Source organism: Hippichthys cyanospilos, chromosome 3, assembly GCF_059441005.1.
Source record: "Hippichthys cyanospilos isolate Australia breed blue-spotted pipefish chromosome 3, RoL_Hcya_1.0, whole genome shotgun sequence".
In the NCBI taxonomy this organism is placed as follows: domain Eukaryota; kingdom Metazoa; phylum Chordata; class Actinopteri; order Syngnathiformes; family Syngnathidae; genus Hippichthys; species Hippichthys cyanospilos.
In genome coordinates this window covers 23,737,962-23,991,137 of record NC_142371.1, presented here as the reverse complement: position 1 = coordinate 23,991,137, position 253,176 = coordinate 23,737,962, and the positions used below count along the sequence as shown (strand labels likewise).

At 38.4% G+C, this 253,176-nt stretch overlaps 5 protein-coding genes across 10 annotated transcripts; 3 read left to right on the top strand and 2 right to left on the bottom strand.

Moving 5' to 3' along the window:
* Positions 1–53,605: 53,605 nt before the first annotated feature.
* On the top strand, positions 53,606–115,358 carry znf385d (zinc finger protein 385D). Of its 3 annotated transcripts, none has more exons than XM_088411850.1 (8): positions 53,606–53,825; positions 72,723–72,871; positions 96,213–96,329; positions 98,641–98,761; positions 105,921–106,235; positions 107,868–108,055; positions 110,979–111,071; positions 114,730–115,358. In XM_088411850.1, exons 1-8 carry the CDS (start codon positions 53,804–53,806, stop codon positions 114,961–114,963), a joined length of 1,239 nt encoding a protein of 412 aa, XP_088267976.1. In that variant the 5' UTR covers positions 53,606–53,803; the 3' UTR covers positions 114,964–115,358. The 3 variants fall into 3 exon arrangements, with proteins under 3 accessions (XP_088267976.1, XP_088267975.1, XP_088267977.1); XM_088411849.1 differs by having other exon boundaries at positions 114,727–115,358; XM_088411851.1 differs by lacking the exon at positions 114,730–115,358 and adding an exon at positions 112,271–113,586 and having other exon boundaries at positions 53,607–53,825.
* Positions 115,359–120,913: 5,555 nt separating this feature from the next.
* rab5ab (RAB5A, member RAS oncogene family, b) lies at positions 120,914–127,197 on the bottom strand. The gene is made up of 6 exons (XM_088409895.1): positions 126,931–127,197; positions 124,372–124,570; positions 123,028–123,179; positions 122,787–122,909; positions 122,444–122,537; positions 120,914–121,898 (listed from the first exon to the last, which is right to left on the bottom strand). Exons 2-6 carry the CDS (start codon positions 124,535–124,537, stop codon positions 121,783–121,785), a joined length of 651 nt encoding a protein of 216 aa, XP_088266021.1. The 5' UTR covers positions 124,538–124,570; positions 126,931–127,197; the 3' UTR covers positions 120,914–121,782.
* efhb (EF-hand domain family, member B) lies at positions 126,098–137,035 on the top strand. The gene is made up of 13 exons (XM_088409892.1): positions 126,098–127,570; positions 127,691–127,750; positions 128,426–128,569; positions 128,976–129,150; positions 129,224–129,334; positions 129,810–129,930; positions 130,848–130,934; positions 131,007–131,074; positions 131,139–131,299; positions 131,391–131,598; positions 131,670–131,885; positions 133,097–133,278; positions 134,540–137,035. The coding sequence occupies exons 1-13, from the start codon at positions 127,535–127,537 to the stop codon at positions 134,687–134,689; spliced, it is 1,719 nt and encodes a 572-aa protein (XP_088266018.1). The 5' UTR covers positions 126,098–127,534; the 3' UTR covers positions 134,690–137,035.
* LOC148426407 (m-AAA protease-interacting protein 1, mitochondrial) lies at positions 132,962–138,319 on the bottom strand. Its single transcript, XM_088409893.1, has 5 exons — positions 137,870–138,319; positions 136,828–136,899; positions 136,556–136,682; positions 135,869–136,013; positions 132,962–135,597 (listed from the first exon to the last, which is right to left on the bottom strand). Exons 1-5 carry the CDS (start codon positions 138,206–138,208, stop codon positions 135,513–135,515), a joined length of 768 nt encoding a protein of 255 aa, XP_088266019.1. The 5' UTR covers positions 138,209–138,319; the 3' UTR covers positions 132,962–135,512.
* Positions 138,320–159,875: 21,556 nt separating this feature from the next.
* Positions 159,876–237,820, top strand: satb1b (SATB homeobox 1b). 4 transcript variants are annotated; one of them, XM_088410603.1, is made up of 14 exons: positions 159,876–160,133; positions 186,851–187,096; positions 192,383–192,559; positions 193,633–193,759; positions 197,292–197,415; positions 204,665–204,776; positions 206,003–206,080; positions 208,394–208,676; positions 208,752–208,893; positions 211,392–211,604; positions 215,732–215,803; positions 217,382–217,537; positions 232,647–232,862; positions 235,107–237,820. In XM_088410603.1, the coding sequence occupies exons 2-14, from the start codon at positions 186,880–186,882 to the stop codon at positions 235,683–235,685; spliced, it is 2,496 nt and encodes an 831-aa protein (XP_088266729.1). In that variant the 5' UTR covers positions 159,876–160,133; positions 186,851–186,879; the 3' UTR covers positions 235,686–237,820. The 4 variants fall into 4 exon arrangements, with proteins under 4 accessions (XP_088266729.1, XP_088266730.1, XP_088266727.1 ...); XM_088410604.1 differs by having other exon boundaries at positions 197,292–197,340; positions 208,394–208,893; XM_088410601.1 differs by having other exon boundaries at positions 208,394–208,893.
* The last annotated feature ends 15,356 nt before the right edge of the window (positions 237,821–253,176 follow it).

The following is a 253,176-nucleotide window of genomic DNA, read 5'->3' as shown; positions in this document are numbered from 1 at the left end:
TGTATAAAATAGTGAGCGATCGCTTTAGTTTTTTTTTTTGGCACTTGCTGCTTTTAAACACAGGGAGGCGCTCTGAGACCTGCATGAACGCCATAGCTCTCTTCTTTTTGTGTGTGTGTGTGTATGGCATAGTTTTCGGCCACGTGCTGAGGTCATTTGTTGTGTTCATGAGGTTGACAAGCCGCTTAAAAGCATGAAAAATGAGCTCTCATCACACTCTTGCTCACAGGCCTCGGAGGCCTGAAAGCATCTCAGCGGGTTAATTGTGCTCTTGTGCAGCAGAAAGCACTTTTTGGCTCCTTAAAATCACTACATTCGCCATGAAATTGGATTTGAGCCTGATATACTGTAAATGAGAGGTTCCGCATTTAAACCATTTAAACCTGTGCAACCCCCCCCCCCCCCCCCCCCCCCCAAGAAACTGCCCCCTGAGGTTCAACTGGACTGCTGCATCTGTAAATTGCCATCCGTGTCCTATGTGTTTGCATAGATATCCCTTTTAAAATGTGTGCAATTCATATTTCAGTACATTACCTTGACTCTAATTTCTAGCAAAAATGAAAGCAAATATTTTCCTAACAGCAATTAAGGCAGCTTTTCTTCTTTTTCCCTGCAGCCTCATTTGCTCAATAAATGAACTTGCATTTGCGTTTCCCCACCTTTAATCTTGCTGAGATGTTTATGGAATATGTATGGGGCTTCATCAATTTTGTATTCATGTGATTAACCTGCAAACATAAACTATGACGTTTAGGTCTCAAATTTACCTTTTCTACCTTGGACTTATACTGTACTGCACTTGCAACACATTTTCACAAAGTGCAGTTAAAGTCAATTGCATTGTGATATTTGTGGGCTCATTATAAGAAACCCTGGACTATGTCAATATTTCCCAACTTGAATTGAGTCAAGGCAAACATGAAGAAAAAAAAAAGTCATGTTGCATCAACAAACAAATATATCACAAAATATATATATATATATATATATATATATATATATATATATATATATATATATAGAGGTAAACCAGTTCATCATTGAAGTGTGTACGAAAGCATTTCAGTAGTGTGAATGAGAGTATTTCAGAATTGTGTGAGAATTTTAGCAATACATATGAGCAAAGAAATAGTGGAGAATGTGAGAGTGTTTTACTAGCCATGTGTGTGGGGGGGATCTGTGTATGAAAGCATTCCACTATTGTGTGAATAAGAGCTTTTAGAGTTTATGAGCATTTAACAGTGAAGGAATGTTTTAGTAGTGTGAGAAAAACAAATTCTGTAGTGTGAGACGGCATTTCTCAGTGTTTGTGAGAGCTTAGTCTAGTAGTGTATTTGAGAGTGTACAGTGTGTTCAAGACTTTTACCTGTACATTTCAATGGAAAAAAATAGGATGTTTTTAGAACATTTCAGTAGTGATTGAAACACAATATCATTAATACGTATTAGATTATGGTCTAGCCTAAGACTTTATGAGAGAATTTCAATAATCCATGATAGTGTTTCAATGAGGCATGTGAGAGTGTTTTTGTAGTGAATGTGCGCAAGAGATATCAGTAGTGTGTGAGAGCATGTTTCGTGTCTTTGAGTGATTTAGTAGTGAATTTGAAAGTGATTCATAACTATGTATGAGAGCATTGTAGAAGTATTTATGAGAGTGTTTAGTGTGTATGAGACGTCATAGTGTATTTCAGCGGAAAACAAGTTGTGTGAGAATATCTCAGCAGTGAATTCCATAATCAGCGGTGTGTCTGAGATGATTGTTTAGGTATATTTCAGTGGTGAGTTTGAAAGTGTTCATCACTCTGTATGAGAGTGTTTTTGGAGTGTGTGTGAGTGGAGAAAAAAAAATCTGTAGTATGTGAAAGCATTTTTGTTGAGAGCATTTCCACAGTGTCTTTGAAAGCATATCTGTTGTAGGTTGTAGGTAGGTAGGAGTTTTCGGAGCAAGAGTGGGGAAAAATGTACAGCGTGTATGTGAGTTTCTTGGATGAGTGTATATAAGCGGGTTTGGTATTGTACTGTATATGAGCGAAAACAATTTTAGTAGCGCATATGTTTCAATGCTTTGTATGATTGCATTTCAGTGGACTGTTATCAATGTGTGAGAGGCCTATATCTGACCACAGTCACGGTCCACCAATGAGAACCTGCTCTTTGCTCTGCTCTATCAAATGTCAATCTAAAAAAATAGCAAGCACATTACATACACAAAGGTGGTGATTTTTGGAGAACATAAAAGGTACCTTGCACGCAGTTGGTACTTTTGCTTTGTTTCTGTGACACAATTTTCCCTTTTTGTTCTGTCAGGTGCTGGCTACAATCAATCAGTGGCTTTTGAAACACAATCAAGAAGAAATGCTCTCAAGTTAAACAACACAATGGCACGTGATTGCCGGGCACACTTTGTGGTCTGGTCACTTTTCCAAACAATTCCATTCTGGTGGCTATGTCGCTTTCTGTTGGTGACTCACATTTCTTTCTCGGAGAGAAGCAGACAACTTGTGTGTCTTTTATCTTCGACCAAGTGTTGACAAACTAATTCTTTCACAGAAAAAAAAACAAAAAGAAAGATGTATTGGACAAGTAGTGCTTTTCATTATATTTTGAAAAGGTACCCCATAAGAAAGAGAAAATCTTTTGCCCCCCTCACTTGCCGCACTGACTATAAATAAGATTATTGTTATCCGGAAAAAATGCAAAAGTATACCTAAAACTGTATCCTTTTTAACATTGACAAAAGAAAAAAGTAATATATATCCACTTTCAATAACTGTTAAGTACTTTTTAAAGTGTTACAGGTTAGTCTAAATCTGAAAAAAAAGATATATAACTAAATAAGTGCATCAAATAAAAAATAATTGAGTGCATCAAAGTGACAGAAAAAATGCCAATATTTGTTTTATTGCAATTACACTTCACATAGGAAAAATAAAGCCTTTTCCCTGGTGTAACACGCCCTCCCCAACCCTGAAAACGATTACCTGGTATACCTAAGAAAGCAACCAGCTACATTTAGACTTCCAGCATGATTTTTTTTTCATGTTTATTTGAAACAGTTATTTCCAGCCGGTTGGTTGAATCTGCACTTGAAAACAGGGCGTCAATATCCTCGAGACATTTGTTTGTTATTAGCGCGAAGAATGCAGCCAACACAAAAGACGAGATGTTTGCATCTATTTTTGTGGTAGGGAAATTAAATTAACCCTTAAATAGGAAGCCAGGATGTAATGCTTTGTCTGTACTGCAGGTGGGGCCAGAATCACAGTGAAAATTTTGAAGCTTTTTTAAAAATGTTTTATTTTTCAATTTTTAATTAACATCTTTCAACCCCCACCCCCACGTTTCACTCTATTTCCCCTTTTGCTGCGTTTCAAATTGTTTTCCCCCAAACATGCAACACAGCTGCCAAGAAAAAGCCAAACACTCAAAACAAACTATCAGCAAATCTGTCCTGAGAAAAAAAGCGCCATGTTATTTTTTCCGCTTTATGTTCCCAGCGAAGCAAACAAAGCAAATGATTTATGACACGTCCAGTGACCCAACAGCAACTCAGTGTTCTGTTTACTGATTTTTTTTTTTTTTTTTTTTTTTTAAGAGTCGTGACATATTCAAACTAAAGTTGTAGCCGGAAGAAGAAAAACGTTTTTGCACATTGAAATTATGACCATCACCATTTAGACAGGGATTATTTAAATTTCCACTTATGTACATATAAAAACAAAAACAAAACAATTTTCTCGTATAAAAACTGCCTTCACTTACAGCAACTTCAACGACTTGAGTTTTTATAAAAATTTGCGTCGCAAATTGCATTTTTTTTCATTTCACTCACAGTATTTTAAAAAATAGATACAGAAAATGTCCTCGACTAATCACTGATATTTATTGTTCCCACAGAGCAGAGATAATAGTTGCTATGAGTAAAGTTCTATGTTGTTTAATGATGCAATTGAGGATTATTTTAATAATTGATTAATGTCGAATATTTTGCTGACTCAAATTAAAATTTTTTTATAATTGACCATACAAAAACTATTTTTTTATGATTAGATTGTCGGTTTGGTACGTGACGTCAGAAAACCGGCAAAGACGTTGATCTTTGTTAACAAAGTAAAAGCACATTTTCGCCAAAAAAAAAAAAAAAAAAAATCATTTTGGTATACTTTCATAAAAGATTAAAGGATTACACATTTAATCAACTACAATAATGATTATAGATTAATTTGGTAATCAATCAGTTCTTTAATGCTCTAATGTCCTCTAATGCTGTCTGTAAGTGTTGCTTCTCCATGTGTATTAAAGTAGAAGATGTTTAAAGCCTTAATAAGATCGATGCTAATTTTTGCTATTTTAACACTGACGTTTATAATTATTTTAGCATCAAGCAAGGAGACGATTGTTGGATGCTTTATGAAATGATTTGGTAGTATTTCAATGCTTACATACAGTATACAATTTGTATTGTCCTGCATGTGTATCGATTTTAGCGTTAGCGCTAACTGGGAAAGCAAACAAGTCTTATTTTTGTTGTATCAGTGATGCCATACGCAAGTTTCCAATTTCAGACGGCGAGAGAAGGAGAACAGACACTGTGAATGGTTTGAAAACTGTGTTTTACTGCGTCCGATCTGATGGCTGTGATATTAAAATGTCCTACACTGCGCACAGTCACCAATGAGTTTATTCCTTCCAGATTAACCAAATGTCAAGTCCTCAGGTAAAGCAAAAAAAAATTGGATTTTTTTTTTTTTTGCATAGTCAACCCAGTGATGTCATGGCATCAATCGACCGTTACAATTGATTTAAAGATGACTAGCTCACAATGTCATTAATCACGGGCAGCAATATGTCATGAAGCCGGCTACATTCTAATATTCTGGATGCTAATAACGCGGTGTGGTCTGCGGTGCTAATATTTTACGTCGTCCATAAAATATTCGCCGCCGCAGGTTTTTACGGGATGTTTCTCGGGTCGGCCTAACTTTCTGAGTCATTCTGCTAATCATAAAAGAGCCACCACAAAAATGGCACCCCACAAACCACACTAAAAAACCGTGAAGGCACTTTTGCAGTACAAGAATCGAATCTGTGCACCAGACAATCAATTCAAAAGAAAAGATGTTTGAAATTACTTACATATTATTGTTTTACACTCCACATGATTGGAGAACAGAAACAATGCGGGACATGAAAAGCTTCACAGATAATTAAAGCAAAAGAGATCAGTCAACATATAAACAGCCACTGCTGTGATTCCTGGATGTTTTCTAGTCCATTTATTAACCTGCTTTCACCTTAGTGACACATCATAAGAGAAAAAAAACGACTAAAAAAATGACTGACTGATAAATCAACCACCCAATCAACCCATTGACTCACTGATGATTTCACCAACCGAATGGCCGACGCAATAACTGTCCAACTGAGGAACAAACTGAATGAGACTAACTAAGCAAATGCCTGACTCACCAATCGATTAACATAGCAACCTACGGGTGAATGAACCAAGTGACCAACCAATTTACCAGCTAACTGACCATTTAAATGACCAACTAACTGACCAAGTGACCATTTGACGCTAAACAATTAATTCAGACTAAAAAAATGGACCAAATGATTGACAGATTGACAAACCAATCGACTAATTTACTAATCGGCTGACCAATTTTCTAACTAGCAGACTGAAAGACCAACTGACCAGCAAACCAACTAACAAAGTAAATACATCATGGACTTACTCGCTGACCAATCGAACGATTGACTGACAGACAAATCAACCAAGTGGAGAACCAACTGACCAATCATCTATCTGTATGAATGACCAACAGACTGACTTGCCCTTAACCAACCAATCACTCAGCCAAACGACTGACTGATTGACTGACCAACCACTTAATTCAACTAATTGACTATACATGAAACTGAGCATCTTTCTTTCTTCAAAAAATGCACCTTCCCTTAGCATAGTCCACTGTTGGCCATTGTAGAGTGCCTTGTTGTCATCAGTGTACTCAGAAGTGGGCAGTCCCTCAGCACTAACGGACTGTCCATCAATCCGTCGCCAACAAACGGCTGTTTTGCCAACGGGCTGACAAATGATAGGAATGCTAAAAAAACAAAACAAAACCCGACAGATGAAGAAATATAAGTCAACTGACTTTCATGTTTGTTTGCTGTATTGCTGCATGTTTAGAGTACAACAGTGGAATGGAGGAATATGTACAAAAGGGGGAATACATTCAGTTGGTTCAATTCATTCACAGCTATAAAGCCATTGATTTTACTGGGGATTTCTTTGTTTATGCTGCCTTTCTGAGTCACGGAAGTTGCCGCAAACCGGGCGTCATCTGACGGACCGAAGGACCGATGATTACAATTTTTAGCCTGAAAAAATGGTGGACTGATTATGATTACAACCTTTAGTGTGAAAAAACGGCGGACTGATTATGACGGAAGGGGGCGGGGCACTGACGACTGAGGAATGGACTGGAAAAGCCCATGTGCATATATAGTTTATTTATTTAATTTCCCATTGTTTTAACCCTTGCACAATATTTTGTTCCATCCTTTGATCTTTACATCTAGGGCAGTTACATAAAAAAGCATTGAAAAGTAGACACTAGGGAGCTGAAATTTCACCTGGATGGTGACAACGTGTCAAAGTTCAACATGGCACGACCACTTAGTTATCACACTACCAAGAGTGTGCCGTTTTTTGTCTGTAATCCTGCAAGAATGATAAGGAAGAAATGTGATCAAAATACTGTGCAAGATTTAACCGTTGAAATTCATCTAGACAGTTACATCGCTCATCTCTTTGGTGTGTCAAATTTAGAAAAAAAAAAACCCAACAACGTTAAAATGCATTCATTGTGCTCACGCAAGTTTTGCCCAGCAACAAGTGATGTGTAAATTTGATGTTTGTGGCAGGTGTATGCATTGTTGCAATATTCTTACAAGTCCGCCGCCTGTATCGATACTGTGGGGAGTTTGAGCGCACAGGATTACTCTACATTCATTCATTCCAGCCTTCCAGGTTTTTCGTTGCCTTTTATTGCGCTGTCATGCGAGCGCCTCGTAAAAGTCATTTTTATAGGAGCTGAGAGCACTCAGGCAAGAGAAACCTCAGCTGACAGTTCAAGAGTCTCGCATGAACAAAGTCAAATAATAGAAAAACATGCTCACACACATCCCGTATTAGAACAAGAAGGAATGGCGACATCCAAACTGCCAATTTGAACTCTGAACTCAACCGTCGCGTCTGTCCAAGTCACTCGGGGACACGCGCCAGCACCATGAATATTCATATCGTCGTTTGCATATTTTACGCACCACTGCCACCGGGAGGGAAACATTGCCCCCCCCCCAGCAAAATGTTGTACGCAGCTCGAGAATTTAATTACGCTACTGAGAGAATCTTACACATTCAGAATAATATAGTGTTTAAAACATACTTTGGAATATAAAGTAGGTTGACTTCCAAAGCAAATTTCCCCATAGGAAATATAAAATCTGTGTTTGTCTTTATTAAAACCTTCAATAACTGAACAGTCCTTGTTTTAAGTTCCATTTGAACATTACTGTCTTATAACTTACACGTCCTTGAAACTTTTTCAAGTTTCCTTTTAACAGACACCCGATTTTATCTTGATCAGTATAGCAGGTGTTAAAGATTTTTGTTTTTAACTTTCTTAGATGCTTTCAATTTTTTTTTTCGAAATGACAGTGTAATTAGTGAGCCCTGTTCTGACAGACATGTTCACAAAATTCCATGTTGAATGGAAAAACTGGTATCCAGGATTGATTTAGTCTATTTTATATATATTTTTTTTAATTTTCCAGAGGGCGCCACTGTGTAAGTTTTTGGATTCTAAATTGGTGTAGATCCAAGCATCCAAAGACCAGACTGGACTTGTATCCTCCTTGAGGCTGAGTGTTGTGGTTACATGTCATCAGCGTGTAGCATCTGCTACGCGAACCAAGCTAAAGTCCACAAAGTGAAGCACCAAAGTGCCTTTTAGGAGCTAGTAAAACTTGGGTTGTTTGCAGCTGCTTTTCCTGACAGCTGTAATTCATACATTCCGTTGCTATTTGCGAGGCATGACGCACGCCCTCTTTTTCTCTTTCGCGCTGCATTTGGAACCGATATTATATGCACGCATTAAGCTGCGTGTTAAAGTAATGCTTAACACATTCAGGTGAGATGGCACTTATGCTAGCTCGATGATTAGGTTTTAAGTTGACAATTTGGTTCAAGAATTAGCGAAGTGAAGAACAGTCTTAGGTGATTAGGTGGATGTTATGATGACAAGAAGGGGGAGGTGACAATTACTGAAGCTATGCCAGCTGATGATTAGTTGGGCAAAAGGAAAACGATAAGATTGCGGATCTCAAACTTTTTCCATGATGTATCCCTGAAGTAGTTTTTCTTTCAGCCAAGTAGATAGCGGCTAACTAGCACAAAGCACTTTTGGAAGAAACAAAAAAACATAAAGGACTTAAGACATTTGTCTTAATACCTCTGGAGGTAATTTATTTAGCAACTCCGGAAGAAAGATTATATCATATCATCTGTTTTATTTCTGGGTTATTTGCTGAAAATGACATAACTCATGACAATGTGCATCCGTATAAAACTTTGTCGTACAATGTTTTTCAAAGGAGTTACTATAACACAATTTAGCAATAAGATGTTTCATATTCCAACTAGGTTGCTCTTAATTTGAAAAGTAAATCAGCTTTATCTATCACAGATAAGTTGTTCTCAAATGGGGGTAAACCTGGGGGTACTTGAAGGAAATCCAGGGGGTACTTAAGATTTTAAAACAAACAAACATGCAAAATCCTTTAAAGGGACAATGTGTAAGATTTAAACCGTTTTTCATTGCAGACAGCAGGAGGTACTGCATTTACCATTGCCCATAGCTATAACAGGTATAGCAGCCTCTGGAGGAGTGCCACCTCCAATGTAATATAATTTCATGATAACAATACCTACGGTTATATTTAAAACATACTGTTGGTTGTTAAGAACACATTTATTTGCAAATTTTTCAAATTTATAATCATTTAATTTATTCCTTTTTAATGAAATACAGTCTAAATCTTACACATTGTACCTTTCAAAATATAAGTTCATAAAATTCTTTTTACGTTCAATAGGTTATTCAATTTCATCATTTAAAATACTCTCCCCTATACTAGAATAGTTTGATCCTACTTGTCACGTGCCACCTCTCGTTACCTGTCAAGCTAATGATTTATTTTTGTAAACAGATCTCTACTGTGATCCCATGAGAAGACACTTTAAGTTTAATATTTTTCTGTGGACAACTATTTATTTATAATTATTTCTTTTTGAGAACAGCTGTAACGCTTTATGTTGTTGAGTTTTTGTGGACAAATATTTATTAATAATCAAGTTAATTACTTATTTTTGTGAACAGATCTCTACTGTAATCCCAAAAGAGGACGTTTTATGTTTAATATTTTTTGTGGACAAATATTTATTTGTAATTATTGTTATTTTTTTTTAACCAAAAAAATCTAGATGTGTGATTGGTTGTCTGAATTCCCAAAGGACAGACGTGTTTGTTGTTGATAAACTGAGTACGATGAGGAATAGAAGCGCGCGATGATGCTAAAATTAGAGGATTACGTCAAATTAGTTGATGAACAGACAACTTGATCGTTAATTAGTTATTATCATTCTTGATTAGATGATGCGGATTAGTCAGGTGGGAAGGTTAAAATGAAAAATACACATCTATAAATATACACAGAGGACAAAAGGAGGTTGTTGTGTTCATGTCGGGTGTTCACAGAAAGGTGAAACAGGCAATTTGTCCTCTATGTGCGCATGTGTGAGAGCGAGTGTATGTGAATGATGGCTTGTGCCAGCGCAGAAGTGTTATATGAGTGCATCCGAGTGTGAAATGAACGCCACTGTCTACCCGACCAGGCCCCTCCTCTGACCCACAAGGCACCGCCAGGGAACACCACGAAGTCAGTGAGCCAGTGTGTGTGTGTGAAAAAGAAAATGAAATGATAGCATTTTCCGTAATTTGACATTTAAAGCAGTGTTTGTAGGTCAGCCCCGGTAGCCTGGCTGTGAGAAAAATGCTGCGCATATTAGTCACTCAGACTCATTTGTGCTGTTAGCGTAGCGACTATCATGCTAACGAGCTAAATGTTGCCTGTTTGTCCCCCCGGTGCTGACTCGCATCTGCCAACGGAGGGAAGAAAATGCGAGGAGCATTAGTAGAAGTCATCAATCTTTCTTGTTTTGCACAATGCAGCGAACTTTGTTTTATCAGTGTGGATCGGAGTTTCAAATTCATTTTTTTTTTAAATGTCATAAGTTTTTATGATGATTTAAATCTGAGTTTAATGTTTGGCATCTTCTAGTGTTGTCTCGACCATACAAACCGAGACATTATCGAGACTAGACAGTTTCGAGACTGAGACCAGATCAAGACTCTTGGTAGTCGAGACCAAGACATGACCAAGATGTATCAGTAGTAACACACAAACAAAATCATAGTATCAGTATCTTTTTTGCAGAAAAAACAAATTCTATGTTGTTTTTGAAAAAGTACAATGTAACAAATCTTAAATCTTAGCAAACAGCTGATTAAAGTTGTACTAGCCCGAGTCTTGACCAGTCTTGATAATAAATCAAGTCAAAACAGAATAAAAATGTATTTGGATCCAAGGTGAAGCCGCAATCCTTAAAAAGTGGTCTCGAGACCGTTTTCAAGACCAAGACCGATCTCGAGACCTATGATACAAGTGTCTTCATTGTAGTGCAGTGCTTCTCAAATGGTGGGGTGCGAGGCGATGCCTGGTGGGTGCGGATGACCCCAGGGAAAAGAATTTGTTCATTCCTGGTGACTTTTAATTGTAATAAAATGAGGATTGACATCTTTCACGCACTTTGAATAACATCCGCTTTGACCAGGGGTGTCAAACATGTCATGGCTTGCGAGTTTATGGAGGAGAATCTATTTCCAGGTGGGCCGGACCAATTAAATCATGGTCTATATTTATATAAATTTAAATCAACACACTTCAAATTTATTAAGATTTTATTCCTGTCTAAAATAGTAAAAGCACAACATCACTTATAATCATAAAACATGACTAATAATCATAAAATATTTCACGTTTTTCATTTATTATGAAATTCAGTTCATTTTTATACTTTACAAAATAATCTCATAGTTTGGATTAAAACCATTTGCGGGCCAGTGTTTGACACCACTGACTTTGATAAACTTTTAACCTCTATAAATGCTGTAAAAAATAGTTAACATTTGTTTACGTTTTTTTTATATTACTTTTTCCTTGTGACAATGTTAAAAAGGGCAAGTGGAGGGGCACAAAGTATTTTCTCTTTGACTGTATAATTGAGAAGCACTGGTCTAGTGCCGTGTTGTGCCGCAACATGCTGGGCAACACTGAGGTGTACAGAAGAAGACGAGGAAGAAGATGATGAAGATGAATATGAAGAAGACAAGAAGAAGAAGAAGAAGAAACCACTTCCATCCTAAAAATTAGACCATTAAAAGTTTAATTTTGTGGATTACCTTAAATATAAATGATCTTACACCAGGAAATCAAAAACAGAATCTACTAAATTCAAATACTATATTCACAAATCATGAAGCTGTCTGCTTTTGCATTTGAATTCTTCACAGGCCCATGTTGTGACTGAAAAACATTACATGACTAGATTTATGACTTGCTTAACCCGAGTAACGGCTTGACTTGTCTTGCCTTAAATTTACTGGGGACGCCACTTAACTGCCCTGATTTTTGCCACTGTAACTCGACTTTCTGACTTGTGTATGACGTACTGCTTACTTCTAATAACAAACAACATTCTGGTATAGATATAAAGAAGAGACCTCTGCAAAGGGTCGGAGGTGCCTTCATGTAATCAGGAATTCCTTGTGGAAAGTGAAAAATAAAATTGCAAGCTGTGCAGAGATCAAGCGAGGAACCCCAAAATGTGTGCCAACAATGTAAACAAGCTGATTGGTGTTTTGCGACCGGAGCGGCGAGAGTGACAGCTGGGCTGGTGGGACGCGACACGCCGCGTAAAGGTCGGTCCGCCGTCCACCCGCACGTCACTTTGAAACGGAAAAAAAAAAAAAAAAAGCCAAAGGCGGGAAGAAGCAAAAGCAAAACCATGTGTGCTTACTTTCCACAGCTTTTCCACCCGCCACTGATAGTCGCCATTACTGTCAATTAGCCGTTGGAACATGACTAATAACGACACATTATATAAGCCTCGGCTGGCTCACCGCATGGCGGTCCGAGGCGCGACTCTGGTTTGCGCAGTCATAATCAGACAGTAAAATTAGTATATTTTCTTTTTTTACTGTTATGCGGATTGTTTTTATGTCTCCTTGTGCCAAAATAAAGGACACGTGACGTACTATAAGGAACCAGTGCATGACTTCAGTGTAGTACCGCATTCTGCCACAACATGTCAGGCAGTATTGAGCTCTACTGGACAAAATGCAGCAACAGCAGGAAAATACGATGGAAGTCTTGTTGAAGGCTCTATCTATATGTTATACTGCTCAATTTGTGTTAAAGCAATGGTTGTGTTAAGGATAAATTTGTTATTTTAACGAATGTAAGTATAGTCCTTTTTTTAAAAACAATCTGAACGTCGCTGAAAGATCAATTTTAAACTGTGTTAACCTCAGGGAACAAACTTTGTAAATTTGCTGTTCTTTTTTATATAATGCTACTGACACAGGGGAATTGCTGCACCTTTTGTTTTTGTTTGCAATTATAACAAGGTTTAACATTTGAGTTATTTTGACATTTTGTGGAAAAAAATATTGTTGAAAACTAATGGGAGCTGCTGTATATCTGAACCTTTTGTTGGGAATTTTAAACAGAGATGTCTGTTGTCTAAGATGACAAAAAAGACAAAAATTTGCATATCTGAAAAGTTCTATATGATTAAAGCCATTTCAACAAAGTTAAGAGTTGGATATTTTTTCACGCCAATATTTTATTCCATGAAAATGAATAAATATTGGTTATCTACATCCTTGAGTAACAATAATTGGTTTTGTTATCAATGCTGAAAAAACATTAAAAACAAAGCAATCTTTATCATGTTATTTTCTAGAAGCCCATCAATGGCATTTAGCATTGTATGTTAGCATTAAGCTAATATACATATTTCATTATTGGTGCTTAGATTATGTAGCTCATTGTGACTCCAACAGATTACAATGTCAAATTTATTTTTGTTTTATGTAATTGCAAAGTATCGATTGTAATCTGTAATCCCTTTGGCATTGTCAACCAGCGTTTGAAACGGAACAGACAGAGGAAAGAGCTGTAAAAAAAAACAAAAAACAAAACGCAACATGACTGCCTTGTACAGCGGACAGAAAAGATAAAATAACACTTGCTGGTCTTTGCTTTGTTAGGGGGACAACCTGACAGAAAAGCAGCTTCAAAAACCACAAACAAATGATGACAACACTTTTGGGTTTGAGAGAGGTCAAGCGAAAAGACCAGAGCTAAAGAAATAAAAGACCCAAATAGCCAACAACACCTTTTGCTCAAAGAATGTGCAGAGAGAAAAAAGAAGAAACAAAACCCCGAGGCGACTGCTTGTTCACGTGGGAAGCTCGGGGTGCGTGATTGTGTTTCCCTTTTAAGTCATGTGCGTATGTTGTGTATGAGTCATGTTGCTTTGCCTGAGCTGATTGCTTCTCTTCAGTTCATGCAATGTGTTTACGCTTACAACGTTTCCATCTGTGGCCCTCTTGTCAATGAAGACTTTGTGGCAACCACTTATTCCATGATGCGGCTGTGTAAGGATTGTTTGCACTCGGGAGCGCTGCTCCTCTTTTGGCTGGAGCCCGGCCGGGCGCTGACTGAGCATATTATACTCACTCTCTGTATGAAACTGGAAGTGCAGGTACTTGTGTCAAAAGAGTACATAAATCAATAGAAGTACTCCATAGTTTGGGTTGATTCCACTTCTGATGGAACCTTATTCCATCGTGTGCAGCATAACAGCTAAATGCTGCTTCGTCATTTTTGCTTTGAGCTCTACTAAATGACCTGAGATTGCAAACCACCTACTTGATTTATATTCAATTTACAGTGCTTTTAAATGATTTTTTGCAACCCCCCAAGGAAAGAGAAAACATTTCGCCCCCGCTCCACTCGCTCTAAATGAGATCATTATCTATAATAATTGTATTCTTTTTAACATTAACAAAGGAAAAAAAAAACATTCAAATCGACTTTAAGAAAATGTTAACGTTACTTTTTAAAGGGGTTTATACAGGTTACAGTGTATTCTGAATCTGAAAAAAAAAAATCTCATGGTGCATCAAAGTGCCTGAAATAAATATGTCAATCCTTATTCAAACTCGGGACATTTTTGACCAACTGAAGCGTTTGATGCAGATAATAATAAATGTAAATTGATCTGGAACATCAAAGAAACAATGTGTAAGATTTAGACCGTTTTTTCATTACGGACAGCAGGAGGTGCCACATTTATCCCCGTCCGTAACTTTAACAGACATGGCAGCCTCCAGAGGACTGCCTTCACGTTTGGTTTGACACCTGTGCCTTAATGTATTGAGGGACCTAACCATCTCGACGGGAAGCGCATGCATTTATTTATTCTCCATCATGTCACAGCTGCCACCTGAAACTCTTCCAAATCCAAGCCACGTTCAATCTCAAACTTAATGTTGTATGTTTTTGGGTCAAGGGGCGTTTGCAAGACAGAGCAATTTGGTTTTAGCCTTCCACACGAAAAGAAACGCAGGCGAAAACCTCCTTTTAGTTCCACCGTTGTTCTTGGCTGGGGGACTAAAAATGCCTGAATATGTCTTCCTTGGCAGAGGTCATAACATTTCCAATCAATGAATTAACAACTTGGCTTCCGGGACCACTGCGGAGATCCTGACGTCTTCAACCTTCAGATAAGTAGAAGCAAGGACGTCCAACAACAATGTCAGAACTCAAGCACGTGAGTAGAAACCCGCAGAGGACAACGTGAGGGGAGGACAAAAGTAGTCAGCGCACTATTGTTCACACCAGGCTCTTGTTCACACTGCGTCTTTGTTCACACCAGGTCATTACCAAGGTGACTCAAATAGTGGCTGTTAATAATAGCATTCTGATGATACCAGAACAATGATGATATAGCAGCGTGATAATGGAGCATCATCCTGATTCACTCGCTCACACTGAATGTTTCATGGTGAGAGCATTCAATTTCAAATGCTCACTTTTGACCTGTCATAGTTTCAGGGGGCCAGCGTCAAGGTCAAATAGTCATTGAAAAGACACACTTGGCGACAGTGAACCCCCACTATATCATATTTCATTGTAAAGAGAACGTTTTCAAGTAAAATAGCCCACTAATCAGTGCTTCTCAATGTTATTTCAATATTGCAACCTGTGGAATATTTTCGGAGGCAAGTACCACCTGGAAAGTCGCGTCAGTAACGACAATGAGCATCTGTAAAAAACTTCACCAAAAAACGACGTTGTGCAAAGGAGTCACTACGACACAATTTAGAAAAACAAATAAACATGCGAGTATCTTCATGAATAGTTATTGAATGAAATAATTGTTTCAGAAAATATGAGTTCACAAAACAAATTTTATGTTCAGTAGGTTATTCAATTTCATGATTTTAAAAAGCAAGATTCTCCCCATACAAGAATGGTTCGACCCAACTTGTCACGTGCCTCCTCTCGTTACCTGTCAAGTTCATGATTTATTTTTGTGAACAGATTTCTACTTTGACCCCAAAGGAGGACATTTTAAGTTGAATATTTTTCTGTGGACACATATTTATTTAAAAGTATTTCTTTTTGAGAGCAGGGCCAAATGTTTAGATTTTTTTTTTAAGTTTAATTAAGTGATTTCATTTTGATAACAGATATCGTCTATGATAAGTGGACACGTTATGTTAATTATTTTTTGTGGACCAATACAATTGAAGTTTGAGAAGTTCTAAACTTTTATAAATCATACTCTAATGGCATGTTTTTTTTTTTTAACCCAATCCTGCTGATTAAATAGTGCTTGGCTGAAAAAATTTTTCACAGGGGGTGCATCACTGAAAAAAGATTGAGAACCACTGATATACACATACAAACATATACTGAATATATATTGTATACATATTAACAAACATATATGATTTGCAATAAACAAAAGAGAATTTATGTTCCAATTTATTTGCTCTTAATTTGAAAGGAAAATTGTACTATTCCTCTCACCACGTCCAACACATGCATATGCATTCAGATTTGTTTTAAATCGCGTTACAATAAAAGCATTAAAAAGCATTAAATCAGATTTGCCGATACGTGGAGAATTTCCGTTATAATCTCGCATACACCCCAAAGTGCTTTAATATACCCCTTCACCGCTTAGGCGTGATGACTAGTTTAAAAAAACGCATTGTGATAAGTTAACGTTTGTTTGTTTATGGACGCTCTATATGGTGGAAATTCAGCTATCCATAGTGGAACTGGAATGCATCCCCCGCAATTTACACCAGTTTATTGTAGTGGTTATGTCTTGACTTGTTGCCTCTTATCTGTTGAGCTGCAGGCTTCGCTGTGATGTCCAAAACAGCTGACGCTTGCGTTTTGTGGTGTCCAGCCCCTCGGGAAGAGTCAACCTTTCGATACAGACGAGTGGCCGTCTGATGTTGTTTTCTTCCTTTTTATTTTATAGAAAAGCAGCTTGGCCTCATTCACTTTCCGTTGTTTAGCCATTGTTTTCCTCGCGGCCTCCATTTTATGTCAAAACTCGTAAATGTTGCCGGGCGGTCAACTCACGCACCGGCCAGAAGGTTTGGAGTGTAAAAAAACAAATCCCCCTCCAGGCCGGACCTTTTATCACTTCAGCTTGGTCATTTTGGATTTAATAGACATCTTTTACTGTGGAAAAAAAAAAAAAAAAAGTTCTTTGCCGTGCCTCTCCTAGCGCGATCGTTTATAACTAAATTTCAAAATAAGTGCTGTGTGATTAGAAAGTGAGCTAACACAAAGTAGACAGGGACATGATACAAACTACTTGTTTCAAACTTTCTGATGCAGATCCGTTGTGCGGTCTTAATGGAATTAAATTCTAGTTCAAATGAGCATGGTTGGATGGATGGATGAATGGATGGATGGATGAAAAATGGATTGAGGCAGAAACAAAGAAGAGACAAATGAGTAGATGGATGATGGATGTCAAATGGAGAGGAGGTATGGAGATAGATGATAAATGGATGGAGCAATAAATTGGTGTATAGATGATGGATGGAATGAGTGAATGAATGGGTGTTAGAATAGCTAGATGTGGACGGTCAAATTAATAATAGATTGATGCTTACCCACAAACTGTTTTACGTTATCGGGCTACAGCTGTCTAGCATTGACAATTGTTACTGCTTGTGGCTCGAAAAAAGGTCTTGCGCATATTTTTCCAAGGTACTTGAAATGCTTAAGGACCCTAGTATGTTCATATGTATCGATTGATACCTGGCTGACTGGATGACAGATTGACAATGTATGAATGAATGTGTGAGTAGATGATAGATGATGGATAAATGGAAGGATTGTTGGATAGATGGATGGATAGGTTTAGACTAAGTTGCTAGATGAACAAATGACGATATTGTACATATGTTTGCAGTTATGTTGACAATTTCAGTTGCACTGAAAATGCATATAAATACTGAATCAGGCAACATTTGGATAAAAAGTGGAATATGGAAAAGCTGCATTCAGTTCAAAGTTAAACTGCAGAGTGTGTGTGTGTGTGTGTGTTTGGAGTTGGCACGCAAACATCATGTTTTTACCTATTAAATCTCCGAAGTGACTTTTTGAAAGAAAATGCAGCCAAGGCCAGCGTCTACTTTTATCATCCAGTTGAAAAGAGCTGTCAGATGACTGACGATGATTCACTGCTCCTTGGCTCTTTACTTCTGATCAAAGACAGGATTCATCAAAGCTCATTTAGTTTGCTCACCGAACTGAGGTTTTGTTTGACTTCAGAATATGCGGTGGTTCGCTGTACTGTAAAAACCCATCAAAATGTTTCTCTTAAAAAAAAAAAAAAAAACCTGATATATTGCTGGTGGTTTCACTTGACAGGCTGTGATTGGTGGAGATGCCTGGCCAGATTTTCAAACTGTCCAAAAAATTGTCATGGCAGTCACGGATGAGCAACCTAGTCAGCCACAGTCTTGCAGGGCGAATATAAGAGATACTAGGCTGTACAAACAAAACTCGGAGGCGATTTGTGGCAGGACCGGCAGGAGTCAGAAATATTTCTCGACTGGTCCCACAAAAGCTAATCCAAACATAGTACCCATAGTTTGAGAGGAGGTTTAACTTCCGAGTCTGCTCCTTGCTCGTATGTAGAAATACTTGACAAAATAAAAAAAGATGTCAGGCTTTGATCAGGACATGAGCAACGCCATCAAAAAGCGACAGGCTGGGAAGGAATGTCCGTGGTAAACCGCAATCTGAACCTTAATATACATTTGAGCCTCTGGGACTCAGCAGCCCCTCCCCCTGGACCCCATCACAGATACTCTGACAGACCGTGAGAAAACTAAGAAACAGCAGAAAAGTTCATAGAGAGGGCTGCAGTTATCAAATATTTTGGTGTTTGGATAACCTACTAAGAATTATGTTAATAAGGTAGTTGGATTAAAAAAAATCATTTAGAACAATAGTGAATTCAGATGACAACAAAACAGATTTCTGTTTGAATGTAAACATTTCAGGTATGAATCATCACCATTTATTTAACGTAAATTTATACTGTGCTTAGCAGTAGACTACTGTACTCGCTAGAAACGTTAAAATATTTTGTCTAATGAAATGAAATAATGGCAAAACTAGCAAATTTTGCTAGCAAAAACAGCACATTTGAGTAAGCCTGGTTAGTTATCGGAATGGCAACCAAGCCAGTTGAGTCATTTCTGTCCATTGAACTGCTTTTTCAAAAGTAATCAAGCAACAATTGCTAGCTTAATGGTGCTAGCCTCTAATGTTGCTAGCTATTAAGCTGCTTGACGCTGTTAGCACTGTTAGCCACTAACATTGGAGATGCCACTAATCCAGTTTCCATTGAAATTTAAAGATTTCCGTTTTGGATCTTCAACATTCGCTTAACATACTGTGTGTAGCAACAAACATCTGTATTAGCTAGAAACGTTTTTAGAGAAATAAATTAAACTGCTTTGAGTGCTGCTAGCTTCTAGTGCTGCTTGACGCTGTTTGCGCTGCTAGCCGCTAACAATGGAGGCATTGTCTGTAATCAGTTGCAATTGCCACATAATACATCGCCAGCGTAACTGAAGTGTTTCATAACTATGGTTAATTGGGATAATTAGCAAGCAAACTTGATTTCAGGACAAAAGTGTTGTCATGTTAGAGAGTCATGCTAGTTGTTACCAAGCGACAATTTGTTGGGATCTACTACTACAAAAAAAAAAAAAAGCTTATCAAGGTATTGATGTCCAAACGTTATCTTGGTGAGGCTTATTTTGAAGTTAGCCTTCTCACTGCATTGGCGTTTTATTTCCATATAGCATGAAGACTTGTTGCTGTCTTTAGACTGACTTCTTCCTGACAGTGAAGACAAAATAATCGGTTACGTGAGGCAGGCAAAAAATTCTCAAGCATTTTTTCGAGGTGCTACAATTGCATAAGAAGATTTTTCCAACTTAACCTGAATGGTGAACACATCTTTCATGCTGTCCTGTTGGGAAAACTACATGACCTTTATGTGGATGTTACCTTTGCACGGTTTGACACAAGAGGATGGATTAGTCAATTAGATGTTAACAGAAAACCTAACTAATATCAGCAAACATTTATTGACCAGCAGTACATATGTGCCCTCCCCCGTACTGACACTGAATCTGTAATAGTGTAAATATAGCATTATGGGAAGTCTGGGATCTTCCTAGAATAGATTAAACCAGTCGGAATAGAGAGGGGGGCGGTCCTTGGGGCTCCTCAGAGAATCTATTCATGACAGCGGCCCTAAAAGCCGTTTGAACCCATTCACCGCTTGATGGGACTCAATATTGCATTTTGCTATTGGAGCTCACATTGTGTCCCTCGGGCAGTGTCCGCTCTCGGATTAATTCCGACCGCTTGGTGAAAACCTTATTAACGAGGAGCAGATAAGCAAATCATATCCTCCTGCTTTTTTTTTTCCCTTGAACCCCCAATAATAATTAGCCGGCTAACGAGAAGGACGACGAGCCGCCGATCCCTGTCCGGCACGTCAAACCCAACATGGAAAAACAAACCGGCTGACAAATGGATTTGGAATGCACACACACACACACGCACATTTGTACCGCTGTACTTGTGAGGACATCCATGACATAATGCATTTACTAGGTCATAACCCAAACGTTAACCATCAGAAATGTTTGGCTAACACTTACCCTAGCCTCAACCCAAACCCAATTCAAACCTAGGTAAGTCTTGACCCTCAAAAAGAGATCTGAATAAGTGAGGACTGACCAAAACGTCCTCACTTCTCCAAGATGTCCTCACTGTGTTGGTAGGAAAATCAAAACGGTCTCACAAGTATAGCCATACAGGAACACACACACGCACGCACGCACACATCTGGATGGTCAGGAAGGGAAAAAGAAAGCAAATGAGAAAGCGAACTGTTATTAATTACCAGAAGATGATGAGGACGAGGAGTACGATGGGGAAGGCCCAAGCTTTGGAAAGAGACGCGAGAAAGGGATGACAAATCAGCTGCAGTCTGAGCCAGTCGGCGGGAATCCCTGGAGTTAAAATCCCAAGATATATATGCTGTGAGAGACAAACACACTTGAACACTCATGGAGGTTCCTCAAAGCAGGATTAAGACGCATCCATCATTGTGCAGCTTTGTTTTTCTTTCAAAAGTACAGTGAACCCCTGTTAATAGGTGGAAATCTGTGCTATAAAAACACCATATAAAAAACGTTTTTTTGTTGTTTCATCTCTCCCACATGGTTTGCACATGATTTTTTTTTTTTATTAAAACATACTTTTAAAATATTCGTTTGTGCTTGTTCTCATTTTCTCACTCAAAAAAATTGATGGCTATCATTAAGGAATATTGAAAAATGAGGCGAATTGTCAGACTTGTGACAATGGTTTTTTTTGCACGTCCAGCTGCAATCACATAGAAAATATCAGAATGGTTGCTTTTTGAAATTGAACATGTTTGAATCATCTACTGGAAATTTTAGCTCCCTAGTGTGTTTTTTCCCATTGATTCGTTTGCGATATCATAAAAAAATAAATGTCCAACCATAGGTTATTGAATTCCAACATATTGTAAAATGTGAAACCCATAGAGGCGCGAATGGAAATTATCATCGATATTACAGTAACTCAACTTTTGACTTGCCTGCGCACTGTGGAAACCCGTACAAAAAAACTCTTATTTGGAGTTTCATGGGGCTTAAGGTGAAGGAAATTATGAAACTACAGGCGCCTGCTAGGAAAAAAAAAAAAAGAAGTCAGAAAAAGAACGTCTGAACTTAATTTGGGGTTAATTAGTAGCACTTTAAATGGTGGCAGGTGTGCGCTGACTCCTCTTCAATATGAGCTTGAATGTCACTGGTTAATTCTGAACAGCCACATCCCCACTTAAAATAGGATCTGCACATTTTTACACCCATATTATCTCAGTTTATTTTTACCTGTCTTCAAAATCAGTTTAGTCTAATTTCTTGTCACAAAAACTTGGCATTTGAACAGGGGTGTGTAGACTTATTTTTATTTACTGAATACTAGCCATCTCCGTGTTACAAAAAGAGGAACTAAGAAGACAAAAACAAGTGAGCTCATTGTTGCCGTGTTGGTTTCCAAGCCATTACAGCAGATTCGGGTCAGTGAGCTTGACAAACGACCGGCGGTGGTGTGGCGCTGACCCACGGGTCCGGTCGGGCCCATTCGGGTCCGGCCAGGCAGGGGCGGATAATGTTGCTGGCCGAGTTGTCATTAATTCCAGTTCTTCTATCAATATCTAATTATCTGATCTGTCTGCAGAAGCGCAGCCCCAAGATGAAGCCTGCAATAGAAGTCCTTAAATGGCCAATAAAGCCACTCAGCAGAGATGAAGTCGGTTCTCCAGTGGCCGCGTTTGATTCAGGCCGTCATCATCATCATCATCATCATCATCATCATCATCAGGTATCGTCCTTGCGGGAAGTTACACATTTACATTAACTACCTGCTTGGCAAGATAAAGAAGCAGTGGTGTAGTGGCATCCCAAATATGTTGTGGCTGTAAATACTTGATTTATTTTTCTCATTTCACATAATGAATTTTTATTGGTAAACACATTGAGAAATATCTTTCGGCGGGATGTGCCGATGAAGCATAGAAAAAGCATGTCAAGTTTTTAATCAGCTACACTGCAGCTGTTGGAAGTAATGAAATACAAATGCCATTTTTTTCGCACTATAAGGCGCACCTTCAATGAAAGGCCTATTTCACAAATGTTTTCATATATAAGGCATCATAAGGCACTTAGAATAGAAGCTACAGTGGTGGCTGTAGTTGCGTTATGCATCCACTAGTTGGAGCTGCTCTAAAAGGAATGTCAACAAAATAATCAGGTGAGTTTGTCAAACTTTAGGATATTAGTGTTCTCACAAAAATAGCGTTCACTTCCAAAATTAATAAACAACTCTTTTATTTTAGTACTATCTGAAAAATGGAGACAAAAATACCTCTCCATTACATTAAAAAAAGTGTTTGGATCAATCGCAAATGAATCAAGAGTTTAAAATAATATAATTATGATTCAATTGAAGATTAAACTTAAAATTCGTAATCAAACCAAGCACCTTAAAATATAATATGTTGATTTAAAAAACTTACTGGATTTATTTGATGAAACTACGCTTTCTTTTACAAAAACTTTTGGTTTTTGAGCTTCATCCCTATATTAATTGCTTCAAAATTGGAGCATATGGAGCATATAAAAATGTAAAATTGGGTGCTACACATTTTTTAATAAAAAAAAAAAAAATGCAATTTTAACTGAAATGCTGAGTTAAAAATTGAAGAATTCTCATGGCAATGAAGCACCGGATTATAAGGTGCACTGTCAGCATTTGAGAATTTTGAAGGCTTTTAGGTGTGCATTATAGTGCAGAAAATCTGGTAATCAAAGTAGGTTACTTAAGTGCAAATATGAGTACACCAAATCAAATGATTCTGTTTTTTGGGCGGTTGGAATGAATTAATAACATATCATTTAAAGGCGAAGATTGATTTGAAAGTCAGGGTTTGATATGTGGACATTCCAACTACCCCAAATGACTTCCACAGTTCCTACTTGTGGGGGGTGAGTTTTATAAACACAAATAAACTGATATCACTGATACCGCTGACTGCTTTTTACACAGCTCTTGTAAAAAACAGCATGAAAAGGCTGCCTTTATCATCAGTACTCCTTCACGCTCAGATTATTGCGGAAGAGATAAACAACGCTCAGATAACACAGACAATAAAAGTCTGGGGCAGGAAGGGAGAAAAATGTTTTGTCATTCCTGTGACGTTCCAATGTTTTTGGTTGCATTACAACTACACATTCCCAATCCTCCATCGGGGGTTTGAAATGATAAATAACATGTCAAAATGTCCAATAAACACATCGCATTTATTTGTTAGGGTCTGAGAATGCAGAGTTTAATAGGGGTCACTGGCATTGGCTTGTTTGCAGCATTTTTACTAAAATCCGTCCTCAAAGCCGGTTTCACTTAAGTAACAAAGTAAAGTATCATTAGTATTGACAATGATCACGTTTTTCTCACGCTTTGAACCCTTTGGTTTATAGTGCAGTGCGGCTTATCTGCAGTTTTTTTTTGGAACTTGTCACCAATATCAAAGAACTGTATTGACTTTGTTAGAATAGCTATTTTACTCGCCACCAGGGGGCACTCTTCACTAGTGTATGCAAAAGGTTGGCAAAATTTTCGTTGATGCATTTTATAATCTGGTGGGTTTTATAGTCCGAAATTTACGGTAGGTAAAATGTCTAAAAATGAAGGAAGATCCCCATCTAGTTTGAACCAGCTATTTTATTGAACTGGAAATCTGGAAAATTTAGCCCTTTGAAGTCAAGTTCATGAGGCATTGTGAAATTATGTCGGCATGTCATCAAATTTGGTACACAGGTGTGTCATAAACGGAGCAAAATGTATCAGTCGTAACGACATTTTTATTTGATGATGGCAAATTTCAGGTTATTTTAACGATACTACTACATCTTTGTCCTGAAACGTATCCTAGAAAGTTCCCATTGTTACCAAACATGAACCAAATATACGAAACAATTAGCAACGCAAAATTTGGAACGGTCTAGATTTTTGTCACTGCATGAGAATGCCTGCAATATTTCATGCCATAAAGGGAAAATAATTCACAAATTCAGCTCCTAAAACCAGTTTGAATGTAAAATTTAGGAACTGTATGTCTAGTAGACACAACAATGTCTCCAAAATGATGAGAATTCTCGTCCATGGCACTGAAAGAGTTAGATTTAGAAAGTCTGCCATTTTATTTAGACCCAACCCTTTTGGCCAATTCCAAACAGGGCTCCTCCTTTGTTATGGAACGTGTTCTTGGGATTTTACCCAATTGCTACCAAATTTCAACCGTATGTACGAGCGGACGCCGAACAGTAAATTGAGAAAATTTTGAATTTTGTATTGCATGTGGGCACAAAGTTATTAATTCGCCATAGAGCTGGAAGCTGTAATAAATCAACTCCACAAGGTCAGAGCTTGACTCATGACTCCTGGTCCTTGAATTTTCTTCAAATGCCTTTTTTCCTATTTTTTTTTCTCTTGACTTTGTGTCACAGTTTGGTTCGAAGCTTTAATTGTTATTTGTGGATGACTCACGACTGATGGCGGGCATGTTATTTGTCAAATTTTCCAAATAGGAGACGTGGTTCAGGATGGCTAAAAAGGAAAGCGGGAGGCTTATTTTCCCAAAGAGAACAAATGAAAGCGCACACAATCCCACGTTCTCGTATTCCTCGCTGATCAAATTCAGGTCACAAGTGTGAGTTTTATCGACACCAAGCGAAATGACTCCTGCTTCACTCGTATCTCCGTAGTTCCTTCATCCGCTAAGGATAATTTCTCCTATTGATTTGTTCTTTTGCGCATTATTTCTCGGGTTGGAGGTGAGAGAGGGGACTCGACCGTCTCCAAATGGGAAGATGATTTATTTCTTTAAAGAGCAAGTGGAGCAGAATGTTCCGCGGCTGTCACTTGTTACATCAGGGAGCTTGTAAAGGGACTTTTCTCCTTGATATGATTTGATCATGAATAACATATCGTGTTTCATGCTATATTGCATATTTTTAAGTAATGTGTTTTTACATCATACAGTCTGAATTTAGAGTTGTGCAACCAGAGTTGTGACACAAGCCTGGAAGCACTAAGGTGTACTGAAACAGACGTAGAGTAATCAACAACTATAAGAAGAGGCAGAGAAGGTCCCCAACTAATTTCTAGTAATAGCAGCTATCCCTACAGAGCAGAGAGAATTCATGCCTGTAAGTACTCTTGTTTCTTTGTGTTTCCGCTCCTTGTCTCAAAGTAGTATTTTTACAGTTACTTTAACATCTATGGTAATGTATGGTTGTCTCTCTGTAGTGTTTCTTAGTAAACATTAGCATGAAGCTAGCGAGGTTTTGCTGTGTCCCTCGCTTGAAGATTTTGGATTATCATGTTTAATTTAATTTAATTTAATGCGCTTCGACTGGGAGTGAAAAATAATATACTGTAGGACTAATTAAGCCCATTTTAATTAGCGAAGGTGTGTTTAAGGAATAAAAAATGTGCTTGGGGCCTGTGGCAAAACCCCCAAAATGCAATATGGTATGATATAATATAAATGCACAAAGTAGACAAAAGGAAGAAAGACGACATTTACATTTGCATTTGAGGCTGTCGACTCGATTCTGAATCTCGTAAAAGTTCAACATTTGCATAAAATGACAAAAAATGGTGGGATCAAATAACGTTTAATGTTTACACAATGGTATTTTGGCTAATGTTTATACACACTCACACAGGCACGAAGGCGTTTGGCACCACAAAAAATAAGAATTAAAAAAAAGGCCATTTCATAAATGTGACTTTGATTTTTAATTTGTTTTTTTATGGAAGGAAACAGATAGCATATAAAAGACTAACCCTTTTGCAGTATTGTGTCCATTTTTTGGACAAATTCTTTCACATTCTACTTGCATTATTGTAGCTAAAGTGTGGCACTTTCCTGGAAGTGTGATATGTCACTTGGTTGTACCATTTCAAACTTGGACATGGTGTCACCATCTGGGTGAAATTTCAGCTCTCTAGGGTCTTCTTTCAACGCTTTCACTTTGATGTAAAACGTTTGACATAAAGGATTGAAATGATTGACCCAAATACTGCACAAGGAAGGAAAACAAAAACGGTATTGATTTTGACCTTTTTTCACTGATGTAACACAAAATTAGCTGTGGATCTCTCAAGGGAATATCAGGGAAAAAAAAAAGATTGGTCATAAAAGAAGGTCTCATTTTCCTTTGTTGCTGTAGAGACACACTTTTACAGATTGGGTGTTTAACTCGTTGAGGTACTCCCATATTGAAGTTCAGTTCATAAACGTTCATATATTTTCATTGGAAACTGTCTCATGTCTTGTCGGGTACGCATCACAGCGTTTAAGCTAACCAGGCCGCGGTTGGTGTGCTTGTTTCGAGGCTCTTTATATGTTCCTGCTGGAGATAAGTGGCTGGAATGTGCTAAACTGGAGTCACGCTGCGTTCACAACAGTTGACAGGAAATTACATTTATCCCGCACTTGTATCCTCAACTCCCCCGCAAAGTTGTTGGGACGCTGCAGTCGCGGACATAACAGACGGCTAATCATAGCAAAGTGTCAAAACACAAGGTTCACAGCCAGGTTTACACCAGGTTACTCCAAAATGTCCACATTCATGATAATGACAACATAATCCGATAATCACGTAGGGTGTTTAGTGAGTGTTTACAAGCTGACAGTTGGTGAATTACCTATAAAAAAAATTAGATTACAGTTTGGAATTGTATTCTACAGTTAAAAAAAGACAAAAAAAAAAACATTACTTGCTCCCAAATAATACGCCCGAAAGGATGTTTGTCTCGAGGACATGTGATAGTTGGACGGTTTCACAAGCGCCTGGTCAGGTCTGACGCTGATGTCATCAAAGCTGAGTAAGCTCAGCGTGATGTTCGCTACACTGGCCAAAAACGATCTCCCGCAGCTCTAAGACAAGAGCAGAAAAGACAAGGCGTGACAAGACAGGACAGCCTCTACGTCGTCCTCGTTTGCTGTCACTTCAGCACCATTCGGTCGCAAACACCTCGTAGCCTCTGTTTTCATTTCATTTCTCCACATGCCAGCTCAAACTGCTGCACACTTGTGAGGTTTTCAGTTATACGCTACTGCTATGCGCTAGGTGGTGGCAAGTATTCAATGAAGAAACTTCAAGCTGTTTATTGCCCACTTTGTGCGTTTAAGCCAGTGCTTCTCACTTATATTTTACAAAGACCCCCATAGGTAAAAGAAAATGCCCCCCCCCACGCGCTGACTGTAAATAATATTTTTGTATACCGGCATATAAAATTGTATAAGTATAGCTAAATCTGTATTCTTTTTAACATTACCAAGTGAAAAAAAACAATGTAAACCAATTACAGCATTTATTTACGTTACAGCATAGTCTAAAACAGAAAAAAAGTGCATCAAAGTACATGAAACTAAAAACAAACAGGTGAACAATTTTATTGTATTGCAATTACACTTCACATGACAAAAACAAAGCCTTTTCCCTGGGCTCATCCACGCCCCCTAGGGGGGCCCGCCCCACTATATTACAAAAAACTATACTACATATTATACAAAATATATTATACAAAACACCAAAGCCTGACTAACAAAAACAGCTTTAACATTGCGGTAGTTATAGCTCTCTAAGCAACTTATTATGGAACACAAATAATGCAGCAACTCATTTAGACAGACAATATACTGTTAGCTAAATAGCATATTTGCCATGTTATTTTTTTTAATCTCTCAATTGCAACAGAGAATAATGTTTTTGCAAGAAATAATGTTTTATTATCTCCATCCATCTAATTTCTCTGTCATCCAGAGCATGGTAAACCAAAGGTAAAATTGTGGCAAATTTACATTTGCTGATGAGTCATATGGTCAAGTAACAACATTAGCAAAACTACTGGAACACATTGATATTATTGCGCAAGCATTGTCAATGCTAGCTAGCTCTTGCTTTAAGAAATCAAATTTGCAAAACCTTATGTTTTTTTCCCCTCTCAGCACATTTTATATTTCTGAATCTGTAATTTCTAACTTCTGTTTAAGGAGTTAAATTCATGTTTGTACTTTTTAAGAAATTACACCATCATGCTTCCATTTGGGTACAGTGTGAGTACCTTTGATAACTCTGAAGCCCCACCATTTTTTTGTTTTGTTTTAGTTTTTGTCCCTGTCATGCAGTGCAATATACCAGACAAATGAGGCGTTTCATTCCAAAGTATTTCCATCTCTAGCTAGATGACGGTGATGAGGTCTCGTGGGGAACAAAATGGAATTGTGGAGGTCCGCTAATGGATTGCGATGTCCCCGTCATAGGGCCAGGTGATTGTTCTCATTTGAGCTTTTACCTAAAAAAAAAATACGTTTTCTATTTTGATACGTTTCAAGTTTAACCAGCAAGTAAAACCGTCTTATCTTGACTTAAGAATGTATTTTGTAGCTTATCTGAGTTTGTAACTCAAAGTAAAATAAGTATTTACCATTGGAATAAACTGAAATGCCCTCAATCTTTTCCAGATGCCTCCAAGATAGAAATTTAACAGGAATAAAGAAAACTAATGATGTATTTTATCAAAACATAAAATATAATAAAAAACACATATACAAGATCAAGTTTCATAAAGCTGAATTATCGAAAGTACTGTTGTATTTCTGTGTAGAATGTTTGTGTTTAAGCGGCGTGAGCTGGAATTGGAGTCTCTTTTCTTTTGAAGTTGTGTGATTTTCATTTTGTCCCAAATGGCACAACAAGGTAAAGCCTATAGATTGTACGTGTTGGCAGCAAAGCACTACTTTTGTCTGAATGAAGCTCCTCAATTCACTTCAACATCCTGTATATCTTTAGCACTGAAATTATGTTCTAGAATTCGTATGTTGGATTTGAGGTTGACCATGTAAATATGCTGCATTAGCGGTGTATAGAACTTTAAATAAGATGTAAATACGGTCCACTAGCTATACATAAATTTGCTGTAACTATAATTCATTAAAGGCATGCGGGACATTAAACATGATGTAAATAATGTACATTGATTCTGCATGCCTTGCCCTAACTGAAAGTGTCACAGATGTGCATTTTCCCATGAGGTTTTGCAGTCTGTATGCAAGGGGACACGGGGCAGTGACAAATGAAAGAGGCGAGGTGTTGTCAGCTCCAATTTGTCAGGTGAGGGCTGAGCAGGCCTCCTGTTCGTGTACCAGGCAGAAAACACTTGTATCGCACATTGCATGAGTCATAATAACAGAACGGCGACATGAAAGGGAAAAAAAACGGAGGAGGCGTTCCGATGCATAAGCCCGTGCTAGCAAAATAATGGCCGGGGAGCGGGTAGGTGGCTGAGAGATGATGCTCTCCGTGTTGCTGCAGATAAGATGTTTGGAGGAGGCCAACGTCACCTCCAGCCATCCATTATGCAATTGCTGGTTCCTATTCTAGTTGTTGTGGGCGGGGGACACCCCGAACTGGGTGCCAGCCAACTGCAGGGTATTGCAGAGATGAATAACCAGTCACGCAGTTGAGGACAGGAGGAGGACACCTGCCCTCATTGGTCAAGCCAGGAGCCAATCACGTGTCTTGTAGGAGCGCATGTGAGCTGAATGACAGTTTGGTTGAGCATGCTTGATCATGAAGCTCACACGCGAGTGAGACATAAAGTCGCGCTTGGCAGAAGGAGAGTGGTGAGGAAGAAAGAGAGCATTCCAAGTCTGTTACCTCGAGTACTTTTAAAATAATTTGGGATTTCAAGTGTAAATTCTGCTTGTTATGTTTGTTCAGCTAAAGCAGGCATGTCCAAACCCGGTCCTCGAGGGCCGCCTATCCTGCATGTTTTTGATGTTTCCGTCATCCAATGCAGCTGATTCAAATGATCAGGTTTGTTGTCAGGCTTCCGCTGAGCTTGCTGATGAGCTGATCATTTGAATCAGGTGTGTTAGGAGGACAGAAACCTCCAAAACATGCCGGATAGGCGGCCCTCGAGGACTGGGTTTGGACAAGCTGCTAAAGGCTCCACTCTAGTTGGCCGGCCCTCTATGTTCCCCGACTACAGCCAAGGGATGGAAACGGAAAGAGATAACAGTACAGTTACTGTATGAGAGACATCTTTGTCTCAAATATGTAAAATATAAATACTTTTCACATTTAAAAAATCCTGGAACCCACATACACATGCATGAAAATTCCTTGAGGAATGGATGGGGGGGTCCTACTTAATGGATTTCACTTTTTGCGGGGTTGTTTTGGTCCCAATTAATCGTGAAAAATGAGGGAACGGCGTAGTCCTTCACACATTTTATTTTCTCATTCACCTTTATGTTGTGGAGGATTGCTTCATGACCTGGAACAACTTTCAGTTCACAGCTTTGAATTTTTAAGAGTTAACAGCTTAAATTTCTTGCCCTCTTACTGTGTTTTGAAGTATTTGAATTTGAAAATGTTTCCAGACTTTCTTGAAATGATGTAGTTCGCTAGCGGGTATCACATATTTACAAAAGATATTTACAAATGCTTGCTTTTATTTTGAAAGGCGATGATCAATATTTTAACCAATTTTCAAATGTTACTGACCAAACTGACATAAAAAAACGATACGGCATTTTTTTGCATTATCAATTTTTTCTATCGAGGGGTTGGAACAACTTAAAAAAATTACCCACCTTAAAATGATGCTATTCAGTGCAGATGTTAAGTCTTAGTTTTTTCATGAATTCACACTTTTTACCTCCTTGGCACGCTGCACACACACAAAAAAAAGTATGAAAAAAAAGTTAATCTTTATTTGCTTTGCCTGTTGAGCTTTAACCAGGCAATATGATTATTTCCACTGGGCGTGCAGCTGTGTTTGTCTAACCAAAACTCCAATCTGTGTTGGAGATATTGCGTCTGGCGTGGGAATGGAAATCAAATCAGGAGGGGGAAAAAAATTGAGCTTTATTTACGCCCGCACACTTATTTGGAATGTTTGCTTCATGGTACAAATGACACAGCAGGCGGAATAAAATGGAGGAAAAAAAAGCAGACGTTTCGTACATGAAATGGATTGTACAATATGGGAAACATGAGTGGGAATAATAAATTGAGCAGATTAATATGAGGTTAAAAATCCTTTGGATGCACGTGTAACGTAGTCATTTTTTTCATTTTTGAATTTCATATATATATGTGTTTATTTATATATATATATATATATATATATATATATATATATATATATATATATATATATATATAGCCGAAGAAATACAAGCGATAAAATGTTAAGAATGAACAGCTGTGAAGTGAACATCATTCTCGGTCATAAATCAGACAATACCAAGATGTGCAAATTTTGTTATGTGGACAAAAAGTGCCTCCTCGTAGCAAACTGGGTCAGTTTTCCCCAAACAGGTCGCTACCAAATTTCGTGACTAAATAATCAAACTCTTTGATGACAGCGTGAATTATGTGGGTCTATTTGACAAATAACAACATTATTACATTTTAAAAAATATATCAAACTAGTTGAAATGATTGCTTTATTGAAGAGTCATGAATACATTCACAATGTAATATAAAATAAAATGAAGGTAACACAAATATATTTTTTTTAGTAATAACCCAAATAATTTCACGGACCCCCTGCAGGCGCTGCAGACCCCAATTTTAGAACCACTGCCTTAAAGGGACAGTGTGTAATATTTTCATTAAAGAGGAATGCATCAAACGATAGTAAATTTCAGAAACTTGCAAATAAATTTGTTCTTAAAGACCAACAGTATGTTTTAAAAAATTGTATTACATGGGGTGTGGCACTTCTCTGGAGGTGGCCATGTTTGTTATAGCTATGGACAATGGTAAATGCAGCAGCGGCTCCTGCTGCTCATAATAAAAAACGGCCCTAAATCTTACACACTCTCCCTTTAAGCAGCTTGTATTTGTAAAAATTTCAAAATGGACAGCTCTCAAAAATGTGTATTTTCATCAAAAACTCAAAAGTGACCTTTATTCTCAGTTAATCCCACAAATGATGACAATTTCCACCGTGGAAATTTTCCATTTTGTGAAATTTGCAAAATGTTGTCCCGCTGAGAAATTTTCCACCCCTTTGTAGTGGAAAATCTCGTATGATCCATGTCTCCTTCATCGGGGTCATCTGTAAGTAGTTGAGAGGGGTGAAAAGATCCGTCAGGCAGTGAACGGCTCGGTCTGACCTTGGCGGCGGTCGTTGCTAAACGGCGGGTGGAGGAGAAAATAGCTCCAGCGGAGCGGCGGGATTTATGTGGGTGACAAGTTCTTTACAAGCATTACGCCGGAGATGATGGCAGTCGGTGGTCCCCATAAATAAACCCGCGCTTACATATTTTATTGACTTTTGATTGATGACTGAAGCGCCATTGTTGCAGCTGTGAAGCCAGAATTGAATTGGAAACGGACACTAAATTTCAACCAAAATGGGATTCACAGCGATGGTCCCGTATTGATTTTTGCGAATCCTGTCATGGTGAACACGTGTGCCCAATTTCTCGTCAGTCCGATGCACTCGTGGCAGAGGTTAAAATTGTAGCGCTCTCTGGGGAAAGCTAATCAGCGGGTTGGGGGGTTCTCCACTGGGACCTCTTAAAACGCCACATTTTTCAAGGATGCACTTGTACGCAACCTTTTTCTTGACGGTGTAAAGACTAAAAAAAAATGTGAGGCTGTAAATGCTATAAAACGAATTCAATAGGAAGTTCATTGTAAATTTCATGAAGTACGTTTTACTCTAAAAAGACTTTATTTGGTTCCAGTCTACGCAGAGTAACATTTAAAAGTAAAACTGACACTTGGTTTTCCTCGGAATATTTTAATTTCTTCCAGGTGTAAATTCCACTTTTAAATGTTACTGTTTAGAATGATACCAAAGCAAGTCTTTTTGGAGTAAAATATACTCTAATGAAATTTACCTTGTATTTTCCATCATCATAGTATTATAGCAGAGGACTAAACTTTTTTTTTAGTCTTTAAAATACACTCTTAATATAAAAGAACACATTTATCCCCTGTGCACACGCTTTGAAAATTACACACATTGCATTTTTTCCCGAATATTGTAAATTATTTTAAAAACGTAATAATTAAAGTTATGATTTTTTTTTTCCTTCAACCACTCAGATTGTTCAGTGGCATGCATCAGTTCTATCCATACACATGTAGGTTGAATTTATTAACACCCACAAAAAAATTGAAAAATGGTAGTCTTTGTCGCCTGTGACGTGATGATGACATTTGAAGACATAGCCACTATTTTGGTCTCTACCGCCACCTACTCTCTTCAGGTGAACCACAATTCAACAAAGAATTTTCTGTTTGCTGACATAGTTTGACCGCCGCCCAACAGAATGTTGCAAAAATCGTAGGAAAACCAATGTCATAAAGCCTATTTAAATGCATCTCATGAATTGTAATTATAATGGCTTTAAATGGTCCAAAATATGGACAATGATTATTTTTGTACACAAAATCTCATACGTCCAGCTGCAATCACAAAAGTTAGAATTGTTGCATTTTGAAATTTCATGTTTTAATCATCTGCTGAAAATTTCAGGTCCCTACGTGTTTTTTCCCCTATTTATTCTTTTACGATATCACAAAAAAATCAAAGGAATTTCCAAAATATGTAGCATAATGCCACAAGGGTTAAACACAATACTGTGTACTAAGAAAGCAAGAATAAAGGGTTACTCAAAACTATTATACAAAGAATTTACACTTAAAAGTGGTGTGTTTGATTTACTCAATTTTCTTTTGTCATGTGCTTGTAAACCAAATCAAATCAACACAAATCAAATTTTCTCAATTTTTCTCACAATGTACATAAATAATCATGCATAAATAATCATTCGTTATAATTTTTTTTTCTCTTTTTGTAGGTGTAAAAAGCAGGATCAAAACGAGGCTGAAATTCAAAAATCGCCGGGAAAAATAAGGCTGAACTGAAGGTACTTCCTGTTTTCATTCTTCTCCTTTCAAATTTACACTATCTTAAGTGTGCAGCCATCTTGTTGTCAACAGTGGAATTACACACAAAATAAACGCGATGCAGGACAAAATAAGGTCATAAAAAAGTAGGACCGCAGGATCGAGAGCAAAGATGAATTTCGAAGGTCAAATCATGAGTCTTGTGCATTTTCAGCTGGGGAAGAAATTTTACTTTCTCTTAAAGCTATTTCATTGACAGGGGGACTGTGGATGTCACCCCTTTGCATGCCACTGGCCAAATGTTTTTTTTTTCCCTTTGGTTACTAGATAAAATTAAATGTTTAATTACCGGAATGACGATAATCAAAAGTGTGTTTAAAACAAAAAAAGACAACGAAAACAGCAGCGTTTCCTAGCTTGGGCCAAAATCCATGGAAAATCAACATTTTCAAAACTGCGTGTTTATATGGGAAAGTCAGTGTTTGCCAGACAAACGTGTTTGCTTGTTCACAGCGTGAAACGCCGGAGGAGCAAATGAGGATGGATTTTTTTTCAGACAGAAAGATTTAGCGCACTTAAGTTGGACTTGATTTAAAAATCAATTCTACTCCAGTAAGACGTCTCTCATCTCTTTTCTCTCGCGTGGCTCAAGTATCCGCATGAAACAAGCAATTTGTTCCTCTTGCCGCTCCTCTGTAAACATTATTCGATTTTTCCCGTTATTGACAATTCAGCTATTCAGCAAACCCAGAGCAAAAAAAAAGTTTGTTGTTGTCACGACAAGAGAATGCCATCAAAATCTTCTTTTCAATTAGTTCTGAAAAAAAAAAGCAAGACTTAAGTTGAAAACTGCACAAAAATGATGTGACAAAATGATTTAGTGACTGGAATCATTATTAAAGTAACTCAAAAGATGATTTATTAAAAGTTATTAAAGCCTTTTAAAAGGTGATCCGTTGCTGTAATAATAGAAATAGACGACATGTTTTTTAGGGCCGATACTAATTATGAAACTGAGTATTAATCACATATGCACAAACTTCATCAACCCGTTCAATGCCAAATGCACATTTTAACGTTTAATTAAGTGTCCAGATGTTTAATGTATGTATCCATGTATTTTTGTTTATTTATGTATGTATTTATTTATGTTTATCCAGATTTTTCATTCATCCATCAATCAAATTTGAGTGAAATAAAATTACAAAAACATTAAACCTATTAAAATAAATAAAATGCTTGCACTCACTAAAATGGCTGTCCCCCAAAACAATTCAATCCATCCACTTTCAGGCCGCGTACATATCATGTTCAACGTGAGGCCTTCTAGCTAGCCTCAGTTGTATCCAACTCATGATCTGATTGGCTCTCCCAACTGTCTATTAACTATTAACCAAATTTGTTTTTATATATATATATATATATATATATATATATATATATATATATATATATATATATATATACATTGTTTACTGTATACCATATCCTACTATTGTGTAATTTAAAGCAAAATATTTTGAGGCAGAAATGTCTTCCTGACCACCAGGTCAGCATGAGGCCCATAACGTTTTTTTGTGCTCCCTCACAAAGTGGGTCCTTTGCAAATGTATCCCACAAAACATTTGCTGCGGTTTCATCGCTGCTGGATTAGCGAGCTGCGGCGGATTTAATGCAGCAGGTCGCAAGGATGGCACGTTTGAATCGGTTCACTCAAGGACTCGGAAAATGATGTTCCCAAACAATGAAGCTTGCGGACTACCACACTCAGCTTTTAGTGGGATAGTGTTGACTAAAGAGATTAACGAACTGCAGGGGGCCGCTCTTGCCTTTACCATCAAAGGCTGGATTTACATGGCTCAAGTCATACGATTCAGATTTTTTTTTCTTTTGTTTTTTCAAGTGGCATGACGGGAAAATGCGGAAAGAGGATATACCAGTAAACCCGTAACTTCCGACCGGAAGGAAATCATATAGATAGGATATACCGTGTCCCTGCCGTCTTGGCTTCATAATACAGTGATGCCTTAACCCTTTCACTCGCTTTGGGACAATGTGTTCCACAGCTTTTAAAAAAAAGGTGCAGCGGGTATAGGAATTGTAGCAATCAGATGAAATGACATCCCAGCAGTTCATTCCACACCTTTCCAAAAATTCCAGTTGCATTTAACACATTTTCCAGACACAACAGGCCAGTGCTGGGCCGACTATCCAGCCAGGTAGGTTGCGTTGAACAATTTCCCCTGAATTAACGATCTAGTACTTCGGAAATATAATGATATTATGTGCCATATATTTGTCTTTTCCTACAGATTACACTTATTACTATGTGTCATAGGCGTTTCGTGAACATTTTCACTTCTCTGGTAGGTTTATGCTATTATTATTATAAAATACCGATGAGAGGGAATTTTTAAAAACAAATGTACAGGTATCCTAGACTTATAAACAAATAATATGTGCCATAAATTTCATTTTTTTCAGGACAAAAATAGATCCCGTAGTGAAAGGGTTAAAGAGGGAATCAAATTTTGCTCATTTGATCCATCCCAGGGTGCGGCCATTTTGCCACTTGCTGAAAAAAAACAAAACAACAAAAAAAACATCACAGTTACTCAGGGCTCCGATATCGACCAATCATTGCTCACCTATTTTGTGAAACCCGAACCACTGTGATGTCATTTTCAGTCAATGACAAAATGACAGAAATTGTGGCGCAACTCACGTGAGGTCCAATCTCCATTTTATTTCTTCCGGACGGTGTTCTTCCACACTGAAGCGGTCCAAGCATGCCTGCATGGACTTTGCTTTGGAACAGAAAAGGAACTTCCCCAAACTGCTCCCACAAAATTGGAAACACACATTTTGAAAACACACACTTTCAGGCTCATCCAAAAGGCCGTCATCCAAGTCCTGATCCTGATTGATTGATTAATGGATTAAGAGCTGTGTCTTGGTCCTTTTCGCCGTCTTTGATGATTTGACAGTTTTGGGCTGTTGTCGGCAGAGCCATCTTGGACTCGTCCTCTGATGATGATGTCACTTCTCATTCAGTGGGAACGCCAGACATCGGGATCGAATTTAAACCCTAAAATTCAAGTCAGATGATCGGCCACGCGGGCTCCCATTCCACATGAGGTGGCAAGAGTAGTCATACACGTACGCTTTTATAATAAAAAGACTTTGGTAAAAGAACTGTTCATTCTTTTACTTGAGTAAATTTGAAATATTTTTTCCGATCAATATACATGTTTGGATAACAACATATATCGCGAAACCTCTTGGTTCACAAATTTGCTTGTCTTTTTTTTTTTTTAACTAGCATAGTGTTCATACTGCGAAGAAAAAAACATTGGAAACAATGAAAACAACATTCTCACAGCTTTTTTTTAAAAGTGTTTTTTAGGCCTGTCACAGAGCACAGCATCGTTGTCAATAAGAAACTTTTGTAGGCTACAACATCAAACAACTCTCTCAAATAATACCTAATAAGAATTATAAATAATATCTGTTACATCATTGTTGTCAATACTTCATAGTTCATGCACGTATAAATTGCTAAGATCACATTCAATAAAAAGCTGTTAAATAGCTAATGCGTTTAGAACCCCAGTTAAAAACATCAACATTGTACATACATATTAAAAATTGCTACCAAAATAGTATAGTAAGTGCTACGTATATATAAAATAAAAAATATAGAAAGGATTTATTTACCTTTGAGTGCCGCTTGGTATGCCCATATTTCCTAGTAAGGGTAGCCTAGGCTAGGCTAGCTTTGTACTTCTTGATAATTTCAAGCTTCGTTTCCTTATAAATCATCTCCTTACTCTCTTTAACATCACTAGCGATCCTGGGACCCATGACTACCCCTTTCAACTTTGAATTAAGCAGTAAAATGCACTATAAATACGGTTTTGTAACCAATCGTGATAGAACAAAGCTTTACCATTCCGCCATTTTGAAACGAGTAAGGCCGACCAATAACAGACCAGCATCTCCGTCATGTGACGGCAACAGAAAAAAAACACAAGCAGATGGAAACAAAACAACAAAAATACAGCAAACCCCCCTGGGGTCATGACAGTTTTTTTGTCGCAAAACCCGGAAAATATCATCAAGAGGGGACGAAAAAACTCAGTTTTCCCCATCGCAACAAGAAAAAAATGTAAGCCAGGGACACTGTAACAAGGGGTTCCACGGTATCACATTTCCAAAATATTCAACTAAAGTCAGGTAATTTCATTCAAATGTAGTCTGCTAGCTTCACGCTAACAATGCAAAATGGCATAAATGTTAAAGTACAGGTCATTATAAACATGCTGCTACTTTTAAACTCACACAACAGCAACACAATACAAACGGTGCGCTTGTAGCAAGATTTGCTTCGACAGTCTTCCCTTGTTCCCCCCGACCACCTACCATTTTTTCTAATGCCTAGTCGTTATCTAACCGTAGTACGGAGGATGAATGTCTCTTTTGTGCGCAGCATTTATTTTCTTTGACAACAACACACAGTGCGTGTTGAGTGGCCACTAACTTTCTCCACAGCCCCAAGCAGTACCGCAGCCACGAGCGCTACCATCCCAACCCCCCACCCATTACCCACAAGGCAAGTTTTCTCAAAAGTCCAGTGCTCAGCCCATGCTGCCATTCTTTCTTATTTACTCATGCATCCTCTCACACGCCCTCCCCCTCGCCCACATGTGCGGGGATGTACATGTCCCTCTCCGCACTGCTCTCACTTACAGCCAAAAGCGCACCGCCATTATGTAATGCCATGATTCAATCAATGTAAAATAACGAGCAGCGCTTTGGTTTTAAGCAGAAGTGCCTTCATTTTCGTCGAACAAGACCGAGTATTAACAAGCCGTTTGACTGCTTCAGACTCCACGTTGGGCGTTATTACAGTACGGGTAGGCGCTGCTGTACTGTGACGGTACTTTGAAAAAACAAACAAACAAAAAAAAAACAATGCGAGGCACTGAAGCCAGGAAAAGTGAAGCGCAAAGTGGCAAGGTAACACTGTATAATTGACGTTAATGAAGTGCATCCATCCATTCATCCATCCAGCCACTTTTCCTCACAAGGGTCGCAGGCTTACTGGTGCTTATCCCAGCTGGCTTTGGGCATCTATCTATCTATCTATCTATCTATCTATCTATCTATCTATCTATCTATCTATCTATCTATCTATCTATCTATCTATCTATCTATCTATCTATCTATCTATCTATCTATCTATCTATCTATCTATCTATCTATCTATCTATCTATCTATCTATCTATCTATCTATCTATCTATCTATCTATCTATCTATCTATCTATCTATCTATCTATCTATCTATCTATCTATCTATCTATCTATCTATCTATCTATCTATCTATCTATCTATCTATCTATCTATCTATCTATCTATCTATCTATCTATCTATCTATCTATCTATCTATCTATCTATCTATCTATCTATCTATCTATCTATCTATCTATCTATCTATCTATCTATCTATCTATCCATCCATCCATCCATCCTTCCATACATGTACCACTGTATATCAATAGCCATATATGTACCGCATAATCAATATTTCAATTTCTTTTAGCACGTCTGCTCATAAGGGGCTCTGTGTAATTGCAATGACTTTTAAATTGTGTTTTTGATATAGCCTAATAGCTGTCACCCTGTTAACTTGCTACACAGCGAGCATGAACGGGGAGCGGAAGGGGTTAGAGGAGGAGAGGAGAAAAAGACAGCCTCCATCGCAAGCAGGTTGCAAAATAATGAATGCAGCATTTTCTTTCTTCCCCCATGGCCAGACCGCAATCAAATACCATTTAAATTTTCATCATATAGGGAGAATTTGCAAACAATGACATGTAATCCAGCGGGGGGACATTGTAAAAGCGTACCATCATCAAAAAACAAATACTCAAGTAAAGTGCAAGTTATTGAAAAACAGGCACAGTTTCTGAACTTTGTGACTTCCTTACAATCACGCCTCCGTGAGACTCTCTTCCGCAAAGAGACAGCGGGACCCGGAGGACTTAATTTGTCCCCGCACACTTTGTCCCCAACTCAAGTGGAAGCCGTTTTGAGCGTGTAGCTGGTGACATTCCAGCGCTAATGCCTGCCTTGGCTTTCAGCGTAACAAGAGTCAGATGATTGGCTGAGTCACAGCGGATCACGTAGAGCCTGTCCTTCGTCTTAATCCGCTCTCCAGCGGCCTTGAATTGGCTTCGCCGCGGGTTACGAGTTACACAAAACCGCAGTTTACTTCTCGGCGTTCCTCGTAAAAAGCGGGCTTGTTTAGTCAGATGCCATCTGCTGCCGGCTTGATTTAACACCAGTGCTGCTTTTCTGCCGAGCGTTGAGGAAGGAGGTCACCGGGGAACGCAGCGGTGTCCAATTAGGCCGTCAAACGGGGGAGCGTTCGCACGCCGACTCGACGGAAGTCGGGTCGTCACGAGGGGAGCGCGGGGACCCATCGTCGGGCTCCCGATTCGGCCGTCAAAGATAACGATGATATCACGATGCCGCCATTGTGCCGTTATCAATATCGGAAGAAAAGCTCCGAGGTTGCCCGCGAAGTCGCGCTCGGCTCAGTTTTCCGCCGATTCGTCATTCAAGAAAACACATCGGTTTTATGCTCGGAAAAAGAACGGTGAATTCATTTGAATTGTTTCGTTAAAAGAGATAAGAACAGAGCTTCAAGGATGTCTGCGGGTCTTTTGTTAAAACCGAGTAGCAGCACTCAGCTCCATTCTTGACTGGCTTTTCATGTGAAAAAATAAATCGGCCTGATACCGACAAAAATATTTATTTCTCAAGTCACAAGGTTCCGTGAATATATTATTTTTGTAAAAAAAAAAAAAAAAAAAAAAAGTTCTGAAAAGAGCTGCATTGTAATGTTACGGAATAAAGTTTCAAAAGTTTGTCAAATATGTGAAATTGTTGCTTGAATAAAGTTGAATTAAAAAAAACACGACAAAAATAAAAAGTTTATCTGCTGTCTCTATTAAAATCAAGCGCTGTTGTGAACTTTCACCATTTGTTTGGAACTATCAAAAAGGGTTGTAAATAAGCCATGGTCATAATCAGGAATTGGCTGAATACTGGTTTGAAGGTACTCTGTGGTCTTAATAAATCTTAAGTTTTCATGTTGGAACGAAGTAAGTCTGACTCATGGTTCAAATCACTGGCAGAGTCCATTTTGTGCTTGTCAAATTTGTCACATTTTAAAGTGATAACTTACCAAATTAAAAACACGAAACCCATATTAAAAGTGAAACTTTTCACATTAAAATGGGGATTTTATCATATCATGCTGTGCAAAGTCATAAAATTATTTCACAAAATACGATAAAATGTTCCAGGAATTAAATCAAAGAAAGTAATATTGTTCCAAGAATAAATTTGCGTCAAAATTTCACAAAATTCAATGAGTAATTAAAAGTGTCAAGAAAAACATGTTTTAAAGTTACAATAATAAATATATTATCAATATATTATTAATATTTCATGCAATTAGTTGGCAATGTTCTGTAACTACAGTTGTTTTTAACATTACAATGCAATTAAAATATAAAAATTGTAAAAGTATACCTAAACCTGTATCCTTGTTAACATGAACAAAAGTAAAAGGGAATATAAATCAACTTTCAAACAACTTAGTTATTTTTTGCAGCGTTTATACACTTTACAGCCTAGTCTAAAACTGAAAAAAGTGCAACAAGGTACATGAAACTAAAAGAAAAAAAATGAAAGATAAAAGAAAAATGAACATTTCTATTTTATTGCAATTACACTTCAAATGACTACCCCCCCCCCCCCCCCCACCCCCCCTCCCAGGCGGGCCCGCCCCACTATTTGATAAGCACTGTCATTATATTTTTGTCGTTCAAGAATAACATCTTAGTGTATCATAGGAAAAACGTAGATGTAATTTGACAAGAAGTTGAAGTTTTATATTGTCATATCTTCCCATTCATTTTTTTTTGTTGCCTCAAAAAAAATGAGCATGACACTACAAGTAAATGTTGGAATTGTTTTTTTCTTTTAATTGTCTTTCAGAGTGACACCGGCATGGCAGACACATTCATTTAAAAGCGCGACAACACTCCCTGCGCTACCTTTTGTTCGACTTTTCTAATCAGCGCCGAGGAGATTCCAATTATACGCAATGTTTTCCAAGTGAATTCCAACGAGATGGTCTCGCCTGGTTGGCTAATAATAATAGTAAAAACGACAACGGTATGCACCTCCCTACTCTACTAATCTTTCGAAAGAATGACATGAGTTTGAATTTCCGAATTTCTTCATCGATTTGAGGCTTGTTATGACCCAAACGCTGAAAATCTCAAGTGGTTCGTAGCGCGCGCTAATTAAAAGTCCACAAAAATTAGAGAGATGGGGGGGGGGGGGGGTGGTCGCAGACTTTTGTAATAAAAGCCATTCCCGATTGAACTTGTTGTCATTCCCCGCACAAGTAGCCTCCTCGCGATCTCCCGCTTCTTCTTCTTCCTCGTTATCAGTCCCTGCAGCTTGCCGAGTAGAACGCGGCCGAGCGGACGGCCGCAGGTATTGATCTCCGGGGAAGGCGCAGTCGCCGCAGTCTAACGAGCACAAATTAAGATTCAAAAGCTTGGCGGCAGACTAAAAAGCCCGATTTGCAGAAAAGACGCGGAAAGCCGATGAAGGGACAAAAGGCGGAATCAAAGTTGGGAGATTATTACAAGCTTTTAGTCTGATCAAAATGGCAGCTTTGATTGACTTCAGACGCAGCCGCGCTTACGTGATTAAACACTTTGAAAATATTTGTTCACAGAGAAATGATCTAAAGCAGGGGTGGATTTTTGGTGGGGGCCACGTCTCTTCTTATTTCCCCTTCAGACGGCTGCGAGGAAAATCAAGTGAAAGTATAATCGCAAGTCCATAACACCCCATGGCATTAATACAGAAAAATTAATCTCTATTTTTCATATTTAGCCTAAAAGCATGTAGGGCTGGGCAATACATGAAACTAAATCCATTCATCATTTTTAAAATCAAAGATTTGAAAATGAGCAAAATTGTGAAATCGGTAGAATGATGGGTGAGAGGATTACAAGATGTCGATTACAATATTTTCGATAGTTTACTAACTATTGTACTACTGTACAGAATTAACAATGAGAGCGCTACCGCACCACCCGGTGCTGTGGATGTGCAATTACACTTCACACAGCAAAAGCAAAGCCTGTTCCCCGGGGTCATATGTGCCCCCCATGGCATCGCATTGCGCACCCCCAGGGGCCAACTCCACTATTTAAAATGGATATGACTAGACAGATGAAAGCTACGGAAAAAGACGTCAATGGGATTGAATGAGTTAATCGTGACATTTATGCAAGTTATGCTGTGAAATACATTTTCGTTCATTTGACCTCAATTTAAAATCAATATACTTCAATTAAGATAAATTGGAATAATTCAGAATGGCTTGTGAAAACCTAGGTTTGATTTTTTAGCCACAAGTATGGAAAACTGAATTTAGAAGTACTTAACATCCGAAAAAGTTTGCCACACAAAAATGCAGCTTGATGCTTCCGCGTTAATCCATGTTTGGATAATTTACATTTGAATGAGATCCGATTGTGATCTGATTATTTCTCGTCACATTTGTTTCACTTTGAGCGTGAATCCATTTGCTTTTAATCTCCTTCTAATCGCCCCATTTAAACACGGCGCGTGGTGGGAGCCGTTTACATCCCGTGAACAGCTTTACGAAGCGCTAGCCGGCGCATGGTAAAGCGAAACTTTTTTTTTTTTTTTCAAATATACGGCAACCTCGTTTACACGGCGCTGTCGTGTTCTCTGTCTTTTGAGCGTTTGAAGGCGCGCCTGCTTGCAATCATGTCCGCCATCCGGGGCGCTGTGACCTACTCCAATGTCTGCTTCCAATTATTCCCAAGCTTACCATTGGTCGGCTTTGAGAAGGGGGAAAAAAAAAAAATTTGTGAGGACATTTTGATCCTCTCTTCTAAAAAAAAAAAAAAGAAGCATAAAACAAGCTAGGCGAAGGGTCAAAAGTTTATTGAGTTTGACAAACCGTGCTACTTTTTTTCTCGGTTCGATCTCCCAGCAACTGGACACGTGATTTCCTGCCCGGGCGAAGCCGCTATCTTCCTGCCTTAATAACGTCCTCGGCTACTCGGTCCCAGATGACTCACAGCTGTAAATGGAAACAGCCAGAATAGTTTGGAGATGCTGCCACTTGTTCCAGTCTTCGCTGATCCACTCCCGGCCTGGAGGTCCCCAGGTACGAGCGGAGCGCTTATCTGGACGCCCGCTGATAAGAAACACATGCGGGGGAAGCGCTGGGAAGTCGGGCTGGAGTCGCGACAGGCTAAGTGGGGAGCAGGGGGGAGGGCGGGGTTATAGGGGTGCGTGTTACAAACAAGTCCCTGGTGAACCGGAGACGCTCCAGAGAAAGGTCCCCGAGGTCATAGGTCACCAAGAGAACATTTAACGCTCACGCAGTTCTAACTTGAGCGCAAATGTTGGCGGAAAAAACATAAACGCTTCAAACAGGCATGGCCGATATTATATTTTGACGGGGTGAACGTGTGGGGAAGAACCATGACCATGAACACACATTTGAATTTGAAACAAAATATTGAATACATTAAGACTGCGATTCTCAAATGGGGTATTTGAGATTCAAAACAAAAAACAGGCAAAAATCCTTGTAAAATACATTTTGAATGAATTGAATGATTCGGGAAAATTCATGTTCATAGAACAAATGTTCAGTAGGTTATTTAATGTCCTTATTTTTTAAAACCCAGTTTCTCCCCCATACTAGAATGGTTGGACCCAACTTGTCATGTGCCACCTCTCGTTACCTGTCAAGCTAATGATTGATTTTTGTGAACAGATCCCTACTGCAATCCCAAAAAAGGACATTTTATGTTTAATATTTATCTTAGGAAAATATTTATTATTAGTGTTTTTTTTTATGAGAACAGCTCTAAAACTTGACTATTTTTGTGGACAAATATTTATTGATATTTAAGTTAATGATTTCTTCTTGTGAACAGATCCCTACTGCGATCCCAAAAAAGGACGCTTTATGTTTAATATTTTTCCGTGGACAAGTATTTATTTATTATTTCTTTTTGAGAACAGGTCTGACACTTGATGTTGTTTTTTTTTGTGGACAAATATTGATTAATAATTAGGTTATTTCTTTTTGACAGACCTCTTCTATGATCCGAAAGAGGACACTTTATATTGGTTATTTTAATTCATAAAAATTAGTCTATGGTAGTCTAATTCAAGTTAGACATGAAAAAAAATACTTTTATGATGCATATTTATACTTTGATTGGAAATCTGACTTCAGATTTCTTTTGTAATAAATTGGAATTTCAAGTGTGATTGTTAACATGTTTGCAACGATGCGTCACTTTAATTAGACTTCCAGGCGCCACTAATATGACCGCGGCTCTTTGTGAGACTACAGCAGTTTAAACTTAGTTATTGTATACGTTTAAAAATGTAAGTAAATGTGTGTACAGCAGATGTCGGACGTCCAAGGAGTGTCCATGGCAAGTGTATTTATAGTTACTTCGTCCGTCTGGCATGCAGGAAACCTTTATAGTGTGTCTCTCAGCAATATAGTTTTTTTCGTAAAATTAAAAAAAAAAAAATCTGCCGTGCCCTGAGGCGTGACAGGCGAGGCGCGAAGGGACCGCTGTATCCGTTTATTACAGTGAGCAAAACTCGTTATGCACACAAAATATTTGTTTTGATTGTATTTGATTGATTTATGATTTGTTTAATTTAAATGTTTGTTATTGTAGCAATTGTAGCAGTAGTAATCTTGCTTATTTATCAAAAACGTTGAATTTAAACAAAAATGTATACAAATTCTGCTTCAGATGTTTAGGTCACGCTAAACATACGTAATCGTGGCAAGACTTGTGTAAATCTCACTCGTGCAACATAGTGGTGTAACTCAGTAAGTAGTATCCGTGTTCTCCCCGCGACGGCGGCTTGATAAACCTCAAGCGAACGTGAAGCGACATGTCGAGACCTTCTGGAGAGGTGAAGCGGGCGCGGCTCCCTCTCCAGCTTACATCATTTTGTACGCCGGCCAACTCATCAACGTGGACAAGTTAACACAAACGCTCAATGTGGAGCACCTGCACCGGGACAAGAACCGACACAAACGTGAGCCAAGAAATGTTCTCATACGTAACAAGAGAAAGATTTCTGTTTTGAACAATTTTCCACTCAACGCAGCGCAGATATATATAAAAACAGATTAGACTGATTTGAAGGAATGTCAAAGCTGGTTGTTTGCTAATTGAGACCAATTTGGCAAATTGGGATTTTGGCCAGCATCTTGGAAAAAATTGTGTTCCACTGGAGACGCGCGAGCTATAAAAGCGGCACACGGTTGCCACAATCTTTCCCTTCCAGAATGATTGTGTTAACATGATAGCACTCTATTCCGGCCTGCGGGTCAACAAGCTCCCTCAGGAGGCCGATTTCCCCTCTCCGGCGTCTTCTTTACGAGCGCGGCGCCGATCCCGTCGTCTTCAAACTAATGAAAAGCGTCGTGAAAGTGACATCGGGATTAATGAAGTATCCCGGGCTTGACGTCACAGCGTACCAGAGCTTCTCCCGCACGCTGCTTAACCGCGGTGACAGATGACACCTTTGAATCAGCCCGTGGAAGAACCTGCGTTAATTGTGCTGGGTTTTTTTTTTCCAATAAATCGTGACAAAAAATTAAATAGTCATGGAAGCTTCATGTCAGTCACCTTATTTTGGCTTTTTTTCCAGACAAAATCAAAAAAGTATTGTAACGTTTCAAATTTTCCAAACCTTTTTTGAGTCTGATCATGTGACATTCGCAAGCTGAGCCGTGATTGGTCATCACCCGAGTAGCTGTGATGTCATTTTCAGTCGACAGCAAGTGGCAAAAAGGCTGCCTCCAGGATGGATGAAAACAGAGGAATTTTGCTCCTTAATTTAGATTCCACAAAGTAAATATTAATCAAAATGCCGTATTTAAAATATTGTAGGCAAATAGAACTTATCATTATCAAGAAAAACTTTAAAATTCAACAAAATGTGGAAGCGGAAAACTAAATCCAAACGTTCAAAATATAAAAGAGTTGCAACAATTAACTGAATAACCAACGAAAATTCAATTAAAATAATAGATTATGATTTTTAATAATCAAATGGTTGTTTCAATATGCACTTTTTTAAAATTGAAAATGCTCAGAATCTTAGATTGATGCTCAGAATATTAAACTGATGATCTTTGTGTTGACCCAAAATAGAACATTTGTTTTTGCGTTGTAAAATAATAAGCCAATTTTCTTCTTTCCCTCCTGTTACGTTTGGTTGCAAAAAGTCTCATAAGTTAAACCTTGTGCAATGATTTGTCCAATCCTTTGAGGTACACATCATAGGCATTTCGAAAGCATTGAGAGAAGACACTAGGGAGCTGAAATTTCACCCAGATAGTGACACCATGTCAAATTTCAACCTGTCACGACCACTTAGTTGTCACACTACTGGGAGCGCGCCAGCCTAAAATTTGTTCAAATACTGCACGAGATTTTAATAATCGCCAGTTGTAGCACTAATATACTTTAAATTCCCCTGGAGCGGGAAAAAAACCGTTTATTGTAGTTATCCTCTTCTACCTAGTCTTAAAAGTGACAGCGAGATTAATGAAGTCTCTTGCGCTCCTCGACACTCTCTCCGCTGACAAATAACGCCTGTAAATCAAGGTTAAAAAACGCTTATGGAATAAATGTATTTACAGGAATAGGGCTCCTCGGGACGGAGGGAGGGAGGGAGGGAGGGGGGAGGGAGGTTGGACAGGCCGAATGGGACTCGAGGATTAATTGAAAACGTGTGCGGCGCAAAACGGTTGTCCGCAGGAAGCTGAAAGGGACGCTAGCTGGGAAAGGCTGAGCTGGCAGAGGACGTTTTATTTATTGTTTTTGATTGGAGCAGGCACGTCACGGGGGTGTCTGCTGGACATCTGTGTGTGTGCGTGTCTTTTGTGCGCGTGTCTTGCTTTGATTAAGAAAGGCATCTCATTTGCAGTCCATAGCGTCGTCCTGGGCCTGAATCGGTCAATTCTGTCTGACCTTCAGCGGTAGCAGTACAGTCGGCCAATCAGACCACTTTGTGTGTGTGTGTGTGAGTGTGTGTGAGTGTGTTCTGGTGCGCACCTACATAGTGAGGACTTTTTGGAGAAGTGAGGACATTTGTCCTCACAAGTATAGACAGACAAGTATGCGTGTGTGTGTGTGTGTGTGTGTGTGTGTGTGTGTGTGTGTGTGTGTGTGTGTGTGTGTGTGTGTGTGTGTGTGTGTGTGTGTGTGTGAGTGCATTCTGTACGGCTGTGCTTGTGAGAACCGCTTTGACATTTCAGCTGACGTATTGAGGACATTTTGGAGAAGTGAGGACATTTGTCCTCACAAGTATAGCCGTACAAAGTGTGTGTGTGTGTGTGTGTGTGCGTGTGTTTGTGTGCGTGCACAAATGCCAAACAACACAGCAAAAGAAAGCTTTTTCAAGCATTTGACATGGTGTGGTGTTAAGCAACAAATCACTGGTGATTGTTTTGGTAATTGATTATTATGCGGATGAATTATTACACCATTGACAAATGGAATGTGATCAAAGAGTAACAGCGCCCAATTGAATGGATTAAAATGTCCTGAGTCAACAAATCACTGATTACACACTCGTGTGAACGCACCACTATGTTTGAACTGCTGACACTATTTACAAGAAATTTTTGAGTGCTTCCATGTTTGGTTTCTCTGGTGTTAAAACATATTTGAAAATAAAAATGATATGACTTATTTATGTAAAAATTACTCGATTCCAGTTCAAATAGATTTTATATTTGGATTTCTTTTTTGTTAAAAATGTTAAAAATACACCCATTTAATTGTAATTGTAAAATAAATCCCCCCGAATATCCCCGAATCCCCGAATTCCCCCCAAATATCCTGTAATAGATAAATAAACACATCCAAAAAAAAAAAAAAAAAAAAATATATATATATATATATATATATATATATATATATATATATATATATGTATTGTTCTCACAAGTATAGCCGTACAATTATATTATATTAAATTATGAATATATTATTCATATTTTTCATACTGGATTTTGTGGAAGGATGTTGCAGAATTGGCTAAAATATTAACCTTTTTGTAAATGTTTTATTTTGATTCAGACGATAACCGGTCTGCTTTCATAGAAGACTAAATAGATCTGAGATTATTTACTGTTGAATCACTGAAATCTTGAAGATTTGGCCAATTTTAGGTAACTAAACAATTATGAAAAAAATTCTCAATGAATTTGATGTACTTGAGATATTGTTGAAATCAATGTTATACATGACATTATACTAAAAAATGTATTTGAAAAATTTAAAATGTCAAAATAAAGTATTTTACTTGAACAGTATTTTTTATATAGAAAGAGTTTAATAAGAAAATAATTGGTTAGAAATATTTGAAAAATATTATAACATCATTAAATTATTATCAATTATTATCAATGTTAATAATATCAATAAAAAATACATTTAAATCTGCAACAATTAAATCCAAAGAAAAAATATGGTGATAAAACTCAACTTTTATACAGCGTACAGTAAATTACATCTGTAAAATATAAAGCAACACAGAGCTTCTTTAGAATATTCAATAACTTCCATAATCAAGGTCAGGTGACACGTCTAAGATTCATAAACACGCAAACCAAGCAAATACATTCCATGCGGTGAAAATATCTCTTAAAGATTTTTTATAGCATTCTTCCCCTCCATGTTTTCACAAAGTAACGGGTGCAGATCAGGTCTTTGCATCAACATCAGTCATGCGGCGTGTGCCATAAGATTGTCGTATTGCAGCCATGGTTTGAATATGAAAAGCGCCACGCATAAATAAAGCCTTGAAATATTTTGCAAAGCAAGAAAACAACAGCTGCTTCTTTACGTTTACGAGACGGCAAACAAAAGGACGAGAAAAATGACTTCTTGTTTCATTTCAATGAGCATTGTGCTGCTCCTTCTAAGCGTGTTCGCCTTGGCCACCGGGGGGCAGTATTATACGGACAAGCTAAACGAATAGTATAACCGAACACGTCGTGAAAATGAAATAAATCGACAACAATTGCCTTGCGTGTCACTTTTCATCAATTCATCTTGTCAGCCACTAGATGGCACACAGTTACAGTAAGACTTTCGTCGACATTGCTAATTTATCGAGAGGCCACCTGGTGTGTCCCAGATGAACCATTCTCATTTTTTTTAGCTTAGTTTTGGTCCGCAGTGACTCCTGAGGGAAATAAGCAGCTGTGCTCTTAACGCTAAGCAGCGAGTGTAACTTTTTTTTTTCCTTTCCTTGTTTTTTTTCCCATCGCCTTCTGGAAGCAGACGTCTAACGGCGGCGAACATGATGGATGACGGCCGACGTCACGGGGTTGTAAAATCCAAACAGCCAAAGCTGAGTGGCTGCCGAACGACCCGCGTCATCATTAGCTCCATTTTGTAGAAGATTAGCTGCCACCTGCCGCACAAAGGCGTCAATCAAATACTGCCCGATGGATTGGCGAGGGAAGGGCTCCATATGTGTGCGTTAATGACCTTGCCAAATGGATCAATCATTAGCATTTAGCTCACGTAGCCAAGATGCTAATAGTTTTGCTAAATCGTACTTGTTCTTTTGTTGAAGAAAGTTTAATTATAATTAAACAAACTTTTCTTAACAATAGTTCTATTCTAAACACGTACATTTCGGGTTATGATGCCTCTGCTTTTTCTCTCACACTTTGAACCCTACGGCTTGTAGTCCAGTGCAGTTTATCTGCAGTTTTTTTCTTTTTTACTAACCACCACGGGGCAATCTCCCTGTAAACAAAGAGAGACAGAAGAACATGCTAGCAAAGTATTGATTTTGTGTTTGAACTGTTGTTTTACTCACCATCAGGGGGCACTCTCTTACTGTTGTGTTGGTGCAGTATTCTAAAAAACTGAGCGCATGACGTATGCAGTCTGTGTTGGAGGCATGATCTTCCAGGCTAATTTGAGAAAAAACGTTCCATTTACCGTTTTCTGTGTAAATATCAGAACTAGATTTTCTGTTGAACTGTTATATGTGCGGCTTATTGTCTGAAAAATATAATATTTCATTTGTGAATAATGAGTTAAGCATAAAAAATCAACTACTGTATTTTAGTCTGTGTCTGTGGGCAGCCATTTTGCGATTGATGTCTAAACCACTTGACCAAATTCACAAATTGCAGTGGATGACAACATGAAATTTGGTAGGCGTGTACACCCACAAACACAGTCTGGTATTTTTCTTCCTGCCATATTTATTGATTTATTATTTTCCACGTGTACTACACGCACTACTGAAAATTCAAGTATGAAAAGACCCACAAACGTCTTGGAAAGAAACAGGAAGTTAACCTTTTTGATTGAAGTTTGGGATGGACGATATGGTAAAAAAAATCCAATCTGTATTTTACTTATTTATTCTTTTTATGGTGATTCATAGCTTGCTCATTTGCCACAATTAAGTTGTTAGTAACTAATGTAAACAAGTGTTGCAAAACACCCATCTAACATTCTATCACTTGTGCAAAACCTCCATTTCATGATGGAGCAAGTTTTCACTTTCATATAATTAATCAAATTTATAATGACAATTTAGTCATCAAGATAATCACATTTATAGCTGTAGGTGAAGTGAAAATGTTTTGACCGATTTATTGATTTCCAAGTTTCTTTCAAACACGGACTTGTCATCACTATAGGCGCCCCCTATTGGCAGAAATCATGTTTGCGTATTCTTAACGTACACCATACCATTACCAAGTACATAATAGTACATACATAACAAAAAAAAAGTATAGCATCACTTTTTCTGCCTAAATTATCAGCGCCCGGTATCAACTGCCTCCATTTTTACTCGATACCTTAAAACAGTGGTTGTCAATTATAGTAATGATGCAACCCTGTACAAAGCATTTTTGGATGAAAACAAACATGCAAAAAAGGAGTTCTTTGCTGCTTTGCCATTCAGGTCTTATTAACTAACCTTTGAACTACATTTTAGAGGTATCGCTTGGTGTATTTTATTTAGCTACTCCAGAGAATAATGAACATTTAATATCTGTTTTAATGCTACTGCGTTTGCTGGAAAATTGCATTATTATGACAATGCATACTCGCATAAAACTGAACAAGAACATGACGCAATTCAGCAATCAATTGCTTCATCTTGCAGGTAATGTGCTCTTAATTTGAAAAGAAAACTCTACCTGTCCTGGCCTTAAAAAGCATTGCTCTAAATTTGCTGAGAGCTGCAGTGACCTGTTAAAATCTCACATACCCGCTGTACAGCCTTCACATAACCCCAGGGGTACACATACCCCCATTTGAGAACTGCTCCCTTAAAATAAGGTCAGTATTGCCTATTCCTAGCATATAGTTTATTCCAAAATTAGATTTCAGTTTCATTTAGACTTCAGTGCTGCAATGCCTTTTGCCAAAAAAAAAAAAAAAAACAGACAGCACTGAGGAGTACAAGAAGGGATCAGCTTAATTAATTATAAGAAAACTAAGCACCATTATTTAACCTTTCCTGTTTTTTTGTCCTGCTACTCAGCCATTTATATGTGATGGAGGTTTATTGAAATTTGCAATCGCAAGAAAGATTAAGAGGAGTTCAATCTACAAATTTAATTTAGGAGTCCCTTAACTCTTAATTGCACTTTAGTCCATTAACATTGTGCAATGGAATGCGCAAGAAAATCCATCGGGATACATTCCACTCATCGGCCGCTTTGCAATTCTAGTTTATTACTGTTATGAGATCACAGTTTGGCATCTTGTGTTCGGAATAAGAAAGGAAAAAAAAACGGGATAGAAGTCGGGGAAGTAAAGATATGTCTGACGAATCAAGAGAGGCGGATTAAAAAACGGAAGCCAAGGAGCAGTGAGATGAAATAAAAGGTGAGCCAGCGCGAAAGGCTGCTTGACACATAAAACAAAGATGAGAGACCTCCTGGGAGAGGAGAGGCTGGAAAATGGAGATAGACACTTTGGAGAGTGAGGAGGAGGAGGAGGAGGACACGAGGGAGGCCGAGGGAATGCAGTGAGAGAGGGAGAGAGAGAGAGGTAGAGCGAGAGAGAGAGAGGGCGAGAGAGGGAGAAGAGAGCGAGAGAGAAGAAACAGATCCTCGTGCAGTTTGCAGACCGAGCATCGACGCCGGAGTGAACACACGCACACACGCGCGCGACACACACGCCTGAGGAGTGTATGACCATGCTGCGCGCACACACACAAATACGGAGTTAAGCGGGAAGGAGATATGGAGGGAAGCATCTTTTTCGGTGAGTCCCTCTTTTTTGTTGTTGTCTTTCTCACACGCGCACGCACTCGCGCACGCGTATCCCGGCGTGCGCGTGAGCATGTTCCGGATGAAAGTGCATGCGAAGTGTGTCGTGTTCAATCTGGCAGGTGATTCACTTGAGTTTGCGTTGATTGTAATCCCGCAAAAAAAAAGGAAAGCAAAAAGAAAAGAAAGACGGAGAATCTGTGCCTGGATTATCAACAGTGACAGCATGGGCAAACGCGGGTCCGATTGCTGGCAGGCGAGGGTGACCTTGTTGGTGGAAGTAATCCCGCGGATTAAAGGCATCTGTTGTGGGAGAGGAAGAGAGGAAGGAGGGATTGATGATGTTGGATGTGGAGGAGAAAGTCTCGCTGGGTGGACATGACAACAGGCTGCTGGTTTTTAGTCAGAAGAATTCATTTGCTTGCCATTTTTTTTGAATTATTTTTTAACTGATTAAATTTAGTGGGTTAATTTTTTTTTTTTAACCAGATTTTTTTTTTTGCCACAAAAACAAATATTTAAAAACCATATACACAGTGACATTTTTACATCTTATATATATATATATATTTATATATTTCCACTTCATTTAACATATCATTGTTTTTGTTGGTAGAAAACAGTAAGCATATCCTCATTGCACTAAAATTACTACTATAATTTTATTGTTTTTTGTTAACAAAAAATACATTTTTTTCAAAAATAGATGAAAATAAAATTGAGCGCTTACTTTATATTTTACATTACTTTATCATGTTTGGCACGAGAAACACAATGCACAACACTTGCTGGAGAAGACAATTTGAAAAACAAAACCATAAAGATATAGAATTACATAAATGAAAATTCTTTAATATTCATCCAACCATTCACTGTACCACTTATCCTTCATACTGTTGCAGGTGTATTGGAGTCTATACACCACCCAATTTAGGGAAAGAAGCGAGGTACACTCAGAACTGGTCAACACACACAGCATATATTTATTTTTTCCTGAAGAGCACATCCATTAATAATAATATAAGATTTGCTGTGATTAACGTATATATATATATATATATATATATATATATATATATATATATATATATATGCGTGTGTGTGTGTGTGATGGATAAGGAGTATATTTGTTTGCATATGTATTAGTTTCACTCAGTATTTATGTATTTATTCCTCATTTTGAAAAGAATAGCCTGTCAAGCTTTGGTCCCAGTCGGTGAGCATCTGCATGACTTTAGTAAGATCATGCACAACAATTAGAAGGAAATTGCATTTTCTAATCCCAGCGGGGGTCAGTTGAATAATAACATTTGTATTTTTCAAGTGCCTGTAATGAAAAGAAAATGCCGTAACCCACGTCCAATTTGCGGGAAAAATATTGTGGCCGGATGGTTTCGCCTCACACGCCTACGGAAAGTTTGAGCAGGGGTCACATGCAGCGATTCGGATGTAAAAAATAAATCCTGTTTAACATCATAGAGATCCTTCTTCGAAATTATATATTAATACTAGTTCTTCCTTTTACAAGGCTGTTGTACATGGTGAGGTCAATAAATTGAGGATGGGATTTGTTTGAGCACACTTCTTCCAACGGAGTATTTGGTGAGCTAACATGTCGCTTTTTTTTGTTTTTTTGCAGGGTTACCCCTAAATTTAACATGGTTATTTATTTACTTTTTTTTAACCATGTCAAAGCCTCTGAGAATTCTGAGAGACAATCATTCATAACGATAATTATTTAGCCAGTGAGAATGTTGAGACATATTCAAGACGGTGCCATTAAGCGTCACATTTTTGCATGCTGAGAGATGAGCATTCATGCTGATCGACAATGCTGTGAAATGAAGATTCTCACGTACTTTAGAAAGACAAAAAGACACACGAATGGTTTTTGGCCTCAAAAATGTATTGTGCTGAGACAATCACTCAAATCAATTCTATTCTGTGAATGCTGCGAGATGAGCATTCACCCTGATTTGAAGTGCTGAGAGACAAATTTAAATTGAGTTTTATCACTCCTCCATTCAGACATATTTAAAATTAGCTCCAGAATTGTATTATTTAGAGACAAGCGTTCACACTCATGCTATTGAGTGCAAGATGTATTTTGTCAGTGCTGAGCGATGAGCTCATATTGACTGGAAATGCTGAGAAACGAACATTCATGTTGATTGCTGACGTTGACGTCTTCTACCGGCTTTACAAGTTGTTTTTTGTCTCTAGACTTGTGTTCTGAAATTGTTCATGAACAAACATTCACACTATGCCTTGAGTGTCAAACATATTCTGTTAATGCTGTGAGACGAGTCAATACTCGTTGAGAGGCGACCAATCAAATTACAGATTGTATTTAGCCTTCAAACCGTATTGTGAGAATGCTCAGGGACTAACATTCACTGTAGTTTACGCCTTGAGTGCCAAATGTATTCCGTTAATGCTGAGAGACGAGCATCCATGTTGATTTGTGATGTTGAGAGGCGACCGGTCATATTACAAATCTTATTTCCCCCCCTAGAATGTATTGTGGGAAATTTCAGGGACTAACATCCACACCGTTTTATGCCTTGAGTGTAAAACACATTCTGTTAACGCAGAGATATGAGCGTATATGTTGATTGGTGATGTTTGGAGGCGACCATTCACCTTACAAATCGTATTTTGCCTCTAGAATATATTGTGAAAGTGCTCGGGGATTAATTCATACAGGTTTATGCCTTGAGTGTCAAACATATTTTGTTAATGCAGAGTTATCAGCATTCATGTTGATTGGTGATGTTTGGAGGCGACCATTCACCTTACAAATCGTATTTCGCTTCTAGAATGTATTGTGAAAGTGCTCAGGGATTAATTCATACAGGTTTATGCCGTGAGTGTCAAACATATTTTGTTAATGCTGAGAGATGAGCATTGGTGACGATTTGTCATGTTGGGAGGCCATCATTCACATTCATGACGACTCGCATTGCAGAGGAACAAGCATTCACTCTAATTGGCATAGCTATTCACACAAGTAATATTTTGCCTTGATGTATGTTTATAATGCTTCATGATGCCTTGATGTATGTTTATAATGCTTCATAATGCTTCATAATGTGGCAAGCGTTGCAACAAATTGCGAGTACTGTGACCTTACCTGTTTTTTTTTCAGCGTGTCCGGGTTTGTCCGCGGACGAAAAAAGACGCGACGGATCAATCTTTTTAACTTATCTGCAATCAAAGCAAAGCAAACAAGCGCACTTAAAAAAAAAAAAAAAAATCTCCCTCAGCCTTTTATGCATCCTGAGTGCCTGAGCGCAGAATGGAAAACGATGACTTTTCAATTATTCATACAACAGTTTGTCCTGTGGTTTTAGGATGAACGTCGGCTTTGAAATGCCTTTTTAAAACAAAAAATGTGATCATAAACATGAAAAGTGCGGCAACAAGAAGGTTGTGAACAAAGTGCAGTCATCTTTTCTGCCTCCCTTCCCTCGCTCTCGCTAGCGCGCGCGCTCCCAACAGGCCCGGAGGAAATGGCTTTGCGGTCGCCGTGAAAACGTCTTCTTGGTTAACCTCAGATTACAGGGAGCGCGTGGACTGACTGTCGGAGGCCGCCGCCTCGATTAGCCAGACGCTAGCTCACGGTAGATGTCAGGACGCTAACGGCGGGACAGCGAGATGACTGAGGGGACGGAATTCCTCTCCTTTTTCCTGATACAAGATGTTAAATTTAGATGTACACACAGTGATTTATTACAGTGATTTGTCCCTGCTGCACCTGCGTTAGGTCACTTACAATGAACCATGTGAAAAATATTTTTAAAATGACTTTTATCACTCCCCCATTCAAAATTAATGTAAACTCATCAAAACACACTTTTTAATGGATTCCATACTGCCTATTCGTTTTTTTTTGCTGTCATGAGCAGTGGTGCAGTGGAGGGTATAAAGCGGTATACGGCGTCTTCACACTTCATTTAGCAGTAAGCATTGCGTATAGCCACTTCTGACTTCTTAAAAATAACCAAAACATGTTTGCCTACTGATGAATACATTTTACATCTAACCATTCTGTGATCAGTCACACTGGTTCTAAAACTGCCCTTTTTTTTTTTCTTTACCACTTAAAAAAGGCTGAAAATTGGAGTATACCCACTTCTCAAAGGACCACTACACCACTGGTCTTGAGTGATGTAATAAATAAAAGGATGAGCTGACTAAGGTGTGTAATAGGCATGTAATGGAAAAAAAAAAGGCGCACACAGAGTTGCCTGTGAAGTCAGATTTTGTATTTGAATGCACTGCCTGTAAATCCTCTCCATTATAGTTAAGCAGGAAAATATTCTGAGAGGCCAGCAGGAAATTATCTGAGAAGCCTGTCATATTTCCAAAATAAACGGTACCATAGCAAGATGTGTTGACGTGAATGGCCTTTGTTCACTTTTATTTTGAAGGTCCTCCTGGAAGCATGGTATAGTGACGACGGTCAATTTGAGTCTTCCCTTCCAGAGCAGCTGTCGGTGTACTAAACAACAGTGTTTTGCTTAAGTGATTGGCATTCGTTTTTGGGGGGGCTGATTTTTATTACCAACAATTTACGAACAATTTCAGCTAACGAATGGGTGCCCGGAATGCAACTCATAGTGGGAGTGTCTCTGCTTCTCAGACATTTCAAACGTTCAAAAGAGGTAATAGATTGCTTCGCAAGATATTTACGACTCTTTAAATTGTTTATTATTATGTAAATGTCACAAGCGAAACGGGGGTTTGAGTGGGCATGTTTGAGTAAAATATATCAATGACCATATTTGGGCACATTAAGTTTTCACCCAACAGTGACAGAATAAAACACATTTTTAACTTTTGTACCTTTAATTGCCAAAATGTCCTTCCAAAACATTTTTTATTTCAACAAAGGACCGTCAGCCTGATGATAACAGATAAAGCAAAAGGTTAACCAAAATTTGCATTTCTTTTAGGGGAATTTTCAACCTTCAAAAGGCTGCTACTTTAGCACACATGGAGCAACAATCCATACAAACGGCATATGACAAGTGAGGTGTATATTCTCTCTGCTTTGTCAGAACAACTATCATGACTGGAGATTAGTTGAGTACATTTCCTGCAGCTTTTTCGTGTTATATTGCTGCATCACTTGCGCAACCCTGACTTCAGACTTCAAACAAAACATAAAAAAAAAAACAAAAACAAAAAAACGATCATCTGGTGGGGACAAAAATGACGAATGCAAGATTTTGAATCTGTAATAAATAAGTAGAGCGGCACAATTGATCCATTCTTTCGAGTGGGCAGCTTAACAAGGTGGCCTTAAGCGTTCCGCGGCCAGACGGAGTGAGTTCATTGGCTGCCCTCTACCATACCCTTCAACATTCACTTATCTTGGCTCAGAGCTGCGTCAAGAGCCAATAATAAAAAAAAAAAAAATGTCTGGAGGATGGCGACTGCCATTAATAATGAATCACCTCGCGGCGCTCTCTCGCTTTCTTTTCGTGTCGTGGACTGGAGATGGACGAGGGAGGTTGAGGGAGTCCGGCGGTCTGGGCGCCATCGCTTTTTCCCCCCTCGGCAAATAGGAGAAATCCAATTATGTTGAATCCAGTTTTGATAGTTATTCCAATGTGATTACACTCCCAATGCAAGTGAGCTGATTCCAACAAATGAACGGCTCTTTGAGATGCCCCCGAATCTCATTGCATTATGAGAAAATGCTACGTTTTTAGCATTTAGCTTGCAAGTATATTTCAACATTTTTGCACGTACATTCAAACAAGTTTGCCAGTCAAAAATACAAGAACAAAAGTAAAAATTATTACAAAAATGTGCATAAACATGTGCAATTTTTTTTAAATCTTTTTGAATTACAGGAAAAATGCAATGTTTTTAGCACTTAGCTTACGAGTACATTCAAACGTATTTGCAGTTACGTTCCATTGTCTTCAAAGTGTGTGTAAAAACATGTGTAACGCAATACCCAGTGGCATTATGGAAAAAATGTTACAAATACAGTATATTTGAACGTACGGTCTAATGAAAAAATGAAAAAACAAAGCAAACAATTATTGTGAGTGCATGTGTAAACATGCGTGTCTCAAAACCTTATGGCATTATTGGAAAAAAAAATGCAATGATGACAAGTATATTCAAATGTATTTGCAAGTATGTTTCAGGGAATTTACAGGCAAAAAAATGTAAATAAAAATCAGGCAAAATATTGCAAGTAATTGTATAAAATGTAACCCTAACCTTGTGGCTTTATGGGGAAAAAAATGCTAGTTTCTTTAGCATTAAGCTAACAATTCAATTCAAATGAATTTGCAAGTGTGTCCCAATGATTTCGTCCTTCAAAAATGTAAACAAAAATCAGAATGTATTGCAAGTACAGTCGTAAACATGCATCTCTCAAAACCTCATAGCATTATAGAAAAAAAGCTACATTTTTAGCATTTAGCCTACAAGTACATTCAAACACAAGTACAAGTACATTCCAATGAGTTTGCCAGTCAAAATGTTAAAAAACAAAAATAAAAAATTACAGCAAGTCAAAGCCTGTATTATTTTATTGTGTGTATAAACATTAGTAAGTCAATCCCCGTGGCAAGACAGGATATATATATTTTTTTTTTACATTTTTAGCATTTAGCCTAAAAGTACACTGAAACATATTTGCAAGTACGTTCCAATGAATTTGCCAGTAAAAATGCGAACAAAACATTTTTTTAAAGTATTTTTGAATGGGTTTTATAGCGGCTCGACGGAGCAGGGGTTAGCACGTTCACCTCGCATTTCAGGGACCCGATCCGTATCGTGGACTTCATGGGTGGAGTTTGCGTGTTCTCCCCGATCCCGCGTGGCTTCTCCCCTGGCACTCCGGCTTCCCCAAAACATGCGTGAAAGGTGTCTATGACATACTAAATTGTCCTTAGGTGTGATTGGGTGTGAGAGCGAATCAGCTGGGATAGGCACCAGCAATCCTGTGACCCTTGTAAGGATTTGAAAAAGGATGGAAGGAAAAAAAAGGGATAGAAGGACAAGAAAACGAATGCAATACAAATATTCATGTTGCACTTACTTCAGTGAAAATATTTAGACGTTTACGTAACCATAAAACCTTTGTACGTCGCCAAGCGTGATTTTTGGCGTACGGTTCCACCCCTAGTGTCGGTCCGTCTCGGTCCGCTTGTTGAGTACGCACCCGGGTTGGAATGATAGCGTTCATACGTGACCAAACAAACCGCGCTAGCCCCAGGGTTTGTTGTCAGCGAGTTATGTTTATGTATTTGTTGGCATTAATTTCGCATCCCTCGCGTCTCCATCCAACGCCGTGGCGGTTTGGCTATTTATCATCTGGACTGCGGCCCGGCATAAAAATAAGATGTTATTATAATTTCTGTGGACAAATATTTGCAGTCACATTTAGCTGTCGCCGTGTCAACAGGAGAAAGCACACACGCAAGCTTCTCTCCATGCCTTGTCTGTCATGTCCTCATTTACCTTCAAAAGTTATTGTGCTGAAGCGCCGTATTCATTTGACATTATTTTTCAGACACTTTATTTGTCTTTGCAGAATTTCCATATTCCTCTGTTGAACTATTCATCTCATTTACTTATTCTTTATATCTTCTTATCTACACATTACAGTTCCACATTTTACATGGAAAAACATATTTGAAATTAAGACATGTTCCAAATTCTGCTCTGTCCATATTTCATGTGTTTTTATACTGTTTATTCAAATATATTTTTTTGCTCAGGCTTCCTTTTTCTCACATCACTTCTCACCTCTCTCTACTAATTGAAACATCTGTTTTCCATTCTCAACATTTGACGATTAGCTGTCAATTAACGGATAATCAAAATAATCAATAAATACTTTGAATAGATTGTTTAGAAATAAAAAATTCTCAAGTCTCAGAATTTCAAGATTCAAGAGTTGTATTGTCATGTACGTAGTAACACTACATGAATGAAATTGCTATTCTGTTCACTTCCCCGAGCAGACGTACATTCCACACAATAATAATGTAGGCAATAAAAAACAGCAATAGAGCAATAATGGAAGTGATAACGAAGCGCTAATGAAGGAATAGACTTACTTTCTGAACATTCTTCACAGTAAAACTCCTCAGATTTGATTGTCTTAAATCAAGTACAAATGTGCCTTTATTTTGTAATGCAATAATAAATATTTTAAACAATTTGCTAATGTTACTGACAACAAAAAAATGGTTTAAAAAAACATGTTTTGTGCATTTTCTGCATTGTCAACTTGAGAGAAGCATAGTCCTGGTTTTGAAAGAAGGGATAGAAGTTAAGACACTAAAAAAAATGATTTATTGAGTAATCTTCAGTCATTGACAGATTACTTGATTATTAAAATAATAATAGCACTGTAGTTGCAGCCCTACTCATCTTACTGTTTTGCTATAATAGTATTTAAACAATGCTTATTCAAAAGAGTAAAAATGGGGTAAGATGTAAATCGATCAATCACATTGATTTTTTTTTGGTGTGGGGGGGGTCTCATTATTCTGTTAATACAATAAATCAGGTAACTTACAAGTTTCTCGCATGTCAACACGGTTCTGTTTATTCAACGCACTTTTGGTTCATATCACTCACACTTCATTTTGAATTATCAGAGCCTTGAGGAGAAAGTGGATTTTTTAGGCCACCTGGACCTCCCAGGCTTGGTGCAAATACCTCCGTCCTTGCCCACCTGAGTCCTGACAGTCCGAAAGTAGAGCTCAAATATTTACTCGCTCAGTAAAGAAAGTGAGAGGCTGTAGTTGTTGTCTTGAGTGTCTGCGTAGTGTGTGAGGACACAGCAGATATTTATCAGGCTTCATCCCTGGAGATGTAAATAATGGCAGAGCGCTAGAGGTCAGTCTATTGAATGCAACAGCAATGCACTCAATGCTAGTTCAAGCTGAACTTGATTACCTCCTCAAAGCGCAAAGATTTGAAACCTTGAAGAAAGAACGCATTACATATTGGTCAGGTTCTGGATCTCCCTCATCTGTTGTTGAAACCTCAGGCTTCTCAATTATTATTGTTTTTTCTTTTTTTTTTTGTCAGATGTCCTCTAGGAAGAAAAACAACATTCCCCCCACCCACTGTGGTGAAAATAAATTACCTTAAAAATTGTATACATATCTGAAACAGTATCCTTTTAAATATTAACAAAAGAAATAAGCAAAATAAACCAACTTTCAACTTTTTACATGGTTTATACAGGTTACATGTTAGTCTGAAACTGAAAAAAAATAACTGTAGCTATAGGCTACTGCATTTACATAACCATTTTATATTGAAAAAAACAAACAAGAAATGATAATTATACATCTAAATTGATCTGTCACTTTATCACAGGAGCACCAATATCTTAAACATTTTAACCTGAAGACAAAGGTTAAAATATTGTGCTGTTTATTTCTAAATCACAATAATCATGAACTCATGCAATGGCAAAGATGGACAGTATTTTTACGTATGTTTCATGAGTATTTGACACTCAATCACAGGTACTCTATCTATCTATCTATCTATCTATCTATCTATCTATCTATCTATCTATCTATCTATCTATCTATCTATCTATCTATCTATCTATCTATCTATCTATCTATCTATACATGCATAAATACAGAAAACCTTTTTGAAACACTATTTTACTCTATTATAAAAAAGGAAAAAGAAAAATCTGTAAAATATTACCATGTCCGGTCTCCGCAAAGACATATTAATATGTTAATGCGATTTGAAAAAAAAAAAATGTTGACATTAAATTAGACGTTTTTAATTCCCGAATGAGAGCGCCACGGCACCACCTGGTGCTCTGGATGAGCAATTACATTTCCAACGGCAAAGGCAAAGTAGCCCACGGTCATACGCGCCTCCCTATGCATCGCATCGCACCCGTGTTTGAGAGGGACTGGGTTCCTCCAACAATAGATTAATTTTGACTTGTGACCATCGCGACGGAATCCCCCCGCGCGCAAAAGTCGTCCCGTCTGTGTTTCGGCTCTGTTGGGCATAAAATTGCCGGGTGGGCTCCACCCCCTCGCATTCAGTGGAGTCTGTAGCGGTACCAATGTGTTGCATCACCAAAGCAAAGGCTATTAAAAATAAATAAATAAAGAAATAATTTACCATCTGTGCTAGATAAACAAGTTTAGCGGCTATGCGCTTGCACTGAAAGCAGCGCCGCAGGCAGGCTGGGCCGGCTAGTGGAGCGGCGGCAGCCATGCATGGGAGCATATGTTGCGCCAAAATCGCTGTGGACCTTCTAGCGTCCAGAGGAGACTTCACAGATGTGCAGATTACCCATGATGCACTGGGGCCCTAATAGCGCTAACCATCCCCCGTGTTTCCCCTCCTGCCATGGGGCGCAGATGCTCTTCAGGATTGACCTATTGACGAATAGGACGCGTCCTCTTCTGCCTCCGTGGCGGATACCCCGCCACTCGTTTATGTATCGGCTGAAATCCATCTCCAAAATCACTACTTTTCAGGAAACGTCCACGTCATGCTGAAAAACTTGACTCATTTTCAAAAGTCAACACCAGTTACATCATCTCCCCCAAACTTTTTCTCAAGCTCTTAGAGCCTGGAGTGATGCAATAACTACAGCCATTGCTTCCTAAGCATAATAGGCACGCGTTTGCTCTCATGTTTGATCTCAAGCATACGCGGTGACCCGTTTCAACCCTTGTGCAGTATTTTAACCATTTTTGGGTGACTTTCTTCCACATCACTCTCACGGTATTCGAGCCAAACAAATACACACTCCTTGTAGAGTGATAACTACATGATTGTGCCACGATGTCACCATCTGGGTGAAATTTCAGCTCCCTAGCGTCTTAATTTATGCCTTCCCTTGGATGTGAAATGCCTTTCTGGGAAGATCAAAGGATTGGACAAAATACCGCACAAGGGTTAAACAAAATAAGCAAATGTATCCAACCTAAATATTTTGACTTTAATTTTGGAAAAGAAAAAATCCCAACTTCCATACAAAACAAAATAGTGCACGGATCCAACAGTGTGAAATAAACTATTTACCAGTCACTTTTGCTCCCATGAGATCATAAAAATGTTCTCATGATAGTTTCTCTTTTTTTTCTCTTTTTGGGGCAGTTTAGCAATTTTAATAATAACTGATTACCGATCATATCACAAGATTACTGTAAAATACAGTAAATACTGCAAAAAACAAAACCGATGCTACAGCAAACATTCCTTATATCACACTGTAACAGCCATACTAGTTCCAAAAAAAAAAGTGTAATAATGACCCAAAAAGCATACAGACAATTTATAATTTGTGAAAACCGATCAATAACTTTTTAAAAAAAAATTTTTATCGCTGGCTGCGCAAATTATGACATTCCTGTCGATCACGATCTTGCATGAAATGGCAAATATCGGTCAGACACGATGAAGTCTGATTAATAACGTGTATATTTGACAAATCAATGACGAAAAAATAATTAAAAAAAATATATAATTGTGACAATATCGATTTTCATTTGTGCTTGCATTGGGTGCATTATTAGATTCACTGATAACTCAGAATTTTCTTTTGATTTTACTTTCACAAATTAGCACAAACAATACAATCCTCTACATTGAATAATTCACCATGATTTGGACCACTGGTACACAAACCCTTCATATAATTTGACCAAAGCAGAGGCATTAAAAAAACAAGATAAATGGCTTGAATAATGTTTTTTTTTTCTTTTCATTTAGTTTGAAAGTGTGTGGCATGTCAAAAATAAAAAACATAATGGCAAATGCTTGGAGAAAGGAGCCAAAGGCATCCAGGCGCAAAATTGAGACATGGTTAACATAATCAGTGAGGGACAGGCTAATTAATTCAGGAGATAACAATAAATGAAATGTCATTACTTTACTTATGGTAGCTGTAGCCTAAAGGCTAGCATACTAGCATAAAATGTAAAAGTAGCTAGCCTAGCTTAAAACTGCGCGGTTCTTTTTGATGACGTTGTTTGTCACAATCTGTCAGGTTTATTGTTGATGGTTGACTTCCCTTAAACCTTAGTAAGAATTGTTTAATGTCTTGATAAGAAATTTTCTGCTCTGGAGACTGAAATGTATTGAATGCGTAAGAAACTCCTGAATGAGAGCAGACATTAACTAGCAGGCTAGCCGTTCCGGTTCGCGAAATTCTTCAGACAAACCCGACCAAAGCTTTTAAACATGATACCTGCGAAAAAATGCCTTCCACAAAACCAGATGATGGTTCGGTTGCCAGTCTGACCTTTTCAAAGTGGCTAGACTTGTGATCTTTAAAACTATTTACGACGTCCATGGGATTTTTTTTCTCCTCACCCATAGATTCAGATGGATTCATTTGACTATTTTTTGTTGTTGTTGTTGTTTTTTTTTTTACTTCAGATTGGTGGATCCAAAGAGACAGACTTGATTTGCGTCTCGACTTCATATATGTCCTTCAAGGCTCTCGTCCTGGTTGTTTATCTGATTTGGATTTTTGTGTCTTAACTCGGCACCACAGTGATAAAAGCGATATACGTCTCCTCTAATGCCTTATCTTTGATGTTCCATTTTAAGTGCTTTTAGTTTTACAGTTATAGAGCTACATACACTCTATTGTCCATTTGTATCCTAGTGCCGTATATTTGTTGCACACTAAATTGATTATAGCTGACTGGCTTAGTGCTTTCACATGTTAGCGGTGGTGACCGTTGATGAGATTTAAGAGTTCCATTAAACATGGCTGACAGTCATTATGGTTGGAATGTACCATTTTGTGTCTGGACATGTTGGCTGGGGTCAACGCTGTCACATTATCTTCACGCAGCTGCGAGAACAAAGAACATCAACAATCTTCTCTTTTTATTGGCGTTCAAATAGCGGCGTTTGGAAGCTCAGTGGATTTTACGTGACACATGCGCGAATGCTTGCGTGTCATGTTATCTGTTGCTATTCCCAACAAGAATTTGGATGTTTACTATTTTAGCATCTTTTGTGCCTCTTCTGCCAAGCATGTCGTGGTATCAAAAACGAAAAAGGAAAAAAAAAAACACTAACTCATTCACTCCCAAAGGCATGTTTTTACGTTATTTATTTGTATTTATTTTGTTTTGTGTCCCAACATCAAATTCCAGGAACTTTTTGACAAATTCTTCTTCTTGGTCAGCTGCGATATGAGATGATCCAATCAGATTCTAAAACAAGCTCTGGTCAGTGGTTTTTAAAATACTAAAGTAATATGACTAAGTAATTGAGTACTAATCAATAACTTTGGTCTTTCACTACAGAATCAATTTTGTTATTTCTTTTTTCGTCACGCCAAAGTAATCGAGTACTTCAGGTTAGGGCTGCAGGATTATGGTCAACATAATAATCATGATTATTTGGGTCAATATTGATATCACGATTATTCATCATGTTGGGTCAAACATGTCAATTTACTACCCATATTTTAAAACAGGCCGTATATAAACAAGGCTTCAAGGCTTGAAACTTACAAATAATAATAATAAATTAAAATAAATATATTCCACCAACGTGTGATTATCACAGACGTACTGTTCAACTCGGTCACGTCGCCGGAAAAGGAATCCTAACACGGGCGTGCGGCATGCTTGAAGACTGACGTGGAACATGGCACCAAACATGGCCTTTTTTTTTGTTTATTGGAAACGTGGCACGCAGATACGAGCCTCCGCATGAGTCACCGCATGCGGCCTCCTGGCAGCAGATGGCGACGCTGTCACTCTCTGGCATCTTTTCTCACATCTTTTCAGCCCTTTTTTACAAACCACATTTGCCTTATTTTTTATTATTTTTGTTTTTTTTATTGCTTTCCTCTTTGAGTGATGTAGTTGAGAAATTTAGGTGGAACATGTACATGTTACGTTTATTGGGGATTAAGTTGTTTTTCATGTTTTCAAGCATGGGTTTTACAGCCCATTTTTTGTGAGTGCTAAATTGAAACCTAACACCTAAAATTTAAGACAATATTTGTGATGCATCTTCACAAAATCGGGCTTATTTCTCCGAGAATGAAAATTAAGATATTGGTCAATTTGAGAAAATATCCCGTTGTTGACTAAAGGGAGGATTTTTTAAAGTTTTATTTTCTTAAATCCAATCCTTGTAATCAATAAAAAAAAAAAAGAGTTTAATTCAAACAAGAGGTTAATTAATTATTAAAATAATTGTTAGCTCCAGCCTTAATTCGTTACAATTATGAGCCTGTTATTTTAGTTGAAGACCAAATTGTTTTTGATGGTTCAGATACATACGTTTAACCCTCTCAGGCTAAAATTAAGTTTCTCTATTTTTTTTTTTTTCTATTTTTCAAACATCTAAAAAAAAATGCCTCAAACAATATTAATGTGGATTACCTAAGGGACTCTCATATTGTTGCAAATTAGCAACGCCTGCCTGGAGAGGGTCAAAGCATTAAACTGTCATAAAATTAAAATTGTATCGCTTTAACTAACAAAAGAAAAATAAACAATAAAAATCAACATTCAACAAATGCTAACTTTTTACAGGGTGTTTGTGTGTGTGTGTGTGTGTGTGTATAAATATATATATATATATATATAAATATATATATATATATATATATATATATATATATATATATATATATCTATATATATATATATATATATATATATATATCTGAAACTGAACAAAGTAACTTAAAGTACATAAAAGTTAAACTAGAATTTTTTCTTTTTTTTACCAACTGCTTTGTTAAAAAATAAAATAAAATCAAATAATAACATCTACGTTAAAGGGGAAGTCAAGTCCAAAATTTTCTACAACAAATATGTCAGCCCATCTCTTTGTTTTTCGTTGGTCATGCGACATTCGCGCGACGTGCTAATTTGATGTGCCAGGTAACGGTCACATTAGCATGCGTATGTCAACTGTCAGCGCGGTTGTCGTTTGATGTTCCGGGTTTCAGTCGAATTGTTAAAAACAAATAATTGCCTCGGGTGTTTACGAAAACAAAACAGACAAACAGCGCGGATGGTCTGCAGTTGAGTACCGATGCTAGCTGTGTGTAACGGTGGCCTCTTTTCTTCCTCCTCCTCCTCATTCTCGCAGCTTTTTTCTTTTTACGACGTTTGCTTTTATTTACTCTCAAGTGAAACGCCGCCACGGTGGCTTTCCTTGGCCCGTAATTGATGCGCCGTGCTGGCCGTCGTCAAAGCCACTCTGCTTTTCATTAGGACTCCAACGGGCTCCTTTAATTCCTTCAAGTTCTGGACGGCCTCCACGCTTTTATCGGCCTTCTTTTCTCTTGATCCTGGCACGTCACAGCAAATCTCGTGCTGTTTCCAATTAGCCGTTTAAGAAAACTTCAGCTGGCATGACCGACGCGGCGCAAATGTGCTCGCTCGTGACATTCGGATCATCTGATAGGACGCAGGTGGTCATCCGAGGCCGACGATTTACAATTGTATATTTTTCTATCCTTTTTGGCCTTTCGGTCCGCACGCAAAGATTCGGTTTTAGAGTCGCCCGGAGCGGAATTTATGGAAAACTGCGGCTGGGATCGAGACGTAGCTGACTGTGTTGACAGGAAAATCTGATTTTGGACGTTGGCGTTCCGCCTTTTGCATGATGTCACGACGATTAAGCAAAAATTAAAAAAAAAAGACAAGTAATTGTACTTACCTCCCTTTTGGGACTGTGTTGCTAACCAAAACAGCAGCGTGTTGACATTCAGAAAAATTGGGAGTGTAGGCTCATTGAAAAAGCTGTATAAGCTATACTTTAAGAACTGTCGCAATAAGTTTATGTGTTACAATTGTCATTGAACAATTACAATGGTAGTTTTTTTATTTTTAATTCTAAATTTCTCTCCGGTGTAGGGACAACCAATGTACTAGTTAATAACTGGAATCTCGCACGTTTTCTGACTTATTTAAATAAAAATCCAAGCACACATCATGTGAAAATTAACACGATAAATTAATTTGCCGCGGTTTTCAGAAGCCCTTTGAAATTAGTGAGTGTCGTTCGGATTTGAGCGGCACAGGTGTTCACTCATCTTTTATGTACTCATAAACATGTTGATTGAAAATTAAAACGTTAAAAAGCCTTTGATGTCGATGAACGTTTCCATTAGATTTGCTCAAATCAATCGGTAAGCAATCAATTTTCAAGTTAATTTGTGATTATTTTTGATTATCAATGACATTCTTGGAGACTTTTTTCGTTTTACATCGTCCAAAAACTTATGATTAAACTTCTAAATACTATTTCTGCCACCATCTTAAAGTGGACTGATCATTTTTGGATAGAAACCAAAAAAATAACTTTTTTACCGAGGGATACAATTACCGGTAATATTTTTGTCTTTTTTGGGACACATTATAACGTCTTTTTTTTTTTAAAGGAAAATAAAATGGAAAGTTGAAAATGGGATGTTTTTATGAAGGAATACAATTTTTTTTTTTTTTGGGATACATTATAACGTAATTTAAAAAAAATAAATAAAATGGAAAGTTTAAAATGGGAATTCATACTTAAAAAATACGACTGACTAAATAATCTTCAGTATTTTAACCCTAACCCATGTTGAACTTTGACTTCTGGGTGAAATTTCAGCTCCCTGGTGTCTTCTTTCTCTCTGTGTAATTCTTTTGATGTAAATGAAAGGATTGGACAAAATACTGCACAAAGGTTAAAATCATCATTATTCGCAGCTCTAGATACTATATAGGAGAAATAAACCATGTTTATAAAACATTAAAAAAAAACTTTTTATAGGGTTGTTAAAAATATTCGAAAACATACGTTAGGTCCGCCACGGAACACTTAGAGATGCCTTTCCTTTAAGCGAATAAGTGGCCGGGGTATGAATAATTTGGATCGTAACCATATACACGGTCGTAACCCTAAATAACCTTCATCGCTTCTCAGCGGGAACGCTCTCTTCATTGGACGTGAATCTCCCGCTCACCTCATCCCTTTTTTTTTGTTTCTATTTTAATGTTTAAAAAGGAGCTGCTGACTTTCTGATTAGAAGCGGCCCGCAAAGTCGTTAATCTTTAATTACATGCAAAGCATTTTGTGTTTGCAAGACCATTTGAGTAAGATTCATCTCTAGGGGGAAAGCGCGTCTGAGTTTGGATGTGCTGCGATCGCCCGTTGCCAACTTTTCATTCGAAGCAGATGTTTGGCTCATAACTTTTCGAGTGTAGGGAATAAACACAACATGCGTACGTCATTCAAAACATGTTTCGCGCGCGGAGCCTCGTTGTATTCGATCGAAGGCAGCGAGATTTTTTTTTCTCCTTTGTTATCACTTAAATGTGACTGCAATGCTAAAAATCAAACAGTTAGCCCTCACCCGTCACGCCGGTCAGCAGCATGACAGCCATGAGAAGATTTAGGAGCATTAATAAAGCCATAAAACTAATGGACGTGTTGGACTGCGACCATGAAAGATTTTTCCTCCCGCGCCAAAGCTGCCTGATAAAATTACCAATGTCCTCAAAGTGGGATTTTTTTTTTTTATGTCCTATACAAAAAAACTAAAAAAAAAAAACAAAGTGTTGACTGACAGAACAGGTGTCAGGTATTCTGAATCATTTTGGGTCCAGGGAACCCTCGCACAACATTTAAAAAAAAAAAAAAAATCGAAATAACACATAACTGGCACTAAATGAATCAAGTACTAAGTAATCGAATACCACAGGTAATTGACTACAAAATAATCAATTACCTTTAATATATAAATACCCCTTGTGCAGTATTTTGTCCAATGCTCCAACATTTACATCAAAGGCATTTGACATCAAAGAAAAGCATTGAACGAATACACTAGGAGCTGAAATTTCACCCAATGTTGATAACATGTAAACGTTCAATATTTCACGACCACTTAGTTATATGATCGTGTGCTAACCACTGGCTAAATTACTGTGAGAATGGTGAGGAAGAAAATGACCCAAAAATGATACATTTTTTCAAAGTAGAAGTACTGAAGTACAACAGTAATCAATTACTACAATAACAAAGTAAACAATTAATTTCATACTTCAGTCCCTGAAGTAATTGATTATTTTAGTAAATCAGCAATTTAACTAATCAAAGACGCTAAAATACAAAAGTGGACTAATAAAATACTACTAATGAATGTCAGTACCTTGAGTAATCAATTATTTTCATTCTGTACTTTCATTCTGTACTTTAAGACTATAGTGTCTAAATTAAGTATTAATTAAGCTAATGTAATGAGTTAATTTTGTATTCAATGACCTAAAGCATTGGATCAATTTAATACTTTTTACCTAACGTATTTACTTTAGTATTTAATTCATTTACTGGCAGACATTTCTAAAACCTCCTTTTGCCTCATTGCACTATAGAGCACAATATGTTTTCTGTAATCTATAATGTTTACCTGTATTTGTCTGTAATGTGTATCTATTTTTCTATATTTGGTACATGCAACATCCACTTCAACCTGTGAGGCTCCTCCCACCTGTGGTCCCTTCTGAAGGTTTCTGATTTTCCCCAAATTGGGGTTTTTGAGTGTTTCCTTCCCCTTCCGGGAGCTTTGACAGGGGATACTGTTGTGTACCTTATACCGAAAATATGTCTCTGTATGACTTCTTTTTTCAAAAGACGTCTTGACATGAGGGCAATACAAATAAAATTTGATTGATTGATTGATTGATTGCCAAACAATAAAAACAAATGTAAAAATACTTTAGAATCGTAAAAAACATAGAAACATGACTTGGGGATTCAAGAACGGTGTTTGTATAATCAATCAACTAAAGCTGGGTAAATATAACTTTGTGTTTTGCTCTAAATAAGGCTTGGAGTCTCTGGGGTAAGTGTTTGCTTTGTGTCCTCCCCCCCGCAGGTAACACATGTCACAATGGCCTGGTGCCACCCGTGGCCCGCTCCGCCTTGCCGTCTGTTCACGGGGCTCTGAGCGTCAAGCACTTTCTTCCCTTCCCATTGGACAACAACGCCTCGGCCGCCGTCAACCTCTTCCCAGGATTCAATGCCGTGAGTGTCAACCTTATTTTTTTTTTGCTCGACGATGACGTAGTTGATTCGCCGTATTTGAATGTTCTTTTTGAAAACCTATGTTGAGTTCGTCGGAAACTTGGGTTTGAGTTCTTGAAGGATACGTTTCCTGTCGTTAAGATACATTTTTGAAATATTTGAAAGTGGAAATCGTCTGATGTGTACCAAAAAAAAAAAAGTATGATATGTTCGTGAAAAATTCTTTTTGGTTTTGTATGTAGAGTCTGTTAGTTGGAGACAGTTATAATTTCAAAACACTGAGGCTTTGTCTACACGTAACCTGGGCTTTTAAACCCGGATAATTCTCCCTTTTCCTATGTAAAAAAAATCCATATATACTAAGTCGTTAGGTGGCAGTAGTTTTAGCAAATTCTGTCGAATCAGAAAGAACTTCTGTGAACGTCACCGGCGTCGACGTCTTTGGCGGGAAATAGAGTGATGACGTAAATCGCGGTTTTATAATCCTTACACACAAACGCCACGTTGAGTTGAGCTATTTGAGTTTTTAGAGACATTTTCCCATAAAAAAACCCAAACAAAACCCAGACCAGGACCCTTACTTGGAGACTATACCTTTATGAATCTATCAAACCACGAGACACGATGAATTCTCTTATCTTTGATGTTCTTATGTTGAATTGTTTGAATGATCTAAATTGTCTATGATATTTTGAAAATACACATGCAACGTTGCATGACGACGTGAAAATATCTGTGATGTTAGAAAAACGCGTACCTGTATCCCACAAAGGGCAAGTATCCGCGAAGGTAGCTGCTCTTTTGATTTCCTCCAAGATTTGTTCGCCAGAGGTCGCCACAAGGTCACTAGAATTCACCAAACATTGCTCTTGTTTTAAGAGAAATTTTGAAAGCGTTGATGATTTCTTTGTTACAAGAGCAGAACAGGCGAACATCTTGCAACCCCTTATGAACTTTTGTTGACTTTGAACAAACGCTGAGAAGATCTAAAGAGCAGCTACCTTTTTGGGCACCCTCAGGAGGATTTAAACGGATATTATATCACCTATAAATTTTATGCTACACACACCCCTGATCAGATCGATAGGGCAACACAGAGAGTGTGAAATCTTAATGGGCAAAAAATGTAACGTCCTTATACATGTACGGGAAGCAATGCGGCAAGGCGAAATTCTGTGAAATGATGACAAAAGACTGCCGGGAATAACTTGAAACAATTTCACGGAACATATATCAGAATGCAGGTTGTAGATAAAGGTCAGTTCTTACCACCGCTTTAAAAGATCGCCGATATATTTCCAAGCACAAATGGGACAATTTTCTTAGATACTCAAGAAAAAGTGCATATTGGTGTTCACGTTCTTGTTACGGATTGGCGCACAAATTAGAGGAGAGACAATGTGGAACTTTTCAACCTCGTCGCGAAGCTCTCATCCGCCTTCCCCGCGGGCTTAGCGCCACTTCCTTCCACCGCTTCCTCTTCTCCCCAGCTGCGCTCCGAACATCAAACCCTCTGTCCTCCTAATTCAAAAGAAAGCGACTCCTGAGTTTTCATGCGGCTTTTATCCGTTCCGTTTCTTTGTTTCGCGGCCCCCATCACCGCGTTTTGATGACTCTGCCGATTCCGACGGCTCTCGTATTTCCCTGTAATGACTTTCAAAGGGGGAAATCGATAGATCTCTAAGAGTGTGCACGTGAGGGAGTGAATGAGCTCTAATGCCGATATGATAATATTTCTGCAGTCTTTTCGTATAGGGAGAAAGCTAACCCGACATCTAGGTGACTCCTGATTTTGGCACTATTTGCGAAAGGATTTTCTTGAAAATTTTATTATGAACATTTTTGCAGTTTTAAACAGCATCGTAATTCCCAAAATATAGGACCATCCCGAGTATAGGACACACGCTTAATTTTAGGGTCGAATTGCGGTATTTTCAATGTTACTACAATAGGAGTACAGTTTGGTGACAATGTAGAAATTCTAGCAAAACAGAATACATCTCATCTTTGTAATATCTTTATATTTCATCCGTAAGTTTGTTGCGGGTGTGGCGTCTGTCGTATGGCGTTCCACAGGGTTCAATTTTGGGGCCACGGCTGTTTTATTGTATTTGTGACCCCTGGGTTTCATTTTAAGAAAGTATCATATTCCTTTTCATTTCTATGAAGTTGACAGTCAGATCTTCTTTATGTCCCGCTGATCAAAAAGGATGCTTTCTCCTTAAAGCTGCTTTTAACCTATCTGGAGGAAATATAATACAGTCTTCAGGGAACTGATGAACATCAAAGAAAACTTTAACAAGGGATGCTTAGTCCCACTTTTTTTTTCCCAACCCAATACCAGGATGAGAACTCAATTCTTCAATAATCTCTGATACCAATATCATGTTGTCACTGATACAACTAATACTTTTGATAAAATTTTCAAAAACAACAATGACAGATAATTTTAAAGACAGACCTGTATATGCACATTTTCTTTCAAATTGCAAGAAATTGTCAATTTTTTATTCTTCTAAAAAGGTTACAAGCGCTATCTGGTATCGATACACCTCCACCCATCAAGTAATTTTAACAATTCTAACCTGCTTTTGTAAACATCAAGGACAATTTAGTCTTGAATAAATCTAACATATTTGATTTCCAAAAAAAAGTAAAACACAATTTAGATTCCTTCAATCTCTGGCCAGTAAATATTCTCAGATTTCTCCTCTGCGGACGCAGACTCATTATCTTTGCGTTAAAATCAAAATAAGAAACATCTGCTAACATCTGCTTATACTTTGCAAAACAATTGACATAGTTGCCTTTCTGCTGACACGTTACGGACCACACCAGTAACTGAAATATATTCCCTGCATGTGTGCATAATCTGCATTGTTGAACCCTTGTGTAGCATTTTGACCATTTTTGGGCTATTTTCTTCCACATCATTCTCACAGTATTTCAGCCAAAGGGTGGCACACTCCTGATAGTGTGATAACTATATTGAAGTTTGACATCTTGTTACTATCTGGGTGAGATTTCAGCTCCCAAGTTCTCTTTGATGATCATGTTCATCAGTTCCCTGAAGATTCTAAAATGATTTATTTCCTCCAGATAGGTTAAAAGGGGCTTTAAGGAGAAAGCATTCTTTTTGCTCAGCGGGACATAAAGTAGATCTGTCAACTTCATAGCAATGAAAAGGAATATGCTGCTTTCTTAAAATGAAACCAATGAGTCGCAAACACAATAAAAGAGCTGTGGCCCCAAAATTGAACCCTGTGGAACGCCATACGACAGTGAGGTAGAGCGGGACTCCGAGCAACCAAAGCTAATATGAAATTCTTCTTTCAATGCTCTTCCTTTGATATGAAATGCCTTTAATGTAAACATCAAAGGATTGGACAAGGGTTAAAAAATGTCCTATTTGTTTATAAAGGTGTAAATATATATATTTTTTAAAATCGGATCAATTTATTAAGAAAAATAATAGGAATAACTGAAAGATGAATTGATTCAAATAATTGTTATTTTCAGCACAAGTCACTTTTTTAGTTATCAGCAGTCCATTGACTCTACATTTTAGCACAAGTGTAATTTTTTCAGTTTTGCCAACGAAAAAAGTAAATATTAACAAAACTCTCAGCGGTCTACTCCCATTCTAGTGTTTTGATGCTTAACCCCCCTGAGTATAATGCGCAAACACTGTTTTATAGACAAGAGAAGTCAAATGTATCCCCATTCGTCATAGCAACCATGCGTGTACCAAACGGCTTCTTTTTTCACGTGCATTAAAATTCATGTTTGTAAAACGTGGGAAAAAGCCAGCCCGCTTTGCATATTTCTCAAGTGAGGAGCTTTTTCGTTTGAAGCCGAGAGGGAACACATGTGAGTTTTAACGAGGAGATGACTCGCGCTTGGCAGTCGGATGCTCAGAAATCATCTAGCAAAGTCAGAAAATGCAAAGCGTAGAGCCACACACGCATACATAAGCGTCTCCAAAATCTGTAAATTAGCAGCGAAATTCATCGCTTGCCTTTGCTTTTATGATCCCTCCCCCCTCCCTAAAGGAAATATTCACCCAACAAAGTTAACAACTCTGGAAGGCATCTTGCCTCCACTGGCCCGGAGTAGTGACGGCGCTGACATTCTTTTGTCAAAGTTCTTTTGATTTACGACTTATGGCGTACTACTTGCTTATGAGTTATGCGCGGCAGACACTTTCGACTCTCGCCGCTTCCACTCATCTCGTTGAGGCGCTCTCGTGGGGGTGAAAAATGAAACAAAAATGTTTGCCAGATTGCTGTAATGTGTGGTTACCATAGTGACTCTTTTATTATACACTAAAGCGAATGATAATGTTTTCCTACACTCGAGAAGTTGTTTTTGTCGAGTTAGCGGACACCAAATTCGCATTACCCTGTCAGTCAAGCTATCAATCGCAGGACCGAAACGAATGTCAACAGAAACCTCGCTTATCGCGGCGGAAATATGACTGATCCTCAAATTTAAACATCTGCATTATAAAGATTGATTTTTTTTTAAGTAGTTGAACCCTAACCAAACATTATAAATGTCCATTAAAAAACATTAAATCTAATAAAACACACTTAGTAACAATAAGAGTTAATGTAATAAACGTCTGCTAGCTTAATGCTAACATTACTGTCATAGTTGGGCTAGCTAATTTTCAATTAAACATAGAACTGGGGCTCCTTCCTTAAAAACCTGATTGCTAAGCAAATAATTTTGTTTTCCCTTACTTAAGCAGTTGTCTTTGTTGAGTGAGAGGACACCAAATTCACATGATCCTGTCAGTCAGGCTATCAATTGCAGGACTGACACAAATCTTAACTAAACCCTAATTTATTACAGACAAAAAATGACTGCGCCACTTTTTTTTAAAATCTGCACTATAAAGGCTGAATCCATGATTTGTTTAAATAGTTGAAATCATACTGAAACATTTTAAATGCCCATCGAAACACATTACGTAATAAAAACAATAATATTTAATTTAATAAATGTCTGCTAGCTCAATGCTAGCATTAATGTCATAGTTAGGCTAGCCAATTATTAATGAAAGCTCCCTTCCTTAAAAACCTATAGGTGTTGCTTCTATGCAATTTTGTAAAAATGCAAAGTTAACAACTCTGGAAGGCATCTTGCCTCCATTGGTCCGCAGTTGTGACAGTTCTAACATTCCTTTGTCAAAGCTCTTTTGATTTACGACTTATGTTGGACTACTCGCTTTTGACTTATGTGCAGCAGACTTTTTCGAATCTTGCCTCTTCTACTTATCTTGTTGAGACGCTCGCATGGGGGTGAAAAATGTTTGCCACACACTGCTGTTACGTATGGTTACCAGAGTGAGTGTTTTAAGATACTGTACATTAATGCAAGTGGATAATATCTTTCTATACTTACCGTAATTCCGCAACTACAGTATAAGACACACCCGTGTATAGGATGCACCTATAATTTTACGGTTAAATTATGGCATTTTATATGTTACCATGTATAAGATGCACCAATAGCTGGAGCCTAAGTAAAAACTACAGCAAAACAGAGCAAATCCGTAAATTATATATTTGTTGCTTAAGTTCAGTATGTTTCAGATTTCCCACGTTGTGAGTGGTCAGTGAGAGCATCAGTGTTACATTGAATACGCCCAAAGCAGTTGTTTTTTTCCTTTTCGTTACGACGCAGCTGGAGTTCTTTTTGCCATGTGTACCTGAAGTTGAGCACCATCCGTGTTCCACCTAGTTTATGTTTATGTCATATGCCATAATACGGCAATTCATAAACGAGTCAAATGGAATACATTTCCGTGTTCTCTAACTGGTGCACTCTCCTTAAATACCTTGCCATTCTTTACACTAGACATCATAACCTTGACATAATCCTTTCTGTTTTACTAATATTCCTCTGTGTGAATCAGGATGGACTCGGACGGTAGTTAAGTCTGCTCGCTTCTTTTATTGAAAGTAATGCCGTAACAACCTCAGTGAACTCAAAAGGCACTGGCTGCTTACAGCAAACTGATGTCCGCCCTCTAGCTCGTAGCGTTACGCTAATTATTGAAAGTAAGAATATGTCGGAATGCACATCTGTGCGTCAAAATTAACCGTATGTGGCTGATGGATACATCTTCTCGGAATGGTATCTAAAAAAAAAAAAAAAAAAAAAAAAAAAAATAGAATCTTTACAGTTTATAGAAAACACATATACTTTTGGCCTTCATTTTTGGGAAAAAAAAAGTGCGCCTTTTGGGGATTATGGTAATCAGATGATTTTGTTCAGTAAATTTGCAACATACATTGCTGTTTAAACATGGCAGCATAAACGCTGAATGAATGATGTTTGAAATAGTTGAACCCCAACCAAAACACATTGCATTTTGGTTTGGACCTGTTTAACAGTTACAGAATTGTGACTTGGTCTTTGTTTTTTGGCGCCACCTCTGGCCGCTGTTGGCTGTGCGTTTGTGATGAGGAGGGCAGGCGTTGTTCCAGTTAGTTGGAGGCGCCACACGTTGTCTTTCTAAATGAAAGAGTTACACTCATTTTGCCGTTTTTCTGTCTACCTTGATGTAACCCATTCTAACATCTAACACATTTAATAAAACACTCAAACAATAACTTTTAATCGGATAAAATTCTGCTAGCTTAATGCTAACATCGTCATACTTGGGCTCATGGAATTAGCATCACCTGAGTCTGAATCGCCCAAGTTTGAGAATCTGTCAATACCCATCCTCGATATGTATTGAGGAAAACTTTCCAGAAATAACAGCGGAATGAAAGAAACATTTGTCAATTCGGAATCCGCATAATGTATTCAGTAGTCCTCCAGAGTCCTTCTTATACACCCCTTAAGAACTACGCCAAATCTGCTGCAAGGCACCTGACAGTGGGTTTGGCTGCTCACATGGATGTTGTTGTTAAGGAGCAAAAAGAACAAAAAAACGCAGCCAAGATTGCAATAAGATGCCAACTCACAATGGATGGAATCATCCAGGAGAAAACGGCTCACGTGGAATTGAACTTTTCTGGAGTGGAATGAAAGAGAAACTTGAAGTGAGGGCAACAGCTTAACGCATGAAGTGTGTGCGCGCGCGTGTGTAGGAGTGTACAAGTCTCTGGAGGCCCGAAAATAAGATCTGTCTCGCCCGCGGACGACATTTGTCTTCGAGAAACAATACAAAGTCCATTTCCCCCTGCAGAGTAATCAGGAGTGTGATTTATTGATTGTGCACGCTGGGAAATTGCTTGGTAGTGGCACACGCATAGACACACTGGTGCATGCACACGCACACGCGGAGGCCTCCATCATAGTCCATTTGGGGCGTGGACTCACACTCACTAAGTCAATATTAGTGTTTGCGCTGAAGGGTGGTGACGGACGTGTTTATTCAAGTAACTTAGTGTGTCATAAAAGTGATGGGATAATAATCACTCAAGGGTTTGGCCGGAGCTTTTTTAGAATTGCTGTGGCCTGAAATGCCTGATTTAGCGGAAGCATTTTACAAATATTTTTATTGTTTTACAAAGGGCTTTTGTTCCAACGAAATTTCAGGAAACCCAAAATGTTTTGTTTTGTTTTCTCTCAAAACAAACTGCTTGTGTGCTTTGTGTTTTATGATACTGAAAAGTACAAAACCCAAACCGCTTTTGAAGCTTTAACAAACTTCATGGAACAATATTGCAGGTCTCTCCAAAATCATCACTCCAAAAGACTCCAAAAACACCCGTGTGTGTGTGGATTGATCAAATGTGTTTGTCTGTTATGTTTTCACAAAATCGCACTTATGTCGCTGAAAATCAGTACATTATTATTATTATTATTGATTCTATTTCTACACTCAATTCCCTTCAACAAAACATGGAACTAGCTCAAAATTTGACAAAGTTACTGCAGTTTGAATATTGCCAAGTTGAAATCCCTGGTTATGAGAAAAACACATTTCATATTTTGCCACAGTCATCTTTCAGCATAGTGCATTGTCTAATTTATTCGATTATAATTTGAAACTTTTGGTTGCTAGGAAACAAAAGTTGAGACCTTAAGATTAAAATGGACATCTCTGTCAAAAATGTGGTTTTCGGTCAAAAATTCAAAACTAAACTCCGCAACATGAGGCTGTTTATTTGTGAGAATGTATCACTTACCATATTTTTAGGATTATAAGCGGCAGCAGATTATAAACAGCATCAATAAAAATTGAAAAGAAAATCTATTTTAGCTTTGTATTGACTGCATCAGACTATAAACTGCAGGTTGTAACGTCAGATACATAAGGATGGTATTAGAGTACTGCACCGACACAAGAGTAACACGCCTGATTGTGTTTACTAGTGGAGGGTGAGCCCTGGTGGTGAGTAAAATAGTATTTCAAATTTAAACATTTAGGTTACAAACTTTAATATCAAGCATGAGAATGTACCAAACTACAGTAAAATAAATACAAAATAAATGAAAAGACCTGGAGAAATAACCCTAATCAAGTCAATAAAATACAAATATTACTCTTTGAATTGCAAAATAATTGAAGTTTACTTCAGAATTTGAAATGGACAGCTTGTATATGAGCGCTAATATTGAAGATTCTGGATGAAAACCAATATGATCCGATAGTTTGTGTTCCTCGTACCAGGCTAATATCTGATATCATTTTTGATATGACAAATTGAGCACTAAATATACCAACGAAAGAGTAGTTTTCCAATATAAAATAAGCCTCGAGTTTTTTCCATTTTTCTTAATCAGAAACATGGGTTAGTTTTAGCAAAAATGACATTTTATGAGCCAACAGCAGCGAATACAAGCTTTTTGTGAAAAAAATAAAAGACTAATGTTGTTAAAACCTCAAACTATTAAACAACTAAGAAATGCGCCGGGAGCGATGCTGACTCAGCACATGGCTCCAGTTTAACAGAATCAGTTTTTTTTTTTTACAAGATGTTCGCCATTCATCTCTTGCACTGCGTCATCTCGTGACAAACTTTCTATATGCTCTAGACAGGTTGAGATTTAACTCATTCAATCCCAAGACATATTTTGACGTTTATGTCTAGTCATTCAATCCCATGGATGTATTCATATTTTTCATTATAAGTGTTTGGCTAAAAAAGTGTCTAAACTTGACTCATGTGAAACAAATTCAATACTTAAGTAACCCATTTCCTTAGGTAATTAAGTACGAAAACTAATGATAACCTTATTTAGTACAGAAATTAATCTTAAAGTAGTTGATTAATTTGAGTACGAAAGTAATCAATTTCTATTGGGATGGTAAGTGATCAATTTTGGTACTAAGTTAGAGAAAGTAATTATTTACTTTAGGATTTAAAGTACTAAAATAATTGTTTAACACTTAAGTACATAAATTCATGGATTATTTTATTGTTGACTGTAATCGATTGGCTTGGCTAAAAACGTATCTAAACTTGTCTCATGCGAAATGAATTCAATACTTAAGTAACCCATTACCTTAGGTAATTAATTACGAAAACTAATGATAACCTTAGTACTTTAGTACAGAAAGTAATCTTAAAGAAAGTAATCTTAAAGTAGTTGATTAGTTTGGGTACTAAAGTAATCAATTTTTATTGGGTAGGTAATTGATCAATTTTGGTACTAAGTTACAGAAAGTAATTACTGTATTTACTTTAGGATTTAAAGTACTAAAATAATTGTTCAACACTTAAGTACATAAATTCATTGATTACTTTATTGTTGATTGTAATCGATTACTTAGTATTTTACCTAAAGTGGGCGCTTAAAGTAATTACTTTTTACTTTTTAATAATGTGTTATTTTTAGCACTCGGAATCTAATGCAACCTATTAAGTCTGGATGGGGGGCTCCTCCCACCTGTGGTCCCTTCTGAAGGTTTCTTATTTTCTCCTTATTTATCTATTTGTTTATCTATTTATTTATTTATTTTAATTTTTATCTATTTATTTATTTTTAAATAAGTATCTAGGATTGAATGGACATTTTTTTTAAAACGTAAAAATACGTCCTTGGTATTGAACGAGTTAAACAATGTACCTTCAAACAGAATTCGGACGAGTGTGAATTATTTTGTGACGAGCAGACTTGATTGCATTTGCGGAGGCGATTAATCAGCGGTGTTGTTTGTTGATGAGCGTTTTTTTGCGGTCAGGATTCCCGGCGTCATAAATGTCATCTTCAGGGTCTCAAGCGGCATATTTACTCCAACAATGTGCCTGAACAAGCGTCACAGTTTGAGAATGCGGCAATGGTTAGAACTTAGCAACTTGAATACATTTTTTAGGGTCGCTAATTACTTCTGCTCCACTTTTTACCGCATTTTATAGTGACTAAGCTATTTTGTCGTGCTCTTCAATTGTGTGGTGAGTATAGGTAATTCCCTTCATAGTGCTCTTAATGTATCCCACAATGCACCTTGAAAAGCAGTGAGCCACCAATGCTTAGTTGAAAATGTTTATAGCCGTTTTCACATGACTGAGTCAGCTGTCTATTCCAGTATGTAAAATTGTTTTAAAATATTCACTCATCCCCAATTTTCTTCACACTTTGATAGGAATTTTTCCCCATGTAGAGGTCACCCCAAATTTCCCAAGTCAGATTTTTAAAAACACTTGTGCCCATACATAATGTGAACCTTTAACTCGCCCTTGATTAAGTTGAACAAGTAGAAAGTTTAGAATTTAGGCAGTGGTGTCCAAACTACGCCACGGGGGCCATTTGCGACCCTCCATCCACATTTTAGACGCGGCAAATACTGATGGAAGGCAATGTTAAAAGTGTGAAATAAAATTATAGTTTGCCTCGTCATCTTTAACAGAAAGTTTTGATGTAGCATTTTTTAATCACTGCATTATATAGACAGCATGTAATTACTTGGTTGCTTCCTTCAAAGTTTAATTAGTTAAAGTACCATATTTTCCGCACTTTAAGGCGCCTTATAGTCAGGTGCGCCTTATATATATATATATATATATATATATATATATATATATATATATATATATATATATATATATATATATATATATATATATATATATATATATATATATATATATATATATATATATATATATCAATATTGAGATTGAGATTCGTAAATGGGGAATAAACTGATAAAGTAGGCTTTACCTGTTTTTTTTGTGTGTTTATAGTTGAACAAGGTTGGAAATATTGACATTGACTTATTATGCTATTGAGAGTTTAGAGTTATTATTTGTGTTATTATTGTTATTACTTTGAGTATTACTATATTGTGATTGAAAAAGTTTTAAAATATGTCATTAATTGAGGGTGCGCCTTATAATCCGGTGCGCCTTATAGTGTGGAAAATGTGGTAAATAAATAAATAAATAAATAAATAAATAAATAAATCAAAAGTCATTAAATAGTGCGTCTCATGCGTCTTTCTATTTTTTTGTCCGGTCCTCAGAGGAAAACGTTTTGACAGCCCTGATTTAGGGGTGAAAATGATAAAAAAGCAGTGTAAAAAGAATGTCCATGCTATGATATTTTTTGCACAAGCATAAATCAATAAAGGCTACCTCTGAAAGCCACGGAACCAAATCAAATATAAGCTGTGTTTGGTTAACATGCCCAATGTCTGAAATCGAATACGTATATTTTCACCATAAGCCCATGGCATATTTTTGAAACTCTATTAGTTTATGTCCATAGTCTTGCAGGGCTTTTTGAGTGACTTCTCTGTCTGATTGAAATGTCATTCCTCTTCATAAAGCAATAATAGAACTTTGGGGAGGCTTTCGTCGGGGGATTTTTCATGTGTCCGCTCAGCTGCTAGCGATCATATTTCCGGTGTACTAATTACGCTGCCAAAAGATCAAATTTTCTGTTCAATTTGACTCAAAATTCTTCACAATTATATAATACACATAACTGATTTAAGGTATATTTTTTAATAATACAGTACATTTTCCACATTAAAAAAATCCCTTTATAGCAGTGATTCTCATATAGTGGGGCGGTCCCCCCTGGGGGGGCGCGAGGTGATGCCGGGGGGGTGCGGATGACCCCAGGAAAAAGGCTTTGTTTTTGTCATGTGAAATGTAATTGCAATAAAGTAATAATTTTCATCATTTTCGTCTAGTTTCAGGCACTTTGGTGCACTAGCTTCTTTTTTTTTTCCGTTTTAGACTAAGCTATAACCGGTAAAAACACGATAAAAATAATTAACAGTTATTGAAAGTTGATTGTCTTTTTCTGTTGTTAATGTTAAAAAGGATACATGTGTAGGTATACTTAAACAATTTTCATCAATAATAATCTTATTAATATTCAGTGCATTGACTTGGGGGGGGTTCCCTCTCTGGGGGGGGGGGGGGGGGCTGGCAAAATATAGTTGAGAAATACTGCTTTATAGTGATCAGACAGGAGTAAAGGTGTAAATAATTCCAAACAAACAAAAACTCAGCTGGAGGCGGAGATTAATGATGGCGTTTAGTCCAAGTGAAGGACATACTCCGGGTTCCTCCCAAAAGCTGATAGAAGAGGAGCAGGCAGCTTGAAACCATTAAGGTTATCAACTAACTCATGACTTTATCTGCGAGTCGCCCGGGCAACCGATCCTCAAACTCGCCGGCTGGATAGCTCGCGGCTCGTAAATCTCCGGAGCACTAAAGTTCAAATGATTTTCACTTTTTTGGCCACAGGGACAGCGCCGTGTTTTCTGGTTTCCATGGCGACGACGACAGCGTTATTTTCCATCCTAAACTTTAACCTTAGTCGCATTCTAAATGACAACTGGAGGTGAGGCGTCAAGATTTGAAAGCAAAGTACCGTACTTGTTTAGCCTTCGGCTACGGGCTCTCCGGGGTTCTTTAGGAGTCGTCTTATCTTGATTTTTGGGACGGCCAGATGTGCGGTTCGATCAGAACAGCGCGTTTTGGTATCTCGTCAAAGAGACGAAGCATGTCGAAGAAGAACATTGGTTAAAAAAAAAAACAGGATATAGTGAACCTCAGTTTAGTGCAGAATTTCAAACAGCTCCGTGAGTAATTTCAAAATAAATATTGGGACATTCTAACCCTTCCTAAACACTTGAAAATAATTTAAGGTCAATTTAAGGTGGGATCCACTTAAAGAATTAAGGAAAAGCCCTGCCAAAAAAACTAATATTGACAAAGCATGCATGTTACAAAATTGCATACAGCGTATATTGTTTTGTGTTATATGCACAGTTTTCCAAATAAGAGGCACGTTTTGGCACTATTTGACGTTTACTGTAAAACTGACACATTAAAACAAAATATCATCAAACATTGTGTCCTTAAACACTAACATTTTCAACCAAATCATATAATTTTGTTGAACAGAAATTTGGTGACGTAATGCTAGCATAAAATGCTAAATACCATTCACAAGCTAACATAAGCTATTTATATGCAATTTATTTGAAGTTTACTGTAAAATCGACACTTAAAACAAAGTATCATCAAACATTGTTTGTATAAACACATTCCACTAAAAAAAAAAAAAAAAATCTGTTAACATAATGCTAAATCCCATAGAGACGCTAACATACATTAGCATAAAAGTAATGGTCAATTTAAGTCTTACAACAACTGCTACCATTAAGATGCATCTGCTCCTTCTTCTCTACTCTGCACGTGTCTCAGTAGAGCTCATTGCTGCCAATAATGTTGTGGCATAACCTGGTACTACACTCAAGGCGCACAAATATAAATTCAGACTTGTCTTAATACCTTTCTGTTTAAAATAAAAAACAGCCAGTCCTGAACCGCGATACATATTTTCATGATGAAGCTCTTGTTGCTTGGAAGGCACATGGCCAGGTGGCAACAGGTGCGACCACAGATGGGCAGCAGTAAATTCCCACTCATGCCACCTTTGATCATATTTTTTTTTTCCCCATCACTGTGTGAACCCTTTGGCCTCCAAGATTCCAACCAATGTTTACGACGAGGAGGGCGGACGAAAAATTGTCCCCTCTGTGTTTTGGTGCAGTGCTTTGCAATGAGGTCTGGTGTCATTCAGTGAACGCCCTGCTCAGGATTAGGGCATCAAACAGGAATGTGCCAGTGATGGTTCATGAAAACATATGAGTCTTGTAAAGACCTCAAAGATAGCTCAGCATGCACTTGTGTCTTGAGGTTTACGAGGTCAAGAGGGAAAAACAAGCAAATTTCATTCTTCTTTGACTCGGCTTGTGACTGAAATTGCTCAAAAATCAAATCAATGTTTCCAATTTACGTCGATTTTAATGGCATTCATCTTGGCCGCCCAAAAGTAGCTAATGAGTATCATGGTAAATTTCCGTGAAAAGAGAAGCTGATACTTCACTGATTACTTTGTTTTAAAAATAACTAAGTTACATTAACTCTTGTGGCATTATGTTACAAATTATGGCGATTCCTTTGATTACTGTGGCATCATAAACGAATCAGTTAGAAAAAAAAACAAACTAGGGAGCTGAAATTCCCAGCAGATGATTAAAACGTGTAAAAATTCAAAATGCAACAATTTTGAAATTTCTATGTGATCGCAGCTGGACATGTGAGATTTTGTGAACAAAAATAATCATTGTCCAAATTTTGGACCATTTAAAACCATTATAATTATCATTTTTGAGCTGCATTTTAATAGAATTTATGACATTGATTTTCCTGTGATTTTTGCAACATTCCGTTGAGTGGTGGTCAAACTATGTCAGCAAACAGAAAGTTCTTTATTGACTTGTGTTTCACCTCAAGACAGTAGGTGGCAGTAGAGACCAGTGTCATCATCACGTCACAGACTACAAAGACAGACCATACCATTTTTCAATCTCTTGCGGATGTTAAGAAATTTAACCTACATATGTATGGATTGAACTGATGCCACTGAACAATTTGAGTGGTTGGAAGAAGAAAATATTGATAAAAAACTTTAATTATTACGGCTTTAAAAGCATTTACTGAATTAGGGGAAAAATGCATGCGTATAGTTTGCAAAGTATGTGCACCAGGGTTAATCCTTACTTCTAGTAATCTTCAGTTGATACTGATAACGTAACAATTGCAACCTGTTTTGTCATTACTTGGTCAGATGTACATTTTTATCAACCTGGCAGTGGGGCAGGAAAAGCCGAGTGTTGGAGTATATAATATACTTGGGAAAAGTCAGACATTTTATCTTGTTTATTGTAGTACCAATTTATTTATTAGTTGTCATTTTTATAAAAAAAAAAAAAAAATACAGTGGAGAATTACCTTGGAAAACAATCACAGATTAAATCACAATCGTTATATTAAAAAAAAAAACCACACAACTTGATTATTTTTCAAAATCATTCAGCCCCATTTACAACTCAAACATAAGCTTGAAACCAATTTGGAATGCCAGCCCTCATTTGAAAGCCCAACATGGGCAAGTCGAAACTGCTATAAATTTCCCGCTCGAAACTCTAAAGACGACATTTATTATGACGCAGCAAGCGCAAAGCATACAGTGTGATTCTCCATAACGCTTACGTTTAGCCATGAAAGGGTGAGAACGCCGGAGTGCGTGAAGCGAACCTAATGAAATTTGTCCGGGCGAGCGACCAATTTCCCTTCGGGGATGAATAAAATGCAATCTCCATCGCTCACCTCAAACATGAACACACTTTCAAGTGTGGTTTGGAAGCTTTGCGTGTGCAACATGTGTACTCAGCGCAGGTGGCTAAGTAGAAGTGCAGATACTCGAGTAGGAAAAAAAAAAAAAGACTGGACCGGGCTGATTATTTTGACAAGGAGATCTCTAGTCAGTTGTAAATCATTCCGGAGAAGGTCCCGCAGTTAAAAGCGATACGGCCGGCGGTCCGGCCGTGAAGACCTGCCGTGACATGCCTTGAAAAAATGTGGCTAGTTATGTAGCGACTGGAGGCTAATGGGCAGGCACATACTGGAGCAATACGTGTTTGTATTTGTATATCAAACTGTGCCTTCAGGAAAAGAATGTCAAAGTTTAGATTTAAGTTTGGGTAGTTTGAATTATCAATTTCAAATGAAGGTTAGAGTTTGTAACCAGGATTAATGTTTTTAGCTTAAAAAAAAATTGGGGTTTCATCTGTTAAAATGAGGTTTTATGAATTTGTTGGAGTGGGTTGAATGTTGTTATCATTGTCTAAAGCAGTGCTTCTCAATAATATTTCACAAATAATATTTTTTCTTTCCGTAGGAAATAGAAAGCCTTTTGCGTGCTATGTCTATGTAAATATGGATGGTATCATCGGAAAGATTGATTTCCATTCTTTACTTTGAATTGCATGTAGGTAATATCAGTGTTGTAAGTGTGGAAACACTGCCATCCAGTGGTCACAGTTATCATTACAGTGCTCAATTGGCTTATATTAGGAAAGTATTAGTCAAGGGTATCAGCTATGCTCCATAAAAACAAAAAAAACAACAACTATTGGATGAAAACTTTATTATTTATTATTATTATTATTATTATTATTATTACTACTACTATTTTAAAAGACGAGATTCTCTTCCATGGCACTGAAAGAGTACCATGAGATCAATTATTTTTATTTTATTGTTTTTAAGGCATTTTGTTTTTGGGCATTAAACTCTTTTAATTAACTGTTGGCTAAAAAAGAGCAAGCCAAAGAGTTATTGTTGCTAAAAGGAACACAGAGATTCAATTAAAAATGAATCATCATCATTTATTCTGTCAACTTTTGGCTTCTTGAGATCAATCATGTTTTAGAATCTTGGCCAGTGAGTCCAATGTGAAGTTTTAGCGCAATTAAATTTGTTTTATTGATTTATGTTCTTCTTTCCAAGAGTGATATAATTATCTTTATTTTTAAATTTCTTAAACTCAGAATAATTTTGGATGCTCCACAACCTTATTTAGTTACTTACTAGGTTTAGAATACTTCTATATATATATATATATATATATATATATATATATATATATATATATATATATATATATATATATATATATATATATATATGTATAAATGGATGCCAAGATTTCATGTCTTTTTCTGAACGTTTTTCCTTTGTGTGTTCAAGGACATGGATTTTTCTCCCTCCCTCTCATTACTGTGTTTGATATTCATGATGGAATATTACAGCAAGACAAATGGTTTAATCTAGCTTTTTATTGAACGCTGTCACCGGCGAGACGCCCCCATCCTTCGTCTCGCCTCACGAGGAGAGCCGCTCCGGCCTTGTGATAGTATGATAGATTAGAAATTACCCTAAAAGGGAATTTTGCAAAAAAAACACGATCGAAGTCCATCCAGCAGGCCAATAGATGAGGATTTATAAGCCTTACCTGACGTTGCACTTTAGCAGCAAGCATGCCGGTAAACTCCAAGTTCAATTTTCAAAAGCTGCGCTTTCATTTTTTATTTTTTTTTGGCCGATAAACGTCAGCAAGGAAGTAGGTGTAATATCCCAGTTGTCAATCATAACGACACGTACACATGACGGAGGCCGCTGCAAGTTTGATATTCCCTGGCGAAGTCTGCAGGTAAGCATTTCAAATGGCAGGGAATGAATATGTCCTAAAAATGCTGGCTTGTTTTTCTGACCTACACCCTGGGGAGCTGTTTGGGGTTTCAAGCAAGACTCACGATTGAAAATAAGGCTTTCAAAGTTTCGCTGGATATCACATTAGAGTTTGAGGACAAGATTAGGGTTTCAAATAGGGCATTATGTATGAATGTATGTATATATATATATATATATATATATATATATATATATATATATATATATATATATATATATATATATATATATATTTTTTTTTTTTTTTTTTCAAAAGGAGACAGAAGAAAACCCTATCAAAGTATTTTTAAGTCATTTTAAATTTGAAATACTATTTTACTCACCACCAGGGCTCACTCTCCACTAGTAAACGCATTCAGGCCTGTTACTATTGTGTTGGTGCAGTACTCTAATGCCATCCGTGTGGTAAATATCTGACGTCACAACCTGCAGTTTATAGTCTGATGCAGGGTTAGGGTTAGGGATACAAAGCAAAAATAGATTTTCTTTTCAATTTTTATTGTTGCTGTTTATAATCTGCTGCCGCTTATAATATCACAAAATTGTGTTTGAGTTACAAGTTAGGTAGGGGTTCAAGCAGAATTCTGATATATACTGTATGTTAAATGACCGTTTTTCTATTTTGTGTGTCTTTATTTTGACCGACTGACCCATTGCCACTTGATACTGCATGGCTTTTACTTTTTGCTTTCAGTATACTTTGCTGTTATTGTCAAAAGTGGGACGTTTCTATTGTGGGCCTACTTGGGAGGCGCTGAGCTCGTGCGTTATCTCACTGCCGTCAGTTCACACCGGCGCCGTGATTTACAGTCTGCGCAAGAAGCCAAAGTCACGTCAGCGCGAAAGCCAACAATAGCCCAGAGCAACCGCCGTTCGTTCGGCCCAGTGAGGAGGACCAGGTGCCAACGGCGCTCGCGGTGCTTCAAGTTTAGGTTTTCAGTCACCATTAGGCTTTTTAAAACAGTTTTTTCAAGCGAATATTAGGGTTTCAATGTAGCATTTCAACTTTCTGTACTAAAAGAGATGTGATGAAAATGGCGATTGGGTAAAACTGATGCAGTCCTCATACCTGAATTTACTTAAAATAGTTGACCCAGGCCATACTAAATTAACCCGCTCCGCAGTTGGGATCACAAGGCGAAATCGTCATATGGCGGGCAATAGAAACCTATGCTAATTAGCTAATACATGCAAAACCCCCGGTAAAAACAACAAAATTATATATATATATATATATATATATATATATATATATGTTTTACATTCTAGTATCATGACACCTACCAATAGCAGGCCAGCATCTTAGTGATGCGTTGCAGCGCAGGCAGTTTGACGCAAACAGAAAATAATAGCAATTACCTAAAAACACCTGAAGAGGGAAGCAACAACATATACACAGGCAACCCCACAGGTCATGACAGTTGTTGATGCCGTTAAGCGGGAAAATGCTGTAAAGAAGGGGGCGAAAAAACATAGTACTCCACTTCGTAACATAAAAAAGAATGTAAGCTAAGGACGCTGTAATAAGGGGTCCACTGTAACTTCTCAACAGCCAATCAAATCAATGAGATTCAATCAGTCTTCAACATTTGTTGAAAAGTATAGTTAGAAGCCTTTAACTCATTCAATCCCAAAAACTTCTTTTTTTTTTTTTTAATATTCAGTCTCAGGTAGTTATTTTTTTTCCACTTTTTTGGCTAAAGAAGTTCTAAAAATCGCCAGTAGAAATAAATTAAGAACTAAATTTATCACTTTAGGTAATTAAGTCCTATTATAATCAATTACCTTTGCAATTTAGTACCTAATCGATTACTGATTGATTTTGAAGTTTTAGAGTAATCAATTACTCTAGTTAACTGATCAATTACTACTGGTACTTAAGGTACTAAAGAAATCCTTATTTTAGCTAATTCAGTAAAAAAGTAACCAATTACTTTCGGACCTAAAGAACTAAAGTAATTAGGTAGTAAAGTCTTAAAATAATAATAATAATAATAATTTCCCTTTAGATCAAAGTGTGATTGTCAGGATGGTAACCGGCCAAATGATCAAAGTTACTGTTGATAAACAAGAGCAGAAATCAAACACTCTTTATTTATTTCCTGTGCTTTGAGATTTCATTGATTGCCGGCAGTTCAGCCGTAAATGTCACGTCATTGATTTGAAAAGATCACCGTGAGTTTTTGTCTTTTCTGGCAGTCCCCGCGCACGCAAGTCAGACATCTTCAGATTTTGCCGTCACTGGGTTGTCACATGACGTGCGCCAAATGAGCTCGCCGTCCACATTCTGTTGTTTCTCCCCTGACGAGACAAGCCCAGAGAGAGAAATGTCTTGACTGTCACAAAAATGTAAAAATATTGCCCATTGCCCTAAGATCTATGCTAATTTCTTGGTGAAGCCTTCCTGCTGCATTATAATTACTGCATTTTTATTTGAGTAAATCATTCCTACTGCATCATAAGTAGAGTGAAACATATTTCTTTGTAGCATCAGCGAATTATATGATATAATAATTATATTACATAATTGGAATTAACCGTATCTACTTGATCGCAACTGGAGCAAGTCGAATTTGAGTATTTTTTTTTCTACCACATAGTTCCAGGTGTACTGAATCTACTTTTGAAAGAGGAGTGAATTTTACCCCATTGTGTAGTACCTGCAGTATATTATAGTGTAATTCTGTCACATTCTATTTACTGTAACTGTAAATGGAGTAAATGTAATTATTAAATGTATTTGAACTGTAAGTACACTGAAATATCTCATCGCACCTTGAGTGAATTATATCACATTACAACATAACGGCAGTGTACCACATGGTAATTTGTGTGAAATACACCTACTGTATCATTAGTAGGACCACAGCTATCGATTAATTTCGTGTTTGTGTATCTTTCTGAGAATTCTTTGGAATTCTGATTAAAATACACATATGAAAATTATAATAAAAATAATTATAAATGAATAAAATAAAAATAATACAAATAAAAATGTTGTAAATACAAATAAAAAAGGCATTCTGATAAAAAGAAAAAAAAAAATATATATATATATATATATATATATATATATATATATATATATATATATATATATATATATATATATATATATACAATTTTGCTTGGTTGAAGAACAATCACAAATACAGAAGACAATAAAACACATTTCCAATTAATAATAAATTAGCAATGGATTATTTTGTTCGCCATTTGGTTTGTTAAAAGTGATCAGGTGGGGTGGCAACTGTGTCAGGTGACTTGTTTAAAAAGTAATCTCATGATTCTCTCCTACCTCTATTGGGCAGTTGAGTGCTGCTAGCCACTAAGGCTGCTAGCATCTAGCGCTGCCCGCTACTGCTAGCTCTGTTAGCCGCTAATGTTGGAGCTACTGCTAAGCACTGGCAACAGCAACTGAATAATACACTGTCAGTAAAATTCTGTCATTTTAAGCATTCCTAAATTGAATCATTTGCGTTTGAACATTTCGGGACGTCGTAGTGTTCGTAACAGTGATGAGTCAAGTCAGTCATTACGCCACAAAACTCCGATAAGACTTGTATAACAATTTATCGTAATTTAAACAAATCGTCTTGATCCCATCAGTTCTGGTGAACCACATATGTCGCTTTGTAATTTGAGTAGTTTTTTAGTGCGTCATAATTACAGTGAAACATATTTCTTTTCAACTTTGTCATAATTCCAGTCTCTCTCATCGTAATTGCCGCACATCACACCTACTGCATCCTAAATCGAGTGAGTTATATTTCATCACGGCTGTAGTGAATTGTGTTGTGTCGCCTTGTAATTACAGAGCAATATCGTTGGAGCAAAAAGGAAAAAAAAAAAGACCTGCGCATTGTAATCAGCGTGACATATGGATTCACAATTGAGGTTCAGTGTGTTTTATCTCGTCGTAATGAGAGTATATCATATTGTGATTGAAGTAAATGCTATTATTTTGTACCGGTTGTGCATTGTGTCATAGCGTAAGTGGTGTGAATGACATCACATCCCAAACGTTTTTTGTGCCGGAAGCATCGTGGACGTAGATGATTGACAGTCATAAGTGGGATGCGGGCAGCGCATCTCTTCCTTGAGCATGATGAACGCGGCGTCCTATCGCGCTGGAAGTGATTGTGCAGACACCGCGGAGGAGCGAGTATTATGGGATGTTGTCGTGTGGGCGTTCGCATTATATGAGCTCGCCGCTTCATTTAGTCCCAGTCACGGCTTTCGCTAACCCTCGGGTGAGCCGCCGCATGCAGCTCGGTGGGTGGCTGATGCAGAGCCAAAACATTTGAGATTCCTGAATGCGCCGTGGGGTTAGGGTGCCAAGACGTGGTTAGAGTTTTAATAAAGGTTAGGGTTTTTGACAAGGGTAAACGATTTTACAGAAGCAAATTTGTGGGGGTATTCAAAATCATTTTTTTCAGACTGATACAATACAAGTCCTCATGCTTGAGTTCTCCCGAATATAGATACCGCAGAATTGCATCAACTACTGGCAAGGAAGAAATATTCAATGGCGAATTGTGTTTTAAGTATCGGTAGCTGGTATCAGCATCCTTCGCGTGCACTCAATATGTTGAAAATGGCTTGAAAAGGTCAGCGGTAGTGATCAGGGTTTTCAACTACAGCTTTAAAGTAATGTTTCCAACCAGGGTTAGGGTTTCGATTCAGAATTAGGGTTTTAAATGAGGGTGTTGTGACAGCCTAAACTTAGGTTTATAGTGGTTTGCATTTCGAAGTTACGTGTCAAGACAGAGTTGAGGTTTCAAATTAGGGTGTGTAGTACTTTATACTACACTTTCAGGATTCAAATTAAGGTTTGGGATTTAAGTTCATGTTTCAAGACTGGGTTCATGATTCAAATTAGTATTTCAAACCAGCATTAGCTTGTCAAAAATCTGGGTGTTAGAGTTTTAATTCGTGTCTTTGATTTTAAGCAAGGATCAGAGTTTTTTCTATTAAAGCATTAGGGTTCAAATTTAGATTCAAGTCAGGGTTGCGGTTCCAAGCAGGATTTTGGTACTAAACTACATTTAAAAGTAGTGTTTCCTGCTTTGGTTAGGATTCCAATATGGCATTAGGTTGTTAAATTTGTGTGATTAGAAGAAGATTAGAGTTTTAAGTTACACTTAGAGCCTTAAAACAGCCTGTGTTCAGCCTTGAACATAAAAAAAAAGACAAAACTTGACACACATTCATCTTAAAAAAAATGCAATAGATCAGTCATCGCGCGTGAGTGAAACATCATCGAATAGTCTGTCAAAGAAGAAGATTGACAGGTTGTCATCAACCGAAGGACGAAAGATGTTTCCTTGAGTCGGTCCTGATGTTGCACTTTTGAACATAGTGAAAGAAAAGCACAAAAAATAAAAAGCCGACATGTTCGCAGGCCAGCGCGTGTTTCTAACAGCAGGTCATCCTGCTCTGTCACAGCCCAGATGTTTTTCACTGGCGCTGCCTTTCCGCAGCTCCGCTTTCCCAGCATGCCGAGCTGCCAGCGCACGCCGCCAACTCTGTGTGTCATCACCCTCACACACACTCACGCACACACACAGCAGCCCTCCCCTCCCCTCCCCTCGCAAAGTTTTGGGCGAGAGCTGCAAGTCTGAATCCCATTGTGTAACACTGATGCCAATAGAATCTGCTCTTCACTCGTGAATAATGCTACAAGTGCGCATAACGCTAACGTTGCCGGCTTCTCCCGTTACTTCATTTGGATCAAACATGAAATCAGAATTGACAAAAATGTAGCTTGTGTGCAACGTAACTTAATACACTACGTCCTTTTGCAGATGGACCCTGTTCAGAAGGCCGTCCTCCAGCACACGCTGGGCCTCACGCCCACTGCCGCTGCCGCCAAGAGGAGGCACGTCTCCTGCGGCGTCTGTCGACTGAGGTTCAACTCGCAGGTACACCTGGTAGGGCTCAGAGGCTGAAAATAGAATCCTTAAGCGTCCACGATGGGAGAGTATGGGATAATATCACTTTTAGGGAGGAAAAAAAAAGAGAACAAGAATCTCATTGGCACAGTTCTCCAAATAAGAGGCTTGCTATTGGCTTTGTTTTTCACTTCTAACTCATGTTTGCTATAAAACTGAGAGATGAACCAAGAGAGAATCAAACATTGTGTATTTAAACGCTAAAAATATTCAACCAAAACCGTCTGATTTCTTCAAACAAACGTTTGCTAGCTCAATGCAAACATACATTGCCTTGGAAATTTGCTGATTTTTGTACTGTACTCTTGTACTGTTTTAGTGCTCTACTGACTAAAACTACTTAAATCAATGCAAGGGGGGCTTCAAAACTGAGTTTGAAACACAAGACAAACATCTCTTAACAATGAATGTTTAAACATCAAAATAGTCAATCAAACTATGTACTTTTGTCTAACCATAATCTGCTATCTTAATGCTAACACATAATTAAGCTAATTCTTGGTGTCAGTGAATTAAGTCCATCATGCAAGGTGAGGGGCTACAAAAGAGACACATAAAACAAACACATTTATGCATTGCGTATTTAAACACCAAAAATATTGAATCAAACCATATACTTTTGTCCAATCAAAACCTGCTAGCTTAATGCACACATACTATGTAAAACGCCATAGATAAATTCATGGAAATTACCATGGATATTACGGTAATTCTAAACCTTCCAAAAACTTTCATTTCAACACACATCCTGCGTTAATGCATAGAAAAAGAACTCGAAATTGGGACTTGCAGAAGAGCGTTAAAAATGTTTTACGCTGTACTAAATATTCAACATTAAATGTATTGTATGTGTTGCTGCTTACACAGCAGTTCCATCTGCACAAATTATACAGCCTCTTTTAAAATGTATAGGATCAAGTCGGATTAATGCAATTCCAATGTTTTATTGATCGGGAAACACACACTCACACACGCAATATGCAATAAATATTTGAAAAAAAAGTCTCTTTTTGTTTAATGTGCGCAAATAAATGAAGGCTTCTTGTTGCCGTGGCAACAGGGGGTCTTAAGGCCACATTTATCCCCATGGGGGGGTTCTGGCCAAACTTTCTGAGCATAAATTAGCCATACAATGTACATGTTTTTTTTTCCTTTTTTTTTCTCAAAAGAAAGGTGAACATGCTTCTTCATATTACATGGTGGCCTTCCTGACCGCAGAACCTTTATTATGCATGCAAGATTTGAGCAGTCAACTACTCTTTTACTGCAGTAAAAATGAAATAAAAATAGAAAATAATAGAATAGAATGCGTACATTTTAATTGTAGAGCTGGCATTCAATGAAATCGGGTGCACTGCTCCTCCAGATGCATATTGAGTACATTTGAACAATAAAGACAGTAGAGCATGGGTGTCAAACATAACGCTCGTGGGCTGGATATGGCCTACATAGAGGTTTAACCCGGCCCAACTGATTATACATATATATATATATATATATATATATATATATATATATATATATATATATATATATATATATATATATATATATATATATATATATATATATATATATATATGGTGCATCCAGTAAAATTTTTCATAGAGTTGTCGCTAATTGTTAAGTTATTATCTACCAAATATCATAGAATCAAAAGAGTTCTTTCACAGTGCATTTTTCGTGTTTTTTTTTCACAGCTCTCTGCTCTTTCTCAACTCTTGCTTTTGTGAGCCCTGTAGTGCTGACCAGAGAACAACAGTTTGAAAGCTTGATGAACAGGATGACTTGTGTTTCCATGTTCTTGAGCCTTTCTTTCATAAATGAGTCATGACATAATGAATTCTTTACAATATTTTTATTACAGGGCTAAAAACACCCTAATAGATCTCAGCGTGTTGCGCTTAGACGATTTATTAGCACGGCCTTAGAGTTGGGGAGGAAAAATGTCAGAATGTTAACAAAAATGACAAGAGATTGGCATTAGTGACTGAAAAGTAATCAAATAAATCTCCATTTTCCATGTGAATAAGTCACTCGTTGGCTCATAAAAGCAAGAAAAATGTAGTCTGAAAGGAGTCAGTGAATCACAGTGTAAGATGTGTTCAAAATTGGCAGAGGGAAAATCAAACATTAGCGCCTTGTGGCCTGGGCTAATTAGCTCTAAGCTGCTTCGCGCGCCTCTTCGGTTGTCCATGCGCTGGAAGGCTTTTTTCATGTATCATTTCATCCCGGTCCCCGGACTCGATCCAGCCTGCTGTTCTGTTTGTTCTCTTGGCAGAACCAAGCGTTGGCCCACTACAAGGGCACCAAGCACGCCAGGAAGCTGAAAGCCCTAGACGCTCCCAAAAGCAAGCTTAAAGGAACGTCGCTCGCCAAGGAGCCCAAAGCAGACAGGAAAGGTTGGTGGAAAGCTCCTCCTGTTTTTTTGTGATGTCACACCTTCTCATTTTAGCTAACGTGGTGTGTGTCCGCTGCGGCGGTTTGTAATCCTAAGATTTCAGACAAGAACGATGACAAGTCACTTTTCGCACCCCAAAAATGTGACTGTGGTGTAAGCAGACATGTTTCGAGGAATGTAACAAAACCAACAACCAACTGGCCAAAAATGCAACTTGGGTGCCACGTAAATGGCATAATCAAACTTTTAATTCACATAACTGGCTTGTAATTTTTGCTCTAATCAGATGGCTTGCAGCATCATTTGCGTGTAAGCTAATATGACTCACATGTAACATAACTCTTAATTGGCTTGTAACAACAGAACCTATTTATAATTTTAGCTAACCCGTACCAAAATGTGCATGCAACATAACACTTACATTCACGTGTAACATGACAGACAAACCTTGTGAAAAAACTTTTCATTTTTGTAACATAATACATATTCCCACAGCGTAACTTTAAGGCAATGCAAGTCTTTATTCATGTCTCACGTAACTCTCGTGTAATATTTCATGGCATGTAATGTACCTCGCAACTTATATGTCACTCACGTGTAACTTAACTGTGTTATGCAACTTGCGTATCACAAAGTCTGCATGCTACCTATCTATTAACATATGTTTTAAAGCTAGCATGGATCATCGCACGTAGCTGGTGAGTACTGAGTAACAAACCGAAACTTGTGTGTAATTTAACTAGCTTGTAATAGGATTTCCATACGATGTAACAGAACTCACAATGTAACACAACTTGCATATAATTGAGCTTACTTGTAACGTAGCTTTAGTTTTCCATAATTGACGTGCACCCTAACTTCATTTGTTTGTAATGTACCGAGCATGTATTGTACATCTTAACTGGTTTGTAATAACACAATTTGTGGGTAATTTAGCTAGCTTGTATCATAAATTCCATGTGATGTAACACCACTCACTAAAATTTGACTTCCTTGTAACATAATGTTTGGGTCATTAATTTATGTGTAACATAACTTTTCATTTAGTGTAGTTTAGCTAGCTTGTAATACCACTTACATTTTACTTAATACAACTCGCATATAATTTAGCTTACTTGCTATGTAATACGTTGGGACATATAACTCATGTATAACTGCAGTGTATCGTAACAATTAACTGACATGTAACATAACACAATGTGTGTGTATTATAGCTAGCTAGCTTGTAACATACAATAATTTGCATGTGATTTAACACAACTCCCACAAATCTAGCTGATTTGTAACATAACCCTTGTGACACAGAACTGACGCCTAACTTAATTCATATTTGCATGTAACGTAGCTAGCATGTATAGTAACTTAACAGTTCAGTATTATAATACAACACCTGTGTAATCTAGTTAGCGATACAATTTGCGCATAACTTGGCTTTCTTGTAAGGTAACTTAGTGAGGGGTCTTGTTTAGCTAACCCCTCTAACTGCACATGGAATAATTAGCTTATTCATCTTTGATATTTGTCCGGAGGCAGACAAGCACTTTATTGATCCAACTTTTGCTCGCGTGTTTTTCCGTCGCTGCAACAACCCGACGACGCTGCCAGTTGGGTGCTGAAATCCATTGATCTCAGCCAGATGTCAGACAAAAACAAAAACACTCCAAAAAACAATAACATCACCATTCCTGCCGGATAACCGACTTAAAGCTGCGACTCAGAGCATCTGAGAGGAATCAAGGAAAGTTTTGATATATAATCGCTGTTGTTTATCACGTGAGGCAATGGCAGAGCTCCAAACGACCTTCAGTGACCTCTGACTCACTGGTACAGGTCCAAACGTAACTTCTGTCCATGTTACACAACTTGCATGGTGTCTGTAACAAACTGGCCTGTTACGTGACAGCTTCCATATTACTTCAGAATCTTCTGTGTGATGCGTGACATAAATGACACACACAAACTTCTTGTTGCAATATCGCAAACCCGTCACGCACAAAGCGGCGCCGCGCCGACCTTCCTGGCCGCGGTGGCGCTCATTAATCATCCTGAAAGACACCTGCGCATTCCTAGCGCCGCCTGGCTCCTCTTTACCCACAATGCACTGGTGGCACCTGCTAATGAATATTAATACACGAGAAGAAATTGTCCACTGAGCAGATGCCAATATCTTTTATGATAATATTGTAATTTAAACATTTTTTTTTTCTTTGGGAAATATGGCCAGGAACAGCTCATTTACTTGGTGTAACCAAGGCAGTTAATATCTCTATGATATGATTCTGAAATAATGTGAAATAAAAACACTTCGTGCATGGATGTAAGGCTGAATGTTTAATGGAGGAATCATTACTAACTTTTTACTTCCTCCATTAACTTAACGCGAGTGAGGACTAATGGACAGCTGGACTCGATTTGTGTGTGTGAGTGTGTGTGTGTATTTAGGTTAAGTGGTTGATGAAAAGTATTCTGATGTTTCATGTTGCTGCTACTCAAGTACTCATTAGCAAGAGGAAAGGCAGGACAACTCTGAGCCTTAATCCTAGACAACTTCCTCATTTTTTAAAATATGAATAAATATTTGTCCACTGAAAAATATTAAACATAAAGCATCCTGTTTGTGGATTACTGTAGACAAAAATAATGAACTTAATTATTAATAAATATTTGTCCACAGAAAAATATTCAACATAAAGCGTCCAGTTTTGGGATTACAGTAAAGATCTGTTCACAAAAATAAATCATTAACTTATTTATTAATGAACGTTTGTCCTCAAAAAAATAATCAACATAAAGTGTCAGACCTGTTCTTAAAATGAAATAATTATGAATAAATATTTGACCACAGAAAAATACTCAATGTAAAGTGTCCTCTTTTGGGATCATAATAGAGATGCGTTTACAAAAATAAATCATTAACGTGACAGGTAACGAGCGGTGGCACATGACGAGCTGAGGTGAACCATTCGAGCATGGGGGAGAATCTGGCTTTTTACAATAATGACATTTAATAACCAACTGAACATTAAATTTGTTTTAAGAACTTATATTTTCCTGAAACAATTAATTAATTCAATTTTTTTTTTTTTTTAAGAATTTTTGCATGCTTGTTTGTTTTATTTAAAATCTCGAGTACCCCCATTTGAGAACCACCGGATTAGAAAAACAACCCGGCACTTTTGGAACTCTGTTCAAACATAATCCCGAAAAAGTTTTCCTCCTGTCCAGTCTCGGTCCATCAATCTCCATCTCCTTTCATCCCTGGCGTTCTCGGCAGCGGCGTCCCATCGGAGAAGACTTCGCAAAGCGCTCTGACTTTGCAATACAAAGTAGCTGCGGCTCATTTGCCTGCTCCGGGATGAAATTGGAATCAGAAACAGACAACAACAAAAAAGCGTAGGACTGTGACAAAACGTTAAGATGCCAAAGATTGAACCGAGCGCCCGCCCGTGTAAGAAGCTTATCGATATTCCGGGAAGGGAGGGGGGGGGCACCGGGGGGATCGGGGGCTTTTAAGTCGAGACGGCGTGTAATGAGAGGCCCGGCCCTTTAATGAAAAGCTTTTCATCCGGCTTCCTTCACAAAGCTAATCACATCTCAGGGGGGACACGTGCCATGGCGCTGGAAGGATGATGGTGAAGAACGCAAGAAGAAAAGACTTGAGCCTTCCCGCCATGCTCTCCTTTGTCGCCTTGGCCTAATTCCCTCGCTCCTTGCTCAGTTACGCTCCTTAAGCGCTTCTCCTTTTTCCTGCAATATTTGATGCCTTTTTTCCTCCTATCTTTAACACGATTCTTGTTAATGGAGACTTGATTTCTTTTCTCACGTCATATGGATGTATAAAACCATTATATTATAATACTATAATTGTCATAATAGTTAGAACGGTAGAAAGTATCTTTTTCTAGTACTGTAATTTAGTATTTTCTTTTATTGCACATTTTGTAACACTTTTAATAATGTTCTGTTATAGAGCTCATTCAGTTGATTTTTTTTGTACTGTTGCATTTTTGCTGTTTTTTTAATTAAAACAGTTTAGTTTTTTTCTTGTTCAATCATAACTTTACATGGGGAATTTTGACTTTTGTCACTTTTTGGTGAAATGCTATTTGTCATTTTTCATTCTTGAAATATTTTGTCAATTCTAATGAATTTGGGCTTTTGCAGATTTTCCCTTTTTTGCTATATGAATTTTTTTCTTGTTAATTTTAGATCTTCTTCATAAACTGTTGCTTTTGTGTGATATTTTTGCATTTAACTGACATTTTTTTTATTTCTAACCATAGGTAAATGTAGCTACGGAAAATGGATGAATAGATTGATTTTGTTCTTGTAATATTTCACTCTATTATTTTTACTTTATCTTTCTTCTTTTGTTGAAGTTTGTAATTCCTTTCTTTCTTTTGTAATTTCTTCTTTAGTTATGTAATTTCTTGTCCAATTTCATTTTTTTCTTTTTAGAATATCATAACCATTTCCTTACAAATTTATATTACTCTGGTTTCGATTATTTATCTTTTGTATTTTGTTTTACTTTATTTTGCTCAAAATAAAATATTTCTCGATTCTGATAAATATTAATGGAATAAGATTTTTATGTTTATAATATTAATACAATATTAGTACAATATATTAATTTGATATACTTTCCTCATCATATTCCATTTTTGTTAGGATTCGGAAATTTCTTTTTAACTCATTCAATGCCAGGGACGTATTTTCAAGTTTTTTAAGAGTCCAGACATTTAATCCCTGATACTTAAGTATCAATTTAATATTTAGGTATCCCTGAAATTAATGTCCTTAATGTACTTAAGTGTTGAGCTCAAGTTAGTATCTGGGATTTAATGTCTGGACTCTTAAAAAACGTGAAAATACATCCTTGGCATTGAATGAGTTAATATGCTTTTACTTTATTTTGCAAAACAATATTTCTCTATTCTGCTAAGATTACTAGTAAATGTTAATGTCATAAAATATGAATGTTTATGATATAATATTATATTAGTTTAATTTATTTTGTCATCATTTGCAATCTTGTCTAGGATTTGGACATTTTTGCTTTTATTATTTTGTGTTTCTTTTCAATTTTTATACTTATTCAATCAAAAGTTGTTGTTTTTTCTTGTTGCAAATGTCTCATAACAGTAGAAATTATTATTGTAAGATTTTTCAATGATCATTAATGTACATTTTTAGATTTTCTGGTCCTGGTTACCAGAGTAAGAAATTGTGTTTTGCAAGGCTCTTTCTTGTTTACGTTAGCCTGCATTCTGTCCATTGACTGGTTTAGCGAATGAGCGTCCTGCGCTCTTATCAGAGCTCTCACCTTGTGGCGTCCTTCTCCTCGTCCTGGTCTAGCTTTAAAGTTGTCTGACTTTTCATTTGACTCATTCCTTTTGCTCCCGTCCGCTGCTTTGAGATGGATGGTGGTCGTTAGCTCCATTAGCGATAGCCCATTGACTCCCCAGTCCACTGGGTCAAGGATACCAAATACGGCGGGCAGGCCAGCGTAGACTAAATTACTTTTGTAGATTCTGACTTTTAATGAGATGGCAAACTTTTTTTTTTTTTTTTTAAAGAAAAATAACAAACATTACTATAATGCTAATAGTAAGCCAGTCTATGGCGTTCTGCATTGTGAGTTAGCATTGTTTTTTGAGGCAGGATTTTGAATTCTTGCGGTCAAATGCTTTTTGGTCATTTTGAAAACCTTTTTGTGAGCGAATATGTTCTTTCAATGGCCAAATATTACTTTGCTTCAGGCCCCCTAGAATTGCTTTTTGTTATCAACTTCTCAATAAATATTTTTAAGCCTGTGTAAGTGGAGTAAATTCGAGATGTGGCCCACGGTAATGAATTGTTGAACCTTATGAATTTACGACTATTACCTCCAGGCACTCTGAAATAAAATCGGAAAAAAAAGAAAAACATCAATCATCCAAATTGCAAACGTACGTATCATGTCACATTTTGTTATCTCGCTTGCGTTCAAGTGAATGTGGCAGGAAACATGATGATTGTAATAAACCCTCATTTCCACTTTGTGTCATCTGGTCGATTTGTTTTTGAAACAGCGAAGCCGCGAACATAGCGAAGTTTTTTTTTTTTTTTCTTCTAGTAACTGTCAAAACTGAATATTAGTCATGTGAGGGGGCTTTGGATTATTATTCTGGCCTGTGTACGCGCGCTGCATTTGGTTCCTTTATGTCCGCTCGATGAAATTCCTCCATTATTTTTAACTTGAAAACCAACTTGTCATGTTTCATTGGAATAAGAGAAATGACACTGACTGAATTGCAACCACTTCACTATTGATTTTCTCTTCTTCTTCCCACTCTTGACTTGTTTTTATTGTTATTCTGGCACTTGCTGGTATTGATTGATAAAATATGATTGATTGATCACTTTCATTCTTAGCTACTGACCGTGGATGACAAGCCAGGAGGTGACCGTTTGTCACCCTAATAGGAGACAAAATTCCCAAATAGGAGACAAAATTTTCAAATGTACCCCTTTTTACCTATTTCAATCAGCAACATGAAATTTGGTAGGCATGTCTATCATAAGCAAACCCACAAAAAGGTCTCAAGAAGCCATGCTTTAAAACACACAGGAAGACTGCCATCTTGGTTTTATGAGGGGAAAGTAACGAAACAAAACTCGGGACAGAAACCAAACTCTTGAGTCTAACTGATGAGTCATGAATAAATTCACTAGTTAATAGAAAAGAAAATGTGATGAACTCAAATTGTTTTTCATTAATAACCCAATTTATTTCACAGACAAGTCAGACAAGGACCCACGGGGGTCCGCGAACCCCACTTTTGAGAACCGCTGCTTTAAAAGACACATGATGAGCGCCATCTTGGTTTGAAGCAGCCAATTAAGCATCAATTTGGCCATTTTCAGGTTCTAATTCAGCTCCTAAAGTCAGTTTACCTTAGCAACATTTGGTAAAGATGACTTTGATCGTTATTTCTTCGAAAAGTCTCAATATTTTTTGTTGATTTGAAAATTCACCCTGCAACTTAAGTTTCCCAAGGCAAATAAAATTAAGTAGACATGTCAAAGACCAACTGGCAGCAAAGTTTGGACGACTTGCCGTAATATGCAAAAATCTCCATCCATCATCAGCTTTAATGCCGATGATGTGTCTCCAGATGTGGTCCCTAGCACAGCGCCCCCGCCGCTGTCCCCCGTGCTCCGACTGGCAGCCCCCTCAGAGTCCGCTGCAACCCGCGAGACGCCGGAGGACTTGGCCGGAACCCCGTCGTCCGTCCCGGACGTCCCGGAGACAACCTCGGAGGCAGAACTCAACTCCCCCTCAGAACCGGAACCGCAACCGGACCCTGACAAAGACCCCGAGAAGGACACCGAATTGGAAACGGAGGACGAGAAGGCTCGGCGTCTGCTCTACTGCTCACTCTGCAAGGTGGCCGTCAACTCGGCATCGCAGCTGGAGGCTCACAATAGCGGTAGGAGATTCGAATACAGTGCTTCTTCTGTCTTCTTCTGTCCCAAAAATAGATTTCGTTTATTTGTGTCTTTCAGAGGTCAGAGGACATTTCACGTCCGAACCGTCAAAAAACATAATCAAATAAATAATCCAGATAGAAAATACAAATAACTATACTTTCAGGGCAAACGTACTGTATTTTTCGGACTATAAATCGCAACATTTTCCGTATGATTTGAGCCCTGTGTCTTATAGTCCAGTGCGGCTTATCTGTGGGGTTTTATTTATTTATTTATTTTCGGCTAGTCACCAGGAGGCAGTCCACCAGTAATGTATATCTATTCAAAGTGTCGATTTGTGGAACAACTATGAAATAGAACTGAAAAGATGTGAATCAATGGCAGTGCTCAAAAGAGTTTTAAAAATATATTAAAAATTGTATAAGTTTGTGACATGTAAATGTAATTTACAGTATATGGATGACTGTATGTATAAATGATGTGCAATGTGTATATGTTCACTAAAATAATCTATCAATTAAACAAAGGGAAACATAAGAAGATGCTATCAAAATATTGATTTTGAGTTTGAACTGCTATTTAACACTCTGAATTTTTCTGTTCTGTTCTGTTGTTATGTTGAAAATATCCATAATCCATCCATCCATGTTCTATAAATATGTTGGGACTAAACAAGCAGGCGTGTTCAGTCTGTTAAAGAGAGAATGTTGATGTTGACGGGCAATTATGCAACATGCATGCAACCCTTTTTTAGCATGGCAGATTAAAAGGAAAGCAGTGAATCACAACTGACATCATCAAACAGTTTAAAAAAAACCCCAAAACAAAACAGAAAAAAAAGAATTGAACAAAGTGATGTCCTCTCCTCTTTTTCAAATTTTTATAAAATAGTTAGCCTGCTTTGAATGTCTCACTCTAGCCCATGCAACTCTGTTAAGCATATGATCAGAATGATGAAAAAAAAATGTGTGTATACTGTATATATATATATATATATATATATATATATATATATATATATATATATATATATATATATATATATATATATATATATGTATGCTAACGTTAGCATAGATTTGCAATCCTGTCACCAAATCATGTAATAAAAAATTGTAGCATTGATCTGTAAATTGAACCAACTAAAAGTATGATTGTTGGTTATCTATTATTGATGAATATATAGCAGAAAATCAGAGAAAGGCCAAGGTTTACTTTTCAAGAATTTTAAGCCCGAATGTCCTCCAGTTCTGGAATGACCCATTTATTTATTCCAAGATTAAGAGACATGGCAAATGTCTATGCAACCGTGTTATGCATATATTCAGAATAAGACATGTTTTTCTTTTTTATTTACAAAAGTAAACTTGTCCTCTTGGTCAGCAGTAACAGCTAGCTAAACATAGTTTCTACTAGTGAGACAAAGCTAACGTTAGCATAGATTTGCAAGCCTGTTACATTGATTAGAGTAAATATATTATTTAACTAAATAATTTAATAAAAATTGTACCATTGATCTGTTAGCTGAACTAAAAAAGTCTAGGATAGTTGATTACCTGTTATTAATGAAGAAAGTAGAAAGTCAATGTGACACATAGCGTTTTTTTTTTTTTTGGTCTGCCAATGATAAGGTACGAAGCACAAGACCATGCTGGAAGCTCGCAGCGGCGTGGGCTCCATCAAGTCGTTCCCGAGGCCGGGAGTCAAAGGCAAAGTGGCGCCGCCGTCCTCATCCAAGGCGTCCACGGGCCTGCAGAACAAAACGTTTTACTGTGAGACGTGCGATGTGCACGTCAACTCGGAGACCCAGCTGAAGCAGGTGATTTATTATGATTATTTCATGTATTCATTTTCGTCAGGAAGTTTTCTTGCCATACGTTGTATTGGTTAATAATTACGGTTCCTATAGCGCATACGCATATCTAAGGAATAGTTTACAAATTCGTCAAATTGAATGCGGGAGTTTAATGTTGTAAGAAGAGCGGATGTTTGGTGGTTGTCATAATGCGGCGGCTCTGGCTGGTCAGTTGCCATGGCGACGCTCCACTTGCATCGTTATCAGACAGCTTGTCAAAAAAAAGAATAAGCACAACAGGAATCTTTGTCAGTCTTTGGAAATATCAATATTGCGTTGGTCACGTTGCCATGGCAACGCGGGCACACAAGTACAAATGCCAACGACGTAGACAACTCAATCTTCAGAGGGCGCAATGACTTGTCAAAGAATAAAAAGAAGTTAGATTGCTTCAGAAAATGCATGATATGGCTTTGAAAGTCAGGGATATAGAGAGCAAGTCATTTATCATAGTTAATAATAATTGATGAGCTGACAATATTTATAAAGAGTCATTTCTTAAGTAATGAATATGCAAAATATAAATTCACAGTAAGTATTGTAATATAATGTCAGATGCGATATAATAGAAAACATTTATGTAACGTAAATATATAATTCGTTAATGAATAAAATTAAAAAATGAACATTTGTGAAATTAACAAAAAGGAAACATAACATGCAGTAGTATTGGTCATTTATTGCAGAGGACAAGGAATGTATTTCTAGGAGATAAAATATTGTTGTATTTTCTGTTTGCATGAGTTGCTCAACCGGTTGTGTTCAAATATAATCGACTACATACCGTAGCTGCCAACAAGAAAAACAACTTTGGTGTTGTTTATTTTATTCCTTTTTTTAATTGTGCTTACTCGTTCAAACATCTGGTTGAGTTTTTTTTTTTGTCACAATATCAATGGCCTATTTTTTTTCTTTTCCCCAGAGCATTGTTATATGACAATCAAGCTACATTCTCAACACTATATCTTGTTTAGAGTTTTATACTATAAATGCAATCAATCAATGCTAGTTTTATTAGCCCATAAATGACATTTTGCATTGCATCTTCGCATTAAGCTATAATAAATAAAACATGAAAGAGAAAAAAAAAACATTAAAAAAAAGAAGAAAACAATAGAAAGTTCGTGCTTCTGCTTCACAGCAATGGAACACGGCCTTTTCCTGTGCATTGTGGCACTTATGGTATCAGTAAATGCGCGATAAACTTTAAGTATACACAAACTTGTCTCAAGAACCAAAAAAGAAAAAAAAGCACTATCTACCTCGTGTTATAAAACAACGAGAAAACACATAAAAATAAAAGTATTATCAACAGCGGGATTTATTTGGGCTACTAAAATAACATCTCGGTGGCCATTTTGTCACTAAAATCATGTCAAATGGCTCTTTCCTCATAGAAGTGACATCACTAGATGTTAAATGTCATTTTATGCCCCACTTCAGGCTCTCAAATCTTCTTCTTTTTTTTCATTTATTCATTTATTTATTTTTTGCCACGTAAGGCTTGTAAGTTTGTGGCTTTCGTCGGAGCTCACGCTGAGATTTTCCGCCCAGACATGACGCATCAATTTTTCATGCCGGAGAAGAAGAACAGGCAGCCGCAGCAATGTTGTGCGCAAGACCAATCAAAACAGGCGGGGTCTGATTTTTACAAAACAAAAATGGTTGCTCATGTAAACAGATGTGGAGGATGCGCTTGCGCCTGGCAAATTGCCAGGCGGTTAATTATGCAATTTGAAGGAAGATTATATATACATTGATGAATTAGTACGTGATAGTAGATTTTTGTTTTCAAACCGAAAACAGATTGCACTGGTTAATTTGGTGTCTTCCAGTAATGTTTTTTTGAAATGCTAGAAACAAAAAATATCGCAATTGTGTTCAGAAATCAAGTTTTAGAGCTTGTAAATGAGCTTTGATTCACATAAAAGGAATATACCGGTAGTATCTTTTAATGTTTTTTTTTTGTAATATAAAAAAAGTGAGACTAAGATTAAAAAAAAAATAAAAATAAAACTTTGTTTCCACAATCTAACGTGCGAGAAGAAGTGTGATAGTTCTGTGCTAACTGACCATTATTTACAATTGCTTGTAATATACTCAACCTAGACTAAGGACATTCATTCTACTTAAGGACTCTTTTGCTGATCAAAACAGCAGCACTGAGCAAGGCACGTAAAACACTCCCTCAGATGTGCATTCTGATTAGGCTGAGTAAACACCAAGAACATACGATGAGATCAATTCAAATAATATTTGATGTTTGAAAACACATTCGGTTCAAGAAAGACAAACGTGCAGATGTTTAAGTAAACAACATGTCTCCTACATGTCATACATGACGTTGAAGCACTTTGCCGTGTAATTGGTTTTCATTTATCCCTTGTGCAGTATTCTGTCCATTTTTTGGTCATTTTTTTTTCCATGTAATACTCGCAGTAATTTTGTCCATCGGATGGCATTATCATGATATTCAAATGATGGATGTCATTTATAACTGCCTGCCCTACAACTAGAGAAGACGGTTTAATCAACATATATCTAAATTTCATCTGTCACATACACTACAAGTAAAACAAAGTATTGCTGATGTTGAATTCACTAAGAAAAACATCTTTAATCAGGGAATTAAAAACCTTCTATCTTGCATTTCAAGATCAAGAGCCCATCAGAGACAATATGCAAATTGTTGCAAACTGTGTTTTTTGGAGCATTCCCATCATTTGTAGGTCTGTCGGCAAAATACCTGACAGTCTTTCAGTACTGACAAAGTGCCCGCCTCTGCTCACCTGGGTTATTCTCTGTAGCTTTTCCTAAACTTTTGAGTGAGCCCCATTGATTATTAAAGCAATGTAGAAATATTTCCTGTTTTTCTTCTTGTCCTCAGCACATCAGCAGTCGTCGCCATAAAGACAGAGCGGCAGGGAAACCGGCCAAACCCAAATACACTCCTTACAGCAAAGGAGCTGCCAAGCAGACGGTGAGCTACCAATTCACAATTTGTGCTGGTAACACACTCTCAGATCCAGAGGTTCTCAAATGGGGGTACATGAAGGTACTTGTGGGGTTATGTGAAATTTTAACAGGGTTTCAGGTCAGGTCAAACCTAAAAAAATCTGTTGTTAAAAATCTGATATGAATGCGGACAAAAACGTTATATCTTTCTTTTCAAATGAACTCATTACATCCCAAATTTTTTTTTAAGAATTCAGTCATGTAATACTTTGTTTATGTATTGTGTTCTGCTAAACGGTCTTAAAATGGCAGAATTGAGAGCTAAGTAATGAATTACGGTACTAAAATCAGCAATAGATACTCAAAGCAAAGAATTTGATTAGTGCAGGTACTAAAGTAATCAAATTTAGTAAATCAGTACTATGGTAATTGGTTACACTAAGTAATCAATAACGTAATGAATTACTTCAGGTAATAAGTACTAAAATAATCAACTCAGCACTCAAATACTAAAAGTAATCAATAACTTAACTCTTTCAGTGCCATGGATGAGAATTATCTTCATTTAAAATAGTTATATTAGTAATAAATAATAAAATTCTCATCAAATATGTTTTTTTTTATATGAATGGTAGCTGACACCTTTGACTAATGCTTAATCAATATAAGCCAATGGAACAGTGTAGTGATAACTGTGACCATTGGGTGGCAGTGTTTCGGCACTTACAACACAGATATTACCGACATGCAAATCTAAGTAAGGAATGGAAATCAATCTTTCATATACCACACATATTTACATAGAGATCGTACATAGACATAGCACACAATATTCTTTTGATCTTAAAAGATACTCAAGTACTAAAGTAATTGATTACATTAGGAAATACCTGAATTGATTACATTAGTATTTACTTCTCCATTTACGTACCTAAAGTAATTTTTTACTTCAATGAACCGTCATTGATTACTTTATGACATAATTACCTGAAGTATTTGGTTACTTTTGTACATTTTTTCCATCAATTTTAGCTAAACACATGAAACTAAATAAATATGATTTATGAATAATTACCTGGGATGAAAGTCTGGAATCTTAAGCGTAAAAATGTGTATTAAGAATTGAATGAGTTAAGAGCAAACTAGTTAGAACCTTTTTCTTATCCCTAAAACGTGTCATAGGGACTCCTTTTTCACAACTTTGTATTTCTTTTTTGTTGTTAGGTTCTACACGGCGTGCATCGTCGTTAGTGTCGCCATTCTCCGGCAGACAAGCCAGAAATGAAAAAGATAGTGTTACCCCATCTATTTTCAGAGGCAGGGGGGCGGGGGGGGTTGTTGAATAAAATAGGCCTCGAGGTACCACTACTACTGCAGTTCCAAAGTTTAATAAATCAAACATGGATGGCATAGCACTTTGTTTTAAGTCGTTTTTTTTTCCATCTGAAATTGCTTTAATGGAATTGAAAAATGTTTGAGAAGCACTGCTCTAATTTACCGCTCTATTTTGTTGCTTAGTTTTCAATAGGAACCCAGTTGATATCGACCCGAATAAACAAGAGCTGCTTTGTCTCAGTAGCATTAACCAGAACCTACAGTACATAAGGTACTTGTGTATCAAAGCACTTTAGTCGGTGTCAAGTGTTTTACGAGGAGGATTGGCGGACGTTTTTTCAAAGCAAATACTTTGAAATTAGTACTCATTTACGTCACGCTTTGTGAGACTACATTATAAGACTAAAGCGTGAAGAAGAAGAATAAAAGAAAGAAGAAGAAGCCATAAAGCTCCGGAGGGCTGGTTGTTATCAGTTGTGAGGAAAATGTCTCCCTACCCCCCACAAGACATCATTGAGCAAGTTAACGGAGGGGAGCTGGGACTTCGGAGACTTCCTCGTTCCGCCCCCTCCTCGTCCTCCAACAGTGATTGATAAGCCGTGACATGGCGGCGCCGCCAGAGCGCCGCGTTTCCATTATGGATACAGAAGATTAGGCCGGATAACTTTGGTCACCTTTTCACACTATTAGCTTCACTGTGTGCGCGCATGTGTGTGTGAGTGTGTGTGAGGCTGAAACTACAAACATTCACACCAACACCATCCACCATCATTTGAATTTTGTCGCGCGTTATTAAACTTTACTGTCTTCACTAAGACATTTCGGCTTTTCATACAATAGCCCGTCATTTATCGCACGCATGTGATTCGTACTTTGAACAAAATTAACCCTTGTGCATTCATTTTATAAAGACTACTCTCGTGTTTTTTGCACCAACGTGGTACCTGCTTTTGAAGGTGGGATAACATTTTTAATGAATTATTTTTTTACACTTTTTTTCACACATGTATAAAGTTAAACAAATATAGCGTTTTTTTTGTTAACTATATAACTCCCGTAGTTACAATTGTTTACCAAAAATATGGACTTAAATTAAAATAAATATGTTCAGAAGGTAAAAAAAATATTGAGTGTTTACAAGATCAACTACATGAATAAAAGACACAATCTAAGGCTTCATTTGCATAAAAAAAATTTTGCATTAAAAAAAAAAAATATATATATATATATATATATATAAATATATATATATATATATATATATATATATATATATATATATATATATATATATATATATATATATATATAAATATATAGGTGCCACTTGGTCAAAAAGGATGAAACTTACAAATATGCAAAAAAAAAAAAAAAGAAACATTTTATTATGTCGACAAAAGCACACATTGGACTTGTTTCTCTCAAACTCCTCAAATATTTTAAGCCTTTTACGTTTGTATAACCCTGCTAGTTTAAAGACTAAATTGTCCGTGTTTCCAAAATTACATGCTAAAATAATGAAATATACAAAACTACCCTCTGTGTTAACATGCTGCTGCTTGAAGACTGAATTTTCTTCGATGTTGACAAGTACATTTGTTTCATTTGAGTGTTTCAAAAATCCCCTTCAATGGTCTCATGGCAACGTGCAGCGATTCTAATTGACCTGAGAGTTGTTATTTGCAAGCTATACCAAAAGGGATTTAAATACATCTGCATGCATTTGAATAAAATGAAATTTAAAGATTGGCGTACGGATGAAAACAATGCGCTATATCCTTCAAGCTCGTTGTATAAATTCTATTCAATAAGCTTAGCGTACGTGCAAGACCTTGTGGATGTGATCTCAGTCCTCTGCAGAGAAACTTTCCACATTTCCAGCAGTTGAAGATTGCATTGAGGTCTATTCAGGTGACAAATGAAAGGGGAAAAGTTTGGTGTCTGGCCGCCTGCTCATCGTCATCGCCATGGCTTTTTTTTTTTTGGGGGGGGGGGGCTTGTAAAAGGTCTCCGGAGGGATGAACGCCATTCTTCCAGAAACCATTTCCTCTTCTGCACATTGGTGATACTGACGGGCCACATCACCTTCAATCTCAGGGATTGAAGAGTGCTCCTTTTTTCTTATTTGGCAAAATCAAATTACATAAACCAGCCAATCTCTTATGCAAAAAGTGTTATAATAAGGGTTGGTGAAGACTAAATAGTTTTTGCGTACAAGACAGAACTCAGAGGCAGCAAATACAATGAAAACAGCTGGGGCCCCAACATTGAACCCTGTGGAACACCGTCCAAAAACAGAGTGTCAACTCAGGGCGACCAAAGCTGACTTTGTCCTTGTCTTCCAGCAGAACAAATTGAGTTTGGGCAAGGAGCGTCCGTGCCCCCCTCTGGCCGCCCATCTTCTTCCCGCACAGCTCATGGCCGCCGCAGCCGCCGCCCTCGGCAACACGTTTCCACAGCGCTCCGCCCATGCCCCTAACGCCGCCCTCTTCCCGACACCACCCCTCCCCGCCCCCCTGCTACGCCCCGCCCCCGGCCCCATCAGGACCACCCACCCGCAAGTCCTCTTTGCGCCGTACTGACCCCCGATGGGGTGTCATCAGCGGACATGATGTGGCGACCAGTCTATGCATCCAGGATTCATGATTGACAAATGTCGGTCGACTTGTACAGCTAAATGAGGGCAATAATGCAACACACACACACACACACACACATACATGAACTATGCAGTGTCATTACCCGCTCATGTTCCTGTTTGCACTTTAACTTCTGTTGACGTGCACGTTTGATGCTAGACTGTCTTCAATGGTTAGGCTATGTGTCGTTTTATTGGGTTTTTGTATTAGTCCTTTCATATGTATACACTACTCCCAAAAAGATAGTTGGTTTTGGTGTACATTTCCAGGAGCTAAAATGACCTTTACAACTAAACTTTATTTGACTTTTGAACATATATATATATATATATATATATATATATATATATATATATATATATATATATATATATATATATATATATATATATATATATATATATATATATGTGTGTGTGTGCGTGTATGTAGATGTGTGTGTGTGTGTTACCGATTAGTTGTGATTAAAATCAGTTACCGTACTGTTTTTATTCCGTTACATTCCATCTCTGTCGTGTCTGACCTTTCGCATCTTCTGTCACATAATCATTAAAAATCTCAAGGTTGATTATTATAAAAAAGTAGATTTATAATCACATAACAAACCGGAAAAGATGACTCCCATATTACGGAGAAATGACCTTTAGTTTCACCGATTTTGTGAGACTTCTGGAGTCAAATAACAGAGAGGAATAGAAGTACTGTAAAATGTCCTTGGAAATTATTATGCAGATGTCAAACATATTTTGTGAATTTTACCACTCAGCGTCTTGTTGTCGAACAGCAATTTGCCAAAAGAAAAAGGTACAGAAACATTGAACAGACGGTCATTGAAAAGTTAACAAAAAGTCAAATTAAGTCCACCTGCAAAGGTCATTTTAGGGTCATCTTGAAATTTCACAACAAATCCCCCATATCAAAATGTTCTTGTGAGTAGTGTGTGTGAGTGTGGGCGTGTGTGTGTGTGTGTGTGTGTGTGAGTGAGTGTTGTCTGCACCACTGATGCTTTTGTGTGTTATGTGTCAAATGTGTTTAAAATAAGTGTTCATTTGAAATAAAATGAGTCCTAATTTGTTAAATGCGCTTCTCTTGTGGGGATTGAAATCAAGGGACGATTCATTAGGTACACCAAATCCATAGATGCCATTAAATGAAACGAAGTTACTTAAAGATACACCAAAGGAAAAAAAAAACACGTTTGAGACGAAGAATCTAAAATTGTTTGGAACAATTGAATGCCTTAAAATGACTTTGAAACTCTCGTGTCATGTAATCCTTTAAAAAAAAAGGCCTACTGCCATGAAAAGCATATTAATAATCCTCTAAGATTAGTATGTGGAGGAAAACAAATGTAACATTTCTGGGAAGAAGCAATTTAATCTCTCAAAATGACTTTCTAACAAAACAACTTTGTCCAAGCCAAAGTTATTAAATTTCTCACCATGACAAAGACACATTAATTCCCTAATATTTGGACAAAAACTGTCCAACGGATATTCCCGTCCATTTCACAAACTGGCCAGCCTGTCTTTTATCATAAAATAAATAAAAACACACTTTACGCAAAGAAAAAAAGAGTGATTAATCGAGTGTGTATTTTTTTATGTGTGTTTTTGCAAAATACTTAATTATGTCCTGGCATGCGGTTGTGCCTGAATATTCTTAAAACCGTGCTTCTGATTTTTCTGCCGAGAGCCCAAAATAGCTCAGGAGTCAAAAGTTGAACACACAAACACACAAAGTGCATACACAAAGCGTGCACACGCACTTACATATCTGCCCACGCTTGATTGTGCTCACGAGGATTTGGGAGGAGTTGTCGCCCCCTCGTGGTCGTACTCGCGCCTTCCTTGTATAAAAGACTCAATAGTACATTCGAGTGGTCATAGCCGAGATAATTTTGTCAACACTTTGAAACTAACATTTTCCTAATCGCACGTTTACCTATTTCGAGGAGAAAAGATCATTTGTGGTACACGTGTTTTAAGTTCCGAACGTAGTCACGGAATGGAATTACTCTTACCTCAAGGCAAAGCTGCATTTGAGTTAGCAATCTTACCAGTGCAAAAGATATTAGCATTAGCAGCGTCCATTGACGAGACAGCGGACGACTGCTAACCACAACAAAAAGGAAAACATCTGGAAGGTCCTCCGGCACGGACGTCATCACCATAATCACACTGTTGCTTTTTACCGGCGCGCTGGCCCAAAACAGTAACGCAAAGTGACGTTGAAGAACATTTTTGGGTCGTTTTCGTGCGTCCGATGCGAGCAGATGCTCTCTGTCTGCTAAATGTTCTTTGAGGTTGGCGCAAAAGCGGTCAGGCGCGATTCTATGAAGCGAGTAGCGCTAGCATCTGGGCTTTTAAAACAAATCAAATTAATTTGAGAGTCATGAATGTGGACAGCGCAGCCGGGCGCACTTATCATAGCTCGCCACTTTTCATTTAATAATCTCGCTTGATGTTTACAGAGACTTCCGTTTTTGTCCCGCAACTCGTCTGAACTCACTGATTTGTGCGTGCCTTTCTTTCACTCTTGCGGATATTCATTTATGATCATAGATTTTCATACTGCAAGCTTACACACACACACACACACACACACACACACACACACACAATTTTTCCTTCTTTTGAGTCAGACCAGTCAAAAAATTCATGATTTTATTCAACTTCTGACCATGTGCATGCAGGTTTATCTCACAATTTTCCTTGATATTTTTCTTTCTTTTAAGTCAGTCCGAGGGAAAAAAAAAACAAAAAAACAATATATATATATATATATATATATATATATATATATATATATATATATATATATATATATATATATATATATATATATATATATATATATATATATATATATATATATATATATATTAAAGTTTATGTATTTATTTATTACCCAAAAAGGTACTTCACGGATTTTAATTACTGCGGGAATTTTGGAGCACAAACCCCGTGATAAACGAGGGAACGTTGCATGAGTTTTTCATCCGACGGGGTTGCCAATGGTGAGAATTTTAGTCTATTCTCGTTTCGGTCTTTTACGCTTCACGTTTTAATTCATCTATGAAAATAATTGACAATGGCGAATGCTACTGAGATACACCATAAGAATAATGCTAAGAATAATTTCATTTTTTTTGCAAATAAATGTGGATTCACCGCTTCTCCCAGACTTACTTACTTAAAACAGTACCCCACACTTTGGGTAACTTTCGCTGTCGACACAGAATAAACAGTGAAAACGTGACATAAAAAATCACTTTACGACCTAAACAATGTTAGTGTGTGGCAACGCAAGATGGCCGCAAGGGGCTTCACTTTTAGCAACTGCGATTATCTTGTTCGCGGCAATTTCCTCTCATTTAATTAGTTCAGCTGTGTTCAAGTGAGTGTTACCCAGCGGGACAAAGATTGGATTACGAGAAACAACAATGTCGGAAATTATTCAAAATGATTGTTAATGCTCCCTTTTTCGAGGAAAAATAAAGCAAACAAAAAAATGTACTTATGACGCTAGGTCAACCAATACGATTGCTGGGTGGCCTGTGTGAACCCGCAAGCACTTTGAGCACTTTCAGAGCAACATGCTACCGTTAGCATACGGTTAAAGCAAAAGTAGGCCTACATCTGAATTAGCATCTCTGGTGAGTACGATGTGTTTTATTTAACGTTTTATGTTGTTAAATATTGATTGTGATCTAGTTCGGAGGTTGCTGTTTTGTGGTGTAGAGCTTTGGAGTTGTTAGATGTAAAAGGTAAACAGTGTGTCATGCTTTAGTAATGATGTTCAGCCTCATATTTGCAGAATGAAAGTAAATTATACTATAGTTTAACATTCGTGTCATTTAATATGTATATATACATCATTTATTGATGTGATTGTGTATGTCACTGAAAGGCATACTTATTTAACCATTTGAGAAGCAAAGGTTAATATTTTGTCTAACAATTGTTTATCATTATTTTTCATGTACAATTAATACCTTTTAAAACACCTTTTGTTATTTTAGTCGACTGAAGATGACATCACATGTGGGTGCGGGTAGCAACCAATCATGTCTCAGTATGTGTATGTCACATGACCAAATTAAGAAAACTTACTGTGATTGGTCATTATCTGAGCCTTCAATACATGTGGTCATTTTCAGTCAATAGTAAAATGGAAAAATGCATATTTGAAGGTATAAATTGTATGATAAACATATAAAAAAATATACAGAATGTTTTTTTTTAAATAGAATAAAATATAACATAATAAATGAATACAAATAGAATAAAATAAAAAATAGAAACAAGTTATTGGATTGCAAACATGAACTTTTTACTCCTCAAAATGCCATTAAATGTGATTGAAATGAGTTTCATTCTCTACTCAACTTTTTCTTTTTTAACGCTTTCTACCAGATTGCATCATTGATCAGTTTTTGGACAAGAAGAAATTTCATGGAATGTTAAATAGCTTGCTACACCCCAGGGGTGCAGTTTTGCTCTGCTAGGGGAAAATGACATTTTAAGAAATTGAGCTAGTTGTGTGCGATTACTGGTGAAACATACCAACGCTTCCACAAGATTTTTTTAACCCCAAATTGGATTATTAGAATATATATATTTTTTTTAAGTGGCTCTTGATAAGGTCCCTTCCAGTTGAAGCTTACTGGCAAACTATGTTCTTACACCTTGTTTAAAAAAAAACACACACACACACACAGCTCGTTTTTGCTAGCTTAATGTTAAATAGCATCTATTTTGCAGTGCTAAAACCCTTTTCCCATAGGAGAAAAAAGGTGTCAGAAGTTTTCATGGAGTAGTCACAAGTGTAAAAGGAATTCAAGCCAAGTTAAAATAATAATAATAAAACAGCCTTAACTTGGATTACTATCCTTTTTTAGAACATTCTTATGTATCTTCTGCACTCCTCTGCTAGGAAACGTCAGAGACAAATTTTCTCAAAATATTTCATAAAAAATGAACATTGTCATCATAAAAATTGCGGCTATAGCTTTTGTACTGGCTCTCATTAGCTTCTGCAGGTGACCTCCACTTATACACGCCTCCGTGACGATTGACGGTTCTTTCCATTATAGACTTATTCATTAGCGACTCAGACAGGTGAGACGGACTGTTTGACTTTGACGTCTCCAAATACTGTGCGGTCTAATCAAAGATGAAGAACGCTCCACAGCTACAGTATAGAATTGTCTCTTCTTGAAAGATAAATTTACTCATAAGCAATACAAATGTCAACTTACTATCTTTATGCTAACACACAATGCAAAATGCCATATACCATTTCAGAAAACTAGCATAAAAGCTGCAGTAAATCTTAGTCTTTATAAACAACTCCATTTGAACATAGTTGGTAGAAACAAATAGAGTAAACGATGACTCTATAAATATTAGGATGCCTGGGAACTATTAAAGTGGGGGAAAATCCCCCCCCCCCAAAAAAAACAAAAACAAAAACAAACAAACATCTCCTGTAAAGTTCAGCCTGCTGACCCCCTCCGGGAAGCACAAGGGACATGCTGTACTAAAGGGAGGCTGTCGTCATGGAAACGGCGGGACATCAAAGCCTATTTTTTTTAATATATGTGGGGTCAGAACATGCCAAATGCAAGCTGACAAACTTTGATAACGTTTTTAAAACTGCCAACAACGTAAGATGACTATATAGTTCAACCCATAAAATGGCTGTGGCGCTACACTACTGCCCCCGCGTGGCGATGCCACGGAACTGCTGCAGAGAGCCACCTGATAATGTACGGTAGGTAACCTTGCCTCGACATACGAATTTTTCAAGTTCGTAGCTAAAATTACATAAAGGTGACAAAAAAAAATACTGTTATGAGTAAATTACATTCAAGCAAGCAAAGAAGGCATACAAGAGATTCAATCTTTATTGAATTTATTAAGTTGTATTCAGACACTCAAACCGATCGGGCCCGTCGCGTGGTTAAAACCCATCGAGCCGTTAGCGGGTCACAAGCACTCGCTCGTATAAAATGAAGACATGATGATCAACACTGTGTGCAATGCGATTAAAAGTTCCTTTCCAACGTGACACCAGAGAGTTGATATTTTTTTTGTTTTGTTAATAACACTACACAGAGCTAATTAGAATAATCATTTAAAAAAAAGAAACACCACAGCTTTACCAGTTGGAGACAAGAAGAGAATGAATACAAAAAAAATCTAAATAAAAAGCATAACCAACTGTACAATTGTTCGGAATCTCTTTTGTTTGCGTGGTCTTTTCTACACGTGCGGTGTTGACTCGCGGGGCTGGGGGGAAAATGATCCACGAATCCTCCAGGGAGCGAAAACAAACAAACAAAAAAAAACCCAACCCAAATAACTAAATCCCTCCTGTTGGGTTTTTTCTTGACAGAGAAGGGAAAAAAGCAATGACGTGTCAGGATGAGAGCCATTTTGTGGGCGTGGGGGCGTTAGTTTACGGCAAAATGGTGAGAAGATGTTTGCATTTTGTAGTGATAACATGCATCCATTATACTGATGTACACATCTTTAAAAAGAAAACTTTTTAAAAAGAAAGAGGAGGACCATCAACAAAAGAACAACAAAAAAAAAAAAAAAGGGGTTTAGAAATGCAGCTATACAAAGTCTTTCGCTATTCTGGACATGGGTTGTGAGGAACAATGTAAGGAAGCTGATGTGTGTGTTTTGTGGGGAGGGCGTGTGTGTGTGTGTGTGTGTGTGTTTGTTAACCAAGACCATGGCGGTGGCCCTCCTAGTTACTGCAACAGGTGCGGGTGCTGGCTTGAGCCGTCTCGGTCAGGTCCACGCCCCGATTCCGCCCTCCGCTGCCGCCGGCTGTCTGTGGTTCGTTCTTGGGGAGCTTCTTGGCTACGATGACATCATCACACATTGCTGTCAACATGCGCTCATTCGGGAAAGGGGAGGTCCTACGCTATGTTTGACATTTTAAAAGATAGTCCCATTCAATGTGATAACAATTGTTATAACATAATTGTATCCAACTTTGAAATGCTTCTCATTAAATGTTTAAATAATTAAAAAAAAATCTAAATGTACATACCTCACATTTAAAAGGTATCATTTGGTGAAATATTTACCATCAATTTTGGACTATAAGCCGCCTCTTCGCTCACGGTTTGAACTAGGGGCGAAATATATTTTTTCCCCAATTAGAATTTTTTGGTGACATGCAATTTTTAAAAGTAATATAATCGATATACGGTATCCCTGTTTTCTGCAGCCAATTTTGCGCTTGTTTTTCAGATATGATTTATGGTCCTAAATCTGATCCCGATCTCATCTTCTGTCATGTGATTTAAGCCAGGTCGCATTTATCCGATTCGTAAGTCACAAACGCATGAGTAACTTCAGAGTGAACCTAGCCTAAGGCATATTTTCACAGAGATGCTCACCGATGGCCATAAAGATCTCGTTGACATTCATGGAGGTCTTTGCCGACGTCTCCATGAAGAGCAGGCTGTTGTCGTCGGCGTACGATTGTGCGTCCTGTAAACGACATGAGTTCCATCACGTCAAGTGCTTCCGATTCCCACCCTCTCAAAAACTAAAAAATCATGGAAATTGTAAGGGATCGTCAAATATTCTTTTTTTTTTTTCTATTTGAAGTCGACCTTTGTCCCCTTCATCTTTGAATGGTGGGGTCCGCTGAAATCTATTCTGATTTTAATTGTAGTATTAATGTCAATTTTTCTTAAAAAAAACAAATAACTAAATGTCCCGTGTATTTTCACGGACCTGGAAGTCGAGCGCTCGCTTGCTGGCCAGGTCGGCTTTGTTGCCGGCAAGTGCGATGACGATGTTGGGACTGGCTTGCCTCTGGAGCTCCTTCACCCAGTTCTTTGCGCGCACAAATGACTCCTGTGCAGGAAACGGCAACGATAAGATACCCATAATGCCGATTCTTCTGAGACCTTAAATACAGTATGTTGGACATACTGTACTGTACATATATACTGTATGTATGTTTGGGACGTACCTCGTTAGTGATGTCGTAGACCACGATGGCGGCCTGGGCGCCTCTGTAGTACATGGGGGCCAGACTGTGATAGCGTTCCTGGCCAGCCGTGTCCCAGATTTCAAATTTGACCGTTGTGTCGTCCAAGCATACCGTCTGAGTCAGGAAGGCGGCTGTGGGAAATGCAACAAGGACGCCGGTGATAGCGTCAGCCATTTTGAGAGTGCACGTGACCTCCAATTTGTCAGAAAAGCAACAACAAACTGCCGAGTTTACCGAAAGAATGCGGATGATTCAACCGATCAAGATGTATCCCTTAACAATACTTCGCTGACAGCAATTATTACTGAAAAAAAACAATACTCTGGCGCCACTTTGTGGCCTCTTTGCACATTACAGAAAATGCAAAAAATATGGCAAAAGGAAAGTCATTCTGCAAATAGCTGGAAATAGGTTTGACAGAGGGTTAACTGAAATTGACTACCTACAGCAGGTCCATAAAATACAGTACAGTTCAAAAGATTGGAAACACCTTCAAATCCAAATGAGGTCCCAAAATTCAAGCTAACTCTTGATAATGCACAGCTGTGAACTGAAAGCCATTCCAGATCGTAAAGCATCATTCACATTGTAAAGCTGACTGGGAAAATACCAAAAAGTGCAAAATTGAGTTATTTTTGCCAAACTATACTGAAGATTTCACCAGTGATCGGCACATTAACTTCCAGTTGTCGTCCCGCTCCATTCACAATAGGAGGAATGTAACAAAACAGAAAATCTTGAGGGCGTGAACTGTGCAGAAAAGTACAATGTCCCATTGTTTATTGCAGGGGTTCCATTCCGAAAAATGCTTGAAGTAACCAAAAGCAGCAAAGTAGAGCTTGAACTTATTTTGCATTTGTTCTCTTCTTTAAATTTGTTTCCTTTGTTAAACCAAAAAAAAAAAAAAAAAATCCATAAACACAACTTTTTTTGTCTGGCCTGACTAAAATATTCGGAAAAAAAACCCTGCAATAGATACAGTCATAAATGGAAATCCACGTAGTAAGGGTTGACTTTTGTTTCTGGCCTGACTTCAGAAAAACTGTAAGAAATATTCTGATGCAAACCTGAAATCGGCAATCGAGTGAATCAGTGATAACTGAACTGCTTCGTAGCGAGGGAACACTAAATAAAGCAAATTTGAGTTACCAAACCTTTTCTGGATCCCTCACAGTATACTTCCTCATTTTTCTGTTAGCTTATGCTATTCTGTCCATTTTCCGGCTGTTGAAATAATGCAGGAAGTGACCCAGAAACGTTTTTGCCAATCACAGGTGAGATAGAAAGCGCTTGGTGTAAATAGTCCACTACTCCCGAACCAACCTCCGATGGTGCTCTCCTGGAATTCATGGAACTGTCCCTTGACGAAGCGGAGCACCAGACTCGACTTTCCCACCGCCGACTCCCCCAGCAGCACCAGCTTGAACTGGCAGATCTTGTTGCCGGCGTTGGGCCCATTGGGTCGGGTAGCTCCGCCTCTACTTGCCATGTCGCTTTCTCCGGACGCTTCCTGTTGTGGATGCTGCGGAAACACACGGGTAAATATTAAATGACCTGAATCATTTGATAATTGTCACTGGAAAACTAAGTGAGCAAGGTACATCCGTCACTTTAGTGCTCTGCTTATTACGCATCATTTGTTAATTACGTTTGAGATAATAACAGGTGTTTAGGTGAAGAGTCTCGCCTCGCAAGTGAATGTGTCCTACTCCAGAGCGATGACCTTAGTTTCAGACCTGAATCGATATCAACAATGGAGTTAGCAGAATGGTTTAGTATTCCCAATGTCAAACAAACACTGGTTGCTTTGACAAACTCAACAGTTGACAATGTCCATGATAAGACCTGACATAAATATTCTTATTTGGAGCCTGATCGCTATCATTTTAGGTCACCGATGTAGAACAACGGTCATAAAAGATTTATGGTAAATAGTGACGTGACGTTCACGAACGAACGGTCGTTTGAACAGCTCTCCACGATGAACTGAGTCTTCATGAAGAGCTGTTCAACTCGTCCTAAGGCAGTTTAATAGTAATGCAAATTACTCACATTGATGCTGACAGCTTGACAGGTGCCATTCATACTCATCATTTTTTTAAAAAAACGAGCTCACTCAACTGTGTTCTGTGCTCGTCATTATTAGCTTAAATTAAATTTAGGTAAAATAAAAGAATTGTTGGTTTCAATTCCAGCTCACTACGGTGTTCTTTGTGGAGTTTGCATGTGGTCCCAGTGCCCTCCAGGCACTCCAAATGCCTCCCACACTCCAAAACATGTATGGTTTATATATCGGACACTCTTAATTGCCCTTGGGGGTGTGATTGGGTGCGTGAATGGTTGTTTGTCCCTGTGTGCCCTGCAATTGGCTGGCAACAGGCTCAGGGTGTCACCCACCTACTGCTCAAAGACAGCTGGGATAGGCACTTGCAAGCCAGCAACCCTAGTTAACTGTAAATATAGTTAAGTGTTAATATTTGCTCTTGTGTGTATTTGTATTTGTTTTTCACATAGCTCTCTCTCAGTACACACACACACACACACACACACACACACACACACACATATATATATATATATATATATATATATATATATATATATATATATATATATATATATATATATATATATATATATATAAAATGTATAATGTATAGTGTGTATGTATATAATGTGTACACACGCATTTTAATCAAATACCAAAATACTTAATAGCTACAGCTCTACCGGATAAAAACAGGATGCTCTAATTACTTTCAAATCACCTGTGTGGTGATATTTTGGTTTTGCAGTTGAAGAAAATGATGATTACAAAATGGCAGGTATGCAGTTTGTCTCCTTTTATGTTTACATTTGAACGCTGGGTGTGAGACGTCTCGTGGAATTTGCGTCTTGTCCCATCCCTACTACTAATATTTGGGAAGTAATCAAGATTTATTGTCCCACTTGAAAGTAACGTGAAATGTATCACGGATTCCAGTTTATTTTATGAATGAGAGAGTTCATTTTTTGCTTTAAAGAAACTACAACACATAAAAGAGCTTGTCTTTTCAAAGGCTCTTATTAGTGAACTGCTTCTGAACTAACAGTTCCATTTAAAAGCCCAAAGGTCCACTAAATAAGGTGGTCGCTACTTGAGGCTTAGAACGTTTTCCCTGATAGATTAACATTATATTATATTAGCAGACAAACCAGCATATGTGATTATTTGATCACGGTTGAACGCTTTTTCCCGCATGCGCGCACCCCGTTACAAAAGCAAGTTTTATGAAGCAACGTGCCCTTATGTTGTTGTTGTTGATTAGCGTGAATTAGCACAATACTAGCTAATGTTAGCCAAGATGCTACTTAGTAACTTCGTACGTCGTATAGAAAGGCGAATCGTAGCCGGTGACAAAGTGAACTTGACTGCGTGTGGAGTCATTCCAAGACGCAGACACGCCGAGCGAGCGTGGGCATTATTGCCGCTTAGGCAAACATTGACATTATGTGCGGTACGTTTGGGTGTGTACGGCTAGTGACAGCTATGATGCTAGCCGTCGCTAGCTAACAGCTGGCTAACGTCACTGTCCCTTCGCTGTCTTTTGGCTCCAACAAATGTGGTCCAAATGTCTCCGCAGCGTCCATGTTTGTCATCACAACATAACAAGTGGCGCATATCCGACCGGTCCAACCCGCCCGGGTCGCCACTCTAGCGGGTTAGCTTGATCCCCTCCATCGTCAGCAGCGCGCTAAGGCTAGCAAGCTACGCCGCTAAGAAGGCGCCGCGCTCGGGGTTGGACGTTCGGGTAATCGCGGCCGAGTCGGGTGGAGCTCTCCCTTCCCCAGCACTCCGGTTAGCCGCCTGCTAGTTGGCTCGTAATCGCTTCGTTCACTCACCCAGCCAAGAGACGACGCCGCCACCAAATGTTGTCCTCCCCCAAAAAACAAAAGTACGCACTTTGATGTCTGCTGGGTTTAATAAAACATTGGATATCTTTTTTTTTCCAGCAGGCTCCGCCACTTGTCTCAACTTCCCTGTTGGCTTTGTACGAGCGATGATGACAGATCGTATGACTGCAACTGGCAATCCTCCTACGTCTCAGCGAGTCCCACCAATCATACGCGCCACTCCATTCTTATCATTTTGAGGATATTTTATATTATGTGTATGATTTTAACGCGGGATAAAAAGCATCAGCAAGACTAAGGAGAGAACACAAAATGGCGATCTTTTCATATAGAAATGTAACTCGTTCATCCACACGTCATTTATTTTTTCCCTTTTTGTTTCGAAACATTTTTCCCACTACTTTTTTCTTACGTTGCGTTTATTAGGACGCGCGCTTTTTTGAAGTATTTTAAGTATATCACTGTCGCTTTTTGAAATGTTGCTAGGCAACGACAAACTTAGAGTAAGCTAGCCCTTGTGTAACTTCCTCGGGGGAAGTTTTATTTTTAGCTGCAAATTATTGGAAATATTAAAAGTCAATTGGAGGTGAATATGACCGACGCAATGAGAATAGTACACATGCCGAGGGTAAGTCGACTTTGACGTGTTGTTATCTCGGTTCCGCTGCAGATGACTTTGGTATTGTGTGGTCATATGTGTTTTTAACGGACAGGCCAATTAATATGTACATTTTTCCGCACACGCCAGGCTGGAAAACGAGTCCCTATTGGGGAAAGGGCTGCTACTTGTTTTCAGGAAATTGAAAGGGTAAGATGGTTAAAATTGAATATTTTAACTTGCCTGTATTTTGAGAAAATGTATAGATAGTGTTCTCTCGTTTTACACAGTTAATGGGGACTGGAGAACGGAAACCTTATTTTATTTTACTCTATTAATTGTATTTGTATTTTTACAATATTTTGGTAAATGTATTTTTGTTTCATAACACTGACAGACACAAAATGAGTGGAAAAAGTTTTCCAGGCAATATTTTGCTTTCATAAGTAGGATCAAAGTCACAAAGCCGTAACAGTACAGTCTCAGGAATTATGCCTCTGCATGTTTATGCCCTCCACTTTTTCTCCGCTGTTAAATGGCATTGAGGAGGAATGCCAGGACAGGAAGGTGAAGCGTATCACCAAACACTTACTTCACCTGTCCTGTCATGTTGAGAGCAATTGTGTTTGTTTATATGCCACAATCGATGCTGGAAATGATATCCATCATCTTATTGAATGACAAGATGCCTTCGTCGCCAGATTAGTCTTGTGTTATGACCTTTCTGGGGGATCTCCGTGTGAAAAAAAATCTGAAGAACTTCTTTTGAGAGAGTCTGAATACTCTCTGTTATAAATTTTAAATATGTGGTCATATTGCAATGCATCCTTCCTTTTAAAAAGCCATTCTAGCGAAGTGAAATTTTTCCACTTTTCTTTTTTTCAGCCCCTGACGCCACCTATGGTTCGAAAATTCCGTAGAAGCTACAGACCGGAGATTGGCAGGACCCGTGTGCACCACGGGAAGGCCAATGATCCAGTAGTGGCCGACACACTCATTCACGGCCTTTGTAGCGACACTTCGCAAACGGTCAGCTGGCAGAGCCTGAGAGAGTCATGGCTGAACTGGGTTTTATTTCAGCTAACATTAGAAAAGAACACACATAGAACACCCAGTACAAAAAAACCCCAAAAAACAAAACACTGGGCTGCACTAGCATTACAACTTTGATGTCAAGTGTGGGATAGAAAAATATCATTTTACAGGTCTCAAATGTCCCCTGGACCACAAGTTTGAGACCCCTGATTTAGTGACCTCAATGAAGCTAACGGCATTTCTCAACTACAATGCAAACATGCTCATCACTAGCTGCCCTGTTAACTCATCAATCATTAGTTCTATTACAGTGAAGTTAAAAGGTGTCACAAATTTGAAATGCAAGATTCATATAAATCTTTTGTATCACATCCAGTTATAATTTTTGTCATTGTGACAGGCTGCAGTCATTATCAACCCACCACCTCTCAGCAAGTTCCAGCAGACATTGCAGGAGTTAGGGGAGGCTGTCTACAACTCACGGAAGAAGACGCTGCTGGGCCACCCACCAGACTGTGCCGCATCCCCCCCTTGGTTTAATGAGAAAACCAAGTTTGGAATGAAAACTCCTCAAGGTGCGCCAGTTCAAATAGTCTCTTAAGGTTCTGAGTTTGTTTTTTCATTCATGCTTGTTCTTATTGTGTGCAGATGAGGACATTGTCCATATTCTTTATCCTCCTAAAACTATGGCAGAGCTGGAAAAGGAAGAGCAGGACGCGCACAAGGTTTATGTTCACACTCACAACGGATACTTTGTTGGTGAGAACTCTACATGTATTTTATAAACTTGTATTGTCAAAGATAGATTTAATCCAGATCCAAAGATTGTTCAACACACATGAGATTTGACAAACATACACTCATGATATTTAACATTTATTGTCCACTGAATTTAATCAAGAACTGTTCCCAATTGCCTGTTTAGCAGAAATGCAAATTTAGCATGTTATTAATGACTTAAAAAAACAGAACCCATAAAACAGAACAAGAATATTTCAATCTCAGCCACTGAATTCCTAAATGTGCGTAAGGTTTTTAGAGATTAATTTAAAATGAGTATAATCGAGATCTGATCCAGATTGCCTGTTTGGCAAAAATATTAATGCAAAATAAAATCTTTCTATGGACCTCTGGGAAATATAGGTCTTGACTCAAGAATACTCATATCACGTAAATGAAATACTACTACAAAATTCAGCGGTCACTTTTTTACTAAATTGTAATTGTGTTCAAGGTGAGCAAAAAGACAGGAAGTACAACTACAACAAAGACAGCTGCTTTGGGATCAAGAAGCCTTTTTACAACGATGGACGCGCCGTCGGTAGATGTTTGCATTGGGTGGGAGAATCCACGCGGTGAGATCAAGAGCATTTTCTTTTTTTTTTTAAACTAAAACTGGTTGTTTACATAGAGGCCCTATCATGGTGTCCGATCTTGTGATTGTTGGCTGCTAAGCAGCAGTTGCCAGGAGACACTGCCCACTGCTAATTTACTGTCAATCAATCGTCATTTCTCAATGATAATGGCGGTGATTATGATGATTATTTAATACACAGTACGAACTAGATGAAAATGACAAATGCAATACGAAGCTGTACTCAATATGAAATACTGTTTTAATAGCATTTATTCACAGCCTCCTGTGAAAAACTGCATGTATTTTTTTTCTTATTTGATGTATATTGATTATAATAATATAGTTCACATCATGATTTTTTTTTAGTTTTGGTGAATTACTTTTCATTTAAAAAAATCTTTTTTTTTTAAATCAAATTTTAATGAAATAAGTTGTGTTAGAAAAATTGAAATTCACTTTATATACTGTATGTTTGTATTTATAGAGTGGTCACTTGCTTCCTCAAGGTTTGGTTATTGCGATATCACTCCATGGCGGCTTTTCATTCATTACCATAACTTTTTCTGTTGCAGGTTTACTTGCCATTTTCTAGTTGATTTTCTTCCTTTTAAGTTGGACCAGTCCGAAAATAGTGATTGTATTATTGAATTAAAAACAAACAAAAAAAAAACTACTTATGTTAAAATTTTCATTCATGAAGATATCACTTGCAGGTATACCTTGCTCTTTATAATATATATATATATATATATATATATATATATATATATATATATTTCTCAGTCGGTCCAGACAATTTTTTTTTTTTGTGAAAATGGATTTAGTAACTCTGATTATTTTCTGGGAACGTTACCTTCACGATAATTGAGGGAACACTGTAGTCAATGTTTATCTCAAGTACTTTCTTTACTGAAGGATCTACAATCCAAACCCCGAGTGGAAGCGATCGCCCGACAGCAGGGAAAAGTTGGAACAACAAATTGGGAGCACGTACATTAAGAAGTAAGTTTATTGCATCTAACATCCGATATGTCGAAGAATACATTTTTCGAAATTGTCACGTGATTCTCCCAGAAAAGGAAACAATGTCGAGATGCCTCCGGACCACACCTTCGGACTCTTCATACCACAAGATGAATACAGTGAGTTTTATCTGGTGATAGTGGATGCGGTAAGGAGGACTGTGCCATTTTTGGGTTTGCGCAGATGTCGGGGATCTGATCCACTCACCGAAGAAACCGGCGAACAAGCGAGAGCGAGCTGACGGGCGCCAGCGCCCCCTGGCCAGCACCGTGCGCAACCGCCTCAAACATATCAACTTCCATAACTTCCCTTCATTGCTGCAGGCTTTCAGGTACTACGACAAGGTACTTGTGGACTCACGAATCTGGGATTATTGGGCCGATAGTTTGACAATCAAAGTGCTGATTAAGTTTAGAATGGCGGTTTTCCCCCTAGAAAGGCAGAGGGAGCATCGATAAGGAGGACCTGCAAGAGGTGTGCCGTCACTTCAACGTGGTTGCCAGCGAGGCTGTCCTAGATGATGTAATGGAAGACTGCGACCTTGATAAAGATGGATTCATCAATTTCATGGAGTTTGCTAACTTCCTCACCTGGAAGGAAAAGATGCCGCTAAACAGACGGGACCAGCGCCTGGTCATGAATGGTGAGTTCCACCAGTGCATAATTTGTGAATAGAAGAAAATTTAAAATGTTGTGGCGGGGGTTTCTATTCAGCCCAGTTTCAGACGGGCTTAGACCATGACCCCAAATCGGTATCGTCTGGACGGCCTAGTCCGGGCCCGCTATTAAGAAGCGATGACCTGGAGATGTTCAGGACTGGCAGCTCGCTCAAGACCGTGAGGACCCTCTCACGACCCGAACCCATCTCAGACCGCTTCATCACCACTACCTCCACTATTGGGGCTGCTGGCGGAGAGCCAAAAGAATCAAGTAAGTCAAAGTCAATATGATTGCATCTGGTAAGTCCAAGTCAAGTCAGTTTGTTATGTGAGTGGAAAACGTATGGCATCTCCTGTTTCATAGGACGTTCATTTGCAGTGGCAACTTTCCGTCTTGAAAGGGATGCTTTTGTTATGTACCCATTTTCAGCATAAAAAATCCATATTTGTGATGTGTTAAGACAAAACCTATATTGAGAATATTAGTTTTGAGGTATTGAGAAAAATACGAATTTTCCTCAGAAATATCCATTTTTGGATTTAGATAAACATAACACACAAAGCCAACAATCCAAAAGTTAATTTATTTTCTGTCTCAAAGACTTGGCTAAAGCAGGGTATAAAAACGGTTGATGAATTAAGTATTTAACAAATTAAGTACAAATTTAGAGATTAAAAGTAAAGTAATTGATTAATTTGGGGTACTTAGGTATTGATTGGTAATTGGTAATTATTGTTAATTAACTTAGGTAATTATTGATTACTTTAATCAATTTCTTCTACTAATAATTGGTAATTAACTTAGGTAATTATTGATTACTTTCTTCTACTAATTAGTACTTACGTAATTGATTATTTTAGGAAATAACTAAAGTAATTGATTTCTGTAGTGTTAAATTATCTGCTGAAGTACCCAAAGTAAATGATTAATTTCATAAGTAATTGATTACTTTAGTACTTAAGTCATTTAGCCATTGACATTTTTGGGCCTTCACCCAAACTCTTGAAATTAAAAAAAACAAACATTTATATGACTACCTGGGATTTAATGTCTTGATTCCTTAAAAATAAAATGTCTTTGGGATTGAATGGGTTAATTGTAAACAAAATATAATTTTTTTTAATAGCTGAAATAATAAGCTAAATAAATAATAATTCCTTCATAGGTATTAAATGTACATGAAACAAATATGGTAGTTAATAAGATACACTTTTAGACTGAGCTCTCCTGTTGGACCTAACAACCCTCCAAGGTGTGATGTGTAGTTCCAAATTGCTTTTCTTTGACGAGTAATTTCATAGTTTACGCCCCTCTCTGCTCATTCCCAAAAATAACTACACACAAGATGCAATTCTAAAGTTGGACTTTATTGTATTGTTCAAAGCCATAAAAAAATGATTGCTTTAAAATTCATAATGTATTAGGGGCGTTAACTATTTAACACTATTGGGACATAGTTCAGCCATGGTCTTTTTCCTTAGAAACTCGCACCTGTGGAGTACCGTCCATCCGCACTGACATCGTGCCCCCGCGCAACCGGAAGATCGACGACAACATCAACTACGGTGACATGGCCACGGTGGTGGACCTGCTGCTGCCGTCGGTGTACGGGCGGCAGGGCGTCTACCAGGACCACCTCTACTGCCCGCGCTCCAAAAAAGAAGTACGTCAAATTGATTAGGGATGGACAAGACAAGGTGTCTCACGAGAATGAGAACACAAGAACGATATGAGATTTTGGCAAAAATTTCCAACGTAAAATAATCCCTAGTTAAAATTTCCCGTTTTCAAAGTTTTCTTTGTATCGAGAAAGACTGCAAGTACATTAACAAGATAGCATGTAAAAGTAAACATGAACAAAAAAGTCACTTTTGTTACAGGCTTTTTGTTTTAACAGATGCAGATGAGCTTGTTTATCAAAAATGCACACAGCTCATATTAGCTTTGGTGTTTGGCATATTGTTTTTGCAGTGTTCACAAACTCTGTCTGATGTGTCAATACTTTTCCATTCAGATCTTCAACTGGAAAACCAAATATCGCCCCACAGGCAATTTGAAAGTATTAAGCGCAACCTGTTCTACTGTAATGCCACCTTTAGTGAATATTTTGGTATTCGGATAAAAACAAAAATTTCTTGTGTGTGCGGTGAAAAACATTTAAAAGACACAGAGGACTAACTAACGCATTTCCACCTAAAAATGAATGACCAAATTTTATATAAAGGTATTTTCTTTGATAGTCAACTTTTATTTTTTAACTATAAGTTTTAAACAGTGAGATTTTAGATGGCTCTTGCTCAAATTTTTTTTTTTCAAGGAAACAAGAGACTTCAGAAAAGCAAGGCACTTTTGACTCAGCATGGTCTGTTCAAAGGTGATAAGTAGCAACTGCAAACGTGTCAGCATGTGTGTGCTGTTTTGACTGTGAATGAACTGCCTCTGAAATGTAGTCTGACTGCACTCAAGCACTGTTAGCTAGCGGCTAATTTATGTGTGAAACACCTGCAACAGGTGCCATACAATAAAATGTCCACGTAATGAGTCCATTTTTAGTGCCCTGAATTGGCAGATGAACGTGATTTCAGAACAACGTTGTGTTATTTACGTAGGGAGTCGCATTAAGTTAAGTTTGTGCAGTAAAAAGAGTTGTCACTGTCCTCACGGAATACTTCCAGCACAAACTTCAAAATAAAAGTTCCAAGTCGTTCGTGTACATACATTATTTGGTCTACTAAGGTTTATTTTGAATCGTTGGCTGGCCTTCTCACAACAATAGGCAGCGTATTTTACTGTCATGCAGTGCATTCTGCTGTATAGTTCATATTTTGGGCAAGATTCAGTTATTTCAAACATTTTCATGATTTGGCTTCCAAACAGAAAGGCCATTTTTGTTGCGTAATAAAAATCCCAATCCCTGCCAACAGATAGCCGAGATCTTCAGTAACATGGGTGCAAACATCCCAGAGACGACGTTCGAGGAGGCTTGGAAGCTGGCAACCATGAGACATCCCAACGGCCACGTCTGCGTGGGAGCCTTCCTTAAAGTACTCAAGGAAATCCAAGCTTTGCAGTAAGAACTAAAATTGAGTTGGTTTTTTTTTTAGCATTTTTCGGGGCTTTGTTATTATTACAGAATATAGTAATTGAAAAGCAATAAGAATATTAGCTTTTTCTTTAGGCTAGTAACAAAAATGTGTGGTGCCATACAGTGGAAGTATAATTGCACCATGCAAATGATTTGTTTTTATCATCTGTTTTGTGTGAGTACTATATTTTGATGTCTAATTGCATCAGAGACAAAACAATTCATTTATGGCTTCACAACGGTATTTTGCCATCTCTTTAGCTAAGCGGATTAATGAAGCGTCTTGTTGGCAGACCGCCTCGTCTCGTCGACACTGTGAAATAGTTTTAAATAAATCAAAATATTAATTAATAGCACGTGCTGCCTGTGCTTCTTTGTGTTCGCCGGCATGTAAAAGGAGTGACTCGGCGCCGTGACAAATTGGTAATACACCGTATCCGCCGTCATGTTGACGTTGCGTCGCTAAACTAATGTTGTTATGCGTAATCTCATTAGCACGCCACAGAAAAATTCATTAATCTTTTGCATGAAGTGTCAATGTGACGCTTTCATTACTTTTTCTGCAAGAAAAAAAACTAAGAATGGCAGAAACAAACTGGCCCTGTACAAATATGGATTTTTTTTAATATATTTTTTTTTTCATTCAGCAAACTCCACTGAAGATTTGATTGTTTAAAAAAAATGGTCAAAGCAGCTTTAAATATGTGATATAAATATGTTCAGTAAACTCATGGGAACTTTTAACGGCTTAGAGGGTCATAGGCCCTGGAAAGTTTTTTTTTTCTTTTTTTTTTTTTTTTCTGATAAAGCAGTCAGTCAGTTGGTTTCCAGTTCCAGTGCCAAACAGTGGTCACCATCCAGTGATCAGAAGCTCCTTTTGTCAACTCGCGATGGAACCTAACAAATAAATGGTAAAAAATACACTCATCATATAAGTGGGCATAAGAAATTACATTCAAGCCAATCCTGATGAACGTAGAAGACTAAATAAATAATAATGAAATCAGTTGATGTATTTTCTGTGTAGAAACAATCACCTTGGAAAAAAATCATTAAACAGTAATATTTTAAACATATTTTACAACCGTAACAAAACAAAATAAGCAAAACTAATTACTTCCATGGGAAATAATTCAAACTACCCTCCGAAACACAACTATAAACTTACTCATAGACTGCCGTGGCCACTTTTTTCGTCCGGACGCCGTCTGGCCCGGGAGACACTTGGAATATCCTGGTGCCTTCGGGGTCATCGGGGCCTTCCAGCGTCATCAGATACCAAAGCCTCATGACGATAGTGCAAAACTTTCTACCTGCGCACCATAACGACACGTTTGTTTTGGATATTAATTTCTCTCCTGATGCAGCTACTGATATATAGTCTACGTTCTCATTAGAATTGAGTTATATTAATAATTTTATCTTCATATTACATTACATATTACATCATTATTATTAAATACCAGAAAGTGAGTATTAATGACTTAATACTGTTTGTGCCAAGTGCTAATAATGTGAGGTACTTTATGGTGATTTCATGTCAATTTGTGCTAGCATGTTGTTTACACTAGCATGTGCGCCGCTTGAGCCTCATGTAAATGTGGTTTGTTTGTGTTGCATAATTTAACCACTAAATATAATTGTTTTAGAACATGTGTTCCTGTGAGAAGCACGGTGTTGATTTGATGATCCCTTCTGCAAAATGTGGGGACAATATTTGCAGTAGGGCTCTGTTACTTTTATGCTAACATAATGATGGTCAACCACAAATTAGCAGCATGGTTGTAACTTGCTAAGGTGACAAATAAGCGCTAATTGAAAGCAACAACACATGCAAGCATGTCAGCAAACTGACCGTGCGTATCAAAGACCACAGAGACGTCCTCCGGTAGTACAAATATGATGTCGTCCATGGAGACGGCAAGATGCTGCCGACGATGCTGCGAGAGAGGCTGGCACCGCTCCTCGATGTATCGGATCATCTGAAAAATATCACACACAAACACTAAGAAAACTATCGCATCCTATTAAATATCACATTTAAAAAAAAACACCCATTCATATTGTCTTTGCTAAAGAACGGAGACAAATCATGTAAGACCTGGATGAGGGACACCAATTTCTCACCTCAGTGGAAACGACGCCGATGAGGTCAAAGTATTTTCCTTTGGACATCAAGCTGGAAACATGCACCAATGCCTGACAAGACAGGTTTAAATGTTGAGGTATTAAACCTGGATTAGGTTTTCCAAGGTGAAGTCGAGTCTAAAATGTTCTTTCCAATACGTTCTATGTACTCTCATTCATCTAAAACACGACATTTGTGGACATAATTATAAAACAGAAAAAAAAGTGTGTTTGAGCTCTCTTTTGGGACACAGAGTAGCACACGATTAATTGTGCTGTATCTTTATGGTGTAGCTTGCGCTCTGGAACTTCAATTCTGGTACCCCCAGCGGTTGGCAGACGAACTACAACTGCAATGTCAGTTGCGCTTGGATTGTGTAACTATTATCTAGTTTTTAATCAAACTGCTTGTCAACTTCCTAGAAAATGACAAGTATTTCTTACAAAACGTATTATGAAATTAGGATTATTAATCGACTCAATAAAAACCTGTGCACCCTGGCGTTTAGACGGTAGTGTCATAGGTTTAATTTTATGAATCAAATCTGGGTTCAAGGTAGAAATGACGTAAAACTAACTGTTTAGGGATTTAAAACTGGTTAAAAGTTTCAAGTTGTAAAGTTTGGAATAGAAAGTAGTAGCCTTCATTACTTGCCATAGTCGAGAAAAGTAAGGCGATGCATGATGGGACTTGAAGTGAACAGGGGTTTTTTGAGTGTGCAAATGGTAATCAAAATAAAAGCCAACTAAAAGCTCCAGGTAAACGTCTTATTTCAAACTACTCAGATCATTTTTTGATCCCTTCAGATTGGAGTTTAAAATTTGAGTTGATTCGTCTTTTTCTGTTTAACAAAAGGTGGCATCTTACTTTACAAGGTGCACTACCGCCACCTATGGGTCCGAGTACACATGTTCAAAAAGCACAATACTATGGAGAAAAAAACAAAACAAAAAACAGCGAATCATTTGAATCAGGTGTGTTAAATGAGAGACCCATTTGAAACAGCAGAGTTGGACACCTGCCAACATATTGTACGTTTACCTGCTTCACTCCTCTTTCAAAGTCATCCGAGTTGACATCCAGGTCGAAGTAGAGCTCAACAAGAAGCAAGGTCACTTTACACCGGATCCACGTGATCGGATCTGGGATGCCCACCACGGAGATGTCAGGCTGCCGGTCGGAGTTTCCTCCTCCCAGGCAAAAAGTTCTACGGCCGGCGAACGCGACGAACCTCGCGGTGTTCGCTAGCTGGCTCCGCCGCTTGAATCCCCGCGCGGGACAGCGGGGCCTGCTGCAAGTCAGACCGCCCCTCGGCTCGCACATCCCGGCTGAACTCCGCGCGAGTCCCCGGCACGCAGCGAAGCGGCTGACCCGCAGCATGGCGCCAGGGAAGAGACCGGGAGACCGCGGACCACGCGACCTGTAAGAGGTTTGAACCCGACGCTTTTAGTTTGACCGCCTTACAAGTCATTCCATTTTTTCCCCACAATGCCCCTGTGCTCATGTAATACGTTACATGCGAGTGCTGCGTTCAAGTACTATTGGACATTGCGCTACTACAGTACATGATGATTATACACGGCGCATACCCTTCTTTCAATCATTATAAAATGATCCATTCATTTATTGCGAGAGGTCGTTATAAAAATCATCAAAGAAACCAAATTAAAGGTCATTTTAAAACATTTCCGATTTTAATATTTGTCTGACCAGCTTAATAAGTTTAGCATTTTCATTATTTCATTGACTATCTTGATTTTGACGAACTACGGAAACAAAGTGGGAAGTCACAGGTGGTATGTTTATTTTCCATGTCATTTTGAAATAACCATAAATATCTTTCATTTTGTGGCGGATCGTTCAAATGTTTAACAAACCGGAAACTGTACACGCCATGGGCTCAAACAAATCCAAAAACTAACATCAAATATTTCAAGATTATAATCACTGGGAAAAATAGACATGTGACGATACACCTTTAAAGCGAAAGAAATTTTGAATGGAACCAAAATATTCTGGAAGACAAACACAATGTAGAAGCTAATGTAAGTGGAAACGTGTTTTTACCATACTCGTCCAGCAGAGGAAGCTATGTATCTATTTTTAATCTTTTCGAAGGCTCGAAAAAAGACGCACCAATTAGCAAGTTTTGTGCTTTTTAAAGAAATATTGCATATATTTCACATTTGACACGTAGATGTTGCTATAGAATAAGATGTGTTAAAATATGAAATATTTTAACATGAACACTAAATGTTAGTGTAATTGTGATGACTAATGTATAATGTACTATGAATATAATTATAGTATTAGTTAGGCTCGAGCCTTATGTGATTTTACTAAAGCATTTTTTTGTTGGTCGATTGTGGGTTTATGTATATCTGAACAAATAATAACAAATGTTCATCTATAATACTGAGAATAATTTCAACCTATAAAAAATATGCAATTAATTTGTGGTGGGCATTTTTAAATGGTGGATTCAGGAGTAATTTCTCAATACAAAGCAGTTTGTATCAACATTTAAAGCTTCATAAAGAAATAATATACCAAGTTATCATTGTTCTTGTATTTACAAAAATGTTTTTTTAATCGTTACAGGCTAAAATATTTCAATGGTGTTTGAATTGGGTTACGTGAGCCAACCGCCAGTGAAAGGCACTGTTGTCTGCATTCTCCGTGTATATATGTGTGTGTGTGTTTGTGTGTGTGTACAACTAAATACATAGCTTAATTTAATCCATATATTCGGTGCCATATAGCGACGAAGTGTGATAACAAGCAGCATGACAGAATGAAGCAAGGGTGCCACTTGGAATCTTGCAATTTGACACTTAATGTGACACCAAAAATGTTTTAATTGAGGCCAAATAAGAAATGTAACTGACAGCCTTTTACGTGTTAATGAAGACAGTCGACAGTTGTGAAATGGCACAGCTATTTATTAAACTATAGTGTATGTGTGTGTGTGTATGTACGTATATAAGTATGCATACGTATGTGTATACACTGACCATTTTAGAAACATGGTATAGTTATGCATTGTTTATAATGTGAAACAAAAGAAAAAAATAACACTTAACAAAATAATGATACATTTTGACTGACATTTTTATAAATAAATGTTTTAATATTCTTTATGTACTACATGAGAGGGCTAGTTGTGTAAAGTGTTCTCTATAATTTAATTTTTTTATTGGTGAAATAGGAAAAACATGAGTTAACTTATAATGATGTTAAAAATGCTTACAAAATCAATTTTTTTGCCCGAAACTTCAATAAGACGTCACTCATCTATGACGCTAATGAGCGAAATGGGCGAGTCATTTATTATTGTTTTTACATGTATTTATCCGTGCATAAATTAAAAAGCAAAAAAAAAAAAATCTGCCCCAAATTTATTATTCATCAGTGATGTGATTAATATGCAAAATTATGCAAATGAAGACGCAATTAGGCTCCAATTCTCCGGCGGAGTTTTTCCATTATAATTTAATACAAAGTAACAGAGCAATTGGTGTCACGTGTAATTACGCTTAGCAGAGCGCATGCACACTCGCCGCCCAATGCTGCGCGCAAAACTTTGCGAGTACTTTACAGCCGCAGCCATGGGAGACGAACCTCACAATTGTCTCTTGGAGGGACCATAGATTTTTAAATGTCACATTCTATCAACTGTCATACACAGGGATACTTTCTGAAATGGCATGTCTTGCTCCGGTCTGAAATTAGAATCGACAAAATGCAAGATCACCCTTATGGTATATTGTATATGCATAATGGATTCCATTTTGGGAGGCCCGTAGATTTTAAAATCATCACACAAACATTAATAGAAGCTACACAGGATTCTGGGTCTAATTAACGCTGGTGGTGGATTTTGCGGCTTGGAAAAATAAGGACATCACACATTCTGCTCCTGTGTCTCCAGTTGTAAAAGCCTCCACCTTGAGAGGGCCATAAATTTTACCGTACGTAATTTCATGCTCTCAGACACAGAAATCTTCTGGTACTTTTTAGAATTCCAGGCCAAGTTTCGATTTAGAACTCCAGAAAACGGAAGATGCACCTTGCAAATTCTCCTCCTGTCTCTCCTTTTCGAACTTTTGAGTTTTTTTTTCGGGAATGATGGGCCTTGTTCGATCTGGGAATTACCATGTCATGGATGAGGTCACTCCAATTCTCAATGTTTCGGTCCTGGTGGGCCATAAATTATAAATCGCCACACCAACACGCACTTTGTGGTCATTTCCACAATACCAGACCTTGTACCGGATGGAAATTTTAACCAGGTGGCTAAGAGAAGATGGTGCTGGTTCTAACATAATTCGTCATGGGAAAGCCATAAATCGGCGTGTCCAAATTTGGCCGTTGAGAGCCAGTGTCCTGCATGTTTTCCAGGTTTCTTACCCAACACACCTGATTCGAATGATCAGGATGGAAATGAAACCTCGATACATGCAGGATAACGGCCCTTGAGGACAGAGTTTCGACACCCCCGCCATAGATTTTATAATAGTCACACGCACAGGGCTTTGGTCTGACCTGCAGAGGGAACCTCACAGATGTCCTATTGTTTTGGTTCGTGCGTTTTCCGTCAAGTCATTAATTTTACCTTTTGGGAATTTCTTGGCCCCTTTTTCCAGTAGGAATTTAGAAGTAGGTTCTTTTCCATTCTCCCCAATTCTAATAGACATTCGTTTTGGGGAGGCCATCAATTTTAAATCGTCATATAATATAGGGAACCTCACAAATGTACCATTGTTCCGGTTCTAACGTCTTCTGCCAAGCCATAGATTTTACTCGGACACATCACGGTACTTTTGGGAATTTGGAGGCCTTTTTCTGTTAGGAATTTAAAATGAGGTTCTTTTCCAGTTCTTCCAATTCTAATAGATATCCGTCTTGGGGGGGCCATAAATCTTGAATTGTCATATATACACACATATGCACACGGGAAACAAAGACGTCCTCCCTCGTCCGTCCTCGCCGCCTCCACTCCGCTGGCTGCGCTCTGTCAAAGAACATAATCCCTCCACAAAATGGAAGCACAAAGGAAACTTGAGCTGAATCCTGTAAAGGCGCGGACACGCCACACAATGCGTCCTCCCACCCGTTTTTTTTTCTCCCTTTGCCTCGCTCGCCTGATGGAAAAATGCCCCGTGGCGCAGATCAAGCATTTTCTCATCCTCCTCCTTCATCATCCCTTCTTTGCACCCCCCCACATTAACTCCACAAGCAGAGGCCAAGGTCCACTCGGACTTGACCAGATTTAAAGTGCCTTTGCATGACCACAAATTAGCGTGTGGGGGGGTAGTTAATAGTAGTTAGGTTTAACGGTCTCAGCTGAGTGAGCCACAGAGTCACTAATTCAATTAGATGAGCGGGTTAAGAAATGAATTCACTGTTTGAATCAGGACATCATAAATAAAAGTGAACGGATAGATTTCAAAGTTGTTTTAACAACAGAATGGAGGCATACATTATATGTGTCATTTAAATGTGTCACAGAGATCACGTGCTGTTTTATTCATGGGGTGGAAAGAAAACAGTTGTTGCGGTTAAACCATATAGGTCATTGTTGTCAGTTTTTTGCCTTAAAGCAGCACCTGAGGGGCGTGTCCCACTCAGGTTCGCCCCCTGCAGGCGGAAGTCAAAAGGGTGAGCGACGCTGCGGTTTGCCATCCACTTCTTGCTGATTTACATCAAGCCTTTGGTAAAGTAGGCCGCTCGCGCTCGCCTTCGCCACAGGAAGCGGAAGTGCCCCGCGGGCTGGGCGCACCTCCACCTGTGTCGCTGCCACATCTGCAAAGTGGCGAGGCGCTCCCCCAGTCGCGCTTCCTGTCGCTGCCAGCGCACGACAAATGTCAAAATGGGCATGTGAGATAACAACTCTTGACTTGACATATAAACTTACACACTGCACAGCACTCAATGGGGGGGACTACACAGTGGAATCAACCGTATCACACACAGACACACGCACACACACACACACACACACACATCATATATATATATATATATATATATATATATATAATGTATCAAAAGTCAAAGTATATATAATGTATGTGATAGCAACCCACATATTGTGTATAACACAGAAAACAATGTTAGCTGAAAGTTGTTCGGAGGTTGTTCGAGTGAGTTGGGTAATAAGCAAGTTGAATGGGTTAGGTTTAGTGAGTTAGTTGAATGTTTTGGGAATAAAGGTATTGATTCAGTTGAATTAGTTGGAAATTAAGTTCATGATTTTGTTGAGTGAAAGGGATTCTGTTGTAGTGAATGGTATACAGGTGATTTAGGGTTGTGGATTTGGCTTGAGGTTGGTGTTAGGTTCATGTTCAACCATGTTCAAACAACAAACCAGAAGGAAGACAACCAGCTTTTTCTTGCGAGGAGAGCGGACAGGAACCTGCGCTATCAGATCTCTTTCCGGTCTGGATACACACCCTGTCCGCTCCTCGTTTATTCATTTGGGTTAGCCCTAGTTACAAAACCGTTGCTGCCCTTAAGGGTTGGGGGAGACACATGGCAACAATGCAAACAATCAGTTTGTGAACCTGGGGGATTTAGACACGAGTCCATGCCGCAATCTTTTTTCCCAGGAACATCAAAAACCGACCCCATGCTGTTCTGAGGAGACATGTCACTCCTTCTTCACAAACAACTCCAACAGAAAACATCCATAACCTATATACAGAGTTGGTGAGATTGTTGATTAGATGTTTAGTCAATCAATTGAATGAATTGGATAATTAGACGTCTAGTGAGTTAGATGTGAAGTTTGAAACTTATCCATTCAGTTGAGTAAGTGAGCGACATCAGAGAAGGACCACGCCCTCCTCCGTTTGTTGAAGTTTGAGCGGCGGAGCGTGGTAATTAACCTCCTCCGTGTGCCGGCGCAGCGACAAGAGTCAAACACACGGTGGCGATTGCTGTATTTTTCCACTTATTTTTTCCCCCCCAAACATCACAGACACTCGCTGTAAATTCTCTAAATGTCTGCTTTGCTTTCATGGATTACTGTCAGCATTGTGAGCGGCTGCCAGGCCCGCTCGCCTTTTTCCGGGCCCGTCTCCGCCACCTTGATATATTTGCCAAATGAATATCTGAAGCCGTAATTAAATTTATCCACCTCTGCACCTTCTGTACGGACGCCACCTTGCACACATCATACACACATCACACCTTTCACGCACGCACGTACACACTCTCGCTTCGGGACATTTTGTTTCAAAAAAAAAAAAAAACAGATTGGAGCATCCAACATATTTAATAATAATCATTTGGCAATTTATGTTATAAGCACCAGATGAATCAAACATGTCCCAAGTTCGGTGTTTCTGACAAATATAGTAAATTTATCAAATGGCTTCTTAGATCCCACCTACTCTATTTGCTGTTTTGGCACATTTTTTTTTTCCACTTGGGATTGTGTAAAGACATAAAACAGATCAGATGTCCTCGTTGTCCTTTAAACATCTAATATTTGAAACTTAAAAAAACTTTAAATCCCTATACCTTGCTCACTTGAAACCATATCTTCCACTCCCAATTTGAAACACAATCTTCAAATCTTATTTAAAATCCTTAAACTTTGCTTGAAACCCTGTTTTGTAACCCTGGAAACCCTATCTTGAACCCTCGTACCAAGCCTGAAACTTTATATTAAAATCCTTAATCCTGATTTGTTATCCCTAACCTTGTTTCCAAACCTAACCCAGGTTTAAAACCCTGATTTTAAAACCCTATGACCTCACACTCAAACTCAGGTTTGAAACTTCTGAAAATGTTCTCCAATCTTTCTCAAAATGCTTACTTGAAACCTTAACCTTATCTTCCAATGACAATATGAATTCTTAACCTGACCCTGAAGCCATAATTTGAAACCCTACTATCTTGAAATTCTCCTTCACCCTCATGCAGCATTTTGACCACTTTGGATCATTTTCCTCCACATCATTCTGGCAGTATTTTAGCCGAGAGATGACACTCTCTCGGTAGTGTGATCACTAAGTGGTCATGCCAAGTTGAACTTTGACATGTTGTCACCATCTGGGTGAAATTTCAGCTCCCTGGTGTTTTTCAATATTTTCGAAATGTCTATGATGTACAGATGAAAGGATTGGACGAACTAGTAAACACGGGTTAAAAATCATGAAATGTTACTTGAAACCCTAACCCGAACTGGAAACCCTATCTTGATTTCGCATCCCAAGTCTAAAAATTCTTACCAAAGTCTTTGACTCGGATTTGAAACCCTGAACCTTGTTTGGAACCTTACCTGGGTTCGAAACCTTACTTTTAAACACTTACCTCGGCTACAAACCCCAATTTAAAACCCAATCCCTGGTGTGAAAATCTAGCCCAGGTCTACTGGAAAATATGGCTTGATCTTTTTTTTTTCTTTTAAACCTCAATTTAAAATCCTAATCCGATATGTAAAACTCCAATTTAAGTGACCAGAACCCCTCAGAATGTTCAAATCCCAAATTGCGATGACCTGAAATGTAAATCTGAGAATTCGTCAGAATCAGCTGTCACACTATGTTAACCAACACATGCTGCGGCCTTGTCTTGTTGACCACCGCCGCCGCCGAATCGGGACCCTTGGAACGGCCTGAAAGCAACTCGCCGCATTAGCGTTAGCATTATCATAGCCTGGCATTCATCAGTCTGTCCAACCTTTTGTTTCTCGCCCTTTTTTTTTTTTCAGAAGGCGAGCGCGGGAATTATTAGCAGCTTAGCGTGGAGAGGCCCCCATAAGAAGCTCTTGGGGTATGTAAGCCCATCTCCCGAGTCCCCGCCAACAACAGCGATGCCGTGTTCGTGTCAGCAGAAGAGGGGGGCGGCGATACCGCAACGTTGTCGAATCCACTCCCGCGGAAAAAAAACCAAACTAAAATAAAACCCCGGGAAATAGTAAGCGAACAATAGGAAGCATGACTCAGCACATTTCCATTGTTCACGCCGCGTGTGTTTCGGCGTACAACAACGCTGCGCACTTCTGTGGGAAAGCCGCGGTGGAGTTGAGGTTTTTTTTTTTTTCAATGGATTTGGGGGTACGGCGTGAAATCCTGTGGCACCTCTTCGCGGCTTGCTGGCATACGTGGGACCGAGGCGCCGGGATTGAAGGCGGCTTAATGTTGGCGCGGTCCGCGTGTGCGCGCGTGATAACGCGCTGGCTTTTCTTCCCAGGTTAGCTGCCAGGTTAGCTGCCAGGTTAGCCGCCTAGCGACGCCCGCCGTGTTACCGCGTCGTATTTGGGGGGAAAAAAGGAGAAGAGGAGGCCCGGTCGCCGAGGTGGTGGTGGGGGAGGGCTAATGCATGTTTTTGGACGGGTTTTGGTAATTCCCACCATGTTTGTGAATGCAGATAGTGTGTGACAATGCGTGTAAAAACAGACACTGGCGCTTAACCGCTAATAGCTGATTGGCTATTTTGAGGCATTAAATGGAGGAAGAAAATACCTGCACGCTCACACAATACGCGTCAGGTTATTTTTACACGCAAGCTTACAGCGTTACCTTGGCTTGAAACCCTAACTTTGGATTTGAACTCAAATTTGAAACGCTGACGTGAAACCCTCATTTGAAAAACCGACCCTGTCTCGATCTTAAACTCGAAACAGACAGCCAAACCTGAAACACAACTTTAGATTAAAAACCCTAACTTGAAACACTAATCAAGGCCTGAATCACTAACCTTAAAGCCTCAACCAGGCTTGAAACTGTCACATAAAACCATAAGTCAAAAACTCTCCTTTGAAGCCTTTTCTTGCGATTAAAACTCAAACTTTAATCCTCTCAAACCCTAATGTGAAATCCTAACCTAGAGATGAAACCCTGATTTAAAACCCAAACCTGACTTGAAACCCTGTACTGGGCTCTTGACATCCAAACCCAAGTTCATTAAGTTAAAAGTAAGCTTGAAACCCAAAGCTCAAAGCGTAAAGGAAACCCAAATCCAAGATTTTGGTCATATCTTGAAGCCCTACCCTTTGTTTAAAATCTTGATTTTAGAATGTCGTTTGAAACATTACTCTTGTTTAACTCAATTGTTGAAACATAACCGTAGATTCAAACCTTCAACCTTGACTTTTATCCTTATTTTGGGGCCCTAATACCCTGTTATGAGTAAATGCTAAATAATTTGAAACCTTAATCTTAGTTTAAAACCCGACGAGATGTTTTTGTGTCAGATTAATGTGTGAAATGACAATGCGTTTTGAAAACTGACAGTTAGTACTTACCCGCTAATGGCTTGTCGTAAGACACCTTTTTGCTATTTTGGGTTTTAAATGATGGGGAAAAAAATACCTGACACACACACGTACATGCACACACACACACACACAGACTATGCGGCAGGTTATTTTTACGGCGCTCAACATCTGCTTGTTCCACACTGCAGAGACGCTTTTGACGCATGTTCATTAGCACACAGTTTTTCTTACTCTTTAATGCCTATGTTTTCATATGCACTCAAGCATGGATTGTGAACCTAATCCATGCTTGAACCCCTATTTTGAAACCCAACCCGAATCCAGGTTTGAAATCCCAATTTAGAACCCTATCCTGGTCTTGAAACCTTAACATGAAACCCCAAAATAGTCCTGAACTAATTCATATTTGACATGCAAATGAAAAAGCCTAAATCTTTTTGGGAAACCTGAACTTGCCTTTAAACCCTAATTTGAAACCCTGTCTTTAGTTTGGAACCATAATGTAAATTACTAACAATATCTTGAAATCTTGTTCAAAAATGATTTAAACCTTACCCTGTCCTGAAATCTTAATTCAACACCATAACTCTAGTTTGTACCCTAGTCAGTGTTGAAACCCTAATTTGGAGCCCTGACCTTGAACTGAAATTGTAATTTTAAACCCGAACCTAGTTTTGGACCATAATGCGAACCACTAACCCTGACTGGAATCTGTAAACTAGTCCAGGTTTGAAATCAAAAATGCTAAAAAAAGTTTGAAAGTCTAAACTTTCCTTTAAACCTGAGTTTAAAACCCTAAACTGAAACCCTACCCTTTGTATGCAACTGTAATGTGAATTTCTAACCACCTTTTGAAACCATACCCTGACCTGAAATTTAATTAAACACCATAACACTACTTTTAAACCATAATCAGTGTCAAAACCCTAATTTGAAATGCTGACAATTTCTTGAAACCCTACTTTCAAAGTGGAACTCAGTTTGAAACTATAGCGTGAACTACTTACCCTGACTGAAATCTGTAAACTACTCTAGGTTTGAAATCCTAATTAAAAACCCCAAATTAAGTTTGAAAACCTAAACTTGCCTTTAGACCCTTATTTGAAACCCTACCCTTAGTTTGCAACCATAATGTGAATTATTAACCATAACTTGAAACCTTGTATGATACTAGTTTAAACCCCACTCTGGCCTGAAATTTACCACCATAACCCTAGTTTGAAACTGTAATCAGTGTTAAAAGCCCTAAAGCAAAAAAAAAAAAAAAAAAATGCTGACCATTCCTTGAAACCCTACTTTCCAACTAGAACTAAATTTGGAACCATAATGAAAACCACTGACTGCATCCATTGGTTGAACCTACATCTTATCTCAAGAAACAAGTTTAATATCCTTATTTGAAATCCTATCCTTCTCTCCAAACCATAATGCAAGTTTATAATTCCCAATTTGTCTTTCATAAATTCATATATTGAGTGTGTTTTGTTAATTGTTTTTCAATCACGTGTGAAACTTTGCATTTTTGCAATAGCAAAATGTGTATCATGATTACATTAGCATAAATGATTTCATAACATCTGCTTGTCAATAATTATCCAGTGACCTCTGACCCACGCCGGCATTGAACCGCAGGTGTAAGGCGGCGGCGGCAGAGTAATGAGCGCCTCTCCCCCCCACCTCCGCACGCTTCAATTAGCGCCTTAATATTAGCCTCCAAAATGAGGGGTTGGGAAGTAGATGAAATGACAAAATGGCCACCTTTCCCAAAGTTAGAAACCTGGTTTAAATTTCAAACAGTTGTTAGGGTTTGTAGCCATGGTTAGGATTTCATCTTAAGGTTTTAGAACAGGATTCCGGTTTCAAGTTTATGTTTGAGTATCGTACAAAAGTTTCAAATGGAGGTTTCTTGACAGGATTTCAAGCATACGTTAGGGTTTCAAGCCTGGGTTCAGGTTTTAAGACAAGGATAGCGCTGAAAGTAGTCATTTTAAATTGGTGCTTAAACCCAGTTAAGGTTTCAAGAAATGATGATGGCCTGTGTTAGGGTTTCAAGCCTGTGTTTGTGTTTCGAATATAGGTTTCAAACCAAGGTCGCCGCTGAAAGTAAGGACCAGGGTTTCAAATTTAAACCAGGGTTAGCATGGAGAGTAAGGTTTGGAGTTTCAAATATATTGAAGCTAAAGTTATGGTTTGAAGGATTAGGGTTTGAAGCCAAGTTACAGTTTCACATTAGGGTTTGTGGTTAGGGTTTAAATAATGGCTTAGGGTTTCAAAACATAGTATTATTTCACATTAGGGTTTTAAGTAAGGACTAGAGTTTCAAGTGTAGCTCAGTTTTTCAATTTAGGGTTTTAAGATTAGTTTTTGAACAAAGGTGACAGTTTCAACCTCAGGTGTCAAGGCAAAGTTGGTGGTTACACCAAGATGTAAAGTTCCCAAGTTGCGGTTAGGGTTCGAAGTTGGCAGTTTACACAGTTTTTAACTTAAGGATTCAAGCCAGGGTTAGGGATTTAAATCAACAGAGGTCATCTGCTGTAGTGCTCATTAGCTGAGGTGAGAGAAACAGTTAGCGCCTTATCTCTACCATGCAAACACGCAACTTGTAAATGTTCTTCACACGCTTAGTTTATTTGAGTTTATCTTAGCTTAGCGCCGAGCCTAATAGGAGATTGATGGCATGTAATTAGCGTGATCGGCGTGGGCGCCGCGCTTCTGCTGTCACCGGCAAACCAGGTGGAACGCCACGGGCAAACGCCGCCGATGAATCACTGGCAGACGCGCGCGGATGAAAGCGAAACTCGCCGCCGCGGTGACGGGATTTGAACGGCCGGTCGTTTCAATTTTGCGCGGGCCAAACAACGGGAACGCCGCGTTCAACTTTCAACTTTGTCTGGCTCGCTAATGCGATCGCGTTCGTCAGTCGGACTCGGAGACAAGGGGACGTCTGTGTCCGAGGTTCAAGTGGTGCGCTGCGTGACCGGGTCAAGTGCGAGTAGCGAAGACGGCGTTAAGGTCAGGCGGCGGTTGAGCAGGTTTGCTTCGTGACGGGCAGCACGCCAACAATCAGGAAAGCTAATTTTTAAAAGTTACTTTTGGACCGCAACAAGTTCACATCGCATAATCGGATTTCACGTCTTCCTGGGAATCTGATTTCTACGGGCAAATGTCTTAAATAAGGGCTAGTAGGGTTTCAAGGCTGTAAAGTCGGGTTTCAAGCAAATTTTTGGTTTTAAGGTTTGAGGTTTTAAGAGTCGGAAGTATTAGGAGTTCAGGTTAAGTCTCAAAGTTTTCAAGTTTTTCTAATTAGGGTTTCAATCAAGAAATAGGGTTTTAAGAAGTTGCAAAGAAGGATTGGGGTTTCAAAATATGTTTTCAAATAGTTAACTTTTTAAGTTAGGGTTTCATGCCACAGTTGGGAGTGAAGTTAAGGTCGCCATCGGGAATTTGGGGATTTAAGAGTTTGTTCGGTTCAGGTATCAATTAGGTTGGAATTATCAATGGTTAAAATTTAAGATTAGGGTTTCTAGCTCAGGTTGAATCTCATCATTATTTCAAATCTTTGAAATCTCGATGGGGGTTTCCAGTCAGAGGTTTTGGTTTCAAACAAGGTTTTAAGTTTCAGGCTGAAGTTAGTTTGGATTCATGTTCCCAGCCAGATTTCGGGTTTCAAATTCAAGTCCAGAAGCAATTTGAGGTTTCAAATTTAAGGTTTTAAAAAGAAAGCTGGGATTGTTATGATTGCAAACACAAATTAAGGTTTTAAATTAGGGTTGCAAGCAATGATTATCATTTCAAATGCAGATTTGAAGAATGATGATTGAGGTCTGTCCTCAACCTTAAGGACGATCATTTGATGCAGTCAGTCAATCATTCAATCAATCAGCATGCCAGTCATCACTTTAAAGGGTGCAAAGGAGCCATCAAGGGGGGGGGGGCGCAAGGGATCCGGCGCCCGCCCCCCTCCCCGATGACGTCTCTAATTGCCCCCTCGTCGTACGGCTTCATTAAGATCAGCATTGTGAGCTCGGCGAAGGGGGCGGCGGCCCACCATGCAAATTATAACCTCACCGTGACAGGTGGGTGCTACCCCCGCCGCCGCCACCCCGCCCACCCGGTCCAAGGGGGGCCCGGCCCCCCGACCGTGAGTCATTTTTCACCCCCTGCGCCGTCATTAGCGGGTAATGATTGAATCCTTTAGTCGCTCAAAAGCATCAAGGCGCTCAGAAGCCGTTAGGAAAACAAGCAAAATGATGTCATCACTCATCATAAGCCCGCCGACTGTGCGACTGTCACTGTCTATCAATCCACTCATTAATGTACGTACAAAGCGATTAAACACTCGAAACGTCAAAGCTGATGGATATCGTGTAAAGGTGGTGTTGCCGATTTTTAATTCAGCGTACTTTTTTTTTTTCTCCTTGGTGTAGTACCGCGTTCTGCCACAACATGCTTGGCAGCACTGAGATCCTCTGGAAGAGATGCAGCAATAACTAACTAACTAACTAACTACTGTTAGAAATCGGAAGACCGTTTGCAAGCTAAATCCTCTTTTGATATCCCACTCTGAAACCCAAACCAATTTAAAACCCTACTTTGGAAGCCTAACCTGAGATGGAAAGTAAATTCAAACCCTAATTGTAGTTTAAAACTTTGAAACACTCACCTAAATTGAAAACCCTACTTTGAAACTTATTTAAAACCCTACTTTGAAACCCTAACCCTCATTATAACCCGAACACGAGTTTAAAACCCTACTTGAAGCTCTAACTCAACATTGAAACCCAAATCCTAGTTAAAACCCTCCATTGAAAACATAGCCCAATATCAAAACCCTAATCTTGAAAATCTACCCTAAAACCCTAATCCCTGGATAAAATTCATAAATTAAGATTCAAATTCAAATTTGAAACCCTAACCCGAAAACATTTTGTGACCCCCCCCTCGCCCCCGGCATCGCCTCACGCCCCCCAGGGGCACCCGCCCCACTATTTGAGAAACACCGCCCTAACCCAGGATAAATATAATTTGAAACCCTAAACCAAGATGAAACCAGAACCTTACCCAGACTCCAAACCATCATTGAAAAACCGAAGCGTAACCAAGCTTGAAAACATAACTTCAAACCCTGGTGTGAAACCACAATCCAAGCTTGAAACCTTTGAAAAATTCACCCTTGTATAAGTTTTAACGATCTTTTGAAACCTTTACCCGGGCTTGCGACCCTAATTGGAAACCATAACACTTGTTTAAACTCTCCTGGGACTTGACAACAAAGTGAACTTTCCTGTGCAACACTCGTCCATATTTGGCAGCCTCCAGATGGACGGCGATGCCCCCCCCCCCAGCCGCTTTCAGGCGGATTCCATTCATCCGTCGACATGCGGCGGCGTGCGCCTCCCAGGGCGCGAGCGTATCATGGCCCGCGCGCGCTGCCGCCGTTGGCGAAGCCTCCGGGGAGGCCAAGGCTTTTACGTCTCCACGGGCCAGCACGCCCAGAGCCCCCCGTGCCCGGGGACGCGTAGCCAATCGGGGGAGGAAGGGGGTGGCATTCGACCCCCTCCCCCTCCCGCCCCTATGCGCCGTTCTCCTTAGCCTTTAGCTAAAAGCGAGCTAACGGTGGCCAAGTGTGCAGCGAGAGGGTCTGGGGGTGTCGGGGAAGCGTGTCTGTAGGTTCATCTGGATCGGCGTCGATAAGGATGCGAGCTCGCCGCGCTCTGCCTATCGCCGCCATGCACGACTCGGCGCGCGTGCGCGCGTGCGTGTATGGCACGGAGCGCAGGGACTGGCAGACCACCTCCAGGATGCCAACAGTGACTGATGCCACATTAGACATTCCTTTCAGAGCAAACGGCGGCGGCGTTGGTCAGCATCATGCCAGCTCGCGCAGGCCCTCAGGATGCCCGCGCCGAGCGCCCCCACCCCGCCCCCCGGCGCCACCCCCAACATCCAAAACAACCCCCCCCCCCCCTTCCCTTTGAGCACAGAGCTGGCAGCCGCGGCGAAGGATTCCAGTTGAATTCCAGGAACTTGCGGGAAAGGGAAACAAACAAAAAGATGTGTTGGATCGCAACTTTGCAATTTAATTTGCGGGGGGACTTTTTCATCAAACGTTTTATTATCATCACTGAGCTCATTTAGCAAAAATGGCTGCTCCGTTTTCATCCCTTCCAATTATATTTAAAAAGGAAAAAAATCATTGGCGGTACATTTGATTTGCTCTCTTGGGAGGTGGATCTCCTTCAAAAAAGTAGATTTTTTTTAACTCTATTTTTCTATCAAGTATACACGCTTCAAATTTGGTAACATTTTGATCAAATGTTTAAAACTTATTTTTTTTTTTTTGTAGACCTTTACAGACCCTAAAATGGCCCCGTCAATCCAAAACAGACTTTTTTGTGGGTGTAATAATGCTAAAATCTGAATCTTCTTCGTAATGCACATCCGAGTCATCGTCGAAGGATTTCTGATTCAAAACAAAATGGCTGACTTCCTGTGTCTTTTTAGACATGGCTTTTTGAAACTTTTTGCTGGGTCTAATCTTGCTAGACATGCCTTGCAAAGTTCATGTCGCTAAGTGCTCTACTCAAGTATCCTTGAAGGAAGTGACCTTAAAATGGCCACCTCATACTTCCTGTATCTTTTCGGCATGTTTTTGAGATTTTTTTGTGGATCTAATCAATTTACGAATTTCATGTGAAACCTGTTTTGGGGGCAGAATTTTTGTAAATGTTCTGGATTGCCCCACCAACTTTGTGACATTCCTGGAAGCAAAATGACCGTCTCTCTGAGGCTTTTCAAGCATGTTTTTTTAGACATTTTTTGTGGGTCTAATTATACTAAAATGGGTGGATTGATTCTTAGGACTTTTTTGTGGCGCTAATCATTCTCAGAGGCTAAATATCGCTAAGTAAAACTTGCACTATTTACTAATTTGTGAATGATCTGCGGAAATTACCCGAAACGTGGCAGAATTTTCGTTTTCTTAGCCCAGGCTTCTTGAGACTTTTTTCCGTGTCTTGCAGATTTCATGTAGCTATGTGGAACCTGAATTGGCCGGTTAGGGTTTTACTACTTTTAATTTCTTTTGAATGATGTCTGAAAGCAACCTGAAAAGCTTCAAACCAAAATGGCTTACTTCCTGTCTTTTTAGACTCGGCTTCTTGAAACGTTTTGGGGGGTCTGATCATACCAAAATGGATGGATGGATTGATTCTTGGGACTTTTTTGTGGAGCTAACCTTTCTCAGATGCTAAATATTGCTAAGTAAACAACTTTGTGAAGTTTCTGTGGAAATTACCCGAAACGTGGCAGAATTTTCGTTTTCTTAGCCCAGGTTTTTTGAGACTTTTTTCCGTGTCTTGCAGATTTCATGTCGCTATGTGGAACCTGAATTGGCCGGTTAGGGTTTTACAACTTTTAATTTCTTTTGAATGATGTCTAAAAGCAACCTGAAAAGCTTCAAACCAAAATGGCTGACTTCCTGTCTTTTTAGACTCGGCTTCTTGAAACTTTTTGGTGGGTCTGATCACGCCTGACATGCCTTGCAAAGTTTATGTCGCAAAATGAGATATCTTTGGAAATGACCCAAAAATGGCTACCAATCCAAAATAACTGACTTCCTGTTTCTATCCGCCGATGAATTTCCGACGCCTTTTTGTGGCTCTACTCATGCAAGACAGGTCTACCGACTTTCACGCTACCAAACAAAATTAGCTACCAAACATTTTTTCAGTCTGAAAAACAAGTTCGCGGATCCTCGGCGCCGCACTCTTGCCCACTAATATTATACACTTAAATGAATACCTCAGTGACAGCGTCAATCAAAAGCGAATCTTATTATCGTCGGTGCCTAATGAAATGAGCGTTTCAAAAAAAAAAAAAAAGATCCGACAAGCTATCATGACCGGCGGTGCTGTCGGAAGAGGCTCTTCATGTCCAATTATTGTAGAGGTGAGGCTGGTATTCAAGCGGCGCCGCTCCGCCCGGGCTTAAGTGATGACACTGAGCGATTAGAGCGCCGTTAAATACCTGCGCTAATGAGCCAATTAGCCCTATTGACATCCACGGCCGCCTCCGAGGTGGAGCGCGGCGGTTCTTGCCGCCGTCGCTCGCTAATCACAAGCGATAACGGCGCTTAGCCTTCAGACGCTAATCCTGACTCGCGGGCTGCCACTGTGATTTCTCTCAGTACCCACGCTGAGAGGAACTTCACGCTCCATTCGCCACTTCCTGCTCGCTTGTAACTTCGCTGCGGTTTTCACTACCGCTTTCCAGATGACTGTTTTTTTTTTTTTTTTTTTTTCCTGTTTGCACGTTGAGAAAAATGGCGCAATCCGGCTTTCGCTCGCACATGTCGAAAAACGACGGTGAGAAAAATGACATGACGGGGCGGCGAAAATGAAAGCGAAAACCACGGCGAGGATTCAGAAAATTCAAGGGGATTTCGTTCAAAGTTCAACTCGAAACCAAAAGCGAAGGCAAAGTTTTGAAAGTTTTGAGTCACCAAGTCGCGCCGGTGTCATTTATTGCGGTAACAACGTATTCGGGAAAGATCGCACTTTTTTTTCAGAATTAGTTTCAAAGTTTGACAGCGTTTGGTTATTTGAGCACGTCGTCTTCCAGGACTTGATTTGCGTGACTTCCTGCAGAGTAAGAAATAGAACTGATTTATGGTGGATTTTTGACTAATTTTGGCTAGTTTTTTTTCTAGCCAAACCAAAGTGCGATCATTGGTCTGCCGTTGTTTGTTTTTTCACCCACGCTGAAGTCATCCCCTTCCTCCATAGGTGGGTGTGCAAATTTCTTCATTTGTCAGAGCCTCCCTCCGTCATCATCCGCCCGCCATTTTAACAAATGTTAATCTTGGGATCACTTAGCATAAATCCCCAAACCAACGTTTTGGCGAAAATGTAAAAACAATAGCAAAAAAGATCAATCGAAATATAATCTAACAAATGTCATCTTTGTCAATTTTTCATATTTTCTTATCCGTAAGTTTTATATTTGTTTCGGGTTAAGTGTGTTTCAAATTTCCCACGCTGTGAGCGCTCAGTGAATTCTGCGCCAATGTAACGTTGAATGAGCTCCAAGCAGTTTTTCTTTTTCTTAGAAACGCATCTCGAGGTTATTTTGCCATCAGCGTTCTACCAAGTTTATGATTGTGTGTGTATATGCCGAAAGACTTCAATTAATAAACGAGTCAAATGGAATACCTTTCCGTGTTCTCTAACCGGTGCACACAGCTTCATACCTTGCCACTCATTATCGAATCAGCTGGGAAAATCTTAACTTGACATTATCCTCTCACCTTTAGTAATAATCCTGACTGTGAACAAGGATGGACTCGGACATTGGCTCAGTCTGCTTGCTTCTTTTATTGAAAATATTGCTGTAGCGTCCTCCGCTGTAAGAATATGGCGATATTGCATCTGTGCAACGGATCAAGTTTCCTTATGGTGTTGAGTTAAAATTCTAATCTTTAAATTACAGTTTATAGGATGCACCCATGCTTTTGACCTTCATTTTTTGAGGGGAAAAAATTGCATCTCAAATTTGAGGAAACACGGAACCTTGTCGTTAGTCCATCTTTTTTTTTTTTCAAGACAAAACAAACTGTAATCCTGTCATTCGTTTTATTTAATCCATGCTTCTGTTATCACTTTGGAACTGGAAAGGTGGGCATCAGTTGCTATCAGTAAAAGTCTGGCTAATTTGTTGCAACTCTGTGATATTAAAAGTCGTCAAACTTTTGGCCTTGGAATCCTGGTGCCTTCCGATGGAAACGGCCGACTCCAATTTGTCCTGATGATGTCCATACATGTCCCGTTGCTTCATCCTGGCGCGTGCCGCCTCTGCGGAATCTCGCCTACCCAATAAAAGCCGAACAATTAAAGGAGAGAACAAAAATTCGGGGAAAGTTTCCAACCACGGCAAAAAGATTGGCGCGTGTCTTTAGGCGTCTTTCTCAGACAAATGAGTGCCAGTCGTCAATAGGCTGTCATTAAACTCCCATGAAGAGACGTCTGAGCACTTAGTATCAGCTTGTGAAAAGATTCATTCCCGGGTTGTGCTCGTCGCCCCTTGTAATTTTGCCTCACTACTTTTTATTGTTGAGACCGTTGAGGACGGCAGTGGAAAAAATATTCACCGTGCTTTATATACTTGAGTAGAAGTACTAGTACCAAAAAAAAGTATTTATTCATCTGTAGATAAGTCAAGATATCTCGACGTCTTTTTACATTCTTAGCATTGCAGTTTGCGTGCTTATGAGTAGTTTGTAAGCTTACTTCGTTAGAGCGGCATATAAGTGAGCCCCTGTAATCATTTACCATTTGTAGATCGTATTCAAACGGTGCAGCAACACACATAGACTGACAATAACCAATTTCGTAATGTATTCTTTATCCTCTGTAAAAACAAAAATACGAATATTAGTGCTTCACTGATGAGCTGAGTATAGTATATTCATATGCACTATACTGCCCCCAAGTGGCTAAGACAAGCACACTGGAAGGAGCAGTAAAATAGCCTCACGATATTTGCAGTTTGAGAAATACTGTTGAACCCTTTTTGAACTCTGTTTTGTTGGTTTTATTGTGCTATGCTTTGGTATAGGCATAGAATTTTTATATCAATGACTCTCAAATTAAGACAAATATGAATATATATATATATATATATATATATATATATATATATATATATATATATATATATAAATACACCTGTGTTTTCTACAAAGCTTGTAACATACATTTAATTGAGTACAATCTTAGAATTAACAAAATCATGAAATAGGAAATGTTGTTTTAAAGACTTAATAGCTGGCTTCTTTTGCTACAAAATACAACACTCTAAAAAAAAAACAAATCTTACTTATTACAGGCCTTAAAAACAAGATTAGTCATCTCATGGACTTGTAACTTGAATGGAGTGTTTTACTCAGAGATAGTAAACCAAATATATACAACTAATATGGTGTTTGAATTTAGCGTTGCAAAATGTGTTTCAACTGAGTTATTTTTACGGTTTGGAATACTTTATGAATCTGCAAAGATAATAGTTTGAAATGACTTTTAGTCATGAAGTATATGTGTGTCTCTACTTTGATTTGTTGCCTGGACTTTCAGGACCTTGAACGCCTCCTTGAACGTTAACATTTTGCACGAAGTCTTGTTAGTGGTCCACGCAACTCGGAATGTGTGGTCAGGGCTTGTGATGCGAGAAGCTGGAGCAGGTGTGTGCTGGCTCAAAAAGAAAACAAGCCTCAATAGTTCCGAATGGAACCGAAGGCCGTTTGAGAACGCTGCATCTTTACCCATCGGGGCCACCTTGTGGACACAAATGGAAGCGCAGTTGCCGTTTTCTTGGAGCTCCTCGGGATAAAAAAAAAAAAAAAAAAGAAACACAAAACAAGCAACACACACATTGAAATCACCAGCTGTTGTCCGTGATGATGAAAACACTGGGTGCGAATTTATAATGATTTGGAATCTCTTTAAACTGTTCCTATTCTCATTTGGACTCCCAGGAGGAATGATGTATGCACACGCTGCAAGGACTTTTCTGCTTGTTTTCATTTCTTTTTTAAATGCTGATTTTTTTTTTCTTCATTATGATAAGTTTGGTGGCGATACACGAGAACAACCTCGGAACTTTTCAGCAGTTTTGTTGTTGTTGAAATAGTAGCAGTACTGTTACACCACATTTTTAGCGTTTTTGAATGAATTGAATTAACATGCATTCATTGTAATATTCTATTTTTATTTAAATGCCATCTCATTTGTAATGTTTTATGTTTGCTATCAAAATAGGGTTTTGGTGTTAATTTCATTACTTTCTTATTTCACTGCTAGCCTATTTATATGAAGGCACTGAAAATGTATATATATATATATATATATATATATATATATATATATATATAGACACACACACACACACACGGCAGCTTTTATATGTGTACGTAAAGCACACCTGCTAACTGTCAATCTCGCACGCACGCGCAGGCGAGTGAGCGTTGAGACGTGACGTCAGCACAGTTTCCCCCAAAAATCTTAATCGCTTTAAATCAACAAGAATATAGTTTCGCACGCTGTAGAGAATTATGATGATAACCATAATTGTAATATTATATTTAAGAGCTCTATCATTGACACGGAGGGAAATTTCCGCACACGCTCAACAAGAACACGCGCACGCACTCAAACACACACACAGTTTTTTTTTTCTTCTCTTTTTGGCCTCGTGAAACCTTCGCGGGTCATTTGAGCTCATCGGACAGTAAAATATGAAATTAAATTGAAATCCGAATTTCCATCTTGAAAGACTCGCCTGGGGTCAGTTTTGATTTGCTCGAATTCGCTTTGATTTTATTTCATCTTAAAAATAAAAGCAAGAATTATAATGAGCGTTATTAGATAATTTTGATTAGATTTATGTCATCCCCTCCTCCCCCCGTCGTCATCTGCTGTTGGACCTCGTGGAATGTTGGACGATGAAAGGAATTCAATTCCGTCCAAAAATGTACAGAAGAAAAAAACAAAAAAATGAATTAATAGACTATAAAGTCCGTTATTTGTAAGATTTACGCTCACTTTTTTTTTCTTTTGAGTGTTTTTTTTTTTCTTTTGAATGTTTTTTGTTCAGGCGAGCTTGTCCGTCCCCGAGTGGCGCGCGGGCACGTTCGCGCGCGCGGCAACCCGCAAAGTGGGGCAAGTGGCGGCGCAGCTGGCAAACGATCGATTTGCGCGCACTTGCGTCGGGGAGGGGCGGTGCTCGCGCGTTATACCTGCCGCCGCCCCTCACAAAGTCCCACTCGCATGCCGCCACTCGCCTCTCCTCCTCCTTCCTCTCCTCTCCTCTCCTCTCCTCTCCTCCTTCCTTCCTCCTCCTCTTCTTCATCCTCCTCGCCTCCTAACCCTCCGCCGCATCCGAAAAACTTCAGCCCGGCTCGAGAATTTTTTTTTTTTTTAAACGTATAAAAAGCAAGTTTTCTTCCGCTTTTTTTCCCCCCCTCACCTCTGTGGAACTTTTGATGGAAAACAAGAGGTCGAGCCACTGCTGACTTGACAGGTACGTTCAAGCTCTCACTTTGCTTTTGATTTGATTTACCGTCTTTATAAAGCGACTTTTTTCCCTTTCCTTCTTTCATAGTTTTATAGTCATAAAGCTAATAAGTGCTGCTTCAAGGATATGAAAAATAAATAGCGCGAAAAGAAAAAGGCAGGCAGACCTTCCTTTCACTTAAAACCCACACGGACCCAAAGTGGCTTCTTCTTCTGCTTCTGGGATTTTAATATTTCATAAAGAGAGAGGGGGAGGAATAAAAAAATATGAATTAAAAACTTAAGAGCATGCGGGCTTTCATGGTAAATATAAACGGCGGCTTTCAGCACGCATTCATCTCATTTTTTTTTGGAATAAAAATCCAGCAAGATAGAAAAAGAGGCCAACACACGCGCGTGCTCATTAATAGAAGTTATTCAGTGGAAAGATGTATTTGATATTTCGCATTTCGGTGGCAAAATTGCATTTGAATGTCACTCTTTTATTGAAGTTTTTCCCATTTCGTCTTTACAGACTGAGCTCAAATGAGGGTTTAACGGGGTCGAGATTTGTGGATTTTGACAATGTTTCACGCACGTCACCACGTTTGCAACTAGGATACCGTGGGAGGCGGTAACATACTGTATATTTAATTGACGCGAGGCGTTCAAAATGCAAAGTGACTCGATAATGGGGTGAGGACTTAAGAAATCGCCTGAGTTGCAAATGCACTTCAATGCTTTCCGATCCATTCCTATAGTAAGAACTCAGATCCAATTCAGGAGCGGTATTCAAATTATTTGACGCGAGGCATTCATTTTTGACCATTAAGCCTTGATTTTCCTTATATATATATATATATATATATATATATATATATATATATATATATATATATATATATATATATATATATATATATATATATATATATATATATATATATATATATATGAAAAATGCACATTCAAAGATATTTAACAGACGTGAGGCATTCAATTTACAATGTGGAAATTAAAATGTTGATGGGGGGAGATTTTCTCAGTTACACATGTAGTGTGTCTGTTCATTCTGAGGTCATTAATAACTCCCAAATTGTTCATTGGGCGCCAATCTGAAAGATGCATGCAATTTAATCAACAGAGGCATTCATTTTTGATGGATGTAAGAAAACGTAAGAATGAACATTTTTAGACTTTGCAAAACGTTGCACACACACTACCTTGATTGGATCTACGCTCACTTGATTAGGCACAATCCAGGTCAAGAGCTGTATTATATTTAATTGACGCGAGGCATTCATAATAAAGGAAACTGAAACAACAGGAAAATGATTTTGTCAATATTGCATCCCACCGTGTTTAGACCAGCACTCACTTTATGGAGCACTCCTGCAAAATCCAAACACAAGTGTTGTGTTATATTTAATCGACATGAGGTATTCACTCTCGACTGATATCGAAACGACTAAAGCTTAACAGAGTTAGGATTTATTGTCAAAGTTTCTCGCAGCATACACTCTGCGCTTGAAGCCACACTGACTTCATTACAGTCACCTGTGCAATTCTATGAGATTCACTGCGAGAGCTGCGTAATAATTAATTGACACGAGGCATTTATTCTCTTGGGATCAAAGGAAATCAATGCTTTTAGATTTTGTCAAAGTTGTGCATGAAGTCTACTATGTTTGGCTCCACTCTCACAATTATTAGGTGTACTTTCACACTCAGATACGACTGTTGTATTATATTTATTTAACAGGAGGTATTTATTCTTTAAGTATTTCTAAGGCAAATGGAGTGTTCATAGGGTTGAGATTTTTGCCAAAATTGCCCATTGAACGTTCATGATATGAGATGTGTTAACTTCAAGAGTTACACCTGCGTGAGCTAGACAGAGACAATAAAAAAAGTGGTATCATATTTAATTGGCATGAGGTTTCAATTTATAGTTTTTTTTTTTTGTGATAGAATGAAATTTATGGCTTAACAGAGTTGAGATTTTTCCATTTTCTAAAACTTGACTGCTATCATGTTGAAATTCACGCTCACTTCATTAGGTTGTTTCGCACAGGAGCGTTTCCATATTTACTCAACACTATCAGGGAGGTATTTATTTCCTTGACTTAGACCGAAGCCTTAATTTATTTATTTTTTTGTCATCGTTAGTCTCGTCCATGATTGGATTACGCTCAATTCGTTAGGTGCACTGTGCGATTTGATCCCATCCAATACTGGAGCTTTATCATATTTAATTGACACGAGGTGTTCACTCTTGACTGAGATTGACCCCAAAACAAAACATTTGTGAGTGAGTAACCTACACGTTCATTTTATTAGGTACACAAAAGACAATACAACCCAACGTGATCCATTATGAGAGCATTTTATATTTTGTTTGACACTCAGGGAGGCATTTATTTTTTGACCTGGATCAAAGGCGATTGAGGGGTTAAATTATTCACCGTGTACATTGTGGGTATATTTGTAAAAGTTTGATAGTGCACACATGCCTGTAAGAGTGAATCGGTACCAAAAATAGAGCCATGTGGGTTTTAAACAGTGCGGGGCGTTCATTTTCGTTTGATCAAGTTTCAAAGATCACGCGTATTACATATGTCAGTTAGACAAGAAATCTCTATGTGAGTGGCTGATGTGCCAACGTTCATGCAGTCATTTCATTAAATATACATTTATTGGCCTGTACAGTAATTGTCGCTGCCAGGGAGGTATTTATATTCACCTGAGGTCAAACTGAAGGTTAAATGATTATATATTCTTGTGTGCCATGCACGTATATATGCCGATGACGTGGTTGCAAAAACAATAATATATCAGCTGCAAATCCCAATCACACAAATTTTTCCAAAGTTGTGTACAACAACACTGTTTCTAAAGTTATGCGCAAAGTGTACCGCATGGGAAACTACCCCAGGAAACAGCATGCTTAATATATGCTTCTTATCATTATATTCCTGACGACACGTTCACAGTCTAAAAATGTGCATACTGTAAGTACAACTACCGGAAAAACAACAAGAAAAAATCGATGACATAGTTTCTATAGTACCGCATCTGATTAGCAGGTGTAGCCGACTATACTGCGCCCTAAAATAATGATAAACAAAGCATGTCGTCGAGCAGGTTTGTTGCATGTAGGAAGCGGCGTGGAAGTTTCTTATCTGGATCAGATAAGTGGGAGGTCTTGTGTTTGTGTGCAGTTGACTTTGCAAAAATGAAAAAAAAAAAAGAATAAAAAAGGGTCAGGCCACGCCGGCGCTTTTTATAAACAGGTCAGAGCACGTTTTGGTTGCGTTTTTTTTTCGATGCCCAAGAATCGAGTGTGCCACTTTTTAAGAAGCGAAGCGGGCGAGAACCCGCTGTGATCAAGAAACATAACCCCCCCCCCCAAAGCAAAAAATGTAAAATTGATTTTCAAACATTCACACTGCAGTCAGAAGTTTGAAAACACCTTCAAATGTCATTCCGGGTCATAAAGCGTCTTCCACGTCATAAAGTTCAGAAAATACCAAAATGTGCACAAGGTCTCTACTGTGGTCTATATAAATTATTTTTAAACATTCTATTTTGATTAAACCTTTTTTTCGGGTTCACAATATCAGTAGACTTAAGTATTAAGGTACAACTTAGGTCATTTCTAAAAAATGATAAAGAAAAATCACTAAATTAGTGGATGTTTCCATATTTTTGACTCATTGAGCTTCCACATCTTAAATTATAATATAATTGCTCCATAATCATTCTGTTCCCTTCATCAGAGGACATTTCTACTTCTTAGACTCAAAACAGCGCCATTCATTTTCTTCTTTGCAAAAAAAAATCACCTATTTGTAAAATGATCCATGAAGCCATAACTTTAGCCTCATCTTGTGCCAAGAAACCACCGCGTCCGATGAGAAACAACCAATCCGAAATTACAGACATGACTTCCAGGCAAAAGTTTGGTAACACCATCAAAATCAATATTTTTATTTTAGTATTTTCTTACATTGTATATAAATAGTTACTGAAGTCAGCCAGTCTGAATAAGACATAAGAAATCGTTTAATAAAATTAAAAAAAACTTCTTCAAAATTCAGTGTTTTGGATGACAGCTTTGCACATCTTTGCACTTTCTCAGTCAGCTTCAAGATTTGGATGATTATTGTAATTGTGGTTTTTGAATGGGGGTATATGAAGGGTTTCTGCAGGTATCAGCAAATCTATTTTTTATATTTTTTTAATGCAATGACATGATTTTTCACATTTTTTTGCTGGTCTCTCCGTCATCACTTGCTGAGCTTTACTAGACAATGCCTTTCTCGGGGTAAATTTAAAACCTTTATCTTGCATTTCCTGGCCATTCAGAGTGAGATTGTTACTTTGTAACGCGTGCATTGGTTACTTAAATGCTGTCACCTACCAGGCATCTCATTATGCTTCGTGCAAGCGATTTATTCATTCAAATCATATTTAAAAAGAAAAATACCACACATCTATTAACACTTCATTCTACACATTGTGTTTTACTTTAGGTGTGTACAATGTTCGCACTGCGCAAGATGTTGCACATTATGTATTCCAGTTCATGAAACCTGGCCCTGAAACGCAGCACAAAAATTCACATTCCAGCCATGCTAGCTATTTTCAACGAGGAGAAGTGTTGCTTAGTGCAATAAATTAGGGACACTTCTCTCTTAATGGTAATAGCTGCATGCTAATTCTCTAGCATTCAGTTATTTCTAGGTGTACATATTTAAATTTGCTGCCTGTTTAGACTGTGTTTACACTTCCAATCTGCTTTCAAAAATATTTGTCCATTTTCAAAATGACAAACTGCCCACCTCTGGAAATAAAACAGATGATATTATATGATCCATTATAAAATTCATTTTCTTTCATCCAAAAAAGAAATAAAAAAAAAAAATCACTGAAAACAGTTTGAGACCCATTTTAATCCAGATTGACAAATGAAGGTTTCCTTTGATCGGTATTGTACTGCTAAAATGTCAATAAAGAAAGAAGAAAACGGGCATACGGCCAGCAAAAGCAAAAGGAGATGCAGAGTGAATGATAGCGATCAAAACCGTGACGAGCACGTCGGCGAGATCCAGAAAGTCAAAACGTGTCTCGCATGCTTTTCATTCTTCTTTGTCTCTTACAGTAAAGATGATTCAGAAAGAAAGAAACAAAGCGTCGAATGAGGGGGTGACAAATTCCCACTTTTTAATTTGCTCGCCGTTCGATTTTTTTTTTTTTTTTTTACTTCATATCTTATCCAAACACTCATTTACTCATTTTCACATTGACAGAAGCCAGACAAGAATTTTGATACCTACATCGTCTACGTAGACCTTGCAGAAAGGTTATTGTGTAAATTATTTCGCAAATGTGCGGTGATTGGGTTTCAGAATGGTGCCGCCGACGCCCACCTCCTTCGTCGCCGGCTGGGAGTCTCATGCAAGTTTTTTTTTTTGACCCGCGGGGCCAATTACTTGCAAGGTGCTGTCTTTTTTTTTTTTCTTTGTTTATCTGTGATGACATGATGCTTCAATCGTCAATTTTTTTCCCGTCACCGGAAAAAAAAAAAAAAATCACTGGGGAAATCTGTTAAAATGCATACTGTTATACGGAGAGGTGTTTCTAATATTTTGACACCGCTCTGGCTGCGTTTTATAAGCACGGTGAAGAACATTTTACAAGGTGTTTCAAATCAAAAGCATGACTTTTTTGTGTGTGTTTTTTTTTTGTGGTCCTAGAGCAGGGATCGAATTTTTTGAATTGAGGCCACCGAGGTTTCTAAAATTAGACAAAAATGGCGTCAAATGGATGACATGTTTTAATAATCCATCTCAGAAGAGAAAAAAAAAATCAGGCACTTTGTTTTATTTTTTTCTGTTTTAGACTAAGCTGTAACCCATATAAACACTATAACAAATAATTAACAGCTGTTGAAGTTTGAATTACAGCATATTGCGTTTTTCTTTAGTTATGGTTTAGGTATACCTATACAATTATTATAGATAATTATCTTATTTATAGTCGGCGTTTCGAGTTTCGGAGGGTGTGGTACAATAAGTCCTTCAGATACTTCGAACCATAATGGCAGACTTTCCGTCACTTTCTTGGCATTACTTCTTTAGACTTGTTTGTGGGTCCAGTCACGAGTATTTTTTTTCCCCCAAAAAATCTGATGGGTCAGGCGGTCACCACACCACTAACCCAACTTTTGGTGATCATGTTTTAAATTTTGTGATTTTTGAACATGAAGGCCCACAAAATGACTGTCAAAAGATGTTTCAGATGTTTAATCGCAGAGTTCCTGTTGTGATACGGCAATGAGGGTGGAAGGTTGTGAAGCCAAGATGCAGGGAAGCAGGGAGCGCTCATCTTTCATAATTTCATCTAAAAAGGACAAAAAAACAGACAAGCTCAAAGGGACAGCAACAACTGACACGACATCGGGAACTAAATACACTCAAAACCGATGTAACAACAAGGAGCACCTGGACATGACACAATTGGAACTGGGAGCTGATTGGCCAACACAAGGAACCAACTTAACTCGGACTCAATCACAAGAAAAACAGAAACATAAACTAACATGAACAAAAGGTCAAACAACCTAAAATGTGAAAAGGCAAATCCAAACCCAACAAAACCCAGAACAGAAAACCAACACCAACCAAAACACAACAAAACACCACCCAGAACATAGCATAGCCTGTCAATTTCCAGATATGGCTTTATGAGATTTTTTTATGGGTCAAATCATGATAGACAAGCCATCCAAATGATATATTGCTGAGTGAAACCTGCTTCAAGTCGACTTTTTCCAAAAAATGTCATCCCCATTAACCCAATTTTGGTGATCACCCCTTAAATTGTGCGATTTTTGAGATGAAAGCCCACCAAACGACATTGTCATCAGATGTTTTAGATTCTTCAAACCATCACGGCAGACTTACTGTCAATTTCTTCAAACATGTCTTCTTTACACTTTTTTTATGGGTTCACTCATGATAAATACGCATATTTTATATTATTTTTGGCACTCTGCATCTAGTAAAACCTATTGAGCCTGGAAAGGGGCTCCTCCCACCTGCGGTCCCTTCTGAAGGTTTTTTATTTTCCCCAGATAGATTTTGGAGTTTTTTTGGGCACACGGATACCTGAAACAGTCTCAGCGCCGCATTCCATGAGAATTATTAAACTCACGCGCGCACGCACGCACGCACACACACAGTTTATAGTCCCACTTTGCAGAGAACGATATCTTGAATAAAGCCATTAATTGCAGTCTTTTACCGTCTGGATGATGATGGCAGGTTTGCGTGGCAAACACTCCAATTATACCTGCGGTAGGCATGGGACTAAATACCTGTTTAGATGCCTTTTACGAGACTGTCGCCAGTAAATAAGAGGCCTGTCTACCACACGCACTTTTGGGGATTCCACCTCCAAATTTTACGATTGGTATTAAATGATTCACACAGGGTTTATTGCTTCTTCTTCTTTTTTTTTTTTTTCTTTTGAAGCGTGTTGTAGCGAGTTGGAATTCTGCATTCCTTGAAAAGTTACAGATGAAGCCATCCTGGGTGAGGATTTAGACTACACTCTCGTGTACGTATACGTTTGATGCTTATGGGTCAATATGATGGGCAAAGCAATTTCTTTAACATTTCTTGATGGTTTATTTACTGTGGTTTTCTTTCCTTAGCATGTGATTTCCACACAATGAATCCACATGGCTCAGATTAGATCATTGTTCACAGGAACACAAATGTGACATGGCTCAATACTTATGCTGTATATTTTATGAAAAACATATCAAAGTAAAAAAAAATTTCCCAAAAGAAGGCTGGTGGACTAAATTTTAACTAAGTTCTTCCTGTTTTTTTTAAATGATCAATTTTAACTTAATTTTGAAGCTAATTGTCTACTTTAATATCGCTTTAATGTCAATGTGACCCACTGTACACAGTAAAATTAGCACTTTTTATTGAAATTATTTAAAAATATTAGCATTTTCTTAAAAAGAAAAAAAAAGCTTACTTATTTAAAAAAAATGTTCCTCCTACATTTTCAAAGGGTGAATTTGACCCTCATAACAGGAGGGTTAAATATCATTTTCTAATTAATCGTTTTTTGTTTTTATTTAAGTGTGTATTTTTCCTTCCCATATAATTTCCAAATCACCTTTGCTCAGCTTAGTTTATTTTTACGGGTCAATATGAGCTCTACTTTTAACCCCTGTGCAGTATTTTGACCATTTAGGGTCATTTTCATCCACATCATTCTCAGAATTTTTCCAAGGGATGGCACACGCCTGCTAGTGTCATAACAAAGTGGTCGTACCATGTTAAACTTTGACATGTTGTCATCATCTGGGTGAAATTTCAGCTCCTTAGCATCTTCTTTTGACGCTTTCCATTTGATGTGAAATGCTTTTGATGTAAACGTCAGAAGATTTGACAAAATTCTACATAAGATAATGTTACTAAAGTTACCAAATACACATAACAAATAAATAAGCACAATGAAAGTTTTTTTTAAAAAAACAGTATTGCATGGTCTTAAAAAAAATGAAACAAAGGGGAAAAAAGGCCTGCAAATCACATTGAAGCTTAATTCTTTAAAATTCTTTTTCCTTGGATTTCCAAAGGGCTAATGTGACTCAATAATATGGACGGTAACATTTCTTTTCTATAATCTTTTATATCTTCCTTAACTTCCTTTCTATGAGTTTAGTGTGTGTGTGTGTGTGTGTGTGTGTTGTTTTTTCCCTTCCCATATAAGTTCTCTTCAGTTGATACACATGGCTTGACTTATCTCAGAAATTAAATACTATATCTTACAAATCAAATCCCGTTTTTATTCAGTTCTACCAAGCACAAAAAACGTACAACAGAAAAAGTTTTAATAGATTTTCAAAGGGTCATTTTGACCCCCAACGTGACAAGAGGTTAAATCTCATTGTCTTATCCGCTTCGAGTTTGTGTTGTATATGTTCATGTGTTTTCTCTCGCCTTTCCGCACGATTTCCATACGCTTGAGCCATATTGCTGGGCTTATCTTATTGTTCGCCGGTCCTCAAAAGGTTGGCGAGTCCTCGTGGGGGAGATAAAAAGCCAAACAAAAGCAAAGTCCGTCACGTCGGTTTGGTCACGCTTTTTTTTTTTTGCCCGCCATGACAACCCTCCGATACGCGCGTTCTTCTTCTGTGGTTATGCTACAGCGTGGCAAATATAATTTAATACAAGTATGAAGTCACGATTCAAATCACATTAGCTCTGGGCTTATTTTTTTCACGTCATTGTCCTTCATTCCGATGCTTGTCTTTATCCCATCTTTGGAGGTTTTTGGGATTCCTTTGCTTGTTGTTGTTTTTTTTTTATTATGGAGGAGGAGGGAGAGTTTGCGGGAAAGCGCATCCGTCTGAGATCAGGTTGTTAATACCCACCCACGTACAGCAACACACACACTGCATCCTTATCGAGCGTTTTGTTTCTCGCCGGATGAGTGACGCCTCTTTTGACGAGGGATTAAAACGGCAAAGAAAAATATGCCGATAAAAAGGCGACGCGTCTTTAAGTCGACACCCGCGTTCTTTTTATTTATTCTTTTTTTTTTTTTTTCCCCCCCCAGACACGCTTTTCCCCATTCGGTCGTCTTCCTTCTTTTTCGCAACGCTTCCGACGAAGGCCGGGATGCCCTTCGTAGCTTCTCCGGTGGTTGGACAAAGTGACGTTAAAACGTCACATTCAATGGTAGAATCGCTCATCTTTTTGGGATAGTTGCCTGATTATAATTTAGGCTCATTTGCATGGTCCTGAATAAATGAAAGAAATGCTACTTGTATAAAAACCCTCTCGGGTTCTAGGGACTGTAGACTCCGGTTACCGAGTGGAGTCCAGAATTTATCACAAACAAGGTGAAGCAGTATTTATCTGTTATGCTGCATGAAAAGTTTATGGGCATTTTGAGTCCCCCCCAAGAAGTTTCATTCATTTCAGTGTTTACTACAATTCAGAATCGATATAAAATGTCCCAAAATCGCTAACGTCACACGCCAATGATATTCGGCATAGGTCAACTTCAAAATAAACACACCAAATAACACACGGCCATCAATGCAATGGTTTTTGTACGCTTTTACAGTGGACCCCCGCCATATGAAATTAACCCGTTCTGCTAATTAGCTAATGCCTATAAAACTCCAGGTGAAAACATCAGTATTTTATATATATATTAAAAAGTAGTAACAAAATAGTATAGTAAGGGCTGCGTATATATAATATACATGTTTTTAATTAAATAACATCATGAATAAAATATATGTAACGGAAAAATGAACTTTTACTTACCTTTGGACTGACGTCACTTGTGCTAGTTACGGCCATATTCCCAAGTGAGTGTAGCCTAGCCTAGCTTAGCTAGCCTAGCCTAGCCTTCTTCGTATTTCTTGATTATCTCCAGCTTCGTTTCCATACTAATCATCTTACTTCTCTCTTTAGCATCACTAGCAATCTTGGGACCCATAAAACTAAAGTTTGAATTAAGCACTAAAATGCACAATAAATAATAATTACAATAAATATTATATTAATGTTGCTTACAATATTAAATATTGTAAGCACTCACACGTGATCAAGTCTTAAGCATATTGGTATCTTAGTGACGCCGTGACGCCGACCAATAGCAGACCGGCATCTTAGCGACGCTGACCAATAGCAGACCAGCATTTTAGTGACAAATGCAGTGACACATGTAGTGACGTATGCATGCTTGTACTCAGTAGAAACATTTACCAGTTTTGAAAACCCTACAAAACTAAAGCTATAAAAATTTCCAGTGATATCGAATTTGAGTTCTTTCTGTGACAGTTACACTCTCCATTTTTTTCTTTTGCGACCTGCCAATGACGTGCTACGCTTAAATCAAAATGGTTTTGAACCTTCAATACTTGCTGTGAAATTAGGCATTTACTTGCTTCTTAGAAAATACCAAAAAAGTGCAAAAAGTACTGAAAAATATCGAAGTCGTAGTCACATGATACCACCTTGTTTTCCTCTTTCTTTCTTGTTCACCCGAATGCCCGGTACCACTAAAATTCTATCACGTGGCTCACAAGAAAAGACAATACGGAATGCCTAAAAACACAAGCACTTAAATGATTTTGCTAGGTCTTAAACACAACTGCAATGAGCTATTTCTTTTTCGCCATGGATGTTTTTGTCCCTCAAAAAGTTGCACCAGTCAATGACCATGAACATGAAGAAACAACAATGATCTATTTTTTTCCCAAATATCTATTGTGTAGACATTGAAAAAAAAAAAAAAAAAAAACAAATGTATCCATTCTCATGGGTTGTAATGTCACACTAAAGCGCAATATCCTTAACTTTTTTTGCAAGGAGTGACTTTTTTTCCAGAATTGTTGATAGAACTTTAAATCGTACGTTGCGTTAAGGTCATCATGGCGCGTCAACTCGGATGTTTTGGGTTAAACAAAAAAAGTGAGAGGTGGGAGTCATGCAATATGCTTCCATGCAATATTATCTTGCAATATTTTGCCAACAATAAGATACGCCTGTGTCCGTTCATTTTCTCCTCAAAATACATCCCAGGTCAGACTGTAAATATGAAGAGATCATATGAAAATAAATTCATTAATCAAATAAATAAATAATGGTTGTAGCCCAACACATGCTACAAGTGCATTTAAACTTACTAAAACATACTTTTAAAGTAACTTTTCACTCTCTCACTGTCAAAAAATGAGACATCACTTTCATTTGCATAGCTTCAAATAAAGATGAACGATCAGAAAATCACCAAAGAAATCATTAATAGCAGTGGTTCTTAACGCTTTTTCACTGATGGGAAATATTTATTTTTTAGCCATCTATCATCTTACCAGCCCAAATCATTTTTGGATGGCAAAAAAAGACTTAAAACAGAATTGTATGGTTTTTTCAACTTTGACACTAGTTTCATCAGTTATATGTTGATAACATTTATTAACACCCACAAAAAAATTAAAAAGCGTATGGTCTATCTTCATAGTCTGTGCCGTGATGATTTCGCTTTAAGAAAAAGCCATTTACTGGTCTCTACCGCCACCTACTGTCTTGCGGTGAAACACAAGTCAACAAAACATTTTCTGTTTGCTGACATAGTTTGACTGCCGCTCAACGGAATGTTGCAGAAATGCAGTAAAATCAATGCAATAAATCCTCATAAAATGCATCTCAAAATTGTAATTATAATGGTTTTATATGGTCCAAAATTTGAACAATAATTATTTTTGTACACAAAATTTTGCATGACCCGCTGCAATCACATAGAAGTTGTGTTTTGAAATTTTACATGTTATAATTATCTGCTGGAAATTTCAGCTGCCTAGTGTTTTTTTTCCATTGATTCTTACATGCTATAAAAAAAAAAAAAAATCAAAGGAATTTCCATTAATTTGCAACATAATTCCAAAGGTCAAAAAACATTACATTAAATTTGCTGATACCTGCAGAAACTGTTAAAACTTCAGTGATTTCACCTTCCCCAATTCGAGAAACTGACATATATCATTTAACTCCAACTTTGGTTTTGACTGTGGAATGTGAAAAAAAAACTATTAAAAAAAATAATCACCCCAAAAAAAAACAAATGCTGTAGTAGGGAACGTTTTACTGTAGCGTGTGAATTAATATTTCTTACAGTGCGATACCAATACTACAGGGCGGGCTGCAGGATGTGGGCAAAAGTTGCCTTTCGGCTTAGCATCGGGTGGTCATGATGTCACCGGAGTCGCTCTCAGTCTCGCTCGGCGTCTATTTCCGTCTGCCTCGCACGATTAGAAAACAATTAAGCACTTAGGAGACAACTCTTTGTTCATTACACCTCTTTTTTTTTTCTTCTCTCGCCTCCCACACTGCCGGGCGGACATGCAACGAACGTAAGAAATCACCTTATTTCACTGCTAATTGAAAGCCACACTCGCCACGCGGTGAAAAAAGAAAAAAAAAAAAAAAAGCGGGACTAATTGGATTTGTAGAGGAGAGACGTTCCGGAATATTTACCCAACTTATTTCGCGCTTAACACAGACGAGACGATTACGAGCCGTGCTCTTCACATGAGGTTGTTAATAAAACATGCAAAGCATCCACTCCACAATAAAGTGTGTGTGTGTGTGTGTGTGTGTGTGTGTGTGTGTGTTTGTGTGTGTGTGTTTTGGAAGAAGAGCGCAGGGAGGATGACATTGTAAAATTGTCAATAGCTGATATGAAATGATGACAATTGTCGCGTCTTGCATTTCCTGTTTGTTGGTTTTTCGCTTTGTTACGCACTGTGAAACCTGTCCGCCCACACACACACCTGCGCACACACACATATTCACACACGCTAAAGTCAAATCACTCGTTTGTTCCAGGAATGCAACTTTTTTTTTGTTTGTAAATTGTTCATTTCATTTTCATTCATACGCCCACTGCACAATATTAGGAACAACTGCATAAAGCCTCTCAATTCTGACTTTAGAGAGATAATAATACCATACACTTAAAAACATATTAATAATAAGTTAGCTATTGCAGTTGTGCTGAATTATATTAGCAGTGTTTGTGGTATTTTGGGTTGGAATCATTGTTTCATAAAAATCAACATTTTACACAGTCTTTATAAGCGTTGAGTGGGCGTGTCCCAACTATGAAATACTCCCGCCCCCTCAACCAGAGCCCCGCCTCTCACCTGCGCTCTATGTAATGTGTAAACAAGCCAACATTAGCCAGAGGTGCTACCTTGCTAGCATGAATTCATGTAACTTGTTTCTTGTTAATTCTTGTAACTGAAACTCTAAACGCTCTAAACTCTAAATCTAAAATTTTATAGTCATTTTTTGCATGATCTTTTGCATGTTTTTGTTTAAACTTTTAACTTTTTTTTCTTGCTTATTGTGATGGATATTCTGTGATAGGTTCAGCAAACTTTTTCTGTCTCTGATTGGTTAGTTGCTTTTTTTGTTTTGTTTTTTTTCGGGGGTGTGATACTACTACTACTACTATTGTCAAAGATATACAAAAAATGATATACCTGTACATATTAAATGTCACATTTTTGACATTATATAATATTACAAAAAAGTGACTTTTTGTTATATTATAATGGATACCACTCACTCTGAAAACAATTGTTTGAAAATTAACTCAATTATACCTAATATTCAAGACAAATTCAGCCAACTTTCTGTTTGTTTGGTTTTTTTTTTTGTACTGAATAACCCCCCAAAAATGTTTTGCAAGACAACCCCAAGAATTGGGTTATTTTATATAAATAACCCAAAATGTTGAGTCAAACTGACCTAAATACTGAGGAGGTCCTTTTTTTTACCCGCTATTGAGTTTGATTTAACCCAACCAATCCAAAACACCACTACAAAACAATCAAAATGAGCATTATATTAAAATAAATAACCACATTCATTTTATCCACATTGAAAGTGTACCTTTTTTTATGTTTGGTAGCCATAAATAACACATTAGCATCAATACGGCAGATTAATTTACTCAAGCGGATGTTTTTTTGGGAGGGATTATTAAATCCTTTGCTGCCTCCAATAACGCTATTGTGTGTGTGTGTGTGTGTGTGTGAAGCTGAGACGTCTCTTAAGACCCCCGTCACCTCCCCGTCGCCCACCACTCAGACTAATTTGTATTAGTAATCGCAAATAATGCTATTAATGCCCATTAGCAGCGAGGCGATGGCGAGCATGAAGACATTACAACACCTACGTGCACTCAGCCTCCGAATAAAGACGTTAGCTTCTCGCCGAGCCAATTCTTACGCATTTCCATAATCGTTCCAGTCTCCTCTCCCATGAGTGTCTGTTTTTGCCCCCCCTGAATAAACAGAATATTCGGGTTCCGCAGTTCAAAGAGCTCGGGCCAGGTGAAGCAAATGCGTAATGACGACTGACATTTAAACGCCTTCGGTGGCGTACGAAGAATTTTTTTGCTCTTCGTTTTTTTTTCGTGACAATTATAGAAGTGTGTGTATCCAGGCCATGGTGCTGCAAAGCCACCTTGAGCGCAGCTAAATCTGCATTTAGTTCGGGATGAACTAGTTGTTTAACCCTTTTGTATTTTTTTTGACAGTTTTTTGTGTCATTTTCTTTCACATCATTCTAGTAGTATTTTAGCCAAGGGATGCCACACTAAGTGGTTGAAATTTGACATGTTGTCATTATCTGGGTGAAATTTCAGCTCCCCAGTGTCTTCTTTCAATGCTTTCCCCTTTAATGTAAAATGCCTTTGATGTAAAGATTGAAAGAATGGACAAAATACTACTCTGAGCCCGGTATTTTTAAAAATCTGCCAATTTCCACTGATCCACATTTCTTCACTGATTCAAAGCACATTCAGAATATTCACACCGGTGAAAGACATCCCGGGAACTTATTATTACAATTTAAAAAATCTGAATAAAAACAATTTAACTCCATCTTTCCATGTATTACAATTTATTCAAAGTTTGACCATTCCAACGTCAAACTAATGAACCCATTCAAGTCATCTTGGGAACAATGTTTTTGACACATTTGACAAATTTGGACATTTTCTTTTTTAACAGATTCAAAACATTTCAGCTTCAAAATATTCACCTTATCTAGTAAATCTTGTGAACGTTTTGAAAAAAAAAAAGAACACTGACTCAATGGGCAGAAGATAGGCAGAGGACATTTCTAAGGACATGTCCAAGTCTAGTCTCAAGCCAATGACCACGAGTCCAAATCAAGTCCAAGTCCCAGGCACAAGTTCACTAGGAATTCCTGAAATTATACATCAACATTCTTACAAAGAAAGTAAAACTTACAAAGGGTCGTGGGCCAGATTTCACAGAGACAAATCAAGGTGTGCGTCCCTGACTGACTGCTCTCAAAATCACACCATCCTTCTCACTACAAAATGTAATATCAATAGGGGCCAGAGGGGGCACTAAAAACAAAGATCAAGCCAAACAAAGCACAAATGAATGAACTGTTGAACTAAATCGGTTCCAAAACGGGTACCCGGTACCAGTTGATCCACGGACGGCGGTTGGGGAGTATAAGCCGATTTGGAGCATTTTGACGCATCTTTCAACGCCGACAAAATATTGTACTGTATGACAATGTAGACAGTAGTGGCACCATATGCAAGGTTGGATTTCATTCTTTACCTGGAAAAAGAATGTACGATTCTACCTTATTCAGTTCTTTAGTAATCACTGTTTGAAACTAGGTCGTTTGAGTGACACTAAGCTATTTGGGACAAAAGGAGAAAATCCTTGCACATGTATACTTCCACACAAATATTTTTTTGTTGCATCCGAAACATCTCCCGAGTCCTTTCCTTCGGTATAACATGAACAAAAGCAGTGAAAATGTGTTTTTGAATGCAAAATAACAGTTTGCATATGTTTATAACTATATTACAACAATGTTGGATTGGCATATGAAGAGGAGCATTGGTCATCAATCCATTCTTTAAAAAAATAAATGAATTCTAAATGAACCTAAGCATTTTTACACGATGCAAATTCTCGTCCATGGCACTGAAAGAGTTACTGTTCACGTTTAAAAGAAGAGTCTGAGTCAAGTTTGGAGCCTTTAGTAGACGAGTCAAAGTGGGATTGCAAGTCTCAAACTTTTGACTTGTTCCTCATTCTTCCACATTTCTTGATTAATTCCAACCGTTCCAACTTGAGGTCCACATTTCACCAATTCTATTATGTCCACATCATTTCAATTCAGCCTAATTTGAAAGTCAAACAACAGCATCCGCATTCACATGCAATTCCTGAATAATTCGTATTCTCCAATACCCCCCACGAAAAATGTTATATGTTAATTGATAATCAGCAGTGTTGCTTCGCCGGTGCGTTCAATTCAAGCCTGCGCCCCTTCTGGATGTCAGATTCCTTTTTTTTTTTTTTTTCCTGGCTGCAGCCATGTCACTGCCAAGCTGGCTGGCTGGCAGCGCCGCCACCTGTTGGCCGTGCCAAGGCCTGGCAGGGGTTATCGGCGCTCTCTGATGGCGCCCGACAATCGCCGTGGAAATGACTGCGGCTGTTTGCGTCACACCGCGGAGAGAAAAGGAGCAAATTTCCCCATCACGGCTGAAAAATAAGAGAGACGCGGCGTAAAGCATGTTGACACACACCTTGTTTTTTGCGGCGGCTCTGCACGGCGCACAGCGAGCGTGTGTGTGTGATGCAGAGCCTCCTGTTTATTTCTTTTAGTAGCTCCGCCAAATTGGTCATGTTTTTGTTGGCTTTTGTGAGCTAGTTATCAGGATTACACCACGAAAAATATGACGATTGGGCTTGTGGGCGTTTTGAAAAATTCTGCCCCCGAATCCAGCTTCACTGAGCGACATGAAATTTGGTAGGCATGTCTATCATACGTAAAAAGGAGGTCTCGATAAGCCATGCTTGAAAATGGAGTCTGCTATATCTGAGGGAAGAGGCCTTTTTAGTATTCGTTATTTTCAGGGGTCCTAAAAAAATGTCACTCGATTACATGAAATTTGGTAGGCATGTCCTATCATGTGAAGACGGAAAAATCGTCTCCTCATAATATGTCTGGAAATACACAGGAAGTCTGAAATTTTGTGTTGGATTTTTGTGTGTAGGTAAGCATACCGGCCCTCGAGGACTGGACTTTGATATATTTAGAGTTTTAGAGTATTAGTCTCATGAGTCTCAAAAGATGAGCCTGAGTCAAGTCTCGAGTCTTTCGTGGACGAGTCAAAGTCAGATTGCAAGTATGTGTGTGTAGATGTGTGTGTGCATCCTTGGCTTTTGCCACATTTTTGGTGACCCCCCCACAAGCTCAGACCTCTTCATGATTTTAGGGTGAAGGTTTGAATTGAATTTTGATTAAGCAATCTGTTGTGATGGTTAAGGTTAGGGGCTATGCATTTTGTGTATGTGTTTGTGTGTGTATGTGTGCGTCTGTGTGTGTAAGTTTAGCTCTTGTAGCTAGTTTCAAACTAGACAAGTTTCATTTTGCAATATGGAATTCGGTAGGCATGTCTATCATGAGTGTACTCACTAAATGTCTCATAATGAAATGTCTGGGAATATGCATGAAGTTTGACATTTTCACTTTTATTTATTTATTGGAAATTCAGTTTTGTAACAAGTTTCCAAACATGTCAAGTTTCACTTGGTAACGTAAAATTTGGAAGGCATTTTTATCAAGATTAGTGTCATGATGACATGCTCGGAAATATGTATGAAGATTTACATTGGGTTTTTTTTTTCATTTGGACCTTTCAAGGGGTCTTTCAAAGACATACCAAACCTAAAGTTGTATTTAAATAAATTTAGCTCTTGAAACAAGTTTCAAAATTTGTCAAGAAATCTGCCATTTTAATTGAAATTGGATCTTTTTTTCAATTGTCTTTTTAAAAACAAACTGCATACAGGATTTTGACATTTGAAATATACTTTTATTTTTATATTTTTAGGTGTTCTAAAATTAAAAAGTTTCACTCTGCAAAATGAAACTTTGTAATCATGTCTATCGTGATGGAAACACACGCAAAAAAAATCTCGGGACATGCTTGCAAGTTTGATTTTTTGGATTTTAACTTCATTTTCAATAATTGCATTTCGATAAGTCCATCAAAGACAGAGACAAAAATATTTTTGTTTTGTTTTCATTCTATTAAATCCAGCTCCCATTTGCAATTCCAAAACAGGTCAAGAAGCCATTTTAAAGTCTTTTCCATTTATTCTTTTACATACAAACCGTTAAATATTTTTGATATTTTCAAAACTTTTGAAAAATAGAAAAAAATGGGATTCGAGCCAGCTTTGTAAATGTAACAAAATGGCCACCTCTATTTCATATTCCGCTTTTGCAGTATTAATCAGAATGTTGTGCTTAGGCTAGTGGGAACGTGTAGAACATTATTATAAAGATGATCGTAAAGAAAAAAATTGGCTTCCCCTTTAAAAAAAAAGAAAAAAAATGAAATAACACCTTTCCCGCCACCGACTCAAAACTTGATGATCAGGCGTCGTTCTGTCTCAGGTGACAACGCTCCGACTTTAGTTTCCTGCTCGAAAGTTCCGTTCTCACCTCTTGCGGGGGATTTTGGTGGGACCAGACAAACTTTTGACCTCACACATTTGACTGGAACAATACTTTGGGGTTACACTTCTTCCCCCATTTCTCCTAAGACTTTTGATTTGATGTGAAAGTGTCTGTGGTCGGCGTGTTGATTCAACAGCGGCTTTGCAAAGACGAGAAGATTATCGCCTTTACGCTCGTGGACTGAAAATATTTTCACACACGTTCTGACCTCTGCAGGATGGCTTGCCACTTCTTGTTTTGTTGTTCGTTAGCAAACGCACAGCACATCCTGTTTGTTGGTTTCCTGTTCTTATATCTTCACCACCTTTGATTATACAATACAGTTTATGCAATAATACTCAAAATAAAGTCAGCAGGTATGCATAATTGCGGGGGATCTTTTGAGATCAAACACAGACATGAATCAGAATTGGACTTTGCTTGTTTTTCGAAATGCGATATCATTTTCAGTTGTTATTGAGTGGATATACAGTTGGAGGACCGAAAGTGCCAAAATTAAATAAATAAATGTTTCAGTAAATAATTCAATAATTAATTAATTATTTAAATGTTTCATTAATCAAAATCATTATCATTAAGTAATTAAAAGTTTCATAAATTATATAGAGGATTAAAAAAATTGAATGTATACCTAATTAAATTACCAATGATATATGTCAAAAAATATTTAATAATAATTTATACAGTTATTTACAATATAACATTATTTTTCTTCTTAGGTCAATATTTCATTGCAATACTTTGATATTTAAAGAATTAATTTTATCTGTCAAACTCGCTCATCAAAGTTAGTGGGCGGGGCTGTAGCTCAAATCTCATCCAATCCAATTCATTAAATAGATAAATAATTTTGAAATATTTACTTTCAAAATACAACAATAGGTAATTTAATTAATTAACGACACTATTAATCAAACATTGATCATTTTATTCCATTTTTAATTCATTAATGAAACATTTAAGTCCAGGCTTTCCCCACATTTGAGTCAGCAGGGTTTGTTAAAAAGTGATCAGTAGGAATGGCAACTGTGTCGGCATCAAAGTGCGCAGAGTCATTTACTTTTATCATGCCAGCCTATATGGAGCACCATTTAGCTATAACGGAGCATACTTAAAACAATGTTTAGCAGCGCATTACTTTCCATTCTAGAAACATCCGATTTTAGATCAATTCCCCCCCTTAAATGTTGGTCTAAGAGATTAAGTTACCTGCTGTAACAGCACATTTAGGATAGCATTGTGTGTTAAAAAGTGATCAGTAGGAACGGCAACTGTGTCAAGCAGTTAGCAGAGTCTATCACACCAGCCTATATGGAGCACTCAAGTGCTGCTAGCTTGCGGCTAATTTATGCTAGACTCAGCTATACCGGAGCCTGAGCCACCAGTAAACACTGGCATCAGGTGGCGAATGTTATCATAATTAAGTCGCTCATTAGCGGCCTGAATTGGAGATTGAATTTGATTTCAGAAACACACTATGTTGTTTATAGGAGAGCTGGGCTCAACAATTGCAGTAAAGATTAGTAAACTTCAAAATAAAAGCATATCAAGTCATAATACCCGTCTCAGCCCTACGCAAGTGATGTACTGTATGACGCTCGCCGTGCACATTTACAGAATGCGGCGCGGCAGGCTTTCATAATACCCCCATATCTCGCTCTTTTATTCTCGCCTACTTCCTCTCTTTGCGGCAAGTCGGTTCTTCCTTGACAATCACAACACGTTTTTGTGGTTCAATTATAATAATATGATGCGATACACAAGATGTGGAGAATCAAAACTTTCCCACGTAGATGTGCAAGTCTCTAAACCTCAAAGCGATCCATTCCAATCAAGTTTGGTCATGCTTGTTATGTGACATAAACATGAAATGTTAATGACAGTTTCAGGATGCCTGATACGATTTGTTTTTATTTCTATTAATTTCTTCCCCCATTCGTTTTCTATACCAGTGTCTCAAATGAGGAGGTTCGTAAGTTTTTAACAGGGTTTCTACAGATCAGCAAATCTGTTTAAATGTATTTTAATACCGTGGCAAGAACAATGCAGATTTCTTTTCAAATTAAAAGCAAATTACTTACAACATGTAGCAACAGTTTCCTAAATTGTAATGATTCATTTTATTCAGTTTTAGGTGGGTGCGCATTGACAAAAGTGACAAATTCACCAGTGCATGAGCCAGAATAAATTAGACAATTTCATACGATCAATCATATACTACGCTTATGTTTACCAATACAAATATAGCTCTAAAGTTGAACAAATCAGACTGAACGGCATCACACACAATTTTAAGTCTTGCAAAAATGTTTTGCGCTGGTTGACTACTTGGCTGTGAAAAAAAAAAAAAATCAGTGTATATGTACTAGCTAAACTCATTAAGGAAAACCCCACTCCATAAGGGGAGGCCAAAGTTCAAATTCAAAACCCCCCAACCTCAATTGTGCATCCGATGTGCTTAACCACTTGCGCAACACGGCGCCCCATTGCTTCCTATGGGAATAAACGATTTTGAAATCCTAACACATGGGACCCAACCTGAAGAATTAAGTTGAATCAAATCTCATTTGGATTTATTGACACATCAAAGAGACATCAGCTGCCACTATATATAAAAAAGGATCGCTTTATTAATTACAATGTCAGCTTGCGAGTGTTTGCACAATCTGTGTGCACTCTCTCCACGCGCGGCTTCCTCGAGCGTCGACAGTTGGAGGTTTTGTGAAGCTTGTCAAATATTTTTGTTTGGTAAAACGCAGCCATGTTAAGTAAGGTATGATGACCTGCTCCACTGGTTTCCTTGGCTCTGGAGTAATACAGCAGAACCCGGAATGCGCCGGTGACTTGAATGCAGCTTTTGTTTATTGACAGCGCCTTTGTTTTGTCATAATAACTGTCAAGAAAAGACAAGTGCATCATTTATTTGTCTTTCTTTTATTGTTTCTTTCCTTCTTGATTTTGATTATGCTTCTTTGTGCTCCATTGGTCGATTTTTTTTTTTTGTATGAGACAATACACAATACATAGTGTAGGGTTTAACCTGATGGTAGGTAGAGATAGCTTAGCTAGCTAGCTAGCTAGCTCAGGAGATATAGATTCTGAATGTTTTGTCCATTCATATTTCTCCATTTGGGGCCTATTTTTGCATTGACTAAAAATCAAAAAACATTTACAGTAACTTCTGACGAAGATTCCTCAAAAGTAGCTTCTTGAAAGTCGCTTTCGAGTCATTTCTGTTATCATAACCAATCATGGTTCATCTTGCCAGTGTCACATGACCAAACTCAGAAAACAGGTAAGCTGAGCGATACTTGAGATTTTGATCGTAATCGATACCAAGTTAGGTTCATAAAATATGATGGTATTTTTGATCATTTGCACTATTAAGTAATGATTTCTTAACAGTGCCAGAATATTATTGAAGTTCTACATTTAGCATGAATAAACAAAACAATACAAATAAATGAAGATGTAGAGGCAGACACATAGACCGGAATCAAAGCAGGACTCACTCAGGTAAAACTGGGATTCAAAATATGTAAATATCAATAAACTGTGCTCCAAAATTGTATTAAACGATACTGAAATTAAAAATGATTGAATATGTAGCACAATAGGTGGACAAGTGTGTACCATCCGCATGCACTGAAAAAGTATTGCATGGGAACCATGACAAACCCAAAAGATAAAAAACCACAAACGATCAGTACTACCCCTTTGGTATTTGTACGATACCGATACAGACTTTAGTATTAATTAATTCTATCAATAGTTGAATTGATATGAACAGCCCTAGTGAGGTGTGATTTCTCATTTCCTGAGCAAGTGGCAAATGGTCGTGTCCTGGATAAAAGCAGATGAAATTTGCCACTTAATTCATAATCCAAGCATGCAATATTAACCAGAATGCCATGATTAGACGGGTGTGTGTGTGTGTGTGTGTGTGTGTGTGCGTGTGTGTTGGGGAAAGGGGGGGGTACACAGAACATTATTTTGACAAAAAGGTTTTTGACTTGACTTCCCCTTTTGATATCAGGTCTTAAATTGGTTGTTATTACCTATTATTGTAATGTGATATCATCTTTACGTATATTAAGTCATATTTGCATTCATGGTACAATAAGGCTAATTTACATTTTCGCGACTCAATTCCAGCTAAAAAAGTTCGACAACCTTTTCCACTTTGATGATTTGTAAATACAAACAAAAGAGTGGCCGTGCAAATATGAATGATTGATTACACGGATTTATAGTTGCCACTGTTGCTAATAAACGGAGCGGGCCTTCTCACTCCAATCAAGATGATTAGAAATTCCTCCGCGCACTTTTTCCTACTTGACCCCCCCTCCAATCAGGACTTTTACGGCCGGTGCAGGTGGAATCATCCGCTCCTCTCCGGGGACTAGTTTAACGTCAGTTTACCCCCGCCACCCCGGAAATGTTGCAGCCCCCGCGGCCAGCACATGGCGCGGCCGAGGGGGAGAGAGAGTAGCGGAGAGAGATCGAGCGAGCGAGGGAGGGAGAGAGAGAGGCGGAGGAGGAGGGCGATGAGTCAATACAACTAATAATTTAATGGGGACACGCAGGGAGAGCCGGAGCGAGAGAGGGGGAGAGACCGAGAGGCGGATAGCCGAGGCACAGCGGCTCCGAGCCCGAGCAGCAGTACACCTTCCTCCGCCTCCTCTTCCACCTCCAGGCGGCAACAACAGCGATAGTTAGCAGCCCGGCGTATGAGCACCCGGCTTGGCAGCGTCGTTTCTCCGCGACATGGAGAAAGTGAACGACACTTTTTGACCTCCTCTCCTCTCTTTTTTCGCTCCTTGTTTTTAATGTGGCCAACCTGCTCCGTGTCGCGTTCCGGTTCCGCGCTACTAACAGCTGAGGGGACGGCGGCTCGTTTTCGCCGTCTCGCTAGCTAGTTCCGAAGGACCCGGGGTTGGAAGCGCGGTGTCGCCGGTGTCTGTGGCGGCGGTGGCGGCGGCGACCATGTTCCGTTCCGTACGCCGCCCGCTTCCCGGCGGCGGCTAGCGGGCAGACTGGCAGCGTCTTCCCCTCACCATTCCACGGCCATGTTTGTATTTTTGGGCGAAGTAGTGGCCAATTGCTCACTTTGCACCCGCTTGTTGTTGTTTTTGTTCGGTTTGTGAGCGTCCATGTCGCCGGACGGCGTAAGCTAGCGTAGCGCAGACATCCCAACACCAATACCGGTCGGTGGTCCCGCCTCTCGCCCGCCCGAGCCTCCTCGAAGCCGGCTTGACTTCCGCGCCCCCCCATCTCCGCTCACCTTCCAACAGGAAGTTTTGTTCATTTGATATTTTTATTATTTTTAAAACTTATCAATCTACCCTGGCCAAACTTGAAGAAAAGAGGAATCCAAGTGGTGGCAAGCTGCTCCTTTACAGGTTGGCACTTCTTTTTAACATCTAATTCCTTTATTGCAGCCTCTCATGTTTTATTATTATCACCAATATTGTTGTGATTTGTAAGTCCTGTTCCGGATTTCGTTCATGTTGTTCCTTTACTGAAAGTAAAGAATGCATGACAAAATGGTGTTCCACAAATCCGTAATAACTTTTCGTAATTGGAAAGGAGCAGTATGAGGAATATAATTATTATTTATGAGGATTTGACGTTGATCCCATGGTGTGTATTCCTTCTGTATGCCCTCCGCCGCCCCACCCTCATCCCTCACTTTTCTGCCCTAATTGCAGGGAATTACTTGGCTCATTGCTCGTCATGAATGGGGGGAGTTGATGATCTTTGGACGTGGGGGTGGTCGAGTTTGTCCTCTTTGACAGGGCCAGTGAATTAACACGATGCACTGACATGCATCGTGACTCTTACACACTCGTGCAACCCCAACAAATGGCCTAATGGACACTCCAACCCAGCACGGGTGTATTTAAACAGACGCAATTTGTGTGTGATTTTTGTTTAGATGCCGAGTGTGTTGTGTGCAACTGTACAGACAAATACAGGTTTCAGCTTTTCATTGATATTCTTTTCATTGCCTTTGCGCATTTTCCATCGGTGACTTTCTTCAGGTTTGTGATTGGCCTTACGGTTTGCAGCATATCATGCTGTTTGACAGTGTAAAATTATAAACGGTTAAAAAAAATGACATACGTAATTGGGTTTAAGAATAAAAAACTCTTTTTGCCACGTTTTTCTCTTCCTGTGATGTGCTAGGTAAAACGGACTCATTTCAGTTACAGCAATACAATACAGAATTGAATGTAAAGGTTTTTTTTTCCCTTGTTTTTGAATTTTGGATGATGACATGCATTGCAAGTTGACACATTTGAAAATCAAAACAAATTGAACTAAAACTTTATAAACACAGTTGTACCTTTTAAAAATGACATGAGAATTATTTTTACTCATATTTTTAACACTGGATAATAACACAAAGTGGTGTATTTTAAAGTGACAGGAATACTATAAAAAATAGCTATAAAAGTAGACAAAACATTTTGAGAATTCTTTCCATTCTTGTCACATTTTTCTCATGTCGAAATATGCCATTTAAAAAAGACAGAAACTCAATAAAACACTTTAAAAGTAGTTCAAGTGTCTCATAATGACAATATTCATAGAAATATTTTCAAATCAACCTATTTAAAACATACAATGATAAGAAAGCAACCTTTTAAAAACAACATTGCTTTGGGGAGTTGTTTTAATCTCTGACGCTTTGGGATAGTAAAACTGCAACCTGGGTCAAACTGAACCATTTTAAAAGTTAAAGAACGAGAGTTAGAAATAAATACAAGTAGTTAAAAAAGTAGGTAAATTACTGTACATGTTATGTGTGTGCATTGTTGGGTTGTAACTTACAAATATTTTTATAATATATTCTATCACTTATCCAATTGATTTAAAAAATATATATAAACCAATAAATTGCCTCCACCAAACCCAAGCAAAGCCTCAGCCCTGCGTGCTAGGCTTGAGGATCCTGCACTCCGCGGTAGGCATCCAAGCGGAATCTTTCCTGCAAATTAATGTGTTCTTGCTTAAAAAAAAAAGAAGCTTGTTTTGCCCACTTCACGTGGGACTCACTAGTGGGACGTCCATACATAATACATGCACTTGAAGAAAAAAATAAAAGCAAAAGAATGAGCGATCACGATAGAAAAAGCAAGGCTAACTTAAGTACTAATAGGTGTTAGTAACGTTTAAACTTAACAAAAGAAAACGTCTTACATTGGCCCAATTTTGAACTTTTGCTACAATGCTAAGGAGGCATGAGGATTTAAAGTGTTCCAGTTAAGCTGTGTACTAGTTCCCAGTGAATATTAATTCCTTGCTAACAATAATGCTAACAATTAGCAAGACGGCAACTACTGTAAGTGGCAAAACTCTTGATATTTTTGTAGCTTTCAAAATCTTATGCTCACAATCAGGAAGATTGCAACATGAGTAGAAAAAGCACCGATGCAAATTAAATTTTACATTGTGGCCTGCTACATGCTAACCTGGTACCGGTTCCTGTGCTAACATATAGCTAAATGGTACTTTTGCCACCCCCGGGCTGCAATAACTATGTCCTAGCAGGTTTGACACCCTTGTGCCAACGTCTCTCTCCTGTCTCTCCCTGCAGGTGACCGCAGCGAGTCGAGGGTTGCTGGGATGATGATGGACCATCTCAGCGAGACGTGTCTGGGCAAGGAGAACGCCGAGCTGGTCAACAGCATCGCCGAGGCCAAACCCCCGCCGGCCAAGCTGCCCCGCATGGAGCAGAACGGCAGCCCTCTGGGGAGGGCCAGGCTGGGCAGCACCGGCACCAAACTGGCCGGCCTGCCCTACAAGCCGGCCAATCACCTGCTGAAGACCTGCCACAAGCGAGGTGTGTTGATGACTTTCATCCCATGTTGTGAATAAGCAAAATGCTTCTATTTTTGGAAGTGGCGTCCACAACAATAACCGCTTTTCATTTGTCGAAACAGCACTTCATACGCGACCCTTGGTAATCAGTGTGCAGATTCGGGCACGTGGCGCATGCAGCGGACACATTGCCGAACACAAACACCAAATTAGAGACACGACTACTTGTATGCAAGCAGTTAAAAAGTTACATATCCTCTCATTGAGTGTCATATAAAACACAACCAACATTGCTGTATTGTTTTTTGCAGAAAAGTTTCAAAGTTTGCTACCATTTGGGCTTGGCTAACTTTTTCTAATGTGGTCCTAAATTGATGAAGTAAAATCCTGAATTTGAAGGTCCCAAAAGCAAATATGCCATTCAATTGGGCCAACAGGCCTAAAATGAGGACTGTCCTATTTCCTGGTCACATTATTTTAGCCACAATCAAATATCAACAAAACTGGAATTAGGAAAATAGTTTAATGCTATATTGCCACAATTGAATATTACACAGTTCTCAGTCTTTGCCAATGATTTTAAGCCATTATCTTCAAACGTGTTCAAATAAATCTCTGAGCTTTCTTCACAGTGGTCTTTAACAGTAACAAACGACGACAGAAATTCAATCATTGCATTTGACATCATTCAAGATAAAAGTAAAACAAAAGAACATTTAGTGTCCATTAAATAGTTATGTAATTGTACTTTTCAGTAATATGTCCAAAATTGAGAGTGACAATATTGATTTTTGATGTTACTCTACAGCAGTGTTTCCCCCACTCCACGCGCTGACTCTCTATAAAAAAAATTCTAAATATCCTTAACTTTTTAACATTAACAAAAGGAAAAAAAGGAAAATAAATCAATGTTAAACAACTGTTAATTATTTTTTACAGCATTTATAGGGGTTACAACTTAGTCTAAAACAGAAAAAAAATAACGGAGTGAATCAAAGTGCCTGAAACAATAAAAAAAAAAAGATACAAATTCTTATTTTATTGCAATTACATTTTACATGACAAAAACAAAGCCTTTTCTCTGGGGTCATCGCCCGCCCCACTATTTTGAGAAGCACTGTTCAACAGAAACTAATTATACAACATGTTGGGCAATTGTTTTTTTTTATTTGTTTATTCTTTTTGTCTTGAGTAAATAGCTTGCCATCATATTGTGGCACTGCGAACGCCTTTGAACATGACCTTCTGACTACATCAGACCAATGAATAGATGCACAAAATGTATGCGATGTGACTCTTACAGTTAAAAAAAAAATCCCAACTGCTTTTTGTAAACAGGCTCAACATTACTCTAAATTGGAAAAGTGTGATGAGCTGGGGTTTTTTATGGCCTAAACAATTTGTAGATTTAATAAAGATTTGGCGCATCAATAAATAAAAGGATACAGAGTTGAATTCAATCACACTCATTGCCAGTTAAAGTTGAGTAGGACATGCCAGCTCTCATCTAGCCACCCCCCCCATTCTCCACTGCCTGCCCTGCATGCATGCTCTCCAAAACTCTTAAACTTTCGTCACAATGCTCCTTTAGTCATCACAGCATGCAAACACACACGCACGCACGCACACACACACTTATTGTGGCAGACAATGGCAAACAGAGAAGCACTGTGAGAATCATCCCTGTGTCGTGCTGCAGAGCTGCTGCTGTGTCATCGCTCCACCGACTTTTTTTCGTTTACCCGCCCGCAACTTTCCCGTCCTCCAAGAGCCACTTTGCTATTATGACATGTTTTATTCCCAACCCCAATCTGTTCAAAATTTTGGGGGTTAATAAAAAGGCGGAGTTAGGGTTTCAATATTTTGTATTTTTGAATTTGTTTGTAGAAGGTTCTGAGCCTAAAAAAATGAAGGACAAATATTCTTCTGTCGGCCTTAGTTTTACACTACTAAATAACACTAGAAAAAAGAAACGCAGAAATAACACAGGCCGTTTATCCAAATAAATCTTGTTAATCGGTGATGAAGTGTTGTACTGGTGTAGCACTGGTGGTATGCGAATTATATTGAGTGTAATAAAAAAATATTTTGAATTGAAAAATTAAATAATTTCAATTTAAAATATATTCTGATATGTATCAAATCTTCGGAGAGAAAGGAAATGGCATGTTTACGGTGGTGACGAGTTCATTCAAGTGTCTGAAATATGACAACAAAAAGTCATTGCATCATACCATCTCAAATTACCCATATCATATAGAATCGTAATCGTTTCCCCACTGAGCTAAAGTGAATTAAATCATCCCACTTTCAAATTCAATGCACTTTTTCATTTATCTAAACCATAATGAATATATATATATATATATATATATATATATATACATTCGATGATGAACGGTGTTAAATTTTCAAACTGCTCCAGCTTTTCTGTTATTGTTTTTGTTTGCCCGACTGCAACTTTCCCATCCTCCAAGAGCCATTTTGCCGTTATGACATCGTTTTTCTTTAACCCCGCCAAAGCTGTCCAAAAAGAGGTGGTGCTTTTTCTTAATAGTTACGATGTTTTGTTTTTGAAATGAGTTTGGAAAAGCTGCAGGTTGCGAGTCATAATTGCACTTGGCTTGAGTACAGTGGCTTTGTTTGGCTGGGAAGGCGTCCTCGGATGGGCCGTTTTTTCCTCGCCGTCGCTCCTTTTAAATCTGCGACCGCGGCGCTCCAGCTGAGAGAGCCTAATTCCTCACCTTCATCATTCTGAGTGGAAGGGCCGAGGAGAGCACAGCATTCGTGCCGTGCCACCCGCCAAACCTTCATGATAGGGCCCCTGGCGGGAATTGCTGCAAGCCTAAGGCTTTCGAGCACTCCTTTACTGTATCCAATAATAGGTGAGATTTTGTGACACATGGTAAAGCGACCATAGCTTTGGAGGGGGGGGGGGGGGTTGTTTTAGTGCTAGCTTTGAACAAATGCAAAGTTATGAAATAAAACTATATAAAATATTGCTTAGTAGTTATTTTCATTCTCATGCTGTCAAGAAAGAGAAAACTATTGCGAGTAAAAGCGGCTCTAGAAAGTGGATGGATGTATAATACCATTTTGAAGAAATGAAAAAAAAAAGACCTTCGCTTGCATAGTTCTCTCAATAATACCGAAAGTGTGCTTGCTTGTCGCTCACTTTACTGTAAGTTTACTGTAAGACTGACACATTCTTCAAGGAAGAACTAAACATTATAGTACGTATATTTACCCGGGCTGCCAAACGTATGCGTTAACCTTGCAGATTAATTCAAATGTTGTAAAGCACCAAAAAAAAAAAAATGCTCTGTTAACAGTTCAATTTACTCGCCGTGTAGCTACTCTGCGCACGTTGCAACCAAATTGAGGAGTCACCTGCACCAAGACAAACAATTCTGGACTTTGATGCAATTTATTTCAAAGAGGTCACACTGTTGTATTGTGGTGCTGATAGGCAGAACTAACCTATAAGTAAAACGTTTTGAGATTTTTTTTTCAAGCGCTGGCCAGCACTAATATTAACTAAATATAAAAAATGTTCAACCAAATTGTATACTGTAGTTTCACCTCAGTTTGCTAGCTTAAGGCAAACCTAGTATATAAAGGGAAACCTCATAGCTTGGCTAATAAAACCGATGCGTTAACGACGGAGCGGCAACACATAAAAATATTCCACAGGCACACCAAGTGTTACAAAAGGACTTGCCAAAGTATGAAATAGCATTTTGACAAATGTTCATCTTGTAACAAAGATGTGAAACCAAACTTTTGCTTGCCTTATTTTTGTTATTTTAATATTTCAGATGTAAAATGGCGTTCATTTGACCAATTTTGGCTTGGTTGGGCATCCTCGGATGTGCCATTTCCCCCTTTTTTCCGTTTGTAAATTTGTGATTGCGGCGCTCCAGCTGAGAGAGTCTAATTTCTCACCTCCATCATCCGCGGCCGAAGGGCCTCGCCGAAGCCTTGGCGAGAGGGCCCACAGCGGGCATTGTGTCCGAGCGCCGGAACAATATTTACCGCCGCCCGTCTGCGGGCTACCCGGGAAACAAAGCCGGTATTGATCCCCCCCGCCCGCACCTCTCAAATGAACCTACACAGCAGTCTTTATTGTTAGATCTTTATCTATTAAAATGGAGGCAGGAGGAAAAGCAGCCCTTTCAGCACATTCCCTGCCATCTGTGGGCTGATTGATTGTTTTGCCAGGGCTCTGCGCGCATCTTCTGGAATGCCAGGGATTGGAAAATATTAGGACGTTATGTCAGTTTAATGGGCAAAGGACAATAGTGTGAGAACATGACCGAGCTCTCATGGACTTAACATTTTACCACGGTGTGCTTCAAAGTACTTTTATGGTTTGGGGAATGTGTGTTTTTATATATTATTTGGCACCGGTGGGGATATTTGCAGAGTATTTGAACTTTTAGCCATGTTTGTACAAGGATCCAAGCGTATTCTGACGAAGAGGCTCATGAAATCTGTTTGTCCCGCCCGAGAATTCCAGGTCCATTTTCGGATGTTGGCCTCCAAGACACATGAAGTTGTTTGCTAATGAACATATGCACAATTTCAAGTTTTTTTTTCTTTTTAAGTTTTCTTTTTGAGTGGTAACAAAACAAATCACTCCTTCATAGGTTAACAAACCTCTTGGGTATACTGTATAAACTTATGGACACAACTGTATAGGGCCCAACTGATTAAAAACATATGACAGAGAGAGCTAATGTCCTTATAGCTCCATTAATTGCATCACACAATTATTTATGTGAACTGAAAAGGAAGGTGTTTTTATTATTTTATTTTTCCGAACAATATATTTACAGTCGAACCCTGCAGGGATTAGGTACCACGCTTGCTTGTGAATCGTGAAAAGCCACATATAATTGACACCTATTAAAATGCATTTGGCGGAAACAAATACAATTTTATTCATCATTATTTTTAAAATTAACTGGCTGACTAATTGTAATCCTTTTTTTTTTTTCAAGCCAAAAATCTGCATTGCCATTGGCCTAAAAAAATCATATCGGTCAGGCACTACAATTGTTAAGTGCTTTTATATATTTATATCTTTGCTTTTTTATATTTTTATAAAAGTCTGAAGAGATCAAAACATTTTCATGGATGTATCTTATTTACTTCAATTTTTTCATCCTCTTGTCCCAAAACATTTGTTCTGCTGTTACACACTGAAGAATGATATTAAAATGGCTAAAATCACAGCTTTGACTGAACTCACAGAAAATTTGTTTTGTGTGCGTATATCTACTGTATGTGTGTCCGTGCCTGGCAGGCAACATGCTGCCCGTCTTTTGCGTGGTGGAGCACTACGAGAATCCTATGGATTTTGACAGCAAGGAGGAGCACGCTGAGTTCGTGCTGGTCCGGAAAGACATGCTCTTCAATCAACTCATTGAGATGGCATTGCTTTCGCTAGGCTACTCTCACAGCTCAGCCGCCCAGGCCAAAGGTAAGCGCTGCTGTGGCCTCTCACTTTTGTTGCATTAATGCTTGTTTAACTCAAGAAACGATGCACAAAAAAATGAAATGAAACATAACGAGAGCCCAGACATGCAGATTACTTCGCAGTGCAAAATATATGATTGCATATGATCAGATGTTATATCTGTTCATAAGTATGTGCTGCAGAGTTCTGTGCTAGGTCAATTTTTTTTTTCTTAACCATTTTTGTGAACTTACAGGAGCTTACCTAGCACAAAATACACAGATAGTGCACATACAGTGGTGCTAGTGTATGAAGACATCCCGTGCATAAACACAATGCTTTTTTTTTTGTTGTCAAAAGATTAGTTGGATTTTGTATGAAAACAATGAAACTAAGGCAACAATGTTCCTTACAATTCCAATTTATTATTAAATACTTCTATAATATAGCAAAAAATAATGACCTGATTTGGTGATTTATAATAATAAATACCACCATGGGAAAGACTGGGAATAGAAATAATCTGCTCTAGGTTGTAAACTTCCGTAGCCTGTTTTAACGCTCCTATAATGTTATGGCCTGATCAAAAGATAAATAAATAAATAAAGAGGGATGCAATTTTAAAAAAAGTTTTTACCACAGGTATTTTTTTATTTTTATTTTTTCTCATTTTCAAGCAAGCTGTTGCTCCTGTAAAACTTTTTTAGTAACTATACAAGGCCATTATTGATACTGTATCTCCCCATAGCAACAATTTTTTTTATAGTCTTACAAAATTTGTAATTAAATGTCTTCTGCAGTATTTACTGGTAGTTACTTTTTAGTTTGTCCTATGATTATTTTAAATTAAACTTTAATTTTGCATGCACTTTCCTATGCATTTATTAATCACTCTCATCTTGTGGGTTAAAAATCCCAACATACATAAAAAAATACATTAAAATATAGCAAAAATCTTTTTAAAGAAAACCTCTATCTACTGTCACATATTTGATTATGTTCATAACTTCAATCTAAAACTGAATAAGAAGAACAGACTTGCCTAACTTTGTAACTTTAGAATGATCCTTAGTCACTGTGACTCCATTTTCCACCAGGTATGATCCAGGTGGGCAAGTGGAACCCCATTCCCTTGTCGTATGTGACAGATGCTCCTGACGCCACGGTGGCTGACATGCTGCAGGAAGTCTACCACGTGGTCACGCTCAAGATCCAGCTGCACAGGTTAGGACATGCAAACGCATGTGTTGGTTATTCCACAACAAATTGTTGTCGTGCCTCGAAAAACCTGGAGGGGACTTGCAAGTGTTTAAGAGCAGGCAGGATGGCTATCCATGCATTCAAGGCCAGCATGTTGGAAATAAACACTGTGTGTTCCTGCGTGTGTGTTTGCATGCAAATGTGTGTGTCTTAGTTAATGGAGGTGGAAGACAGAAGAAGGAAGTAGGGAAATGGTAGAAAAAAAAAATGGAAGAGCAGATCTCCAGAGGCCTGCTGAACACTGGCTTAGCATGCAGCTGGCACTGGTTCAACACCAGTGCCACTTGGATGATTGTGTGTGAGTGTGTGTGTCTCACACCTGCAATGTGTGTACAGTATATTGATGGACGGCAGAAGACAAACCACATTTTCGCTCGTATTTAAGGATTTAGGAGAATGTAAAATAGCCACACGTGGTTGCATTCAGATTTAAAGCCTAAGCCTGTTATCTTTCATAATACATAAGGTAATAATAAAAACGTAATAACAGAAATAAGACCAGCACAATATATTTTCTTACCAATATAAAAAGACGGTTGTAAGTGAAGAGATATTTTTAAACTAGTTTTGTTTCTGCGCTTTATCTGATTCAAAGAAATGTTTTCATGTCATGTGGTAACATCTGTTAGGCAAATTCCAGAGCAATCTTTAAATGAATTTACTGACTGTTATAAAGACACCGTTTATGATCCTAATCGCTGTGCGTCGAAAAGCCTGTATCACAATGTTTTTTTTTCTTTTAACAAAATATATATTTTTCTTATTAAATGAAACAAACTATTGTTTTTCATGAATTATATATGTAATATGCCAATGTATATATCGTAATGCAAACAGATGTTTTTTTTAACTATCTGGCCAGTTTTGACTTCAATTGCCTTCAGTTTTATTTCAATATTTCTCTAGACCCTGTAAAAATATAAACACATCTTTGTATGTGTGTCCAAGTACGTGTGTAAGGTGTCATAATTGCTGGTATAATGGAATATAGTTATGATCCATACCACTGTTGGTAAAGGTATGGGAGCCCTTTGGATTTTCGAAAATTTCAGCAAATTTTCATAATAAAACATAATCAAATATTCAACTAAACAACAAGAAAAAAAAGGAAACAGCATCCTTAAACTAATACCGCACAAACAATAAAATGGTTTCATATTTTTATAAAGCATAGCAAACATTCACGGGACAAGGAGGAATAAATAAGTTGGACCTTTGGGTTTAATCACTAGCATTCACATTCACTAAATGTTTACCGGTAAACCATCAACATTGTTATCAACCCATGCCTACTACCACTGCACAGACATACAGTACTCTCACAGGCATGCATGTGTTGTCAAACGGTTTAGAAAAATGTTTGGATAGCATCTCATACCAGAATCGCTCTGCAAATATCGAGTTCGGAAACCACTAGAATTGTGACTGCATCTTTGTAGATGGTGACATTGCATCACTTTGGAGCACAGATCATCGCAGCTTTTGAGTAGAAGACAAAGATTAGGGGCTGAATTTTGTCTTGTCCCATTGATCTTGAGAGAGAAAAATGCCAACAGGCTGGAAGTTAGACAAATTTAGGCATTTCACACTCCGAGTACGTCTATGTAGCATATGGACGGAGTACTCAGCGCTCACTCTGCTTTGAAAACGCCTGGCAGTGAGTTAGCTAAAAATTTTATAGATATTGCGGGGCTGTAGTTGAACAGCGATACACGGGGGAATTGCTGTCTATCAAAAATTATGGCCACATTTCTCTCCTTGTAGTCATACTTGATGAAGGAGAGGTTTCAAATTTGACTGCCTTAAACCCTCGGCTATCCCGATAGGAGAAAAACAACACCCGTTTAGCGTCAGCTAACATGCTAATCCACTTGCGTGTACATTTCCTGCGCCTTGTTGATGTTTTCCCCATTATCTCACGTCCCTCGTCCCCCACCTGACTACTGCAGACACGTTACCAATATTTTGGCAGAGCACGGCGAGAAGGTAGAAAGTAAGACAAAATAATAGCGGCGGTGGCCACATGCAGCTGATGTATAATTCATGCATCAATCCAGCAGATGTGTTGTATAAAGTAATTAACTAATCAGAACAATCAGGAGAGGGAGAGAGAGAATATGAAAGCGAGAGAGAAAGAGGGAGAGAGCGAGGGAGTAATCTCCAGATGCATCTGCTTGATGCGCCAAATGAAATCTGTCTGTCTTGGAGGGGCGCTTGCAGCAGGAAAACGGAGAGGATGGAGAGAAGGAGGAGGGAAAGAGAAAGAGGAGGTGGTGCTGCTGCTTCTCTTACTTTACTGCTCAGTCTGCCGCTTTATATCCACTAAAGCCGTGCTCTGTTTGGAATATACTGTTGTGTACATTACTTGTCATATACGCTCTTGAAACCACAGCGGTACCTTGATTTAGAGGCACCCAGCTAATGACATGGCTACCTGTCGGCCATGTTGGGGATGTCGACGTTGAAATGAAGTTGTAACTTGCTCATTTCTCAAGCGATGTTCATGAGGTTTACTGTTTTGCCCGCGCAGAAGCGTTTGCTGTCAAACTATGTTGTAACATTTGAAGTTTGGTTTCAAACTAGGCCTGTCTATTGAATATATTAGCAATCTATTAAGTGTATTGTTTTCTCATTTAGAGGCTATTTCTCAATTGTTATTTATGTTGTGGTGTTTAGCAATGATTCATTGAAAACTAATCGATCATCAAACTAAATCTTTTTGTTATTATGTATAATCAATAATTTAAAAACCTAAAGTTGTCCAAAACTTTTGTCTCAACATTGAATTTTCTCATATACAGTATCTTCTGTCTTCTATGGAAGCTTGCCGATGGTTGTGTTAACCCTCTACTGCGCACAGTGGCCACTTTCGACCGATACGAAAATAAAACGACCTTTATTAGGCACACGTTATTCTATAAGTCCTAAACCGGCAATAATTTTCAGGATTTTAGAGAAATTTAGGGGTAAATTAGAATTCAAGCAATGGCTGTTACGGAGGCTTTCGGACGTTTTGCCTTCTTAGTAAAAGTATCACGAAAAAATTGCCAGAAGATTTTTTTGAGCTGTCAATTTGAAAAAAAAAAAAAAAGAAAAAAGAGAAGAAGAAAAAAGGGACATTCATACCTCTTTTTTGAAATCCAATTCAGGGAATAATTGACAAATTAATAGAATTTTTAATATCACTTGCAACATAACTTTTTGTTTTTTGTAAACAACATAGTAGATTCACCTGATGTCACTACGCAGATTTCAAAGATCGCTCTTATTAGCCCGCATATCCCAACACTTAAAATGAAGATTAAATCATGTCGGACATTGAATTGCTTCTCCTATAATTTAATTCAAGATAGCATCAGTGCTATCCATGCTATCTGCCTGCTCTCCATCTGAATTGTTTCTCATTATTCCAATCTTCTTCTCAAATGCCCTCCCTCCCCTTCCCCCCCACCCCCTCCCCCATTTCTGTTTTTTTTTTTTTTTCCTCTCTCAACAGTTGTCCTAAGCTGGAGGACCTGCCACCAGAGCAATGGAGCCACTCTACAGTAAGAAACGCCCTCAAGGAGTTACTCAAAGACATGAATCAGAGCTCTCTGGCTAAAGAATGCCCCTTATCACAGGTGCTGAAGCCCGGTCTGCTTATTACTCCCCCTTAAAAATATTCTTAGCACAGAATTAGCCCAGCTATGCTACACAAAAGCACACACACTTTTTATTCTTGACTCACTGTTATCAAATGCCCTGAGTTTGATCTGTTATGTTAGCTCTTTTATCTAAACTAGCAATCAAAGCGTATTTTTAGCATTTCGGCTATTTCCCCGAACAACGAAAACACAATCCACCATTGTTACTTTTTTCAGCAAACCAGTTTTTCTGAGCAGATGATTGGCAAGAACGATGTATTTACGTCTCAAAATCAACTCGATGAATAAACCACTGGTCTATGAATTATGCAGATTTCAAGGAATTTCCAAGTACGATTCATCCCTAAATGGCTACTTCAAACCACAGTGGCTTACTCCTTGTTCAATTTCGCACACAGGTCCTTGAGACTTCTCTGCATGTCCTGTTTTGACATGTCCACCCGATCTTGTATTGATAGCGCACTGTTTTAGTTAAAATTATGTAGCGCCACATTTAAACGTTGCCCACCCGGCATCCGTTCCTGGCATCAGATGGTTTACTTCCAATTGATCCATTTCCATTATCTTGACATCATGATATTGTTGTTGGCAAAATCTTGTGAGTTACGCTGCAACACCCACACACTTACACACACAATTTGTGTGTGGGTGTGCATATATCGTACTAACAGGAACTCTAGTCACTATATCACAGTGGCAGCTCTGGACTTGATGCAACGAATAGGCCATATATCTTTGTGTATGTGTGTGCATGTGTGTCTGTGTATCAGTGCAGTTTTTGCAATGCATATGCACATTATGTGAGACCAAACTATCTTTCATTGTGTTGCATATTGTCAGTATATGTGCAACCAGATCTCCTCTCAGGCTAGCGTATGGTCACCTGGAGACCCCCTCGTGCACTGTGTGTGTAGTTTGTGTATGTGTGTGTGTTCTCTAGCATTGCGGCGGCGTGTTTGTGTGTTTAGCTGGGCATGAGCAGTGCGCTGATGATGTAAAGAGTCCCTGGGTGGCGTTCAGGCGGAGCCCAGCCCAGTCTGGTAATCACCCTGTTTACGGTCCATATGTGAAGAAGGCTCAGAAGAGAGTGCGCATACACACGCACATGCTGGCAAACACACACACACATTTTATTATTATCACATACACACCAATTTTAAATTAAATTGAAGAATGCTTCAGTTCTCTAGTGAGCGCAAAAGATCTCTTCAACTCTGCTTTTTATTAATATCCATCATTGTGCTTGTAGTTCAGTTGAAGAGCTGTTTCTATATGTTTGGACTTTAATATTCTATCTTATAGTTTATTTAAGTCACCTTTGGTCAATCTGGACTTGTGAAAATAATGTATCAGAATTGTACTGTTAGTCCGTATGGCTCTCATACTTTCCGCACATGCTTATTATGCCTATCTGTCTCATATCAATATATTTGGTTCATATTTGCTAGTAGTTGGACCAAATCTCAAGGATGAGTTGGCCTTTGAATGACAAGCTAACCTTAAAACGGCCCCTTCCAAGCAAAAAAAAAAGTAGATTCAGCTCCAGAAATACCGAAAGCCGTCAGGGTGCGTGATTGAAACCGAGCAGGAATTCAGAATTTTTATTTAGTGATTAAACTGTTGTAAACATTATGCTTTTTAAAGGGGTTCTGGAAGTTTCAAGAGAAAGGAAAAAAAAATTACTATAAAAAATATAATTTCCCTTACAGGGTTGATAACAAATTAATCCATCTTTCAAAGGTACTATGATCTCTTCTATTTTGATTGGACATTTGAGCAGTAGCATTCACATTAGAAAAGCTCTCAAATACCACTTCAAAGGTCAAGTATACCGTTCTACAGGCAATACACTAATAATTCATTTTTCAAAAAGATATGTTATCACATGATTTTTTTTTTTTTTATTCCAAACCACTCAGTCCTTAATTGTGTCTGTATTTAGTGAGTAATGTCGTTGGTGTAATGTCCACAAATGTGATGTACACATTAAACCACGGCCGCTACATTGGAGGTTTAAACCATGCTAATCCCACTCGCTTCATTCAGCCAATCAGGGTTTAGTGCTGTGGTTGGTTGGTACCAAGCTTGGCATCCCCCCTTTACCCAGTTTGACAGAAACTATGGCAACAAACGAGCTCTGCCCCCATCTACAGACACACACCGTTGCGCCAGCTGCAAAGAGTCATCAAAACGCCATCTCAGTGTGTGCGTCTGTGTTTATGTATATGTGTGTATTGTAGGGGGAGGTTTTGTGGGTCACCCCAGATGAGGTGGATGGCGATGTTGGCGAGGTCGCAGTTTTGCCCCCCCCAATTCAAACGAGTGTTTAGTTGTGTAGGTGTGTTAATTTGCCTGTCCGTGTGTGTGATACTCCGCTCCACACGCACTTCCTGTCTCCCTAAATGGGAACAGAGTAGATGTTGGGATCCGATAGTCGCCCAGTGCCACTTCCTGGTCCTGCTGATAAGCTTAGTGAGCTGCAGATGGCTATCACACATTATACACACTCACACACACAGGTGCAGAACCATGTTACCTGTTGACATGTTGTAACAGAACCTTCCCAATGGCACCAAGGTGGCATCACAGAGTTCTGTTGTGTGTGTTGCGTTGTTGTTGTGTGTTGCACACACAATCATGAGGCCGGGCCCCCTGTGAGAGAGTCAGCGTGATGTATAGAGGGAGAGGGCTGATTAATGAGCAGCGTTTATTAGAACATCTGTGTCAAAGATGGCGGCGAGGGTGAGCCAGCCTTAGAAAAGCATAGGGGGGTGAGAAAGCAAGAGAGGGGAATAAGAAAAAGCGACGGAGGCTTAGCCTAGATAGACTGTAAATAAAACATGGGCGGCTGGCTGGAGGGGAATTCGGTGAGGCTAAGCCAGGTAGCGGCCGACTCACTACATTAAAAGCTGAGCTAAAAAGGCTAAAATCCAATTGGACAAAATAAAGAAGGCCATCATGCATAAATGTATGAGCCATTAAAAGGAATATTTTGCCTTGCTAACCCTCCACTCAGCTCAACTCAAATTGAATGAAGGCTTTTCAGCGGAGCCACAAAAGGCGGCTTTGTAATACGCCGAATGTCCGAATGTGCCTCATCCTGCTCGCTTCCAATATTGAGTAGCAAATGTCCTCCGAGTCCTCCCCCCTCTCACTTGGTTGACACTAATTGGCCGCCACCCCTCCCCAGGTGTCACTGACTGGATGCATATACATTATAGTAAAGCTGTAAATGATCATCATAGCAGATATATCCCTGATGTAAAATTTTGTAAGTGGAAATGTCAATATGTTCCACTCTCATTAAAACCCAACACAATGTTTAAAATAAGAAGAAAATGCACTTTGTAATATTGTATTTTATAATGAAATATACATTAAATACCGGATTAAATATGGTAAAGACATAGGTTTCATAACTTTTGTGCTGCTCCTTCTGGGGCCAGTATACAGACTAAGATTTAGGCCAATTATGGGGGAAAAAATCGTTTAATAGATGTTGAAATCACAACTAATAATCGATACTTATTTTAAAACTTTAAGTTGAAAAAAAAATAGAAATGTAACTACCAAAACTCAACACATAAAAATACACAATTTTCATGCTTGTTGCGTGTTGATATAACCTTAAATACAGCCTAAATATAACCATTAAAATGAATAATTAACTGTAATAATGTTCCTACCATGCATCCCTTGCAGTACCGCGCATGCATGGAGTACACACACTGAGATTAAAAGAAATTTAGACACAGACTGAGAAAAATATGCGCCTTTGAGTTGTGCTAAACAATCTGTATGTATGTGTTGTGTATAGTGTTTGTGTCTGAATTTTTATTATAATATACTATATAATATTATAATAATAAGGAATATTATTTGAAGGAAATCCTTTCTTATTTGTCATTAGCACATCCAAATGGGCTTTTATATTGATTGTAACATTAGCACTGCCGATGTTTTTAAAATGAACCATGTTTGGTAATATTTTTTTGTTGAGTATTTTGTGGGTTTGTGATTCAGTGGAGTTACCACTGTTACAGGAGTTTTTGTCAGCACTTGAGAATCAGGATGCTAAACCTTCTGTGCATCTGCTTGTTCAGCGGATGCAAAGATGCCATGCTCACATTAATTTATCTTCCAAACTTGTCGGTACTTAGTCCTCCATTACTTTAAAAATAAAACTTTCATTTTTATTGATCCCTGCTGTAAATTGGTGACTCTTTTGGGAACATTAATATTATGACAGGCATTTCTTATCTTTAAGTGATTTGTAGTTCCTGATGAGGAATCTCTATTATCAACACTAATGAAGTTCTCGACGGCGTAGCGGCGCTTTATTTCACCCTCTCCTTCTCTTTCTGAGTCACTGCCATTTAAAAAAAGTTCCTGTAAACTTAGGGAGTAGTATTGTGGATCTGCTGGGTTTTAGAATAAAAATGATCTGAAAGTGAAACTGTTGTAAGTAGGTGGTCAATTCACCACCGGTTTTCATAATATAACACCCGCCCTCGTGATGGTGTTCTTACCCATCCGGCATGCCATCTCTGGCCAGTGTAAAGCACGTTTATTTTCATTGTAGATTGATTCTTTTATGGAAGTAATAGTCAGCACTGGAGTAGCAGTATTCCGGACCAGCTGCTCATCTGCTAAGTTTTGAAATAAAATGTCTTTATTGAGCCCTGACAAACATTAATGTTGCATACGACAAGCACTTCTTGTCTAAAGTCTGATTTTCACAAAGAAGATCCACCGTAGGAGTGGTGTGTAGTTATATTTGGCACTTGATAAGCTGCTTGTTTTTTTATTTATTTATTTTTCTAGTGTTCTTTGCACTTTTCGCAAACAGTGCGGTTATAATTTTCATCGTTGAACCACTGTTCTTACTAGCAGTGGAGTGCGGTTCTAGTCGGCACTTGAGTAGCAGCATTCTGGACCAGCTGCTATGTGAATTGATTTTTTTCCCCCCATTTTGTTTGCACTTCTTGTCTAAAGTGTGATTGTAGATTCACATACCGGAGTCACCGTTATTAAAAGCAGTGTAGAGTAGTTCAAGTCGGTACTCGAGCAGCAGCATTCTGCACCAGTAGCTAGATGAATGATTTTTTTTGTCCATTTCGTTTACATGCATTTGGCAAAAGTTTATTCTGACATGGAAAAGTGAACGGGGTGACGAGAAGGTCAGGAGTTGAACAATCATCTCCCGTTGTTGGCGAGGAGCACCATCAGCGTGGCGGTGGAGCTCGCTGCGCTCGCCAGCAACCTCCCCCAGCGCATACATTACGGAAAAATGATAAAGACGGCATATACCTGTAATTTGAAAACAGATGGTCGGGCTCTTTTGAATATGTATGATGATCGAAAAGTGTTTTTTCTCCCCCTCCCCACGCCAACCTTGATATTCACCCGGAGGCCAGCGAGGTGTTAAAACATTCATTTTAATAATGAAAAGCCGCCACGGAGGAGGAGTAGAATCGCTTTGCTTATATCCGAGAAAGGTGAGGATGAGGAGGAGGGCGGAGGTCCGATGAGACGGGAGTGCGCGGCCGACATGCTCTTTGCAACCCGCCAACCGATTCAAGTCCGAGTTGCCGACAGATTGTTCAAAGAAAGCCAGCTGCTGCGATTATTGTTATTAAACGGTGACGTGGCGGCCTTCCGAAGGTAAAGATCTCGTCTGCGTTCGACAGATGCGCAGCCTCCTCGTCTTAAACAGAAAGAAAAACTCCAGACAAAATCAGTGGCATTTGATAAAAAGGAGAACAGGCAAAGGCCTTTCGTCATTTTACTTTGTTGTACCAGACCCAGCTTGCATGCCTGATTTTTCATTTCTCGATTTCTTTCGGCTTTCTCTGTCGTACCGTAGTCGCCTTTTCCTTTGCCACCACTGCATGGTTAAACACGTTTTTTTTTTTGGTTTTTTTTTTGGGCAACTGCTGCACATCCATGTTGCATGGAGTTCACCAAATTCTAGCTAACTGCTATTCCATCAGTACCATTGGACTACTGTATTGGCATTGCAATTTTAAAATCAATGAATTCTCTGACAGCTGCTTCACATCTGTGATGCACGGCACTTGTAAATTCTTGGACCAGCCAAGGACCATTGAGCAGTTTATGGTCATTGTAGCGTGAAACCACCTAAATATTGTTCAATTGCAAACCACTTTTTCTGTTAACTGCTTCACATCTGTGTTGTATGACACTAGTAAACTGTCTTTCCATTCCATGATAACATTGAAATGACTGAACTAATTAATATTTACTTATATAAGGATTGTTTAATGTATGGAAGCTAATAAGGTCAATGAAGAAAAAAGGAGGAGGTCGGCCTGATTCTCTCTTTAATCTCAGAGTTTGGGCTTTAGTCTCTCAAAATCCTTACTTTATTTTCGGAATTCTAACTTTAAAGTCAGAAATCTGAAAATAATCAGTAATCTGACTCTAAAGTGTGGTGGACAAAGTCAGAATTGTCTCTTTAATGTCAGAATGAGGTAAAGTCAGACTTCTGACTAAAGTCATAATTCTGAACTTCATAGTGTTAAGAGAATTCTGAAAATAAAGTCGGAATTCAGTGATAAAAGAGAATTATGTTCACTTTTTTTTCCTTTATTGGCTCAAATTTAACTAACTATATAAGATTAAAATAATTAAACAAATGTTAATAGAGTAAAATCACAGAAATACGTGCAGATGCACATCCGTGCTGTTTTCTAATAAATGCTTCATGTATCTATTGCATAGAGTTGCGATAACATTTTAAGCACCTGTGAACTTTTGACTTCAAATGGTCCTTAACATTACAAAATCAATATTTAGATGCTTGGGCACACACTATTTTCAGAAAATGTCTTTATCTGTGTTGCATGGCACATGTGACGTAAGATTCCAACTCAGGGCCTTCGGACTAGATATTCTCATTTTAGCATTAAAATCACTGAACGTATTAATTTTGTCTGCACAGTTTCTAATAATAATAACAACTGTCACATCTGTGTTGCATGAAGTGGCCATCAACATCTTTGAGATACTTGAATTTTCCGTGTAAGTTTCTTGATAAGTTCAAAGTTTCTGTTAGTTTTGTTATTTCTTGTCACTTGTTTCACAAATGTTTTGTCAGTCTTTTATTTATTTTTTTTAAATTCTACTACGGGATTCTAATGTCTTTCTGTCTCTCTCTCTCTTGCCCTCTCGCTCTTGCTCTCTCAATCAATCTCTCTTTCAGAGTATGATTTCCTCCATTGTCAACAGCACCTACTATGCAAATGTGTCAGCGGCAAAGTGTCAAGAATTTGGGCGCTGGTATAAACATTTCAAGAAGACAAAGGATATGATGGGTAAGCAGAACTGGGCGGGGCGGGTTTTTACAAAAATGTGTCACGCACACTTTGTCCTTCACTCACGCATGCACACGCATTAATACAATATGTTGTCTGACTAAGTGTGTCTTTGTCTCACTGCTGTCACATGAAGCGGCCGACACATTTTTATCTTGTTATCTAATAATTTGAGATTACGTCGTACTGTTTAGCAGATGAGCTGACTTTGCTTTGATTTGATCCAATCAGGCTGCAAACAAATGGAGGCTTCTGGCTTTTTGTCTTTTTCTTTCTTTCTTTCTTTCTTTCTTTCTTTCTTTCTTTCTTTCTTTCTTTCTTTCTTTCTTTCTTTCTTTCTTTCTTTCTTTCTTTCTTTCTGTGTCTCTTTTTTTACTGCTTTGGCCATTTGCCTTGTATATCATTAATATTGTATAATTTTAAATGCGCTGGTCTGTGTTGCATAAAATCAATCACTGAATTGTGGTGCTTGTTAATTGTATTTGTTCATTGTAGTATTAGTCAAATAACTAAGTTAGTTATGTGTGTGTGTGTGTGTTTTTTTTTTTAAAGAACGACTTAAATTTGATGCATATGGTCTTGCTGCCCAGGGCAGCTGGACACTAGTTACTTAAGCATACAAAAAAGGAAAAAAAAAACTGAAAAAAAACCTATTGAGTTGTTTGTTTTATTATTTGTGTTTGTCTCGAGCATGATTTTTGTTTTCCTTGAAGGTGCGTGTATTGATTACTCGCTTCACCTAAGCTGGAGGTCGTACTAATTTGTACGGCTTTTTTTTTTTTTTTAAGAACATGCAGTGAAATGCTATAATAGTAGCTTTTGGCCGTCTCTAGCCCAATCTTCTGGTATTGATCGAAAGGACAATAAATTAAACGACGATAAACAAAAATAAAAAGGTGGCGCCACGACGCTATCTTCTGGGAACATATTAGACGCGCCCTTTTATTAAGGCCTGCACAGACCATGACTAGACAGCATAGTATTGTGTAAACTATTGCCATGAACATCAGCACAAGTCATTCTTTAATCATGTTCAAATAAGGATTCTAAGAAAAGGTCCTAATTACCTACACTGACATTTTTTAATTTGGCGACAGTTCTCAGCGTTAGCTAGTGGCTAGCATCTTGGCTGGCATATTGACTGTGCTTTCTTCACTCACATTGTGTGTGTGTATGTGTGCATGCGTGTCTGTGTGTGTCCTTTCTCCCTCCAACCCCTTTTGTAGGCATTCGCCAACCTTCCCAGCTGGAGGGCTACCTGGGCACGTGCGTCCTCCGCGAGAGCCCCCGTGCTAATGCACTAGGTACGTTTTGGATGTCCACACAGATACACAGAACACCACCTTACACACACTCCCACGCATGCACACTTCCACGTATACTTTCTGGGTGAAGGAGGCCTGTGTGATTACATTAGTGGACAGGGAATCGATTGAATGGGGAAAAAAAAATTCAAAAATCAATTATAGGGTTGGTAATTAATGAACATAATTAATGGCATTTTAATCGAATAGAAGACAAAGTGTTTTTAAATCAAATTGTGTACTAATAAGCATATTTGTGAACTTAAAGCAATTAAAAATTAAATTTTGTACGTTTATTTTGCAAATAAAAATACTACATCAAAATAGATGTTATTAAAAAAAACTGATTTCATAAAGTGCAATTATTGTTGAAGTGGTAAGCATGTTTGCCATGTAAAAACATGTTAATTTATTGACAGACTTTCAACTCAGAGTCCAGAATTGTGATTGTTTTTGTCGGTATTTTACTAGAAATCAGAAAAATGTCATATAAATGAAATGTCAATGTTTATTTATTTATTTTAAGTATTTGTTTTACATTATTAAGACCTTTTCACCCATGCTTGTTAATTTTTTCATACCAGAACACATCACTCTTCAAAAATCACCTTTTTTTTAAGTTGATGACACTATGCTAAGTGCAATGTGAAAAAGCCTTCAAAGTTTATAAAATAGGACTTTAAAAAACAAAAAACAAAACTTAGTTTTAGAAATAATTAGAATATGTCCGGTTGATATCGATTTGCAGCAGTATTGATTATGGTCTGAGGTTCACTAAATTCTTATTTCCCATGCCTACTCATTTCTCTCGTAACTTCACCCCCTTAATCGCGTCTTCACCCCCGCGGCCCACATCACGTTCCTATTGTGCCTTTAATCCAGGGATCTTTTGTGGCACCATTCCACAGGAGTACCACCTCCTCCTCCTCCTCCTTTCGGGGACTGCATGCTCCTTTTCTCTATTCAATTTGCATGGCAATGCCCCCCAGCACTAACACGCACACACATCCACATACAAGTCATACCATCAGAGACCCAGGAATGGCAGGGATTATGGGGAAAAGAAGACGTGATTATTACCAGGATGAGTTTTTTTTTTTGTTCTTCCCACTAACCCCCTTCACTCCCCCCTCAGTCGTCATTTGTTTTTGACAAACGCTCAATAGACTCATCTCTGCCTCTCGCTTTGTGCACACTGACAGTCGAGAAACGGGCGCAACGATTGTGGGTATTTTTGGAAAAGGTCCACGCGTTTTTAATCTTTATCATCTGCTTAAAACATACTGTATGTCGTTGCGCCATTTGTCAGGGTGTATGAATGCCGAGTGCGGAGGTGTTCGCATATGAATGCGGCCCCCTCACTGCTGTGAAAAGGCCGCATTCACGTTCAGACACAAAAGCGCAAACCTTTATTAGCAGCAAAGATAATCAATTTTATAAATTAAGAATATTTATTGAACAAACATTTTTCATTAATTGACATTGTGGCATTAGAATCAAAAATGGGGTTTTAAATGAGACTTTCACACAAGCGGTAGTGTTTCCAAATTAAGGTTTCAGACTAGAATTTTTCATGAGGATTTTGAATTTTCTTGGGTTTTTAGACCTTGATTGGGGTTTCAGAGAGAGGTTCTGTTTTCAGTGATTTCAAATAAGGGTTTGAAGTGAGGGTCGAATAAGAATTTTACATGACTTGAAAATTGATTCAAATTTGGGTTTCAACTGAGGTATATAATGTTCAAGTTGGGGTTTTAGCCAGGGTTGGCGTTTAGAACTACTACTGTTTTAGGCTAGGTGTAGCCTAAGGTGTAGCCCCTTTCAGTGGAGGTTTCCAGCTAAGGTGAGTGTTTCATACTGGCGGTAAGTTTTCAAAATAGGTTTTTGAACTAAAGTCAGAGTTTCAGAATAAGGTTAGCGTTTCATATTGGGAGTAAATTTGATGAGTTTTCAAACTATGTTTTGGGGTTAAAATTTGAGCTCCAAAGTGGGCCTTCAAAATAATATTTGATTTTTAGATGAGGATTATTGTTATAAATTAGGGTTAGGATTTCAAACCAACGTTTCAGACATACAATCAGATTTCAAATGAGTGTTTCAGACTACGGTTAGTTGAAGTAGAATTGGCACCAACAACCCAATCGGACATGTCCACGCTGTAGGGTAGGAGTTGCTGCCTTGCTCAAAAATGCAAAGGTAGTGATTGGGGAAATTAGTCAGTGTCGGCCCTAATGCTGTCCCCGCTTTTCTTACCCATTTGTTTTGAATATTTACTATCTCGAATTTCACCTTGTGTCGATATTTCCCCCCCTCTAGCCGAGATAGACGGCCTGTCCGACCTGTCTCCGCCTGGCTCCAATCACAACCACCTGGGCTTCTCCCAACAGCAGCCCATCCCGGGCAGCACGGCGGAGCAGACGCCCTCGTCCCCCGTGCCCCCGCTGTCCCATGCTCCGCCGCCGCCCCCGCAACACGGTGGGGGCCAGGCGGGCGGGCGGCAGATGCCCCCAGGCCTGCATCACCCGGGCCTGGTGTCCACGCCCATCAGCCCGCAGCTGGTCAACCAGCAGCTGGTGATGGCGCAAATCCTCAACCAGCAGTACGCCGTCAACCGTCTGTTGGCGCAGCAGTCGCTGTCACAGCAGTACCTTAACCACCCGCCCGTCAACCGCAGCTCGCACGCCAAGCCCCTTGAGCCCCAGGTGGGATCCAACACCGAGGTGTCCTCCGAAATCTACCAGTGGGTTCGTGACGAGCTCAAGCGGGCAGGCATATCACAGGCCGTCTTCGCCCGAGTGGCCTTCAACAGAACTCAGGTGAGGTGGCAGGTGGGAGGAAGGATGGCTCTAGGCCTAATGTACTTTGTTTCGGAGTCTTGTTTTGTAGTAAGGCCCACCGGCCCCACACTGAATATAGCATACCTTAAAAAAATATAAATCTGCCAAGAATGCTTGCATTCCAAAACAAATTTGAGATTTGGAGAAAATATATTCCAGAAAAGGTCTAAATTCCAAATAATTTAGAGAAGTAAATAAAAGTAAATGTAATAAAATTAAATTTTATTACTTAAAAAAAAAAAAATCCTAATCCGAACACTTTTCTCCCTAGAAAAGTGTCAGAATTGTACAAAAACAGTTCTTTCTATTGAAAGAAAAAAGTAAAAGAAGAAAAAAGAAAATGAAAATGTTGCCCTCCTTTGAGAAAACGTTCTGATTCTACAAGACTATTCATGTGATAAATAAGTAAAAGTTAGCTTTTGGGAAAATGATTTTGAAATTCGTTCTCTCAAAAGGATACTTGTGTTGGAAGATACTTCTATTGTCTAGAATCTAGATAGATATGTCTTTTTGAGAAAAAAAGTCGCAATCTTACAAGAACAATATTTTAAGAAAATATCGTACATCACATGAACAGCTTTATTACAAGAAAAAATATTCTCAAAAATCTAGGAAAATCCTTGTCTTTTTGTCACTTTGGAAAACACCCATACACCTGGTCCATTCCAGAACTTTGTCTGACTGCTTGACCATGCAGAATAGTAATAATAGGCTGTTGCACAGCCGCTGCCGTGATCTGCCGTAAAGCTTTTTTTTTTCCTTTTTTGCTTTACTTTTTACAGAATATTTTCTATTTTATTCATGTATTGCCAGAGTAATTAAGGGCCAGGCTTGCCTATTATGGCACATTCTGACGACATTGCAGGTCATACTTTATATTCACACTTTTTTGTTGTTCACACGTTGCACATGTAGTGTATAATTCTCATCTTGCACTAACACATAGCTTGTGAAGATATATAACTTCATTGCAACTCCCCTCAGCTTCAATGAGCAAAAACGCAAAAGTAAAACATAACATGATAAGAATCTATTAGTAATGCGCTTCTGCTACCCCCATAGCACATATTGTACTATCTCCCACACAAACAACAATCTGTTATCTGTGCTGATAGAGGAATGTAGCCTTGTGTTCTGTCTGAGAGCTTGTCTTTGGAGGATTATTTATTAGCTCTTTTGGTGTTTTTTTTTTTTTTTGTTGGTAAGTGTCGGCTGAAGTGCAGGTAGAGTTTGTTGTTGGAGAAGCTTTGAAAGATAGCTCAGGATGTGATTTATAGCCAGTCATTAAATTTACCTGTCCGTACCGCCCATATGCAAGGGAAAAAAAAAACTCACCACTTTCACAGTGTCAGACATATGCATACATGCATATATATATATATATATATATATATATATATATATATATATATATATATATATATATATATATATATATATATATATATATATATATATATATATATATATATATATATATATATATATATATTTATTTTTTTTTTTTTTATAGGAATGATGGCTTCCTGAGACGTTCTGGTCAAATAATTATAGACATGGTAGCCAATTTCATGTTGCCAAATAAAACTGTCCTCAGAGGTTGGATTTATTTATTTTTCCTATTTGCTTAATTCTTTGGTTTGGGGAAGTCCTCAAAATTGCGATTTGTTTGATCTAAGAATAATAACAAGGACCGAGTGTATATTTCTGCAATGAACAGTCTACTTGTACATCTTCTGTTGCCATTTATTAACGACAAAACAGCTTCTCCCTATAACCAAACACTACAGAACATTTGGCAAATAAACCAAAAAGTAAAAATCAGCACATATTGCCTTCCGTTGTTTTCATAGAAAATCACACCTATTGACGGTGAGAGAATTGCGCAGCATGTGATCAAGAGAGATGGTTAAAAAGGGCCAATCATGCTACACAGAACGCTATTGACGAGCAAACAAGAGAACATGCTGATTGCCAGCTGCGTCACACGTATGGCGAAGAATATGTCCAAGATTGCCCGCAAAGCTTTAAAAACCAGCCTCATGTATATTTGTTTTTCCAGGAATGATCACTTATCGTCAGGTTTGCTCAAAAACATGACATTATTTTAGAATGATTTAATTTTCAACCCTAGCACATGTAAACAATGACTCTTCCATCCTGCCATGCTGACAAAGTTTACCTCTCAGTCATGTCAAAACTACAGTAGATTTTATTCAAAAGTAGGAGACCGCTAAAGCTCCGGAAATTCTCCCAGCTACTTTAATGGTACTGATAGGTTTAGTCAGTTTTGACACCCAGTTTTTCCTCATTTTGGATAACGCCATTACTACAAGAACATTTTACCTCAGGTTGCTTGTGTTTTGCCATCTTGACCATTGTTTTGCCTAGCGTACAGTATCAAGGTTAGGGTAGATTGTTGCCTCGTGTAACACGGACAATATTTTCCTAACTTTCCTTTTCTGGGCATCCCACAGGGCTTATTGTCTGAGATCCTGCGCAAAGAAGAGGATCCGAAAACAGCCTCTCAGTCTCTGCTGGTCAACCTGCGCGCCATGCAAAACTTCCTGCAGCTGCCCGAGGCCGAGCGTGACCGCATCTACCAGGAGGAAAGGGAGCGCAGCCTGACCGCTGCCTCCGCCATGGGGGCTGCCCCACTTATCAGCACACCCCCAAGCCGGCCTGTACAGGTGCGAGCATTCATTTACCCTGTGTAGATAATACTTCTTTGGAATAAATCTCTAGAATTCATTTATATTTGAAGATAGCTGGAATTGAACCCTTTAAATTTCACACCATGACAAAATCTCTCTGATAAGTTAGTTTTTGAGGAGCCTTAAAAATGGACAAAATTAACCGGAAATGTACACTTTAAATCAAAATGGGTTATGGTTAGAGCTCATATATTTAATCCCTTTTATTGGTCTACTCATGATAGTAATGCATACCAAATGTCATGTTGCTAAGCAAACTGGGTTCAGGGGTTGACTTTTTAAAATGTAGATTTTTTTTTTTTTTTTTCAGGAGACACATTTGTCTTTGAACACCTGCAAATTGCTGAAAATTACCCTTAATTGTCTCCTTTTCATAACCATACCGGCCAAATTTCATTTTCATAAGGTTAACTGCCTTTGGGGCTGACTAAAAAATTTCAGGTGGAACTACCAAGTCATGCAAAATCTAAATTGTTATAGCAGCTACATGTATTGTGATCTGTTGAAAGCGTACTAGGAAGTTAATTATCTGTCAGGTATGAATGTTACCAACTTTCATCCAACATTTTGTTTTCCTATACCGCATACGTCTACATCACCCGAAAAAAGAAACCGTGGTTGTAGTTAGGCAGTTTTTTTTTCAGTTAGCTGATTCGCACTAAGGTAATTAAGCCGAAATGTACAACGACACAACGCGAGTCAGTGATCCGTGTTTAAAGGAACACTACGTGCGAGCAGAAGTGCATTTGTCAGCAGCATCCTGCCGCTGAGAACAGACTACAATGACTTCCTCTGTCTTGTGTGCGCAAAGCCGCCCGCCTACAAACTGCGCCCCCCGCCCGCCCCTCTTTTTAAATGACCGCGCACCGTCACAGAAAGTCAAAAGTGGGATTGTGAAGCCGCACTTCAGCGGGACCGACCACTTCGCAGCGGAAAGTTCATCCTCACATTTAGACTAACTGTGCTTAAGTGTCAGTTCAGTCAACGGGAGAGAACACCCAAGTCAAAATAGAAGGGCGTTTGTTGAGAATTCTCTTATTTTCATTTTTTTTACTCTTGAAGTCAGTCCCTAGTTTATTTGCCAATAATCAGTGTGAACACAATCCAACTCCACGCCAACAACAAAGCTAACCCTATACTAGCACAATAGCATAAACACAGCACTACTACCCGTAGTCTAACCTTACATTGCCCTAACCACTCCTACCCTTCCAAAACCCTAATCCTACACTTTCAAACATTACTTTGGCTTCACAATAACCCAATTCCAATAGCAGTGTAACAGTAACCCTGATACAAATTCTCCACAAACCGATTTGCTACATTGCCCTAACCTTACATTGACAAAACTTAACCCCTTCGCTGCCACAACAAAAATACTTCCCTAACCTCTTAGGGGAAAAAGTGTACTTATTAATTGGCATCAATACAGAAACATCATCTTTTTCGACCACTCAGTAGACATAGGCTTGTTTGGCTCCACCCTACTGCGAGTACCCCAAAACAAAAGAGCGTTAAAATGATGAGTCGGCTAGTTGGAATTTTTGGTAAAACTTTTGTGGAGGATTGACACTGCCTCGGAATACTCTAGTCTAAATAAAAAGGACCTTTACACTCGAAAGGGTTGAACATCGTTTAGCTGTTTTAGCAGTAAAAAGGTAATATTTTGTCTATAGTTAATTATGAAGTAAATCATTTTTAAAGTACAGTTATTACCTTTAAAACACTAGTTGTTGGCTGGAAATGAAATCACGTTTTCAAGGCTCAGGTATTTATCAAATAACTAAAGACCAAACATCAACTATTTACTGCTGAAAAAGGCTAAATAAGAGTCTAGCATCCCTTGAAAACAAATGGCCTATTTCTTGTGTAATCCAGTTTGAAGCTGCGGTGCGAATGTTAACTTGATAGTTACAGTAGCACGGTGAGCGGTAAAACACTCACTTCGTCCATATTTTTATTACAGTATATTTTTTTGAACCCTTATTACAAAAAATAGTTTTGCAAGCTGTCAGGCGGCGTGATGACATGAAAAGTCATCCGCCTTTTTAATTTGCGGCCTTATTTTCAAATCAACACCATCAATGGAATATCTGCGGGCTGATATCATTTAGCCGGGTGATTTAAAGCCTGCTGACATCTCTCATGTAGACCTACATGAGGCAATTCTTGCAAAGCCACAAACACACACAAGCTCATGCACATGCATATACACACACACTCACTCCTGGCCATCTGCCAGCCTCTCATATATGGTGCGATGCAGCGTGAATATGCGCACATAAATCATGCAGGGTGGCAATTGAGGCCGAGACAGAGGAAGGTTTTTATAGGCTTGTAAAAAACACATGCGGAGGTATGTGGTGGAGCTCGTGGAGTATGATGGCTGGCCCGTGCGTTCCACCGCTATAACACTTAGCTCCAAATGATGATTTCCAGTACCATGGTAACTTTTGCCCTAACACTACCTGCCCTGACCCTAGTCACCGAATCGTTTGATATAGTTTTAAGACAATGGCGGGCTTACTCAAACCCAAAGCATAACACTTATCCAATTCTATAATTCTTAGACCAGTAGTTCTCAGCCTTTTGTCAATGATGACTTTTTTTTTCTAAGTACCCACAAATAGCATTTATGCATGACTTAAAATGATGTTCTATGCCATCTCATTCTGATTTATTAAACTTGCGTTAAAATTGCACTTGGACCCGTTGAAAACTACTGAATTACCAAAACCATGCTCTCTTTACCATTCATCACTGTGAATTTTACTCTCTTTTTAATCTGCCCTCTTTTCACCCACACATTCATATTTACTAGACCATGTTTAACTATAAAACACTACGTTGAAAGATCCTACCTTGGCTTTGCTCTCCGCTCATCATATATACCACCACCAGAATTTTAATTTCCATCAATAAACTCTTTGTTCCCAAAATGTTCTGCCTTCTCGTTCACCATGCGTAGTAATGTTATGTAATGTAGCTTTGTAGCTTATTTCGCTCTCTCCAGTTTGTTGCACTATATGTATTTGCTGACTAACATCTTCTACAACCGTGTCGGCCTGCCTTTCGGGCGAACATATGTCGAAATCTTACCTTCTCTAATCCTAATTCTTACCCAGATCTTAATTGCTACCCTCCAACACAAACCTTAAACCCCGTCTCCACCGATGGTTTTGACGCTGCCCTGCGCTATTCTACTCCACTCTACACCAAAGGACATTGCGTCTCCGCATGCCACTGCCTCACTAGTGAACTCATTTTACGCCGATGATAGTGAGCACGCTGCATACACTAACATAAAACAATGGGGCGTGCAGAGGGATTATTGTACTTGGTGCTTGGATTATGACTGTCGGAATATTTTATCAACCATATAAAACGACTTCAAGTCCATCAAAAGAAGGTTGTGGAAGCAAAAGCTTTTTCATTCTTTTGCCCCACTTCGTTTTCATGTGGCTGTTCTCCCCATTTAGTTTTCATGCCGAATATTCAAATCTGTCTCAATCCAATCAAAGTATTTGCATCACATTTTGTCACCGGGCTACTTCTTTTGGAATCACAACACAATGTGTTGGATAGGGTAGAGTAGACCGGGTAGATTTGTCATTGGAATTATTGCGTCGAATACAGTAGGCTAGATAGTGTCGGTGGAAACGGGGGCTTTCGCGTAATGCTCCACAACCTTAACGCCCTATCTGACACAATCCTCAATAACCCAACGCAAACTCTAGACTGTTCAAACATTATTGCTAGCCTACCAGTCAAATGTGAAGCTGACGTTGTGCGCTTTTCGCTCACTTAAGGTTGATTCATATGCTAATAGTTTCTTTGCTTTTATCAGACTACTTGTTGCCTCGTCAAAGGAATCTCGTCAAGAAGCAATATGCCTTGAAGGAAGATGATTTGATTTTGTATTTTTAATCTTTCTGCCTTTATGCCAGAACAAAATCAGAGAGGACAACATATCAAAGTCTTCTTTTTTTTTTAATGCATGTGTATTTGCTTGTGTGCAGGCATGTTTGTGTGTGTGTGTGTGTGTGTGTGTTTGTGTGCATATCGGGGTGTATTTTAAATAAATGGCAGTTTCTCTTTTGCAGCCACGGAGAGAAGACTGTAATAGTGTGCGGCCTGAAGACTGGAACCCTCGCATTCCAGTGGGGCTTTCTCCTGTGAGTAAAATATATTTAAAATAAAAATATCAATGATAATTCAGTAAAAGTTAAAGCGTTAACCTTTGGAGATTAATTTAAATTTCATAAACCATTACAAAAAAAAAAAAAAAAACTCAAGTAACAGTGGCACAGTTGTTATTATAACCGTAATTCCCAAAATATAAGACACACCTGTTTACGCACCCTCAGTTTAAAAGTTAAATTCTGATATTGTCTATGTTACCATGTATAAAATGCACCAAGTTTGGCAACAATATAAAAACGATAGCAAAACTGAATAAATCTGATCTTTTTAATTTCTCCATATTTTCTTGTGTTCATATCCGCAAGTTATACAATTGTTGTGAGTTAAGTGTGTTTCAGATTTCCCACATTGTGGGCAGTCATTGAACGCCTCCGCGGTGTAAAGCTCGAAGCAGTTGTTTCTCTTATTCCTTGCGATGCAACTCAAGTTCATTTTGCCATAAAAACCTGAAGTTGCACCATCCGTGTGTCATTACTGTATATTTATAATTGGTTATTTACATGCCAAAAAAACACAATTAATAAACAAGTCAAATAGAATACTTTTTCGTGTTCTATTTCTGGTGGGCTCTTGATTGAATTAGATTGAGACATCATAACTTTTACATGATCCAATCATTTTTGTAATATTCCAGTGTGTGGACAAGGATGGACTCAGTTGTTGGTTCAGTCTGCTCGCTTCTTTTATTGAAAATAATGCCTTAACAACCTCAGCTGACATGAGCTGCTGTCAGCTGCAACCGGCACTGACTGCAAAACGGCCAACTGAAGTCCGCCTTCTAGCTCATCTTGCTATGATCATGATTATAAGTAAGAATACGGCCGATATTAAAACACACATCTGGGCGTAAAAAAATTGGTTTATGCAGCTGACTGATCAGTCTTCCTCGAATAGTGTCAATTAAAAAATGAATGGGATTTTGAAGTTACCATTTATAGGACGCACTCATATTTTTGGGATTCTTTTTTGGGAAAAAAACAAGTGCGTCTTATAATTGGGGAATTACGGTATTTAGCTTGAATGCGTCATTATACAGTGGGTATACAACCAAACTGGAGGCGCTGCTGCAAATGGTGCATATTAAGCAAATATGATCAATAAAGAGAAGAAAGTAAATAAATGTGCTTGAGCAAAAATAGCTTTGCTCTCAAACTAAACATGACACTGGGAGAATTGCATATTTTGTAACTGAAAAAAGCGCACAACTTGCATAGTGCTAAAATATGATGCAAAATGCAAGTGACTGTCTCCCAATGAATTATAAATTATTTACAACCTGTCAAATTCTATTGACTTGTGTCATTGTTATGTTTTTATAAAATAAAATATTGTAGAATGTTATTTTACTTGCCCATTAAAGACATATAAAATGCATTACAAACTTTTTGGTAGAGGCTGGGACATTGTTGGTTGATGTTTAATTTTATTTCAAGAGAGAAAGATGCAAAGGTTAAAATTCATATGATAAGACGCCACAGTTTCAATAAAATGAAACTCTCCGAATCAAATGAAATGCTCAAGAGTTTGAAAATGTCTCCCTTCGGGAACAGGTGAAGCCTTCCCCTCTGCCCAGCGAATGGAACGGCAAAACGGAGAGCTGCATCCTCAACATCAACTCCAACATCTACGACGAGATCCAGCAGGAGATGAAGCGGGCTAAAGTCTCCCAGGCGCTCTTTGCCAAAGTGGCTGCCTCCAAAAGCCAGGTACAGACATAGGGATCATCTTACAACATAAACAAAGGGAGCCTCCAAGTGAAGGCTTTGGATATGAAATTGTTGATATTATTCTTCCCACACAGACGATTGCCCTCACGCAGTCGTTAAAAACTGGCAAAGACGTGCGACCGCTACCCCCACACTCACTGTTAACAAAGACATTTACCAAAAAACAGCAATAATGAGATATTATTAAAGATTTTCACAGAGTCTGGAAGAGTTCCACAATTGCACTTGATGAAAAAAGACGAGGAGGAGGAGGAGGGGGAATAGATCATCTGGGGTGGGGAATCATCCCGAAATATCTGCAAAGACTTTATTTTTTTCCTGCTGATTAGCACGATTACACACGCAGATAGCTTTGTTTGACCAAATTGCAGTTTGATGCACAAACCACTGTTTTTTTTTTTTTTTTTAATCAAAGGGTTCAAAGACTGCATGGAAGGTTGTAGGGAAAAATGAGAGGGAGAAAGGGGTGTACGAGGCATTTTTGTGGGGGAACGCGGTTGTGTCTGGCCGCCGAATCCCGCCTGCTTCATTGATGGCGGGCGGCTGTGAATGTGAATTGAGGAGCAGATAAGAAGTGTGCTAATTATGCCTGCGAAAGGGGGCCTGGGAGAGCACTTATCGCTGCCTCCATCTCGTAATGGGCGCTCCCCGGGCAGCTGGTATGCCCCCCCCCCCCCCTCCCCCCAACCCTCCAAAACCTCCCACCCATCCGCCAACCCAGCCGGCATCGCTACTTCCGCGCCAGCCTCGCAGCTCTTCCTCCTGTCAGCACCTCTGAACTCCTCACTTGGCACCCTTTGGTTTCGTTTCGAATGTTTTTATTTTCCACCGTCGACGCGGTTTGTTGGTCAGGTCTGAACGCAGTCATCAAACTGTAAGACAGTAGGGCGACGTAACTTTTAGGTTAGCACTTGGTGATACTCACTCACAATAAGGAAGCATGATAAGACTGATTAAATAAGGTGAGGTGACGTAAGTACAAGTAGTATGATGATGAGAACCCAGTGGACACATCTTCGGCTATTCACTCATCCTTGGTGGAAGGAGGTGCCGCTCGAGTTTCATGCTGTGGGCAGACAATTTTATTTTTATTCAATTATACCACCAACAGATCTTGTGGGTTGGGTGGAAATGTAAGGCCCTCCTACCTCGTTTTTCTCGTCTTTTATTTATCCCCGTATCCAGTGTACGAAACCACTGTCGGGACTGAAAACATTTCAGTCATTTCAGTAGCATAAACAAACGAGCTATGCTTGGACAAGAGGAAAGGTAGCACTAGTTCTATTGCACATTTCATATACTTGGTAATTAATTGTGGTTCACATAGGAAATTACAGATTAATTTAAGATATTATCAAACAAGTTCAAGAAAGATAAAGTATTAACATTATTAAAGATTAGAAAGATACTGGTTTTACCTGGATATAAAAACATTTACTTTTGTGTCCTAACAATTAGATACAGCGTGTCTGCTTTGAACTCTGGGCTCCATTCATTTACCAAAGTATGCTGACCTTACAACCCAACGGGCTTTATATTCCATGACCATTTGTCTATTAATGTATACAGGATCTAAACCCATTCAGAGATTTTTAGACTAGTTGCATAATTTAAAAAGCTCTTCTATTTTGTCAGTGTGAATTTGAGCCAGTTAGTGTTGGTGTCATTGCAACCTTCTTCTGCAATGTTCTTGTTGCATAAGGAAACCTACGAAAACCAGCTTAACTACATTTATTCTGGTTTTTACGTGATGAATGGCAGCTACATTCTTTTCGTCTGTCTAAAACAGACATTGTGTAATTTAAGGACTCCCACAGGGTAATTACTCTTTAGGTTAGCATCTGATAGCAGTGCATTTCACTTGACAAGGACTTAAACCTCATAAAGATGTAACTATGGGTTTTTGTATACTTTTAGATAATCCTACTGTCTAAAAGAATCCATATATTAAGCTTAGATCCCCATTTATCACAAGAGTTACTGTATACAATAGTGATGTAAAATAACATATTTCTGCATGTCAGATCACAACATATGTGCACCGTAGCACTTCCTCCTGTACGGCCTTGCTGTACCAAAAATGGTACCAAATGGGACATTGGTGAACAGATTCAGAAGTTGATCCCCATTACTCATGACGCTAACACTTACTATGACTGTAAATCTTTGCTGAGAGGACTCAGAAGGTGACGTGAAGAACTCCCTGGTCTTAAAAGTGCGGTGGAAATGCCACATTGAATGTGTGTGGGTGAAGGGGTGCAGTTAAAGGCTGGCAGAGGCCTGCGATGGTTATGAGCCCTGAGAGGGAACAGGATGGCAAAAATCCAACATCCCCACCACCGCCCGCCCTCCCTCTCTTTTTCCGGAAACACACACAGAATACAATAAGAGGCCTGCACATTCACATGTATTGCACACACACACACATAAATACACACACAGTTGCATGCATCAGTAAACTAGTGTTTATTGCTATTCTACTCCAGGGAGCACTATACTGCCTCACTTTCTCTCTCTGTGGCTGATACGCTAGCCCACTAGAACCAGAACCACTGACATGCACCATGGAGCCTCTAGAACGGAACACATCGATGTAATAGAAACATACCAGCCCCCCCCCTTATTTTCTAGGACGCCCGTCTGGGCTTCCTGCCAGTCAGGCCCATCCTCCACTTTCATCCCCGTCCCTGAAATGTGCATCTCCAAGATCGACGTTTTCAAAGGGGACATTGCATGGAGAGTAGTCATAAAATTGTACTAATAGATTTAATTTAATTTCCGCTCCAATGTTGTTTGTGTTTCCCTTTTGCGTGTCTTTTATGTTTCTTGGTAGCACAGTGGTAAATGGTCATTTAAGTATCCTTTTTGACTTTGAAAAGCGGAAACATCCAAGCTAAAAATAAAAAAAAAAGGGAAGGAATGACAGTTTTCAAGGCTTAGTTTAGCTTTACTTTGTATTAGCGGAATCGTTCAAAGATTTTCGTCTCCGCAAATGAGTTCAAATTAAAAGTAAAACTCCACTTCGACTTGCCAAAATAGATGCCGAGCCCATCTGCAGTTGAGTAAATAACTGCCACCGACCTCTGCTGCTTTTCACTTATGAGCTCGTGCTTGTTGTCATTGGTATAATCAGGAAAAGAGACTCATTTACTTGGCAAGCTAATATTGGATCGGGGTAACGCAGGTTGTCTTTGGAGGAGAGGGCCAAGGAGCTTAGGTGGGGGTTTGAGTGGGGTTCATTCCTTTGACACAACTTTTATGTCGCAACATTCCCGACACTTCCTGAGAGGAATTTCACAACAGATGGAATCAGAGTCCCTGCTGTCATAAAACAAGCACCCTGGGAACCTGGGCTCAAAGCCCTCCGACTAATCAATGACCAGTAGAGACCGCCGCCCCGCCCCACCAGGACCACCATCCCCACCTCGCCCCCCTCGGCCCCACATGCCTTCCCTTCCTTGCTCATTCTCCCTGGAAGAGGCTACGCTAATTAGCCAGACTCTAATGAGACAGAATGCCACTGATCTGGTCCACCAGAGGGGGTGGGCAAGGGAGGTGATGCAAGGGTGGTTGGGGGGGGGTTAGGGCTGAGAGAGTGGGGGGATTGGGGGGGTAGACTCACTGTGGTGCAGTAGTACAGGGGGCAGGGGAGGTTGGTGTATGCCATCTGTCACCCTGCATTCGCCTGGCACGGCAGTCCCAGGAGTGGAAGGATGGGTGCAGGCGGGGCGGCGGGGGGCATCATTGGTCTGTGGACCAATGAGGGAGGGGTGATGAGGGAGGGTGACGACATAGCTGTAACTGCTGCCATCTTGTTTTGAAAATGACTAATTGGCTGGAATCACTTTAGTGGGCCGACATGATTTGTAGTGTGTGTTTGTGTGTGTATGTGTGTGTGTGCGTGCGTGCGTGGGTGTGCGTGCTCGTGTGGGATCAGTGCTTGAAAGGACTGATTAACTTTTCTTTTTATGGGCTCAGTAGTCAACTCACATGTCAAACACAAATCTCTAAACACACACACACACACACACACACACACAGACACGCACAAAAAAAAATATATATATACATATGTATATATGTATATGTGTATATATATAATATATATATATATATATGCACATTCCATTTGCGCTCTGATGCTTCTCAAGTGCTGACTCAGACAGATCAGATGCTGTCTAGTTAAAAGCTTGTTTATATCATCGGCCTTAGTGATGAACTACCAATCAAGAACTTGTGTGAGTAACATGGCAAATAGTTCAAAAAATTTTGCTTTCAATACATGAAAAACTGGAGTGGAGGAATCTCTCCCCCCAACACTACCACACCAAAGCAAACACACACACACACACACACTAAAAAAAAGTAAATCGTATTAAAAAAGCTTTCACCGTATATGCAGAGAAAGCTTGGAGGGTTAATTCTATGATAAAAAATAAATAAAAACGTGTCAGTTTTGTACTTTGTTGTAGGGAGTCGCGCTACCTTGTTGGTAATGTTTGCAGAATCCCTCGCAACAAAAACTGAGGCAGATGAGATCTGGCAGCCCCGAGGGTTTCAAAAAGAGGCAGCGTCTGTTTATTAATTTATTCATGTATTTATTTATCTCCCGCTTGCTTATTAGGTTGCCATGGGAACCAAATTGTCTCTTATTGCGGAACTAGAGAGGCAGCTGTCTGAATAATTAATTTAGGGAATGAATTATCTGGCAAACGGCGGCATCCTCCCCTTCCCTCTGAAAATGAGCCTCTCTTTAAATTGTTTAATGGACGGTGGAATTCCCACCAGCTTGTCCCCCCCTCCTCATCTTCATCTTCCTCGTCTTTCTCTTCCTCTTCCCATGTCACTGAGCATGCTCATAGCACTTTGCGACTCCCCTGTCATCTCGCTTACGCCACCTCTCACCCCATCTGTCGGCTTTGGTGCGTCACTTTTCGCCTACCCGCCTCCTCCGAAGGATGCCACGGCCATGTGAACCTCTAAGCAGGGAGGACTTCCTGTTCACCCCGACGCATTACGCTCAGGCGGGAAATTGCCTCGAGAACCAAACAAAATGTTAGCTCTCAAAATAATGTGAGGATGTAACTTGCGATGGTGTATGTGGTTATTTATAGGGAGCTCGTGTAATGTAAACTACAGTTCCAGTCAAAAGTTTAAAAACACTTTAAACTCAGATGGTCTTTAGCACGTCTAGACCGTGGTTTGCAGCCTTTTTTCGATGATGTATCCCCCTGTGAACTTGTTTTTCACCCAAGTGCCACCTAACCAGCGCAAAGCCTTTTTGAATAGTAAAAAAGATGTTGAGCCAGCGCCACACTTGAATACGTTTAATAATTAGTATCCATTGATTTATTTATTTATTTCGTCAAGTTAAATTAAATGAATATGAATTGTCTCTGAAGGAGACCAAGCTACCCATGTATACTACCGTATACTAATTTAGCATTGCTAGCTGGGCCTTTTCCTCCTCACCTTGCCTTGCTCGCGCTCCTCCTGACAGACCACACAGGGCTTGTTCTGAAGCCCATTCCCGCTAATCTGATCAGGCAGGCAAATACGCCGGGAAAAGCGCTTTAATGATCCCCCTAATTACCTCAAGTCAATACCAACTGTATTATTAGACTCGGGGAAAATATTCCATTAGGGTGCCCCCCGTGGGAGCGGCCGCCCCCGCCCCACCCGGGCGAGCTCCCTCACCCTCCCCACCCTTACACCACCCCTCCCCCCCGTGCTTGTAATTAATTTTATGTACACACGCAGGAATGCGCAAGGTCGCACCTGCAGCCCAGAGCCACCCGACTCGGAACCGCCTAATCAGATCTGTCATAATTACCATGCTGCATGCTTGTGACACACGCCGGCAAATATTTCAATTTAACTACGACCCTGCGAGTGTGTACGCGTGTGTGTGTGTGCTCGGGGAGATATTAAGGCCGATAAAAGTGCTCATGATGGTGCTTGTGTCCACTCTCTCTCTCTTTCTCTCTCTCTCACTCTCTCTCTGTCTCCGCCACTTCCTCCTTTCCCTCTTAACACATCATCGTCATCATTATCATATTTTTGTCTCAGATCATTACACAATGTGTTCCCTGCGTACACATCCTACCATGGAGGGTCTTCCAGAAGCAATTTCTGGACTTCAGCAATTATATTTTGGAAGTAAATGCCGCAAGAAACAGTGTTGCTCAAATTTCATAGCAAGATTTATTTTCAGATAGGAAATAGAAAGTAAATTATTAATATAGTTGGACTCATCGTGGACATCCATCCATTCATATAGCCGCTTAGCCTCACATGGGTCGCAAACAAGCTGGTGCCTGTCCCAACTGACTTCGGGCAGTAGGCGTAGGACATCCTGAACTGGTTGCCAGCCAATTGCAGGGCACACAGTGATGAACAAACATTTACGCACCCAATTACATCTAAGGACAATGTAGAGTGTCTAATTCACCTGTCTTGCATGTTTTTGGAATGTGGGACGAAGCTGGAGCTTCTTCTTTATATTCAAACACCGCAGGCTATAACGTTTTTTCTAACAATCATCTGCAAGCTTAATGCTTACATTATAATACTGTACAAAACTCCATTACAGGCTAATGGAAATTTGTTTTGATGTTGCGATAACTTTAAACTTGTCTAAAAGTTGGTACTTGGAAATGAAGTTTACGTGGTAACATGCTGTTAACACATACTAAGCAGTACACTGCCTTTTGTTCTTTCTGTTAAATATACTATATCACTCACTTACGTACTCACTCATATGCACCAATAGATCTCAACAATGACCGGGATGTTTTGGCATTACATGGAGCTGCACTGAATGCACGCAAACCTAATATCAGACGACTTGGTAAAGCGTATTTAGGAAAACAGGATTGTCTAAATATTTGCAACATATGTACATATATCCAATATTTTTTGCCAACCACCTGTTTTGGCATCACAAAATTTAAGCGCCAACCACAATGCTGTTACTTAAGTACGACTGGCAGCTGTGCCCTTTTGAGCATTCACATCATTGGTATTCTTGTAGAGTTAAGCCTTACGTCTAAAATAGGCTTTGTGTGTTTTCCCCCAAAAGCTTGACTGGAATGACTAACGTAATTCTCTATGACACATAAACTAAGGAAGCTCTTTTTGAAAGTCCAAATTAGGGAAAGTCCAAATGAATATTATTCAATTATATGTATATTTTTTTTCACAAGGGTAATTGCAATTCATGAGAAATGGAGGAAAACAAAAGGGTTCTATTGTTTGAGCTCGTCGTCCGTGCAAAAACATGAAACGAAATCCATCTGGCTAGCTTCTAAGATGCAGCTACTTGAGCGCTGATTAGTACTCAGAGATAAGAGCATACTGTAGTTCATCTTGGTGTATTTTCTCCCAATATTTATAATGATATGAAGCTAACGTAATGCTTTATGACATAGTAATTATGGAAGATGTTTCTAAAAGTCCAAAAACAAGGGAATTTCCAAGTCCATGCTATTAAATTATCATTTAAAAAAACTTTTGGGGGGATACTTGCTGAGGCTAAAATGCGTTTGATCGCTGGAAGCAAACTTGTCAGCCAATTAAAAACACTTATTTAGCTGACAGTCAATTTGCTGCTTCTCTGCCGGCTCCTAATTCAATAAGATCAGTCACGATTTATCATCTTAATTACGCTTTGATATTAGCAATTAAAGCCTGTATTTGGATTAAATCACAACCGGCGCCTTAATTGACGGAATCAGACTTTCCGCCGTCGGTTTGTGCGTTTGAAATGCAGCTGCTGTTGTTGTTGTTGTTGTTGTTGCTTCTCCATCACCGTGTTGGTGCATTTTTATCCTCCATCTGCCCAACTAGCGCCGCAGCGACACAAAAAAACGATCAAGAAAACTTTTGTGCTGCCACTCCAGTGCAATAAAACCCCTGAACACAAAATGGAGATACTGTACAGTGAGATGCAAGCAATAATCATGACTTGAAGAGCTTTGCATTCCTAACACATTTATTGCGATGCTTTTGTAAACAAACAAGCTGCTAGTAGTCGAAATCACTCCAAATGAATAGTGGCTCGATAAAACGCATCTTGATGTTACAAAGTATTGGCCAGGATTTATATTTAGTACAGGTGATCAACAATTAATGAAAAAATCAGTCAAAATTAAATTGTAGATATTTTAGATGACAATAGGTCGTCCATATTCCATTCACGTAATCGGAAATCAGATTCAATCACATATCTTCAGCTGATCAAAATCAAGGGGAAAAAATAATGATCAGGAAAATGTCAATTTATTTTATTTTTCATTTTTAAGGATGATCAAAGTACACAGATACTGCCAATGGATTAAAAAAAATATATGTACTAAACAACATGATAACATGGCAAAACATTCTGAAACGGCAGAAGTGAATTCAGCCAGTGGGGAAACACTTAAAAATTTTAGACTAATTGCCAACAGCTGGGATAGGCACCAGCAAGCCTGCGACCCTTGTGAGGATGAGCGGCTTTTGAAAATGGATGGATGCATCAGAAGAGTGCGAGTTGCCCACAAGGGGCAGTAAATACAACCATGCAAACATTTCTGAAGAAGAGTTTCACAACTACTGTACGGTGATTAGTGATCTACATGTGTTGATGCACCAATTGTGTTTTTACACCATTGCTTATGCCATAGGGGGTTATAGCGCTGCGCCTTGCTACTAATAGCAAATGCTGTTAGCATTTAGCTAGTAACAGCCAAGTTTTAAAAATGCATAATTGGCAGTTTTCTTGCTTTTTGTTTGGTTTGACAGTGAACTGCTAATGGCAATTGCACTTGCAATTGGCCCAACAATATTAATTTCAGTAATTTGACCACACCATGGTTTGAAGACAGTCTGCACTGTTCATCTTATGGTTTGAAGGTGATTTTCTTGCGAACGTTTGTGTGTGCTGCGCAGGAATAAAAGATGTGCTTAAAAATAAGTGTGGCCACGCAGATGTTTAATGTGCTCCATTTAAGATGAACTGGTCATTTGCCTTTGGTTATTCTTTATGCTCCATCTGCCTCTGTTTGCTTGCCTAAACCTCCACCGCCTCCATCCCAACCCACTTCCGCACACACAAACGCACGTACGTACTGTACGTTATTGGCTAGGGTGAGCATGACGCAAGCCGCCCCGCTGAACCACGGCGCCATTGTCCTCCCCGGAGCGAGTGGTGACACGTGGAGGTCGCCTTTCCTGCGCAGTCACAGAGCGGCATGTCATTGTTGTCAAGTCAGCCCATTGTTTCACCCAGAGAGGTCGCGACCGCTCGCGGGGGAGGATTGTTTGTTACGTCGCGCGAGTGAGAGTCAAGTCTGGCAGCCTCTTGACACAGTCTGACATTGAAGTTAGATCATTAGTTGGAAATGAATAAATATTGTGTTGATTGTGATGATTCACTGTTTAATCCTGTCTGTAAGACAGAGCTTATGAGTTAGGATTCCAATATGCAATTTTATCTTCCGTTCGCCTTTTGGGGTTTGTTTGTCGCTAAAACACGTATATTAACTTGACATATTTTTATTCTTGCCCTGTCCTCGTGCTCAGCGCCTGTCAACACAGCTGACCATGCGTAATAGACTAATCTATGCTAATGCACTTCCGGAACCTGTAATTTTATTTACTTTTAGGGTAGTCACGATCACGTGATCAGAAATTGGGCCCGATCACGTGATCATTTTCAGCTGATCAGGATGAGGGGGATAAAGATTTGGGTCAGTAAAATATAATTGTATTTAATTATTTTTCCTTCTTTCTTTTAAGGGCTATAAAAGTGCACATACATTGCCAAAAGAAAAAATATATACGTATCTATACTATACAATTAGGCATGAGACAATATCAGATTCTAATGGTATGATAACTTTGAGGAAAAATATCATGGTATTGACATTGGAGCTCCAAAATATATCATTTAAAAAAAAAAAAAAATCCCAAGTAGCTATTTTTTTCATGTTAAAGTTTTATTTATAAATAAAATACATGGTTTAATGCAGAATTTCTTACAGCAACAAACATTTACCATGCTAAATGAAAATGAAGCTGTAAATAAAATCAAAACTAACCTTCAGTGAATATTTTTTGTAAAAAAATGAACACATACATGAATCCAATGAATCTATAAAGCCGCATCTAATTTCAACTGAAATACGTGTGAAAATACAGCACAATATTAAAAACATGATCTATTTGAAATAAACTACCAATATTCCAACTACTTTATGCATCAATTAATATTTTAATGTGGAGTCTGAAAGTCTTGAAACCTTACTCTTCCCACACAACTGACTTGGTCTGTTTGGACTTGGAATTGTTTGATTGGTTGGCCACCCACCAGCTTGAATCTGACGACATTGCATAAAGCGCTTTGCGAAAAAAACATTTGATAGCATGTTAGCCGGCGAAACAGGAAGTCGACAACACACCTGTAACGTGATAAATCACCAATCTGGTTATCGGGACATGCCTACTATACGTGCAACATGCCAACATATTCTGATAGAGCAGAAGTAAAAAAAACGAGTGTTTAAATGTTTTCGGCCACTTGCTTTAAACAGCTGCTTGACAAGCCATTTTAAAAAAAGTATATTTGAAATAAACAATAAAATATATTGACAATTTGGATACACTTCTGCCCTTAATAGATCGCCATTGTATGAAATTGGAACTATACATACGGGCAGATCCGAAAAATCTGGTGAATCCGTCATACAGTGGCTTTTCATTTGCAAAGTTGTGATCAAATTTCAATGTGTTGGTGTGACTTTTCAAATTCCACCTGGTGTTTTGGAATTTGCACTTAAGTGGAAGGTGCTAAAGTCCATCGTTATCTTATACAAGTGCGGTCGTAAAATTATAATTACAGTAATGGAAAAACAACGAAACTTCTTTGCTGTAACTGTCTAACACTTTTCTGAGTCTCATAAAAAAAGCAACTTCATGTCTAATAATTTAACTGTCATCGTGGCATCTTTCACGGAAGTTCTGACTTGTGTGTCAGCTGTCATTTTTAAAATTTTACTCTCAACAGTTCAATCTTTTGTTCCTAATTTTACAATTTTAGATTCTATTCACATCAAAATTACAGTACATTCTTAACTTTTAATCATGATTTAATTGTAATTATTTCTCCTATTATTAAAAATACACGAGTGCTGTGCCAAACTGAACTTTTTTTTTTCTCATTATACAGGCCTCAATTTATTAGTGAATTCCGTTGCTATGAACTGTACCCAAATTTTCACCAGAGTGACAACATGTTAAAGTCCATCACTAACTTATTGCCGATAACCATCAATGGCAGTGATGAGTTACCTTATGCTAGCACAAAAACAGAGTTTCAACTTTTTTTTTCTAATGAGCCATCAAACAAGTTTAAAAAGTGAATCTATGAAAATGTCCGTTTTGGGTCGGTGACTCTCTGTTACTTTGATTCCAAAATTGGCAGATTTCAATTGCCATAGGAAGTAAACAGATCAAAGTTAGCTTAGATTTTTTACAATACAAAAATTTACATTCATCTCCAAAGTTAACACATTAACTTTGACAGCCCTTGTCTAAATGTATAATAAATGGGGGTTCACGATAAGAAATAACATTTGCTGACTATCATATTGTACTACTGCCTCTGCAGTTCATTCAAGGCCAGTTCTATTTCCATGGCCCCCACCCCCACGGCCAGCAGGCCATTTTCCCTCTGCCGTCGAAGCTACGCTCACATAGCAAGATGAAAATACGCAGCCCCCTTTCCTCCTCCTTCTTGTGCAATTATTGCTTATTGTGGCGGGAGATTGGCATATGGCGCGCCGCGTACATGGCGCTCGTCCTCGGCAGATGGGCGTCCACTGTGGCGGAATCGATTTCCAAGGCGCCGCACGTTAGCCCGCGCCGGAGCAGGCCCGGCCGGTTTGCGCTTTTCTTTTCCTCATCGAGCATTTTTATCTGACTGAGCTTCTCTTGGAGCTCAGCCAGGTCCGAGGAGACAATGAAACGTTTTGTCTTTGTCCTTGTCTTGTTTTTGTTTGTTTACCTTGGAAGGGGCTCATCTTTCCTTCCGTTTCCTCATTCTAAACACGAGCGCTCATAGATTCCGTCTGGAGTTGTAGGATTCGCTTGTGCCGGCTGAAGAAACAAAATGATGGGCATCTTATAGCTTCATTTTATGAATGAATACATTGGGTTTTTATCTTTTGTAAACTTGTATGGCCCGCAGTTTGGTTATCCGTTGCTCCCGGGAGCCAAATAAAACACATTGCCGTTTGTTATGTGTCTATACTGTGTTTTTATTTTTGGGGCTTACTGTAGCAGTAACAAAAGACAAACTGATGCCTATCAGTCTTATTTCATTTATCTCGCCGACCGAGGTCAGACAGATGAGCCCGATAACGAGCAAATGAGATTAGATGGGAAGGTCTGTGGATGCGTTTAGGTGCTCCGCTGGGTGCTGCTATTTTGGTTAGCAACAGAGTTCAAAGAACGCTTTGTCATAGCTTTTATTACTTTTTTTTTTTCCCTCTTTTTAGCTTCAAGTATGTTCGCTGACCCTGTGAACCAAATGACCAAAGAATTGTGTCTTTATTTTTGGGAATGACTTTAGCTACAAAAAAGGCAAACTGATGGACATCTGTTGGCTTATTTCATTTATCCGGCGGGTGGCCGAGGTCAGCCTGATGGGCTCGATAACGACCAAATGAGATTAGATGGGAAGGTGTTTTGTGTGCGCGTGTGTGTATTTGTGCGTACTGTGTATGTGTCTGTGTGTGTCTGTCATTGGCCAGCTTGTGACTTCACCTCTTGTACTCGCCGACCTCGTCAACGCTACGTACTGCACTATTGTGCCATTTGAACCACAAAAGACTCGCTGATAGCTTTACGACCGCCTGAATTGGTCGTTTCTCATTCACACGTGTAGAAAAAGTGTATATTCCGCTTTCCCGACGCTGAAAAAAACCCTACCGACTCTTCTGTTTATTAATTAGGTGACGGTGACCCAGAGGCAGAGGATTACGGTGCAATATTGTGGCAGGTGTGTGCCAACATCGCACGATAATCCCGAGCTGTCGCTACTTATTGCTGGGATGAACCTGTTTACAGCATCTGGGAGCTTGTCAGATGTCTATAGGAAGAGGATTTCATACCTCAGTAGGTCACCTGGATGCAAGCAAGTACATCGCGCAGACGTTGTATTTACTCAAGCAGCGGCCGTCGAGTTTGATCTTCTGAAATGCTGCTGTGTAAGGAGTCAATCCTGATACATTCCCGTGGCATACCAAAAAATGTGCTGTCAAACAGATACCGGACAAAAAGCGGTTCTGACATGATGGTACATGAATAACTGCTGTCTAGTTTTAATAAACTCGCAGTTCTAAGATAAGTTAGCATTGTCGACATGCCAACGTTAGCGGTAGCTTAGTGGTATGACTTCTTTGTAAGTGAATGTACCTCTAGCATTGAATTTATTTGTTTTAGATTTTTTTTTGGGGGGGAGGACTTGCGATTTGGAATCAATCAATATAAAAAAGGGAACAGTAGAACATGTTGCTAATTCTGTGTTTATGCGGAATCCTCGCAGCTAAGGTCAGATAGCTACTCATTGAACGCTTACGGTGAGTCTTTAGCTACTAGAATAGTTAGCTACTCTAATTAGTCATTAGCTGACAATGTCTTGTTAGCTACTAGACTAGTTAGGCACTACAGCTAATTGTTGGTTTGGTTTAACAACAACAGGTTGCTGTAAGGTTGGGCTAACTGTCGGGCTTATTGTTGGTCACGTTTGAAGCTTTTTAGCCGACTCGGGCATGGTGGTTTCTAATTTAAACAAAAACTTACAGACCCTACCCATATTAACAGTGTTTTGTTTTTTTTAACACTGAAATGAAGAACTTTCAGAGGACTGTTTAGACAGTGGTAACTAATGTTAAAAATACATCGCGAACACGAGGAAAATTGGTCAGAAAGAATTTGGGAGCACAAAGTCCTGCGCTGGTTTTTCAAATGAGTGGAAGGTGTTTTATTTCCAGTAGGTACAAGTCACAATAACAAAAAAACATTTATTCATGACTAGCAGCGAGCTAATAGACGTAGCGTCTACTTTGTGTTTAATGAAATGGACTTCCTGGCAGGCAGGGGGAGTTCCCGCCGTGTGGGCTTTGATTGGCTCTGCTACTTTGGGTTTAATCCTGCTGCTTTGCAGAGTGTTTGAGTTGGATTACGCCGTTGCAGGCCCGCGTTGGACAAGACGAGTGTGTGTGCGTGCGCGCGTGTGTGTCCTCCCTCTGCCGAATCAGCTGAAAGCACAGACGGCCCAACTGGAGCACGGTCCAAATCCCTCTGCATGCAAATTAAAAAGGCAACAATAAATGTGGCAAAGGAACAAGGTGGGCACGGAGGCTTTATGGCCCCTCTTTCTCTTTCTTTTTGCCGCCTCCTCCTCCTCCTCCTCCTTCCTCTACGTTTTGATGAGGCTTACGGGAGAATCTGGAATGGGACGCGCAAAGTGCTGAGTTATCTCCCGCGTGCAGCGTGTGCGCTCGGCTGCCACGTCGGGGCGTGCGCGTGAGAGCGTGCGCGATCGTGCCAGCTAGCCAATGAGTGAGCAAGCGCCGCCCGTGTAATCCGGTGGTGATGAACACTGGATGGCAGATTACCATTTGACCAAACCAGTGCTTAATGTTCTTAAAGAACAAGTAGGGGGAAAAAAGTTGGTAATTGGACTGAAATGTCCTGGAATTTAAGGTGGCATTGCCGCTGTATCTTGAAACTTGAAAAGTTCTCGCTCGCGCAATTCTCAGAAAAAGCGCGTTTGCTTCAAGCGTGAAATGTTATTGTAAAACTGACCCATGAAACAAAAATTAAACACTGTGTATTTCAACTCAAAGGTGTTCAGACGTTAGCCTAACGCTAACATATAATGCGAACATCCATAGTTGAGCTAATGAAAATGATCATAGATGTCGACATAAAAAAAAAAAATTCAACTACCTTAGCAGTCATAATTTAGTGGCAGGATAATGTGCCGTTACTTTTGTACGCAGAGGTTTTGTGACCCGTTGTTTTTTCTTTTTGATTGCAGGGTTGGCTGTGCGAGCTTCTGCGCTGGAAGGAAGATCCGTCTCCGGAAAACCGGACGTTGTGGGAGAACTTGTCCATGATCCGCCGCTTCCTCAGCTTGGCGCAAGGCGAGCGCGATGCCATCTATGAGCAGGAGAGCAGCGCCGGACAACAACATCACAACAACGTCGCAGAAAGGCCCACGCACTTCTCACACATCTCGGCAGACCAGCTGCAGGTGAACCACGTCGCACGAAACTATTAGAGAGAACATTTAACGCAGTATTACATTCAGCTGAATATATTTATTATTAGAAATAATAATAATAGATGTAGTAAGTGTAAATTATATATCATTTATATATTTTTTTATATATAATTTTATTTTTTATTTTGATCTTAAACTTTTTTTTAAAGTAACCTTTCAAGCTTTCATTCTCAAATATATTTTTTAAAGAAAATACAGCTTTATTGAAAATCTCAATCTTTTTTGTGTTGTGGAAAAAAATACTATTTTAAAAGATTGGACATTTTATTTACAAAAAAATGTTTTTTGACTCATTTTCACACCAACTTTTGCCTTCATTTTGGAAAAAAAATTCTCCATAAAAGCGCTAGCTAACAATGGCTAATTAACTACTATAACGAGTCTGACTCAGATGGTGCTTTGGTGTTTCCAAAACAATGCAGACTAATACCCTTTCAAGTTAATCATTTTTACCAGAAATCATGAAATTTCAGAGCACCATTTTCAGACAGATGTCACTATTGTTGGCAAAATGCTGAAACACACTTTAAAAAATCTGTTTTTTTTCCCTCAAAATAAGTTTTTTTTCTAGAAAGGAGCGACATATTGGAGAAAAACTAAAACTTAAAAAAAATATATATATTGCGGGTGTGGGGGGGGAATATTTTAAAGGACTGAAAATTTTCTACCGGTGAACAAGATAGAAAAAGTAAAACAAGTTTTGACTATTTTTCCACAAGAAAGCTTCATTTTCAATTGCGTGACCTCATTCTGACATTCAACAAGTTTCTCTCCAGCATCCAGCAAATTCAGTTAAAATTTCTCACTAGTCAGACATGGTACTTCCTCGAAAGAGAAGCAAAGCCTAAAACAAGCCCACCCCCCAAAAAAAAGCCTTTCAAATAGGTGCACTATTTATATAAAGAATTCAGAAACTTGTTGCATTGCTAGCGTGTTAGCTTAGTGGGCGTCCGTAGTGAAGAGTTGAGCGCTTGCTCGCTCGTCAAGGGTTGTTGTGCAAACAAGCTCTTGTGGGCCATCTCCTCATGTCCCCCGTCTGACTCACCCATTTAAATCAAAGCCTGAGCATTCGAACCGGTCAACAACAAGCAACGCTGCCCGCCCACCTGCATTGCATTATTTGGAGGAGAAAAAAAAATCTCTGCAATTTTATTTATTTTCTTGATAATATATCACTTTTGCTTGAATATCCTGCTCATTAAGAATGTTTCTAACAAAATACCAAAAGAAAGTCCAAAATTTTAAAATTAAAAACAGATTCTCATAATAACGGGAACATATTTAAACAAAAAGTTTACTTTTGGTCATATATGAAAAAATTGAGGGGGTATTATTTTTTTATCCTCAAATATATGATTTTATCAACAATTAGATTCCAAAATATAAAGATGTACATGCATTTTCTTAAAAAGAAAGGGCACTTTTTTTACAATGACAAAAAAGTTGATTGAAAAAAAAATTCTACCAGCGCATGTACCATAGGTTTTTTTTTTTTTCTTTTAAAGGGATTTTTTTTTCTCCAAAAAAACAGTATTTTTTTCTGGGCTTATAGGGATATGCCCTAGTGCAAAACTGCTTCCTAGAGTGCCTTTTTGCTTTTTTTAAGGCCCGGCTGATCATTTTTTTTGCTCACCAAAATGCCATAATATTCTTTCGTGGAAAGATTATTACACCTCCCTCCCAAAGTCATGACCAAAACCAAATGAGCAACTTGTGCATTTTCACAAAATCTAAAAAAATCTGTAGTTTCAAAAACTTCATTCCGTTTCAAATGATGTATGGAGGTATCTAAAACTTTGACAAAATGACAGCAATTTGAATTTTGCCAAGTGGAAATCCCTAGTGAGCAAACCGCGTTTAAAATTTTGTCACATCCATATTTAGTGCATCTGCTACCACCTTCTTTTGGCTTTTGCGAAATGAAAGTCAAGATCGTAAGGAGTTTGTTTTCGTTAAAATCCCAAAATAGACACCTCTTACGAAAAGTTTCCCCTTTTTTCGAAAGCTCAAAACTAATCACTGCGACATATGCCACAAACACTTACACACTTACACACACACACACACACATATATATATATATATATATATATATATATATATATATATATATTAGTATATTAGTATATTAGTATATTCCTTAGCCAGCCACAAGGACGCGTTTGAAGGAATTTCGCCGCGCGTAACGCCCCCCGCAACGCGTCTCGTTGGCAGCCCCCGCACCAGCCGGCCCTGTCGCTGCAGCACCCGTCCCAGCCCCTCCCGTCCCAGCAACCTCCCTCGGGCCCCCGCCTGCCGCCGCGCCAGCCCTCCACCGCCTCCCCGGCCGAGACGGACGACGACGTGGTGCGCAGCCTGGTCAAATCGCGGGCGGCCGGCGGCGGCAAAATCTCCCTGGAGGCGCTGGGCATCCTGCAGAGCTTCATCCAGGACGTGGGCCCCTACCCGGACGAGGAGGCCGTCCACACGCTGTCCGCCCAGCTGGACCTGCCCAAACTCACCGTCATCAAGTTCTTCCAGAACCAGCGCTTCTACGTCAGCCACCCGGGCAAGGGCCCCAAGGAGACGGCCCGCGGCGGCGGCGGCGGCGGCGGCGGCGGCAGCGGCGGCAGCGGCGGCGGCAGCAGCCCCGCCGCCGCCGCCTTGGACGAGGAACCCTCGGAAAGCGGCGAGGGCGGCGACGCCCTCAAGGAGTCGGACGAGAGCACGCAGACCAACGCCTTCGTCGTCAAGACGGAGGAGCAGGCGGGCCGAGGAGGCCCCGCCCCGGTCGTGGAGCGCGCTAACGACTAAAAGGGGCTTGACGCTGGCCCGGACTCCTCGTTTTTGCATTTTGTAAAAGTATTATTGTATTATTATGACGACGATGGCGAGTATGCTTCACTGTAAAGACTCCCGGCATCTTTTCCTGACCTGCACAAGAGAACAAAACGAGTGCAAATTGTTAGCCGACGAGCAAAGTTGTTTTTGAACGGTTTCGAAAAGAAGAAACCGCGGACGAGGATTCTGTCTTTCCACTTGTTCTTTGTTCTAGTTTGATTTTTCAATTCAAGCTTTGAAAATAACCATCATCTGGATCTGACTGACAATCTAACATAAATTGCGCTAATATATATATTTTTTTCAACATTTGGTGACAGCAAGTTAAAAAAAAAAAAAGACGAATTACATCATTTGGCAAAAAAAAAAAAATGGAATTGCACTCTGTCTTTTAGGACGTGTCCACATGTAGTCGGTTTATATCGTTTTATCCTCTCAACGTTTCACATCGGTAAAAGAATGTCGACCCATCCCAGCATTTTTTTTAAGTTTCTCCAAGGAAGTAATTCTAGGAATAGTATTTTTTTCTTGAAAAATATACTTTTATTTCTCCCCAAAATACTACTTTTGTCTCGTTAACACTTGAATTGTTTTTGATCAAGATTTGTTTTCTCTTTTAAATTGAGTTTTTCCTCAGGATCCTTTTTTTTCTTGCAAAATTACAGTACACTCTAAAAGTGTCGGATTAAAATAAAATACCCCAATTAGGTATAAAACATTTTTCATTCAACCTCACTTAAAATTTTGCTTGTCAAATTGATCTGTCTTTTTTTGACCCATAATTAGTTTTTTTTTAACCCAACTTTATTGTAAAAATGTATGACTATTCTCTCATCTCTTCTACATAAAAAAATCACAATCTATTTACATATTTACTGTTTTTTCAGCATTTTGGAAATCATTCACCCCCCTAAAATATTCTGTCCCCTCATTTGAATATAAGCGCGTACATGCGGACACGTCCTCGCACTGACCTTTCCTCCGTTTTGTCTTGTAACTTCTTATTTGGTCATCAAAGAAAAATTGACACGGGTTTTATGTTTCTTATCCTGGGGACGACTTTTGTGGTTTTGCCTGTTTTTTTTCCCTAACAAAAAAATCAAGGACCAAGTAAAAAAGGCCTTAAAAGACCACCAGGTGTCACGTATTAAAAATATGAATATTTCGACGATGGAATAGAATCTAAGGAAAAGTTTCTCTCTACTGTCTGTGTATACAAACGTAAATGTGATATATATGAGCAAACTATGCCAACAATGCCTTTTACCACACTGTTCCTTTTGCCACTGGAACACACAATGAGAAATGTGAACGATGCCATCGTATTTATTTGCAGTGTTGATGATGTAATCGTTTTTTTTCCCCCCTGCAATGATTCGCTCCTTTATCTTTTTTTTTCCTCTATTTATACACAAACGGACAGACAACAAAAAGTGTCTTAAACGTTTTCCATAGGAGTAATGTGCTTTAAAGGTGGCCTATAAGAAAAAGAAAAAGCGCAAAGGGTGAGTGGCACTGATTTCATGTTGTATGCAATTTTTACAAGGATCATGCAAATAAGCTTAATAAGCGTGTAGACGGAGAGAGAGAGAGAAAAAAAATACACTTTATGCAATCTGTGTGGAAATGTGCGTCTTCCTTTTTGGTTAACGTGCAAATTGTGGACCACAAATGAGTTTTTGTCGTTTGTTTTCTTCCGACTGACTTTTCTAAGCGGTTCCTCCCTGCAGACGCGCTTCTTGCTTTTCGCTTTTTTTTTCTCTGCGGCTAAAAACGATGGCCAACGGACTTTTGATGTTTGTAAAAGTGTACATAGCACACACACGCGCGCGCACACACATATGGATGTAAATAGAGTGCAAATGTGCTGAGCGGAGAAAAGTCTGTGGTGCCTCTCTTTCAATCAGCTTCTTCTTCTTCTTCTGCATCTTCTCGTGCTGAGTGTGAGTCGAGCACCCGGGAAGCGCCGGCTGGGTGGTCGCGTGTTAAGTAGCCTCCACCGTGCGTACCAGTCAGGTCACTTTGTGCCGGCCTTCTATTGATGTTCTGCTGTTTTTTTTTTTTTTGTTTTGTTTTTTTTCATGAATAAACAAAAAGCCACAGTTGAAGATTGTCAGTGTTCTTGCGTTTTGCTTGATCTACCACTTTTTCCTCTTTATTTTTGACATGTACATTTTTTTTTATCCCTTAAATAAAACATTAAGGTTCGAATACATATCGCGTTAAGTGTCGGGCACATTTGGAGGCGTCAAATTTCAGGATGTTAAGTCTTGGAAATGCACTGACGCAAACCCATTCCCCGTCAAATTAACCGTGTTTTCGGATTAATAGCATCCGGTAACAGCAGCTCGTGTTAGCTGAGGTTTTTATGGCATTATTTTCAATAAAAGAAGCAAGCAGGATGAACCACTGTCCGAGTCCATCCTTGTTCACTTATCAAATAAATCTATATGTCCCAGACTGCTTTGTCATGTACGTGATCAGTAAATGTCATGAAAACGGCAGCATCGAGGAGCGATCAAAATCGTATTTATTTTTTTATTATTATTAGAATGCCTTTTTAAGAGTTCAAAAGCTGGATCGTAAATCAGACGAATATCAGAAAGATCGACTCAAATGTGTCATATCATATGGTCTAGGAGGAAGAGTTTATGTACTTTGGAAATGTTTAGTTAATGGACATTATATTAAACTTATGAATCAATCAACGACATTATATTAAACTTATGAATCAGTCAGCGAACGGTATCTGGGCAGAGTATGAAGGCCTTTGTCTGGTTTTTGGCATCTTACGTGGTGATCGCACAGAGGGAACTTTTTAAAGTTGGATGCTGGAGAAAGTGATGAGAGACCCTCCTTTGTTAGCTTAGTGCTAAGCTAGCTAGTATGACAGAAAAAACGTGGATGCAAAAGTTTACTCAGAGCGAAAAACCACACTAGGTCTGCTATTGGCCGGTTTATGGTGAGGAGTCCATGAGGTTAATGTAAGATATTAAATGAACTCATTCAATCCCAAAGACGTGTTTTTACGTTTTTGTTTTTTTTTTTTTTGTTTTTTACCTGACATTCAGTTCCAGGTACTCTATACATATATTTTTCAAGTGTTTGGCTAAAGGACGGTCCGAACATCTCTGTTGAATCAAAAATGTAGTCATTAATGATTTAGGTACTTACTTTAAATAGGAAAAGTACTGCTTGAAATTATTACTTCAAGTATTGAATTATTAAAGTAATGAATTACTTTAGACCTTCATGTACATAAGTAATCGATTACTTTCTGAATTTCGAATAAAGTAATCACTTAGTTTAAGTAAAAAATGGTCAAGTTGCCGAATAAAGTATTTCTTACTCACTCTTTTAGTTAGTAGCTTGGTGAAGCACATTAGATTAAGCGTACCACATTCATCCTTATGATCAAATTATATTTTTTACTTGAAAAACAGAAACATTACAATAATACTTCATGGCATGTCCAGAAAATGGCTGAAAATATTCCATCAGGCAGGACGGAACAAGCACAAGTTGACAAAAACAGCTCACGGCTGCACCTGTTTAGTCTTTTTAAATGTGTCTAATTGCTTATTGCTTATTTTCATCCATCTACGTTTCTCATATTTAACGGCAAAATGACGACGGCCCTCCCTAAAAAAATAGCATGCACCTGCATCTCTTTCCCACATCATTTGCCCTCTCACTTTTTGCCAGCAAAGAATGCTTCGGCAATGTTTTCCTAATAAAATGTCATCAAAATGTTGAAGTAACTAAAAGTAACCGCAAAAGTAAATAACTTTCTCACAACAATGTGTTTTTCTCCTAAAATTGACCCCCCAAAATAATTAAAATACTGTATGTGCATTTTTTTCCATGAAAAAAATGGTTTAATATTCTACTTACAAAAAATAGAGATTTTTTTTAAATTCTTTTTTGTACTACTTCCATACTTTTGTACTCAAACTCATGTTTTTTCTTCCTTTTTTTTTTCAAAAGAAGTTTTTTATCAGGATCCAATTGCTCTCGAAAAGGAATGGTTCTAGTATTGTCCTGACCCCCCCCCCCCCCCAAAAAAAAAAAAAAAAAAAAAAAAAAAAAAAAATATATATATATATATATATATATATATATATATATATATATATATATATATATATATATATTTGCCTTTTTTTGGGCCTGAGTAATTTTATTTATTTTGTTTTTTCCTCCAAAATTGCAATTTATTCTTAAAATTATAGAAGAATCAAATAACTTTCTCAGAACAATATATTTTTTATAGATTTTTTTTACTTTTTTACTCAAACTTGTGTTTTTTCTTCCTTTAAAAAAAAAAAAAAAAAAAATATATATATATATATATATATATATATATATATATATATATATATATATATATATATATATATATATATATATATATATATATATATATATATATATATATATGCCTTTTTGCGGGCCTGAGTAATTGTATTTATTTAGTTTTTTCTTCCAAAATTGCAATTTATTCTTAAAATTATAGAAGAATCAAATAACTTTCAACAATATATTTTTCTCCTAAAATTAACCAAAAAAAATTCTGAATTAAATTTTTTTTTTTTCTTGAAAAGGAAAGTTTTAATTTTCTCCTAACAAAAATATTTGTTTATATTTTTATATTATATATTTTTATACACTTTAAAAAAAAAAAAAGACAGAAAATGTACTCAAACTAGTGGTTTTTTTTTTCCTTTTTTTTTTTTTTTTTAATCAAAAGTTGTTGTTTTTTTGTCAAGATTGAATTCCTCTCGGAACACACCCGAGTGCTCAAGTGCTTCCCTGAGTGTCTTTTTGCTTTTTTGTGATCTCGGGAGCCATCTGCGCATCTTAAAGCTTCGGCGGCGCCCGAGCAAACACGCCTGATCCCTGGCAAAACACACATAATGAGCAAGAGCACTTCGGCGCCGCTCGCCTTGTTTGTCGGCGTCTTCACCTCTCCTTATTTGTATTGACAGATATTTATTGATATTTGCTCGCCGGCGGCGGGACGGGGAAGCCAGTCGCTCGCTAATTGAAAAAGTGGAAAGTGGACGGAAAGCGTCGTCTCCTTACTTCTCACGGCCCCGGCGTCAATCGGAGCGACGCACCTGTGATCCACTTGACGGACTTTTTAATAATACGCTATCTTGACAACTGCCTGACGCTTACAATTATCGTGCCACTCAAGTTCATGGCAAAACTCTTGACGTAACAAAGTCAAACGTACTGCTCTTCATGCCTTCAAGTACATGTACAATGAAACAAAAAAAGTACAAAAGTAATAAATTAGCTACCGTACTTTAGTACTTTAGTTCCTATTGATTACTTTAGGTACTAAGGCAGTCATTTACTTTAGGTGCTTTTGTACCTATCACATACTTTTCATAATGAAGTATTTTAAAGTATTTGATTACTTTAGGTGAGAAGCACTAAAGTAAGTGATTACCGTATCTACAAAGGTAATTGATTAGTTTAGGTACTAAAGTACTGAAGTAATTATTTACTTTAGGTGCTTTATGTACCTCTTACATACTTTTCGTAATTGAGTATTAAAGTAATTGATTACTTATATGCTAAGTGCTAACGTAATTGATTACTTTAGTACCTAAAGTATTGAAACTACATAAAGTAATCGATTACTTGAGGTGCCTTTGTAACTGATTACTTTAGGTATGAAACTACTAAAGTAATCATTAAATTTACGTACTTTAGTACTCATCACATATTTTACCTAATGAAATATTATTGAAGTAATTGATGACTTTAGGTTATAAGTAATAAAGTAATTGATTACCTTAGGTACTAGTGGTAATTTATTACTTATATACTATCGTAGTCAATCACTGTAATTAATAAGTACTAGAGTAGCACTTCCATGGTGATGGCCAATTGTTTACTGCGTGCGTTGTAAGCTCAAAACATCGTAAGTCGAGACCTTCGCGACCCGAGGACCCTCTGTATATGTAAGTAATACTCACTAAAGTAATCGATTACTTTGGGTAACAAGTATTAAAGGTAATCAGTTACTTTAGGTGCTTTAGTACCTAGCAATTAAAGCTCCGTTTTGAAATCGTCATAAGACTTTTTGTATAATTTCATTCTCAGGAAAAAAAATAAAAATAAAAACATAAAGTCAATAATCGTCTTATTCTTCTAAAGGTCCATCATTTATTTCCCGAAAAAAAAGTTTCCGTTTGTTTTGATGGCGATGTAGTTCCATGCATTTTGGGAAAAGAAAAAAAAAAAAACACAAAATATTTCCATTGTGTGTCACTTGTGCGCATGCCATTGAACACACCTTGTCAAACTTGACAATAATTGATGTATTAATGAGACGAGTGCACCTATTAGTACGTGTGAAAAAGGACATTGTTTTCAGTCAACAATACCTTTGACCTACTTAACAGGTTTCACCTCCATCAAACGCAACTTCCTTCATGAGAACTGATTTACTGCTCGGATAACACGTCAATCAACATGCAGAAACGTTCCATAAGTCGGCGCATTACCTTCCGCATACACAAAAAAAGAAAACAATTTGAAGTTGCTTGACAGCAATGCTGTCATTTATTGCATTTGCATGAATATTAGTTCACGAGTGGGGCAGCTATAATTAAAAAAATAATAAAGAGAAAGACTTTTTTTGAAAGAAGTCACAAGTCGCAGTCCAGCAGAAACGTTGTCCAATTATGGTACAGTTTGGAAACCTTGTGTCCGAATATGAAAAACCTCGAAAACAAGTAAAACAACAAACTATCGTATTTTCCGGACTATAAGGCGCACTGGCACATAAGCCGCAGCAAAAAAATATGCGCAAAAATTTGATTTTTGTCACGGATAAGCCGCACTGGACTATAAGCCGCAGGTAATAACATCAGATCTTCACGCAAAAAGGCGGTATATGAAGTTTTTTTTTTTTTTAGTTAATATCCTCTCTTTAACAGACTGAACATGCCTGCATGTTTAGTCCCAACAAATTTATAGAAAATGAATGTTAAATAGTAGATCAAAATCAAAACTTTAATAGCATCTTGTTTTGCCTCCCTTTGTTTGATAGTTTAATGAACATAATAACCCATCAACATAACTCATATACAATCATAAATACATAAATAAAATCACTATACTGTGTGCTGTATATAAAATGTACACCTCACAAATTTACCTAAAATCACATATACTGTGTACTGTATATAAAATTTACACCTCACAAATTTACCTAAAATTTTATCCGTTCTCTTATTTGATTTAGACTTTTTTTTTAATAACATATTGTTTTAACTCTTTTTGAGCACGGTCATTGATTCACATCTTTTCAGTTCTATTTGATAGCTGTTCCATAAATTGACACCTCGGACAGATACACACATTTGCTTCCTGGTGGCTAGCAAAAAGAAACAAACAAAACAACCTACACACTGGATTGTAAGGCGCAGGCCTCAAAACATGAGGAAAAAGTCACGGGTTGAAATGATTTGAACTATTCCAATATTCCTTGCGAGCAAAGCTTTATACATCAGTGTTTTTTTTCTCCCCTGAATTAGTAATCTTTTGAAAATGAAGTTTTGCGTTAAGCTAGCATCTGAAGTAACGAGGATACGCTAACTATCGGTGTGGGGTAATTATCTGTGGTTCCCCGCTGGGTTTCTTTCTGCAGTTTATTGGATAAAGACGACGAAGCTTCCCGCTTGACTTCCCGCTGGATTTACGGCGCTGTCCCAAGGGCCCGTGGGTAGCCGCTCAGGAGCGGACCTGCGCAGACGTCTCGCTGACCTGCTCCCGCTTATTCTATTATTTGACTTGATTGCACGCATCTGGAGATTAAGCATCAGCTACTGCGCATTTTGGCAGGCCTGCACTCCATTATGCCTCAACATGAAACTTGATTTCTGCAAGCGTGACCTCCGCCAAGGCCAAAAACATCCTCGGCTGAAAGTGAGGACGAATCAACAAACCTTCAGTCATTTTTGTTTAATTTAAAAAACAAGCGATTTGAACCGTTGTCCAATTTTGAAGAAAATACAACTTTTTTTTGTAAAAAAATTTGTAAAAAAATACATATACAGTGTATATATGTATATATGTATATATATATATATATATATATATATATATATATATATATATATATATATATATATATATATATATATATATATATATACAACCATTATAATATACATTCACTTTATATTCTCAAAAAATGTATCTATTTTTCATTTAAATTTCAAAATGTAAAGACTTTTTGGAAAAAGAAACAAATTCTAAACTAAAAAAAATTCTGAAAATACAATCCTTTAATAGACAAGACATCGGATTATCACTCTATTTAGTGTTGGAATGCGCCACACTGACCACAGCTGTGCAGTGAATTTTTTTTTTCTTTTTTGTTATTTTAATTTTTTTCAAATGAAACTTAATGAACTAACTGGGAACTAAATCATATTAATGTGCACTCACATGAAGATGTTTGCTAAGTTATGGAAGAGAACGGCACATGATTTGCCTTATCTGCTTATCTTGTTAGACCTTCTCCGGTAAAATGTCCGCCACTTAGCAGTCAACATCTGCTTTTACCCGGATGTCGTCTTTATTTTGTCCATTTTTTTTCTTTTTTTGTGTGTGTTTACAATTTTGTTTTCTGTTCTCCCGCGACGTATTTAATCTCTGTGCGCTATTCTGACCATTTTGGGGTCATTTTCAATCCACATCATTCTTGCGCTATTTTAATGCCATGTTGTCACAGTCTGGGTGTAATTTCAGCTCCCTCGCGCCTTCTTCCAATGCTTTTTCCCTTGGATGTGAAATGCCTTTGATGTAAAGGCAAAAGAACAGAGCGATAATTATCGATTTTTGAACGGCAATGCAAGCGGCGTCCATTTTGAATGGCCCTGTCCCGATTGGTCCCTCCTGTCTGCCCTTGGAGCCTTGCGCTAGAACCGAGTTAATAAAGTCACAAAGCGGGCGGGAGTGGAGCTATTAATAAAACTCTCATGCGACACATGACTAACAGCTCGCCGCTGCGCTCCTCTCGTCGCTCGTTGAACCCCGAGCTCCCCGCCCGTTCCCAAGCGATACTCGTCCCCACGCCGACACTCGGCACCAAAACAGAAGCCTCGCCGAGCTCAGGTGCCACTCCAACGCGCAATAACGCTTTTTATATAAAAGAAAAAAAATATACAAGTGCTTAGGTAGGCTACGGGTCAGGAAAACTACTTGACTCGCACTCACTGCCCGATGTGCTCTTTATTTTATACTACGCTTATTTGTCGCACTTCTGTTTGGACAAATTGTGATTTTTTTTTTTTTTGTTTCAGGCTCTTTGATGCACTTGGTTATTTTTTCTGTTTTAGACTAAGCTATAACCCATATAAACGCTGTCAAAAATAATGAACAGAAAAAGTTGATTCATATAGCTTTATTTGTTAATATTAAAAAGGATACAGGTTAAAGTATAATATACAATTTTTTAGATAATCATCTTATTTAGTGCATCGAATATGGAGGGGGCACGAAAAGTTTTCTCTTTCCTGGGGGGCTTAAGAAAATATGATTGAGAAGCACTGCAGTAACTCTTGTTTATCACCGGGTTTCTGTTCCCAAAAATACTCTCAATAACCACAATTAGAGTAGACTACATTATACAGTATTTCAGTATTATTCTATTATTATTATTATTGTTACTTAAATATGCAGAAAATAGTTACGTGGTCATAAATGAAATGTTTTTTTTAATAAATGAAATTGCTGTTATTTTTTTTTTTTTGACTGGCCCGACCTAAATGGAAGAAAAATAGTGACGCAAACCTACAATAGAAAAAAAATGATGGTCATAAATAAAAATCCATGTAGTGTTGAGTGAGTTTATTAAATTAATAAAACTGCTATTTTTGACTGCTGTGTCTTGAAAGGAAGAAAAAAATGCAAGAAATTAGTAATGTAAACCTGTAAAACCTGTTAAAAAATATGGTCGTGAATATTATAAAAATATTTGACTGCTCTGACCGAAAAAGAAGAAAAATAGCGATATATACCTGAAATGGAAGAACTTATGGTCGTAAATGAGAATACATGTTGTAAAGGTTGATTTTGTTGTTGTTGTTAAATGAGTAAAATTGCTATTTTTTTTATTTTATTTTAGTTACTGGTCAGACTTAAATTGAAGAAAAAATAGTGCTATAAACCTGCAATAGAAAAAAGTTATGGTCCTAAATGAATAAGTCCACTTATTTCACCAGTTTTAACAATAAAGCATTAATATTTTGTCTATCATTAATTGTTTTAGTACCAGCAATTTTTTGACACTCCATTAGCCTAACACTTGAAAATATTTGACAAAAACATAAATAATGCAATCCATGTATTGGAAAGTCGACCGCGATGCCATCTGCTGGAATTGGAGGTTTTCTTTCGCGCTTATGCTCGTTTTTAATCGGAAGAAGTGACTTGACTTTTTCCATAAACGTCTGAAATCCGTCTCAGCCTCCATCTTTGATTTTCCTAAATGTCGTTAAACCGCGCTGAACCTCGGCAATATTTGAACCTTATTGAGAGAAAGGCTGCGGGGTTTAGAGCAAGCGTGCTCGCACCTGGGAGTTGGCGGGATGCTGAGCGCCGCGGCGGTCGGATCCCGGGATCGCCGCGACGCTCTGGCAGATGGCTTAGAGCACACAACACATTCCCGCGTATCCGGAAAAAGAGCACGCGTTCTCAAAACAAGGACAAAAGTTGCGCGAGTTCGAATGCGTAATTTAGCGTTACATGTAGTAACCCTCAAAAAATGCAAACAAAACAAGCAATTTTTGTACACACATATATATATATATATATATATATATATATATATATATATATATATATATATATATATATATATATATATATATATATATATATATATATATATATATATATTTTTTTTTTTTGTTTTGTTTTGTTTTTTTTCTCTCCTAATTGTACGTTTGTTCAAAAGCTCCTTAAAAGTTAACAAATGCTGTGCTTGGGGCACATTTGTAAAATGATGCTACGCTGTTGTTAGCATAAGAAGCTAACATTAAGCTTGTATCGGCCGAGAATCTAACTTTTTCTGGATTTTAAATGTATGCATATTTCTTTGCTTTGATGTTACTTATATTCAAAATTGTATTGATTCTCAATAAAATCGGAAAAACAAGTAACATTTTATTGGTGTAATACTTTTTACCCTACAATTAAACTTTTCGTGAAAAATGACGCTTTTCTAAAAGAATAGCTTATCTCTGATAATGTCTTGAAAAAATATTTAAACACTAAGTTCTGAGCTTTTTTTCTTATAAAATAACTGAAAATTATCTTTTAAGATTAAGTAATATTTGGAAAATACTAAAAAGCTAAAAAAGATTAGTTTTAATAATGGAATAATCTATGTTGTTTGCCTTACAGCACGTTTTTTTCTTTTTTACTTTTTTGGTAGTTTTACTATAGCTAAAATGGCGTGTTGTTGTTAGCTTAAGATGCTAACGCTATGCTAGTATCACAAAATGCTGTCTGTTTAAAATTACTATTCCCATTTATTTACTTTCATCGCACTTGCATTCATAAACTACAATCCTCAATCTGTTAAAAAAAAACACGATTGACAGTATATGCACTACTTTGCACTCCTTGGTTAATAAAAAAGATTTAAGAAAGTTTTAATGGGACAAAAATGGGACAACAAAAATGAGTTTTAGAGGTGGTGAATATACATACGTATGTTATTTGCCAGAATAAGTCCTTAAATTTTATTACATCTTTGTTATTCAAAACTTATTTTAAAATTAAATCACGTCCGCGGGATACATTTGTAATTGTTATTTGTTAACATTTGTTGTTTAGTTATTTGATGTTGTTAGCTTCAGATGCTAACATTCTGCTTATATCATATGACCTGCAATTAGCCTTTAAAAGGCGCCGGAGTAAGATTTGTCCGAACAAAAGCTGTCAAGCGGAAATTTCCGCCGCCATCTTAGCTGCAGCTGTGACCCGGCGCAAGTTTTCAGATCCCACCATGTCCTTAGAATGTCTTTTGTTTCTCGCCACTTCCCGCTATTGAAAGCTGGGCAGAGCGATCATTTTCTGACGTCATTTTTCCCTCCCAAAATAGACGTGCCATACAGTCGTTGGAAGCGAATCTTTACATCATCCAAACATCCCCTCTTCACACCGCCGCAAAGACAAAACAGAGACCAACATTTTTACACGGCAAAGCCCCTACGTGATATATTTGCTCCCAACCAAAATGGACGACTTTCCGCTCAAATTGCGGCGATGTTTGTTTCTCGAATCCTGGAAAGGTCGATTTGCGTTGACCGTATTTTCAAACTTCAAGGCTGTACTGCGTTGTGGTGCAAGAGTGCACCTTCTAACTTGATGTGCCATATTTGTGAAAATTTCCCCTAATAATTTAGTGAAAAAAATATGGTCATTGATACGCTTCTTGTAAGATTAACCCTTGTGCCATATTTTGTGCATCTTCACATCAAAGGGAAACCATTGAAAAAAGACACAGGGGAGCTGAAATTTCACCCAGATAGTGACAACATGTCCAATTCAACATGGTACCACCACTTAGTTATCACACTAAGGCAGGTGTGTCAAATTAATTTTTGTCGTGGGTCCCATTGTAGTTATAATTATAAAAAGCGGGTTGAGAGAAGTTAACCCTTGCAGAATTATGCTACAAATTATGGAAAATCCTTTGTCTTTTCTTTATAATATCATAAAATAATCAATGGGGAAAAAACGCTAGGGAGCTGAAATTTCCAGATGATTTAAATATGTAAAATTTTAAAATGCAATGATTCTGACATTTCTATATGATTGTAGCTGGACGTGCCAGATTTTGTGTACAAAAGTAATCATTGTCCAAATTTTGGACCATAGAAAACCATTATAATAACAATTTTTGAAATGCATTTTAATAGGATTTAACACATTGATTTTTCTTCGATTTTTGCAAGATTCCATTGAGCAGCCCTCAAACTATGTCAGCAAACAGAAAATTCTTTGTTGACTCGTGTTTCATTTCAAGACAGTAGGTGGCGGAAGAGACCAATTAATGGCTATGTCATCATCACGTCAGACTACAAAGAAAGAACACACAATTTTTCAAGATTTTGTGTGTGTTAATACATTTAACCTACATATGTAAGGATAGAACTGGTGCCACTGAACAAAAAGAAAAAGACTGAAAAAGAATATTCTTAAAAAACTTTAATTACAACGCCTTTAAAAGAATTTACAAAATTTGGAAAAAAAAAATGCAACGTGGATCGTTTGCAAAATGTGTGCAAAGGTTAAATGTGTTTGTAACATACTTACCTGGTTTTGAATTTTTATATGTTGAAACCAACTTGCAAGTTTGGTATACTGCGAAAATCATGCGGAAGGAAACGACCCAAACTGATCGCAGGGTTTGTAATTGTGTCGCTTTTGCTTTAATAAACAAACAACTTTTTCCATCTTGGGCGTTGTCCGGACGCCAGGCAAATGAGGACGAGCCAGGAGCGTGCGCGTGGATTTTAATTGCGCCTAATGTTAACACACACATTCTCGCCGGTGTTCCCCAAGGTATAAAAATTTAAAATCAACTAAGTAAGAAAGTCTCCTTAAATAGGGTGACAACGCGGGGGGGGCGGGGGGTGACGTTAAAGGAAGAGCTCGACAGAGGGGACGGGGAGCGTTTGAATTCCCCCAAGATGGTTGATTATTCCGCGCTAAAAGGAAGCGAGAGCCGATGCGTGGCATTAAAACGCTCGGCGACTTACAAAGACCAGATGTTGCCACATGCCTTATTTATGCGGCCGTCACATCGGCGCCGTCACGTCCGCAAAACAGCCGCCGTTTTCAGACCTGGTTTTGCATCTGGAAGAAAAATGGGCACTGCTAGGCTAGGCTAGGCTAGGCTAGGCGAGGCTAGGCTAGGCAGGGCCTGGTTGTTTTTGGTTTTTAACAAAAAATGACGTAATTGCGATTTTTTTTTTGGAGGGGGGGGGGTCTGGACGGTTGGGCGATGCTTTACTAAACAAAAAAACAAAAACAAAAAAAAATGCCTCACTGTTCATGGTCACCGTTGTTTTCACTGACCCAGAACAGGAGAATGAGATTCGAATCCTTCAAATTTTATCCTCCTATATAATACATGGTCAAGTTAAAAAAAAAATGTATCCATGTCTGGTACAACACACGACACAAGCTTTTAGATGCTTTTTGTCATATATATGAATCATTACATGCTTTTGTTTGGTCATATTTTATCTTAAAAAAGCTTTTTTATTTATTTACCTTATTTTTTTTTTGGGGGGGGAGATGGGGAAGCTAACTATCAAGGAAGACAAAAGCATGGTTGTTGTTGTCACTGACTTCAAAACTCAAGATTGAAAGAGTTTAAATCCTGTTCAGGGTGAAAGATAACATTCCAGTGTTGGGTTTTGGGGGTTTTATTATTACATCACAGGTGTCAAAGTCAAGGCCCGGGGGCCAATTCCTGCCTGCCACATCATTTTATACGGCTGATTTGACTTTGACTTTGAAGTTTCTGGCTAAAATATGTTTTTATACATTTAAGTGGAAACTATCACTGCGGTTTCTTACTTTTTCTCTGAAAAAATACAGTTTTGGAAGTAATTTTCCATAAAACACAAAGTGCAAGCATGCAAGGAAGTAAAGTAGTCACTGTTGGGGAAATAGGACCACCCTCTCAAAACGGGATGATTTCAGCAAGACCAAAAAGAAAGTGCCTATAATGTGCTGTAATTTTGTGCTCCTTTGTCACGTTGCTTTAATCTAAAAGATTCTAGAAATATTTTCAGATGATAATAAACCTCAAGGCTTAGTCACAGTTTTGAAAGGGCTATTTTATTGATTTATTTAGCCGTCCTCCCTCGACCCGAATACAAACACACATCATCCGGCAACTCGCGGCGCTAAAAACTATTAGCCGGCGAGGCCGACAGATGCTAACGTGCCGCTCGCCTTTCCAGGGATTATTATTTATTTACGCTCCTCAATCAGGCGCCGCCCAGATGCCAGCGACAACTCTGGCGCGGCACGCACACTGGGAACGGCGGTGGGCAAAGCAAAGCATTCTGGGTAACAATGCGGGCTAATGGAGGTGTTTGGTGGCGTGCCAGGCCGGCGAAATCTACCTGATGATGTCGCTTTTGTGCCCAGGTCGCTAATCGCCGAGCAAGCGCTAATGGCCAGCGAGCTAATTGCCAGGGTGCTAATCGCTACTGCGCTAAGAGGCCTCGGCGTCTGCCGCAAGTCATTTTTGTCTGGTCGTCCATTTTTTTTATTTTTTTTTTTTGGGGGGGGGGGGTCATCTGACCCCAGGAAAATAAAAAAGTGGGGATGCTGCCCACCTAACTAACCCAAGCAGTGGCAAAACATCTTTCTGCAGCCTCTCCGCTAATGTCTGAGGCGCAGGCATCAACATGCTTTGTGCGAAATGAATTACCGCTAATTAAAAATCAACAGAAATGAGCATGCAACACTCTGTGCCCCATTAATATTTTAACCAGCAGAAGCAGCGGCGGTGGTAATTAAAGCACCGCTCGCTCTTCTCTCGCTGCTGTCCGCAAATTGCACGCAAAAAATATATGTATAAAAGAAAATAAGAGTTCAGGTGTGTTCGCCTGTCAAGCTCACTAATGTCATGACGGATGGATATCATCCTTCATCGTTAGCCGGTTTGGCTACGCCAAGATGGGAGGCGGGAGTTTGGTGGCTAGCAAATGGATGCTAATTGAGTTCCCTAACAAAGATGCTTTTACGAAGAAATACGACGCAAAAATTGATTTTCATCACTTTTCGTGTAAATTACAGTGACCTGTTGCTGGAGGATCCTTTCCAAATTAGGGGTGTGGCTTTGTGCATATTTTGATTTTGCGATATCCTGAAATTCCACCGAATGATCGTGTATTCGGATATCATTTTAGCATAATTTTGCCTGGTTAAAGAATGATTGTGAACACAAAAAACAAGAAAGCAAAATTTCCTTTAGTTATAAATGTATAACGTCTTTTTTTTCATCTAAATGTATGCTCTAAAGTGGAGATTTTCTCATTTGGTTTATAAAAAAATGTGACCTCAAATCCACAATAGCAATTTTTGCTGGCTTACATCACATTTGAATAAACCTGCTTTGTTAAAAAGTGATCAGTAGGAACAGCAACTGTCATCAACTGAGCTGCCTTTCAAAAGTAATATGCCAACTCTCGCTAGCTATAATGTTGACATGCATTTGAATGCTGCTGGGCGCTAACGCTGCTAGCATTCAGCGTTGCTAGCCCAATGTTAGAGCAGTCGCTAATCGCTAATGTCAGCTTAATTAAGTCAATAATTATTCTTCACTCTTGTGGCATTATGTTAGAATTTATGGAAATTCCTTAGATTTTTTTTCTTATGATAGAAAAGAATCAACGGGAAAAAAAAAACACCGGGGAGCTATAATTTCCAGCAGATGATTAAAATTTAAAATTTAAAAATGCAATAATTCTGACGTTTCTATGTGATTGCAGCTGGACGTGTGGGATGTTGTGTAAAAAAATAATCATCGTCCAAATTGTGGACCATATAAAACAATTATTATTACAGTTTTTGAGATGCATTTTAATAGGATTTATTACATTGATTTGCCTGCGTTTTTGCCATTTTTTTGTAATTTCGTAAATGCGTTTAAAGGCGTAATAATTCAAGTTATTTATGATTATTTTTCCTTCAACCACACAAATTGTTCAGTGGCATAAGTTCATACGTAGGGTATTTATTAACGCTCACAAAAAATGAAAAATGGTATGTTCTGTCTTTGTGATGTGATGACACTTTAAGATCGAGCCATTAATTGGTCTCTACCACCACCTAGTGTCTTGAGGTGAAAGACAAGTCAACAAAGAATTTTGTGTTTGCTGACATAGTTTGACGGCCGCAGAAATCGCAAGAAAATCAATGTCATAAATTCTATTAAAATGCAGCTCAAAAATTATAATTATAATGGTTTTATATGGTCCAAAATTTGGATAATGGTTCTTTACGTACATAAAATCTCACACATAAATAAAAATGTCAGAATAAGAATTTTGAAATTTGATGTTTGAATCATCTGCTGGAAATTCCAGCTCCCTAGTGTTTTTCCCCATTGATTCTTTTATGATCTCATAAAAAAAATCCAAGTAATTTGGAACATAATGCCACAAGGGTTAAAGTGTGTTGGAAAGCTGAAACAATTAAAAACAAAAAAAAGACTGATTTTCACTTATCACTAGTGGGTTTGGACTACATCCCGTAGACTTTACTTGACCGCTAACATACCCAGATAACCGCAACGTAAATAAAGCGTGAAATTTCAAGCCGCAGTCAAAAGAAAACAAGCGGCGTTGGGCCCACGCGAATCTTAGGAGACAGCAGTATGATTTACTGTAAGATGCGCTTA

What these genes read in the sequence shown, in the direction of transcription:
- LOC148426407 (XM_088409893.1), bottom strand. Translation starts at nt 138,208, where the DNA reads ATGCTGCGGGTCAGCCGCTTCGCTGCGTGCCGGGGACTCGCGCGGAGT. An exon ending in TGTGGTCTTTGATACGCACG is followed by an intron (nt 136,014 to 136,555) that starts GTCAGTTTGCTG and finishes TATGGTGCGCAG; the next exon opens with GTAGAAAGTTTTGCACTATC. An exon ending in GTGGCCACGGCAGTCTATGA is followed by an intron (nt 135,598 to 135,868) that starts GTAAGTTTATAG and finishes TTTATTTGTTAG; the next exon opens with GTTCCATCGCGAGTTGACAA.
- rab5ab (XM_088409895.1), bottom strand. Translation starts at nt 124,537, where the DNA reads ATGGCAAGTAGAGGCGGAGCTACCCGACCCAATGGGCCCAACGCCGGC. An exon ending in AGCGAGCGCTCGACTTCCAG is followed by an intron (nt 122,538 to 122,786) that starts GTCCGTGAAAAT and finishes TGTCGTTTACAG; the next exon opens with GACGCACAATCGTACGCCGA. An exon ending in CGAGATCTTTATGGCCATCG is followed by an intron (nt 121,899 to 122,443) that starts GTGAGCATCTCT and finishes ATGTCATCGTAG; the next exon opens with CCAAGAAGCTCCCCAAGAAC.
- efhb (XM_088409892.1), top strand. Translation starts at nt 127,535, where the DNA reads ATGACCGACGCAATGAGAATAGTACACATGCCGAGG. An exon ending in TGGAATGAAAACTCCTCAAG is followed by an intron (nt 129,151 to 129,223) that starts GTGCGCCAGTTC and finishes TATTGTGTGCAG; the next exon opens with ATGAGGACATTGTCCATATT. An exon ending in CGGAGAGCCAAAAGAATCAA is followed by an intron (nt 131,886 to 133,096) that starts GTAAGTCAAAGT and finishes CTTTTTCCTTAG; the next exon opens with AAACTCGCACCTGTGGAGTA.
- znf385d (XM_088411849.1), top strand. Translation starts at nt 53,804, where the DNA reads ATGGAGGGAAGCATCTTTTTCG. An exon ending in CGGAGACCCAGCTGAAGCAG is followed by an intron (nt 108,056 to 110,978) that starts GTGATTTATTAT and finishes TCTTGTCCTCAG; the next exon opens with CACATCAGCAGTCGTCGCCA. An exon ending in AAGGAGCTGCCAAGCAGACG is followed by an intron (nt 111,072 to 114,726) that starts GTGAGCTACCAA and finishes CTTGTCTTCCAG; the next exon opens with CAGAACAAATTGAGTTTGGG.
- satb1b (XM_088410601.1), top strand. Translation starts at nt 186,880, where the DNA reads ATGATGATGGACCATCTCAGCGAGACGTGTCTGGGCAAGGAGAACGCC. An exon ending in CCCCAAGCCGGCCTGTACAG is followed by an intron (nt 211,605 to 215,731) that starts GTGCGAGCATTC and finishes TCTCTTTTGCAG; the next exon opens with CCACGGAGAGAAGACTGTAA. An exon ending in TGGCTGCCTCCAAAAGCCAG is followed by an intron (nt 217,538 to 232,646) that starts GTACAGACATAG and finishes TTTTGATTGCAG; the next exon opens with GGTTGGCTGTGCGAGCTTCT.